General features: G+C 38.8%; 6 protein-coding genes across 9 annotated transcripts; 3 read left to right on the top strand and 3 right to left on the bottom strand.

Moving 5' to 3' along the window:
* Window positions 1-55,428: 55,428 nt before the first annotated feature.
* On the bottom strand, window positions 55,429-130,437 carry EIPR1 (EARP complex and GARP complex interacting protein 1). The gene is made up of 9 exons (XM_066547251.1): window positions 130,330-130,437; window positions 121,618-121,701; window positions 116,258-116,390; window positions 93,694-93,850; window positions 83,574-83,673; window positions 74,038-74,174; window positions 70,116-70,283; window positions 68,718-68,885; window positions 55,429-58,595 (listed from the first exon to the last, which is right to left on the bottom strand). The coding sequence occupies exons 1-9, from the start codon at window positions 130,369-130,371 to the stop codon at window positions 58,421-58,423; spliced, it is 1,164 nt and encodes a 387-aa protein (XP_066403348.1). The 5' UTR covers window positions 130,372-130,437; the 3' UTR covers window positions 55,429-58,420.
* A 79-nt stretch (window positions 130,438-130,516) lies between these two features.
* Window positions 130,517-180,112, top strand: TRAPPC12 (trafficking protein particle complex subunit 12). Of its 2 annotated transcripts, none has more exons than XM_066547249.1 (12): window positions 130,517-130,548; window positions 131,374-132,584; window positions 135,749-135,865; window positions 143,114-143,227; window positions 144,071-144,209; window positions 155,500-155,612; window positions 162,171-162,243; window positions 165,930-166,003; window positions 172,147-172,245; window positions 177,413-177,513; window positions 178,295-178,382; window positions 179,772-180,112. In XM_066547249.1, exons 2-12 carry the CDS (start codon window positions 131,379-131,381, stop codon window positions 180,012-180,014), a joined length of 2,367 nt encoding a protein of 788 aa, XP_066403346.1. In that variant the 5' UTR covers window positions 130,517-130,548; window positions 131,374-131,378; the 3' UTR covers window positions 180,015-180,112. The 2 variants fall into 2 exon arrangements, with proteins under 2 accessions (XP_066403346.1, XP_066403347.1); XM_066547250.1 differs by lacking the exon at window positions 130,517-130,548 and adding an exon at window positions 130,666-130,866.
* Window positions 180,113-188,850: 8,738 nt separating this feature from the next.
* ADI1 (acireductone dioxygenase 1) lies at window positions 188,851-194,370 on the bottom strand. The gene is made up of 4 exons (XM_066545862.1): window positions 194,194-194,370; window positions 193,745-193,864; window positions 192,027-192,206; window positions 188,851-190,308 (listed from the first exon to the last, which is right to left on the bottom strand). Exons 1-4 carry the CDS (start codon window positions 194,311-194,313, stop codon window positions 190,177-190,179), a joined length of 552 nt encoding a protein of 183 aa, XP_066401959.1. The 5' UTR covers window positions 194,314-194,370; the 3' UTR covers window positions 188,851-190,176.
* A 2,220-nt stretch (window positions 194,371-196,590) lies between these two features.
* On the bottom strand, window positions 196,591-203,906 carry RNASEH1 (ribonuclease H1). The gene is made up of 8 exons (XM_066547248.1): window positions 203,769-203,906; window positions 203,548-203,687; window positions 202,883-203,086; window positions 202,234-202,333; window positions 201,903-201,957; window positions 200,748-200,832; window positions 199,122-199,246; window positions 196,591-197,051 (listed from the first exon to the last, which is right to left on the bottom strand). The coding sequence occupies exons 1-8, from the start codon at window positions 203,876-203,878 to the stop codon at window positions 196,965-196,967; spliced, it is 906 nt and encodes a 301-aa protein (XP_066403345.1). The 5' UTR covers window positions 203,879-203,906; the 3' UTR covers window positions 196,591-196,964.
* Window positions 203,907-207,274: 3,368 nt separating this feature from the next.
* Window positions 207,275-214,275, top strand: RPS7 (ribosomal protein S7). Its single transcript, XM_066547247.1, has 7 exons — window positions 207,275-207,322; window positions 207,860-207,941; window positions 208,255-208,326; window positions 209,928-210,071; window positions 211,660-211,724; window positions 213,391-213,541; window positions 214,160-214,275. Exons 2-7 carry the CDS (start codon window positions 207,867-207,869, stop codon window positions 214,235-214,237), a joined length of 585 nt encoding a protein of 194 aa, XP_066403344.1. The 5' UTR covers window positions 207,275-207,322; window positions 207,860-207,866; the 3' UTR covers window positions 214,238-214,275.
* Window positions 214,276-222,500: 8,225 nt separating this feature from the next.
* On the top strand, window positions 222,501-260,001 carry COLEC11 (collectin subfamily member 11). Of its 3 annotated transcripts, XM_066547245.1 has the most exons (7): window positions 222,501-222,662; window positions 238,914-239,069; window positions 244,656-244,727; window positions 254,764-254,835; window positions 255,545-255,598; window positions 257,277-257,372; window positions 257,529-260,001. In XM_066547245.1, the coding sequence occupies exons 2-7, from the start codon at window positions 238,940-238,942 to the stop codon at window positions 257,936-257,938; spliced, it is 834 nt and encodes a 277-aa protein (XP_066403342.1). In that variant the 5' UTR covers window positions 222,501-222,662; window positions 238,914-238,939; the 3' UTR covers window positions 257,939-260,001. The 3 variants fall into 3 exon arrangements, with proteins under 3 accessions (XP_066403342.1, XP_066403343.1, XP_066403341.1); XM_066547246.1 differs by lacking the exon at window positions 222,501-222,662 and having other exon boundaries at window positions 238,798-239,069; window positions 257,547-260,001; XM_066547244.1 differs by lacking the exon at window positions 222,501-222,662 and having other exon boundaries at window positions 238,798-239,069.
* Window positions 260,002-288,358: the final 28,357 nt, after the last annotated feature.

Genomic DNA, 288,358 nt, shown 5'->3' with positions numbered 1-288,358 from the left:
CATTTTTCACAGATCCCTCCTGCTTCTTTTGTCTCCCAGTGTCAGACACGGTGATTTACCCTTGGTCACTGTGGCATTAAGGGTTTACTACCAGTTAGAACAAGTGTGAAGGAAAAGGAACCTGCTGCAAAATAAATAAATAACATAAGGGCAGACGCTTTGTAATAAGGAATAACAATTAGGTAATAAAGGCAGGGAAAAATGGGAAAGCACAGCTTCTGTTCACTTGGCATACAGTATAAACCAACATTTTTTTTACTTTAGATCAACTAAAATCTCTGCTTAAAGTAAGCAGAGAATAAAATTAGATTCAGGCAACTAGGCTCTTTGTCTTTTTAGAAAGAAATCACCTTCCCAGCCAGAATGAACAATGAAATAGAAATAGGGCAAAAAATATTTCTTTATGAATGCATTAATAATCAAACAGGTGTAATTGTACAAGACACTAATGGAAACCATTGCTCACAGAAGAAGACAAATATCAACATGATAAAATGCTGGTTTTATATGGTATATGAAACTTCAGCTCTCTTCTCCAAGCTATCCCCTCAAAAAATAAATCAAGATCATGTATTGAATATTATAACTGTGATTATATTTAGAAAATTGAAATCACTGTTTTTTAGAGAATTCAAGAAACCTAGGAGTGGTACCTGCAGTCTTAAATTTTATGTCTTTCTTCAGGGTCTGTAAATACTTTTTGTGTTTATAATAAAAGACATTGCAGAAAAAATTAGGAATATGTGGGAGAAATATGCATATTTTGAAGTTATGTATTTTACCTGAAAAGTTTTGTCTTCTTCATTTATATATAATAGTCCAGAGATGCAATATATGTTATTAAATTTTAATGCTAATAGTATGCCAATAAAAGCATGTACCTTTCTATATACACTATAGTACAGAAGAGAATGAAATCACATAAATATCCCCCTATTTTTCCCCAGTATTTTATACTTATGTTTAAACTCTTAGATGTGTCTCTGAGGTCTTTTAAACTCTCAAAAAAGCCTTCAGCCAAACCCAGACTACACAAGGGCCTGAGCATTGAGTAAAATAAATTTATGCACAATTAAACAAGAAATTTTTACTCAAAAGTAAAAAAAAAAAATAAGAACACAAACATAGCAAATTATTTCTGAGACTTTTTAAAAGTCTGTTGGATAAGGAAATTAAAACTACAGATAATACCAGGATCTGTTCCAACAAACATCATATTAACGGACTTTGTGGCAGTGTTTAAAACATTTTCTGATTTTTCAAAGAAGCATAGAAGTACCAAGAGCCAGTGCTCATTTGTCATTAGTAAGATGGCTGCTATTTTCAGGGCAACTCATTGTGCCTGGGATGGTTTTGGAGAATACTCCACAAAAGATATTCCCCAAACTGTCATTCCAAGTAAAGAAATGTTGGATGTATGAAAGCAGCATTGTTTCCTTGAGCTTTTATCACTCAGAGTCTGGACCCAAGGATTTAGCTTATTCTCTCCCTAAATTAGGTGATGTTCTGGGCTGGCACTGGCCCTCTGCCAGCACCCATGAAAGCCACCCACTCCCCTCTGCAGCTGGACAGAGGAAAGAAAATTTAATGAAGAGTTCATGGGTTGAGATAAGGCCCAGGAGAGAGATGGCCAAACACCCAATACCATCACAGGCAAAACAGGATCAACTCAGAGATATAAAACAAATTTATTACTAACAAAATCAAAGGAGGATAATGACAAGTTAAATAAGTCCTTAAAAACACCTTTCCCCCATCCTCCCAGCTTTACTTCCCCCCTCAGCAGTGCAGGGAGATGGGAATGGGGACTGTGGTCAGTTCATCACTGGTGGCTTCTCCCACTGCTCAGGGAAAGGAGTCCTTCCCCTGCTGCACTGTGGGGTCCCTCCCACAGGAGACAGATCTCCATGATCTTCTCTGCCCTCTCTCCATGGGTGTCCCACAGGGTCACAGCCTCATCGAGGCATCCACCTGCTCCAGTGTGGGTCTCCTCCATGGGCTGCAGGGGAATATCTGGTGCCTGGAGCACCTCCTGCCCCTCCTTCTGCACCGACTGCGGTGTCTGCAGGGCTGTTCCTCCCACATGTTCTCGCTCAGCTCTTCTCTGGCTGGAATTACACCTGCACAACAACCTTTGTCTTGATTTCCCCTCAACTATGTTATCACAGAGGCATTTCCCCTTAACTATGTTATCACAGAGGCATTCTCATTGGCCCAGCCTTGTCCAGCAGCACAGCTGTCTTTGGAGCGATCAGGGATTGGCTCTGCCAGATGCTTTGGAAGCTTCCAGCAACTTCTCATAGAAGCCACCTCTGTGGCTCCCATGCTACCAAAAGCAAGCCACACAAACCCAATACGAGGGAAAGAAATGCCTTTCATTATATAATTCCAAGGGATTTCTGAGAAGAAGTGTTGCCAGTAACTTTCCTTGCTTTTAGACCAATCCTTGGCATAGTCAGGGCACAGGCATGACTCAAGGCACCATCAGCCAGACGGACATTTTTGAGGCAGCCTCTCTGTTTCAGAGGATGAGAGACTTCTTCCTTTCTTTTTTTTTTTTTTTTAATCATCATGGACACAAGCTGCTATATGCAGATGCTCTTATGACTAAAGAACACTCCTGGGACTGTAGTACAACCAGGCCAGAGGTCCCCATACACCACAGCCAAGCCTTTCCTTTGAGACATCCCTTCTGGGAAGAGTTTGTGCTGTTCCTCCCAGTAACTGCTCACTTGTTTTTTCCTGTGGACTACAGGAACTATTGCTGAAGGGCCTATTTCTTGTCCCCAGAAAGCCTCTCCTGTCAAAAAAGCAAGCTGAGTTAACATTCAGGCAATGCAGTCAAACCTCCACTTAACACTCACCACAACTGGCTTAGCAGCAGAGGCAAGAAAGGCTCTTTTTCAAGGTTTTATTCCAGCAGAGTAACACAGTAGGTGAAGGAAAACCCAGCTAGAAAGAGGGGGAACCACTTGCAGCAGACAGCTGATAAAGGGGAAGGGGTGGGGGGCAGAGCTGAGGGTTGGACAGAGGGGCCTGGCCTCCAGGGGAAGGGGGTGGCCACCAGGGATGCCAATCCACTGAGGAGACAGGGGAAGGAGAAACCTGAGGAAGTTGCGACACAAAAGGTCCATTTGGGAGTCAGTTTTTTCCCCCAGGAGAGTTAACTCTATGGTAAGTGGTTACTGATGTTTCCAGGCATGAGGACTTGGGGACTGACCAAGAGGAGAGAGTTCATGGGATACTACAGGCTACCACTCCAGGTTCTGCTGTGGAGACGGATCTGAGCCTCTTGTTCAGCCATGGAATATATTGCTCTTATTTTAGATAATTTTCAAATTATTTCCTAACAGCAGGAAAAGCAGAGGATGGAGACTGCAACACATGGCACATGTAAATCCACTTTCGATCCCCAGGACCCCCTTTGCAAATGAGATCTTGTACTTTATAGAGCTTTGTTTTCCCAGTAGTAAACTATTTAAATGGATAACCACATTTAAGCTACTCCTGGGGAAGAGCCAATTTAAGAAAAATCATCCAGGAATTCACTGCAAATGAGATGCTGCCTCTCCAAAGACTCTTCCTTGCCATCATGGTGACAGGCTTGGGATCGGCTTCTAACAGAGAATACCAGAAAGTTGGGAACTTGCCCATTAGAACTTAAATTAAGATGGTTGGAACCATATAGACAAAAAAGGGTCTTCCCCCCAGTTTTCCCCCAGAAAACTCCCTCAAAACAACCTATGTATCTTTCATGGCAAATAAAAAACAGTAACTATGTTATAAATACCGAGCACGAAAGGTGATTAAAGTGCAATTTTTTGGGGCAGTTAGCTACTGTAAGGGATTCTTACGGATTCTGGATTGCACTTCAGCCACAGAAAGGTGGCTGATGTCCCCAAGCCTGTCAGTATTTCAGAGGCATTTGGACAATGCCCTATGTTTAACTGTCAGTCAGCCCTGATGCCACCAGGCAGTTGGACTAAATGATTTTTGTAGATCCCTTCCAACTGAAATTTCCTACACTACATCTAGTTTTCTTTTTATAATTTTTATTAGACAGGCTATTGCAACGCTGCTATTATCATTATATATGTGTTTATACCCCAGTTGAAGATGACAGTAAAATGGCTATTGATTCATTATCAGGAATTCTGGGATATCAGCTTTAAGATGTGTTTTGCATCCACAGTTGGATCTATTCACAGGTATTCACAGGCACTGAAACTTATAAATCTAGTGCACAAAAAAATTAAGTCCAATGTTCGCACAGAATTTTTAAAGGGCACTACTTAATCTGGTCAGGATCAGTATATTTAGCTGCTTGAATTGTTACAGTGCAGAGAAAACTGCTGGTCAACAGAATCCAAAAAAATACTTCCAAGGAGTAAATTGGCATTTTGTCTTGGGAGAACAGATGTAATGCTCATGGAGCAGTACCTAGAAACAATCAGGCTGTACTGATGGACAGAAGAGTTTCTCTCAGTTGTCAAGCACACCCACAATTGCAAAATATGTCTAGCCTGGAACTGATATATAAATATCTCTTAGAAACACACAGAAACCTCTGTGCTACATGATGGGTTCTGTGACCTCAGCTGGGTTGCCCATCCACTCCAGCTTCCTCTTACTCAGTGCACACAGGCATGGATTACCCAAGAAATGAGAGTGCTATGTACTGCAATGGTGAGGTGCCTTAAATTAGCCCAATGGCTTAACTTTCTCTTCTGGTTGTTTTAAATTCAAAAGGCACCCACAATGAACATGTTTATTTTTGATTTATTCAGTACCCATTACTATTGCATTCATCAATTGGAGGCATTTCAAGGGTGCTGAAGTGTATTAATTGAAACAAGTTAAATCAGCAGCCATCTCTGGAATTATTCCTTTTCCTTTTCTTTCTTCAACTAGTTGGCCTTGGTGTCTTTGATTAAATCACCTGAATAGCATTTCATTGGTATTTCTAATTTATGCCACTATTCTGCTAACAGCCATCCATAAATGATCAGGGCTAATTTCCATCTGTGGACATTTGAGAAACACTCCTTTATTCTTTTATTGTTTGCTCTTCAAAGAGTGAAGGTGCTTCTACAATGGTTTGCTAACTCTGGAAGCTTGCCAGCCTCACTACAATTTTCAGCACTGTTCATGTGAAGAGTTGGGTATAGTGCATAAATGTATGCCAAACTGGCTACAGGTCTGTGCAGGAGGTCCACAGAGGTTAAAGAAACTTGTAGGTCAATTGTAAGTAGTTCAAAGAATCCTTCATTTCTGCACTTCTGAGATTTTGCTTACAGCTCCCTTATCTACATTTAGGGAAATCCCATTTAGTACAAGCAGAACTTCAAAAAGTAGAGCTCCTATTTGGCTCCTAGAAATAACATCTTTCCTTCTTTGGCATCTACTGACCTGCTGGCCCTAGTGTCAGGAAAATGTATTAATTATATTGCCATTTTAATCGCATCAAGAGAGAGGTCAAATCTTAAATAGCACCATAAACAGCTTTACACAAATCAAAACCTCCTTTTTTAGAACCTGTTAAAAACTTTGAGTAACAAATTCACAAAATCTATTTTGTTTTATTGTGGTGGGAAATTGGGAATGTTGCTTTTTCCCTGCAAGTTATTTTAAAATCAAAAGAACACAATTTACATTGAGAGTAGAGTGCTTGTCTACTGGCATTCTCTGATAGTTAGCTAAGGATTCACCAGGCTGGCCAAAGTCAAGAGCCATCCTCGGAATTTTCAACCTTTTTGAAGTTACCATTTGACTAACCTTTCTTGTCTCCTTAATGTCACACAAGCCAGTGAACTGAAGAGTAAAGTTCAGCTAAATCCAAAACTGTGCTAAGAGCACTATACGCGCACTTCCTTCAATTTGCTTTTCTTCCCGTCGAGCGTGACGAATTAATAAAGTCCTCTGAAGTTTACTAATGCAAAGCACTCAATTGGATTCTCTTCCAAATTCAAATGGCAGTATTCTTCTCTATATCTTGATAACACTTTTAAGAAATTATGAAATTACCGCCCTCCTGGTTTCTCTGAAACAAAGGTGAAACCAATTCAGAAATACTCTTCTCAGTTCTCTATGCCAAAGCCATTCAGGCTCTCCTGCCAATCACTGAGAAGAGAGCTTATTTCAAGAGCTCCCACATCACATGTATTATAATCACAGCTTATTCCTTGTCTGATATGGTAATTGCAGGCACAGAACTGCAGATACTGACTGGTGGAAACAACCATTCTATATGTACCAGTCTGGTAGGACTCAAGCCAGCCTGAGTACAGAAACTGCCAGCCTAGTTGTCAGCATCACATTATGCCCAGTAAACCTTGTATTGCTTTTTAGCAATGGTTATATCTTCAGAAGCATCCTTTAGAGGATAAAGCCAATATGATTAAGGCTAGAGAAATTAGATACTCAGCTACTGGTTCATTGGGATGTAACAGCCAGATATTGGACTAAACTACACAAAGCCCTAAAAATTAACTCTCAATCTACAGTACTTTTTGCTGATATTCTTCTGATTCAGACATTGTAGGAGTTCTGCAGTATGAAAACAGGTTTGTTTGTTACTTTTTCCCTTTACAGGCAGACTCACAGAGGTGATACATGGAAAATGTGATCAAACTTACTGACTGTCCCATGGAAATCTGCTCTTTTGACTATTTAGTCCAGGCTGAAGTAGTCACCAAAGCTGCAGAAGGCTTTACTCAAAGCTCATGTTTTTAGAAATGGTCAACACTTAGTACTTCCTTTTATGTTTCCTTCCCTGCAGAAGGCTAAGTCCTAAATGCTACCAGATGCACAAGTGTGCTAACCTTTTAATCTTGCAACTCTGCTTGTATTCAAGCTTGTTCAGCTCATGGTCCACCAAGACCCTTAGGTTTCTTGACCAGAGCTGTTCCCCGCCCTGTGCTGGAGTTGTTCTTCCTTTCCAGGTACATACATGCCTTGCTTTTGTCCTGATTGAGCTCCAAAAGGCTCCCATCTATAAGATCAACGAAAGTTCAAAAAAAAACCCAAGTCAGGAACACCAGTTTCCTATATTCCTTGCTTCTGGTTAAGCTCTTGCTAATGTTGCATGCTCTTTCATTTTTCATAATTAATTTAATTTATAAATTATTAATTTGGCTAAATTAAAAAAAAAAAAAACTTTGAAATGAGACTCAAGGACCTATTAGTCAAAAATTGTATTTCAAAACAAAACCATTTCCTTATTTATAAACTTGTTCGCAGCTACGGTGACCTTATGCTAAAATTCCTGCTTAAAGGAGGAAAAGTAAGTATGAGCCAACTACTTGTACACAAAGAAAAGTAATACCAAAAATATTATGGTTCTTATGGGAGATATTTAAATAATTTCATTATAAAGAAAACAAACATTCAGAAACCTTCCCCCTCTATTTCTCAATTTTGTTGCACCGATTTAAACAAGTTAAAACAGTAGACAACCAAATGATCACCAAAAGGTCACATCATAAAATCATGTTTTCACATGTCTGGGGCTTTCATAAAATCATCTGAAGTTTCACTGTTTTATTTCTGCTTCATGCTGCTTTTATCTGTCCATACTTGGGTATTTGGACTTGAAACTGAATTCTTCTATGGTGTTGGAGAAGACAGGGCATGGGGGGATTCAGTCAAGAGCGTTGGTCAGATATTTTGTTCCTGTTAAAGAACTTCCATTATACAGGAGTCACAATACAGTATAAATGTCACTACATGAATGTTCTGATTTTTAAGTGAAAGAACCACATGCCACCCTCTCCTGCTCTCAAATTAGTTTAACTCCAACCCATATAAAAATACTCCAAACCAAAAAACCGCACTTATCCATAAAAAGGTAACCATTTTAATGGGAGTTAGTAAGATGTTCCATCTCCAACATTATTTGCTGATATAGCCCCAATACTTCACATATGTTTGCAAATCCTCAAAACGAACAAAAATAGAAACTCACATCTCAGCCTAGGTGGGAATTGTAACCTTTAGTATACTGGATAGAAGAGAAGTAATTATTCTTCCCATTGGAAAGGTGGTATCTGTCACCTTCAGAAGATGTACACGCTATGTTTTCATAGAGAGAATTCCAGGTTCAGAATAACAGAAGTCCATATTGTGTTTATGTTTCCCCAGTAACCGAAGTTCTGGGATGGGATCAGACATCTCAAGCACAGGTCATGGAGCAGAGACTTTGTTTCTCTGTCTCCTGCTTGCTGACTCCAGCTAACAAGGAGAAACTGTCCAAAGGAAGAACTGTGCAGAAGTTGGTGGATTTAGTAGCATTGTAGTTGACCCAAAAACCACACTGTAGACAATTCAAACTGGATGCTCAGAATCAGTGAACTTCAATGACAACAATTTATCTCTTTATAGAAAGTTAAGAGTACTAACCTCTCTCATGTGAAAAGACATAAATTCTTATTTGAAAGACACATGAAACAACAGTGATAAACACCACTGGAGAGACCCAATGGAATTAATAATTGTCTCTCCATAACAAGACTTGGCTAGCCAGCAATAAGTGAGACCTAAGAGCATGAAACAGGAAAAGCTTTCAATAGCTACTTCACACACGTACAGGACTGGAGATGCTCATAGACTGGGTAAAAATGGCCATGCCTGTGTAAATAAAAACCCTTATCAGGATGGACAAACACAAAGGAGCCAAGTTAAAACTGTACAGGCAACCTTAATTATGACCTTTCCTGACTTTGAAATTTAAAATGTAGAACTAGATTAAAAGAACATGATGAAGATTGCAATGTCATTTGGCAGTGGTGCCATGAAAAACAGGCACTATGATACAAAGTGAACTTGACATTAGCAGAAAAGAGAATCATAAGACAACACATTTGGGTCATGTGGGAACTCAGCACATCCCTCTGGATGTCCAGAGTTGCCGAGAGACCCTGGCATGCTGCCCAGAACACCTGCTGGCTTGATTTTGATCCTTCCAGTGAATTGCCAGCTTGGCATGGGGATGTGAAAGCCACACAGGTTTGAATGGTGTAATAACAAGGTGTTCACAGGGTGAAAATGTAGATTTTAGGAATTTTGGTATAAGGGTTATGGGGACAAGATGGAGGAATCAGGGCGTGTCTAGTCCTTCTTCTTGTTCTCCATTTTCTGCCGTGATGTTGCCACTTTGGGATTGGTTTAGAGTAGAAATGCACTGTCTAACATAGGTGATAGGAATTGGGAGTTAAAAGTAAATATGATATACGTAGTTTGTAGTATAAAAAGACGACACCGCCTCGGGGGCGGAGGAGAGTGGTTGTGGCTGCTGTGCTGAGCAGACCTCTGCTGGGCAGAAAGAAAATTTTGTAGATAAGAAATAATAAACAACCTGAAGACCGAAAAAAGTGAAGAGTCCAGGCTCATTCTTCAGAGCGCGGGCTGCCGCAGAACCATCCCACGCATCTCGGGGCAGAGAACAGACAGCCGACCCGAGAGGGTCACTGTATTTTTTGTAATCATAAATCTAGATGAAGCAACAGCAAATACCAAAATTTAATAAAAATTGTTAATGATAATAAAGAAACCACCTTGCAAAAACCAGCAACATCTATATATCTGATTTTTTGTCAATTATTGATTTCAAACTATGTTTTCATTGCTTATCTATTCCACTTAAATGTTGTCTTCTGGTCTCCTAGTTAATCCAGGCTTGTGTCCTGCATTATGTACCTATGTTTCTGGTGAAAAGCAGAGTCAACACACAGATTTTTTTAAAATCTGAACAAAATAAAAATGTACTGTTTGATGCACCAGATTAATTTCCCAAACCTGACTTAAATTATTCACTAAGTTCTACTGCTTATTCACTACAAAATAGTCTTAGTATATGAAAATCCTATACATGTTAGAGAAAACATAAATCTCCCCATGCCATTCTGGCCCTGGAAGAATGGACGGACTTTTTTTAAACATCCCTAGCCACCCCCAACTCAGCCATCAAGATCACCTGTGAAGGGTCGTAACTACACTCTCTCATATTTATGGCTATCTGAAACAATGGAAAGAAAAAATCTTCCAGTCTAGTTTTGGAAGAATCTGAAGGAGGACATGACCCTGAGCTGATGGCTTCAGGATCATACAGCCATGGCAAGAAGGTCTGAGCAGAAGCTGTCACCATGAAAAGTCTGCAAATAGAAAGCCAGAGGCATTCCTCACATTGCAGCAATTGGAGCATAGAAGAAAACATGGAGATTAACAAGGGAGTATCTGAAAAGAGAAGAAAGCACATGAGCAAAGGAGGGTCAGAAAATCAGACTCAGATAGGAAACAGTCTGTATTTTTGCAGAGGATTGCACAGATAACTGTACATGAGATAAGCCTTAATGAGAACAGGCCAAAGCAATAGTATCATGGCATAATTTCAAATTTATGTAAGAAAATGTTTGAATTTTCAATTCATAACTATTTCCTTGTTCCAGTGTGAATGATATATGTACATGAACATTATGAAGGATTGGGAAAACTTATGGACTTCTAGATGGACAAGAGCTTATCTAGGAATATGTATAAAAATTAAGGGCATTTTTCTTATCTGGTGCAGTTGTCTGCTACTGCTAGGCCTATAAATAGCTCTAGAGATTCATTTAAATTAGGTCAAAAGCTTGATTTTTAATATTATATTACTATATAGTGTAATATCATCATAGCAAGAATCCATTCTGAGGAATTATCTGAAGCATACTGACATCATAAGAAATGTTTCCAAAGGATTCACTGATCAAACAGGTATTTTCCTTAGTTTCTGCTGCTAGCATGTCCAGAGAAAAAGTGCAGGACACGTTCAGTATAGCTGTCAGGTAAGAATCCAGTCAAGCTAGAATTTGTCTCAAGATGATACGATTATGGGCAAAACATGCTCTCTGGCTGTTCCTGTATCCTCTGAGGAACGGGTTGAAAATATATCTCAAGTTGAATGGCTGACTTTGTAGGGGAATAAATTTTTCAAATTAATTAAACTTTGTATTTTGCTGTTTCCTCTCCTCTGCAAATTAACCAGGAGTAGCTTAAAATTTTTATGTTTTCATTTAAATCACAAATCAGACATATAGTCTGATTCTGAGCAAGTTCAAAAATTCCTTTACTGGGGTTTTTTTTCTGTTGTCTGAATGGTTAAACCTAGTAGGATAGTTTTACATTTGAAAGAACCCCCCCCTCCCCCAAACTATTTCCACAAATACTTACTTACATGTATTTGACATTTACTGTTTCTATGAAAAATTCTGCCAGGAAAGCTGTGACAAAAGAATGTCCAAAGTAGATGGAGGGACACAAACATGTGTCCCCAAGTAAATATCTGAAAGCATTTTCATGCTGTTCACCCACATTCCCTTATTTGCAAGGGCAGGAGCCATTGTGTCAGCCACTTACGGCAATCAAGAATAATTTGTCACAGATGTCCTGGTAAGTTTTGATACAATATGAAATCAGTCAAGCTTCAAACAGGTCTTGGTCACTGGTTTGTTCTTGGGGACACTACTCTAAGGCAGCCTTTAGAGACCTGCAGTTTTTATTGGCTTCATATCTCACAAACTAAGTATTTCACCCAGTCTTTTACATCACCTAGCTGTCCTTGCTCATTATCTACCTAGGTGTGTTAACCAGCATTTCTTATGTGAAATAAAAACATGTTATTCTGACACTGCGGTTACTGTCTCCTAGCAACAGAACTTCTTCTTAATAAGGCACTTGTTATTTTCAGGGGTCTATCATGAATACTTTAAATAGCCTTAGTTTTTTGTATAGATTCCCTACCCTGATCAATTATTTTCTTTGTAAGTTTGCTGACCTATGAAAATGCTTTATAATTACTATAATAGCACAATAATGTGATCTTTAAAACACAAATCTCTTTGTAGTAATATTTCATTTCAACACTGCAGTTAAATTGAGTGAAAGAAAGTTATTTCTCACATTACCAGGGATTTCTGTTTAGCTAGTTTTATTCTCATGAGTACAGGTCCTCACAAGCATTTTTGTAAATTATTACAGTAGATCACAAATAAGCATACCCTAAAAAGAGAGGAGAGATCCGTGTTGTACTAGTTCTTTTCAAATAAAAACAGTGATCTTTCTGCCTTTGATCAAGACACAAAAAGTGGATGTTTAAAGGTAAGTGACAGTAGAAAAGAAAGGAAAGCAAAATCTGAGAAAATGATGGGAAAAGCCCAACTGAAATTACTTAGACTTGCAATCTGGATATCTGGAGAATTTAAAACAAAATGCTAAGGTAACAGAACACAATATAATTTGTATCTGATGGACTATTTCATTCTTGTAAACTTTTTTTGTTCTTGTCAATCTTATAAAATTATACCTTCCCAGGGTAATTGTTGAATTCATGCAGAAATAAGTGCAATGCAATTTTACTTCTAAAGACAAATCATTCATTTCTGAGAAATGAGTTTGAAAAAACATAATGAAGGTATTCATTACTTCAATAATTTTTAAAATTGGTCAAGGTGATCTAATGTTCATATTTTGGTGACAATGTAGTCATCATTGCAATTGCCACCTGCCAAAGACTGGATACACATTTAAAGTTGTGTATTTCACTAATGTACCAAGTTGCAATGTCAGTTTGGTTTATGTTCTCAGGTGGACCTAAGGTACATCAATATGCAGAATGAGTCATCTAGAGAGGAAAAAAGCAGCCAGAAGACACAACTGAGCCCCTGTCCCGCTCCAAATACACTGACCTACCACAAGGTCACGAAAGTTTGCTTGGAAGAGAAGGCTCCAGAGCAGCTGAACAGGCAGGAAATTTCACATTTTTCTTCCTTCCACTACTGAAAAAGATGATAAAGAGGAGTTCTCTGGCAGCAGCTTCCTTTGGTAGCCTCTGACACCTTACTAACCCATGTTCCTCTGATCCTGGAAGACCTCAGGATGTTGGGGGGATATCTGGAAAGCTATGTCATAAATGTCCCTTTTTCCTTAAGAACAAGGAATTTGCTAAATGTATAAGGCTAGCTGTGGGTGAGCTAAAATGTCACCAGGGACTTAGAGGGAGGGTTTGAATGAGAAGTACTGAAAAGTCTGTTGTGATAGAATTTCTTGCTTCAGTTGGCCCCATCTTTTTCAAATCTCACCCTCCCAAGTCATCAACTTGACTGGGTAGCCCAAAAGGTTTTCCATTCAATAGAATAACTGGCACAAACACTGTGCTATGTAAGCTAGTCTCATAACAACATAAATCCACTCCACTGAACTTTTTGAAGAACATAAAAAATTGTTCAACAATGTTAGTTGCCTAAGTAACAGGAGACACAAATTGAATATATTCTTATGTAGAGGAAAAAAATCCCAAAGTATTTGAAATATAACTGAAACCAAATGGAATGGATTGTAATATTAAGACACTGGAATTCAAGTTTACCATGGACATGGTACATCACTGGGTCTACATCCACCTTTCAGTGATAATGTGGAATTATCACATTTCAGCAATAATGTAGAATTTAAGAACTACAGCACACAAACCCAAACATGGGATACTGAAGGTCATCCACTCCTTTCAAGCAGCAACTATCACCAGAAAAACAGATAAAATCTTTCTAATGGCTGCCCATGTTGTGGAGGATTGGACAAAAATATTTTGTATTGAATAGCATTCTGGTGAACAGTTTACATTTAGATTTTTTAAAAAGCACACAATTTGTTTAGTGAGCATATGCAGCAGCAACAAAGATAGTGCAATACTGAGTTCCACTGACAAAGGAGATAAAAACTGACTTTAAAAGTTAGTGGCTGGCTTGAAAAATTGTTATTATGTTGTGTTTATTTTCTTCAAGCAGCATGTGGTACAGAAAATATAAAGAATACACAAGAACTTGTAAAAGGTAATGTTACAGTCATGACTATGATCATGATATTTAAATAAAATTATTATTGTTATTATTAATATTAAAATTGCTTTGAAAGGACTGATGAAAGCCAAAAATATATAAATAATGAGATAGTAAAGATAATGACAGTAAAATCTACTATTTTAAAGGGTACAGGGCTTTCCAAAATGTTGTTATTTATTGATAAATCTCTTAGAAAAATAAGGTGATTTGTACATTATTACAAAAACATAAAAATTGATTTCATTGTTAGAAGTCTATAAAAAAGTTTTTAAAAAATGGGATGGTGGTGCTGATATGGCTCCTAAGATATCTAAATAGATAATTAAAAAATAGACTATCAAAAAAAATATGATAAAAGATAAAACTATTTCAGTCAACAAGTTCCATGGTAACTAGGTCTTCCCGATTGAATCACTAACCTTTTCTAACAGATATGAGTTTAGTAATAACATTTCTGTTGATAAAACACTTAAATTAAAAAAAAAAATTGCTTAGTACTACATGACATCTTGATTTTAAAATCTTACTTTTTAAAATGACAATATACACAAGTACCAACATCTAACATGTACAGAGGGTCTCAAAAACTACTTTACCAGCACATCTGAAATGAAGTGACTGGCAAAACACCAAAGAACTGGACAACTAAACAGTGAGGTTCTTCAAAGATCTTTTTAAGTCTATGTCTCATTAATATTTTTAATCAATTATTTGAGGATATTTTTGATGAATGAGAATAGAAATCTTTGACAGTTAAGCACATTAGTTGACAGAGATTCATGGAGTAGTAAGCAATGAGGGAGCTGCTTACTGCTACAAACAGGCTGAATCTCTTCCTTAAGTGGACACAATTCATGGAAATGCTTTAAACAGATCCCAACACACACAAGCACAAATCCTCTCTACAGAAACAACACAGGTTACAGCTCACGGGCAGGATTTTCTCAGTTCACTCCTTTTACGGAGTGAAGAAGACAGAAAAAATCTGGTTTTACAGGGTGAGGTTTTTTACTTTTAAAAATCAAGCTGCTTGCAAGGAGATTACATTTAGACAAACAAGGATGAAACTACTGTCAATGACTTAAATCTGAAGGGAGAAGAAGAATAACTTAATAGTCCCTATTCAACAGCGCAGTCTTCTGAGATTCCCATTTTCCCTGAGTCTTGTGATATTCTGGATACCTTTTTTGGAGGGTGAGGGGGGAAAGGAGGTAAATGGGCATTTTTGTCCTAAAACTTTGGTTACCTATGCCTGTGTTTTTGTCAGCCACAGAAGAGCCAGGAGATGCTCAGCTGAGAAGACAACTCCGCATAGACTTTCTGTTCAACAACGCATGCTCCAACCCACCTGTGCTGAGCCTGAGACAAGTCCAAAATATTTCAAGGTGACTGCACAGGAGCCCACCACCCCCAAAAGGACAGCATCACAACAAGGACAGGATGAGCAATGTGTGCAGGCCCAACAAAAGGCTCAGTTACAGAATCATACAACTGTTTTGGTTTGGAAGGGACATTAAAAACCATACAGGTCTAACCTCCTTGCCATGGGAAGGAATGCTCAATGTCAAAGGTAAAAAAACCAAAAACCAAAACCCTGCAGTGCACTAGGCCCAGACACCTGAAGTACCAGTGACTGGGAAACAATATACTTGGAATTTCACTTTACTGTATTGTCTAGTTAATTGCAAAGGCATAAAATAATCATCTTGTGCATGCTGGCATCAGTACTGCTCTTACGAAAATATTTGCAAAACAGAGAAGTTTATGCTGTGAGACTTGAAAACGTGGCTTTCTATGTATTTTAAGGAGAAATTCACATTGTAAGTCAGTTTAGAAGGTCCCTAAACTGGGCAACATAAAAGTAGTAGTATTAACTGCAATAGTATTTGGCAACTTCTGTAAGCTATCAACAGTTTGAAATCTTCAAATGAGTAAGAAATAGACAGAAAGCATACAACATAACTAAGTTCACAAATACAATTATTGGAAGGCATGGCTACAGTATGAGTGGATAGGGCTTAAACATCTAAGCAAGTGCCTGACCAGGCTCATTTATTTACTTTGCACAGCAACACCCGGGTGAACTAACCCTGGTCCAAAAGTGTCAGTGCAGCACTTCCACTAACAAACCTTTTGTGGCAGAGCTCTGTAGCTCAGGTGCAGAGCCCAGTTCCACCCCTCTTTCACTGCCATCCCTGGTACTATCTCTGACCTTCCCTGGGGTGTCTCTGCACTGCAGGAGATTATTGACTTTATCAAGAGGTGCTGTGACTTACACTGTTAAGCACTGGCTGTGAAGGAGATGTCATTCTATTCCCTAACCTAAAGCGTAGACCTGCTTTCCTGTCTTTTTGTGAGTGTTGCAAGAAAAAGCAGAGCTGTGCCACACCCATGTAACTAACATAAGAACAACAGGCAGCAACTGACAGAACCAGAGGACACAGTCTCAAGCGGCATCAAGGGAGATATAGGTTGGATATTAGGAAAAAGTTTTTTACAGAAAGGGTGATGAAGTACTGGAATGGCCTGCCCAGGGAGGTGGCAGAGTCACCATCCCTGGATGTGTTTAAAAACAGACTGGATGTGGCACTCGCTGCCATGGTTTAGTTGAGGTGTTAGGGCATGGGTTGGACTCCACGATCTTGAAGGTCTCTACCAACCTAGTCATTCTATGAATTCTGAATAAGCCACTGGGAAACAAAATATACACACCGATGGAAGCAGCCATCATTAGCTGCATCTGAAACATTCTTCCTTTTGAATTAAAGACATGATCCAGTTCCATTCCTATGTTTAAGTATTTCTTTATTTGCCTCAAAAAAGCAAACAAAAAATACCCCAATGCTGCAGATGTGAAAAGGTGAAAGCAATGTTGAAAAATCCAGTATTTAGCTCATTAACAAGAACAAAATTTGTCAAATAAGTGTGTTATACTACAAATTTCTCTACTCTGGAGAGTAGAGAATCAGCACAGAAATCAGCACAGAAATCAGCACAGAAATACATCCTTGAGTCATCAGAAGCTTTCTCCACCAAGAACAGTGGGACCAAGGTTTAACTCAGAATGTCTGTTAATCACATGGACAGAGTAAGATTTATCGCATCTTACATTTCTCACTTTTTAAGACTTTGGGATTAGTTTTTGGGGAAGGCACTCAATTTAGGGGACTGTTACTTAGCAACCATAATCGGTTTTAAAACAAAGCTGTAGCCTGTGCTTTTTTTTCAGCAAGGAAATAATAGATCTCTGTCCTTATGTGCATCTTACCAAATAAATAGCTAAGGAAACACCTAGACTGAACATCAATGGAAGGCTGCAAGCAAGCTGCTGGTCAAAGAGGAATCCTTACATTGTTTGACCCTTTCCTCATTTTTGCAATCATGGCAAAGAAAGTCTCAGTTCTTAAAAAGAACACGAACAAATTTATTTGAAAAAATGTCCTCCAGACACTGGCTGCTGGCTGATACAGAGCAGCTGTGCCCATGGATGTGGGAAATATTATGCTTTTGAAAAAAAATGGGAACAATAGATACCTGGTGGGCTTTGTTCTCTGCAATAAAGATGCAGAAGATAGCAAGAAAAGCCAGAGAATATGTAGTACCTAACTCTCAAAATCAAATATCAGACCAGAACATCTTTCTTTCTCTACCCATCTAAGACTCAAGCAGATATCCCACAAAACTGCCAAGCATACTGGAGCGAAGCTGGCCCCAGTTGTATACTCTGAAAGATTTTGATGCTCCTAATCATCATACACAACATCCTGAGCTACCCAAAGGCTTCAAGAAAAGGACAAGGCAACAACATATGGCCTAAACAGACTGTTCATGTCTTCTCCTAAACAAGGCACAGCTTCACCTTACACTGACCCTGCAATTACAGACTATGGGGAACAGTTAGGCACTTGAAAACAGCACAAGTGGCAGATACAGGGAAAGACTCAGAAATACTGAATGCAGAGAGCCCTCAATAGGTAAGCCATGAATTCTGGTCGCAGTGTCTGAGACAATCCTGCTCCACTGAGACCACTTGGTATCAGAATCTTAAAATACAGCCTGGAAGCAGAAGAATCCATTACACTACCCCTTCCTTTGCAGATAAAACAATGATAACAGTTCCTCCAGAGATGAGCTTTTAGCAATTTGAGGACATGATTCTGAAAAAAAAAAAAAAAGCCCTCCCCAAAGTGATAAATTTAAGCAACTGCAAAGTAAGCAAAGTGGGTTAACATCCCAGCTTCCTCCAGCAGCAAGAACAGAATTTGAACAGTTTTTCCAGAGCAATTATTGAGTAGCGAAGGAAAAATTGCAATGCCACCTCAAATAACTCATGTCTATATGACTCAGTTCAGGAATATTAATAAAATCCACACATCCAGAGCCTGGACTGATTAGAGTTTAGGAGATACTGAATTCTGAGCAATAACCTCCCAAATATACCATAACTATTCTGTACCTAGTGTCATTCATATAGGGCAAAAATAACTTGTCAACTCTTGACAAACCCCTAAATCTTAAAAATATGCTATTTTAAACTGTGAATTTGTTTTGGCTTTCTTAACTAGTCTTGAGCACAAAAACTTAGGGATTAGAATGTCCTTGTATCACTCCTAGACTAGAAAATGGAGTTGATGTATGATTTCTTTTAAAAGTACAAACATTAACATACATGTATCTGATGTGCAAGAAAAATAAACATAATGATTATTTGCAAATATGCCAAAATCCAAATTGATCTTGTAATTTAGTGGGAAAAAAATTATATACACTGACCAATCTACCAATCTACAGGACTACAATTAGCAACAAGTATGACAAGTAATTTGCATTTCTTGCCAGAAAACCAATACCCTTCTTTTACCCTCTCTAAATCAGAACTCGCTTTACATCAAGTGCTAGAGCTTAGGAAAGCTAAAATATGTTTTCTTCTGTCTTATCCTTGTGTTTCACTCTGAAGGGGTTATTTCTCCCAGGAACACAGTAACAGCTGCTGGCTCTTTCCTCCATGATTTCACATGACACATTTCTCACTGGAGCTCTCAGCAATTTATTCTTATTGCCTTACTGCTTTAAGGGTTTTTTTCAACAAGTTCAATGTTATATATATAAAAATTAGATATGAGGAGTGAGGGAAAAATCCCTTTAATTCAACAGATTGCATGAAATGCCTCTGTGACTGAAGGTGCTACAGCCATAGCTAAGTTTTGGGTGCAGGGAGAGCATTTATTTTATTTCATTTTTTTAAAGGTGCAATATATGCTAGACAGTGTTTATGTGGAGACTAGTGATTTTAAAACTGCCATTCAGATTCCCACCTCCATCAGACCAGGTCAAGAATCTTGGAGAACTGACCTCAGTGAGGCGGCAGGAAAGAGGTCACCCCACGGGGGAAGGAAAGCCCGTGAGAGAGATTGCTCCACAGCCGCACTGCCATGGCAGAGCACGCTGCTGCTAACAGGGCATCAGCCAGGGTTTGCTCACATTAGTGTGACTAAAAAACAAGGGGATAAAATCCAATCACTGACACAGCACCCTGATTTAACTTTCACAAGTTTCTGACTGTAAAAAACATCGTGTTCACATTTTTACATTCTAAAATTAACATTACATCAATTAGTTACTGCTTCAACTTTGAGGACTCTGAGCTGTCACAGCCAAAGACAAGAAAGGAACCCCCAGGAGGCCACTCAACCCTTACTTGTTTATTCAGAACATGAACACTAAATCTCATTGATCTTCTGATCACTACAAATTATTGGTAAGCTCTGCATTAAACCAGGCTGGTGTAAATTGGAGTTGACAGTATTTTCACTGAAAGAAATGCATGAACTATGTGTTTGCCAAAGTGTGACCTCCTGCACAAGGGGTGTAGCACTGCAAGGAGTAAGATTTTTAATCCAGCTACCACTCTCGTGCAAATTATTTCAATCACATAATTAACTTTGCTAAATAACATTTTTTTACATTAAACCTGCACTGTGACTTAAAAATTAAATAACCCAAAAGGATATCAGTGCAACATTCCCATCTTCAGATGCAGGTTCACAAGACTCACCTGCATCAGACATTAATGCCCTTCCAGCCGGCCTCCTTGAGTGAGACCATCCTTTACAGACATTCTCACAGTAGCTTGCATACCAGCAGGATAAAAATTTGAAAGAACAAACCCAGAAATTAAATGTGACTGTTAAGACCCGAGAAGAAACCCTATTAACAAAGTGAGTGACAAGAATTTTTATATTACAGGAAGCAAAGAGATTACAGAACATAACTGGCAACTGATTTGGGAAGCTGGCATGATTGCTAGGTTTGCTAACCAACTGTATATGAACATCTTTCTCTGGTTTTGTCATTTTGTTGGGGTTTTTTGTGTACTTGAAGATTACACATATTGTTCCTTAGTCAGGGTGCTGTGTCACCTCCTCAATGGTAAAGAATTACTTAAGAAATTCAAGTCAAGAAAGAAAAAAGAGAGAAAGACAGAGTTACTTAATCCTTTGAAAGTTTTTTGTTGATATGGACCAAGGGTGACATTCAACATGAGGCAAATTACATGGTTAAAATTATAAATAAGGAAAATTACCTTGATAAGTAAAGCTTTTATGGAAATGTGGGAACTGGCATACCATGTCTGAAAGGCAGGCATGTGTTGCAGTGTGATGCAATACCCTGTTTCAGCTATCCCAGTTCCTCCCTCAGGTGTGCCAACAACAACCACTCCCTTCCCCTCCCCTTGCCCCCTTGCTAAGTGCTGTCTGCCAATCTTAACATTCCAGCAAGGGCATCGTCTGATTGGCAAAAGTTCAAAAGATGCTTTTCAGGCCTGGGGACATTGGGCTATCCAGGTGCCACTTGTCTCCTGAGACTTCCCCCCTCCTACCTGGTTGGTGGCACACCTACCCCTTCCCTGCCCCTCTCCCCAGGCTTAAAATACACAGAAACCACGCGGTTCTTCGTTCTGTTGGAGTTGTTGCAACATTCAGATGTCTGTGACCTAGGAATAAAGCTCTGGATGAAAGCCCTCTAGCAAGACCTGTCTCCTTTTTTCTTCACCATCGCCTAAGGCCTTTCCACCTGAGGTGAACCTGAGTTCCTGCTTGCCTAGACCTGTTCCAAGTGCCAGCTGCCACATCCAGCCAGCCAAAGGTGTCTCTGGTCACCAAAACCACCTCAGCTGCGCCTCTGGTCAAGCAGCAAGGGTCAGACGAGCCTAGGCACGTTCCACCCAGTTATATTGGGACATAACCCCAATAGGAATGTACCTGGGAAGAAACTGAGGACACCTAGAGGAGTTCCAATTGTAGAAATTGGCCATTTTTGTACATTACTTTCCTCTTACAACAGCTAATAGGAATGATGTGGTGTATCTACATACAAACACATTCACTTGATTAGTGACATGTTTGTTACATTATCTTACAATCAAAAGACTTCATTTGAGTTTGAAAAGCCAGAAGAAATCCCCTTGACAAGCAACCTCAAGATATATCTACAGATGAAGTGAAGAACTTTGGTTTGTAATTAAGGGATAGAGCCAGTAAGTGCCTTTGGAGCTTGAAAGATTGACACCACAGTCCCAAGTTATTTTAGGCACCCGTGTTACAAAGTAGAATTGGGAACCTCGCTCTGGGCACACCTCCCTCCGTCCTTGAAGGATACCCTGAGCAGAGCCTACCAGTCATCCCAAATGACATCCAGTGGTACTTGTGCAAAAAGTTATTCATCTCTTTGGGCCACAAACAGAGCAGTCAGAAAACAGGGCATGACTCTGCAGGCACAGAGTAGGAGGCAAGGTCTTATCTTCTGGCTCCTGCTGCTTTGGGTTAGAATAAAAATCCACCTGGTTTAATAATCTATTTCCTGCTATGTTCAGTAGGCCATAATTAGAGGAGAATATAAGAAATGGGATGAGAATAAAGTCATCCTTTCTGGTCATATAGTGTTGATTGCCCTAAATTAGAAGGAAAAAGGCTTTCTAAGCCAAAGTTTACAACTGTGACAACTTTTAATAGCCAAAGTACTCTTCATAAATTCTTCATTAATTCCATTATTTTGTCTCTCAGATCATAATATATGACCAAGTTTCACAATTTCATCAGTGCACAGTAACATTTTTCTAAATTTGGTTGCCTCTCAATTCTTCAAGCGTGAGTAGTGGTGAGTAACCATTTCCTCTCTTTCACAGTTTTGTTGGTAGGACCCTGTTGAGCACAGTAGCAGCTCCTTAACTCTTGATCATCTCTACTACCCTTTTCTAGTTTATGTAGCATCTCTTTTCAAGCACAGAGACCAAAGCTGAGTCCAGTATTCCAGATATGATACACTGAAGATTTATACAGTGAAATAAAAAGGTTTTCTGTTTTGCTCTTCATTCATAGATGAGTATTTCCTAACATTTGTCTTTTTAAGCTTCTGTCTTTTTTAACTTTTTCTGAGCAGTAAGTTCAGTTCTTGGGGTGAAGGGGAAGACCAAAATTCCCTTTTCTGTACTCTGTCCCACATCTTCCCCCACCTTTATGTTCAGAAAACAGTGCTAGAACAAAAAGAAAACCCCAAAAGGTCAAATACTGTCTTCATCCTCAAATTCAAAAACTCACAACTGAAATAACAGCCCCCACAGGCAGGAAAACAAGTAATTCTGATAATTTCTCTGTGTTGAACTAAGGAGTGATTTATAGTGATAGTCAGATATTACCTGATAGAGCACTTTTCTGTAGTAAAATGAAAACTCAACATTTAATTTTTCTGAGGAAAAAAAAAAAAACAGGGTGACCCAGCAGCTACTCCATGGCTCATTCAGCAAAAGATCCAAAGACAAGATACAGATTCCATCACATTTCCAGTGACACCAGATCTAAAAACTTCAGAAAAATACCCAGTTTAGATACTTCCCAAACTGATTTTAGAAATAATAGTTTTTAAAAAACCCTCCTCCACACTGAAATTTTGCACATCAGTCTTAGTGTTTTGGTTACAAAGACAAGTAGAAACACCAAGATTACATCAGGCAGCTTGACTGATTCCTTTATGATGCCACAGGGGAAAGTCAAGCCCCAACTAGGCTCACACATCTACAGTCAGGAAGCCATTTGGAGCACAACATCAACAACTTTATTGACTCATTCTGGACAATGCTGCATATAAATATATTCTCCCTTACAGGTCAGTAGATGGCACTCTCTATATTTACTATCTTTGTGTTTTGCACACTTGTCAAAGAAATGCTGCTTCTCCTTAACTGCAGCAGTAGATCACAGGTCCTCAGACAGCTTCCCTTGGAAGGGAGCTCTGTGCTTTACCTACTCCTTAGTGCAGATTTCAGTTTTCCCATGGCAAACAATCTTGTCAAGTTTGTTGATTAGGACCTGTAAACCCATGGAAACATGAATTGCACATATGGCCTGTACTTTATGGAGTTAATGGACAATCCACTCTCCCATATACAGTGTAATGGGCTTCAAAATTGAGCCTTTCTACAAAGGCCAAAAAACAGTTCAGCGTTAACAAAGCATCTGCATATGACACCAAAATGAGGGCTATGTTAAAACAGAGCCCTCTTCATTTACCTGGTTGGCTCACTACCCATTTAGTCATACTGACTTCATTTAATTGTTTGTCTTTCATATTTGTAAAGCCAGCAGAGCCAAGGGAAGGCAGACCTAATGCCTTTTCTGTGCACTTCATGTACCTAAAGATCCTACCAACTGAAACCACTAGATAAAGTTTTATTTACAAAAAGAATAATAAACCAGTTGGAAGTAAAAGCTAACAGTTCCACAAAACACACTACAATCCAAAAATAGTCCAGAAGAGAAAGTGAATCTAGGGCTGGCTGCTCCCGAGGGCACCTGGAGAAGGCAGACAGGTCTGAATTCCCTGTGCATCATCTCCCTGCTGTGCAGAGCACTGCTCTCATCTGGTCAGGACTGCAAAGCATCACACCACTGAAGGAGTCTCACATGGGGGCTCTTGGTTTCTATAAAAGCCCACTTCACACAGCAAGCTAAGAGTCATGAATACTGAGCAAGTCTAAACCCTTGTTTATCCTCACAGATCAGATAGGATCAGAAACAAAGATGAGAAGAAAATACACTTTTTTTTGTTGTGCACTGTTATAGCAAGCGCCACCCCATCAACCCAATGGTATGAACACATAACACCAACACAGTCCTTTAATACTTCCTTTTTTGAAAATGCTTCTAAAATATAATATATTAAATTTGATAAATACAATTACTACCAGCATTTAATTGATTCTTGATTACAATCAATTATATTTCTGAAACAATCAAGCAACCTACAATTAAAAGTAATTTGTTCATTAGCATGCCCCTACTAGACAATTACACAAATGCATTATTTATGTAATTAGATACAAATACAGTTCATTATTCCACCTTTTATTCTATTGTTGCAAAGCTACACATGTAGAATCTTGCTTTATAGCTCTCCTTGCTTTCTATTGACATGGAGATTGTGCATATTTTATTTACCCAATTTCAACTTAGAAATTGAAACTCAAAAAAGACTCAATCCCTACAAAAACTGTGATTAAAACATTCGTTTGCCATATGGGTGAAAAGTAAAGGTAACAAAATATTTTCGAGGGGAAAACTTCCTATTGAGTTGAAAAAGGCAGCAGTAAATTTTTAGAGGTTTCAGAAATGGAAATTATAATTTCTATGTGCTAAGGCTCTTATATGAGAATTTGAGGGTGAGCATGAAAGAGGACTTAGTAAAAAATTACTGTGATTAGAGCTGTGTTCAAGACCAATACCAACTAACGGCACGTACTTACTCTATTATGGCATAAAAACCAGTTCAGAATTTGACAGTCATAATCAGGAATTAAGGATCTTATTTTCAGATGGCCTAGTTCTCTATATATTTTACAATTACAGTTAAGGCAGGCTATGATTGTCCAAGCTTGCTAAGAAAATGTAATAAAATCTAAATAATAATAATAAAATAATAATAAAACTAATAATAAAACACCACAGCCACATTTGGTCAGACCAAAGCAGAAAGGGCAGATTTGTGAGAACTGGAAGGGGAACCTCTGGCCTGAGAAACAGAGGAAAAGAGAAAGGTACACTGGAAGCTCACCAAGCAAGGCACAATGGCCTGTCTGCTAAATGATAACAGTACTGCAATATTTCCAGAAAGAAAAGAAATGCAAAGACCTTTCCCCTGTAGAAAACTTAAAAAAAAATTCTGCCAGACCCCTTGCAATGGGGGTCTGAAGCAATGGCTATTAAGACCAAGACCTTCCTTCTGATTCCTCATGTAGGGTGACTGCCACAGAATTTAAATGCCATGATTCCTGAAACAGTGGCCAAATGAAAAACCCAAACAACAAAATTTCTATGCTTAAGCTGCAGCAGCCCTCATTTTTCAACAGCATTACACTTTACATTCACTTACTTCATACAAATGTTTTTAATATTTATCATTACAATATCATTAATAATTACTTGTCATACACACATTGGCATTAAAGAAAAAAAAGAAATATTAGAAGAGTGAGTTAGTATCTAATTGTTGCTGGTTTCACTTTTCTTTATGAAAGCTAAAGCTCCCAGGGTTAATGGAGAAAAAGTTGGTTTTTTTTGGAAAGCTCCCAGGCAAACTCCTTCCCTGATCTTCCATAGCCCTGGTGCATTCTTCAGGAGAGGAACTCACTAAGCTTCCGCTCTGATTTGCTGACAAATGACAGAGCATAGAGATAAGATTTTCAATAATTGCTCATGCTTGCACTCTTTAAAAGTTAGAAACTGAGAATGGCAGGGAATGGCAGAAATAAGTGATTGTTGCTCCATCCATAGAGGCAGTTGAAGATGTAGCACCCTTGTGGTTGCCTCAGATGCCATCACAAATGATTCTTCCTAATTTTAAAGACACTCTGATGATGCTAAATCTTCACTCATTCCGTCAAGCCTGGATGAATTACCTAGAACTTTGCTTTTCTGTGTGTTTCTTGTTTTGTTAACAGGCCAGTAAACCACAGTCAGAAGCAGACACTTGAAGAAAAAAAGTAGCAGAACACAAGATAAAGAGAATAAATCAATGAGATAAATTAGCATCATGGTTCTTCAGCAGCCTTGGTGCTGAAAGCTATGCCCCTACTTAGTCTGACAGTCAACCATGAAAAGTATCATGGCAAGAGAATCCCACCAGCTGTATTTTTTAATAACAATAACAGATGTCCTCTCAGATCCTATGAAGTGGATAAGCTACTTGAAAACAAATCTTGAAATGAAAAAGAACGGGCCAGCTACAAGCAGCAGGATCTGTCCATATATCACACCTCTATCAGGGACTGCAACTCCAAAGAAACTGAGGTCAGAAAGGCAATCAAGAAAACCCTCAGGCACAACAGAAACTTTCATGGAGAATCAGCTGACTATGTTATAAAGCAATCACTGACCAACTACAAAAACCCCAAACAAATATATTTAAATGATCATACATTCATCCTTGAGCCTTCTGCACTGTATTTGCCTGAAATAGGTGTTGTATCATATGTTCATATGTGTCCAGCTTTTTTGATTGATTCCTCTCCATGCTCTTCCTAAGTTAAAAGCTTGCCTCATGCTTATTTCTCTATGGTTTCTCCATGGTTAGTAAAGCAAAGGAAGAAAACTGTCTACCTCACTGCAACCTTGATTTAATTCTGATGTTTAGACCGAGCAGGAATTTCTAAGCCTCACTGTGGTTCAGTAACACAGCTCCAATGAAATCAAAATACACTAGCCTAGCCTGCAGTCCAATGCTATTCCTCATTGCATCTGGCCTCACTTACAAAACACTTCAAACTTCATCTGCAAAGAAGCACGGCTGCCTTCAAAGTCATTAAGTCTTAAAAATCAGAGGAAAGTTCTTCCAAGCGTGTTTATTTGATCCAAAACATTAACATGCTGACAGCTGTTGAGCTGCTTCATTTAGCTGTCACAACAGACCATGGAGCACCACAGTGAAATGGACACTTCTGTGTCTGACATCTGCCACTCTTCCATTAACTGCTGCTTCACCACAAACATTTCACCCAATAATTGATTTGGCGAGGTGCATGCAACAAAGTGGGGTTTTTTTATGCATTAAAACATCTGGGGTTTTGCACTGAAAGGTTTTGCTGAAAGCAATAAAGTCCAAATAGAAGATTTTTAAACTGCCAGGTTTTGGCTATGACATGAGAAGGATTCCCACAGAGAGGTAACATGCCTCATCTAGTTAAGAAAGCATACCTTCTGTAACAGAAGTTTAAAAGCTTTGCTAAAAATATTAACACTGTAAGCTTTAATAGAAATGAAAAGTCTTAGGAAAGCTTCATCTTTACAGGGCTGTTCTTAAATCCAAAGTATCTGCAACTCAGTGGGAAATGTAAGTCATATGAAAGCAATTTATAATGTTCCACAGCAGAGGCAGAATAGAGTAGCCTTAATATCCAGGGTAAAAAAAATCATCACAGTAGACAACTTTCCAAAATTTAATCCTGGGAAACACAAAGTTCTCAGGGCTCTTAGAAAGGTCTGTAGTGCTTGGGAATCCACAGTTCTCAAAAACAGAATGAAAGTCAGGAATTCTCCTACTATCAAAAAAACCAAATGTCTGGGTTTTGAACTGACTGAGGTTAATACAAAAAGCCTCCTTGAACCAAATTTGCCAAAATTGCAAGGTAAGCCATGGAATGGCACTGACATACCCACAAGTAATACCTGTAAACCATAAGACTGCATAGCAAGAAACAGTCTTTGACTTTCACCTGGAGATGACAAAAGAATGATTTTGTGTAGTTTCTCAGCTTTGTAGAAAGCATATTTGCATCCCCAGATGCAACATAGGCTGAAGGAACACATTCAATATATAAGTTCTCTGTTATTCACCATCTGTCTTATGCAATGGACACATATGAAGTATCACTTTTGGCTTTATCCAAATGCCTGCCATTGATCTCCAAAATAACAACCTTCTTTGGAAGAAAACTAAATTGAGGAAACTTGCACTCTGCACATTTATACTTTTTACAGAACTGTCTAAATCCAAAATTAAATTAAAACAATGAAAAGCATTCTTTCACAAGAAAGTAAAACATACTTAGCTGGCAGTGCCTTTGGAGGGCATCCCTCAAACACTGCTCTATGATTCCCCAAGGGTATAGCACCTGATTAAGCTACGGATTCATATCCTTAGGGAGTTTGCAATCAGCTCAGAGGGTAATTCCAAAATGGGAACTCTGAAGAAGCTGATTTACTGTGGATGGGAAGATAAAAAGATGAGAAAACATTGAAGTTTGGGATTGCTGACTTGTACATCCCACACATTACAACTTTTCTGTCTCATTTTAGAGATGTTCTACATGCCTCTAGACCTAAACAATCTCATCTACCTTTAAAGTCAGATCTGCTCTGGGCAGGTTAAGCTAGATAGTCTCTAGAGCTTCCTTATGGGGAGTATACAATAACAGGTACCAAAGACTAAGACCTCCAAACAGGAAAGTAGTTTTAGTTACAATACTTAAGTCTTATGTAAGTGCTGCTTTGATCTAGAGTCAGGTGCCATTTAAAATAATTTATGAGAAATAGGCATAGCAATACTGGGAGCAATGCATAGAGGCAGGTGGGACTATTCCTTGCTTACTAACAGCTTCCCATTACAGTAAGAATATTTTCATCCCTTTTTAATGGGCTGAGATCATTGCCTAAATTTCCTCTATGAATAAGTACTTTCACAGGGTGTTGTGTTGTATTCTCATAAGTTGGACTGTTCTGTTCCCCCCTGTTTTCTAATGGTTCTGCCTCTCCCTCCCCTCCCTGCAACTTGTCTATTATCCCAACTCCTCCCCATTTCCCATGGTGACAGATGTATCTTTTTGTATCCCTCCCCGGTGTCCCTGCCTGTCACTCTCTGCTCCCACCTTTTTCTCTAGAATCTTCCAGCTGGAGCAGTGGGTGATTGGCTCGGGAGCTGGGGCCCCTCCTTTAAGTTGTCCCCATTGGTGTTTCCCTTTTGTCAGTTCTTTGTACCCCGCTCCCCCCTGAATCCCCATTCACCCGAGGACAGGCCCCTCCCCTGTATCCCTCACCCTTTATAAGTTGTAACAACTACCCCCTCGCTCTCTTCAGCTGCTGGTTTCGTCTGGGGCTTCAGAAAATCTGGATTTTATCTCAGCTGGAGAGGGCCCTCGTTATTTCCTGCTGGCTGAAGCTTTGATGCGGCCTCGTCCTGCACAAGGAGGTGCCGCTGCTATAACGCAGGGCATCATCCTTAGGCGCTGCCCCAAAGCGCTGCTATTGGGGTAGTGCCCCCTGAGCTGCAAGCGGTGCTGGCCAGCGTGCTGGGATGTTTGAGAAGGTCGACCCTTCTCCCTCCTAGCCAGACCGCTTCAACAGGGCAATTCATCAACATCCTGAGATAAGTGGGATGACTTGCTCTGACCAGCTGGCCCTTCCTCTCTAATGCCCACAGAAGGAAGGGAAAACTACTTCAGTCCAGAAGTCTGGCTTCTAAACAGACCAAACTCCATGACAGAAATCCCACAAGTCCCTCACTTGCCAGGGAGGAACCAGTAACTACTCAGTGGAATAAGGGTCTCCATCCCTCTCCTTTATCCAGCTCTGAAGGTGGCAGAGAAACATAAGCCCCACCCAAGAGCTATAATTAGTCATTATTTAGAGGTAGAAAGAAGAATTATGGCTGCTGTGGGTTTAACTTGCAAAGTGTTAACTGTGAGTACATTACAAAGCCAAACTGTTCAGAGCTACAACATGCATGTCTTTCTTATCTGCCCTGAAAATAATTTTCAGGGTTAAATTCACGAAAGGGACTAATAGAGGCAACTCCAAGTGCACCTTTAATATCTCCTTGGACTATTAGTTCTTGTTTTACCTAATTTCAGTTTTCCTCAAAGAGGAGATATGATAGGTGCATTATGTTTATCAATTCTATTAGTACTGAACTGTTTTATCTTAACAATTTAATAGAAAACTGAATTCAGAGGCTTAGAATGGACTTCGAAAGTGTTCCTAAGCAAATTACAGGTAGAAGCTTCAGGAGAAAAAAAAAATAGTTTTGTTTCTTAATTTAGTTTTGTTCTTTTAAAAAAACAACACAGGCAGTGTAGGTGTTGCAGAAATCTCTGCATCTACCAACATAAATGAAGACCCTCTTATTTTGGTGGTGTTATATAATCTGCTTTACTACAGTCATGCTACATGGGTTACTGTCACACAGGGACAGATCTAGCCCCAAGATAAAAGCAGTATGCCAGGCTGCCTGATGCTAAAAGGACATTTTTCCTTTCTTAGCCCCTCCCTGCCTAAAAGTCCCCAAAGACCCATTTAAGTGAAAAAAACCCACTATTTCAAGTGCATTCGTGAAAACTATTCAACAGTCATCACTGAAATAATTTGAGGTTTATACTGGTACACATCAGAGTAGAAACTCCTCCAGTGTTTTTCAATGATCAGCAGAGCTGGAGTTCTGCATTCACACATTTTAAAGGATCTTCTTAGAGTGGAGATTTCATCAGCTGCACAGCTCTGCAAGTTGGCATAAGCTCTTGTTACACTGCCATGGGCTTAATTCAAAATTCTAGCTTAGCACTGATGGCAAACTACAATTAGTACTGTTACTACACTGAAAAAAAAATAATGAAATCCATCATTTTCATGGCTACATAAAATTTTACCAGGAAAATGTTCAACTTTTCTGACTTCTGTTCACCTCTGCTAATTTCCTTTCAATTTCATATGAACTGCTATATTTTATAAAAGAAAAAGAACAGCCAGAAAAACAAACTTGTGTAAAATTTTACATTGGGACAAAACTTAAAATTTCTGATTCCTCTACACATTCATGGAAATATCAAACAAAATATACAGACTGTCATTCCAGACAAAAAATAATGTTCATCTAATTAAATATTTTGTTCTGGACATGACCTAGCATCAGTCATTCAGAGAACAATAGATGAAATCTATACCTTATAAATATATGTTTTAGTTGTTTGTGTGTAGATATAAGAAAAAGAATTTATCCAGTGCAAATGTTCCCAGTATCCCTACAAAAAAGTAGCATACTTCAGACCCATTTCAATATCCTCCTGCAACGAGTTACATTGCTAAAATAAATATATTACAATAAATTAAATCACAGCAGTAGAATATTCTTATTTTTCTAAATTTGCTTTAGATTACCTTAAGTACTCTCTAAATTCCTGGTAATTTACCAAATAATATTTATCACAACAGTGAAGCCAAAGCATTTTCAAAAAGAAATGAAATTTATTCACCAAGATCATAGATGAACATGTAGAAGATAATAGTCTAATTATACATAATTTTAAGTAAAAGTCTTCTACGTCCTTCCTCATTGATACAGTCAGATCTTCTTTTCCAAATTCTTCTTGAAAATGCCCACAGGTAGAATTTGGTATACCTCACTACATGTTTGGTGGAGAAAAAATGGGAAATTCATCAGTTTGCAACTAACACTAACTTATTAATAGCTTCCATAGTGTGATGTGTTTGAGCAACAAATGGAAGCATGCCTAAAGGGGATATAAGGAGAAGTCATTAAATGCTATAATACAGAGGAGCAGACCACTCTAGCCCTCTGTCTGTTCTATGTTTACCTGCAGCTGTGAGCCATGCTCAGGTAGGAATATCAATATCCTGCCCATAGTTCTAAGCTGTACTTGAAAGAAGAGACATCTACATTTGTGCTCCAGTCAAGGCTGGGAAGGAGATGTTTGATTCGATGATACCTGTTGGTATAAAGCAAGAAGGAGAGCTGAAAAATAAGTCAGAGTTGTATCTGTGATGAGGAGGATGCCAAAGGACACAAAAGTCACTACAAGAAGTCACTCGAACAGCCATACAGAACAGCATCCAGCCATAAAGACTGACCCAACAACTCACAGAGAAGAAACTGGTTGCTACTACTATGTGAAAGGCAGGCAATGTTACAACCAGAAGCCATGTAAGAGCAAGTACTCTGTCCTACAGAAAGGTGGGACTGAACCATATGGACATATGTTACCTCTCATTCTTGAAATCAGGCATTAATGCCATTCTCAATGCACAAAAAAAAAAAAAAAAGTAAAAAAAAAGTAAAATAGAGTTGACAGCACGAGAGAGAACTAATAACTGAGGACAAAAAAATTCTGCCCATTTCCATGTAAAAGGACAGAAGTGTTGTAAGAGATTAGCCTTGCTAAATCATGACTTCCTCATTGACCTCAAACACAGGAAAGGAGCTCACCAACTAGGTCAGATCACTAAAGAAGAGCATAAAAGAATGGCACAAACAGCTGGAGCACAGGCAAAGAGGTCAAGACACAGAACATGACTGTAAGAAACAAAGGAGCCCTATGATCACAGCTGAGCAGAGATCAGGTCAGGCAAACTTCTGAAGCCAGTCGGCCAATAGCCTGACCTTAAAGTGAGTGCTCCAAAACACCAAAGAACTTGCATTATCTAAACATGAAGTAGAACAGTATATTTCTTTTTTTCAAGAGGAAAGTCTCAGACTGGTCAAATGAGATAGATACAAAAAAGCATTGAAAATTAAGTTCCTTTCTCCCTGCCACATCTTTACATTTTTCCTTTTCAGTCTTGTTTGAATCCAGCAGCCACTTTGCCCTTTAGGTGTATGAATACTCCAGGCTCCTTCTGACCCCTGTGCCTATTGTCTGCCTGTCTCCTAAGCTTCTCTCTCCTCATTTGACCTGTTTCAAAACCAAGATGCCACAGTCTACCTTCCAGAAACATGTTTCTCCTAAGCATGCTCTTAGGAAAGGACCAAATATCCTTCTCCAGAAATTTCATATAATTCCAAGTTCAAGCAACCACAATAATTATGCAAGCTATTAAACACAAAGTATCTAGGCAGTAAACTGTGAACAAATAAATTAGGTTCTACAACCAGAAAGACTGCATTAGCCAATGGTTCAGAGAGAAGATGCAGAGAGCGCCAGAGAGCTTTTCTTGCATTAGTCAATATGAACAAGATCTATTGGTGTCAAGCTGAATTAACAGCAACAACAGTCAGAGCTCAAATAAGAACACAGATTATTAATTACATTTTTCAGATTTAATTGGCCAGACAAGTATCAGTGAAGAGATATTAAAAATAGTTGAACTGACATGAGGACTGATAGCAGCTCTGTGATGTCTCATATCTGTGCTTAGAACAGAAGGAAAGAGGAGCTGAGAAACCACAGACAAGTCAAACTGAACCTCAAACTCAAGAACATTTCTGGATAAAGCAATTGTGTGCAGCTATATGATAACACAGATACAAGTGGCAATCAATATGAATTTGTTAAGAATGAACTGACAAAACAATCCAATTTCTTCCTGTGTTGTGGCTAAAAGGCCTTTTTAGAAGAAGAGGAGTGATTGTCATTCATCTTGACTTCCGCAAGTCACAATGAAATCTGAAAACAGAAATTAGATAACTGTACCACAGAGGACCAATGTTTCACTGTCAAATAGAAAGATGCATTGTATGGTGCTTCAGAGGGTCTGTTCAGGGTCTAATCTTTTTTCAGCATTTCTTTTAACAATCTAGATGATAGATAGATAGAAGAAAACATTGCTGACAACAATAGGGATTGCAAGTATGTTGGAGGACTGGTGAAAGATTCAAACAGGTTTTAACAAGCTGAAGAAACAGAGCTTACTCAAGATAAGATAAAATCAAGCTAGTTAGTAATCTGTTACTAACTAAAAGAAGTGGAGGGTGACACCTGGGGGCTATTTCTGATCTCTGAATCACAATAATAACACTGCACAATGATTTTAGATATTTAAGGAAATGAACACACAGGAGATGTTCAACAGAAGATCAACAAGAACTATCAGAGGTAGAAAACCTAAGGCACAAAAGAGGAACAAGAAGAAGGAAAGAATCTGTTCTCCATACCAGTGATGGACAGAACAAGTAATAATGGGCTCAAATACCAACCAGAAAGATCCAGCATAGATTTTAGGAAAATCACTCAATTGAAACTAATAATGAAATATTGGAATAGATTGTCAAGGGTTTTCCATCACTGATGATCTACGAAATAGAACTGACAATCTGATTCTGGCTAGGGCACAAGGATGGCTTCTCCAAGTCTCTTTCAAGGCAGATTTCCAAAACAATAAATGGCTATCTCCTTTCTTAAGGACATCCTATCAAATACCTAAATTTCCTTTGTATAAACACAATTTGTCGTACAACAGACACTGATGCAACATTTCTTGCTCTAAATGAGTTTATGGATGTGGTAGTCCCAAATATGAGAAAACATTGGTGGCATCTTTGACAGCAAAAGTAGGGGGAAAAAAACCCACCTTAAAAAATAAACAAACCAGGAGACACATTTTAGTTTTGATCTTTTAGCAGAACTTATCCCCCACCCATTTTTCCCTTACCAATAATATGTTTTCTAGTAAGGGTTTGGTTCTAACTGCTAATTATGAATCTCCAACATGATTCAAAGTTTCCAGCCATAAAATGGGATCATTATTAGACTTTACCTGAGAATTTTCCCCGATGACCTGTTGCTATAGAAGTCAACCTCCAGAGCAAAACTGGAAGGAAGAAGTATTATATCATTAATCACATCACTAATACAGCTCTAATAAGCTAAGGTTCATAACCTCTGGGTGCTGATAGAATCAGATAAAACTGCTGTGACCAATGTTTTAATCAACTGCAATGTTTGCTGAGGGCCATGGTAGTATAGCTTATAAATATATAGGTGCTTTATTCACTTTAAAAGAGAAAACACAAAATAAGAACTGAACAGACTCTATAGAAAAACCGCTAGCTTCAATCCTTGGAATGTTTCAAAGCCAAAGGAATTTGGAGGCAATGATGAGATGCTCCAGCAAAGCTTCCTTACTTCATTAAAATTGTTGTGAAATAATTCCCAAGTATCAGGATGATACAATACCATTCCTTGTTAAGTTCCAAGACTTCTGTCACATAAATTTGTGGTATATATCCAATTAAATTTGTGGTGTATATCCTACATATATATATATACGTATGTGGAAGTTCAGTACACCATTATGCATTTTGGCACCCATGCTGAGTACATCACAAGCAACCAATACCATGGCAGCTCAAAACAGTGGAAGATAATAATAGAAAGGAAGATGGAAAATTAATTACAGAGAAGACATGACAGGTGAAGTCTCCAGACAGAGATTCCAAAAACAATTACACTCAATTATTCACCCACTACCAAAAGCATCTGCTGAAGAGCAGAAGAATCCTAAGGTAAAAGAATTGCTATTGCTTCTAATTGCTCATGTTACTTATAATGTATCAGACTAGAACATGCCCTTTCACAAATACACACTTATTCTTATACTGGTTTTCCCTCCCACAAACGTTCTGAGTAGCAAGCCTCCTTTTGAAAACCATATCATTAGACACCAAAAGTTTTGCCTTACGTTTTGCTGATGACAACTGAATTTTCTCTGGTAATTCTCTATTTTGATTTTAAAAAGAGGACAACTGGATTTTTTTCCCATAGCCTAAGTCATATATAAAATTATTATTATTATTATAAAATTTCTTGTCAAAGGCAAGGCACTCTCTTATCAAAGTCACAATTAGGAAATCGCATATTCAACTTATTTAAATAGAGAAGTGGTTATAACACGCTTTTGGTCACAAAAGGCTTTTCATTCACAGTAATTGTTGGCTTTAGTAAATGTTATGTATTATTGACAATCCTGAAACATATTGAAATACAGTTTCACTGTAGGGAGAGTGTCAAGGGGATGGAGCCAGGTGTGGTGTTGAGCCTAGGGCAAGAGGCAGAAACTGATGCCCAGGAAGTTTCATCAGAATACAATGAAGAAATTCTTTACTCTGGGTACCTGAGCACTGGAACAGATTGCCCAGAGAGGTTGTGGAGCTCCTCCCGCATTGGAAAAATTCAAGAACTATCTGGTTCCAATCCTATGCCATGAGCTCTAGGATGACCCAGCTTGAGCAGGGAGGTTGGACAGATGAACCACTGTGGTCCCTTCCAATGTCACCCATTCTGTGATTAACTTCACCAAATAACCAATCTAAAAACCAAACCAAACCAAACCCCAACCAAACAAACCAAAATCCTTCATACTGCAAATTATCCTTAGACAGTAATCTGGAAATCAGTTGTGGTGGTTTGACAGGAAATGTGTTTTTTGGGATGCTGTGTTTTGGACCAATGGATATTCAGACTTTAATATTGGCATTTAACCTGGCCATTGGGACATGGACACGCCTCTGAGAACATGGGGTTAAAAGCAGAGCTCTCCCCTGGGAGGGTCCTCTTGGGTTTCCGGCGGGAAAGAGTTCGGGTCTCTCCCCCGGCCCAGCTGCTGGCTGGGCAGGGGGAGGGGAAAGCCATGAGGCTGAGAGAGGTAGGCCTGAGCCAGGGGGTGGAAGGGTGGAAGAGAGAGGAAGAGAGAGAGACCGGGAGCCATCGGGCAGCCCCCCCTGAGAGACACAGAGAGAGAGAGAGAGAGAGCCGCTGCCTGGGACTGTAACCTTGAAGCTTGATAAACTTGGGCCTGCGCCGGCAGCTGAGACGGAGAAGGGGGGGGAGTGCAGCCGGCCGCTTGTAGGAGCTTTTAACCCCTTTTTAGAGAATGAGAACTTTACAGAACATTGACCTTTCCTAGAAGATAGAGTGGAAGATGAAGAAGAAATGGGCCAGTGTGAGAGAGGTCTGGGCGAGTGAGAGATAGTAGAAAAATAGAGAAGAATCCTAGTATTTGGGAAGAGATGATGGAGTAGCTTTTGCTGGACTCTTTTTGTATAGCCATGGACAGTACCATGTTCCTTGTGACACAGAGACTGCATTCTAGGGGGAGGCAATGGCCTCAGAACCAAGAGAGTTCAGTGTTGATGCCCCTCGGCCCCAGGGGGTGAAAATATGGGGGGGGACACCTGTCCCAAAAGAGAGATTGTGGGGACAGGTGTCCCAAAGGAGAGATGGACAGACCCATGTTCCTTGTGATACAGAGACTGCTCAGTGTTGATGCCCCTCGGCCCCAGGGGGTGAAAAATATGGGGGGGACAGGTGTCCCAAAGGAGAGATTGTGGGGACAGGTGTCCCAAAGGAGAGACTGTGCCGTTTTTGGAACGGGACAGAGCATCCTTAAAAAAGACAACCCTAGAAGCAGTTCTGGTCCGTGTTCAGTGGTGAGAGCACTGGACATAGAAAAGAAGAAGTCACAACGGCAGATGCACTCCGGGCGGTGCCACGAGTGACACAGAAACACACGAGGCTTCAGCTGTGTTTCCAGGGGAAGCCCATGGTACAAGAAGGACTCCTCTCCTCTTGATGAACTGAAGATTGATTGTCTAAAAAGTGATGCTGGACCGAGAGTTAGTGATTTGAAGAATAAATGTATTGTGTTAGAAATTTGGTGGGGGGAGGAGGAAATGCATTTGTGAAGTTTTCATTTTCCCTGTATGTGTGTGTTCCTTTTTATCTGTAGTTGTAGAGTAGTTAATAAAGTTCTGGTTCTTTTTTTTTTCCCTAAGTAAGAGCCTGCTTTGCTTATTCCTGGTCACATCTCACAGCAGAAACCAGGGAGAAAGTATCTTCATGGGGGCACTGGCATTGTGCCAGTGTCAAACCATGACATCAGTCTTTGATACAGATGTGTTAGGAATAACATAGACATGTGATTATAGAGTGGCTTATAAACAGTTAATAAATTACCTGCAAACTATTTCTCCTAGTCATTTTTCAGACTAAAATTGACAAATAACTGCTACCAGAAGGGTAATGAAATAATAATATACATTAGAAAAAGTCTAGCTCTTTCCCATAATTATGTAAATCTGGCACGATTGAAAATGGGGGAAAAAAAACCCTGTTGAACTAAAGTGTAAACCAAAAACCACAACAAACAAGAGGAACAAGTCTACAAATGGTGCTGTATGATGCCCTTTTGATCAAGAGGTGTAGTCCACAGTGTTGAGTAATTCCAAAAATGTAGCTATACAGCTTTTACGCATTAACTTTTTTATTAAGCATGCTTGTTTACAGAACTCAAGATTTTATTTTAAATCCCTATCTCCTACTTGAATCTATTTTTTTACTTTAATGCTGCTAATTGAAATTGCTAACACTGCACTTAGTTGAGGTCTTCTCTGAGCTTCCCTCTCTGGCCAAGGAACAGGTTTCTTTAAGTTGAGTTAGTTTTCTGGATTCTAATCACAGGACAGAAGTAGCCTTAGCTCCTCACTCTTTCTATGTCTAGTGAAAAACAGGGCCATGAGGGAAAGCTATTCTTTATCCACACTGTGGTAACAGGAAAGAAGCTAGCTCCCAAATTTCCCCATATTTACTCCTGGTTGCATTTAGGGTCAGAAGGAAGAAGCAAACTAAAGATGTCAAGTGATGTAGCTTTAACTCCCAAGCACTCAAGGAGAATTTTATTGGGCTGAATATGCTCTCTCCAGGTCTCACAGCAATATTAAACTAATCTAACAGCAGAAGGAGTCTAACTAGTCAACTTACTTTGTATTCAGTCTATGGTCTCTTAATTGTTTCCAATTACTGCACTTCTTTTCCTGGAAACAGATCGTGCTTGCCTGTGCTTGGCACCTATTAACAGTGGCCTCAGCCACTGGAAACACAGTGGCTACATTTCTGTGCATCCATCTGTGGATGCAAGACTTGACTGCATTGAAACCATGCTCAACTTGCCCAAAACTTGCAGTTTCACTCTATCCAATGAAGGAACCTGGCTCATTTTTCCAAAAAATAAAGAATTACCTTCTCTCATTTTCCAAGAGCCTGCTAGAGCTTCTCTCAAAAAGAGGTGGACCTTTTGAGTTTGCTAATCTGGTCTTTAATGTCTAGCCAGGAATTCTTATTTCCACATGACAGTGACATCTAAGTGCATTTTTCAGATGTTAGTTATTTACACATTCATCATTCTCCGAAAACAGTCGTTCCTAATCGGCATATTAAAATTTACCTGTGGAGTAAGCCAAGTAACTTAAACCAACAAAACATCCAAAGAATGTTGGTTCAGTGTTCAAACTACTGTCTGTAACTATACTCAACATCAGAGATGTGATTAGGAGATGTGATATTATACTTATATTGTTTATATCATATTTATGTTGAGTTATAATTTCTTTCCCTTTCTTACCTAGATGCATTTGAATGAGCTTTTGAGTGTATTGTGCTTCTCTGGTTAGTAGAGCAAGTTTATCAGTTTAGAAGATAACATGAGTGATGCCTGAAAGTGGGTATTAGAGAGACCTGGGATATAAAAAAGTCTCCCTCTCATTTTGTTCATTTTCTCTTGGATAAAATCAGTCTTATTCCAGGCAATGTCTGCTTGGGACTTCTAGAGAAACCTTTACTTTCATGTACGTATATGATTCACTTAGGCTTGTTCTCTTAAATAACACAAATTTTTTTCCAAGCAAAAGATGCCTACATGATTTTAACAACAGATAATGGGTTTATAGAATCACAGAATTATTAAGGCTGGAAGAAGACCTTTAGGATGGCCAAGTTCAGTCTCACAGACCTGTAATTCCCCAGATCCTCCTTCTGTCTTTTTGTAGCTGGGGATCACATTCACTAGCTGGGACCTGCCCAGCTAGCCAGAGCTGATGATAAATGATGGTAAGTGGCTCAGTGAGCACTTCTGCACCTCCCTCAGTACCCTGGGCTGGATCCCATCCAGCCCCATAGTCTCATGAGTATCAAACTGATGTAGCAGGTCACTGACCACATTTCCCCCTACATCATGGGGGCTTCATTCTTCTCCCCAGCGTCTTCTGATGAGCGCTTCAGATACATATCTTCCTATGAAAAGCTGTAGTCTCTAGCAAAATGTACTGCTTGCTAAGAGATCTGACTCCAGTAACCAAGAATTGTGACTAGCAACCAGTGCCTTGCTTTCCTGTTTAACTGATGCTTCAATTTAACAACTCATCTTGGCAACAAGGATTGATTGATGGTGATTTAGAACAGAAGTTAATTTTTTTCATTAATCCCAAGACATTTATAATAATAATAATAGTAGTAATAAGAATAATAATGCTGCCTCGCCAGTATTCCTGGTTTAACATATCTCAATTGAGTAAGTACTTACTATACAGAAGCCATACAAAATGTCACCTGTAAACCACAAGACCTTTGGCTTCTCCCGCACTGTCAGACATGCCAGGTAGCTTTCACATACACACAGTGCAGCAAGGCTGAAAAATAGATTACAGTGACAGAGTAGCACAAATCCCCATAGAGAAGCAGAGTGGTCAGAGTAGTTATAAACATGCAATTGCTTTCACTGTAACTGATGGCCAAGACAGGAGAGGTTGGGAAGGAAAAAAGGATAAGTCTCTGTTACCTATCTGAAGACAGTCCTAGCTTCAGTCTTTGCAAAACAAGGAAATGTTATTTTGGTTTGCTTTGCCCAGAACAGCACTTCAGTATATCATTACACCTTCACTAAAGAAACCAAATGAAGCCTGCTTTGACTACTAGCAGCCAGGGAGATCATTCCCAGCTCCTACAGTTTCTAATGTAAATTCAGCCTCCACTCATCTACTACTGAGAATTACCTATTGGCAAACAAGCAAGCAGTGCTCTGAAGCCTGAGTGCTCTCTAAGAGCTGGGGGCTCTGTGCCTCTCAGGAAAGCAGCATGTGCCAACATGCCACATGATGTGATGTACTAATGTTATTCTTTCACCGTTTCTGGCAAATAAAACAGTTGCACTTTTAACATTAGCAGGAGCCACTTGACACAAACTCAAAACCCAATTGCTCAGTTGATTCCAAACAAACAGCAGCTCCCATTCCACATTCCTACCCAGCAGGAGTTGTCACCTCATAGAGGGGTGAGCTGGAATATTGCATGAGAACGTCTTCCTCCACCTGACACCACATCTCCTCCACAGTGGTTCCATCTTTACCGTGTAACAAGACCACACATATTAACTTTGAGAGGAGTGAAACTTGCAGACAATGAACAGAATATGAAGGACTTATTCCAGTGAGTTTCTGTTTATAATCTTCTATTAAAATGTATGGCTTCCTGCTCATCTGGCCCTAGTTTACAATTAAAACCTCTAGAGTCATCCTTGGACTGCCACACCTTCTAGGTGGGTCCGGATTCTCCTCAGAATTTTTTCTATACTCTTTACACTCCACCTTCAACATGTGATTATTCATATCCCCAGCAAAATCTCAGAAAGGCAGTTCACTTACATATTTTAGTTTCATACTTCATCTTAGGTATTAAATATTTCTTTGAACGCAGTGGTTTTAATTGACCTGGGCTGGCAATTTAAGTGGGGTAGAGCTTTATTTCCAATGTATGACCAAGGGCTTCTGTATTCCAAAAGATGGTAACATATTCTGTCTTTCCTCTAATAATTATTTTTCTTCTTTTAATTGTTTAGTATATACAAGAATTGTTTAGTACTTAATACTACACTTATTGCTTGAGAACTTACCCAGCTGCACAATAATACTGTTACCATAGAATAACTGCTCAGACAATTTCCTATTCCTGAAGTAATGTCATCTGGGGAAAAATACTGAAGAATATGAAAAAACAATGGTAACATTATTTATCTAATCAAAGAAAGAAAGCTTTTATGGCCAACCCATGCAAAAGGGTTTCAACTGATACATGCACGTTTTATCACACAGCCTGGATTCCACATCAAACCAACAGTTAAAAATGCATCTTTTCTTTAAATATAAAACCACTATCTACAACAAAAGTACTCCCTGCTAATTCTCATGGTCCACCATAACAGACTATTTTGTGCATTTCAAAGAAACAGTAAAACCAATTATAGCCCTGAGACCTGGGAATTATGCAAGGAGAAATCCTAACAAATCAACCCCTTGACATCAGGAATGCATAAAAAAGACATTATAAGTCCTTATATAAAGGTTGTATTTTTAAAATGGAAAAAAATGCAGAAAAATATAAGCCAGATTGTTTTTACATACTGGTATGATACAAATTGACCTGTGTTGTTTTAATAGATCTAGTTTTGAGATTTGATTTCAACTCTTTCATTCAATTTTGAACATCCTAAATTTTATGTTTTACAGAAAACCTGTGGGGAAAAAATCAAAATTCTTCTTTTCATTTACTTGAATTTTTTAGTTCAGCACAGTATTATGGAAAAACTATGAGAATGATGATATGGAACAGAACTTTGCCACATGCTCTTTTTGCAAAGTAGAGACAATATTGACACAATGTCCAAAAGAAAAAAAATTAAGCAGTCCTTTTTAAGTCGAAAACTTCCCTATGCATTGTCTCATAAGCAAATTCACAACTGATGCACAAACCTTTCCTAACAGACCACCAGCTGTTGGCTTGGTATATCCCAGTTTGGCCTGGATGATTTGGGTTTCAATTTCCTTGCTAAGCATTGCAACAAACAAAAATTCATGCCATTAGAATTTCAGGCATGCCAGACTCTTCCTCAGCTGTCATTGAACAACTCATGAAAGAAGCTAACGTGTCCCACGCTAAATGTATTTCCATCCCTAGTGGGATGGAACAGATTGGGAAATGGTGTTCCCTGCTATAGACTTGGCTCTGCCTCCACAGGAACTTTCAGATCTGGAGCAGAATCAGCTAGAAAGGGAACAAACTGATACTGCAAATGAAGGGCAGAGAATAACCAGCAAGGAATGAGGTAAACCAGGGATCTGCAGAGCTCAGCAGTGAGCTGAGTTTTGCCTCCCAATCCTAAGGTGCTGGTTACTGACAGCTCCTGCTGTGAGGCAAGGACAGGAGAACAAAGAGCTAACTGAAAAGAGGACAAAGAACCCTAACATGTCAGGATAAAACCAGAAGCTCTTTCTGCTCTGCTCCCTGCTGGAAGGCCAGTGGCTGTCCTTTGGGTAACATTGGTCTCCCCCCTCTTAGCACTAATGGCCACTCCTCAACTCTTTTCTGTTAACAGAGGATATGCAGCAAGTCTGGCAAACATCTGCCCCGGGCTCAGTGTTGTTGCCTCAACACTAGTGCCTAGAGCCAAGCCCTGGCTCAAGGCCAGAGGAAGCACTGGAGCTCAGATTTCAGCATGAAAGCATGACACCAAAAGGATTATATCCCTGATAAGTCACCTACAGCTTCTGCAAATTTTTAAAGTTGGAACTGGCAGAGGGGGCCTAATGTGAGCTAGTGTGAATCCTTCATTCCAGCTAGGGTATAATTACATGGTTCTGCTTAACAATGTGACATAGCAGGGGCAATGAAACATCCATTTCACAGTGAGGCCAGAATGACATGGCTACTATGGATGGTTAGGCTACTTAATTTATGTCTCAGAACTCATTTGAATTCATTAAGCATTGTCTACTATATTCAACCTTGCTATAGATAGCTGCTTATAAATTTTATAAGAAATAAACACTTTAGGCATGGGCAATTTGTTTCTTCCTGCAACCAGACTATCTTTTGTGAAATTGTACACTACGGACAAATACTTAAAATATCTAATTTATAGAAATCATGAACACCAAAGACTTCAAACTGTTTCAGAATGGTAGACAGAAGCAAATACATTAGAGGAAGAATAAAAACAAACAAACAGAAAACACTTAAGGTATGGAAGAAGGTGCCTTAAACAGTGAAGATTAATGTTTTACAAGAAAGCCACTTATCACTTTCTGTGCTTTCTGTATTTGAAAAATAATTAGTCATGGGGTGAAATTTTTAAAGAAGAAAACAAGGCAAACATTTCCTGAATTCTTACAAAGTAAGAAGGTAAATATGTGAAGACTTGACTGGAATGAAATAGAATCCCTCAACTTTGAGTGCATTGTTTCCTGTCCTTTAAAAACAGACTAACCCAGTGTGCACTTCATTAGTATTCTAATTGTCAAGTAGTGCTCAGTGGTTGTCTCAGGCTGTCTGATTAAAAATTAAACAAAATTAATTTTTTTCTATTACCAGATGCATTGAAGGTATGGGGGGGGGGGTTAATTTTTTTTTTTTAATTAAACTCCCTTCCCAACACATAGGATCATGTGCTGTCATAGTGGAGCAGTAACTCACTATACTTTGCAAGAGTAGCCCATGAAAACTATTTAATTCTGAATTTCAGTGTAGAGGTGTTATTCTTACAATGCACTGCTGCTGTTCTGTTCAGTTCAGCTGATCTTTGTGTTCTCCAAGGGTGAAAGAAAAACGGATGGGCCTGTAACTATAGAACATGGCAAACAGCTTGATGAGCTGCAACCAGCTGTGGTGCACATAACACAGCTTATTTTCATCCCTAAATGGACACTGTGCTTTGGTAAGGACATTCTTGAGGATGCGATCTTGGCTCCTGAGCAGACTCAGACATTTATAAGTAAGATCTGGACACTAAATGACAAAGTACTCTCTTCCAATTATACACTTATTTAACAGAAAACTATACCAACAGGTGTTCCCCTTAATCATGAGGGCATTAATAAATATCAACAGAAAGTAATTTTTCAATAATCCTAAAAAGGATGACCTAAAACGTGAATTTCTGTACAGAACCTCAAGACCCTGGAAAAGATTTTCAGGCACATCCAAAGACATCTCTTCAATTTACTCAAATAACTTAAACCATCTTGTGCCTTTGTTTCTTATAATTACAATAGGGATCCTTCTTTCTCTCTTTTAAAGTTAGATACTATGTAAACAAAATTAATTGAGTTGTGTGTACAAACACTGTAGTTGTACAGGATAAAACTGATTCTTTGTTCAGAATACCGAGATTAACAGGACCCAGAGTGTTCCCAAGACACAAGAAAAATATAAAGTTATTATTTTAAGCAACAGCCAACTAGAATAACATGCCAATCAGTTTGATCAAGGACAAGAGAGGAGTCATGTTAGACTTGAAGGTTTTTGAAACTTAGACTGACTCATTCTTTCATTCATGTTAAGCATGCTGTCACTGGCATGAACTATAGCATTTATAAAACCATTTTAAAAGACCAGGAAAAGTAGTGAACTTGTAAAAAGCTGTACTGAACACACTAAGGTTGCATTACAAACACCAAAACCTTCAGAAAAACTACTGAATGAACCTAGCAAGGCAGATTTTCCTTAGTGATTAGGCTCTCTTATGCTGGGAACAACATACAAAGGCAAATACAGATAACGTGATCAAGTCAGTTCTTTTTTTATTTTGGAATATTGGTCGTTAAAAATTTTTATTGGCCAGAAAACAGAGCTTAAGAATTGCAGAATTCTTCTTGATACAACCCAATTTATCCTCTCTTTCAGAAATTTTTGAAGGCTGTCAGGTATTGCTATGATATTCAACGTTCCTGTGGTATTTACATGTGGCTTCTTCAGTGTCTTAAGGACATGTAGGTATGCAGCCACAGACACTAGGGCTGGACACACAATTTTTCAGTAAGGCTCAGCTGAATTCCTCTTTCCCTGTGGAAATGGTGGTCTCACTTGCATGATTATGCGTAAATATTAAGGACAAAGACTAGGAAATGAAATGAAATCCCAAATTTGGTCCCTTGCAACAGGGCCATATCCATATGAGAAGTAAACACTATTTGCAGTGGTGGACTGGAGCAGGTTAAGAGGAAAACAAGAGAGAGAATTGAAAGAAACAGGGCAACTCATTCAAAATGACTGAATCTATACAAGTAGACATCAGCTAGGGCCATGAAGCTGTATTTTCCTAAAATCAATTTATTATCCTTTTAGAATTGATCTGAACGCTGTCAGACTTTTCGTATTTTATACTTGATTTTCCAAGTCCTTACTCTTTGAACACAGAAAGTGTTCAATGCCCAAATGCTTCAACTATAACCCTGTTCATATAGTGTCAAAAGGGATTTTATTATGGAACTAATAACAGCAATTCACATGGGATATTTAGTGGCACTTAATACAAGTAATCTTACAAAATGTGCTAAGTATGAAAAGCTGTTCTAATGAAATGTCTTCATGTTTGGAGTTAAACAGGTCTGTGAGTTTTGATGTCCAAATGTAAAATATCTACTATGCCCAAAATTTTGCAGGTTTTTAACTAAAAGGATTCTTTCCTGCAATTAAATAGTCTTGGCACCTTAAAATAAAATTCAGCAGCTTTAAACATCCCCATCACCTACTATGATTTCACATTGTATAATCGACAGCTGAGTTGACTCTTAAACAGAGTCCAAGAATGCCAAAACTTCACCCACCTGTGACTTCATTCCTCAGGCTGTGACTTTGCAAATTCTTTTTTGGGAGGTGAATTAAAGTGAATAGTGCTGGATTTGTAGTAAAGGGCACCTCTCTAACATTACCATTTTTCACCAGAAACACCTACAGCTTCCCATTCCACCTATAAAGGAAACTGCCTACACTGTGGAGGAAGAACCAAGAAATATTGGTCTGCCCTGATGTTAAATCATTATGGCTATGACAGGCATTCCTACACATGATGCATGTGCAGCTGCAAATAAGGTCACTGTGTTTTCTCCTTGGCAGTTAACACTACATGCTGAAAATCTCTGCTTCCATTTTAAATTTACACTAGCTCCACTCCCTTCAAAATTAGGCAAAAAATTTGCAAAGTAATTAGATTTCTATGTCTAATTAGAGAAGACTTAATTCACTACTGGTATATTTCACCTTTCTGTCAGCTAGTTTAGCAGTGACTTTCAAATATTCAGAGTTTTCCATACTGCTGAGCTCCAAAGTAATTTACAACCTTTGGATATTGTTATGTGCTTTGACAATAAATAACAGAATCCCCAGATTTTGCACTATATTGTAAGGGGAGCTTTACGACAGCCACATTTTCAGATAATAATCAGGGCTGCTGGGCTCAATGCAGTCATGATGTAGGCAAAACCAGCTCCACATCATGTCTGCAGACAGTCCTGTATTTCTAACAGCACACAGGCTTCAACAACCAGGCACAGGTAACATCCTAACCTAAACATTATAATTACTGTAAGAGCACAGAACTGTGGCAGTGTATACACACACACATTTCTGTCACCAGTTAGAGCAGATCAGTGTGGCACTGATAAAAATCAATGGCAATGAGCTTATTTAGAACAGACAGGGGCCTTGTCTTGAAGAACCTACCTTTTTGTCAATTACACAAATTCATTTTAGCAAAGCAGTGCTGCTGTACTTTCTAAAAGAATCTCATTAGTACTGGCTTAGCATTAGCTTGGCTACATTTGGAAAATCAGGATTCAATTCATTTGCTTATTGCAGTAGTATACCCTGGCAAAGACAGGATTCACTAAGAACTGCTGTGGAAAACGGCTTAGTGAGAGTGTGCTGATGAAAAATATTATTTAAATAATCTCACTACACGACAGCATATCTCATCATGGATGCTGGCCAAGTGCTTCCAATATTTTGTGAGTTAGTGCAGCCAGAGGCAAAAACAAACCCAACAGTCACCAGGAGGATTTGTGGGGCTTCCCCTGGTAGCTTCCCATCCAAGTACGATGCATGCTTTCTGAGATCTGATACCAAATGTGGCAGGGCTGCTGCTAAGAGGGTCACCATGGGATTATTTTAATGTTCACTGAAATGGAAGCAATTTATTACATATTGCAGTAGCATCGCTTCCGTTCAAATTATAAGAGGTTGCAAGCAGCCTTTTAAATCTGCTCTGCCTTTCCCTCCGGTCCCAGCTTACCTTCCAGCTTCTTGGAAGGATGATGCTCTGAGAAGCAGGCTTTGGAGGTTATACTAAGAACAGAGCATTCAGTAAGTACCCTGTTGACCTCCCAGAGCATGCAGGGCAAGAAACATACATCTGTATGCCTAAATTCAGCTTCCCCAATGGCCTAAGAAAGGGATGCATCTGTGGAACAAGTTTTGCACTTACTTGAATATTATCATAAAACATTTACATGATTTAATTAGATTATGTAAATGCTTTACTCCAATTTGAAGCTATGAAAATCATAATGTCATGCTCTAAATTATGCAAATATTGAAAATGCTTTTCACAGCAGCAGAAGCAAAGACACAAGTGAGACAGTCCTGCCACATGCCGTTCTGCTGTTCTCTACTCATGGAAGACCACACAGAATGCATTACTGTAATCTTGACTTTTTCTATTAGAATTTTCTGCACAGGATGTAGTTATTTCGTGCCCTCATTTTATGCTAAGCCCCAAATCCAAATTTGATTTGGAAAATGTTCTGTGGTTTATATCCACATCCTGACTAAGCAGCAGATTTTTCCCAATATCCTTCCCCCTCCACTGACACAACATGCACTTCATGGCAAGGAGATCTCAGCAAGGAGATGCAGTAAGAGTTATTCATTGAAGCATCTTCCTAAAGTGCTGAGCAGTGGAAAAGGGAAGTAGGTAAAACCTTGGCAAATGTTTTTCTCTTAAGTTAACTTACTTCTGCTGTCCTTTTGGATAGAATAGTGCTGCCACAGTAGAGCAGCAGTGACTAAGAGATCCAGCACCTCACAGGACATTCTTTAGACAGAACAGGCCCTTATATGATATGCAGAAATAATTTGCAACAGGCAGAGATGGTACCAAATTATTTGGAGACAAAGGAACAATCATGTCAGTCAAAAGAACCATCATGAATGAATTGCAGGAATTAAACCGTACACCAGAGTTGGGTAGCTGAATTTTAGCAGGATTTTGTTATTCAAAAAATTGCTTTGTTACTATTTTCCAATACAAACTGAGTGCACCAGCTTCTTCTTCTTCAATACAGCAGTTCACTGTATCTGAAACACTGAAGTCTGATGCTGACTTCGACTGCCAAAATGGACCCTTAAAGCATGGGGTCTCTAGAGTCAATCAGAATACCTCACCTCCAACTCCTACTAGTTCCCCAATATTTGGACACTCCCCTCGCCAAACTGATGATCATGTCCACAATTTTAAAAAAATTAAGTTTAAGTTTTTGAAGAATCCTAAAATGTTTAAATTCTAAGGCAAGGGAACTTTGAGAATAACATGTCAGAGAGAGAGAGAGAGAGATACTCCTTCCTGTGGAATTATGGCTTCTTCTCAGCATCCTGTTAAAGGACCTACCCTACTGCTCTTCAGCCATGGGTGAGCAGAGTAGTTGATGTGTAGGCCAGGTTATTTTGCATGCCCATGTGTGGTTGGTTGGTATATCCATGCCAACACAAACCATCTGGGGTAACACCTATGTCTAGCAGCAGCCTACACTACTGGCTAACCATAGAATAAAGCTGTCCATTTTTATCTTACACAGATTATCACTTAGGAAAGCTGCTCCCTCAGGCGTCTCTGTCACCTCTGATGTGCTGCCTGGCAATGGTTATGACTTCTGAGAAAGCTGATGGGCTGTTAGAAAGGCAGTGTGAAAGTCTGTGGGGAAAAGCCATGCAAAATAAACATAAAACTGCAGACAAAGGTAGCCCTGTTTTTGGTGGGAAACATTAGCAGCTGAAGAGTTCAATAGGGAAAAGACATCAAAATGCAAAGGTCTAAAATCCTAATGGGACAAACGGAGCTGGAAGGTGGCCACTCTACAACTCTGTTCCAAGCAGCAGAGAGGACAATATCTTCTGAGCCAGGAAAATTCACTTCAGGTGTACTCCAGACATGAGACCCAGCCTAGAGCTAGACCCAGCAGCCTGTTAGATTTTTGCCTGAGACAGGCACAAGCCACTGCCTTTTCCCACATACCTTGCCTGCTTTCAGCTCTCAGATTATCATCAATATCTTGTCCATGACAACAACACTTGTCTGCAACACACTTCACCCATTCCTTTGCTCTGCTTGCTAGGCTTGCCCATTCTCTGCTGACCTCAGCCAGTCATCACAACACTGCTCACCTTCTGGTTTTACAGCACCCTTTATATTCAATACTCTTCCTAGCACAATCCGCCTAAATTGCCATTTTTTTCACCTATGCGGGAAACTTACAACAGACAAATACTAAACTAAGGGACAAATTTATTTTTAAAAGTTTCATAGAGCACTTTTCAGGGATGCATGAGTGTTCTCTTTGCTGTAAGGATAAAATTGATGCTCATCACTACTCCAGAAAAAGTGAAAACATTCCATAAAAAGGCAAGTAATTTTTTAAAAACAAGTGGTAAGAACAACACCCCCTCAACTGAATAGTAAAATGGTTTTCAGACTCTAAGTAGTAAAACTCTCATTACCCTTTCCAGCAGAAATTATCCCACAATAAATAAATAAACCAGACCTCACTCAGCATCTGTCATTGGCAATACCAGAAGAGCCCTAGGTACTCACTCTTTAGTTCTGACAGGTCTTAAGTCAGGTCATAAGTCTGTCATACAGGCCTGGTAGCAGAATTAAGTTGCTCTTATTCTAGGTCTTTCCTGTGATAAGAATCCTTGAAATGAAACTCCCTATCCAAAACTGCACCCTCCTGTGGTTCTCAGACAAAATAAATTGAGCACAGCTGACTGAAATTATTCTGATTCAATTATTTCAACTAACCATATTTATCAGCCTCCTAAACTCATAAATCATAGCAATCTCTGTTGGGAAATTCAAAATTGGTATGGCCCTGCCTGACTCAGAGAAGGCGGTAGGCATCTGACAGCCTTGAGGAGCAGCCTTGTGTGAGTTGATTGAAATTTCCAGCAGTATTAATCTTAATAACCTCAGGTAGCTTCCTCCCCACAGCCTATGTCTTTCTGTGCAAGCAGCAAGGGAGGGAGCACTGCAGCAATTACTCCCTAGTTCTCTCCAGCTGACTCTGTTTTCTGATGAATATGAACATGTCAGTCATGCTCAGCCTTCATCCCTTCTCAGCCCTCAACAATGACCAGTCCAAAACCTGCAGAATTTGTAGAACACAGAAACAGAAACCAGAATACCTCTCAATAAATAGGCATGAAGACTGAAAACCAAAACCTTTTTCCTTTGCTTTACAAGAAGTGCCTGTAAACTGCAATAGAAAAAATGCAAAGCATTTTTCTTAGTCATTCTCAAAATAGATTGAAAATATTCAAATTGTATTAATGCTGAAAATAGATGATTAAAACACAGATCAGAAATATGCATCCATCTAGGAAACAGCTCAAGTAACCATCCCTCACAAGTGACAGGATGGTCAGAAGTTGTTGAAGTTCACTGGTGTTTGCTTTGTGATGGATTAAACAGCTTCCATTGTGATGAAGCTTTCATTTGTCCCTTCCCCAGCAGACTTTCCAATATTAATATGCACCAGACTTCTTCCACTTCACCCAAACTGACTTCTAGAAGGGAAAAAAAAAAGAAAAAAAAAAGAAAAAAAAAAAGAAAAAAAAAAGGCAGCGTAACATTGAAGCATCTATGGCTCCATCCACCTATCAGCTGCTATTGGCAGACGAGTATCCACCCAAGCCTAACTCCTTCATACTTGAAAATAAATGTGTTATGCAGTTACTCTCATGATGATAAGGACAGATTCTTAAGAAGATGCTTTCCTATTTGTGCATATCATTATCCTGAGTTGCATAATCCTTTGTTTGGAAGCAGCTTTAGATAGGCAACCTCTCAAAATATTGTGTGTATTAAGACATGGCTGGAAGTCCTTGAGTGCTTTACCCCACAAACTGCATGCTGGAAACCAGTTCATTCCTATTCACAACCTTTGCAAAGTCAAGTTCCAGGCATTCTCCCCACCCACTATTTTCCAGGCAGAATCAAAATTTGTTCATTACTTGCCTTAGCAGAAACACTTTCAAATGATGAAAAACCAACACTTTCAGGTTTTTTTCCCTTCAAGTGTGTTTGAAGACAAGTTCAATTTACCATTACGTACTATGTTCCACCCATCCTCCTTGGAAAACAAAGTGGTGTAAGGAAAGTCATATAAGCCGTTGGGTTAGAATTCTGGCTCTTCTCTGTAACAAAATGCATAATCCCCACTTTGTTGCATGAATGTGATCTCTTAAGTTTTGATATTTGCCAGTATTTTGACTGGTATTTATAAGAAAAACCTCTCCATTAAAAACAAACAAATAAAACATTCGTAATTTGGCTAAAATTTCCTCATTTTGAAACACATTTCCTTATCCAACTCTGTGCACTGGTGTTCCACGAAGCTCAAATATCAATACCATTGCTGCTATTTCCCAGTCTTTCTTGTCTTCTCAGGCCTCTGCAAATGTTTAGAAGCTGGCAGTGGCTCAAGTGAGTTTGTCTGCCAAGTCTATTGCCACCCCAGGATTCAGCTTATCTAGACTTGCCATCAGTAAGTGTATGTGGTATCTTTGGGTTTTCCAAGGTCTTCCACATTCTCCTCAATTCATTCTGTTTAGGAGCTTTTCCACAGTCCTTCCTGCCAAAATCCTGAACTTGGCACACCATCAGAATAAATGGACAATTTGTTGAGAAGGTACATTAGAGGGTCTTCCCTGCTCAGCCCAGCTGCCTGGCAGCTGTGCTTTTGCACCAGGGCAATGGCAACCATTTGCCAGGCATCTTCACACTGGGTGCTTGACTCCTGGATTTAGTAAAAAAAACTCTTTCATCTCCTTCCCCCCAAAGCTATCTTCTGTGCTGGAGCACCAAGACTCCCTTATGAAGTTGGAGCAGCCATAGCACCAAAAGCATCAAACAAGTTTTCTCAAGAGTAGCTCAGAATTCTTTTGCTGTAAAGTAAGTTAGTCTGGAAAGAAGAGTGGGCCTCAGATACTTAATTAATCGCATCTAATATCTTGAGATGTTCTGACTACAACAATCTCTTGAAGTCATAAACAGGGGGATAAAGTGTCTGTCATAAAGAAGTATTTCTGCAGATTTAACTAGTGTGACTCAAGATTAACAGCCACTTGAAATTTTCTTCCTGCCTCTCATGTTACTGGTGGTTTTGGTTAATTACCCCATCTGAAAACTTCACACCAGAAGGGAAAGAATAATGAAGAATAAAAATCCTAATGCCCTAGAATGTACAGGCTTGAACTAATAACTTATGGATTAATAACCTACATGAACCATCTTCAATACCAGAACTAAGATGCTGCAACATAAATGGCAATTCTCTAATGCTTAAATCAGTTAACATAGGAAGATTACCATGGTAGAACTTTAAGGAATTTAAATATCATGGCAAAAACAAGCAGATAATATCACTGGATTTTTTTTATCCTTACCCCTGTATCCTTTTCTTCACTTACTGCCAATTTCTTTCATCTTTCCTATTTCTCTTTTCCAAGTGACCCAAATTTCCCTGATCTTGTCCTTTTCAATTCACTTTTCATTCTGTATTTGTCAGTCCTGCTTTTTACTTTCTCTTCTCCTGTGTCTTTTACTCCAGATCTGTTCATGTCATTTTCTTCTCGCTTTGCAAGATTCTCACTGACCAAAGTGGCAGGTGGAATGAGCAGAAGCAATGTGCAAATTGTTCAGGGATCTATCCATGGCTTCACACTTTGCAGCTCCCTTTATGGGAAGGCCAGGCTTCGTGGAAATCTGATTTGCAGTTTTCTCTCACTCACTTCACATGCTATTCCAGAAATCATAGGCTTTCTGCAGCTTCAGAACAGCATTCATATCTAAGGCATCACAAGCCAATTTTTACACTTTCTTCATATCCTCTAGAAAAAAATATCCTGGACATTCTCTGTGAAGCCAAATGGAAGCTCTATAGCACTACAAACTTATTATCCAAATGCTGATCTTAATGATGGTTACCTATTTTCACTGCTCCAGTTAAATCAAAGGCATATAAGACAACACCATGTGGTGTCTTGCTGTGTCAGACTAGTCAGACACTGCTGAAGTCCATCTTGCATCAGCTGCAGAATTTCAGTTTCAATTACTGCCTGAGGTATCAGGCTGAAAGATTAAGAAATTCTGAATGCAAAGGCCAATCCAGAATTAATGCTTTCTGTTCCCTATTGGAAAATTCTGTCTTCTGGAAGCTTAATTCTTTACAAAGCACTGTTTTAAACTAATTTAAGTGTTGTACATAATCCAGATCATACGGCTTTTTCTTTCCACTCAACTTCAAGGTACAAGGTAAGCACTATGGGCCTAGAGCAAATACCCAGAGTACCTAAACTATCCAATATATGTTCTTCATTCATTCTGATGTTGACAAGCTGCTCATTAACTTCGTCAGCTTCAGGATAGATCAAGCTAACGTAGCACTAACACCACAGGAAAAGTCCAGGTCAGTACTGAGTAGTGTGATTTGGTGGTGGGTTGGGTTTTTTCTTAATATTAAATTAGCACCATTTTAGTTCAAGTTAAACAGATTGTTATTTCAAGCTTCTCATTAAATGGCCAAGATTCGTATTGACTTTGATCAGTTTCACTTAGATCATGCTCAAAACCTTTGTAAAATATTATAAATTAATTTCTTCTTCAATAATGCACTTTCTGTGGAGTAAAAATACCACATATCAAGCAGCTGTGTAACTCCATACCAGAGACATATTAATATAGAATTGTGAAAAGAAAAAGATTTTCAGCACCAAACCTAGAAAGAAACAAATTTTTAGACAGCAAGACTGACACTTTTAAGGAATACCCTAACTCAATTTTTCAAAATCAAGACCTACTGAAGTTTCTTACCTGGACACAATCTGCAAAGAAAGAAAAATAATTTAAGAGGTGTTTGAAAACAGAGTAATTTTGTGCTTACCAATGGTGCTGTATGACTGCATAAACAGAATTCTCTGAGACACTGAAAGCAACCCAGAGCTGTGAGCTCAGTCAGACCATGATCTGAACTTCCAAAGCAGTGATGCGCTCCTTGCTGTACAGAAATCTTCTTGTCATTGCTGTTATTGCCAAGGAGTATTTTGCAACAATATTGTTTCCAAAACACAATACTAGGATTCTGTAAGAAATTCACCTGAGACATGAGAGTTTTCTGAAATCCCCTATAACACAACTCACAATAAAAGTAAATATACCGAAACAAACATGCAAAGAAACACACAGGAGCAATGTGCTGTCTTAGCTCTAGACACAAAACTTTAAAGACTAAGTTATTATTTTTAATTTCCATTTTCGACCTTTTCTGGTAAATAGCAGATGTCCAGGAAGTGAATTTAAGACTGGACAACCACATAGGGATTCTCTGCCAGTACTCTCTGTAGTGTTCACCAACTGATGGTTCAAAAGGATTTTTCTAAGCCAGGGATGCTGACATTACACTTAGCAACCTTTATTGGCTTCATCTTTCAAGTACTGTTTCAGTTACTTCCAAGTCATGTAAACTTGAACATTAATGAGATTTTTTTCTTTGTGCAAGTATTTTATTTATTTTTTTTCTGGGGGAAAGAGTTGTTAAAGGCAAGTGCCATAGCTCACCTTCATGCCTGTGAAGACCACTTTATTTTGTATGCTTTGAGCCACCATACATTCAATAACCTCTAGTTCTGGTATCAGGAGAGACAGTGAACAATCACTCCCTATTCATCCTCTCCCTCTGCCACTTTTGATTTTATGGACTTTTATCATTCTGTCTCAACCATCTGCCTTTCAGTCTATTTAGTTATTCTCATACAGGTGTTGCATGCTATTCCTCATTCCTATCACTCCATCTAAAATCCTTCCATTTTACTACATTGGGCTGAAGATGGAAAAAACCACAGCTACACACAGTATGCACATACACCAAAGATTTATGAATATAAATTATTTGGGAGGATTAACAATGTGTTATTTTCTTTACTTGCTTGCTAGTAATTCCCAACATTTTATTTAAATTAAAATTTTGACCTCTATTAAGCTGATGTTTTAAAGACCTAAAAAACCCCCAAGATTGGTAGTCCACAGTACATAAAATAACTTTTTTCTCCCATATTAGTTACTTAACATTTCCTGCACTGAATTTCATCTACCATTTTATCATCCATGAGTTAAGGCCATTTCATAATTCTTTGGCCATCTTTACTTCTCTGAACAGTCAAACTTCGCCATATTTTTCTACAGCCCTTTTTCCAAAAGGTCATGAGCACACTGTGAAGCACATGCCTAGGCACAGATCCTTGTGGACTTCCTGGTAATTAATTTTTTGCCACAAAATGTGATGATTTATTTCTGCTTCCTATTTCCTTTTAATCAGTTGTTTCACCATCCTAGAACCCTTCCTTTCATCCTACAACATCTTGCTTGCTCCAACAGCCTGGGATGAAACCTTGTCAAAAGCCTTCCTTTTCAGAAGGTCACTTCCATATTGCTGCCAGTGCTGTACACATAGTCCAGATCCTGCTTTACAGACAGCCAAAAACAATTAAAAATTGACCCTTCCCACTCTCCTGATTCTACTGTAATGCATTTTCATTCCAATTGGACCTGCTAGTCCCTTCCTTCCAGTGTTCATCCACTCTCTTCTTCCCTACTGAGTGATACACACATTTAACAAGACTAAAACAAAAGATTTCTTCGTATTATTTGTTTACAGAGCTTTCCACTTCATATAAGCTTACAGTATTAAAGGGAATACAGCCACATAGAAATTAGCCTGAAATCTATCCTGCATTTATTACATGTTAAAAATCAAGTCAAATCCCACACAATGTTAGGCAATTTCCCCATCACCTTTCACACTGCCACCCATACACACTGCCAGACAAAGTTTCATTAGACCTTTATTGCTAATGTGAAGAAAGCTTTAAGGAGTTCTGCTGTATACCAAAGATATACTGCAGAGGTTTTTTCATTTTTTTTTCCAGAGGGGTGGGTGGGGAGGGTGGCACACAGGCGGGACAGACACGATACCCAACAAGATTTTGTGTCTGATGAAAAGCTCCACATAAAAAGCAGCAGCCCAGCCAAGGATTTTGACGTTCAGACAACTGAAGTACTATTGATTTGGAAATGTAGCTCTTCTTACAGTATACAGGTGAATAGCTCATGCCTAATTACAGATGGAAATGATTTGAAATAGCACAAGTTTAAAATATAAATGCAGAAAATCAGATAATCAGAATTTCCAATGAAGCATTCATTCTGGAGCAGATAGGTAACATCATTAACACAAATGCAAACAATAGTACAGATGATTTAATTGGATTACTTCACTCCTATGAATTTTTCCAAATAAGCTCCTTAAGAAAGCCAGAAATGGAATTCAACTGTCCTCTTTTCTGGATGTTTTGGCCTATAGCAGTCAGTCATGCTCTCCAAACGTGATCTCACTGAAGCAGCTGTGTGGACACAACAAATCACATTTGGACACTTCGATCCAAGAGTGGGTAAGGACAAGCAGAGGTGAGCAGCACGCTGTCCCTCACCACTAACACCAAGAGTTGCCATAGCGACAGGAGGGATCACTGGAAGAGTTTGGTATTGATCTTTCCATCACATGTTCATTGCCATTTCTTCATAGTCTTACACAATGCTACTACAACCAACACTGTCACACATACCCAAGTTCTGATGCTAAAGGGAAATAATAGTGTTGAAAAGGCAGCAGGGAATAATTAATATTACAGTTAGCTTGGGTACACAAAGAGCAAGCAGCAAATCTTCATCTTAGTGCAAGCTCTGCCAGGGGAAGACAGGATGTCAATATGTACAGGAATGTTTCACCATGCCTTCCACCTACGCTTGAAATTTCCTGCGTATTCTCCTACAGTGCAGCATCTGCCTGTTCTCAGCATTTGTAACAACATAGCAGCCAATGTCTAGGTCACCTATAGCAAAAAGTAGGATATAGTAAAGGATATTTTGTGCTTAGCTGCAAGCCTTTTACATTATGCCAGCATACTGGAGATTGGCACAGATCCAGTAGGGTAAGAAAGTCTAAGTAGACAAATATTAAAAGAGATTTTTCAGGTCAACAGTAGCATAGCTCCAGAGTCCCTCACTGCACTTTACCTATAAATATGGGATAACACATTATGTGAGTATATCAGAGATTTTGGTAAAGACTAGTATTGTTTCCAGTAACAATACATATCTGAGAATTGCAGAACAATACATATCTGAGAACTGAGAATTAGTTCACAATTTGCAGGATTTGACTTTGTTGCTACTACCAAAAGGCTCAAATGAAAATTATATTTCGAAGGTTTCACTTTCACAAAAAACATTCCTTCTGAAGACATGCAAAAATGGGAGAAAAAGTGTTTAAAATATTAGATGGTATTAAGAAAGCCTTTTAAGACCACTTCCAACTGTATTTATAGCCAGAACAATTAGTGGAACATGGCCCTAGCTAAAAGCAGAAGGCTGCATGTACAAGAAATGTAGAATATTATTCTTGAAAACAAGTAGATCCATGCTTCTGCTATGTGAACCCTACAGTGTCCCAGTTTTGTATCAGCATAATAACATTTCTGTAATTCCTTATATTTGCATAAAGCTGATGTAATAAAGCCATAGTATGGAATGTACCCATTATCAGCAGAAACTTCAGAGTTCACAAAGTGATTAACCCCTCAATCATCTAGGTAGCACAGCCTTCAGAAAATGCATCATAGTTTCTCAAGGCAAATATAAAAGACAAAATTACAAGTCTACATCAGTAGAGATATTCCTAACAAAACTGTAACTTTTATACTTAAAAAAAACCAGATCCTGAAAAAACCCTTTAACAATACCTACCAGTTGTGTACATCAAGTTAACAGCTCCAGAATAACTCAAACAAATTATAACAGTATATGATATTTAAGGGCTCTTGGAACCCTGTTAATAACCAGTCTCCCATCATAACTTAAAGATGCAAATAGCCACGGGTCTGCTGAGGACCATTCAACTGCATATACGCTATCTTCATGTTCTTCATAGGTAGCTATTACACTGTCCTGAAGGGGCTCTTTAATCCTAAAATGGAAAACAAACACCAAAAAAATTAGTAAGGATTTGTGGACACACTTGATTTCAAAGGCCATATAAAGTGTCACTAACATCAAGATACATAAAACCCCATTTAAAGTATAAGAATGCAGTAGTAGGTTCTAAGGGAACATTTTATACCTTACGTTTGCATGTACTTACGTTTTACATGACAGCAAAGTCAAGTCAGTGCAAAAGACCCCATTTACAGGGACAAAGTAACTCTTACTCTAAATTTCAGTGCATTTCCTGTTTCTCAGAACCTACACTAAGCATCTCTCACGCTCTAAAGCAAGGTAAGCTACATGGCATGATCTAAATGCACAACTTTGCAAAAAGATCTTTTCTCTCATCATGTTACATCCCATCTTCTCCCCCTTCATTGTTAAATGAATTCTTAAAATAATACACAATCTTAGAGATACGTAGATGGGTAAGAAGTTGCAGTCCCTAAACATCCCATGCTCTTCAGAATTATGGAAGGGGATGGAACCACCACTCTGATTTTTATCTCCCATTGCTAGAGTTACATCAGCACCAAATTCTCATCCACTATTGTATACCCCACCTCTCACTGCAGCAGTAAAACTCCTGGTCACCTACATCATAGGAGAGACACAGATTGCCTTCTACATTGTAAATATTCAAGAGATTTAGAAAACTCTCTGAAGTCCAAATCAAGTACTCAAGAGTCATTGATTGTACTCTGTTAACTGAGCACAGCCCCTCCTGCCTCCATTCCCAAGGCCAGTCTCTCCTCTCAAAGCACCACTACAGCACATTATTCTGTAGCTACAGGGTAGGGGAGTTTTCAGAGGATGACCTTAGAGCTCCTTTCAGACACAGAGAATTGTCTCTATCTGAAAAGAATCAGTCAGCCCTTCAGGGGCATCTCTCTGCCTCCTAGAAACAGCCTTGCAGTACAGCTGCAACCCTCCTCATGGAAAGCAAAGCCAAAGAGCCTTGTGAATATCACTCAATCATTTAAACAGATGCTGCTACTACAGAAATGAAGTGTTGCTATTGGCTGCCTGTGCCCTTTCCTGCTGCTCTCTGAAAGCTTGCAGTTCTGCAATCATAAAGCCTGGATGGAGCACAGTAGGATCTTCTGCAGGGTATTGCTGCCCCACCTAGCCAGCTGAGAATCTAACACTGCAATTAAAAATCAATTGAGTTTAATGAAGAAACCAAAAGCAGACTCATACTGTAGAATAGCTTCAGATATGTATTTTCAAGTATTTTTACAATTTACTTGTGCTACATTAAAGGTCAACTAACCAAAAAAGGTCGCAGCACAACTAACGCCCAGTTCCTGGTTAACTGCAGTTAATTGTTTTGCAGTTCTCCTGAATATGAACTTTGATACAAACCTACTAACAGCAGAGAGCTAACGAACACATACAGACACTTCATCTCCTGCAACGTGTTTTTCTAACTTCCTGCTAACTGACATGCCTGGTTAAGTGAAAGTTGGTCATGTCCCCAGACAGCAATGTGCTTCGTGCAGTGCTCACCCACTTACCCACAACTCCATTATTCTGAAGGTTTCAGATGTCTCTCTGGATGAGCAGGGGAGTAATGCACACTGCACATGGCTGTCAGGGGACACGACCGACTTTCAGCTAACCAGGAAACTCAGTTAACCCAAGGCTGGATAAACAAGGACAAATAAGCTTCTAGATTACACTATTTTCTGTATGCACACAGTGGTTTCAGTGTTTCATTTAAATAATACAGCTCATCTAAATTAATTTACAGGAGTCATAAGGGTAATGAGTGTTCAGGAAACAAGCCTGTAGATGAATTTGTGTTTGGCATTTCCATTTATAAGTACAGTTTTTAACTGGGTTTTATTATTGTCTATACACTGAATTTCCTCTTTGGTATAAAAGTAAATTTTGTGCCTTCCCAGAAAAAGAAAGCATACTATTCCAATGTGGTTCTTCAGGCCAATGGCACAGCCTTGAAACAGTTATTGAGAATCAGACAATCCTTATGGAAGTGATCACTTGGTGTAAAAGAGCTAGATACTGTACAAGACAATCAGGATGGAAAAAAATCATCTCAAACCAACATGTGTCTCAGGAACAATACAGAAGATCCAAAAAAAATTGTCCATGAGCATCCTTTACAATCACGATGAATGAAAATAGATTAGCTTTTCAATTATGCAATGGGTAATGAGCCCAGAAGGATTCTGCTAGTGGAATAAAAAGCAGAATTCATTTCATGTATGTGAAAGACTGTTCTAAAACATTAAAAAAAAAAAACAAACCAAAAACAATATAAGGAGCTGACTTGTTTGTGATGAGTTTTTTTTCCTCACAACAGGAATCTCTTAGAGGCAGACTTCCTTACCTGATGCTAAGAGATTTCTGAGAAAATACCTCAGATTTCTCTCATTTTGGCTATGTTTGCTTTTCTTTGCAATCCAAGAATAGGCTGAGGACACTATTTTTGTATCTATATTAATCTAGATACTTAGAATTGTTCTGTTCCTGAGTCACACAACAACAATTTATGCACCCCAACTAAAATTTTCCACATCTTTTACACATATTTATTTAATAAAGAATCATCTCAGATTAACAAGAAGAATAGCTGTGCAAAACCAGATATGAAATAAACTTTCTTTTATGCTACTTTAATATAGGTATAATTCACATGGTTGCCAGAACACAGAGGTATCTGTTTTTACTTAAAAGCTGCAGGCTATAAAAACAGCTGTATGTAGCTGTATATATAGCATGCATGTGTGTACAGAACAGCTATGTATAGCATGGACAGCTACACTATATAGCTAGTCCAGTGTGCCACAGATGTAGGTGCTTGGCCTACTGATCCCATGATTGAGAGATGGTGCTGTGCAAGGCCAGCAGTTGGACTCAATGAGCCTTGTGGGTCCCTTCCAACTCAGCTCATTCTGTGATTCTGTGACTGTATTTGATAGCATACTTGGTAATCCCTTGTTACACCTGGCAAGCTTAGTAAGCTATTTTCTTCCTTGCCCCAGATCTTCCTGACTCTTAAAATGTTTCTTTAGTTTCTTACTTTCCTATCTGTTTTGAAGATTTTATTCTGACCAGACTAAAATAGCTTTTCTTCTATATGTTCTTGCACTGCATCAACTGACAAAAAAATGCACCGCATTCCCTTTGCCACCAAGAAATCGTAGTATGAGATGTGCAGTCTCTACCTACATCATGCATAAATTTCAGACATGTGCCACAGAGCTGAAAATGGACTGTGTTTTCTCTGTAGTCTTATTCAAACAGCATGACCCCAACCAGCTTCTATCAAAGGAGAGAAGCTTTTATTTTACTAGATAACTTTGAGGTTAATTGTGTTACAGATTCAAGAAAGAAGCTTGTTCAGCCTTGGATAATTGTTTTCATGTAGAAAGCTGTTATTTCCAATTACTTCTCATGGTAACAACCACTTAAGTTTGCAGTGCTTGCAATTCTGTTTTGTCACCACAGTGTTCAATAAAATATGGTTTTCAGTCAGCAAAAATCATTAATTCCTTATCACAGTCAAAATTAAATCCTCTTTAATCTAAAAACCACTATGAAATGGAAAGGAATCAATAGAGCAGCAGCATATGCTGCAGCATCCAAAAATGAATCCTGAAAAGCATAGCACTGGATTCTAGTTTAAGCCCATGGATGCACTTTCCTTTTGACTTCAAGAGAAAATTGTTTCTAGTAAGATTAGACAACTCACTACCTGCCTTTTAAAAAGCCTGAGTTCAAGTATACTTATTCTTGAACACATTTTTAATAGATAATAATTGGTCATTCATACTATTCCAAACATAGTATTTTTTTTTAATTCAAAAAAAGAGCTTTCTGAATTGCTTCCCCAGGAAAACAGGAAAAGCATATTTTTATGTAACAGGTTTCATAGATGTCCTAATATGAAAAATAAGTTAAGGAAGGTATACTTGCTGATGAGGGTTAAAGAAAGAAATACTACAGGAAAACCAGAAGCTTTTAAAGAAAAGAGTCCTGGAACTGAAAAGTGCTGCTGCACTACATTTTGCTCAGCTTCTTACACACCCAACAAAGTACTCCTGAATCCTGGCATTCCCCAAAAGAGAAACTATTTAACCTGTTTTAATTAATTAGGTCTCTTCGTTGATTCCATAGCATAATCCTATGACTTCAGGTTTCTCCAAGACATTAATATCAAAAGCAAAATAGCATCAAATTTAACACTGCTGACAGCTGTGTGAAAATATCCTGAAAGCCTGCCTCAGCACGTTTGGCAAATACTTTTCAAAAGATCAACGCTGACAAATCTCTCTCCTGGAGTCACAGATGCACATACAAAGGTGCTACGTTAGATTGCACAGCTCATATGTAATATTGTGAAGCCACATTATTTATTCAAAAATCTCTAAACTCCATTTCTATCATGAAAAGTGGATATCACCAACTTCTTTAGATAGAATTTTGAAGAAAGTCTCTTTCTACAGAGAGGGTGACCACCACCATTTTCTCTCTGGTCCATTCCAATAGCTGAAGATGTTCCCACACATAACATCCCATTAAAAACTTCATGATCTCAAGTGAGATACTCTGTACAGGAAGAACTAATCTTTTACATCTCTCAGCATTAAATATAAAATATTGAGAAGTGCTTTGTTAGATCTGTTTGTATTTAAGGACATTATGGCTAACATCTATGACAAAAAAGATGGAAACAGAAGCCTTCAGGAAAAACACTAAAACTGTATTTTCTGGTACAATCTTCAAAGGATAACAAAGATTATCATTATTTTAGAACATATCATCAAAAAATGTAACATAAGTGAGAAGGTAGTATCCTGACCTTAGTAATCAGTTCTGCCAGTGAAAACAGCAAACATCTTAAAGCCTGTAAATCCCATAGAAAACTAAAGGAACTGGTAGCTTAAACTGCAAAATTAAAGTTTTAGGATGGCTTCCTTTACAGGACTGATATAAAAACTCAAAATGTTATTGACTATATAAATATTTTCATTGTTATGGATACAGAATAAGTTTTTTCTCTTAAAGAGTAAGTCCTCCATTACCAGTTGAGCCTTGTCACAAAGTTCTGGCTACAGAAGTCATGAAGAACAAAAACACTGCTGTAGATACAGCATGTACCTTGCTGCTGGTGCTCCTATGACTCCAAATATTCTTCTCATGCTATCATGTGTATCACCAGCATACCAAACAGAGACCTACACAGTGCATAATTTAAACCTATAAGGCAAACAAACATATTGGAGTAACTGAAGAAAAGGAATCCTGATTGGCAAGTAAAGATGGTCACACTAAACTACAAGAACCTAGTAGCTTCTTTTATTGTTAGAAAGAGCAATGTAGAGTTTAAATGACTATCAGAATATTTTAATACAGTAACATACAGACTCACTCACTAACATCAGGATTTTGGATGACCAAAGACTAAAGGAAGGATATAAGACAATCATTACCTCCATTAGGAGGAAGACAGTTCTCAATGCACTCCTAGTATCTAACAGGGAGCTGACAGTAACCTTCAGGAGATTTAGGACTCAAGCTAGCTCAGTGTGGCAGGGAGAAAGTTCTTGCAACAACAGAGTGCAAAGCCACTAAAGGAGGTCAACGAGAAGCATGACAAGCAATTGCATCCACAGATGTGGAATGATTCCATGTTTTGAAACTTTTGTTCAAACTTAGGCATTGAAAATTACTCCTCATGTTCTTATCCAGGCATTTGGGGATGAAACCTAAATGAACCCAAGTTGTACTCACCCTCATCTGTTCTATTTTCATTTATTTTGTACACTTTTTTCTACCTTTGGATCAAGGTGCTAGAAAATGAACTAGTACAGCACTTCATTCTCAGTTGTGGGGTTTTTTCCCCCCATATTTGAACTGTGCTTTAAATAATCCAGACTGGGGACTTCACCAGAATAGAGCATAGCTGTCCTTTGGCCACATGCCTATAGCTCTTCTCTGTGGACAACTCCAGCCTCTTCTTAGACTACCTATTTTCAACAGTGGTTTTGTGCTTCCCATACAGAGAGCACTGAAGCCTTTCTTAATTCACTGAAAGAAAACAAATACAGTTGACAAATTTCACAAAAACCACGCAAGCACAGCTGGCACATTTTAGAATAAACAAAAACACAGTTAGTGAGAGCAGATAAGAACATGGCTGATAGCAAAGGAAAAGCATACATGGAAGAATCAGAAGTCCCCAAAGATTATTCAGAAGGCAGTAAATGTCCCTGAACTGCAAATAGTCAGGGGCTAGCAACATATCCAGGGGAAGTACATCTCCTTTTCCTATTTCTATTATTTTTCCTCCTGACTACTATGAGACACATGATACATGCTAGGAAGACCTTTGACATGACACAGGGAAGCTGCCTGCTCTTACCTTTTTTGACTGATGAGAGAAACAACAGCAGCAGTTAAACAGTAGGGAAAAGACAGACTTGACTTAGAGTCTGATCTAAACCAGCAGTTAAGAGGAACCAGTAGTCACTTGATTTCAGCAAGAGATAGATCTTCATGCAACAGTCCTAGTTATATTGCTCATTCAAGCATGTTCTGGTCTTTAAGATGGGAGCAGACAGGCCCAAGATGTCAACAGACAAACACTGAAGGAAGAACACACTAAGAAGAAATTCTTATGAAGAATCTTCATAAGACAATTCAAGCTATCTTTTAGTTTGTCTACTCATTATGCAATGAACTTGAATTCTTTTCTTTTGAAAAAATTTCTCTCCAAATAATTATTTTCAGTTGGGAACCTTAAAACCAGGCAACTACAGCAGTAAATCTGGCAAGAATTATTGAGTGGGTAGACTCATGCATAGCTCTACGTGGTTGAACAAGGAAGGGTTAAAGTGACATACTATTCGTTTTTGTCTCCAACCAAGAAATAAAGTAAAAATAAGGAAATTTACTCTAAAAGATATCAAGAATTAACATGGCTTAAAGATCTCAAGAAGCAGTTCTAACTGTGCAATGTTTTCAAAATATGGGGACTTTACTAAGTAGAAAAAACAATAAACCTCTGAAAATAAAACTGACACATACTTATCATTTTTATATGTATTCCAAGGAGGATTTTCACAAGTGATTCTGTTCAGGAAAATAAAATGCAGAAAGAGTCTTTTTCTTTCTTTCCACTTGATATTTTAACTTTCCGAGAGAGATACAGTACTCAGTCTGAGGGGGACTGGCTAGAGACATAAGTTGTACAAATACAGGCTCTTCCTGGTGCATTTCAAGATACACCTGAAAAAGACATTCTAATTATCAGTATTTGTGTGCTGTTTAACAACATATCAGATGTCCTCCAAAACAGGATAAATGAACCTTGTGAGACTATAACACTTTCCAGAAAGTCTAGAACATACCTAAGCAAAAAAAAAAAAAAAAAAAGAAAAAAAAGAAAAAAACCACAAAAAAAGCCAAAACAAAAACAAAAACAGAAAACACCAAAAAAACCACTAAAACAAAACAAAAAGCAACCAAAAAAAAAACCCCACAACAAATACACCCCTCCCTCATTAAACCATAGAGTGAAAACCTGTATTTTACAAAAGACAGTACCCATGGAATGGTCTAACAGACTCTTCACAGAGGTCTCCAGGAGGGTATCAGAGCTGAAATATTTGGCACTAGTGGTTGACTAACAAGAAGTATTCCCAACAGCTGTTATGCCCTACTTCATTTGTGCACTCAGAACTAAGCAGACATATATTTGGCAACAGTTCAAGGCTGCAGCAGCTTGCAAACATCCTTCTGACTCAACTCATAACAAGGGGGCAGAAGAGGGAGCCTAAAACAAGACTTTCACAGTACCAAGCAAAGGTTACAAAAGCTAATGTGCTTTCCCAGGTTTTATAAAAAACGGTGAGCAGTTGAAAAGCACATATTTAAAAAGCAAATGCAGAATTGATACTCTTGTAGCCTCCAGGAACAGGCAAGGACTCTACATCATTACTATACAAGTCCTTCATGATGTGGTTTACATCCATCCCACAGCCATGGGAAAAGATGCATTATATTTGTTGTATTGCACTGGATGATCTTGGATTAAAAAATTCATATTCTAGAACACTGACTCATGTTTTAATGAGGCAACCTATACAGTCTAAAATCCACAGTTCAGCATTCCATACTGCACAATGTCTGTCAGAATGCTATTTACTTGTGATATTTTTAATGCATTCCCACCACATTAAAAAAATGTGGTCTCTTTCTCATTTCCACTAATGCTATTTGTTTTCCATCCAGAACAGAATAAATTGCAATCTCCAGCCAAAGGTAAGGAACCAACAGATGTCCCTGCCCATGGCAGGGAAGTTGAAACTAGGTGATCTTTAACATCCCTTCCAACACAAACCATTCTTTGATTTTATGTTTAAAACACTGTAACTCGATTACATTCTAGAAAGAAAGTATATACTGCTGATGTGAGCAAATTTTTAGGTATTTAATTTGATACTCCTTGATTTTTCAGGCACTTACAATACACGGAGAAAATCTTCTAATGAAATGTGGTACATTTAAAATAAACCTTTTCTATATACGGAGTAACTTTCTTACTTAGTATTAAAATATAATCGTTCCCAGGTCCATAGTTTAAATGAAGCCAAAACACCAAAACTATTTGGAGTAAAACTGCATATGTATTAATAAAATTAAGGTTCAAGACCAACCGTAAAAAATGCAACTAGAGAAGTAACCTAAACTTTAAGAAATTTAGCTGAAACATCTACCAAACACAGCTGAATAACTAGGGGACCTTTTTTGTAATTTCCTTATCACATCTGACTATTCCTAATTTTAAAAGATCATTCAGGAGTTAATCTGCCTGTGTCATTACAGACAGCTTAGTAGAGCTGTCCAGAAGAGGGCAATGGAGCTGGTGAAGGGTCTAATGAGTAAATCATATGAGGAGGGGTTGAGGGAGCTGGGGTTGCTTAGTCTGCAGGAGGCTCAGGGGTGACCTTACTGCCCTCTACAACTGCCTAACAGGATACTGTAGCCAGCTGGGGGTCAGTCTCTTCTTCCATGCAACAAGTGACAGGAGAGGACACAGCCTCGAGCTATACCAGGTGAGGTTTAGGTTGGACATTTAGAGAAATTTCTTCACAGAAAGGGTGATTAGAAATTGGAATGGGCTGTCCAGAGAGGCAGTGGAATCACCATCCCTGGGGGTGTTCTGAGTAAAGACTGAGGGTGGCAGTCATTGCCAGGGTCAACTTGACACATTAATGTTCAGTCAGAGGCTGGACTCTGATCTCAGAGGTCTTTTCCAATCTAATTCATTCTATAATTCTGTGATTCACTTTGTAGGAAGGAGGAGTTTGCTGAAGATCACCATGAAAGTTAGTCACAAAATTAAAAAGCCTCGACCCAACCTCAATCTACAGAACTTCCTATATGCACATAGATACAGTTTATTTACTAAAATCCCTACAAAAAACCCTAAATCCCTAAATTACTAAATTCCTACAAAATTCACAAGGAAAATATTTGATTCCATACAAACCAAATGGATGGGTTTACCACATTTGCCAATACCATGCACTACTCTCTACCAAGAGTGTTGAAACCAAGCTTCTGGTTTGCTTGATCTAGTTACTGGGTTCCAGAGCAGTCAGAGATATTAAGAGCAAAATTAAAAAAAAAAAAATAATGTGTTTATACTTCATTTCTTCTGCCTATGCAGAAGCTCATCATTAGACTGGTAACATTTCCCAAAGGTCCTAACACATACACAGAAAATACAAAAGCATATTTTCAAATTGCAACTTAACCCAGATTATTCTACATGCTTGACTTGAAACAGAGGTCCCTTAAAGTGAATCTTTTCACCAACCCAGTGGACTTTAGGACTGATCCCCAGCATCACCATTCCCTTCCTACCAGTGAATGTGGAGTGACCATGCCAATCAGATTTAAAGAGTGTATTCCACTCAAGACTGAATAAAGAACAAAGTGGGAATTCTAACTACTTACCTGAAAGGCCTGTACACAAAAATCCTAGTCAGCAAAAAAAAAATAGCATGTAAACTATTACAATGAAACAACAAATTATAAGCATCTACATAAAAGTCAGGAAACTTCATACTTCTCTTCTTGATGCTGGTCTTCCTGGTCACTGAGTTCATCATCATCTACCATATGGCCAAATGGTTCAGAAGAAATTGATACCATATTAGACAGGATAACTCTGCTATCACTGCTTCCTGTAAGGATCAGCTGATCATGAGAATGATTGTATCTGACATTCCAGACCCTAAAAAAGTTAAAATCAGACAGAATGAGAGACTATTCATAGTAGGTAGTGCATCACTGTTAAGCAATTTTTTTAAGAGCAGCACTAAAAATTCATCTTTTCAATGTTTTAAATATGCATAGAAGTAACATGCCTCATTCCAAAGACCATTTTTCTTGCCATCTTCATTAGACTTTTAAGCTTCCATGTCACCTCTTTTCTATGAGGCATCTTTAAAATTCAACAATTAAAAAAAAAAGAAAACAAAACAAAACCAAATCACACCATTCAATGGTATCATTCCTTGAGGGTACATGCCAATTCATTGTTGAGTAAGCCAGATAAGTACTTAAGTCCTGAATACAAAAATTTCCCTAAAGCAAAATATGTATTAAAAATAGCCTTTTAAACAAAAAACTCACAACATTCTTACAGTGAAGTTTAAAATAGATCCTAAAACAAATGCAGGACTATATTTCTCTTCAATTTTTACATTTTACATATCAAGTTAATACCAAATGTCTTATGATTCTTGTTTTATTCTTTTTCTTTGAATATACTGAAGAAAAAAAGTATAAATAATGTTTCTGTTAATTCCCATCTTCATTTCCCTTGAAGTAGCTTTAGGGACTGGATCTATTTTGCAAGAATTACTCTAACCCAAATTTTATAAAATATGAATAATTCATCTTTTCTTAAGCACTGAAATTATCAGGCAAGATTCTCTCCTTACTCCAGCCACAGGCCAGTGCAGTAGATACTGGCTCTAAATGTTATTTCAGAGAATAAATTATTCACTTGCATATTCTGACTTAAGGACTGTGAAGAACATAAAAAAAGTTGAGCTGCATTACTGAACATTTCAACCATGTGACAACAGAAGGATGGATGGCAGCTGCTTTATTACTGCACATCAGGTGCAGCCCATCAGGCTCCATTTGGGAAGGCACACCTGTGTCCCAGCTGAGCCCCACGGGCCAAGTTCTGTGCTGTGCTTCTCAAAGGTGTACCCATCTCCCAACAATACTAACAACAGTTCCTTGCCAATTAGACTAATGTTGTCTAAACTCCTAATTTACAATTGCACAAGGAAGACTGACATGCTGAAACTTTTCCTCTGTGCAAAAAAATGATTATGCACAATTGCACAAACATAGTTAGTTTGCATTGCTCCTAAACGATAAAATAATTAGCTGAATAAATGATATAAGCCATCCACCCACAAAACAGCATGCAGATAATTTGTTCTACCAGTGGGAATGCTCCTCTAGTGTCTTCACTGGTTCTGTGACATTTCTCGTGTCCCAGAATTTCACCTTGCAGTCATCTCCACAGCTAGCCAGGTAGTACTGTTTATTGGGATTGAAGTCCAGGTCTCGTACCAGCTGCCCGTGTGCATTTTCTATACAATATATCTGCCTGTAAAACATTAAAAAAATTAAATGGTCTATAAAAGCTGACTGCACTCCACCTACAGAAATCTGTTTCCCTGGAAACTTGCATAATCCCCTTAGCACCCACAGACCTAGAGTTCCCATTGCTATTGCAGAGTTTAGGGAATTCCCAGTTGTTAACAACAGTGACTTGCATAGATTTCTCAGCTTGCTTTGACGCTTAGTTCCTTCCATGTTTGTTTCTATTAGGATCATCTGAAGTTAAAAGGAAATAGTAATTCCAGATGATTCTAGCACAGCTCTGTAACAAATTTATAAATGTCTGCTACTAAACCACAACAGTTTCAGGTAAGAACTTCTTCACCCCTAAGTAGTTATACTAATTCCCTATTTATGACATCTACTTCAGTAGGAAAAGCTGAGATGCAAAGGCTGCAACAGATATAATGACAGCTTTTTATTACTGCTCTGTACTGAATTTACCTTCTTGAACTCTTGCATTTATCACTAATTTACCTGTGGCCCTTAAACTACCCAGCCAGACACAACCTCATCCATCTGGACCACTTTAGAAAACATCTGTAGTACTGCTAACAACCTAGCATATCTATTCAAAACATCATGTGCTATCAGTTTGTATCCCTGCCTTGCCTCTTAAACTTGTGGGTTGTCTGATTTTTCCTGTTTCCACAATGGTATGACCAGTTTTCTCCAGGCCACCAATATATAATCTAAAGTTCTGCTTAGACTTGACCATCTCCTACAATCTTCACTGGAACTTTTCAACACTTGATGAGCTTTTTGTTTTTCTTTAAATGAAAAATGTTTCTCTTCAGTAAACATATCGACCAAAACTTCCTATTTCTTGTGAAAACTACATATACTTATGGTCTTCTGTCATGATCAGATAGTCTCTTGCTGTTAATACCTAACTACGAATACAAAGCAAAATTGCCCCAGAAGGAGAGATTCAAAGTTATCAGGCCTGTACTAAGCCCTGTCTTGACAGTTCTGGCTGTCACCAGTGAAATTACAAAGATATCTAGCATCAACACTCTCCTTAGAGTTTGAGAGGCTAAGGATATCATTCAGGTATACTTTCTACCAAGTATTCTAGGAGTGGAATTCAAGCTTCCACTTATTTTTTTAGAATATGTATATGGCAAAAATACTAAGTCTCAAGCATGCTTGCTGTGGTGAAACACATCTTTCCTTCTTCACTGCACTGTGACGGTGTTCACAGGGGTTTTTGGATAAGGAAAGAGATGAGGATTTGACTCCATGTTTCAGAAGGCTTGATTTATTATTTTATGATATATATATTATATTAAAACTATACTAAAAGAATAGAAGAAAGGATTTCATCAGAAGGCTAGCTAAGAATAGAATAGGAAAGAATGATAACAAAGGCTTGTGGCTCAGACTCTCTGTCCGAGCCAGCTCACTGTGACTGGCCATTCATTAGAAACAACCAAGATGGGCCAAATCACAGATCCACCTGTTGCATTCCACAGCAGCAGACAGCCATTGTTTACATTTTGTTCCTGAGGCCTCTCAGCTTCTCAGGAGGAAAAATCCTAAGGAAAGGATTTTTCATAAAAGATGTCTGTGACATCACTGCACCTTTCACTTTTTTCTTGCATTGCTTAGACCTGTGTGTAAGGGCTTAAAAATACTGTCCATTGTATATTCAGGACTATTCACCATGAAAGACTTTATCTGAACTTAACTATTATTCTGACCATTTGATCCATTTCCTCCCCAAATATGAGTATTCTTTTCATCATTTTTCACCCTACCTACAGCAATAATACATACACTAAATTTCCCACTTTCATTATAAGATTAATGCCAGACCACATAAACATTTTCTCCAGCTATTGGCTCATCTTATTCTTCTTACATATTATTTAGAATTTAGCCTTGGAGTCTGAATTTTCCTGATAAAGTTCTCTCTCTAAATCCAATCAGCCTAGTGTCTGTCTTCTCTGCTTCACAAGCTCTTCTCTGATTAAGACTGCTTCTTAGTCTAGTCTAGGAGTCTTCCTGCCAATCATTTTTTTTCTCTCCCCTTCTTTGTTTGCTATGTCCAAAAGAATGTACTTCCTCTATCTTGCAGCTATCATAACCACACTCTACAGGAGCAGCTACTGTAGCAGCCTCTAGTATTTCTCTTCACTTTACTGGTAGGACAGTTTTCTGCCCTTGATTCCTCCCTCCTCCTTCTTTTTATGCTTCTTGTACTGCTACAGTTTATACTGCCCTGGCTTTAAACTCCTACTTCTAGCTAAACTAATCATTATGAACTATTCACATAATAGACATATTACAGCCTAATTGAAGATGAGACTTACTGTTGTACATACTTTTTGAGTATACTGCAAACAGCTCTTTGGTTTAACCTAGTTATCAAACTGGTTTAAAGACTAATCAGTTTTTAGGACTTAATTATTCTGAGCTTTACTTAAAGTAAATACAATAGTGGTATTTCCTTCTGTTAACCAAGCTACACCTTTCACTGAGGATCCAGACTACCATATCCAGATAATCTAGCTTTCATGGAAGTTACTCAGAGAATTCCTTTAATGCAAGATAGATATGCTTCTTCTAATGAGACAGAGCATGAAGCAGACTTTACAATATTTAATATTCTTTCTTCAAAACACAGGCTTTGGTTAAAGATCTGCATGCTAAATGCTAGAAATAGGACTACAAAAAAAAAAGCAAATTAATAAAACCCCTTCTCCTTTGTCCTCTCTTTCCACTCTTGTCTTTATAAGGTGTCTTAATAAATCTAAGTACACATATTACATATAATTTTTATGTAATTTTAGATTTTAGATGAAATTTTAGATTTTTATATATAATTCTACAAGGCAAAGAACATGATTTTCAAACACTTCACAGGAAGTGACTTTTAATTATTGTATTTTTAACTTTCCTTCATTAAATAAATCTTTTCAGCAAAACCACAAAGACTAGCAAATAAGGGATTTATTGCTGCAACTCTGAGCTGGCAGGAACCACTGAACTAAATTTAAAGTCATCGCCCTTTAAAGCAACAAAAGTTATTACAAGACATCAGTCTTCTCAGTTTCCTGATAAATTACTATGTGCTAAGGGGATAAAGTGTACTTTTAAAAAAGCTTGAAGAGGCTTTAGTAGTCATGGCAACAGATGTGCACAACATCACTCATTTGCTTATCAAAATCACAACTAGGAAGGGGGGGAAATGCCTTATTAGGTATATTCAAAGCTTTTATTTGGTTATGATTTTGATAGATTCAGTGATTTCTTACAACCAGTATGCTACAATCGTTAGTCTAGTATAGAACACTTTGTTAAAATCAGAAGTGAAGAGTGAACTTGTGAATTGCCTTCAAAGATTAAAGTCACCTGTAAATGCTATGAATATAGTTCATAGCATAGTCAGGACTGTTGTTGAAGCATTTTCAGGTTGAATTACAAAACAGCTTCATTCAGGTAATTCCTATGTATTGAACAAATCCTCGTGAGACTAGTACATGGTTCAATAAAACTCAATATTAGAAGAATAGTTAGTTAGAATTGAAGTTAGAATTGAAGCTGAGGGGGAATACCAGAGAAAAATCTTTGTTAAATTGTAACTATATCAGCTATGCAAGCCTTTCTATTCCTTTTATAAGCTATAGGATTGCCACTTATCATTTCAAACAAAAAACTTATGCTAGTGGCAATGCAAAAATCTCCCTCCAAAGGAGATTGCTTTTCTAGAGAACACGACTGCAAGCTGTCCTTACCTCATGCTCCGTGTGTCCCAGCCTCGGACAGCGGTATCGTTGGCCGTGGCAATCTGGGTACAATTGTGGTGTGGACTCCATCTGCCTGAAGTAAATTTTAATTGTCCTTTCCCTTCCAAGGCTGTGGAACTAGACAGCTAAAATAATGAAACAAAGCTGGCAATGTTTCTAAATGTAACACTAAAATGAAATTAGTTGCAATGAAGACAAAGCTGTTCAACAGCCTATTGCTCCAAGTGCAACAGACTACCAAATCTGAAGATTGAAGGAAAAAAAAGTAAAGAAACAACAAATAAAAGCTAGAGCTAATTTTCTATCACTATTTTTTAAAAGGCTTATGCAGTGTAACGTATGCCAAATTATTACAAGTACTGTACTCTTCTATTAACTTAAAAAGTTTCAGATCATTGTTGAAACAGTAGAGAGACAATATGGGCACACTGCACAGATTTGTAGCTGTCACATAGACACACAGACACACGTGCATTTAGCTTCATTAACAGTCTTACAAGATTTTTTTCCATGTCAAAATGCCAAATTTTATCTGTAGTAACAGAATTATGGTGTCAAAGACTCTTTTTGATAAATGTATAGCAGCTTTTAAAAATAAAGAAGCCAAGGCCCAGGTGCCCATGTCACCACATACATGCCTGTGAAAATAACAGTAGATACTAGATTACAAATCTACAATCTGTGAGATAAAAAGGTTTCAGTTCCAAAACCAGGCCTGCACATCCTAGAGCAGGCAGCTCTGCATCTCCACAGATAATGAAAAGAAGGTCCAAAGTAATCAACTTTCTCTTGGAAGTTGTATAGCAAGTTATCCCCCAATTTCATGTGCACATGGGGGAAATCAAAGCTGCCTACACTGCAAATTACTTTTACTTCCGATCATTTACTGAAACTGTTTAATAGCTAAAGAGAAAGAGGAAAATCAAAATATTTGCATTTAATCAGATATAAAATTTACACATATTTCAAGCAGCTACACAAACAGCAGACTTATTTGGTCATCTTTTACACAACTTTCATATTTCAAAATGTTTCATTATGAGGTATTTCACAAAAGCAGATTACGGCACGGGATCCTGTTGGATCCTAACGCAACATAAATATTCTATTTAACGGTAGATTTCTCAGCACAAATATTATGCTTTGATGGATGAAAAAGACTAAAACATACAAACTGTTTACATAAACTTTAACTGATATCAACAGAAAAATATGCTGCCAATACTAAATGGCCTAAATCTATTTGTATATTGTATAAATGTTCATGTATGCATTTTGCTAAATTTTATTACTACAACTCCACCAAGAATATCATATTTCTTTAGCATTATGATTAAAAATCAAGGAATTACAATACTAGATTTTTTTTAAAGAACATGGAATTCCCAGCATGCAAGATCATATACTGCTCATGTGTTAATGAATAACATTAACACTTTGGCCATACCTACTCCTCTAGAACAAATACTGTCTGAAAACCTTTCTACAACTCACAGATTATTAATAGAAAGAAAAAGCACTGCACAGAACACTGGACACTGGATAATAAAATTAATTTTTATTTTTTGACACATACTAGATTCCAGGCTCAAGAGAATATTCATAGCTTGTGTAGGTCATTTCAAAAACTAAATAAGTTTCTTTAGAAAGCAGACTTGGCCATTCAAAGCTTAGATTGGGGGGAGGGAAGCCAATGTTATCACTGACAGTAAGACAGAACCAACAAAGGGAGTATATTTCCTCAGGTATTTAAAAAATCTGCTCTTGAGATGGAAAGCATTATAATGGTCAAAACATGACTCAGGGCAGAGGGTCTTTGTCAGCAGTAGACTATACTTTCTCCAGCATTCGAGACATATATATAGACACACACACACACATACACAAACACACACATATATATATATATATATATATAAAAATATATAATGTGTCTTCTCATTTTAACTTTTATAATGTAAGCTACTATAAAAAGATTATAAAAAGATTATAAAAAGATCAAATGGGTTGAGGCCAGCACACACATACTGTGATATTTCTTAATAACATATGAAAAAAATCACCTACATGCTAGATGGGCCAATTCATCCTTGCCTTCATAAGCAATTAATAAGTAAATTAAATGACATCTTTCCTTATACAGATGTCCAACTATATATAATATACAGACAAGTTCTTAATTGACTCGGCCTTCTTTTCCATGTCATCTATGAACCTGAAAGCAACTGCAAGGATTTAAAGGACAATTTGGAGATAAAGAAGAGAAATTTTCATACATAAAAAGGAATTCTTATGTAACAGAAGGAAGTACATGGGTTTCCTTCCTAGACATCCAAGAAATAAAGGAAACAAAATTGGTAGCTCAGAATCACAAATGCAGGTTCAAAAACACCTTAGTTGTAATTTTAATTCATACTGAATAGATGGACAGGTAAGTAAGTGCACTTTTTACCTTGAAATCTTTCCTCCACTTCTTTAAATGCAGAAAAGCTAACTACAAAAGGGAAGGAAAACATGACCTTCCTGTATTTTAAACATTATTCTTGCATGAAGGTTAAGATCTGTGCTGCCCAGGGGATAAAGACATGCAGGTGTGAGGGCCTCACAGGATATTTTAGGTAAACAATTCATGGTATTATTTTATAAACACAAAATGGGAGTTACATTAAGGAAAAAGGAAAGGAATAGAGTACGACTCAATGTCTACTTTTAGACAACAAAATTATGAATTACTCTTGCAATGCACAAGGATCACACTGATTTCAGAAAAGAAATCTAGAGAAAATGAAATCTTGAACAGCGTAAAATGGTTACTGGAGTATGGATGGATTTTACATTATTTCTAAATGCTGAGCTGGAACAATGCCTAAATCTGGTGACACAAGAAGAAAAATAGAAGGGCAGCATGATATTATACTGCACTTGCAAGACAGCAACACTTTGAGGTAAGAAAAAAATCTTCTAAAAAATTAAACAATGTAACATGATCAGAATAGAACTGTTTATGTTATTCTCAGTGAACAAAGGGGTTTTACAAAAACAAAGTACCAAAATACAAAAAAAATCTCTCCTAGGATGTCCTAGATCATGGACCGATTTCTGTGCATTCAAATCAAAGTATCAATGACTCCAACTTATTTTTGTCAAAATATGAAGGACTGAGGTTGATTTTCCTGCTTCAAAATTTGATTACAGAAGGTCTGACTTGAAAAGAGGAAAGGACAGGCACTATCCTCCAAAAAAACCCAAAACCCAACATATATTAAATGTTAAAGGGTACACAAATTATCTAGGAAAACCACAAGCAGCATGGAGACCAACTGTTCATGCTCTCTTCCAAGAAAAGAGCTATGTGACCAAGAACAGAACAGGAAAGTACTTAGAAGAAAGATATATTCAGGGCTACACTAAGTAGACAAACCCAAGCAGACTATTTTGAGATTGACATTAAAAGGCATGAATGTTTTTCTGACTTGTTATTGACAGAAACAGAAAAGTTGATGAGGATGGTAAATTGAGTTCAACTCCGCCCACTGCAGGAAACCATGCCATGGAGTCCTTTCAAAACTGTTCTTGACTCCTGAACCATCTTAAAACTATTTACCTTTTCAAATAGCCTCATCATATTGGCAGCTCAGAGCTATTCTCAGAATAGCTAAGTAACAGAATTCACATATTTTTAAGTGCTGAGTTTTTGCATTACAGTAAGAAAATATTTTTATTCCTTAAACATAAGTTTTCTGCTTTATACTACAAAAATTAAACTAAATAACCAGTTCATCCTCTGAACTATATTGTTATTCCTATATGCTGATGATGCATTCCAAGCTCTGCCAGCAATAATTTTCATTATTTCACTCCTACTTCTATCGTTAAGGTGACCATTAAATAAAATTGATTCCAACCCTATGAGCTGGTTCCTATTCTCATTTTGATCAGTAATTTCACTTTTATTTTTCTTCTGACAGTTTTCTGCCCTCCTATAGTTAATCTATGTTTATTTTAGTTGCAGTAATAATGGGATACTAAAAAATTCTCCACTGAATTCCACAAGGTATTTCCTGCCTTGAGAAATAGCAGCTATCTTGCCAAGAAAGCATCTCATGCTTATTCCTAACGTTCTCTCTATTTGGATACATCGCTTTTAACCAGATAACCTGTGAAATCTTCCCCAAAATATATTCTGCCTTGCCTGGAATGCCACTGCTTGATATCATCTGTTGTTCTGAACCAAGACCACATGAATGCTGCTAAATAATCCACAAGAAATCTAAAAGGAATATAATTATAATAGTTTGGATTAGAATGATCAAAGCCACACCTCTATTTGTCCCCTTTGTGAAAACATATGAAAACCAGAAAAATATCTAGATTTTAATATCTCTATTTCATTCTGTTGCACTCATCTGCCATGCCAAACATACTGCATTTACTCAAGGAAGAGTTCTAGCAATTTGTTGACATCTGACCTCAAATCTGTACACAGAAATATTAACTGTCTTCTTCTCAGCAGATTCTATCCACACCTTGTGCATTGTCTGGGCTTCTCTTGGGTCCAGCTAATGATTATAAATGGCAAAGAATAGCTAATTTAATTGCAAAAGGTAATGATGCAGTAAGCATAAGATTAGTTTCACCCCAGAAGGTAATGTCCTCAAAACAATAATAAAGGGAGTGATCAAAAGTACAGGAGAAGCTTGTCTTAATGTAAATACAGGCAAATTGAACACTGTAAGGTGGAAACATGTTAGCAAAAAAAAACACTGAAAGAAAATAAAAAACAAAACCCCAAACCAAAACCAAAATGAACCCAAACAAACCCACTGAACTGTACCGTAAATTACAGTTAGCAAATGTTTCTTATCCCAAGCTGACTAGATAATTCAGAGAATGAACACACCAATAATTTTATTACCAAGAAGCTCTGAATCTATTGGGAACTGCACAATTCTTCAGGCTAATTTTAATGAAACAATGTGACTTGTAAATCACAGGCAGATACAGAAAAGGAACCAAATAAGACTCTGAAGTTTTGATCACTGTAGAGAAGCAGAAATTTTGGCCGATACAAAATTTTAAAGACACACATATTTTCAGGTTTTCATTTATATTATACCTGAATATTAGACAAGCTTTCATAAACATGAAAGTTCCATAAAGAGTAGCATTTGGTTTACCTCTTGCCCTTAAAATGCCCTATAATATATACTTATGCTAAAAAGGGAAGCAATTGAAAGGTGTTGTAAAAACAGGAAGACCAGTGATGCACCAGTGTAATGAATACCCCCTTACCTCTATTGCCTGACACAGATACAGTGGAACTGATCTTACTTTTAGTTAACAATGATGCTATTATTCAACTTGAACACTATCATGTGTTTTTTACAAAAAGAGAAAACAATTCCAAAACACTGACATTTCTATTATTTTAATCCTAGGCTCTTGATTTAAGTTTTAGTCACAGCATTTTTTACTTATAACAACACATGTACACACACAGAAGTACACTGTTCTAAGTCTATAGCAACATATATATTTTCTAATGATGTTCTCCCCTTAGCAATCCCTGCAGAATATTTAAGTTTACTAGTGTTGAGGAAAACATTCAGTAGAGGTAGCTTGGTGTGCAGCTGCAGTGCCAGCTGCAGACTGAGCTCTGGATGGTGGAGGGAAATGAGGCAAGGGGCTGGGAAGAAGCACTGACCATTTGCACAACAAAAGGCACAGGGACCTGTGTCACCAGTCAGTTGACTGGACACTCAGAGCCACAGCAGGAGCAGAGGATGGAGAAGACTTTTGCTGCATAAACTGGAGGGTATAAAACCTCAGGATTTTCTTTATTTAGGGTCCCTCATGAGAGGCACCAGCCCAGACTGTTGTTTTGCTGTAGCACTGTGATTAAATGACTTAAGGGACGGAGAGGACTGAGAGACTGCTTGGGAAACCTGGGATGTGTGAGAGTGGGGCATGCAGGGAGTCCTGCAGGGCCCTGTCAGCCCACTGGAGGTGCCCAAAGTCTCTGCTCATGGGAGTGTGACTGCCAGAGTGACTCCTGGATGGTCAGACAGGGACATTTCCCCAACACCGGCTACACCCCACTTAGTCACTGCCTGCTTGAAACAAAGCATGTTAGGTGATAAGACAGCAGGTGGCTAAGAGATCCCAAAAATGGACAACCTTTCATCTTAATGAACAGTAAAGACAACTTTTCTTGTAATTTACGTAACCTCCGTGTAACTGCATATAAAGGAAATGTGGTTTTTTTGGTTTTTTGTTGCTTTTTTTTTAAATTTGCCTTAACATGCCTCTTTTTTAATATGGCAAGACCTGATTTCTTTGCTTTAGGCTGTTCTATATCTGTTTTCCAGGCAAAAAAAAAAGCTCTCATTATCAGTATCTCAATGAAGTCTCACTTTACATTCTGATCAAAAAAAATTAAAATACAAATCATGTACTTTTTAGAATTACGATATACTATGCATGCAACAATCCCTTATAAACAGGATATTCACAGAAAGAAATCCCTGTTTCACCAGCAGCTCATTAGCCTACAAACACTCCTTGTCCATGGCGAAAATCAAATGGAAAATATATTTACTACTTACCACTACTAATGCTATCTGTTTTATAATCAACCTGTTCACACAGATTTCTCTCACATTCTAAATACTACAGCAGCAAAAATTGGGGTAGAGTGTTGATTTATGGAGGAGGGTTTTACTCTTTTTTTTTAAAGAGAAAGCCAACTGTGTAACAAAATATTGCTTGTTTTTCTTTATTGCTCTTTGTAACTGTCAGCCCTATATATTTTTTGCAAATATAAAATTGCTGCAAAATAAAAGTTATTATTTTTCAGCCATATATACAAGTACACAGGGAGTTGATTTCTTAGTAAGGAGGTAATCTTTGAATATTTGAGAAATGCACCACAGTCACTTCTAGTCCTGAAAAAGCCTATGATACTGGACTTCAGCTTGTCTTAATTTTCATTACTAGAAAGTCTAGCACAAGCCTCTTAAAGAGATGCTTATGCTTTCCTCAGTCTTGTTCAGCTGGACTCCAGCTAGCTCAGGAATCTACAGATATGTGTAAGATAAATTTGTTGCAGATCAAAATTCAACATTCAAAAATTGCAAGAATTCCAGTCATCTCAGAAGTGACTCACTGTGCTCAAGATTTTGATGCATGGAGATATGTTTTCTGATAGTCAAGTTTCAGTGAACTTTCTCTATCAGACTTCACTTTAACAGCAGTGTATGACTTGGTATTGAAATAAGTATCATCTAAGAACAACTCAAAACTGCTGGAGCAGAAGACTGATTATGCTAGACAGTTATTCTCAGGTAAAATTTTAATCATAAATAATTCTTGTTTACACTGCAATCACATGAGATACTAGATTAGATGGAAATACAGAGGATCAGTCAAATTCAATATCAAGCCTCCTGAGGGCCTGACTGTAAAATCTGAACAACATTCTTAACTTCTGCAAACAAAGGTTTTTAACAAAGATTTTTAAATGCTCTAATCTGAAGATGTCAGTCAAAGGTTGATACATCTACTTTATTAGGTGAAGTGGTTTCTTTGATACAGAATTTCACATTTGCTTGTATTAGTTTCCTTTCATAAAAATATAAACATATAATGTCACAACTTAAATCCCCTTAATTCCTTTATCACTTTGCCTTCTAGAGGTCTTTTGTGCCATCAACATTTGATGTACTACAAGAACATTTTAGAAGTAACAATTAAAAAATACTCTAATAAGTAATGCTACTTGAAATACTGAAAGGATCTGTAAGCTGATTGCTGCTTTGAGGATAAAAATACTGATTCCCCAAATCATGCTGAAATTACAAAATTTGATAGCATCTATTCCTCTCCAAGATTACACAGATCATAATTCTAGCAATGGAAGGAAAATGGAAATCATAGTTATCTGCACAAATATTTGTGTGATAGAGTAGGAATTTAGTTTTGATAAAAGAATAGTATAAGGAAGACACAATATACAAAATTCTAGTAAATAATTCCCAAGCGATATCAAATGAGGAATAAAAACCCCATAAAATTTGGCATTTGTGACAATATTTCCACAGAGAAACTGATGATACACCAGAGAGCAGCCTAGAGGAAATCATAGACTCATAGAATGGTTTGGGTTTAAAGGGGCCTTAAAGATCATTTAATGCCACTCCCCTGCCATGGGAGGGAGGTTAGGATTAAGAAAAAATCTGAGCGAGTTATGAGAAAGTGGTCAAACGCTGAAAATATTCATTAACATTCAAAAGAATTTCAGCAAGTGAGGACAGAACTGCACAAGGAGTGAAAGTAGGAGAAAGGGAAATGCTAAGTTGTCTAGCAGTCTCAGTACTTCAAGGAGACATGAGGACCCACAGCATGGAAGCAGTACCAACCCCAAAGTTTTTCAGTAATGCAGAAAGGTTTGTGTCTTATGCAGACATTAGGAAAGAAATACTAACTAATGGAGGTGTAATGCAGGGGATACATTGCCTGACAGACAAGCTCCTGGAGGTAAGCTGTCAGAAACTCTCAACATCAATTTGATAAAAACAAATACTAATTTGAAGCCTTGGAAGGCAGCATAACTATTGAAATTGCAGGTGAGAAAAACCCCTCAAGTTTCTCATGTAGAGAAGGAACCCAAAGGGCTTAATTATAAACACAAAGTATTAAACTATATTATATTACGTTGTCATCTATTTGCATGCAGTCAGGTCATATAAACAGGGAAGAGTTTATGGACACAGTGTATTGAGTAAGTTGAAAAAACTGATTCTGCAGCATCCAGGAAAAGAATTAACCCTGAGCTAAGGAGTTAAATGTGACAACAGATCAATTGAATAGCAATGTCCTTGGCATAACAAGTTTCCATTTATAAGCACAGACGGAATCATTTGAAGTTTTCTATATACATTCTATCATATGGCATAATCAGACAAAAATCTATGCCAATGACACTTATTATATATGATCCTGAATAAGACATTTTTAACAATAAGTGAAATAATATGAATAAACTGTATATTACTAAATTAAACTAACATTGAAAATTCAAAGCAGTACATAGCAAATAGAGAAACTTATGCTTATACAATCAAGAGTTGTAAATTAAATAAAGGGCTGCATGGTATTAACCAACGTGAGTTACTACACCATTATCTGAATTCAGCAACCTTTGGCTTGACTGATCATTAATTTTTCCACTTGTAGACATTCACCAAATCAGCACTGCTTTATTCTAGATTTCTCACTATAAGAGCAGTAAGGGGAACTCTAGAACAAAGAAAACATTTACCCGCTACCGACAGGTACTAAAATACTACTCTTAAACACTCTTGAATAAGACAATGGTAGAATATTCATTTCCCCCACCTACCTTATAGGCAATGAGATACTTCTGAACGAGTAGTTAAAAGATTAGCAAATTCTAGGCTAAGGAATGCTGTTGTTTGGACTATATTAAAGTATAGCATGTTTTGTTAAAAAAAAAAAATTCTTACCACAGCTTTGGCTGAACTTTCCTGCAAATCCCACAATAATATGTTGTTATCAGCCAGTGAAATAATCTTTTTACCATCTCCCATTGGCTCCCACATAACACTGCAAAACAGAAACAGAAAAACAACTCAACGTTAAAATCCATCCGAATTTGAACTAGAAGGCCATTTTAATTCTGTGGATCTAATCTATACCAAAATATGTTAAACCATATTCCTTCTGGTTTCCTTTAGATGAAATCCATCAGATATTTTAAGTCCAAAATCTGCCATTAACTAGCAACTTGTAGCAGTCATTCTGCATACACAGAAATACAACCAGAGACCTTGATGTACACTAATTTTAGAAGGCTTTAGTTTGAAACCTGAGAGTTGTTCATATGGATTGTTATGCATCCTTTTTGAAGGTGCACCAAAAATCATGAGCCTTAGTTTTGATGCAAACTTCTTCCAACTCTTCAGTTGTCATCATGACTTAATCAGCATATACTTTTAACCTGTGATTCACTTCATGCTATACAGGAAGGAATGCAAGAAATCAGTCCTCCTCTCTTATTCTGTCTATGAAAAGCAGCATATTTAAGCCAGTCAGGATGGGCAGCTCCACTAACTAACTAGGCACTCTAACCCTAATAAATTTGCTGGAGGTAACAGTAGGATTTAAAGAATACTTGTCATTTTATGAGAATACGCTTCTATTTTTGTAATTTTCTAACACTTTTGCAGCCTCCTAATAATTTTAGACCAACCATATACCTGAGGGTAGAGATCATAACTTTAGTATCAACAGGTTAATGGAGAAACTTCTTTCCATTTTAAGACTGAACCCTCAGCTATCTAAAAGCATTTGATATGCTATTTTCATCTTTTGAGCCTAGTTGAAGTCTGACTGCTTGAAGTTTCTCAGAAGTCCATGACTAGACCCAAGTTTTTTAGTTTGTTTTGCTTTTTGCGTAAATCAACTCAGTAACTGGATGGTTGGAGACTGAAATGTTATAATTTATGGCTTAAACATCTTCATGAAAGACTTTTGCCTATTACAGCAAAACTGTATAAAAGCTGCAGAGAAAACCACCCAAACCCTGAATGGAGCCTTGGGCTGCATGTTGATGGAGATAAAGTGACTCAGGCCTGGGCTGGGGAAGAAGAACACATTCCCAGAGGGATCAAGCTGGAGACCACAGCCCAGGGCTGTCAGCTGCCAGGCTCGCACAGACCCTCACACCAAAGGGTGGGGGGAGAGAGGCTTTGGGTGTGTGCTAAGAAACCTCTGGTGAGAGGCAGTGACCACCCATCCTCCACTGTGCAGAGCTCAGCTGTAGGGCCCCTTCCCCCCAGGAAAGGTGATGGGGGTCTCATGGTCCCCCAAAAGCCCTCCCAAACACTGCACTAGAGCAGAAACTGAGTGGCAACCTCACAGTTGCTCTTTAAATAATCTATAAACAGAAGACAAGCAATTATATATGTTGTATTTTACCCTGTTTTGTTATCATCTAACTCAGGATGCTTCAATAAAGCTTGCAGCTAGTAGTTTTTAATATAAAAAAATAAAATTAAATCCTAAAGAGAACATTACCTTAGCAAAAAATAAGAGTATTTAAAATATTCCCTCAAATGCACACATGAAAGGAACCCACTATCTTCTCCCATGCTGCAAAGATAGTTAACACTTTTATCAATAAACATACTGAACTTTTACAAATGAACAATTCAAAGTCCTCCATTATAGACTAAGGAAGAAAAAAAGCAACATGCAAACACTTTCATTGACATGAACTGCAGTTATGCCACAATGTTGGACAAAGCAAGCATTAACTACTGCTTAACTGCAATTACAGAAGTGACGACCACTTATTTCCATAAATTGAAAAATTTTGCTGGACTGAAAACTCTCATGCACTGAAAAATGGAAAATATACCCTTGCATTTGGTAACTCAGCAGACCATCCTGCAGCTTCCATGCAGCCCACCAGAAAAATTCACATATTAAGAACTCAAATATTGTGCCTGCTTTGCATTACAATGATTCCAATTTAAAGATTACTCTTGCTTATCAGATAATCAGGACATTAATTCTAGGAGACAGGAGATCAGACCAAGTACAACCTGGAACCCACTATCTCGTTCCCTACCCAAGTGGCTCTACAAAACAGCCACATTTCTGAATGAAATAAGTTCTGGCTATTTTACAGTGTATTGAAGTCTGCTGCAGGGAACACAAGTTACACTTCATCTCAAAATTCTCAGACATTGAGATCTAATTCAGAGTCCAACTGAAGATGTGGTGAAACGAGAACCACAGCTTCCTAAAAAAACCTAGAAGGTAAGGTGAACATTTTAGCTAAAAAGCTGCTGATCAGTGAGAATTAAGAAATGAAGGGTTATTTTGGACAAGAACCCCAAAGACAGCTAGGCTTTATTTTGACTCTTGCATTATTATTATATTTAGAAAAATTAAACTGCTTTACAAATAAAAAAAGCATCCCGACGAGGACGTGCCACAGAAAAATCACTTATTTCTAAAATTTTTTTCATTAAATTATCATATATATGACACACTATCCATAGAGCAGCTGCTGCCATAGACACCATTTCTATTCTGTTGCTTGAACAGGGCTTAAAAAACTTGCAAAGTGAATATTATGGATGTTTGACACATCAGGAAAGAAACATATAACTGGCTTGTCTGTAGATCAAGTAAGGTGGTCAGCCTAGGAAAAACATTTTTGTAGTATCAGCGTCTGTCAGGAAAACAAACAGGTAAAACTCTTGCCCAGCCTTCTGGAGGCCTCAGGATGACTATATTTTTTTCCACATACTTAGGCAAAAATTAAGGGCTGAAACAAACTTATTTGCAAAAACAATCTATGCAGACTTACCTTAAAGAAAAAAACATATCTACTTTTGAGAAGGATAATTTGAGTATTTTCATAAGGGATTTTTCAAAGATGGAAATATGGATACAGCACATCCTTACTAATTTATACTGTTTGTAACAAACTGCATGGTTGGCCAGGGGAATAATATTTAACAAAGCAGGATATTCCTCTGAGTATATTTCTCCAGTGATTTAAAACACATGCCTAAGATGATCTAGGTTGCCTAGATCTGCATTGATAGTTGAAGAAAATTACCACTCCTTCTGATCAGAAGAACAGAATGCTAAAGGTTTACACAGACCAAGCACAGATGTACCCTCTAACGCCTCTAATCCAGCAACTCTTAATTCTGGGGGAATTTGAGGTAAAGAGACTGCAAGAAGCAGCTGGGACTGTAAATGATGTGGTCTCCCTAATTTACCTCTCCATCACCATTGCTAGAGCCTGAACACTGGGATGGATGGACAGTGGGAGGCTGCAGGGCACCCCTTCAGGTCTCACAGACATTTTACCAAATAGACACACTTGATCACAAATGTACAAGGGTCAATTCTTTCATCCAACAGGCATCCAAAAGACATTTCAAAACCCTGAATTTTTAACTACTATGTAAGCAAGTGTCAGTAGCAACATTGCTACTGAATCTATAGTCATCCCAGAATATTGTGCTGGAAAGAATTCTACCCTAAGGGATAAATATTCTAAATAATAAATTCTTAACGGGGCTTTGGAGAGCAAACTGGAGTCTGATACCAAGAAAACAGGGGCACCTGTTCAGTTAGTTCCTCATGAACATTTAAATTTTTCCTGCATAACTGATTTTTTCACAGTTCTGCAACACTGTTTAACATTTCCCACTAACATTTTAAGCAATTCAGTAAGATTGAACATAAAACTATTAGAATAAATAGAATAGTAGTAGAATAAAGAGAAGTATCTATTTCACCTGCAAAATCAGCTGAGGCAGACTTCAACCCTCACTTTTTTAGTGGTATGAATAGCTTAAGTGACATTTCAAAGAGGAAGAAGACCCCTTTTAAAAACAGCTAAATTTCCTTTCAGTGGGGAAAAATCCCAACTAATTTAGCAGTAAAACTGGGCAATATGGTAAGAACAGAAACTAAACTATGTTCAAGTTGGGATGGAGAAGTAAAATAGTACTCTACAACCCCCTTTTTTTTTAACTTGCAGAGTAACACAATTTGTGCACTATTTTCTGCATCACGATTTATGAATCCAAACTAAACAAAACCAGCTGCAAAGACGTCATAAAAACTAATTTTCATTCAAGCATATGGAATCTATTTAACTTATTAGAAGTTATAAGTTAACTGAATGCATATAGTAAGTTCAAAAAAATGAACAAATAACTACTTTTCCCTTTAGTATTTGCTTCAGTGTCAGATTTTAGCTTGACTAAATTTCCTTCTTCTTTACATGATTAGAGTCAAATTCTGATTAAAAGCTTACATAATAAACAGGGCATATAATACAAAGTTCTATTACTTCAGTATCCAATTAATGAATCACATTTATTCCCTAGAAAAAGTGATTACATTGAAGAGCCTAAAGTTTTAAAATTGCACAATACTAAGCACTCAAAATTTCCACAAACATTCAAGGGACTGAAAATGAGAAAATGAGTGTTCTAAATTACTCTGCTGGATTGAGACATATTTTAGAGGATGACAAAAGTAGAAAAGGAAAGAGAAAATGCAAGAAAGACAACTAATGGTCGAACACTGAACATTTGTATTTAAATATAATAAATTATTTTATTTACAATAAAGAAGAATCAAAGATTCAAGAGAGCAAAATCCTGGAAAGAATTCAGGATCACACAGAATTATGAAGAGAGCAGAGACAAATACAGTTTAAACTTTACCAATTTAGAAAGGATCAAAATATAGAGGCCATTATCAGTACTGATAAGCAGCTGTTAAGAAGGATTCCCAGTGAAACTTGTCATGTAGCAAGTTAGGCCAAAAAAATTGTCTCTATACTTACTGTAATATCAGAAGTGGCTGATGGAATATGTGGAATGAACCAAGTGTGGAATAATTATTATTAAATGCTGCCAATTTCAGATATATAATTTTCTGAAATTCTGTTCATCATGTGAAGATACAATTAATATCTACTGGGCAGCTGTTACAACCCCTCCTCCTCACCCAAAAAAATAGAGTTCAGTTTATACACCAGAATATGCAACTGACAGTCCTGACACTCTCAAAGAAACCTCTATACAAATGTCAGAGGGAGCTCTGTCCTCACAATTATATTTCAGGTAGTGGGACATACGAAGTGTTAAAATAAGATTAAAAAACTTATGATTGCATTTATTACGTCTTTGCTATAAAACATATCTAACAGCTACCGTACCACATATTCAAGACCATATGATCCTTCTAAAAGTATTGTTACTTTTGGGTTTATATTAATTAGGTTTGGACTATTAAATTATTTTAGACTTTCTTTATTTTTGAATGAAACCCTAAGGTAGAACTTTTACACATATATCCTGAAGCCTACAGAGGGGTTCTAGAGAAGAAGTAACATCACCAACATCATGACAGGAAAAGAGAAGTGATACCCAAATAACTCATGCAAGTGTTAGAGCTATTAAAAACACCGTTCTCGCTTTTGAGTTTCATATTCTCTCACTTCTTAGATTTTTTACTTGAAAATGTTTTGGGATGGCTTGATTTTGTGGGCTTTTGGGTTTTTTAAAATAAATTTAAAGGCCAAAAAAGTAAGTAAAACACTACTGGATTTCAGTCATCTGTCTTCAGGGCATCAATTATGAATGAGCCTAACTTTGATCAGGTGACTGTGTGCATTAATGGAATGAACATGATGAAGCAATAAAATGTTATGTATGACATTTCTACTCAAGTTGAAAGGACTATAAGAGTAATTTTTGTACCTCTGTAAAAAGCCAACCTTAATGAGGTTGATTTGTACTGTGGATGGCCAAGGAAGAGATGGTACTTCTCTGTACTCTATTTGGAGACCTTCAATGAAATGCCAAATAAAATCTAAGTATTTAAACTCTGTGGGAACAGCTCATTTATAATAGCTTTCTCCTTTGTGAATTCAAAGTTCTAATTTAATATTTTAGTGATAAACATCCTGGAGTTCTTGAAACATCTGTGACTCTAAAGAATTTATAATTTCTCTTCCTCTCTACAGTCTCTTAGATATGGTAATATTTGCATGTTCATATCTAGGATTGATTGAGTGGGATACACCAAAAAAAAACAAACAACCTGAGCTAGTAGAGCAGCCTAATGAAGTAATCTATCATTATTACTAACATATTCATCCCTTTCAAACAAATTTTTAGCAGCTCTTGTTTTCTACATAGAACATGAATTCCTCACCTTTCAGGCTTCTCAGAATTGAGTCTCCACTTATATTGCCTCTGTAACCTCCATTATTTTCCCTTTACAGTTGTATTTCACTGTTCATCTAACACTTTTCCCCTTATTTATTTTCATTTTATTCCACATTTACTCCATAGCTCACAATCCAACTTACTTCACTTGTTCCCCTCTCTTTTGAAGTACAGAGCTTAGTACTGAACAGGATTTGCCCTATTTTATATCTGCCACCTTTAGAAAGCAAAAAGTAAGATGCTAAGCATTGAGAGGCAAGCCTGCCTCCAGCAGAATCAAGAGAAACTCCCTGCTGTGTTATGAATTCAAGATCTCACAGATTATACTTTCTCTTATGGTCTGTAGTATCTTCTTTCTCCAAGGACTATCCTGTCAAGTCTACTACCAAAAGAGTCTGCAGCAAAACTGAGAGAGAAGTAGAACAGGAGGCTACTATTCTAAATACTAAAATACAAGTCTTCAGGGGTTTACCTGACAAGAATTCTGGGGATTCCTCCAAGCTGCACTCAGAGGAATAATCAAAATCTCATTAACTGCTGTCCCATTTCCTTGGCCTCTCCTATGCGGACAGAACTGCTTCTTGTAAGATATCCAGTGGCAAGTTCCTTTAGTTGAATCTTACAACATTGCAGAGACCAACATGCTTACTGTTATATGGGTTTAACTCTGTATGAATACATACACTTATCTACAAAAGGAATTTATTGAAGAGACTTTTTTTTTTTAAACACACGAATTTCTGTGTGTATCTGGGGTTTTCCACACTGAAAGTAATTCATCCAGGATTTTTGCACTTGAAATCCTTCCATTTTGGCTTACATGAGGAACAGCAGGCAGAGGATGAAAAAATCTTAGGCTAGAATCAAACAGAACAATTAACAGGCCTATTTTTTGGCCTAATTTAAGCATCTGTTTAATTTTCTGAACTCTCTTTATGCCATACAAGAGTTTGAATAAAAATGCTGATGAGTCCCAAATTCAAAGCTTGGAGTCAGTAAACAATCTCAGATACTAAAAATGAAAGGTTATGCTTAATTTTTAAACACAGTAACTCATGCAATCCAGATAAAATGGAACTGTAGAAAACAAATTTCTTTTTCACTTGACTGTAACGTTTTGGATATTAGATTTTTGCCAAAGGTTTTGTCAAGACTAGAAAATTATTTCAATAGATCTTGAGTGGGAAGGGCACAGTGTTCAGTAACACAACAGCAAAGTTTAAGATTTTAGTCACAATTGATTGAAAACCCTCTTTTGGTCTTGCTTCACACAAAAGAGAACTGGTATTAAGTATGTCTCCGCTGGTTTTTAGTAAGAAATTTCAGAGAAATTGGAGCATAGAATTCCATAAAGGAGATGAGAAAGGTAAGAAAGTGCAGAATGAGTTCTTAACATCAGTAGAGAGTTGAACAAACCCAATTCCTGACACACCAGACCTAGAAAAAAATCCACCCCTTGTGTTTCTTAGTGCATGATACTAGAAACAAAAATATGTGAGGTAAATTTCAGCTACCAGGCTCACCTTGAAAAAAGCATGATAAGGAAGGAAGCAGAGCAGAGTAAACATGAGAAAAACTACAAGCAAATAAAGCCCTGAGGAGGGTGGTAGATGCTGGAATACATAACCAGTCGCATGTTCAAGGAAGTTTTGCTTTTTTTCCTGATTTACAATCAAAACTCACTTATGACCTGCAACCAGATCCATAAATCTCATGAAGCATCTGTGCAATGGATACCAAGACACACAAAAAATATTGTGCTACAAGCTGCTATCTGGAGCCACTGTCACAAAGGTTGACACCAACATTACATGCTTCATCTCTAAACTGTACTGGCAACTCTGCCCACTCCTCCAGGCCCAGCATAGAAAGATATTATAGAAGCCCAGTTTTTTATTTAATCTTTTTTAGCATGCATTCTGACTAATAATAGTCAAAATTAACTTAAAAAATGAAGCCTGTATCAAATCATTCATGGCTGTATTCACACTGCTCCAGCATACTGTGGCATGGTCACACTAAGCTCGGATCCAGCATTCAGCCTGTGGTTTTCCAGGCAAAACATAAGGGTATGTGTGCTCTAATGACAAGGCAAATGACAGATCCTTCTTACTGCAAGTATATGGTGTAAGACCACCACTGATCTTATAGTGGTTGTGTACACCAGAACACTGGTCTTACATTGTGGTTTGAAAAATTGTCAATACAATACTTTGCATTGACAAAAATGGCTTTTGTGATTCCTATTTGGTTCCAGCAGCAATCAAACCCTTACTGTCTAAAGGTTTCATGTTTTTCTAAACACTTAAGTAGTGTAATACAAAGAATATTTACCTTGCTATTTGCAGCCAACACACCACTCAGTGGGGTGTGGCCTTTATGTGACACATTTAGCACAGAAGGCCTAATTTACTCATTTTTGAGTTGTGTCCAATATGTGCGAGACAGGAATAGAAAAGTCTGCTCTAAAGCAAGATCCTCTAACTCAGCTGTGCTTTCCTGAGATGATGTGAGGAGTACTAATGCCAAGTATTCTCTTTAAACCTTTTATCTCTCTGTAACACTAAACATTTTCAAATCTCCATGCATATATATACACATGCACATAGGTAAAGGGCATTAAATAGCAGTAGATATTTGTAAGCACTAAGTACTGAACAAAATCAGACAGCAGATGACTGAAAACTGCTCATGAGCATGTTATCAGCTGTTATTAGAGCAAAAAACAAATTCTGGACATTGATATAATTCACATCCTGACAAAAAGCAGTGATATGCCTCCTATTCCTCCTTTAGTGATCCGGCTACCATACAAAGTTCTGGCATTCCAGCATCAGATAGAAACTGATTATGGAAAATTAAAAGACAAAAAGCACAAAGCCTAAAAGATTAAAACAAACTACAAAACCTTTCCAATTTAGTAGGGAATATTAATTATCAAAAAGTGTCCACAATAAAAAGTGAAATTAAATAATAAAATAATTACAAGGAGGAGTACTCATATTAAAATATGTAGCAAAGAATTAAAGGATGCTACTGAGAAGAAATTTAACACTCAGAAAACCTGTATCTTAGAAAAAAAATCATCTATAAATTTTGAACGCACTGATATGCCCTATCTTTTCAAGACCTGCCTAATAAATGGCATCTTGAATTTACCCTTTTTCTTTGGTTAAAATTTAATCTGCAAGGTTCAAACTAGACATCTGTGGCTAGAAATGAATGCTTAAAACTTATTATATGTCCTGCATCTGGTCAGGAAGCAATGTCATATACCCACATCTATAAAGCACCAAACTTGCAAATACATAATGGACAAATTTAACTTCCTCTTAAATAACAGAAAGGGGAACAAACTTCTGTAATAACCTCTTGCTGTATTGTAGCTCTCCTTGTCTTGACTTATACAACAGATAAAGAGTAGTTACACAGGCATCATGTAACATAATGAATTCGTATCCTTATGAAACAATAAATTACTCACACTAAATCAGTCCAGTGAAGACTAAAAAAGAAAAACTTACATGCAACATCAAATTTATATTCCAAAAGATTCAAATTCCAAGTATTATACCTTTGTGCAACAAAGGCTTTAGATGGGGGCAGGTGGGGAAAAACACATTCAAGCAGTACACAGGCTGTTACTCCATATGTGTTTGCAGGACTTTAATATATGTTTTAATCTATGAAACATCTGGGACTAAAAATCCAATTTATACCTTTTTTTAAAGATGGAATACTTTTAAGGCGTATAGCATAGTTTCTTCAATATAAATCTGCACAAAACTAACAGCATGAGTCTATCCTTTAGGCTTTTTCTAGAAGTATAAAATATGCAGAATCCTACCAGGCCATATTGCCATGGGCTGTGTTGTCAAGGTGACAGAGTAGCTCCAGGGTTTGAGTGTTGCTTGATGAATCATCAGGGGATTCATGACTGCCTGATTCCAATTCCTTCGGCATCCTCCAAACAGCAGCACATGTCATGACTTTAGTGTCTGAAGCTAAGCAACAGAGAATAATGTCAACAGATCATTGTATGGGAGATGCATTTTGTACACACTGCACCAACATTTACACAAATCTATAAGCAATGCACATCTGCTGTTTGAAATATTTAAAAATCTTATACCATGATGAATTCAAAGAATGCAGAACATGGCTACAGAGGCAGACCTCAAGTTAGCAGACAAGGTGCTGCAGAACTCATAATTAGCCTGTATTTGACATATGTCTTCCTGAACAAAAGCAAAATTAGGTGCTTATGAAAACTCTTTGGGACGCATGTTTTCCAAGTTTCATTTCCCATACTGATGTTAATGAATATGGCAAGTTACATTGCTTGATTCCTTAACAGTAAAGATACAGACATCATTTAAACACTTCTAACAGCTATCTCCAGTTTAATCCAGAGTGTTATCTCATATCCTTTACTACCAGCAACTGTTTATTGCAAAATTAGGTTTCCCAAGTAAGTATATGCCTCTAACCCCAGCAAATAAAAATGGCTTCCAAAAGAAAAACTGAACTTTCATGCATATAGCAAAGTATTACAATGTATGAAGAACAAGGCAACTGTAGATTGAAGAGAAAATACCATATGATCTGTGCACATATGGCAGTGCCCATCACCCAATATAGCAATTTGTAGCAGTGCAGAATGGGAGGAGACCAGAGCAGCAGTGCATATGTTCACACTGCTCCAGCCACTGGTCCAGGGTTCAGTGAGGATGAACGGGTCAGTGCGATCCACTCCAGTGGGAACAAAGGAACCAGCCACAGCCACGGTGAGCAAAAGCAGGGGGAGCAACTGCTGGCTGCAGGATGAGCTACATGAGGAGTCCAGAGGATAAGCAGCAAGAAATGATACATCTTCTCTTCTGAGGTCATTTTCCAGGCCTCTATCTCCAAGTACATTTTAGCTGATTTTAGTCAAGAGCGTGATTACAGAGCCGTGAGCAAACGCGACCAACTTCATCAGTGGAAAGGAAAGTGGCAGCAGCTGCATGTAATGAGAGTGTTTTCAAGAGGAAGCAAGGACACTGAAAAGGCCTTCTCAGGCTAAAATGATACTAACAGAGGAAAAAACCATGTATTATAAAGGTCACCAATCTGGATATTCTATATGGAAAAAGAGGCAGCCAAACAACACAGAATAGGACAAAAAGTAACTGATACATAGTAAGTCCTGAATACAAGAATGAAGAAATGTTTAAAATGCAGTCATATGAAATTAAAAAAAAAAAAGGTCATTATGTGAAACCTGGAGGGAAAAAAAGGCCATTTCTGCAACAGGAAACAGGGATAGGAGGAAGACTTTATATGAATTCAGAACACACAATCACTGGATATTTGATAGATTGTGCTGAGCACGAATTGTATGTATGATGTACATATCTGTTCTACAGTTATTTGGATATACAAGTTGAATACAGTAAAAGGAGACCATACATCTAAAGATGATAGAAAATCCCTTATTTATTAACACTTAATTGAACTTTTTCTAATTGTAGAGCATGCTAACTAAACAGCTATTTCTGAATCATTGCAGGCAAATTGTTTACTCTAGATCCACATGCCACTGAGGAAGAGAAGAAAGCAGCAGTGGATGGCTACCTTTCCTTAGCAAAGGGCAAACCAACACACAGTGTGCTTTGTACACCACGCAAGTAATAAATGACTTAAAGTGCAATATAGCTAAAGAAGGGGAGACTTATCAAACGTTTCACTTCAATGTGACAGACCAGTAATGAACAGTTTCTGGTAGATTATAACTACAAAAAGGTCTGTACCATGCATATAAAGCATTAGCCTTTCCACTATTATCAAGATCATGGCAGAGAATCACAAAAGCAAGTCATGGAAAACAAACTACATGCTCCTCAAGCCATCTTTCCTCTCCAGCACAGCACTGCAAGTCTTAAGACAACTTTAAAATGTCACGAAGAAACTTAATATTTAGGAAACAGATTAAAGAAAAAAAATAGTCTGCACAAAAAACACTTTTCAATACACTGATAGGTTCTACCTTCCCCGAGAATTACCTAATAGATATTATCTTTTTCTTTTTAGTTGAAATTTAACCTACAAGGTTTCAACTAGTAATCAGTGGTGAGCCCAATTCTTAAAATTTATGGTACAATCTAGGACATAATTAAAAATGATGAACCAACTATCACTTCTGAAGTAGTTTGGGGATGGAGGGGTGTAGTTTGGGTTTGCTTGGTTTGGAGGTTTGGTGGGTTTTTTAATGTTTTTGGGGGTGTTTTTTTGTTGCTGCATTTTACAAGCTAGCTAACAAATAGAAATTTTTATACAGCCAGATTTTTAAAAGGATAGAGACTGATTTTAAGTATTGTTCACTTTTGATAAATTTAAAATTACTTCTACTAGAACATATGTGAATATATGAGATGTGAATAATGAGATTATGAAGGCCATCTTACACAGCAGGTGTCTGAATACAGAAACCAAAAGGGCCCTTTCCATGGGCCCCTTCCTTTTCTCATGTGTGACATGTACAGCAATATCCAACATTGATGTTTCATTATCCTGGTTCAGTTTCAATTTGGATTTCTCATTTCATTTACAAAAATCTGCTGTTATTCCACTTTTCTTAAAATTCTCTGATAATTGTGAAGCTGCCCGTAAAACTTGCATGATCACCTCCTACACCATATCTTTTCTGAAAAGTTACAACAGACCACATTCTTATGGTTTCAACTTTTCTTGCTAGTGGATGGCTAGGTGGTCCCAAAATTATTTCAAACTGTGGTTGGTAAAACATGGAGCAAATGCATTAACATTTCAATACCCTGCATCTGTTCAAGAAGCAGTGAGAACATGTCATATACACACACCCATAAAGCACCAAACTTGCAAATATACAATGGACAAATTTAGCTTTCTTCTGAATACCAGAAAAGAAAAGAAAACAAATCCCTGTAATAAACTCTGTAGTACTGAGCTCTCTTTGTCATAAGCAAGAGAAATGAGTAATTACACAGGCACCATATAATATGAATTCTCATCCTTAACAAACAATAAATTACTTCCACATAGGCCAAATCAGTTGAGGGAAGACTGAAAATCAAAGACTGAAGGGCAACATCAAATTTATATTCCATAGAAAGACTGAAATTACAAGTATTGCTGCTTTGTGGAGTAAAGGTTTTAGATGAAGGAAGGTGGGGAAAAACATTCTCAAGACATCTTTCCTCTAACCACAGCACCACAATCTTAAAGACAGCCTTGAAATGGTATTTTAGCTTCTTCAAACTGGAGTATTAGCTCCTTGCACAATCAGATTTCCAGACTGGAAACCCTAAAACAACTAAACAAGCGTCATTTTGAAGACTGAAGGAGGCCAAAGCATGAGTGTATATGTATGTGTGTACATATATATATATATTGAGAGAAAAATCCCTCAGAAACTTGAGGTGATCCAGTCTCCTTTAACACTTTGGTGGTTTGAAAACTGAAGTACAAGTTGGTGCAGAATTTCGTGCACTTCCATGCCTGTTTTGCTTTACTGGGACTAGCGGTGAAGGATAAATTAAATTGCACATCAGAAAGGGATAACACTAAAAGCCAACAAGCACAAAACTTCGACACTCAGCACAGACATTATCCTCTGTTTTCAGATGGGTTTGATGATGATGAGGGAAGTGATACACCACTTTCCAGCTGCTGAATGTCCATCTATTTTGAACAACTGTATGTGCATTGCAAATATTCTCATTTTAAAATTTGGAGAAATTCTGGAATTAGATACATGGCTGAAATCTGTGGAACAAAGACTTTATTCAGAGCACTACTAACTTCTCCTTGGAAAGTTCTGACACTTTGTTAATTCCCAGATGTGTGAAACCAAAATGGAATTTCCAGAGCCATCCAGACAATTTTAGATATGGCTAGCCTTAAGGAAGGCTTAATTTACTTTTATATAAGGAACATTTTAAAATATACCATTTTCTCGTTTGTAAAAGAGAGGGCAAATCTAAGTGCTGAGTGAAAGTGTCACTCTTCTGATAGATGAAGTGGAGTTTTTTCTGGGTCACAATTCCCCTTAATAGAATAAACACTAGCTACAAACCTCCAAACACAAAATCCACGAACACAAACAGGAATTCTCACTATATTGAAATCTAAGTCCCCACAACAAGCTTCCCATGGCCACATGAAAAGCTCACTAACAGTATACAGTAATTGTGGCATTACCCATATAGCCTTATTTCCCAAGTGATCATATGAAAATTTAAAAATCCAGTGTTACTAGGTAATTTCACTACCACCTCTGTAGTGCCATTGCTTATCTAGAATGCCTAAAGGCAAAAAGAAACTCCAGGTTTTCCCATCCTTTACTTTCTTCACATCACATTACTGCACATATACATACAAAATGACAATGTTTTTATCTACCCGCTCTCACATTATCTCTTTAAAATGCTAAAAGACAAGTATGAAACTAATATCTAAATGGCAATACCAGTTATTCTGTAAAAGAAAGAAAAACAAGGTAAAAACACGGTGTCTCTATGTCATGCATCTATGCCTTCCTTTAGTTGAAAACCATTTTTTGCATCCCTGCTTCACATTGAAACAAGAATTTTTATTTATGCCACAGCACCAATGCAGAAGAGAACAGATAAGGTTGTGTTGAAGTTTTATCACTGAGTATATTAAGAAAAATGTTACAAGGTTTACTAAGCACTACTGAACTTTCATAGAGAGTAAGTCAAAGGTTTGAAGAAGGATGTCCCACTGTATTCCTCACGCATTGTTCACATTAAATGATCCAGAAATGAGACAATGAACTATTGAATCTTTGTCATATTTATTCATTCTCATTCTAGAGGGGGAAATATTTGTTCCTTCACATCCCTTATCAAATTTATCACACATCTTCAGTATATCTTTTGCTAGGTACAGCTAAGGATGGAGCTAAATGTACTTGTTCCAGCTGCAACAACCCTCTGTTATACGCCATTTCCCCAAGTCCACCAATATTATCTCCTGGACAGAGGATAATATCTGCTAGAGTGACTGCACATAGTTTCATCTACCTAGTTCTGTTGAAATGATCCAGGCTTACAAACAAGCAAAACAGAATTTAAGGAATAAACAACTAATCCCATACTTTGACAGCACTGAATTAGGAAGCAACTACACATTAAACTGGTAGCAATAGGGGTACAGTAATCAAATGTAAAAAATAAACTTCGCTGAGTTCAAACTTTGTTGAGTTCAGCCAAAGCCGAAGAGATAATCATGGCTATAGAACATGAGGCCATCCTTGGTGCCTACTTTACAAGTTGAGCAAGTGAGAAAACCCGCTACATGAAGAGTGTGCAATTTGCAAAGGGTCACAACGTGGTCAGTTAATACCATTTTTCCCTGCAGCACCAAAAGGACTTCTCAATGAGGACTATTTCCATGACAATTTTTAGCTTTATATTACTAGCTGGTTCCAACACAAAAAAAAGCAAAAGCTGTAGATTGGTGGGACATCCCATTTATCTTCATCCAAACACTGTTCCCCTTGGAGAACTGCTCCAATTTAAATTAAGAGCGAGATATAAGCCTGGGGAAAAAATATCTGCCTGAAATTTAAAAATAACAAGATGTTACTATCCAGAGTTCAAAAAGAAACACTGTAAGGTTAACTACAGGTAGCTGTTACTCCTTGATAAAGTTCCTTCACACACAACAAATCAATTCATGGCACTGCTGCTGCTGAACACGGTGGCCAGCAGACATCCCTTAAAAACTACACAATTGTTTCTGTACAAGATGCAAAAATAAACATCTGTGGATATAAGAACACTGCTGATTCCAGACGCAATACAGTTGTTCAGGACACTGAAAGTCATTCCTGCTGTTGTAGAAAACTACAATTTTTTTATGAACTGGTAGTTTTTAAAGCTAGAAAGGATGGCCTGTGTACTTCACATCGCTCGAGATTTTGCCTCAGAATTCCTACAGTTGAAGACATGCAGAATGAAAGAAGTGAGCTTTGTCACATTTCCAGACTTAGACAGACAAATTTAAAATTTTAAGTAATTCAGAATTCTTATAAAGATTCTTCAGAAAATGCCACAGACCGCAAAACTACAAAGAATGCAACTGAACATTAGATACAATAAAATCTGTTTATACAGTCTTCTTAATTTATTCTCTTTAATAAATAACAGTTTTTAAAAGGACTTAACATGCAACCTCAGTAAACACACTAAGAAACCAACTGATATCTGGACCACTGATGCAGTACATCAGAAAACCCAAACAAGAAATACACAGTCTAATTTGTCCCCAAGGCAAACCAAAAAAATCCTCAACAGAACAAAACACAAAAACCTCACCTGAACCTACTTTAGAGAGACTTTCATCAAATGTTACTAAAATAAATACAAAATACAAAACATTCAAATAATATATGGAATATAAAAACCAAACCCTCAATGGAAGTGTGGATACTAATCAATATTCTGCAGTTTCAGCAAATGAGGACGGAGTACATTCAGAAACACACCAAATCTGTTCTCCTTCCTGTTTCAGGTGTGGACAGATGCATATTTAGGACTTGCTAAAAGTCAGTATTATTGTTCACCATGTTCACTCCCTAGAGCTGCTTCTGCAAAAGGGAAGCTATCTTGGGAAGTAAATACAGATATTAGAAAAAGATAAAGGAGAAACTTATTTTAAGAGGAGTAATTAAAAATAATCTTTATTATTTCATAACAAAGTTTAAAACAGTATTTTAAGAAGTTAGCATCCCTCTTAAGCAAAGTGTTAAGTTGATATTACTATAATTTAAAAGAAGTACAAGAAAAGAGTTCAATGGACATTTACCACCTGCCCCTCCCACCCCTCCACTCTTATCCAACATATTCAAGTGGATCTTAATCCCAATTATACAGGTCCACATTGGACAATGTTACAGTTCACTACTGCTCAATCATCCACCTTTCATGCTTCTGGCATCACTTGCTGAATAAAGCCCACCATGCTGCTCAGTCCTGACCTGTCAGAAGCTTCCAGCAAACCATATATAGGTTCCTCATAGCCATATCATTTCACATACCACTTCAATCTTTATGGTCAAACATTCTTTATGGTCTTTATTAATGAAAAACATGATCTATCACCCTTGATAGTTCTTCCTTCTCCCAAAATTCAAGCCAATTACTGCTAGCCTCCCCGTCTCTTTTTGAATAATTCTAAAAGATATTTTATATGTACATCGGTAATTTAATATTTTAAAGTTAATTCTTGATCACCAATAGCTATACACACCTGACTGAACTATCTACAGGAACAATGTTTTCATATTACTTTTTGCTGTCACTCTACTTCATTCGCCTGTGTTTAACCTTGAAACCTGAATGACAGTGCTTCCTACATCACTGCCTGCAGACATTCACACTAATGCTGGAGGAGCTGAAGTACCAGTGCCTGACTGGGTTTGCTCTTTGATCAGCTCAGGTGGTGCAAAGCCAGCTGTCTGCAGTGATTCTGTTGCCCAGGGAACAACAACTGAAGTGTGTACTTCCTAAATCTGCACAGGAGGCCCTTCTGCAGCATTGCCACAGCAGCTCGTGCTGTGCAAGGCTGAAGTGGTGAAGCTGCTATAGCTACAGCCCAGCTGGTGCCCATTAGTGCTCTCAGTATGACAGGAACAAGCAGCTAGTGCTCAGAACCCTCCTCCCTTCCACTGACAAACAGTTAGCACTCTTCCTTATCAATCAATGTGAACGTGCTTCTTCAAGTTTAATAGAATTAAGAAATAAAAACAAAATTACTCAGGTACACGTATTTTGTTTTAAAAAAATAATATGCCTTTCAGCACTTTTAATCAATTATTAAAAAAAACCCTGTATTCTGTTTATTCAGCATCATGTCCTTCACAAGCAAAAAAGATGGAAAATAGACCATTTGTTTTCTGGGTTAATAACTTCATCATTTGTTCTAAAAGCCGGTGTAGTCCTTGATTTTACATTTTTTTCTGAAATACAGAGGGTGAGATATATGTAGGAATAATGAGCCACAAGGAGTTTAATTTTTCTTTCCATAATTTAAATGCACTTTTTAGCTACCAAAAACCAGACACTGATTTTCAAAAAAACCTACCAAACAAAACAAAATAAAAACAAAACAAATCCACAAAACATGGAAGCACAGCAGCTCACTCTTCATCCTAACAGTAATATATATTTGCATTGTATATACAGATGCTCAAGGAAGTTTTAAAAACCTCACCTGCTGCACACTAACGCAGCTAGAACGATCTAAGAGTGTGCAAAGGCATGGGGTATGAGATGGAGAGACAGGTAAACCCATCATTTTCTATGGAAGAACAGGAGACAGTGTGCAGAAAGCAGGCAGCCAAACTGGAAAAGGCATAAATTGCACTTTTTAATAGTCTGATGCTTCTTATGCTATCCCAAGGTGATTTGAGATAATGTTTCAGCACAGTTCTTTTTTGCTGATATACTCTGCAGACATACACCTGTTTGAGGGAGGTCAAAATTTACTGATTGCACTTTGGGAACTGCCATACAGGGACAGCCCAAGCAAACTGCAATCATTGCTATACCAGTGAGCTGAACTCTGGTCTTCAGGCAGAATTTGGGTGCAATAATGTAAAAGCTGCAAAAACAGTGAGAACCACACAAGCAAAAAGGCATTGGCTAGCCAGAGAAAATCATTTGTGAGATTTAACTCTGTGCTGAGGAAAGCTGCACAGTACACCAATAAAACTTAATGAGGGATATTTACATGTTGGCTTCTATCATCAGAAAGGGGAGCAGAGCTGAACAGCGCTGTCCACGTTGCTACTTTTACACACACAACAGTTGTCTCATGGAGGTACCATGGCAGCTGTCAGTGAGATGAAATGTGCAAGGTGAAATGAAACCAATACACTTAAATTCCACTTGATATTTCATAAAGTATTAAAAACTGCACTCCTTAACAAGTTGATGGGAAGTGCAGATCACTCATCCCCCTGCTGAATTGGGACCTTTATAGACAGTGACATATTCAAGAGTACATCTATATAACCTCAAGCATTACCATTTTACTCCTTAGGAGTTCCAAAGACAAATATAACTTTTGCAGTATGTCTGCCTCAAGCAGGACAAATGCCACTCCATCCAATATCAGCAGTTTACATGGCTGCCTCAAGCGTGATGAACCAAGTTCTAACCACTAGCTCAATTGGAAAAGGTAGGTTCACCACCCCCTTACATCAGCCTTCCATGGTCTCCACTTGGTACTTCCCCTCAACGGAACTCCAGATATGTGGCCACAACCAGCAGACACAAAATTTCTCCCAGCAATAACTTGGGATTCAAAGCTTAGATCTTGGAATCATAATCTGCTTGTATCTTTACATTAACCTGACAGTTTGGGAATCTAGCTCACACATCAAGGAAAAGTACTTAATGGAAGAAAATAATTACAAACAACTACTAGCTAGATACATTATTTTGAGATACACTCAGTTTTCTGTTCATTAGGACAGTTACAAGTGCTACAATAAGAAAGGTATTCTTACTAATACAAGAGTAAGTTGTGGTTGGGATTTTTCTCAGTTCAAGGTATCAACAACTAGCACATCCAAAAAGTCTAAATAAAAAGACTAAATATTTCCCTACTCTAGTCAGTAGTTTTCTCAACTTGGGGCATTCAAACAATACATCATGTTGTTAGTTGGCTGCTAATAACTATGCAGTTCTCATTTGTTTACACCTCAGAAACACTCACAGGAGAGAAACCCCATGGCATTTTTTTATTGAACTCAAGTGGAGAAAGATATACAGCTCCTGCCTAAAAGGTTTATAATCTAAGAAAAGTAATTATGAAAACATAACCAAATAGAAATAAACCCAGAAATACCTTGGTGGTCAAATCTTCAGCTCAGGGATGGGATACAATTTCTTTGACCAAGTACCTCTTGTGTTTATGTCAAATGCAGTCTTACTGGTGTGTACAATCTTGCTGGGATTAGAGGTATGGAACTTCAGGAGGGATGGATCAGGAAGGTGAGAGGGGAGAATCATCTTTTAAAAACTTCAGGAACTAGAGTGCATAGAGCTCCCAGTTCAAATGAGAGATTATTTTTTAGGTTTAGGATTAGAAGGTACCAAAGTGGCAAAACGCAGTTGGCGTCTGGAGAAGGATGAAACAAAGGATAACACCATCCTCTGACAATGAGAAGGAGTTTCCTTTGTCCTTGTGTAGGACTTTAATAAGCTCAGTGTCTAGCAGACAGGTCTTTGCTATCCTCAGGATTGAGGGATCCCAGGCTGCCAAGACCAGTGGAAAAGTCAAGTTCAGGAATATTTAAAGAACTTGGATCCTAGTAATGCACCCACAAGAACTGAGGAATGGCCAATATATTTATGAGGCCAGTTTCAATTAACTCTGAAAGGTCATGGTGCTGGAGAGAGGTTCCTAAGGACTTTGAGAAAGTAAATGGCATTCCTATATTTAAGATGAACAAGAAGGATCTACACTAGTCATTCTCTCCTTAGTCCCCAGGAAGGTGACAGACCAAGAGAATCTGAAAAACATTTCTAAACATGAGGTGACTGGGACTACTCAGTACAGATTTATGAAGGACATGTCAGACCTCATGTCTGACAAATACGACTGCATTCTGCAGCGAAAATTAAATTCAAAACAAGCTTGGTAAAAATAGGGAAAGCAGTTGATGTTATTTACCTTTAACAAGCCTTTGGCCCACAACATCCTCACAGACAAACTGAAGGATGGGAAGGCTGGGTTCAAAACTGGTTGAACTGTAATTCTCAAAGGGTTGTGGTCAGTGGCATAAAAGTCGTCTGGAGCCAGTCACTACTGGTATGTCTCTGGAGCTGGCAGTGTGGCCAGCACTGTTCAGCATCATCATTAATGACCTCAGGGAACATCAGAGGAACAGAAACAGGCTGGAAAAACAAACCAACAGGTACCTCGAAGTTCAACAATGCTCTGCAGAAAGGGCCCTGAAGGTCATGGTGACAGCAATTTGAGCATAAGGAACAGTGGAGAAGTGCTGTTAGTCTACTAGATGGCATGTGCACCCACAGTGGATATCATAAAACTGTGCTGAGCTGCAAAATAGTCTTCACAATATCAAAAAAGACAAAAATATTAACCCCAAATTCTCATACTTCCTGTAGCTGTCACTCAAATTGCTGCAGTAGCAGAAATGTCCTAAGTTTTATGTCTAACAGTCAGAAACATTGATGCTTGCTTGATGATACACACATAAAAAACCTACCCCATACAAACAAAAGAATTAAGGCTGCGAACTATCACCTAGAATCAGGAGAAAAATCTCAAACTAAAATAGTTCTCAAAACATTTTAACATGGCTTCATAAGAGGATATGCAGATAATAGAATATGCTACAGAATTTATGTCATAATGTAACTACAATAACTCAAGATTTGCTACTTTATAAAAAATGTATCATTTTTATAACTATTTAAGATATTGGTAGCACTTGAATTGTGATGTTGGTAAGTCAGCAAGAGGGGGAAAAAAAAAGATGAAATAAGAAAAAATCTTTATCACTCTCTTAAGGGTATGAAGCAAGAGATACTCCCTTGGCCTCTCCAGTTTTCCAAGAAGGATGGGATAATGGAAAATGAAAGCAGGCTATCTTTTCATGGCAGAAAGAGCGTCTCAAAACATGGAATGCAAAAAAAGTGAGGTTACAAAATGTCTTAACATTTACTGGAAGGAACTTGCAGAGTATATTTGGCTTCACTTGCATTATTTGGGAATAACTGTGAAATCTAATACAAAACTAGTCTAATACAGAGAAAAGCAAGCCTTTAACTTTCACTTATGCAACAAAATCGTTGCACAAGGATACCTAAACACAAACTCTAGGAATTTACATGTTTCTACAAAATGTTATTTACTGTAACAATAGCATTTACTGAAGATGGGAAAAGAACACATTCTCTTGCAGTCTTCTATATTAGTTAATATCAATATTTGAAAATAAAGTTTAAAAACTATTTTGAATTAGAGACAGAAAAACACTTCTTTGGTTCTAAGTGAAAAAATAATTTAAAAAGGGGAAGAGAATTAAACCTTCTAAAAGTGAAAGAGAGAGCAGTCTGATCATTCAAGAGATTATCCCTCAATGACAGTACTAATTCAGAAGCATTTTATCCATTTTCTGCATTTAAAGCATTCTTTTCAATATCATGACCACTCTGTTATACTTGAATTTCTGTCATCTTCTCTCCTCCCTCTTCTGACACTCATTTTCTTTTGCTTCATACGAAAAATGTTGCAATTACCCTGATAATTGCTGTCAAATAAAGATGAGATCCTAAATCAAGGGATAACAAGGGGCTGTGCTTCAAGTTAGTTATATTATACATGGCCCATGGTCCCCCAGGTCTTACACTTTTCACTGTGCATCTGCTCTTGCACACCGGCTGAGACACTACTGAGCTACCTACAGCAGTCATACATGCAAGTGAGGTTATAGCACAGACTACGAAACGACAGCTACGTAACCTCTCATCTGGACAAAACTCAGTGTACATCTATGCACAGAGGCCTTCAAATTTGAACAGAATTAACATGGAACAATTTCTCAAGCTGTTCATCACTTGTGTAGCTTTTTTCATCATGTGGATCAGACAGGAAACCATTTCATTTAAAAGCTTACTGCAAACTACTTGTAAAGAAACACTCAAATTACATATAGCAGCTAGAATTCCTAGAAAAAAAACATTAAAAGAACATTAGGAATGCCAAGGACATTTATTTCTTCATTCAAACTATGGGAATAAATCTTCTGTACATCCTACCACTACTGCTGAGAAGAGGAAATATTTAAAGACACATTCCACTTCTGTGCCCATTTTAATGGCTCTAATGTATCCCATGGCTCTATCAATGATTTCCCCACACAGAGTGCTTTCATTACAGCAAGGCAAAAGTGTCACCTGCTGTCTTCAATACTAAGCAGATGAAGCATCACCAGCAGCATTATTTCCTGTATCCTTACTGATAAATTTTCTCTGCAGAATTTTTTTTTTAATACACAAGTTCACTGTGTGCAAGTGTAATGCACCAGACAGCCATAACTCATTGTAGGTTTATTGTTTTGAAATAATGGATTTTAAAGGCAAACTATTTTCAACAAAATTAAACACCAGTTTTGTGTTTGTACACTCTGAATCCAGAAATGCAAGCTATTTGTATGAAGCCTTCATAACCACTGCACCAGGGCACCTATCTTGTTTGAAAAAATCCAAGTGAAAACCAGGATGTGTGCACACAGATGTCTGCCCGCATGAGGAAATTTGCAGGTAACAGCTTTGTGCAGTCACACTTCCTTTTGCCCTCTGGTGGCCTTGTATGTCCCTACATGAAACAGAAGTGCAGATCCTAGTTTTGTAGGAGTTTAAAAATACATTTGAACTGGGACAATAAATGTGTTTCCACATATGTTTCCATAGATTTGAATAAGAATTTGAATTCTTAGGAGAAGCAGAGGCAAGCACAAATACAAAAGATGACAGCAACATAGAAACTTACTAATTATGCTTTTAAATTTAGATTAGATAAAGATTCTGCTTTTAAATTTAGTTTTACCTCTTCCTAGTGAAAAGAATTAATCTAGCTTTATCTCATTTAAAACAAAGATTTATCTGAAAGGCTGAAGTTAAAACCAGAGGAAGCATTCCACTGCGAGCTCCTGAAACAGCATTATTAGTGTAATAGTGTCAACTACCTCCTCTTGCAGACCTGACAGTTTCAGGTAATTTCATGCCATGGAAAGGGTGAGAATAGGAGGACTCAAAAGATGAGCTTCTCTGTTTACAAAAGTTAGTTAATGCATGTAGACAAAAACAGTTCAAGCCATCCCAACAGGATGCTGTACTCTAAAGTGGTAGTTACAGTTCAGGAAAAAGCTCTTTATATCAAGACTGACAGTCTTCTAGGCCTTGTGTGCAGCAGTAGATGAGGAAGTCAGCAAACCATCAGCATCCTTACAAAGGGCACTGAGAATAAAAGAGAAGTGATTGTTTCACAGCCCCATGAAAACCTGATAAGCCTTTCTATGAACTCAGAAATCACCAAGGTGGCAAACAACTCCAGCTCATGATCTGATTTGGTACCTGAAAGCAGACAGAAAACAAGTGCCTTCTTCAGAAGAAAGAACTAGTATGAATTAAGACAATTATCATCGCTAGAAACTTAATTTTTCCTCAATGAATGCGTGCACCTAATACCCAGTAATTAAACATTCTCTTCAAATTGAGCAGCATGAAGGTTTCACTTAAATTCATCAAGATTCTTCAAGAAGAACCTCCACAACAGCTACTAATCCTTATCACAACAAAACCACCCCATAGCACCAGACACTGTAAAAATGCTACACCAAAAAGGATAACTGTTTCAAAATATCCTCTTCTCTAGATGGCTGAAATTATCTCTAAAACAGTTACTCAATTTTGTGGAATAAGCCACACAACAGGATCAGTGTATTATTGAGATCAGCAGAACAGAAATTCTTGATCAGATCTTCATACTGTAATTTATTTCATATACACCTTATCACATCTTTCATCTAATTTCTGAAGTACTTGCATGTTTCTCTTCAATACATTCTCCAAAACAGTCTCTGTATTTTATAGAAGTCTGCAATGGAGAACTATGACAGGTATTTATTTTTTTGGCAACTTGCTTAAAATAATATCAGGTACAGGTCTCCAGCCCTGAGGCCAGAAAGCACAATCAAATGAAATTTTTTGGGGGCTAAGTTAAAAGAAGGAGGCTACACTCCAACTACTCATTAATTTCTTGGACTACATCTGGGTATCATTGTCTGTAACTTGGCCCACACCAAAACTGCTCAGGGAGCACCCTCACAGTTTAACAGTAGGCTCTACTGCAAGTCAGTCCCTAGGTCAATACCATGGCCCTGTTCCAAGTTATTAGAATACATATATAACCTTACAGTAGTCTAATATCCTGAGATTATTTATTTTACTCTACAGGTTACAATTTCCAGCAAAAAATTTCATTATAACAATATTACTGTAAAAAAACAACCAAGCAAACAAAAAAAAACCCAAAAACCAAACCAACAAACATGCAGCTGATTGATACCAAAACCTGATTATTCACCATTAAGACTTGCACAGCCAGCAGGTTCTATCCCTCACAAACTAGCAGGTAAGGCTTGTTTTCTTAAATTGTTTTCAGTGCTGATACAGCTCACACACACACTTTTCACATCAGCTTCCACCCTACCTGACATCATTAGAGTAAATCATTCCAAACATCAGACTTTAATGCTGTTATTTTTATCACCTATACTGTGACATACTAATTTTCAGGTTTTCAATTCATGTTTTCAACATAAAAGTACTCTTGTGGTCGTGAAAATACCCTTGCAACCCAATTTACAATTGCATAAACAATCAGCATAACCATTCTGTTTAGTTTGCTGGCACAGTTTAAAACAGCTGAAAGAGAAGCTGAAGCCTCTAGACCATTGTTCGTCTTACAGCAACAAAATTAAAAGTTAGATCCAACAGTATGGATCTAACATCTTGGCAAATTATTTCACCAATCCTTTCAGTAAATGCCACAGAAAGGAAGAAAAACAGGAAAATAGCAGAAGTTGCCACAGATAAAGAAGAAACAAAATGTAAAACAAGAAATGCTAATCAAAAACCAAAACATGCAGACATTTAACCACAACAATAGTTTTTTGTATGGACAGACAATCTCTGCTAACACCTAAGGGTGTTATCTCTAACATTTCTCAAGCCTCCCACTGACTGACTGCCCAAAAGCTATTTTACCATGTCACACTTCTTTGTGTTTTCACATATCCCTTAGTTGTTTTTGGGATCTCCTTATTTCTCCAACTCTACCATTGCCTTAATTTCCTCACTTTGTCTTTCAGCAAGCATTTCCCCTATTAGACCTGTGAGAGCAACAGTACAATTGTCTACAATTATGTTGTGAGACATGGTCCTTCACTCTTGCCCCTCCAAGCACATCTTTCTCCTGCACCCAGGGTAGCTGCATGCAATCCCAAAAATTCACCTCTGCAATGATGGAGACCACTACCCAGGTCCAACTGGAGATTCAGCAGGCAAACTATTTTCCACCTGCACAGAGCTTTCAGTCTGGATCATTTTTCTATTTCCTCCCCTTTATCTCCCCATCATGTCATGCAAACCCACCAGCAGTTTGCCTTAACCCTTGACTTCCCAAACAATTTTACCATTGCTAAGTTTCTGTAGAACGTGTAACAGAACACAGTAACTACCCAAGTAGCTGGCCATTATGCAGTATCAAAATCCAAACAAACCACTAGTTTCTTTGCTGACATGCTAAATAGATTCATCTGCATCTCAGAGCAATGCACAAATCTAGCTTATACGATATAATGAAAGCTATATTCAGATTTTGCAAATAATGCTGTATAAGCTATAATTATATTTATAAAACATTATTTTAGAATGACAGCTTTCTTGAAATTCATCACCATGATCATTCATTTCAACCTCTTTACTTAGTATTCTGGTTCACAGAGACCAGATCCAAGACTCACTCGAGAAGGAGCCATCCATTGCTGGCAAACTGGCAAATGGCTGTAGAACTCTTTAAACAGCTTACAGAAAAATGCCCCTAAATTCCCCATTCCTTTAATGATGTAGCTGAAGTTTACTTTAAAGGTCCACAGGAAATAGTCTGCCTCCATTTTAACAATATCCCAAAACAGCAGGTGAGGGACAGGGAGGATGTATAAACAAGGCAACAGATTAAAAATAAGTTCTGTATAAAACAAAGCAAATTCAAGGCATGACTCCCCCAGCTCCCACATAAAGCCACATAAAAACTGCACCCACCACTGCACATCCACCTAACTTGGAAATTCTTCAAACACCTCATAACAGTGTATGATAAGCTGGAATGAAATAAAGGGCATCATCAATATATTTCCAAGTATTACCCAACATCATATTAATCATCATATCAATGCAGGGATCCAAATTTTTTCAGCTATTTCTAGAGCTGAGGCTTCCATCACCTACTTTCCATACAAAAATTATTAAATACACCCTAGCCCACTGACTGTTGGTATTTCTTGTTGCCTCAGAACATTATTAAAAGTCCATGAAATGGCTTTCTGAATTCTCCTCCTATAGCCTGAAACTTGAGCAATATTGAGACTGTATACAGATAATTTTCCAATGGAGTCTTGCACTTTGTCAGGTCTCCACTGTTCTAGTTTCCAAGATACTCCCCTTTAGTGTAAATTACAGGGTTTTGTCATTTCACTTTTTCACAATGAAAGAATTATCCTCGAGTAGGCTAGGATGCTCTTCTGAATAATGAAGTAAGCTCCTTTCAAACTTGCAGTAGGAATACACATGTGAAATGATTTTCCCCTTAGCAGTTGAAGACAGTGCTTGGTTAGTTACCAACTTCTTGAAGACTAATTTATCTTCATTTTTAAACTTATTATATTTAGTGTACCATCATTCTCCTTGGTTCATATCATTATTTGAAGGGTACATTCTTGACCCTCAAACCCACCCCATAATTCTTCTTTTCTGATATTTAAGTGTGGATTTCTACTAAGAAATGCTATGATCTCCTTAATTACTTTGTCACCTTTCTTATTCACTTTTTAGAAGCGCCACTTCTGTCCAACTTTAATTTAATGAAAGTAATAAAAAAGAGAATAGTCAACTGACTACAACTAGCCAGAACAGTAAAAAAATAAGAAAGGTGTAAAGTTCCTAGAATTGTTCTGACAGAGATTTTCCACTAAATGCAGCATCCTCCATTTTAATTCTGGGCTATTGTAAAGCAAATTATGTGATTTCTGCTTTGCTGAACATAACTTTAGGATATTAATAAGTATCATAGGCAAATAAGTGCATGTAAATTTTCAGAGATTAGGCATTAAACAAATTACAATGCAACTGTAGCACTCTATCTTATAGTCACTTTTATTATCATCATCCAAAACACATCCCTAAATTGCATTGTTCTCTCAAGAATCCAACCTTTTAGTTTTTTTAAGACCTAATCTGTCTCATACTGAACTTTAACAATCTAATTTAACTTCTAAAGCTAGAAGACTACCAAACTAATTTCTCCCCTTGATTTTTACCTACTTTAAAGCTGTCAGTAACAACCTTATCCTCTTCAAGAGGAAAAAAAAAACCACACCCATTTAAATTCAGTTGATTTGCTGTAGTAGAAGAGAAAAATGATGCATCAACATGTCACAAAACTAATAGTGTTTGAGTTCTTCTGGATACGTCAGATATTAATTTTACAAAGCCTTCTTCCCCTGCCCCTGAGATATTCAGACTATAATCCTTCTTTTCTCCTCTTATACTTAGCTTCTTTCACATATTTATGCACTTTCTCTCTTCACATAGGGAATCTGGGATAAAATATAACATTCCTAATTCTCACAACATCAATTAGCTGCCAAACACATTTGCAAAAAGAGGAGCTACTTCTCAGTGTCTCCTGAAGACACATCCTGTCTCTCAGCAATGTCAGTTTACACCAGGATGGTCTTAATACATTTCTAGCACAAAATATTGGTGAGTGAGTTAAAAATGTGTAGCACAGGCAACTGCTGTGCCATCAGCATAGCAAATTCCTGATCTTTTCTGGGGGTTGGACAAGATTATACATAACTAGCAAGCCTAACACTTGAGAATAAAATCATCTTCCTATAATATCAGTCATAACAGTATTAAATTTCCTAAGTGGCATATTCATGATCAGTGAAGGGGGGAACCACTACAAATGAGGCGGAACTGAGTCTAATAAGTTCTCCCTTTGTAATTATGTGATTAGGTCACTATTTTTGAAGTGTGTGCATGAGGAGGGGCATGAGGAGAGACACAGTTCCACAATTTTTTCTTTACATTAAGACAAAATGTCCTAGAAAATGGAATTTCTGGTTAATATCCAAAGACACAATTGTTCCAATGCTACTGGAACAATTATGTAAATGTCATAATTGAGTTAATGTCATAGTTGTGTTAATGTCATAATTGAGAATGCATCATTAATAAAGCCTTGTATGTTTTCAATGTCAAAATTAGACAAAGTTGTAAATACTGATGCTAACAAAAAAAGGCTGTTTCCTTCATTTTGTCCTTAGAGTTAGGAAGGTATTTTCCTTTTTAAAATTTAGTTATACATTGATACTCTAGTAAAATATCTTGAACAAAGAATACAGAGCACCCTTTCATTTAACTTTACTGACTGTTTAGAGAATATAGTTCCCAAATTACATATTCAGCAAGGATTTAAATTTTCCTGTGATTTCTTGTGAACAAGAAGATGAGCCATCTTAGTTTTACTTTTTAGGGGAACATTCTTTTCCTGAAATCACAGAATTTAAAGATATCCAGATCAATGTCAGTAAATATTCTGATGGACTTCATGTAAAAAGGCAGTAAAGCCAAAAATATGAGTAGAGAGTCTGCATCCAGTCATGGAAATGTGCTATACTTGTCACTTTTGACATATTTTCTGAGAGTTTATAAAAGCAAAAGTTCATGTCAAAACAATGACTGAATTGTGGTTGCTGCAAGTTTAGTCATTTAGGGGCAAAAAATCTGATTTTATTAAAAGTAAGCACTTAAAGAAAATAATCTAGTGGACAACAAGCAAATTATTTTTTATTGACATAGAAGCATAGCTATTATGACTCATAAGTACATGACTTTGTTCTTCATTAGGTGTAATAAATAATAAATACATTTTAAGTTCTACCTCTTTATGCCTCTTTCACTTACAAGTCAAGGACAAGTAAAAGTATCTCACATATCTATGAAGGCAGGAGGAAAAAAAAAAAAATCATGCTCCCAGAAAGCAACAAGGGTAGATTGTTTCTACTACATCTGAATGAGGTTTCCTACCCACATGTTTCGGGAGAAAACAACCCATACACATTTACATATCCACACACATGGGAAAAACCTTCAGATCTAAGCATGATGGTGTGGGATTTCATAGAAGTATTTAAAGTATTGTCTTTGGAATTAAAAAAAACCAACAAAACAGCAACAACAAAACCAAATCAAATGTAGGAACTTCCCCATATAAGAGGATTTTTTGAGTTTTGATTAAGACTTCTGGTATATCAATTCAAGGCATCTCTCAACCAGAGTAGTAAAAACTTCCAAGCACCATCACTCTTCTCAAAGAGACAGAGTTGGCTTAAACTTTCTGTTTGAACCTTGACCCCAGAGACAGCCCATTGTTACCAGCTGAATGCACACACCCATTTCCCGTGCAGAATTCTGAGCTCTCAGAAGAAATTATCAAAAAAGCTTTGCATGTTGCATGATTTTGCTAAGTTTTATTCCCTCATGAAAAAAGAGAAGCAAACCAGCACTTCATGTGTATTTCAAAACATAGAGCAAGATTGCTGGTGTCATCTGTGACTTTCAGGCAGTAGTATTAACTATCAAGTAGTCAAGTAAAAAATAAACAAGATTCTCAATATCTCAATAACGTAACAGGGGAGGATAACAACTGGATACCGTGGAAAGATTTTCACTGCATTTGAGAAAAGAAATTTATATTCCCCAAACTTCCTATATAAAAGGCAAATTCCTCTTAACAAAAATCAAAGATCAGGACAGCCCTTCTATTTGCACCTAACAACATCTTTTTTTAATACATCAGTTATGATAACTCTGCAAATATGCAAGAGTAAAAGAAAACTCAGTATCTTTCCCAATACAGAAGAGGAAATTTCACCCTGTTCCATTAGCTCATCCAGTGAGCTAGAAAATGGAAAATGTATGTAATTCCACTTCTCTTCAATGCCACATTTTATCACTTCTTTAGGCAACTTCAAAAAACAGCTATTAATAATGGACACATCTCACATTTCTTCAATCTCCCAGTTTCAACAATGTTTAAGTCTTGACAGAAGTGCTGGGCCCAAACACAAGAGATGGGCACAATACCTACAGCTGTTCCTGAAAGCATCACCTCTTTTGACTCATAGTTCAATGAGAAAATGAGTTGAGTCTTTTTAAAACAACAAAGAAATGCAATACATTAAGAGTTGTAATGGTTTCGATTGCTTAATTTGGTTGCATTACTACTTGAAATAAGTTGTCTGCTGAACTCAGTATGCCTTATTACAGAACCCCACACTGTGTGCTCTCAGTTCTATACATTGCTATTTAGAGTCAGTAATCACCATTTGAGAATTGTTTTCTGCAGAAAGTTAATGGATGATAATTCTAAAGTAAGATGCATGAAGAATAAACAATAGAGCTTAATATTAAGAAATCAGATAAACTAAATCTAGAACACAAATAATCTGGAATAGAAAACATTCATGTGATTTATTAGGTCCAATAAAGGAAATTGGAAATTTCACAGAAAGGCTCTCAATCAAAATGCCCACAATCATTTCAATGGAAAAATTTACTTATCTACTATCATTGGTTTTAAAAAAATCACCTAAGATTTGTGAAAGAAATTAAAATTTTAGCAGTTTTCTTTCAATCCAAAAGAATTAGGAGAACTAAGCAATTCTGGAATCCTCTCCCTAATATAATCAGAAGGCTGAACAGCAGGAACACACATCTCTACAGCTGTTCACTGATGTACAAAGCCTGAAACTAACTCCGTAATTGTTGTATCTTGGACTGCGTTTCCATGAAAGAACAGATGAATATTGACTAGATGAAATAATATTTATTTCAACTGATACCTCAGATTTCTTGTCAGAAAGAAAAATCAGCCCCTTCCCTGAATGATGCAAGTGGATTTCTTAAGCCTCATGACAGAAAATCTTCATACCTGCCTAACTCAGGAATTGCACAGAGACCCTTAATTTGAACAGTTGTGCAGTTATGGTAAGGTTAGACAAGGAACATTCCTACTGAGGAAATATTTAGATGAGAAGTTGTAGCCCTCTGTAGGCATACCTCCATTACAAATATGAAAAATAACATTATATACAAACTTCATCTGCAGTTTTAAGTAAAGCTTGATGCCAGCACATTTTGAAAGACATTTACTTGCACTTTCAAAAGCAAACATCAATAAAAATTATGTTTAAAGTAACAGGAATATATTTTATTTGCCATGCTTTGCATTCATCAGCCAAACATAAGGCTCATTTTGCTGCTTTTCTTAACATGAATGCAGAAGTTGACTTCTAACCAAGATAATCTAAAGATACGACACAAATGAGGTGTAATTAAGTGTTGCAGATTTTTTTAGAAATGCTTGTGTTGATAATTCCAACTGAAAGTGTCTACATCTAGCTAGAGGTTTGAACTTGACACATTCAAAAATACCAAAGCACTTGTACAATTTGGGCATATTTGAAAAGGACTTACTTTTATTGTAGCAGGTTGCAAGCACACCTTTGTCAGCAGGACTTGTACTAATGTGCCAAATTTCACCCACTTGATGAAGAAGAACATTTTTGTTTATAATGTTATTTTCATCATCAAAATCTATGATGTGAATCTGCAAATACAATAAAATAGAACATTAGGGTTTCAAATGTTTTCCTGTGGGTCTTAATTATACACAATGACTACACGGAACAATTTAATGAGATTTTTATAACCAATATCTACTTTAATTGTTATACTAACAATTTACTATATCATTGATTTCATGCAGGATTAACTTTTCTAGGAAAACATAAGCAATTTCCCTGTTTGAGGAAATACCATGCTCATTCTCAATTTTCAACTTAAAGCTTGAAGGTGATTTTTCGTTTTATAGCTAATAGTAAATAAGCCATGTATTAGAATTCAACACTTCTTATAGGAATAAACAAAAATAACAACATTACAATCCTTAGTCTAAATGTCTGCACCAATTCTGTATCTAAATCATCTAATTCAAATCATCTACAAAGAAAGAAGGAGAGAGAGGGAAAGGACTCTACTTGAAGCGAGTACTTTACACTCAGTAAGAACTTTGACAGTTCACTTTAGCAGTCACATATTACTACCAAGATACAAATCTACTTGTTTCATACTATATGGAAACAAAGTACTGAAAGATGAAGAAAAACAATAATATTTAAATATATTGATAATATTTTTAAAATACAGAAGTAAGTTTGCTTTTTATTATTTTCATTTTTGTTTGTAGCAGGTTTCTTTGCTATGTTTTTTCTTTTTTTTATAGGTCTGTCATTTTTCCATCCCTTTCATTAGTCAGCTGTTTTTCTATAGTTGCTGGAGAAATACAAGGAATTTAGGAAGATTTTAGCCTGGCATAATGTACAGAAGGAACTTTAGTTATGGTACTAATTCCACTAAGCTCAACAGTGGACAAATAAATTTTAGAAGACTCACAAATTTTGAAGAACTGCATCCTCATTAAAAATTAATTTTCAAAGTTGGGTGAACAATGAAGAGGAAAAAAAAGCCAACAGTTATCCTATCATCATGACTGAATCAAGTTAACTAAATTAACTACTGAATCACTGCAAAAAGATATACAGAAATACAGAAGATTTTCTTAAAATACAAAAGCTGCAATATAGGTCTCAACTTCATCTTAATACTATTATTTTTAAGGGGATGAGTTTACACGTTACCTTTTATTTTACTGCCCAAACAGTCATCAGAAACTCCTCCTTCAAATATAATCCTGCACCACACCACCTATATTACTCTTTCATTATGTCATCCCAGCCATAGAACTGCCTCTGCAGTTGAGACTTCATTTGCTGCCTTGAATCTAGAAACCTATTCAAGAATCAGAACACCTTCCATCTACCCTATCAACTGCATATCCATCTTAGAGTGACAAAAAAGATCAGTTTAACCTCAGACCTTGTTTTTATTTGGAGTCTCCTTTGGCAGCTTAGGCCAAGTTTCTCACCCAAGAAAGTCAACTATAAATGTAAACCCTATATGCTACAGCCACACACATCTCTCCCCACACTAACCCAGGTTGAAAGTCACTCAGCACATATGGGAGTGCTCTTCACCCCACCTGAAGCCCTTTGAAGGCACAGATCACCAACCTCTCTCTGCTATTATGTTTCCAATTCAGCTGACAACATGGACAGCTCTGAACTAGTGGAACACACATGTGAGATTCACATTCTCTGAACTTGAGAGAAACAGTGAGAGAAGTAGAGAAGAGAATGACCAAAACAATCCTTATCTTGTTTGCTGCACTTGTGTTTGTGCACAAGTGGAATGCATTATAGAAGATTGTTTACCTGAAGGGAATTGGTAATCGGATTCTGGTGTGAGTATTTTGTTTTCTTGACCAATCTCTGCAAGCTGTGTCCTGATGGCCAGTCAGGAGACAGTCACGAGATTTTGTTGAGTTCTTGCTCAGTTTTAGTTTAGATGTAGTGTCATGTAGTGTAATATAGTACAGAATAATACAGTATAGTAAAGTAATTAATTAGCCTTCTGATATCATGGAGTCCTGCTCATCATTCTTCCTGCCTGTCGGGCAAAATTTTACAATACACACAGGTAGCTCATGAAAGGCCCAGACTGAGATTTCTGGGAAATGGGAAGTTTAATTCTTATGCAGCAGTATTGTTTACATTTTGTGAGTTGAAAAATTACATCTTTCACAGCTATGCCAGCCAATCAACACTACCTACCAGTGTAAGTTTATCAGCAGATCAGAAAGAACTGCAAAAATTCCCCCAATGTTTTTTTGCTAAGAATCTTCCTATTGATTTGAATACATGATATATGGAATAGTCACTTCACAAAATACTAAGGACCACAGAAATTTCATAGAAAGTATTTGAATACCTAATACTGTATACCATTAAACCATGTCCTCAAGTGCCATATTCACACTTTTTTGAGCTCTTCCAGGGATGATGACTCTACCACTTCCCTGGGCATTCTTTTCCAATACTTTATAACCCTTTCCATGAAAACATTTTTCCTAATATCCAGCTTAAACTTCTCCTCGTGTAACTTAAGGCTATTTCCTCTCACCTGTCCCATCTCCTGCCTGGGAGAAGAGACTGACCCCCACCTGGCACAACCTCCTTTCAGGTAGCTGTAGACAGTGATAAGACACCGCCACCCCTCCCCAGCCTCCTTTTCTGCAGATTGAACAACCCTGGCTCCCTCAGCTGCTCCTCATAACAGCTGTAACTCCATGCCCAGCACCATCTCCATCACCCTTCTTTGGACACACTCCAGCACCTCAAAGCCTTCAATGCAGCGAGGAGCCCAGAACTGAACACAAGGTTTGAGGTGCAGACTACAGCAGAAGCAATGCGCAGTATAAATCATAAAAATAATTATTTTAAGTTCTAAGACACAAGACTGAAAATAACTTGAAGAGTTCTGAGAATGAGATGAGGAAAGAATAAATTACATACTTGGATATTTCCAATGCATACAATAAACACAAAGTTCAGCAACAATGAAAGTACTGAGGACAAATGTTCCAAAAGTACACCATACAGAACACAGGGCTACTCCTTAAATCATTTGCAGCGTGTTATGAGGACCAAATGCCAAGTCCTATACACTACTAATGTGTCAAATACTAACCTAATGTAAAATCTTATAAGAACTTTCCTTTCCTTTGAAATACTAGTATTAATAGGAAAATATTTTCACCTAAAATATATTCTATGAAGACCTAAAATTGCTTTATACAGCAATATACCTCAATGAGGCAAAAGTTATCATGCCAGCTGTAAAATTACTGCTCTTTCATTTGCACTATACCTGCCCATGACCAGAAGGGAAGAAATAATCTGCACATGATAAAACCTCTTGCTGTGCAGGACTTAGTAAAGTATTAAGTGTTGCAAGAAAAGCTCGTAAGTTCGGTCAGGTAACTAAAAAAGTTTTTAAGCAAATGTAGAGAACCTAGTGCTGAATTAAGTTATAATGAGCTGAGCCTAGGGCACTTCTTGGGGATTGAGGAACCAGCTGAGAAGAAATGATGGCCTGAGGCACAGCTAAAGGCCAATAACCTCCAAACATTTGTGAATACACTAGAAATTGTCCTCTATTTCGATTGTTAATGTTATTCACTGGAGAAAGAAAAGCATATTCAAAGTTGAAACATATGCAAACATTTCCAAAATACATAGCATATACCAAATAAACTTATCAAAATCAGAAAACTTAAATTATTAAAGACCTGTTGGCTATCAACTGGTGAGAACCACTCTTCTACATCAATTTTGTAGCAGGATTTAATTAGTTGAGCAAGTTACAAAACTATCACAGAAATAACAGTTAAAAAACCCCCACATTATACCAAATATTTGAAGAGCAAGAGACAGGACGATCAAAATTATAATTGTGCGCATTGAACTTTTAATTTTAACTAAGTGTGTCTGCCACTTCTTTTGTTACTCTTTGCCCAAGTATTACTTGAAATGGAAATAAACTTATCCTTATCCCCCTTATCCTTGGAATAACTTTTCTTGAGTCTCATCCAGTGTTATCATTGAGTAATGAACTCAAATGATAAAAACCTCACTGGGAACTGACAGCTGACATGTCCCAAAGCTGTGGTTCCAAGTGATTTTCTGCAGGCCATTACAGGCCATTTTCAAAGAGTTGGTCACTCCATTCAATGCCAGGGACTTCTGTGGTGGGTGTCAGCCTTGGCTAACAGACTCCCACCCAGACACCTGCTCTCCCCAGGAAAGACAGGGGGAGAAACCAGGAAGAATAGGAATGAGATTGTTTATGTGCCAAGCTACAGACAGAGAGGTCAATAACTAACTAATTTTCTGGGCAAAACAGACTTGACTTGGGTGAATGAATTAATTCATTGGCAGTTAAACAAGTACCTTCTCTCCCCCACTTTCCAGGCTGAACTTCAACCAGACTCCTCTGATCCTTTCAAGTGGGGCAGGGGGATGTGGGGCAGTGGTGGTAATGGGTGTTTTCTCTCTGATGCTCTCTGCATCTCACTCTGTTCCTGTGCTTCAGCACAGGGCCTTCATGGGAAAATGACTCACCTGTGTCCTGAAGTGGATTCACTGGAACCAGCCATGTCTGGCACAGGCAACCCCTGGCCTCTTCTCAGAGGCCACCCCTGCAGCTCTCCTGCCACCCAAGCCTTGCCACCTGCACTCAGTACTGCCTTCTAACCCTTTCAGCCTCAAGAACTTGTTTCAGTATGATTTCTACTGAAATTCAGTCACAAAAATTAAATTTACAACTAAAGTTGTATAATTACAACTCGTACGCTTAACCTCAGAAGAAACAGCCCAATAGAAACTGAACCATGAAAGTCACTCAAATTTTAATTCGAATTGTTTGAATGATCAGAAAGGACACAGCTGATTTCCAATAATGAATATTGAAAAATCACGTTTATGAAGCATCATGTACACTGAACTGTGCATGTACAAAGAGTCCCATTAGAAGCAATTAAGGCCTAAAGAATTTTGTTTTACTTTGCATCTCTTCAGGGATTTAAAGATAGTTCCAGAGCATCTATAGATTCAAATTAACAAAAATATGGCAGTTTCTTTAGTAAACTAATCTGATTTGATCATACAATTTAGAAGAGGGATATGATATTCAGAAAATGCACACAGCTTTCATTCACCTCCATTTCCTACCAATATCTTTACATTCTACCTACAAAAGTCTTCAACTTGACTATCAATGCTCATACTCAACAGGGGGGAGAAAGGAAAAGGGATGATATCAGAACAATGTTACAAAAAGTGGTAAAAATTACAACTGATATTTGACAGAAAAATTACCTGATTATCATATCTAAGGGACTGCGTTCCAACCAAAAATCTTATTGCATCTGTTTCTGCTGTCTGAGGTGTTAAAGCTCGTGCCTAGGGAAGAAGAAAGCCATTAGAAAAGTACAATTAATAAAATCAACTAATTTCAGCAAAAAATTTGAAACATATATCAATTGTCATTACATTCTTCCAAATGGCAGACTTTCTTGCCCTTTATGCCCATTTTGCTTAATACATTTTTTGTTCAATTTCTCGTACTTGTGAGGATTGAGGAACACAGGTGCTAAATACATTACCTGATCTTCATTATAACAGGGATAACATTAAATGCAGCGTCTCTCCCAAACTAATTTTCCTTTATCATCTGAAAAAACTCCATAGAACAGTGGACAATTTTTAACTATTGTTAAAAAACAATACGATATCCAAGGAAGAAGCTGTTTTTACAGGAGTTTACACACCACTCAGGTTGAATATGCCAATGTAAAAATTAATTTTTTTCTCACCATTAACCACCATGTTTAGAAGCAAATTAAAAACCAAGCCACCTCTTTTCTGCTGAAGCCCATTAGAGATAAGAATTGTCTGAATGATGGGAGAAGTAATTTGTTATTTATCTTTAAAACTTTTATCATAATGTTATTTCTTTGTTGTGTTATGTTAATGGCATTGCTAGAGTCTCTGCCTTGCTTCAACTTATACCAACGACAGTCTTGAAAGAAGCAAAACAAAGCAGTTAAGGGCCATGGGAGACACTGATAAACAAAGCACAGCTTGAACTAAAACCACAATCACTAGTTTGCACTAGTCAGTAGCAGAGACTCAGACAAATTTGAGTTAATGGCAGGTAAACTAATACTCAAAGGCATTTTTATCAACTATATATTGTGAGGAATATCTGCTATTTCTCCATGCAAAAGATACCCTTAATAATATTGTTCAATATGATTTTTTTTTAATCTAAAAATAAATCTCTGCGATTCACATCCTATTTGGCACAAAATAACTCCGATCTCTCCAGACACTAAGGCAAATATTTCAAGCAAATACTGATGAAGGATTCAGGTAACTGCTGAATGGCCCTTCTTACTGCCATCCTGTCGTGCAGCTTGTTACCTTCAGACTCAGAAACACTTCAATATCATTCTATTTGAAACTTGTTTTCAAATTGATATTAAAAAGATGCCTAAAAGCTTGGAAAGGAATATCTGGAATACATTAGATCCCAATACCCAAATGTAGAGCAATTTAATTCTAGAAAAGCAACTTAAAGATATTTGACTTTTCTTAGATAAAGCAAAGCCATGCAAGGCATTGTCCAGCAGTAGCAATAGGGAAAAAACTAATTTTTAGGAATAATCTCTGGACTTGTATAGAGCAGATATTTCTTTCCTGGTATCTGAAATGTCTAAATTAAACAGTGTAATATTTTGTGTAAGATAGAGCATAAAAAGTTTAAAAATGCAACAAGATTATAAGTAACAAGCTATTAGCCCATACCTACACTTATAATATCTATATAGTGGGGGAAAAAAAAAAGAACTAGAGAATATAATGAGTAGTTTGTGTTCAAAATACTCAAATGCAGATCAAAGATCAGTGTGAATCCATACCAATTTGCTTTACTTTCTTATTTATGTAGCACTCATCTACAAGCCCAGAGTGTTCCTGATTGATAGACACAAGTCCACCAAGATGATTGCAGAAAAGCTTTTGTCTTTAACAGAATTTACATGTGCAGATCTTTGCAAGCATTTCTTTTCATTTAAAAGACCTGCTTTGAATTATTTTGAAAAAAACACTAGAAATGAGCCAACAGCTATGTATCTCCTTAAGTCAAAGAAGTTTCTGTTTCTGTTGTTTCTATACAAGTTTTCTGTTGTTTCTATACATCAAAGAGAAGTAGAGACCTCCAGGACCTTTAATGAAATTAAGAAATAAAAGAAGTTTCCAGCCCTTTCAAAGCTTTTCAAGTAGGTCTGGTGAAGCTGCTTTCAAAAATGCATAAAGTTGGAGAAAAACTTTATGCCCAAAATAAAATTATGTAAATACATAGTAACATTTATGTCATTAGCTTCTCTAGCTTTTCCTTAAAATAATTTTCCATTTTGCAGAAAGAAAACCAAAAGGGGCATGAGAAAAAATATTTAGACACATTTTACAAGAAGAAACACTATTGTTTATTCCCTGACAAAAAAACCCCAGCAACATCCATACATAGGATACAAAATTCAAACTTGCCAAGCCTTCCTAAATTAGGAAGTCTGATTCATAATATCAATATCAGCACAATTGACTTTCACTTGTCTCCTGCACAAAGATATGTGTAATTTTGTCTACTCTGAGAGAAAAAGAAGTTCTTTCAACAGATTAAGACACCAAGTAATCTTTGTAATGAACAATACAGCTGAATCCAGAGTGCTGTCAAGATCAAGCAAAGTGCCTTAACTTTGTCATCTTGTCAGAGCAGGTTGCAAATAGAACCTTTCATAAAGCATCCTACCTTGACTGCAGCTCATAGACAAATAATAATTTCCACTGGTTTGGATTAATCAATATTCATTTTACTACATTTTTTTGCTTATTTTCTAAGTCTTTGTGCACCCACAGAACACAGAATATAAGCCCAAGAAGAGTTTACTACCGAGCTTTTGTGGAAAGGGACTTTTCACAAGGGCACATAGTGATAGGACAAGGGAGAATGGCCTTAAGCTGAAGGAAGGCAGGTTTAGATGGGATATTAAAAAAATTAATTCTTTACTGTGAGAGTGGTAAGGCACTGAAGAGGTTGCCTAGGGAGGTTGTGGACTCCCCATCCCTGGAGTTCAAGACCCAGCTGGATGGAGCTCTGAATAACCAGGTCTAGTGGAATAACCTGGTCTAGTGGAGGGATTGGAACTGGAGGATCTTTAAGGTCTGTTCCAACCCAAACCATTTTAGGATTCTACCCAAGGTATTAGACTATTACTTACTAAAAAAACTAGCACAAAGCTTGGAAAATAACCAGAATACACATCTGAGAGACACAAGCAGCAAGTTAACAAGTAATCCTTACAACATGCTCTCAACATCCCACCTAACTGACAGTGCTAGACAATGCAACAATCTGTGCAATTACATAATTTCCTTTTTAAAGAAGGCCTAACTGTAGGAAAAAAATATTTGCAAGAAAAGTTTAAAACATTGCAAACCACTAAGAACTTTTTGGCTGCATGTCTAGATTTCGTATTTATCAACAGCCCTATGAGGAAGTGTGCATAGTTCAAAACAAGCAGTTTTACAAAACAGGACAACAACTGAACTGCAAATCCACTACAGTAAATGCACATGCAAAATTTAGAACACAAGCATGACAGAAAGTAGTATCAAGATAAAGCAAAAGAAAAAACAATCATTGTAGAAGAATGCAGGTAAAACTAACTGGAGACTGGGCATCATGTCTATGCCTACACTATGCTCAGTGTGATGCTGGGCAAAGATCACCTTCTACCTTGCCCTTGATAATTTAGGCCACCTGCAGAAAAATAAAAACCTTGGATAAAAAGAAATAGAGTCTATTGTACTTGACAACGACAAGAGATGATCCCGAAGAACACAATGGCAAACCTCGAAAGGGTGAAGAAGGTTGGTTTAAACTAAGAGCATTATAGAACTGCAATGCAAGGATTCTCTACACTTTGTTAATAATTTCTTCTGAAAAACTTTCGTTCCTCAACATCTTTTGAAATACCAGCCAAATGCACAAAGTTGTGGTGTGGTTTTTTTGTTTGTTTGTTTTGTTAATTTGACTGTTACTATTTAGGGCATTAATAAACAAACAAAAAAGTATTTGCTCAACACATGTTGTTGTGCTGATGCATTGCACTGGTTTGGTATTAACAAACAAGAAAACAAACAGACCCCAACATTTGAATATTTGTATTATATTTAATACAAACAAAAATATTCTTCAAACCAGGCATCATTTGAAATTCATACAATCAATCTGTACTAACAAACCATGAACTTACAATGCAAAATGTAAGGATACAGTATTGGCTTGAAATCCCTAAATCTGAATTTAAAGTTATTTGACCATCTGGTTATGCTGAAAACCAGGACTAGTGTACTGCTACTTGGGGTGAGGAGCTGGATTTGCTGATGCCTCATTCTGGAGGCAGAATACAAGTTCCCTGCTCCCCTAGACAAGCTCCAGGCTGCTAATGTCATGAATGTTATTTTTGCCTTCTGGCACAATTTCAATTTCCAAGAAGTAGACTTTGATTTTTACTCCGGTAAGACAGCCATGTTTCTCCCACCACAGTAGGAGACTCTCTCAGTGACTCTAATAAGCTGCAGTGACTATCAGTGAAAAGGTTGGCAGCACACATGCCCAGGTGACCTTCAATGCTCTCAGACAGCTGTTTTCCCCAAGTCTTTCACAGCACAAGAATTCCCACCACCAATGTATTTAGTGCATTGACCCTATCACAAAGACTGACAGATTCTGTAAACCCTCACAGCAACGAATGCAATCTGCACACAGACCTGCATAGCACAATCATCCTCAGAAAACTCATTCATTTCTCATGAAGGTAACAATCATCCTGTAAAAATTCCTTCAAGTTCACCTGCCTGTATCTTTATATTGTCATTATTCTGTACCACACCTAACGCTAGGAAGAGCCTACTAATTGCTTAAGGGTCCTAAAAAATACTTTCCAACTGTTTCACTTCATGCATTATGAAGATCTTTGGGGGATTAGTTAAGAGAGCTTTGCCATTTATCTACCTTTGTTCCTCTAGTAGCACTTTAAACCACAAAGGCTTAAAATATACAGGATTGGCACTCATGAGGCAAGTAGTCTTAGAGAAGAAAGAGAACTGACACAAAAGCTAGGAATTTAGTAAGACATTATTAGGCAGTTTCTTAAACTGATTCAATTTTCAAAGTAAATCTTCCAAAGACATTGCTAAAGCTGGACCAAAATTATTAAGTACATTCTGCTTAGGCTGCTCTCTCTGAACCCACAGGAGACCCCAAAGCTTCCCCCAGGGAAGAGAACACCACTGCCAATAGGAGCTATAGGCTCTGCACTCCCACACAGGAACAGAGCCAAGCCTGAAAGCCAGCACAGCTTTCCCAGGGCAGCTCACAAGCAACACACATTTTCCAGGGAAGAACCCTTTTACCACTTCAAGTAAATCTACACCTGGCTTTTACTCCATCACAGGTAAGTCAGCTGAGCTATTCTCAAAACATACTGATGACAATAGGTGTACACACATTGGTCACAGGTCTTCCACAATCTGTTTCAGTTGGTATTTTGCTTTAAGTTTCTTACTCTAAGAAAACACATTTGGCTTTAGGGAAATTAAGTTTCACCTTATTCTTGCAAGCAGGCAAGTCCTAAAAAAATCAAGTGTCTGTTCAGATTCATAAAACCTGTTAAGAACTAACAGACAACACAAAATGGACCAAGTATCACTTATTCAAGAAGCACAACGACCACAAGGAAGAACACTAACACCATCAAAGCATCAGCACACTTTTTTCAATCCTGCTTCAGCCAGACCCTAGCTCAGGGTAGTGTTGGAGCTGCCCATGGGCAGTATGGCCCTGTGCTCAGCCAGGCAGTTTTCTGTGGTCCTTGCCTCCTGCTCATTGTCCCTTTTCCTCACATGTCTATGTACTTTTGACATGCAACATGCAGTAGGAGTATCCAGTATGCTGAAATTCAGCTCAGTGTTGTGGTATCCCCAAACCCATTAAATGTGCCAAAGACACGCTCCAAAATGATCACTCTCTGGCATAACTCATGTTCCTCTTCCCTCATCTCATGATGCTGGCTGGCTTCTGCATGCTTTTAAACAAGCAAGATGTAGGCTTGAGCCAAATGCCTATCCCAGAAAGCACCTCTCCCCACTGCTCATTTCCAGGGCTATAAATGTTATCCAGTCAACCTTAGAGTAAGGCAAGCATGATATTTTGAGATGTTCAGTGGTGCTTTCATATCTGCTCAAAACATCACTGTTTAAAACCTCAAGAAAAACATGGGGGAAAATTGTGACTCCCTGAAAATGAAAGCCAATTCAACATGGGGCAGACATACCATGTATTTCAGGTTAGAGAATATAGCCCAAAAAGAGGCCAGATTAGAGAATATAGCCCAAAAAGAGCCCAGGTCAACTCTACACAGAACAAGAACAACATAATTTCACTGACAAAATACAGCACTCAGCAATATTCCTGGAACCTCACTCATCAATTGAGGATATTGATTCTTTCTACCAATATTCCTTTTAGAAGAACCACGTTGGTATTGAAATGTTCTGCAGCTGCTGCTGTTGCTTTGTATTCACCATCATGAGCCACAGTCCCATCACTCAGTACCTTAATTCAAGCAGTATCTCACATTTTCATTCACCACCCACTATAATCTTCTCATTTTCACTGCAGTCGGACAAGCAGAATAACTATGGTGAGATTGTCTTTTTAAAAGTCACCAAAAGTGCCACTCACACATACTTTTCATGTCTGTACAATGTTCATATCACTTACAGACACACCCAAGAGATTAAAAAAGAGAAAAATGTATTTGTTCATTATTCTAAGTTACCTTATATATGCCAGTACATCAGAACACATTCTGTACGTGGAAATGAACAAAAACCATGGAGAATTAATTTTAAGTTAGTTGGTGGATAGTGCCTAGGAGGAATCAGCTTTATGTTCCTATAAACATGGCTACATTAGATCACATGAAAAGCACATTTACACAACTACACTTTCTCCATCAGTGGCCAAAGAAGGACTTCTACTGACTGCTGGAGCCCAAAAATGAGATGCAAAGCAAAAATTTTTAAAACTTTTGCTGAAGAGATGCTTTCAGACAAAAAGGAGTAATTGTGATGATACAGCTAACCACTATTATCTAGCTACACAGAAGAAAAGATGTTTGAAAAAAAATAATCATCTTTCTTATTAGACCTTGAGATGGAAGTTGGAAAAACCAGATCAGTTTTAGGTTTAAGTTTTTATATTGGTGTCTCCATTTTCAAAAAGCACAAAGATGTGATTTGTTTTAAAGACACACTGGGAGTTAATGGAGATCAGCAACACAGCCTTCATCTCTACACTCCCTGACTTATGCATAAATATCTCTCCTTACCCTCTCCCTAAGTGATCTGTATTAACAGTAATTTCCTTTTATTACAGCCACTTTATTCATCCTTTTGCTTTATCCTCCTGCCAGACAACTCCAACAAGTTACATACTTCACAGGAGAAAAGTGTGTAGCAGATATATAGTATGGCAGGGGGCAGGATATACAGGTCCATGGAGGTCCCAGACAGCATACACTAGCTTGCCTAAATTTCTGGAAGATGGATTATATATGACTTACTAGAAGTGAACTATGAATGTTATTAAGTACAGGATATACATTCTCATCTGCAAAAAAGTTTTCAGTATAAGTTTCCTTTATTTTTAAGTACAAGTTACAGCCATCTCAAGCCAATCACAAAATACGGTCATACAAAAGAGCACACTATCAGACTTCATCAGATTTCAGTAGAATGAACATTTAGTGCAGGTGAACATTACACAGGAGCTCCTATACAAGAGGAAAACCAAACAAATACAAAATTTGCTAATGAAATCTATTGGTATGGTCAGGACTACAGAGCACACTACTCGGCACGCAGGACATTTGTTACAAAGAACCTTTGTACATTACTTTTCACGAACACTTTAGCAAAGGTGCCAAAAGCAAAAAAGGGGCCAAAAGCAAAAAAAACCTCCACATGAAGATATTTCTATCGCTACAACTACTGGAGAATTAATTGCTTTGTTAGGAGGTGCTGGTTTTCTTCTGCAGGCATTACTGCTATAACGGCTAGTGATGATGAGCCAGCCGCAACACATCACAGCTGAGTAAAGCCCTTAGGCAGAGGAGGAATGAATTAGGGTCCCTCTCACTCTGCTTTCCCAGAACTTACAGAAACCTCATTAAACTCAACACCTGTGCTCCTCTAAGAAGAGGATCAATAAGTTTCTGAGTTCGACAGTTCCACTTCTTTACAGCCATAAAATACTGACGTGATGGACAGATTTGTCACATGGGACAAATGCACGTACACGGACCTCACAGGGAGATCCCACAAAGTTCACGCAGATTTATGGTAGGGTGCAACCAACTAAAATTCCTAACTCACTGGAAACAGTTTCATGCTCTCTCCTCAGAAAAGCAATTTTTTTTTTTTTTTTTTCTGACAAGGCAGAATTAAGGATTTCTTTGACAGTACTCTGGTACCACTCCAGCGCCAGACAAAGCCTTATCCAGAGCGGAGCCGGGAGCGGTGCCCGGGGAGGCGGTGCCCGGGGAGGAGTCCCCCGGGCAGGAGTCCCCCGGGCAGGAGCCCCCCGGGCAGGGGCACCGCGGGCAGAAGGAGCCCGGCGGGCCCCGCTCCCTCCCTGCAAACAGCGCCCTTCGGGGCGGGGAACGACTCCCGGCCGCCCTTAAACGCCCGAACGTGGTTGCCAAAAGCCGCCAAAAGCCACCACAACCCAGCAGGTGCCCGCGGTGCCCCGGTCCCGGTTCGGGGGAGGAGGGAGGACGCCGGTCTCCCCTGGGCGGGCTCTCCTCTGCCCCACTACACACACCCAACCCCGCGGCCAGCACCTTTTCGAAGGGAGGACCGGCACCTGCCAACCTTCCCTTGGCCTCCACTCTCGCTCACCTGGAACTCCAGCCCGTAAATCACCGGCGCGTCGTCCTCCATCGCGACCCCCCCAGCCCAGCCAGGCAGCCGCCGTCGCGTCCGGTGCTTTCTGACCCTCGGCGCGGCCCGTCGTCGGCCGCTTCCGGGAACTGCGCGCGCGCAGCCCCGCCCGGCCCGGCCCGAGCGCAGGCGCAGTGCGGGACGAGCGGCGCCGGACGCGGCGTAGGCAGCGCGGAGGTGACGGGACGGGACGGGAGAGAACGGAGCGGGATGGAGCGGAGCGATCGCGCGGCTTGACGGTCATTCGGGTGGGCGGGTGCTCACTGGAGCTGTGCCTGGAGGGGGCCGTGGGGAAGGCCAGGCCCACCCCCACCGCGGGGTGTCCGGGCCGGCGCTGCCCCCGCCGGGCGCTGCCCCCGCCGAGAGCTGCCCCTGCCCAGCGCTGCCCCGGCTGAGCCAGGCCGTGCTCGGCAACTGCACTGCTGACAGCCGGGAGCCCGCGCTGCGCTTTGCTGAAACCGGACCTAGCGGGTCCTTACGACCAGGAAAGCAAATGTTGAGTCGCTAGAATGGCTTGTCCGGGGATGTTGGGGAGGTCCCCCACCTGGAGGAGTTTAAGGGCAGGTTGGATGGGGCTCTGAGCACTCTGGTCCAGTGGAAGGTGTCCCTGCCCATGGTGGGGGGTTTGGAATCAGATGATCTTGTAAGGTCTCCTTCCAAACCAAACCATTATCTGATACCATTCTATGATACTGTTTCATGTGTGTTTAGTGGGAGGCATTTGGTTTTCAATCTCAATAGTTTTACGACTTGTAGAAAAGATAAAGAGAAAATATTTTCAGAATTGATTCTGTGATTAGACATTTAATGAAAAATGTCAAAGGGAAGATGTGAAATAGTGAAATCACTATTTTTTAAAGGAAGAATTTTACTATGGTATATTTACTAAAATACTTTGGTATTTTACTTTTGTATGGTACTTAAGAGTTTTGCTATGGCACCTGAGCAATATACAAACAATAAAACTAATTCTTGTTTTGGTGGGGGCTTCTCCTTTTTCAGTTACTATGGAGAATAATGAAAGCAATGCTAAGGATGCAAAGAGCGCCTCAGGTGAAGATGACAGCAGAGACATAGTTCAGCAGAAAACTCAGGAAGAAATTCTCTTTCATGAGGAAACCATTGACCTTGGTGGAGATGAATTTGAGTCTGAAGGGAATGAAACTGTATCAGAGGACTCAAATAATTTTGTAGATAAACTTAATGAGCAAATGATGGAGAGTGTCATTATTTCAGATTCCCCAAACAATAGTGAAGATGACACAGGTGAACTTGGTTGTCTTCAGGAGATAGTAGACCAAATGGAAGCTAAAGATAATCAAAAAACACAGACAGAAGTGGATAAAGAAGAGTTTTTAAGTAATGAGAGTGAAACTGAGCATGAAGAAACTCCTAAAGACATTTCTGAGATTGGAACAGATGATCAGGCATCTTTAAAGGAAGACTCAATTCAGGAAACAGTGAAGGAGGAACCAAAGCTGGGAAACAATGTTCCTGTTGAAACAAAACCAAATAATGTTGATGAAAGCACATCTGAGGACCAGATGTTGTCACCCAGTACTACCAAACCATCGTCTGAGGCTGAGCCCATTCCTGTGTGCACCATCTTCAGCCAGGCAAACAATGCTAGCTCCCAGCCACAGTTGTTCCTACCTGATGGTTTTGAGCCTCAGATGGTGAAATCTCCCAGTTTTAGTAGTATCATAGAGACTCCCGTGAAGTATAATCCACAGGTGGTTCAGCCAAGTCCCAGTCTAAGCAAGTTCTTTGGTGACACTGTTAACACCAATACTTTAGCTTCCGATTTTTTTGATTCATTCACGACATCCAATTTTATTTCTGTTAGTAATCCTAATGCAAGCTCTTCAGTTCCAGAACAAATGTCCTCTCTTTCTAATGGTGGAGACGGTTCTTCATCTAACCCTACTTTCCCTGTGCAAAATGGGAGACCTGAAACAGGTGGTCCCCCATCATCTCTAGAAATAAGTCAATCCCCCAAGCCATTCTCACAAATCCAAGCTGTGTTTGCTGGGAGTGATGACCCATTTGCCACAGCCTTAAATATGAGTGAACTAGATAGAAGAAATGATGCTTGGATTCCTAGTGAGGAGACAAGAAATGTTCTCATTTCAGTTGCCACACAACAGTACAGCACCGTATTCATAGACAAGGAGAATCTCACCATGCCTGGATTGAAATTTGATAATATCCAGGTAAGAGTCTATTACTGTGTCTTCCTCTGTGATTATATTTTAGAAATACTGTAGATCTGTCCAATAATCTGTATATCATAGTACTTCATATTGTTGCTGATGGTCACCTTGTGTGTATTACTTCAACCCTAATTAGAAAATGCAGTGTCACTGCTGCCTTGTAGGAGGAGGCTAAGACCAGATCTTGTTTATTCACAGTGACATTTGTTTGCTGCATTGAAAACCAGTGTTGACAGCTTCCATAGAAGCCAAAGCTGTTTGTATTTTTAAGTACTTTATTTCTGATCCTCTGAGTTAGTAAGATAATAGTCACATTTGGAATATATGCACACCCTCTAAGCTGTGCTACAGAGTCTAAGCAGACAGCTTTGTTTGTGGAATTCCCTGTTGTGATTGAGTGGGAAATTATTTCACTCATGTTCACAGAGGTCTCAATAATGTTAACATTGGCTGAAATGGCATCATTTCTATCTTCCCCAAGTGATGGAAAGGTATAACCTATAAGAAAGATTGAGTACTGGAGCAAGCTGCTGGCAAGGGATAACCCCAAAATTAAAAGAGTAGAGGAGATCACAAAGCAAACAACATAGTAGTGAAAAGTAATTTTTGTCATCTATCAATTTCTAACAGGTGAGAAGGCATAAAGCATTTTTTTCAGAATTAGGGAAATTTTACTTAAATGTATTCTCATGTAAGTACAGAATTTCTCATGAAGTAGTTTTATCCTGGCTGCTCAGCCAGGCTTACTATCATGATGTTTTGGTTTTTTTCTTGAAACAGGCTAATCCTACTCTTTGATATCTATGCCTCTGGATAATAGAATTGTTGTGTAGATAGATGGTGTTGAGAGTTTGGATGCTTTAATCCTTAATTATGCATAACAAAGACCATCAGTCAATAGTTAAATACAAGCAGAGAGCGGTCTGCACTAACTTCCCAATCTGCAGGAGCTATCAGAAGAGTTTTTGGAGTGAATCAGGTCCAGACTTCTAGATGAATTGTCTGAAAAATCTTGGGTTTCTGTCACAAGCAATAAATACCATGCCACACTGCTGCTGCTTCTTGGGTTTGCTTTATCTTAAAACATTAGTTTGTTATCACAGAGCCAAATAATTAGCGTGAAAGAAAACACTATAACAGGAAGCTATTCCTCCTGCAGTTGTACCCAAAATATCCCTTAGACCTTGATGAGTTATTCCAGTGTGTACTCTTTCTCTCCTGACAGCTAATCAGTTAGACAGATGGAGTGATCCCTTCTGCAGTCTCCAAGGATGATGGTCTCCTTTTTGCAAGCTTCCTTTTTTACAATAGTTCTCTTTTACCTTCCTCAGTGCAGTCAGGGATTAAAGGCTTGTTTCTGCTGATGAGTCCCTAGATCTGGGCATGTGCAAATATGCAGATCTACCATTTAGTACATAATTGAAGGGAAGATGTTTGACAGTGTCCATGTAATGTAAAGACCTGATGTAAAATCATCAATGGCATTAAAGGAAATCCTAATGCTTTCTTCATTGTCTATAATTTATAAGAGTTTCATAGACATGTCCACAGGGAAAAGCTCTGAAGTGCTTATGTTTAGAAAACTTTCCTCACTTTCAGTTATTGCTTTTCAGTGGCCTGAGTTCATGCCTTGACTAATTTGACATCCCCTGGTTTGGTATCATTGTTCCATAGTATTGCAAATTGTGTATTTAACTTTGTAATTGTAGAGTGCTTGAAATGTCAACTGAAACATTGTGGGAGGTATAGTTTCAATGTTAAAGTAGCTTCCAACAAGGGTCATTACAGCTTTGGTATGAATAGTTTGCTAATGCTGAATGTTGATGCAAGATGTTAAACCAAGCTACATGTAGTGGACAGATAAGTTGGTTGAAAAATGCATTTTCAGTGAGTGAATTCTAAGTGTGCTTCAGGGAAGGACTGAAATTTCACATTATATGTATTGACAAGCTTGGAACTTTATTTTTTGCCCTGCTTGCTCAGGAAGTATATTGTAAGACAAGTCTTATGTCAATAAATCACACCAAGAAAAATACTGAATTACTTATTTCAGCTACATGCTACTTTTTGACAACCATTTAAAAAACATTGTGTTTTAAACTTATCTTGGGTTGTGGTAAAGATGGTAAAGGTTATCTGTAGCAGCAATGTCCAAGTGTCAGAACAAATCTGAGTGCTGCTTTTTACGCTCTTTCCATTTTGCCTTTTTTTCATGAGTTGCTCTCTTCTGTCATTGTCCTTTGTTTCATTACATTCATTTTTACTGTTTCCTACACTAAAGGACTGTTGGATCCAAAGTACTGTTGGGGGGATTTAAACAATCTTCTGTATTTATGTAATTTTGCACATGCTGTCTTTTCTTAATTCTTTGGACTCTTCTGTCGGGCAGATCTGTTGTTTATTCATAGGGTAAGTGACATCTTTAGAGGTAAAAAATTTCCATGTAGTGAAACAGTAGTTCTCATTTCTTAAGAAGCTAGACAGAAAACACAAATATATTTCCCAGCACTGTCCATGGAGAAAGTTGAAACTCTTAATGTCAATTGTGTTTTTCATTGCTAAACTCTGCTGTTATTATATGCAGTTCACTCTCTTTTTAGGCAAACAGCTATTGAGCTCAGATAGCCCAGTTTCTCTGACTGATGCCTGCAGCTAGTTCTTCTGAAATTTATAACACTTGTTGAAGGGTTGCTGTTTACTTTGGCTTATGATCTCTCAAAGTTTATTTTCTGTGGATATTTAAGGCTAACTTACTGTGTGCATGTTTATTTTTGATCAATAGATTGTACCTTTCAATGTTAACGTACATTATAAAAACCTGTAAAACTTTCTGGTTTTTAGAAGATCTTTGAGGAATATTTAGTAAGATCTGTGAATGAAAATAGTATAAAAAGGAAATAAATCTGAATGTGTCAATGCTGACTGAAACCTATACATAGAAGAAAATATAGCAAATTATGTGGAGTACATGTAGAAGTTTTCATTCCAATGCTGTATATACACATGCAGTTATATTTATTACACATGTAACATACCGGAAAATTTGTATTTCTCTAGAGGAAAGAACTCTTTTGCTCAGTTTTAATTCTACATTTTATTTTGCTGAAATAATGTTTTAAATAGTCTTGTTATCTGTTTTCTTTTTCTGTTCCATGAACACCAAGGGAGATGCAGTAAAAGACCTAATGCTTCGCTTCTTGGGGGAGCAGGCTGCAGTGAAGAGACAAGTTTTAAATGCCAACTCAGTAGAGCAGTCATTTGTAGGCTTAAAACAGCTAATTGTAAGTAACAATCATCATATAATATATATTTAATATTGTGTTTCTCTCAAGATAATTGGGAGCTACCGACTGAGGAAAAACTGGGGGAAAAAACTGTGTTAGTCTATTCCTGACCCTTCAATAGTACTAACCAAACTACAATAGTCTTTAATGGGAATGACACTGGGGTTTAACTCTTTGGGTTTAAATCACATAGTAAACATTTTTTTTTATGTGCATAAGTTACAAAAAATTATTTTAAGTGACTGTGAGTTTTTATGTAATACAAATGGTTGCAAAACAGATTTTAATCATGTTTTTGTTTACATGTGTATGTACTTACATTTTCACCTGTGTGTTTTACAAAAACACATAGAAGTTGTAAATGGCAAGCCAAACTGGTATGATAATTTCAACTGCCTGATTTTTTACTTCAGTGCAGAAAACTAAAGCAAATTACTTCCAGAGGAAAGCTTAACCTAATCCTTTCATTAACGTAAATATTTCTGTTCTGAAAACAGTTGTGTCTAGCAGCCTTGTAACCCTTGCCTTGTTCCTTTAACCATTGTGTTCCTGTGCAGAATTTGTTACTATTACATACATGACTGAGCCTTCTTTAATCTGATGACATAACAAGATGTTTTGGATTTACTTTATTTTTGAAAAAATGGATGAAAAAATGCTGAGGAAAAGTAGTGAAAAATTATCAGGACAGGCTGTATTTAGTATTTAACATCCTTTAATTTAATTGTGTGACTTTACATGTAAAGCTCCAAAAGAGCTTTAAAGATTATTTTATTTTATTACATGTAAAGATTATTTTTTTTGTCATGTTAGGAATAGTCTAGGAGGTCTCAACAAGCACTGTTAAAGGAATTCAGAGGAAATTTAGGAAACTAAACATGAAAAGACAGATTGTGATCTCCACCCTAGACACATGTTTTTCTGTTTGTCTCAATGTTTTGCTTGATTTAAGAGGGGAAAAAAATCTTATGCAAAAGTCTTGTACCCATCAGTGTCTTAAGTAGGAAAAAGCTTTTTTTCCCACACTTACTTTGCATCTTCCAGAAGAGAATTTTTGATGTGTGGGAAATACCTTTCTATTTAGCCTGGTAGTGGTGTCTGTGCAAGATGTTCTTCTATGGTGCAGACCATCTTGTACCTTAAATTACGATGCTGGTGCTGCTGATACTGTTTTTGCTTTGAGCCTGCTCTTAAGCATCAGAAGAGTTGTGTTAAAGCTTTTAGGCCCAAGGCAGTGAAGCTAGGAGGCAGTCTGCAGCTGTAGGATATTTTGTTACTTATGGTATTTATGGTTCCTTATGTTACTTACAGGTTTTTTTTTAAGAAAAAAAAAACTTGCCTTATTTAGAATGGTGGTTTTTTTTATAAAATAGAAGCCATTTGGGTAGAAGTTAGAATGTTCTTTGGTTTTCAAGGCTTTCAGTCATTAGCTGTTAGTTGGTTTTGAGTATGCAAAATAACTTTCTCAATTTCATTTGTAGAACTTGTTTCTTTTTATGATGAGAATTAGTTGGTCTTTTTTTGTTCCCTTGCAAACATTGCATTTCTTCTTAAAGTCTAAATGTGGGAAATTTATTTCTGATTGACTAGAGTCTTGAAAGTTAAAAGGATTTCAGACTTTAAAACATTAAAATCCTATGCTAGATGATATTAACTAAAAAGATAATGCTTTTTACATACATAATAGGCCAGAATGACTTATAATAACTACTCTGTTACTACTCACTTTGTTTATGAGAGAATTTGTGACCTAATATGTTCAGCAAATAAATCTTTTAATGCAAAGGACAACTTACAGGCAATATTTATCTTAAGATCTAGTTAAAAACTAGTGAATATTTGGAATATTGCTGTGCAGTTTCCATACAGTTAAGATTTTTCCTTAGCTGTTAATTTGGTATCCTTCTGTACCACACATGAACATGAGATTTCTTGTTACTCAGTTCAATCCCTTGCAGCAACTTAGAAGAGTGTATTTTGAATGCATTTGCAGTGCAGAAGAGAAATGCTTAGAATTAGGAGAAATTTCACCTTCAGACTGATACCTGTTATTTAGGTGTTTACATGTGGGTTGTTGTCTGAACTCACAGTCAGTAGAGACCTAATAGTACACTCCCTGATCACAAGCTAAATTTAGATGCGTTTCCATCTAAAAGTCCCAACAATTATCACATGCTCTAGGAAGACACCAGTGACAGCTGAAACCAGAAGTGAATGTTTAGTCCTGTTACGAAGAAATTTGTTAGGATAAAATTCTCAGATGATCTTGGGCAAACTCCATTGTGTTATGGAGACAAAAAAATAAAAAGGAAAAAATAAAAACAGTATTCTAAGCCTGTCTACTTCAGAGGAAACTGCTTCATTAGTGTGTAGTTATTTTTTTAATGCTGTGTGGATGGAAAAATATGCTCACCAGTATACCAAATTTTCAAACCATGGGTTTTCAGCTGCAACTCTGAAGCTTTTCTATTCTACCATATGATTAATTCTGTTAGCTTATTTGGCTGTTTTAATAAATACAAATATACTGCTTCTACTTTCAAAGGCTATATCAGAAGTTCATTCCTTTGGTTGTTAATCAAAGGCATTCCAATCAGTCCTCCTTCAAAATCTTTCTTCTAATCAAAGCTAAAGTTGTTTACAATCATTTAAGTGTTTTGGTCTTATGTTGCTTTTTAAGTAATTTTTTTTCCTTAATATTTGCTTCTTCTTCCCTGCTACTTTGTATGAGCAGACAGCCATGGCACTTCACTTCTCAGATTTTCTTTTTAGAGGAAAATATAACCCTTCTCTAATCATCTCTTCTCTAATCATCTGGTCCTGGATGCCTTCATAATCCTCTTTGGAGCTCTTCTCAGACTCTCTCCCAATTGAAGCTAACATCTTTTTGTTATCATTGCTCAGAACTCAGCACAGTACATTGTAAATGACACCACTTGCCTTGTGTTTTACCTTTTCTATTGTTCTGATACTGTAAATCATCTGGTCCCTGTTTAGTGATGTGGTCCTTACATATTGACAGTACCACCTCCTAGGTTACATCTACAAATGAAGGTACTACCTCTTTTCACCAGGGCTACAGAGGAATACCTTATATTGGACTGTTTCCAGTGTGCATTCTCGACTAGTACCTTCTCACATTCCTGTAAAAATTCCAGTAAAACATTCAAGTAAAAGCACTTCTGTGGGTATGATGCAGTCAGTGCTTGCAGCAAAGAAAGTTGGAGACTGATGTCCTTTGGGGAGGATCATAATGCAGTCTGCAAAAGCTTCCTCAAGTACAACTAATTGTCCGAAAACAAAATTTATCAAGAAGTTGATAAGCTGAACTTCCAAAGGTGCACCTTTTCTGATGAGATCACCAACAGTAGCATCATGTCTAAGAAGAATAGTTTTTCACCAGGAACTGAACTCAAGTTGTTAAACTTGGTTAACAAAATTGTTCAACATCAATTTGGTCAATTAGATTATTTGAATGAGACTTTTGCCAGTAAGCCAAAGATGGTTTATTGAACAACTGTTCTTTCCCATTTTCAGTTTCTTTGGGATGGGCAGCAGTGAATTGGAAATGCTCTACTGATAGCAAAACAATATGGAGGTGGTGTAGGTGAATTAGTTTCACAACTTTAGGGCTTTAAAGAGATAAGGGGCTGCTGAAGCAGTTCTACACTATAATTCTATAATAATTTGTGAATAGAGTTATTTATCTATACTGGATAAGTTTTTATATGTTTTAACTGAAAACAAAATCTGGGTTTTCAATTTCTAAAAAGTTTTAGCAATCTGGCATAGGAATATGCATTTACTCTAGAGCAAATAAATGTAAGCAAGATCTTCTCATCACAGTGTTGCTCTGTTTTACAGCAGCAAAAAACAAGGTGTAAGCTGCAATTACGTTCTTGTTACTCCATATTTTAGACTGGTTTTTTACCCTCATTTGAACACATAGTACAGTCTTGCTTACCAGAGGCCTTTCTGATGTTTTCAGTTGTAAGGTGTCTACAGCCAGAGAAAAATGCAGTCTTTCAGAGTTGTCATACTTAGAAAAGTATCTTGTGTATCTTGCAGTGGCTGTATCTTGCCATTGTAAATAAGTAATGTTTCTTCTAAATATGGAATAATACCCTCAAGCTGCTAGACCAAAAAAGGGTTACTAGCTACATTTTCTTAACTGATGTATAGATGCTCTACCAATGTAATTTACAGGGGAGAAGCATGTCATAGCTAGTGGAGGAGGACATTTTAATCACTTTAATGGTGTTACAATGTCGAGTTAATGACTCCCTTTGAGTCTATTTTATAAAAGTCATATATTGTTACTTTTGCACATGAGTAATGTTGTGCTTTTGCATATATTTTTAAATATAACAAACCTGGATACAGTGGTATAACATACATATTCACTTTAATAAGTCATAAATTATCCTTAAAATAGGGGAGGGGATTGTTCTTTTGTTTCTAAATCAGTGAGCAATTTCCTACATTTTTATAGCTGATTTGAGGGAAGGTGGTAATGGTACAAACTGTAAATGTGTGCTTTTGGGAAGAGGTTGCATTTCTGTACTAAGAAGCAGCTATTTATTGGATAAAATTTCAGTGGTTTTCCTGAGAGACTGAATGATGTTATAAATTGTCTTTGTGTATCAGAGGAGTTCCCTTTTCATCACTGAACACATTTTCTGTAGATTTCCAGTCTGCGTGCCTCTCTTGCTTCACAGAAGAGTTACATTTGAAATCTGTTTTACTATGCAGTTTCCCTGTCTGTATGTAAACCTCCCCCAGGATTTCTGGGTTTTTTTGAAGAACAGAGAAGTTCTGCAAGGACTGATGCAGTGTCTGTTGGGTGGCTGATCTGCTTGGCCTAGCTTTGATGTATGTACAGCAGTTGGTACTGAAATGGTTTGAATTTTTAATTTTTGGTTAGATATACGGATTTTTTTAAAAATCCTTTCACTAGACAAACATCTAGTCTAATAGTGTTTAAAAAGTACAGAAATCATGCTGGCTGGTGGGTTTCATTAGAAGAACAGCAGCTCCATACTTTTGGGGGGAGTGGAAAGATGATACTAAGATTGTGTGGAGAGTGGTTCTCTTCTTTCAGGCTGCTGCTGTGTTAGTGAACTATTCAGCAATAATATTTGGCTGATGGTATTTTTTCTTAGAGAAATTAGTGCTTTCACACAATTACAGCTGGACAACCATATCCTGATCATCACAGAACAATTATTTTTGTCTTTGAGAATGTTCTTCAGTATTTTTTATGCTGTATTTGAAGCTGTAGTGTCTGTATTTGCTTTGGATCTCTACTTACAACTCACAAACAAAATTTAGATATAAGGAACCTGGATCTTAAGAACTGTGCGACTGTAGACCATAGGAAGCACAAAAGTGACCTGCAAAGTTTTGAGGGATGTTTGAAACAGATAAAGATTTCTGGTGGACTGGCAACTCTTAAGCCTGGTACAATTTGCCTAAGACAATAATTTGTCCAGTTAATGTCAAATTAGAGTTGTACTGCCAGCAGTCTTCTATTAAGCTTCCAGAGAGAATTATGCTTCATGACCAGCAGGCAGCTCTCATTTTGAAATAATTTCAAATATTCATCTTCGAGCAAAGACTGTTTTCACAATAATTGTCAGACTTGCTTCTCTTGGCTGTCTTGTTCGATAAAGTATTTTTTTGTCCATGCCTGAAAGAGAATTTAAAAGATTGTAGCAACTAAGTTGGTCATAAGTGATATTTTTTGATCCTAACTCTCATTTGGGAAGACAAGTTGAGCAGTTCTAGTTTAGCAGTTTTTTAGTTTTTGTGTTTGCTCTTGTTCTAAGGATAATAAGAATTGTAGTTTGTCTCTCCAGAAGAGGAATGAATTTCAGGTAATCTATGTCAGTATCTTTCAGCTTTTCTAAGTTGATACAGGTAGATGTTGAAGGATATAATAATGCATTATCAATTCCCCCTCTTCCATAAGAAAGTAGATGGCTCAGAGTGTGCCATGCTGTTTCATGGTCTTGCTGTAAGCCAACTTTTACATTTCCAGTGAAACTCAACTTTATCTGGCATCTGACAATGCAGAGAAGAGATGAGGTGGTTAGTATGTGGTGATCTCTGTAGGGGCCTGTTTGCAGCCTGTGTGGCTGCAAAATGGAGGCCAGAAAATAGGAAAACTCTTCAGTTGTTACTGCTGGTTTTTCAGTGTGACTGTTTGCTGTATGTCTAAAACAGTGGAGAGAAAATAATAAAATACTAGTTCAAGATTAGTATCTGGACTTTGCAAGCACCAATACAAATGTATTTTGTTCCTTCACGTTTCATCAGACAACATGATTATTTTATATTACAGTTATATTTTTTTATGTATTAAGAAACTATTTGAAAAAAATACTACTTTCAGGAATAGCATATATTTACTTTACAATGACCTGCTGGATACATGTCTCTTTAAAAACTCCTCTGTATAATAGAAAAGTATAACAGTTAAAACCTGTGAAGCATTAAACTATGTTTTAAGTTTTTGGTTTGTTGCATCAGACTATACAAGGCAGAAACATTGGGATATTTCTGTTGAAAAACTGATTAACAGTGTGAGACTACAGTTCGATTTGTCTAACTAGGAATGTCTTTGTTCTATGAATAAAAAAAATTAAGAGTATTTTGAAATTAGTAATTCAGTGGAAATTCAAATGTTTGTGTTTTGTAGGTGTAACAGTTGTTATTGTTCTGAAATTACAATTTTTGCATTGTATTCTTCCTTGTTCTTTGTTTTTGATTAATAGGAATTTTGTATCCTGGACAATGCTAAAAGTTTTTCTTCATTAAGTGAACTGTACTAGGGGTTATAATCTGAGATACTGAAGTCAGTGAGATGAGAATGGGCATTGAATACTTTATGACTGTAGAGTACCTTCAATATTATTGATAATGCCTGGCTGGCAATTTTTTCTCCTTTTTTAGGAGAAAACAAAGTTGTGAATATTATAGTATATTCATATAGCTTTAAGTTTAGAATTCCATATGGTATTGTATATTCTTTTGTTTTAGTGACCTGGTGATGTTAATACTTGATTTCCCTTTTTGCCTAATTAGACATGCAGCTTTGACAAATGACATTCTGCTTCTCACCAGCCAGCTCTCCTGACCTTGTCATTATTACTGATGGGTACATGTTGCTGCTGCAGGCAAAATCAGCAGTTGTGCATTTTAGGGACTTGATGATTTTGCTACTTATTCTTTTCTTCTTCCCAGAGCAGTAAAAACTGGAGGGCAGCAGTTGACTTGTGTGGGCGGCTTCTAACTGCACATGGTCAAGGCTATAAAAAAAGTGGACTGCCTGCTAGCCATACAACAGATTCTTTACAGGTATGTTTAAATATTCTCTTGTCACTTTTTTATCAACAACATTCATAGTGGCATTTTTTTTTAACAGGATCAAACTCCTTTTCCTAATTGTAACATAGAAACTGAGGTTATTAAAGTATTTTAGCAAGACATTTTTTCTGTTTGCTTATGTAAAGTAGGCCTTCATTTAAAACAAACTTACTTTTTAAAGGAAAATCCAATCTTGATTCTACGTTTTTAAAGATTTTTACACTAGCAAAATGGAATATGTTTTGCTGTTTTGAAAGACTCATTTCTCTAAAGTTCATGGAACTATCTAGATTGTGAACTTTGTAGTAAGATTCTACATGTTAGAAATGTGTTCATGTGTTCATTTATTAATCCCAATTAATAAAATATTGCAAGTGATTCATATGTTACCAGATGAGAACTCATGTTTTTGACCCTAGTGATTTTAAAGCTCATGGTTTTTCACCAAAAGATTTTAAGGATACCGTAAAGTTGGAAAAGCAGTTAAAATACCAGATTCATAATTGGTATATACTAACTCATTTCAAAGACAGATGTTCCAGTTTTGAGGCAGACTAGTTTTTAAACTTCATCTTCAAAATCTTGAATAAATCTTGTTTATCTCTACAAACGATTAAACATCGGTCCTCTGAGCTTTGTTTCAATGATTTGATGAAAAGTATTGTGTAAAAGAGCAGGTAAGTATAAATCCTGATTCTTTTCAGTAACAGAGAAACTTTTTACTCAGCTTTTATGAGAAAAAATTGAAAAGTTGAAATTGTATTGGATGTGGCTTTTGATAGAAGCTAATAACAGACCTTGTCTTTCCCTTTTTTTATATGTATCAATTTTTAGCTGTGGTTTGTGAGACTAGCACTGCTGGTAAAACTGGATCTGTTCCAAAATGCAGAAATGGAATTTGAACCATTTGGAAATTTGGACCAGCCTGATCTTTATTATGAATATTACCCCAACGTATACCCTGGACGTAAAGGTAAAAGACTTGATTTATGAAATGCTTTTCTTTTATTCCCTTTTTAACAGTCATTATAAAATACTGGTTGGATTCAGGGGGTGTTTAAAGCTAAAGCATTGGAGAGCTATGGATTATGTTGGTTTTGGTTTGGTTTTTTTCCCCAGAAGAACATGATTGATTAGTACATTAAAGTATTGCTCATACTGCTAGCGTTCAGAAACGCATAATTACAAAATTGATTATATGTAGGTGCTTTTATTGGAGAGCTCTGGGTGTCAGGGGCTACCAACCCAAATCTGACTCCGCCATGGGTTCGGGATGATCGTGTTTTTATATATTCTGTTGTTATATAATTTTCATGTTAATTATTAAACTTATATTGTTCTATTTTATACATAGATTTCAGCCAAGCATGGCTCCTCGTGGCCCCCCTTAAATGTCTAACATAGTTTCTCATGATTCTTCTTATGATTATGCAATGATTATATTTAATTACTAAACAATCATCACATCTAACAATTATATCATTTATCACACTGCTTATGCAGGTGCAATGATCTGGCAAAACACAAAGCCTAACATTTTCAGAGTCTATCTTTAACATTTTCCAGGGCCCCACTATCATTATTGTGGAGGTAGTGATAAGAAGTAACAACAGGTAGAGCAATATAGGTAGGCAGTGTATTTCATGATGCTGCTAGAGAGGAATGTTTTAACAAGTAAATATAATGTTTTAGTTCTGTGATACTGAAATTAAATACTACCAAACTCAAATAGTTCATTTTACTCAAAACCAGGCTTGAAAGATGATGAGAGTTTGTGGAAACAGACTCTATAAGCTTTTTTCTCTTCAGTTCATCCAGGTAGCATCACTATGCTATTTTTAATACTTATACACCCATATGCTACTGCAGGTGTTATTTCCTGGTTTATAGGATTAAAGGAAAAAAACCCTATATTTAGAAGTAATTTAATAATTCTCCTTAATTGAAACATGATTAAATGTAGTATTATTTGCTAAATAATTGAAAATAAGTAAAAATCAAAGATTTACTGTGTATCTTATTATTGAAGAAAACAAAACCAACACCAGCTTCAATTCTTTTTAAGCAGTTTGTCTCGTGTTACAAATGCACTACTTCCCACTGCTTCAAAGAGCCCACAGGTTAGCCACATAGTTCCACCACTCAGGATATTCTAGCTCTCCAGAAGTCTGGGTTTGAAAAATTGCTATTTTTAAGAGCAATTTTACTCTTGTTCAGGCTATTTTGAAATTTTATTTTTCTATATATGTGTTATTTAGAAAAGAATAACTCTCTGATGCAAGTACACTCTTGAGTGTTCTTCATGTTCTTTGGCTTTTGTATTTGAACCACAGTGTGTAATAAGACATTTGTAAGAAGCAGTTTTTACAGACAGTGCCACTCTGAAATATTACAATCCATTTTACATGAGGTAGCCTTGATGGGGTAACCTAGAAAGAAAGAAGATTTTGAGGTTTCTGAGGAAGGGAAGTTGGCGTCAGACAGTTCACAATTTTTTGCAGATTATTTTGTACAGTGATGCAAAAGATCGGTTGCAGCCCAGCAAGGCCAGTGGGGACTGCCTAGAACAACTCCCTCTGATGTTATTCATGGTCCTTCAGGTAATCACAGGCAATCCACTGGGAAGGAATTGTGTCAGCTGGAAGAGTGAAAAAGGTCCTGGTCATCAGGTTGGATGGCTTTTTGGATCTGATGTTCTTAGGGCAGCTGCACACACAATAGCAGTAGTTGTCTTCCACAGGCCGTATGTATGTCTCCACATCTTCTTCAATATTAAAAATAAGCTATTTTGTCTAAGAAAAATCCTTGCAGATCATGTCAATATTTGAGGTACTTGAGTGCTCATGCCACAGATGATGCAGGGAGCAGCAGTTCTGGACAGTTTGGCCAGGTGTTGAAATCACCTGTCCTGTGATTGAGCTTTGGATCCTGGAGCAGTCACTCAACCACTGGGGTTGTTTCATTCAAGTTATGAGGATATTGATGGTAAAAAGAGGTGAGCTTAAGGAAGATAGTCTATTTCATAATTATATGCCTCAGTTAATTTTTAACAGTTGAACATATCAACTGGGACCATAATCTGATCATTTGTGAGGAAAGTAGGATCAGGGTTGGATGGAGCTGACCTGCTAGTTGTAGATATCTCATATACATCCAATATGGGAACAGCTATTAAACATTCCTTACATAGTTTTGAGGAGAGAGAAATAGCATTTCCAGAGATGTAGGAGAACACAAGCAGTTGTTTTTTGTCTAGCCTTAAACTATGCTGTGCTGGATTATGGATAAAGAAATTTAGTATACATGCATTGTTAACCAGCTAATTTAAATAATAAAATACAGATAAATCATTCCTATATTTTGGTTAAAATATATTAGTATGAATACGCAATCCACTGCTATTCGGCAATTTTGTGTATCATTTTGTGGTGTAATAAGCCTAAAAGAAAGGGCTTAATTTCAGCATTTTAATTTTGATTCATGGTATATAAATGGAGTAAGCACTTAAAAGTCAATTTAAGAAGTGAGAGTATAGATATAAATAATGTTCTCATTAATTGTAATACAGATAATACTTTCTGTATTCAAAATATTCATAATAAAAAATAGTACATTAGGAAGTTTTCTGGGTTTTGTGCATGAAGTAGGGGAAGTTTGAAATTTAAAGCAGTGAGAGTAGCCCTTCATCCATTAATCTCTGAGAAATCTATCTCAAAGAATTTAAGTTACAAGGAACTGTACAAAAAGTGAAAGATGCTTTTCCATTGATTTAACTTAACATGGCCAACATAGTCCTCTTAATTTCCCTCTGAAACTCACCTAAAGCTGTTTCCCTTTCAGCGGCGTTGCTAATCTCCATTTCTTCCTCATATTTTGTATGACATTGGCAGCCATGATGTGTATTGATCCCAATATTGTTATCTTTGTCGTGGCTGTAAGATCTAGTCCTTCTGGAATCTTCTTTTCCTGGTTTCTATGGGCATTTTGTTCAGTCATCTGCATTGCCTGTGGGAGTGCAACCTCTCAGGACATTGATTCTGCTGGGATCCTTCTGTTGGCCAGTGGGGTTGGTTAAGGCACTCATAAATCGTTGCTGATTGATAAGGAGCAAAGAACAGACTGTTCCCATTTTCTAGTAAAATCTTAAAAATCCTTAGTTATAGATTTAGTTCTTTAAAATTCATCTGCATAAAGAAGCTAAATAGTCACATTTTTACATATGTTTTTCTTTCATAATAGGTAGGTCTTTGGGTCAGGAACCCTGTTTCAGATTGCTTCCTGCACATCTTCATTGTTCTGTGTGGGATATGTAAGGCTGAATTTTTGTCATCATTCTCATGAGAGATGGATTTCAGGAATTTTTTTAATGGTTTTAACTTTATATTAACACAGTCTTCTATTCATTACCATTTTTTGTCTGTGTTCCTTGTGATACATAATAAACTCTCATATGATAGCTTGCCTAACCTGAGACAGCATTTCCATTGGTAATGCCTATGTGTTTCTGAACCTGTGAGAGCCAACAATTAAAATGGAACATTAAAATGCTGCTTCATTTTTTATGAGGTAATTTGCAGTACGTAGAGCAGCAAGTTCCAGAAAAGTTAATGCTAACAAAATCAATCTTCTAAAGCTACAAAACTTGGGAATAATTTATTTTGTATTGCAAAGGGGGAAAAAATAAGCTATGCATAAGTAAAAATTTAACTTCTGACCAGAAGCTTATGTAACATGGGGTGGGATTTCTTTCCCTTTACCCTTTTTATTTTCTTTCTGATGATGCAGCATCATCTGTACTCTTCTAAATGAAATCAGTCTTCTATTCTCTGGTGGGAAGGGCCTAAATTAGGAACATGGCATTAAATATCTAGTTGTATGTGTTCTAGAAACTTACTTCATAGTGTATTCCTTCCCTTGACCTCTTGGTATTTCAATACCAACACAAGTTTCCAAAAGTGTGGCAATGTTGAGACTAGGGATACACTAGTGTGTCCTGTGATAGGATGGCACTATATATATATATATAAAATAATAGTGTGAGTCTAGATACCACAACTGCTTTGGCATTTTTCACTATTGATACTTTTATGACATTACTAATATCCACTGTATTTAGAATTTTTATCAGAAATACATGAAAAAATTGATAGAAAAAATTTGTGTAATTTAATTTTTAATGTGTCCTTAGTTACTCAAGCAGTGATCTTAATTTGTTTCTTTTATTCAGTTTTGAAATTCCAGTCATTCTAAAGGAATCATGTCATACATGGTCTAGAACTGTCACACCAACCCATGTTGTTAACAAATTTTCAGTGCTGATGCCTAAGGTGAACTGTAATAATTGTTACTACATTTTGTAAGCTTATAAAATAGCAAAAATTGTGGTGAGAAACTTGTTTTATGTCTACAGAGATACTGTGTTAGCTATGAAAACACTTATCCACTTAGTATTAAACACAGTATTTCTCTAATGCCCACAAAAGACATTTTACAGGAATCTGGACTGTGTCTAGTTGCAAGGTCTGCCTGAAGCTTGGTCCTGTTTCTGAATGTCAGCCTATGCCATAAGGACAGACTTGGATTGGGAAAATGATCTCCTTTATGTGATGTCCCTACAGTGGCATTTGGCCATTTTGAGTTTACTGTCTTCCTTTTTCTCTTCTACTTGACCATGCCAGTAGGAGGCAGGCTGGCTGAAGCTTCCTTTTTTTTAATTTATGGGGTCTGATGATGCTATAAATCATCCTTTTTTGCACCTTCCTCAGATTTGGTAAGTGGGATAACTGTGGCAGAACGTAAAGTGGTGTGGGGAAAAAAGATTAATAATAATAAAAGGATTAATAATAAAAGATTGTGGTAGGTCAAGAAACAAAAGGAAATAATCAATTTTAAAATAAAGATAAGAGAAGAAATGCACAGGCTAAGAAATTATGTCTTAGAGACTGCTCCTCATTGTTAATAAATTTTGCAGGAAAGCATAAAAAGAATACTCCACCATATTGTTACATGTAGTACTGGTTTTTTCTCATGTGTTACCACAAATACTGCCTTAAGTTAGCACTCCCATGTCAGACTGATTGAGTCTTGGCAGTCGTTCAGGAGAGTTATTCATTCAAGCTCATGTTGGCAGTAAAAATATTAAAATTTCTAGTGGAACTGGTTACCCATTATTTTGTTTTCATGATTGTGTGCCTCTCCACTGCCTCTTTAAATTCACTGTCGTGTTGCTTCAGAGCTACTGTCTACCTGTAAAATCAGCTAATACAGCTTGAATAAATACCACTCAAATGTTGTGGTTCCAGTTAGTTGTTCAGGCTACTCAGACATGGAAATAGAATTTTTTCTGAAATAAAACAGATATTTTATTTAAGAAATGTATGTATAATCTAATGGGGTAGAATACTGCTAAAATACTTAATTATGCATTCTTCTTTCCCAAAGCTACATAGTCTCATTGAAAACAGTGTCAGCTTTACACAGGATTTCTTAATACTATGAGCAAATAACTAATTTCTAAATTCTGCCTTATTACAGTTATCAGTAGGTAAGATTTAGGGTGATCTCTTTGCTGCAGGGGAATTTTTGTAGTTTTCCTGCATTGTTTCTGTTATGTTTTCCTTTCTTCAATGCAAGTAACTCCAAATTACTGAGGAAGTATTTTTGAAACTTTTTAAAACCAGATCATGATTCAAAGTTTCTGTTCTTAGGTCATGTGCAGTTAAATTGTAAAGTATATGCAAGCATGTAATTTCAGATAAAATTTTCAAAATATTTTCTTTAAATGGTTACAAACATTTAGTCTCCTATCTCATCTTCAGTCTCTCTGGATTGATGGTAATAAAAAAACCCTTGGAAATTAGTCTGTTGAACTGGGATTTTTAAGTGTACTTTTAATTTCTAGCCAGTGAAGCTAGGATTTGAAGTTCACTACATTATCCCTCTTAAAAATCCTATAAATTTTGGTAGAAGTATGTTTGTGCATATAAAGGCAAGCATATACATCTCTCTATGTATATGTGAGTGTAAAGCAAAAGATTTTTCAGAGGCTCGATACAGTGAAGGAATGAATGTTTCTTTTGTTTTGGTTTGGGTTTTTTACTGTTATACAGTCCCACTTCATCCTTTCAGTAATTGATAATCTGCTCTTCTGTTGCTTTTGGGCATTTAAGATTTGTTGAACAAGCTGTAGAAGGCAGATCAGAAAGCATTTCTGGTTACTTGTTTGCAGCAAGAAAATTCAAGGATAAAATAGCTGGTCATTGGCATATTCTTCTCTGCTCCAAGAGGGCTGCAGATCAGGGCTGCAGTTCGAATTTGATTGACATGAGGTGATGTTTGTGTTTTGACAGTTATGAAAATGTGCAGCTGTTCATAAAGAAATAGAAATTGAAATCTGTGGTCTTAAAAAATTCTACCTGATCTTGCTCTTTATTCCATCTGTTCCCATGCTTTCAGTGTATCCATTTTCCTTTCAGCAGATCTTTTTTTACTTTTGCCTTTTGTATGATGATAATATATATATATATATACACATATGAATGAGATTAATTCATGTGAAAGGGACAATCAAACATCACATTCTTTGAAAGAAAAATCTCCAGTGTATTTAAAAGTAATTGCTAAGAAAATTGTCTTAAAATTAAACCATTTTCCATTATGTATTTTTTATATATTATTGTGAAGCCCCTAAAGAGGAGCAACAGAGGTCAACTGTAAAATATCAAGCTAGAATAAGACCTGCTTAAATTAAAAATAAAATTTCGATATATAGCAGTAATTGTAGGGTATTGCCTTCTGTGGAAATTATCTAAGCTTAGCTGGCATAGTTTTACTGTGTAAGGACATTACTGTAGAAATTGGAAGTATGAAGTAGAGAGCAAAATCCATTCTCCTATGCTCTTAACTAAACATTTTAATTGCAGGATATGCTAATTGTTTTAAATACTTCCTTGACATGTTGCCCTGCTAAATGCAGTACTGAATGAAATGTAATAGAGTATATGGGTTTGGTTCTGAGTAGTTTTGCAAAAGGCATTCTATGATAAATTCAGTGTTTATATAATTTTTTTTTGTCTCTAGTGAGTTGCCACAGGAATAGATGTATGCCTGCTCATAATAGAAACCTGTTATAAAGAAATATGTCTTTCCCTGAATGTTTTAAGTGGCCTAAAAGTGAGTAGGTGAAACTTTTCTGACAAGATAATGTAACTCTTAGTCTAACCAGCACCTGTGTTATTTCTGTTACAACTGAGTGTTAGTGCAGTCAATTGTACTTTTTTTCCCCCCCAGTATAAGTGTGTTCACTGAGGGAAGTATAGTTTTTTTCTCCCTGCTAATCTCTTTTTTTCATTAAATTTTCTGCTCCAAACTCTACAACCTGCCTTTCAGACCTTCATAATACTGTTATTATTGATCTATTGGAGTCATCAGCAGACATCATTTACTTCTTCCCGATTTTCTTGTTAAACCAGATAATGTAAAATTAAAATCACAGTGTTTTCTGAAAATCTCTTTTGCCTTTTTTAAGTCTCACCTCTTGTCAGCCCTAATATAGCTGTTAATCAGTTACAGAATTACATTGGTGAACAGATCTATTTTCTATTACTGCCATGTTTTTCTTTTGGAGAAGTGTATGTAAATTGTATTAGCACCTTAAACAAGTAGCACTCATTGACAACTTTACCAAATCTAAGTAAATTTATGGCCTTTTTTTAACTAGAAAATCAGTGTTTTACTGTAGGAACTGAATTAGATACATTTTCCATACCTCATATAATTTAACTAAAAAGTTTGCTTGTAGACAGGAACATATCTGGGAAAATGCACTTAACCAAAAATCTCAAGAGTTTATAAGCAGTATGTTTAAGGTCTTTATTTGGATTGAGTGGCTTGAATAAGTGCTGCAGGTTTTTTATGAGCAATTTGCTCATCTGATTTGACCTGGAATTACACAATACTGTTTACATGGGCTGGTAAGAAAGCCTTATCAGTGGTAAAAGGACGTTTCTTTTCTCCTTTCCCCAGCTGTCACATTTGTATGAGAGCACGTGTACAGTTTTGTCCTTTCTGCAAAAAAAAAAAGAAAAATCCTGCTCTTCAGAAGGATTACAAGGGCTCTGAGGAAGAGGGCAGAAAGAGCTAGTGTTTCTGATATTTTAAATAAACTTAGTTGCTTACTTAATAAGCAATAAGTAACAGACATTGATTAGATGGATTTGCTGGATGTTTACAGTAAAATCTCTTCTGTTTATGTCATGAGTTTCAAAAAGAAAGAGAAGAAACAGATGCTAAAGTTTTAGGTGCTCCTGTGAGAAATTGTAATACAAAGTCTGGTTTGAAAATTCTTTACAGTAACTAGCCTTGCAGCCCGAGCCAGCTTTCTCCTGGTTTTGTTTGAGAGATCTGTCGCCACACTTGATGTACTACTGAAGATCTCACTAAAATGTTTTTTGGTCACAAGCTATGAAGGAAATACTAAGCAGTTGAGAAATAATGCATCCATACAGTACATTTTGAAGTAATACAGTTCTGAATGTGTGTTACAACTGAGGATTTAGTTGTAATAGGAAATAAATCAGATTCTTATGGAGTTTAGGTTGACCTGGAGTCGCATTCATCATTCTGACATCCTCTGACACCACTTCTGATGATGTACATTGGTCGTGGGTTGTTCTTTCCTTTCACAGGGATTGTGATAGAGTGGTTTCATTCAGCAATACACAAGATCAATACTTTACTAAATACAGAATTCCAAAAAAACTGTATCATAAAACATTATGTAAATGTTATTACAAATTGCTAATGTGAGATGTTTCATCTGTGCTCCATTAAATACCTGTCTGTTTGTGTGTTGACTAATTCAAAGAAAACTAATTCAAGTTTTCTGTATGAGTGTTTATTGAATTGACCTTTTGTTGCATTTTACAAGAGGATGTAAACATACAAACTTGTTCAGAACTAACAGTGCTGCAACACAGTCCGTAACCAAATGTTGCTAAACCTCCAGTTTTTTTCAATTTTTTACAAAATTTTCTGCCCCTTTTTTTACCTTGGCCTCAGAAATCCCATTGAGTGCAGCAGAAGGTGCATAATTGGTAAATTAATACTACCTTCTCCAAAAGAGCAGTACTAAACTAGCTGGTTTTAGGCACTGCTTTTTCTAACAGGATTACTGTTGGATTGTTGGAGTTATTAGAACTTGGTCTTCAGAGAGGTAGTAGAGATAGAACCAGCTGGAGTTCAGATTTGCTTCCATAAGTTTGCAGTGCAGTTTGCAACATGTCTGCAAAGCAATTTTTCTCTGGTATTTTGGCACAGAATTTACTCTTAAATTATTTTCCACTTTCTTTTTGTTGTTGTTCACTGCCTACCTACACTGACTGTATCTTCTGTCATGCTAAGCGCTATTCAGAATACATGCATAAAATATTTCACATCTTTTGTGACCGGTTGAATCAACTTCTACATGTCTGTTAGTAGAACTTCAAAGGTGGTTTTATTTGCTTAATGTGTTTTCCACATATGATGATGCATGAAACTTGTGTGCGTCCGTTACAGGAACTCAGCAGTCGGGGAAGCCATCGGGAATAGTTAGCATCAGCCAAGAGAATTTATGTAGACGTAAGTGGCTTACTGTGAAGGTCATAATTAGTGAGTCTTGTGATTAAAATTTTGTCAACCTTTAAAAAAGTCTAGAGGCAGTGACTCATTTTGTATAGCATTTACCTCTTTGACATACAAGCCTGTTAAGAACAGGTGCAAAAATCTATTTAGAAAGCTCCTGAGTCCTGTTTTTGAGAAAAGATGAGGCAAGAGGTAACTTGAGAGAGAAATCCCCTTAGAATATATGTATAGCAAATGTACATATTAAAATATTAGAAATGTGGTGATGCCTTGGAGTGGTTACCTGAAACAGAGGCTAGACAAAATTAAGAGAATAAAAGGGGGTGTTTTATTGAAGACCTTCAATAGGTACACCTTGGGCAGTCAGAAGCCTCTGAGGGGCTACACCCCAGATGGACGATGGTCATGAGTTTTTCACACCAAGTTTGGTCCATTTCCATTATCAGGGGTTAATCCTCCAATTACAGTTTCAGGTAATGATGTAATTTACTCCAAGTTTCCCCCCCCCCCAATTCACTATTGTTTATGTCTCCTGGTGCCTGAGACAATAAGGTGTCCTTCTTGAGTTTCAGGCTTAGAGAGGAATTGTTTTGTCTGAATAAAATGGGAGAACAGTAGCTGACAGGCTATGGAGTTTTATACACTAAAGCAGTACAGGATCTGAAAAATATAAAACCTAAATCGTAAGGCAGTGGTGGATGGTATTTTGCAAGGCCTATATCCCCATTATGCCAGCTCTGATTTGGTTTCACTAGTGGTGTTTAGTTTTTGTTTGGTATTGTTGTCTGTGTATGAGGATTATGCAGTTACCTGAAAGCAAGATGTTGCACACATTTGGGTTTGGGTAAACTCCTGAAACTGCCTGTGAAGTCAGCCTGGATGTCCATAAATGTAGACAATGAGGTCTTTGCTACTACTACTACTACTACTACTTGTTATTATTATTAGTAGTAGTAGTATTATTAGTATTATTAGTATTATTATTAGTATTATATTGTATTAATATTAATATTGAATGATAACACCAATAATAACAATAACAACAACAATAGTGGTAGGAATAAACTAGTATGAATTTATTTTTCTCCTCAAATATTTCTTAAAATTCCCTATTCTTTGATGTTTTAAATGAATCAGAAGTTATACAAAAATATGCCTAGAGGTTTTGCATGCCCTGGTTATATCTCTTTCACAGGCATGCTTTGAAGGCCAGTAATTTCATCTTATTTCTTCTACATTGGTTGTAAACTATACATAATTATTAAATGCTAGTGGTAATGTAGTGGTAAAAAACTTCATTTTTTTATTCCTTCATTTTAATTAGTTTGAAGAAATTTTAAATGAAACATTATACTTCCCAATACAACTTGGTTTTGAAAATTTGAGTTTGGTGCACCTTCTTCTTGCCTTTATGATTATGGTTTACTTGTGTTCAAGATATTTTAAACATGTCACATGATATAGCTGAAAAGAAGTTTCCTGTTTTCTCATCTTTCACAGTTTTCATCAGTAGAAGAAAAAGATATGAAGGAATGGACTTTTTGATATAAGCACTAGTGAGACATACCTTTTTTAACATAGGCAAATCAGAAACTGATCATTATAGCAAACACACTTAACAAAATCAGTTGTGTTTCTAGGTTCCATGGTTCCTTTCTCCATGCGGATTTTGCATGCTGAACTTCCTCAGTACCTAGGAAATCCTCAGGAGTCACTTGACAGACTGCACAGTATGAAGATCATCTGCACCAAGGTAAGAGCATCTCTAGGCACTAACATCTCGTAATGTTTAAGAAATAAATTTTACCGTCCTTATAAAGAACATTGTTTCAATTATGACATTTTTTACTCCATCTTGATGAAAATAAGAAGTTTACTATTAAAAGTAATGAAGTGCCTCTTGCATTTTAAGAGAGATCCTTCTCTTCTCTGTGGTAGCTCTGGCTCAGTTGAGTAGAGCAGAGGACAACATTTGTGCTTTTGCCAGACAAGATGTGGAGCACAGTAAGCAGATGTGTTTAAGGGCGAGTAGGAAAGATTTCTGTCCTTCACTCAGCTGTGTCCAGCTTGCTGAAAACAGTTGTTAATGACTTTGATCTTTCAGAAATAGTCCAAATAACTGGTTTTAGAAATAATAGTCATTTAGGAATATAAATACAACCTGCTGAGTTTGGTTGGGGTTTTTGTTTTGTTTTGTCTTGTCAAATGCTATAACAAAAAATTATGGCCTAAATTATAACATGGGATTTGTCAGTGCTGAAATTGGAGTCATGGTGTTGTGAGCACTAACTTTATCCACTAAAACCAGCAACCCTGAAGCATAAATATTTGCCCTTAAATGTTTTTCTTCACAGAACTCTTTCCCAAGTAGTCTAATGCACCAGTGACCATGAATTTTACAATGTCGTAAACTGTAGAAGAAATGCAACATTATTGCTTTATCTATGACACTTGAAAGTTCAAAACTGTACATAAGATAAACACATGTGATTACTTTTCATTTTCAGTATTCCTTGAAAGTTTCCTATATTTGCTTCTTAAAATAACTTGGATAAGGGCAGTGGAAGGATTTGATAATTGCCAATTGTGTAGCTGTAATGGCATTAAGTGTATGAAATCAACTTTCTTCTAACAGAGTAATATGTAGGAGAACCAAATGTTTACTGTAAAAAGCCCAGTTCTTCATATTATGAGGAGAAAAATTGAATGGTTTAGGTAATAAGAAGTGAAAGTGGCATTTTTTGTAAAGTTGGAAAGAATTGATTTGGAAACTTGAGAAATATATCTAATTTGGCCAAGAAGTGGTACTTCTTAGCATTTGAAGACTGCTGTTACCTCTCATCTGATATCAATGTCCAGCTATTCTCTCCAGCCCTCTTCTTTATAAACAGTCCTCAATTTGAAGTAGTTCTGTTCTTCTAGGAAATGCCATACCACCTCTATTGCAGGATTTCATTTCAATAACATTTGCCTGCCCCAGTCTGCAGCAGATCAGCTGTTTCACATCTTGGGTTTATGCAGTCTGGTATCAAGTGCTACACTGTCTGCCCTCAGTCATGAAGGTGCCACTAGGTTCCAAAACTAAACTGGTTTCTAAGTTCCTGAATCTTGTAACAAGGAGTAAAAACTGAATGTGAACGGGGGAGTCACTGCTGAGCAGGGCATCCATCAGCTATCTGGCAGACTAGATCTGGCCATATCTCAGTTACAGTGTGATCAGCCATGATTCTCTGCAGGTTAAAGATTGCTGGTCAGTAGAGGAATGAAATAAAAGGAAATTAACTTTGTCCCCACACACACACTCCTTTACAAGAACTTGAAGTCATCTACAGCCTTGAGGTGGATCTGCCTCTGATGTTTCTGTACAAGTGCATATCCTTAGAGCATATCCAGTGTACCAAGGAAGCTTTCAAATTAGAGTACAGCGTTTTGTTTGAACATGAACTAGGGTGATTATTTGTTTAAATAAGGGAAATGGAATATGGTGGAGAAGATGAAATAGAAATAGAGTTACAAATTAATATATACATATTTCCCTGCCCGCTAAATTCTTGAAGAACGTGTCTCTTTACTCATATTCTCAGTCTATCAATTGCTAGTGATCTGTGTCACTGCAAATTCTGTAATCCCTTGTACTCTTGGAGAAAGCTGCTTCAAAGCTGGCTCTACATCTTCCACAAGCTCTTCTGAGGAGTCTCTCGTTCTCTGCACTTGGTGTTGGTTCAGAGATTGTCACCTCTTTGCCTCTGCCTTCCTGTGTCTGAGCTTGCAAGGTTTCCACTGTGTTAGTGTGTTCACTTGCAGCAAGAAAGACAACAATATCCCTTTGGTCCTGACAGCTTCCTCTGAGGCAGGATATGGTAGCCAGGACAAGTTATGTCTGTGCTGATGGATGCTTCTTTTTAAAGTACAGTAGACAGATAACTTCTAACAAATAAAACATCCTTCTTGGAAATATTTCTGATCAGTTATTCTAGATACCTCATTCCAGATTACTTCATTTGTTTGCATTCATTTAAATACCTTGGTTTTTGGAGCAATTCAAGGACAACTGTAGAAAGAAGAGTGTGAAAAAGGACAGTTTGTAAAGATGACTCTGTTTTTAAAGACAGTTGTCAATTGGTGGCAGTTTAACCATTTGAAGTCAGGGCTGTCTGATAAAGAACATTGTTTATATATATTCTGATTTTTGTACAGAAAAAATCAGAACTGTTTTGTCGTTTGTCTAATAATCTCAGTCTCAACTGGAATGTTCAAGAATATGGTTCTAATACTTAGAAAAACCCATGGCATAACCAAGAAAATAACATAAAGGATGTACACTCATTAGTCTTAATATTTGTATGTGACACTTGGGAACCATTTGGGTTATAACAGAATTAATTGGGGAGCTTTCAACCAAAAGCCTCTAGTGTTTTACCTCCCTATTTTAAAAAGTGGAAAAATAATCTTTGGTCATCCATATTTACAGAAGGGCATACGAATCATCATTATGTAAATGAGATGATCTTGGAGTCATAAAAGCTAGAAGAAAGAAAAGACCTATTAGCTCACCTAGTCTGTCTCTCTGCAATGCCAAGTTGTTTTGTAGTTTTTAATGAGCCAGCCTATGGTACTGAGGCCACATCCCCTGGGAGGTTATTCCAGGCTAATGGTAGTGCATTCTGATCGTAAGAAAAATCTGTTCTTTCTATTTCATTTCTCTTTCTTAATGAAAGGGTGAGGTTTTTTTCCTATCCAATACTTGATTTTAATCTGCTAAATTCTTTATTGCTTTTTGTTGTATATATTCTACAGACACCTGTCAACTTTAGATTAACCATTCAATTTAAAGATGGAATGGGATTTATTTTGGTTACTTGGTCTTTACAGCCTTCATCTACTTACATATCTCTGGTACCTGAAGCAGGATTGGAGGTTGGGTGGAAAAATGTTATTTTAATTTTTCCTGAATATATGTTTCCATATATATTTTTCCTGCAATAATGTTTTAGCTTTTCCAGTATTCCTACAAGTGTCTAATCAAGATCTGCTTAGATATTTTGCATCTTCTTCTATATGAACAACATTTGGGAAAGAAATTATCTGTAGTGCCAAATGGGTGTTATAGGCTGGGAGAGGAGTCCAGTGAAATTGTTGCAGTCTCTGTGTTATTGCTGGTCTTCCCAATATGAACTGCCTCAATGAGTTGTTACACCAATAAGTCTGCCTTGAAATGAATGGTCTTTGAACAACCAGGCAATAAGAGTAACAATAGTAACTTAAATCACAAAACAATTTGTTCTTTTCAAGTGTTCATTTGAAAACATAGGCATCATCAATTTAGTGCTAATAGTGCTGAAGACATGCTAAAAATGTATAGCTGGAGACCAAAATGTGAAAAGGACAACTCTCAGGCTAAATGTAAACTCTTCTTGTCTGTAAGTACCTATGCTTCCCTAGATGCTTGAGGGGGAGCTGGAATTTTACATATTTCATAGCATGTTTCACTTTTAAACCCTAATCCCTCAACTGCTAGAGCAGTTAGGTTCTTCTGCCAGGTGAGTGGAGCAGTGGCAAGTGGGTTAACACTCTTGCTTCCTAAAAGGGCCTCTGCAAGTGTTACCTCAGCAAAACTTGTCAGAAATACTTTGTGCCATTTGCCCATCAGCCACAACTTCTGTAGTTCTACCACTCTCCTTCATGAGTAGTTATGTTCCTCCCTGGCCCTTTCATACACACTCTTCCATATCTCCTGGCCTTTTGTTTTACTCCCAAATTGGTGAGCTTTTCAGTCTCTTTGAACTTCTCAGTCTCTTAGGTTTGATTACTATAAGCTTCTAGGTGCTAAGGTGACATAAGTTTTATAGTTTTCTTATATTACTTCAGTCTAGAGAGTATTTGTCTTGACACCCTGTTTTTAAGTTCATAGAAACAATGATGACTCTGTACCAGTCTGAGTACCCAAAAAGCCTCAGTTCCAGAAGCACCAAAAAGGCTGAATGGTGGTATGCATGTATTAGCAATTCTGGCATACAGGCAATAATAGATGGGGAGTGAAATAGAAGACTTGGTGAAGTAATACTAGCCAGTGAAACTAATTAGTGTGCATAACAATAAGGGTTCAAAACAAGAAAAAGCACAGGTCATATGTAAAACTGATTAATTAAATGGTAGAAGTGTTCAATCATATTTTTCTTCATAGTAGGAACATGGGTGGTTAGAGCTATGTCATGTGATATTGCTAGAATAAACAGTTTGCCACGGAAATATTTCATATTGATTAAATGCAATAATTTACACTGAGAAGCTGTCAGAGTCATTAATGTTACTATTAAACAATTGTTGGAAAATGGGGAAATACACAAATACTGGAAAACTGCAGGTGATGTTTTTGTACTTACGGGCAAAAGAGAGATAAACCTAGGGAATAAAACAATTAGCCTCAAATTATCACCAAGCTCTGTTTTAATGATGTTGAGCTTCAGGTCACAGCTAGATATCCCCAAGTAATGTCACACAATGGTTAATGTAATACTCCAATTGTATGCTAATAACTCATTCTTCCTTTTTTTTTGTTATGTTAGTGAGAATGTTTTCAGAGAAATCCATTGTCTTTTTAAACAAGACAGCATGTTGCCTTGATGAAGGCCCCTCATTGTATTTATACCATTTAAAGAGTAGGAGCGTCGGGTCTTACTGAACCTGAGAAGAAATCACTAGATATTTTGTAGGGGAAAAGATCAGGGTTTTTAGACCACAGAAAGTATATTATAAAGTGGTTTGGATTTGTGGGAGAGACAAATGTGGGGTTTTTTCTGACAAGGTGTCTTATTACACACTAGGCTTTTAACACTGAAAGATGGCACTTTGGTTTCTAAGTGATTTCTAGGTGGCTGCACTGCTTTTGAAAGTGGGGCTGAGAGTCAGTCTTGCAGGCATGCCACTGCCAGCTCATAAATTGCCACCTGTCAGCTAAGCTGCAGTATCTACTGGTGTATGCTCATAGCCTCTCAAAATCTGAGGTAAGGCAGCTCAGTCTAGCCCTCTGAGCAAAGTTTACAGTAAACCATATTACCTTGGATTTGTCATGGCCTAACAATTCTTACCAGGAAAATTAGCCTGCCTCAGCTGGCAGGTGGTAAATGTTCTATATTCATTGTATGTCTCTCCTTGCTCTTAAGTTCTTTGTAGCTGAATTTATGAACTTAACTTCAAAACTTCACTCTAGTCTGTGAAACGGGCTTAGTATCTCATAGGGCAATTTCTTCCAGCTTAGTATTTCTAAAATTGGTGGTATGAGATGACTTTCTGGAGGTACAGATTATCTTGATTGGCTGTAGAAAACACCAACACACTTTCCAAGGCCAGATTAATTCTACCAGTCTTCTTTTTTGAGGACTTCCTCTGTTGATTTGAAGTGTACTTTGTTGGTTTAGGAAAAGACAGTTACTTCTTATACTACCAGAAGCTGAAAGCTCTTTATTTGGAAGTGTGCTCAGTCCCCAGAAGAGGCAGTGCCTTCTATTTCCTTCATTGGATAACCACGGTGGCTGATGAAACAGCAAGTGGTGGTTTTTTGAAGGAAATTTCAGGCATTACTCTGCAACCAAAGTTATACATCTGTAAAAAGAAAAATGGGGTCATCTGTGGGAATTGGAAAATGAATTTGGAGAATCGTAATGGAATTAGAAAAAGGCAAGTTGACTTGTGTTTCAAATGGAGCCTTGCGTGCATACTTTAAAAGTGCTTCAGACACAAGCTTCATTAAGTATACATTTCCATTCTTCCAATAAAACAACAAATGTTTCATTCAACAATTTACATGATTTAAAATCTACAATAAATTTTAAAAAGCAATAATCCCCAAAATTTGAGAAGGAAATTGTAGTAAGACCTAAGAGTAATACTTCATTAAAGACAAGACCATGAAACTAAAGAAACTAAAACCCATACTTAGGGAGAAGTCAGGAGGCTGTGGCCTTCTCTGAAAAAAATCAGTTTTGACTTTCACAGTGGTCATTTCATTTAATGTTCATTCTCTCGTGGAGCATATTTCCTGTTTTACTTATGAAACTGTGTATGACCCCAGAGTGTGCTGACATTTAATGTTCTGTAAGTATTTGAGCTCTAACATTCTTCTACAGTATGATGACTTTTTTACTTTGTGCAATTGATCTAGCTATGGTAATAGCCAGTAATTTTGAACTGTACCTAGGTGAAGCATTCCGGCATGAATTGGTTTACACAAAGACTGTCCATTGTAGATAATTTGCATTAAATATATAGTGCTGTTTAAACTCATGTTGCTACTTTAAAAAAATTACTACAGATACTAGAAAATTTGGAACAAGGCTTAGCTGAAGATGGAAGTATGACTAACATTACACAGGAGAACAGACAAGGTAGGTATTAAACATTTTTTTCCACAGACAGTGTGTTTTTATTGCTTGCCTAAGTGTGCCAGAAGTTTTCACAAGACTGCCCCAGACTGGTTAAAACTGTAGTTTTCTAATCTTATGGCCTACTCAGCCCCTGAAATGATACACTTTGTACTACTTTTTCCTGGAATTAATTTCACAGTTTTGCCCTTTATCAAACTTGTGCAATAAATCAATTCTTTTTCTTACTTAGGAGAAGCAGCATGGCTGTTATCCTTTAGTGATGAATATATAAGTGTGTTGCTGTTGCAGCTAGATAGGTGTTTCATCTTAAGCCTTGGCTGACTGACTCCTCTCAAACCTCATGTCTGCCATCCACTCAGTTTTTTCAGACTGAGCTACCACCATACAGTGGCTACTCTGGCTTAGGGTGCTGCTGCACAGATGGCTGAGTCTCACTGTAGCTGCCTGGTACTTAGACTCCTGAAATATCTAAGGTACTCTTTAGAATAATATTTAGATTATATAGAGCTATGTCATAATTTTCATGGTTGTATATCCAATTATGTTTTCTCCTGTTCTTAGTGATGTTGCTTCAATAGTATAGGGCAAATTACTGCACAAAGAAGGGTGTCCAGGACAAGCTTTTTTTTTTACAGAATTTATACTTACGAGGTCACTTGAGTATACTTGAAAATTAGACAAGAGGAGACATTTTAGGCATTGCTATGGATTGTATGGACCCTTGTGATGCCTAGCAAGTTCAAAATGCACACACCAAGAAAACAAAAAACTTTCACCTTTAGCTAACAGTCTAAGAAATGTTACCAAGTTCGTTCTAAGAGACCATTCACACAGAGCCCATGGAAAGCATAAGTCTAGCTCTGAGATAGAAGAGGCTGGATAGAGTTAATAGCAGAAAAAAATTATAAATAATTCCTTAAACTGTCTGTATGGAAGGGTGCAGACCTGTTTGAACTCTTTTTCTACCTGCTCTTCAATTTGACTGGATGTGAAAGTTACTTTAATATGTCACCATACCTGACTTGATTCACCTTGTGAATGCATCCTAAAAACATGAACACATGTGAGCAGCATATATCATAAAGATATTTGCACATATAGTCAAAAGAATACATTTACAACTCTTCTCAAAAGGTTTAGGAAAAATGGAAATAATCTTACATTGAAGTTAGACACAGCACTTCATGAGTTTCTGTTCTTTTTTCTTGTATTCTTTTTGCCTCTGTTCTCCTACTTACTTCTCCCTGTTAGCATTTTCTGCCAGAATTTTCATCCTTATCTCCACATCTTTTGTTTTTTACAACTTTAAAACCAAGGTGTTGATCCCCCTTTAAGGTACAAGGACTTTTTCCAAGCTGAATCATAATCCTGTGTCCTGCAGTCTGCTTCACTCATGGCTCCTTGCTTTTCCTCTCTGCTTCAGAGCTCAGATGGGCTCAGGAGGGAGACATAGTTAGAAAAGCAGCAGCTAGTAGTTATCAAGGGACATGGCTGCAGAAAATTTGGAGCGATCTTTACTTGTCTACTGTGCAGCTGCCTCTAGGTTTAAGACTGCCAAAAAGCCCAGGGGACATTTGCAGAGGCTGTTGACTGCTGTTGTCTGTGGAGGTCAGCCAGGTCTGCTCCCTCTCTGCTTCATCTCTGCATTTGGAGCTCCAGGAGGCTGATAATGGGTTTGCTTTTTTTCATTTGAGACTTGCTGAAGCAAACCTTATTAACTTTATGTGAAGACAGCCCTAATTCATTATGGGGATTATGCTTAGCATGTAATTTCCATGCTGCTGATGTAAGAAGGTGCAACACCAATCAACTTAAGATGTGAATCTCTAGCCTCAAACAGAGCACCTCATTTGCCAGATTTTCAGCAGGCAGAGAGATTTAGCATTGCACCACTTGCCTGGTAACACATTCTGTAAGATTCCAATTTTGTAACTTCACAGTGCCTATTGAAATGAATGGCAGTGTGGAGTACAGAGCCCTTGATGAAAAACAGGAAAAGCAAATGCTTAGAGTAGAAGCATGGCTGCATGGACCTGCAAAGAGTGTTTCAGGCATCTCAGTAAAACACAGTGATCTGCTGTTGGGTTTTGGTTTTGTTTACTGCTTTGCAGGTTTTTTTTTAACCGCTTTTCTCAGTGCTTAGAAGCCTCATCACACAGAGCTACAGAATTTCCAGATCAGGTTCCTGTTCAGTTTATAGCACAGGCTGAAGACATCTGGTTTCCCTACTTTGCAGTCCTTTTTTGAGAACTGTAGCTGGTGCTATCTGATTGTTAATATGAAATCTGGATGTCTTATGGTGTAGGAATCAACATCTAGTTTGTTGTCACCTAAGTCCTACAAAACTGAATGTGGTGACCAAACTATGAAAACATGCAAAAAAAAGAGATATTTACTTAAGTGAAATAATGATGGGCAGTTATTTAATTATGTTAGGATTTTACAGATTCCCCTAAGGAAAGGAAAAAAGGGAATGTGTCATTAAGTATTTATTCATGGTTTGCAGTATCGTCTCCATTAGTAGCACTCGGGATGCGTGGTCCCAGGGGAATTTCTAAAACAAAAGCTGGGGGAAATAAATGATTGTAAGGTACAGTGGATGAAATACTGGGTTCAGTCTTGGACCCTACATTATAACCCTCTTTTTGACAAAGATAATTTGCAAATATTCATGGGTTGGATTTTTTTTATTGTTGAAGAGGATGGAAGGATTTTTCCTTTTTAGGAAAGGTGATAGGCATTTCACCAAGCTCTTATTATTTGTAATGATTTCTTTGTGTGCTGAAAGAATTATCTGTGTAATCTGCAATGCTTTCATCAGTGACTACATTAATGATACAAATGAGTGGTCTCAGTTATCACAATTTTATTGAAATAGCCTCTTCTCCCTTCCCCCCACTCTCTTTCAAATCATTATAGTGACCTTGACAGCTGATTGACTGAGATACATGTATTTTTCAAATGTACTAAATGAATAGTCCTAATGTTTATTTTTGAGGATTAGAGAAATATTTCTAGCATTAATCTATGGTACTGTAACACAAGAGAAAATAAGGGTCTGTGTGAACTGCTCTCTTACAACATCAGGAATCTGTCTGCAAAGCAAAAGGAAGAAATCTGCTGCAGCTTTTAGTGCCTGCAAGCTCCAGGAGAATAGGGAAAGCAGACAAGCTTGGCAGATTTTTTTCAGCATATCTTTCAGCCAGAGGCAAGCACAAACAGTCCCAGACTCAGACATTTCTCACTCTGCATGTTTTGGCTCTTAAATGATATTCTAGCTATGTTTGATTTTTTAATTTATCACATTTAATGCTGTCGATAACATGTTTTTAAACTGTTGCTCATTATCGCTTGAATCCTTTTATGCACCTTTTGTTCTGATGTTGGAAAATGTGTGGCTTATTTTGGTGTTTAATATTTGGCCTGAGCTGAGAGCTGAGTGACTGTCTATTGCTCTGCATTGTTGCCTTGTGTATGGTACCCAGAGCTGCTTGAGTAATTCCCTTGGAGAGATGCAGAATTCTCTGATGTTGCAGCAGAGCTGAGGATTAAAAATTCTAGGCTAAACCCCAGTGGTGTTAACGAGGGGGACCTTTCAAAATCGTAATTCATAGGACCAATAATTGATGGCAAGAAAGAACCTCTAATTTATTTGTGCAAATTCACAAGCTGCTCTTATTTTGCAGCCTCTGTTCAGCTGTGGAGGTCACGTCTGGGCCGGGTGATATACTCCATGGCAAACTGTCTGCTAATGATGAAGGTACGTGGGCGGCAGAACTGCAGAGGTACCGTATATTCCAGAATAGAATGTCAGAGAAAATGCCAGTGAATTACTGGTGCAGAGATAAGGGAAGACTACCTGACAGTACATTAAGGTTTTGCTTAGTGAAGAATTAATTAGGCTTAATAATGTCTTATTTAATAGATAGCTATTTGCAGTAATGTTCTTTGGGAACATATCTGTACGTATTTCTCCCCAAATCATCCTAGAGAACATGCAATAACAATACAGAATTTGCATTTTTAAATTGAATTTTTCAAACACTTAACTAAATGCTCTAATTAAAAGCAATTATGTGCTCTGCCTTTTTCAAACTGTGCACTAGGAATGTTGCTCTGTTTGTGAGGTTTAATAACACTGTAGCTTTTGTATCTGATAGAGATCCGAAACATCTAAATACATCCTCCCTTGTCAACTGATCTCAGTTGTAATATGTCTTCTTTCAAGTTCAAATCCTCACTAGTGGGTAGGGGTGGAAGAGAAAGCAATAAAAGCAAAAGTGACTAGCTGTCACTGCTGGGGTTTTCTGCCTTGATTCCTCCTTACATTTTTAACCAATTGTATTCCGTTTGGTGCAACACTCTTAGCTTCTCCTTGTATTCTGGAAGCAGAAATAAAACAATTCTGCCGATCCTGTTGTGGTCAGGAAAACAGGGGTGTCACCATTCTTGCAGCAAACTGCTGTTACTCTGAGCCTGGCTGTACTCTACAAATCAATTAGCAGCAGCAGCCTTGGAGCAGGGATGTCAGCAGTGGAATCCTCACAGGCCAAAATTTGCACTCTTGGCTCCCTGCTCTTCGATTACCCAAGGTCATGCCAGACCTGATCATCTGATGTTTACTGAGCTACTTCCCAAACAAGGCTCCATTCTTAATATTACAATACCTCAAAAAAGTATGGTTTGTTTGGTTTTTTTTTTTAATATAAGAGCCATAATATACAGCTTTACTTGAAATGGAATATTCTTGTTGTGGGAATTAGGGGAAACACACATTTATTTTCATGATTATGTTGTAATAAGAACATTTCTGTCTTGCATAGAAATAATTGTTCATTAAAACAATTTGTCTTTTGAAGTAGGTACATGACATAGGCTCATTTTTTAAATCATTCTCCTTTTCAGTAAACAAGTGAAGAAAAGCATGAGCTGCTATCCCAAACAGAGTAGAATATATAAATAAAAAAATACCGGTTTATATATTTTCAAGAACTTCACTTTACTTTTTGCAGTGAATTCTTTTTTAAATCATGTGTTTTTCATGTGTACACACAAATTTACATGCACACACAGTTCTCACCTTCCTCTGGTTTGATCTTGTTAGTGCTATTTTCTTTGAGTAACAAATACATTTGTGAATACCAATTATCATCTTTTTGGAAATTATATGTCACAAATATGGCAGCTCAGATACTTCTTAAGACCAGTTGTATTTAGGGCCTATCTCACAGCTGTTGAATTAGAAATTTATGGTTCACAATAACTTCCAAATTACCCACAATTGCATGTTAATGCAGAATTACTTCCATATGAAATTTGCATTTCAGTGAATTGGCTATAGAGTACCTGTGAATCTTTCAGTTTTCAGGTATTTCCCCAGACCCTTCTAATATGCAGCAGTCCTGTAGTCATCTTCTCCACCTTCCAGAGTATTCAGCATGAATCTATTCAGATCAGTTTTAAAAACACTTTTGTAAGTTCTCCCATTAGCAGTTGTATTCATTTAACACTGTTCCACCCTTTTTTGCTGTTGTATCATATACTTTAAAAACTGCATTTGTTTTTATTCGAGGGTTTCAAGTGTGTGTAATTTAAGAAAAAACTATTTAATTCTCCAAGTCAGCACCATCTATTGCCATCTAGTGACCATTTACAATATTGCAGCACTGTGCTTGATCCCCGGGTACTGTTAGGTGATGGAATACCTTGGGCAAGTAGTTGATGATTATGATTATAATAATAATTTATTAAAGCAAAACTGTGTGACTTAGATATAAAAAAAAAACCCAAACATATTATCTTACTTTTACTGACATCTTTCTTTTGCCAAAAAAACTACAGTAGTATTTAACAGGGAACAATCTTGTCAGGATTGACACTTGAAAATTAAAAAAAAAAATCCACTTTGATTAGATGTTGGCCCTATAACTATTTAAATCTAAATTTGTTATCCTCAATTCCTAATTAGGTTTATTTCATGTCATATCTTTTCTGCATTACTTACGTGAATCAAAGAATTCTGTTTATGTAGTATAATGATTTTTTCCTTTTTAAATATGTCTCATTTGTTTCATAGTTAAACATCTCCTTAAATTTTGAGATGGAGGGTTATCTTATTTTGGGGTAGAGAGTCAAGGCCAAGTGGTTCACCCAGACACAGGAAATGAGCCATGTCTCCTACACCCTGGGAATATCTTTCCTAGGTACTGAGCTCTGCCTGCTGTGTCCCTTTATCCGTGTGACCAGTGACAGTTTGGTCGTAGTTCAAGGCCGTCTTTCTTTCCTGTTCATCTCCCTTTCTTTGTATAACCTTTCCTAACTGGGTTCTGCCTTCTTTCTGTGCACCACTGTTGGACTTAAACAAATGACAAAGAAATGGTGGATCCCAGTTGTATCAACTGATATCAAACAGGATTCCTGTTTCCTGTGAATAAGGGGAAACTTCAGGAAAGATGTGGAAATACAGCAGGAAGAGAAGGGGAGGCCATATAGCCTCTCACTGTTGACTTCCATTTACAAGAACTGTGGGCTTATGTCACTATGAAAGCATGTGCTGAATATAGCAGCATGAGGGGAATATTAATTTAACATAGAGCTGATGATGTGCATAGTTTCATTTCAAAAGTCTATCTGCAAAATGCTTGTCACTTTACTAAATCACCGTGGAAGTGTCTTTAAACTTTTTAAGTTCTTTTCATCTGAGGTAAAATCGCTTTTGACATTATCTTACCAGACTTTGCTCTCTCTAAGGAATAAACACTTAAGTATTTTCCATATATATTATAATTGCACTCTGATTAAAGGCACTTTTTGTGCTTTTTAGTTTTCTTCAGTGTTGTGTTAGCTTTTGTAGAACTTGCCCTTCATAAAACAAAAGCATTAAAATTGATTTTAATCTGAGTATGATACAATTAAAATGGTACCAAGAAGGAGGTAACAGCTTGTGCTAGTGACACAAGGGAATGATGCCTGAGGACATTGGTTCCTGTATGATTTAAAGGAGGATGACTGTCTATTGCCCAAGTGCTGCAGTACAGCTCTCTGGATTCATAGCACTGTGAATCTCTGCTTTCATAACCCTTCCACAACTGCACTAGAGAGAGAGGAAGGATAAGTTATCCCTGTCCTCTCTCCACAAAACAAAGTATTTATGAATCCTTGTAACTAAGATTTTTAGTCTAAGGTTTCTTGAACTTATTCTCAGCTTTCTACACATCAAGGTCATTTATTCTTATTTCTAATTAAGTACTTAAAGGTGGTGATGAGGGAAATATGAGAATGTGTAATGCAGTAGCCATGAATGGAAGTACAGTTATACTGTGGTGCATTAGAAAAAACATACTCCAGCAAGTAGGTCCCATGGTTTACTAGAACTATTTTACACTATTTACTATTATTATATACTATTATATTTTATAATAATGTAATAATATATTATTATATACTATTAACTATTATTATACTATTTACTAGTATATACTAAATATACTATTTACTAGTAATGCTAGCCCCAAATTTCCATAATAAAAGAGGTATTGAGTTATAAAACAATAGGCCAAATTTCATTCATATCCTACATAGTGTAACTTCAAACCTTCTTTTGGGATTTTTTTACAAAGATGTGGAAAACTGGAAGGTTCTTAATCTTTTTAAATTAAAGATCATGACAATATGTCAGCCCCATCTCTAAGTCTTAAGATCACAAGCTGTAGTCATTGGGGTTTTTACTGGCAATACTTAATATGTTTTACTCCTCACAACCACACCTTGTATCAGTCAAGACTTCACTTCTCAGAGGAGGTGTGTGTTTATCATTCCATCAGACAATCTTTGTTGTATTATGTCACATTAGCAAAACTGTGAATGGGAACAGTCTTTAGTAAGTGAGACCAAATATCATCTATTTTACAATGTGCTCTATCAGAAGGAACTGTCAGATAAGAAGCCTCTGTAACTCACCACAGAATAGTATTATTCTGTATCACATAGGATATTCAAGATGCTTTCATCATAGCGTGGGGAGAATAATAAATGCATATTAAACTCACTGAGGGATCCACAGGTGACCACAGAATGAGGTTGTATTTAGAAGTGAGCCTAGATATGATGATGTTTCACAGTTTCATCCTGAAGCCATCCTTGTTTGTGCCTTTGGACATACATATTTTAATCTCTTGTCATCTCCTGGAAGAAATGGGTCCTATTCCTGTGACAGACACTGCAAGGCATGGGGTGGGTGAGCACAGATGTAACGTGCTGTGCTGTGCTGTAGTATGGGAAGAGGGGGCAGTGACCACCAACAGAATGCACAGACTCTTAATGTTCACCTCTGGTCTCACATTTCAGGAGCTGCCAGTGTTTATGTACTTGTAATGCATATGATGTTAGAGATAAGGATGAGGAGTGCAACAAAGGAGGGTTTCTTTGCCTGTCTAGGCCAAATCCATGAAGCCCCTGCAGCATGGGCCTCTAAGACTTGGCTGCTGGTTCCTACCAAGGCTGGCTGCTGTGTACACAAGGGAGCCTGTGCTGCTGTGATGGTGCAAACACTGCCCACTCATGCAGCTTTTTGTGGCTGAGGCTTTTCTGCAGTCAGTTCATGCTAAGCTGTAAACTAACCTGGCAGAAGCACTTTTCTTAAGATTAAGAAAATCTTTTTTTAAGATTATTCTCTGTTGTCCTTTGCTTTCTAATGCCCACCACAATTCTTGTTCTAAGTTGAAGGGCAGGACTCTTGGGAAGCACTGAAGTGTTACAGCACAGAGAGTCCTCAGCCTTTGCTTGGCCTGGCCTGTGTAAGCAAAGGTGGGTGCTCTCTGCCTCTGCTCACGTTTCTCCAAGCTGGTACAGCCCCGGGCCAGTGGACATTCCTACAGCCACAGCTGATGTCAGCACAGAGCATGGGCAGTGCCTCCCACCTCTGCCTGCAAAGCCTTGTGGCCAGGCTCTGAAAATCATGTCCTCTCAAGGTCCTTGAATTACTGCAGCTCAACCATGAAAAGGCTGAACTGCAGGAACCAGTCACATGGGAATTTCTTTCCATTGGGAAATGGGAGCCATTTGTTTAATCCTCTTGTCAGTGGTCCTTAGCTAGAGGCTATACTGGCATTCCATCTTGAGCAGGAATATCTCAATGCTGCCCCCTGCCAGCATGGCCTTTGTGCAGGTGTGATGTACCTTGCAGAGCTTTCTGGAGATCAGAACCAGTCCTCCCCTCACTTAGTTTTAGCCCAAATACATTTTCTATTTAGATTACCCGCTTTTATGCAGTAAGAAACCCAGTACAGGTGAAGGGAGGGAAGATGTCTTGTTTCCCTTATGCAGTAAAAAACCCAGCAATTTGGGTGGAGGAAGGGAAAATGTCCTGTTCCCCTTGGTAGTAGTGCTAGTTTGTCATCTGAAGATGTGCAGGAATTGCAGTTTCTGTCATGTGATGTTTGTCACAAGAGCATGTGCACAGGCACTTCACAAGGCTTTGGAATATAGTTGTTAAACCATGTAAATTATACATGTTAAACCATGTAAATTATATTTGGAACATGAGACACTTCTCAGGTATGTATACGCCCAGTCACACTGAAGGTGCTTGACTTTCATCCTAAATCATAATCTAAGATAAAGAGTAAATGTTCAGAGTTTTAGTTTGTGGCTATTAGCTACAAAAAGAATATGATTCTCTTAAAAGAAAAAAAAAGATCCCCTATGTATGCAGTTCCAGTATGTATAACTGAGAAAAGACCAATGTAGTCAGTCACTAATGCCTACAGTGCTTGATAGGAATTCTGTCCCACTGACAAGTTGCAAATACTTTAATTCTGCTGGAATATGTCTTTACAAAGAAGGTGACTTAAAGGCTGAAGTATTCTGAGGTTAAATACCTGATTGTATGCTTTCCATCCTTAGGACTATGTGCTGGCTGTAGATGCTTACCACTCTGTCATCAAATATTACCCACAGCAAGAGCCTCAGTTGCTGAGTGGAATTGGAAGGATTTTCCTTCAGGTATGCATTTTATTCTAAATTTGCTAGGTAATACTGCTGTTGATAGCTATGAGAATAATCATTGCATTTAAAACTATTGCTGTTTTTGTAGGGCACATGTCAAATTGTAGAGGCGGTGCTCAAAACAAAAACCCTATCATGTCATATTAGATACAATTAGGAAATATAAAGCACCTATAGTATTAAAAGTGCATTAGGAAGCAAAGAACATGTTGTAGAAAATTATGCTAGTATTTTATTCAAAAAGTGACATTCTGTTTTCCCTAAAGCTAAGGGTAAAACTCCCATTGACATCAGTGAGACAGAATTTCACTAAAAATCTCATGTCTCACTGCCTCAGACTGCATGCAACTCTCAGTCCCACTGTATAACTGCCATCTTCATCTAGAAAAAATTCAAGTGTCCTTCTTCTGTACAAATCATATCCCTAAGAAACAGGGGAGGGCACCTTAAAAGAAAAAAACAGTATACAGAAAAGTATAATAAAAGTCCATGTACCTGTAGTGAATGGCAAATAAAAATAGATGTCCTTTTATTTTTCATAAAATGATGCATCTAAATAGCTATCTGATTTTTTTAATTTTTAGCATCTCACGAGTTCTTTGCAGTTCTTTCATATTTCTGATACTGATAATTCAAACTTTTCCTCTTTTATCTACTTACTCTTATTATTAATGAGAACTCTAATTTTGGATTTTCACGTATTTACAAATGATCTTATTTGTGACATTCCTGTAATAAAAATTATATTGAAATTGAGTAATTTACTCTTAATAGATAATTATTAACATTGCTTGCCTGAAATCATAAAATGTCATTCAAATTCAATTATGGATTTTCAGTTCTCAGCAGGAGCATGGCTTCCCAATGTGTTAGACATGTCTGTCTTTAAAAGTCTCTAGTTTAAAGTGGATCTCCATCACTGTGGAGCAATTTTATGATATTGGCTGTGTGCATTAATTACTGCCTAAGTAGGGAACATAATAATTATGTGCATTAAAGAATGGTACTGTAAATATGCAAAATACTAAAGGAAATACAAGTTGTTAAGAGTTCTGGTCTTTCTGTGAAAATGACTGGGTATGTTACTGGCACTTTCTTTCTGACAAGAGTGTCTACCCTGATGTCACACCCAAAGTCTGTTTGTCATTCCATTTGCTCTGGAAAAATTTTCGCTCCCATGAGGAAAGCATCTCCTAACTTACAGAATGATTTGAAATCCCTGACCTCCACAGTGCTGTGACCACAGGCCTCCCGTTCTGAGGGGTTTTACTGTCACATCTGGGCATAGCAAAAGGGGTTATGAGGAGTCCTTGATATTTTCATGTGACCTAGATAGAAGTTAAAAAGAATGATCTCTAAATGCAAATATTTTCATTTCTTCTAGCACCTTAAGGAGATAAGGTTTTATTGCTTGGCTTATTGTCTTTTCCTATCACAAAATGTTCAGCTCTCTTTGGGGGGTACTAGTGCAACAGATGCGAGATTTTGATATATTAAGAGAAATAGGCAGTGTCCAGTTAATCAAAATCAAGCCATTTGAATTAAAGAAAGATAAATGTGTTGCAGTCCTGGGCATCATCATTTTGGTAAGAACACTCTGTGGTAAGTGTGTACTGTTGACAAGGCACTCGCTGGAAAAAAAAAAATGTCTTGCAGGTAAAATAGAAAAGCAGTTTTCTCACATTCAAATGTCACAACTTCTCAAAAACAAGTAGCAATTCCCAAATAACCTCAGACTCTGCTGCTGACTGTGAACATTTACCAAGAGAGGTGTAAGGCAGCCAGATTCCAGTTGCTTATGAGTCACATACACTGTTTGACAGTAGACATCACACACATAAAACAAAGCAATAAAGTGGAATAAAATGTAATTCAGGAGTTTAGCAGAAAAAAGTTGCAACCTTTTTAAACATGTAAAACTTTATTTCTTTTACTTTGATTTATTTTTTCTTAATTAAATTGAGCTAACTAGTCTAAGGCATCATGCCCTCTTTATCTTCACATGTAAGTGGAACATAAGGAGGTTCAGATCTGATGTACAACCTTTGGCTGTTGCCTTAAAAAGTGGGAAATGAGAATTATAGAAATGAAGAATGGAGGAAAAGACAGAGTTTATCACAAAGAAATTTTCAAAGACTGCAATTCTCTCAGCAGTCACCTGACCTGTAAAACAGAAACAATGAATGAATTAGAGAAACAGTGAATATATTTTAGTCTCTAGGATTATGTTGTGTAGCTCTCACTGGCTGACCTATCCAAAATTTCCATTTGAATAAGTACATTAAGAAAAAAAATTTAAAGATGCCTGACCTTACCCTCTGCAATAAATTGCTGCAAAACTGAGTCAAAAGCAATAAAAAAATTTTAGAAGAAAACTAATATTGATTTCCAGACAAACAGCAAAGTTAAGCACATAGTATATAGGAGGCTCTTTGTTAGGGAATATGATTATTTGAGGTTAACAGTAGAATCTCAATTTTTATTTGATGTGCTAATTATTATTAAATACTGCAGTCACACTTTCTGAATTAAATAAGTGATAAAATTATAAATAAGTGAATAAGTGATAAAGACCACTTAAATTGGTTAAATTACTTTAATGACTAATTAAAACTAGTTATTTCTTTTAAATGATCTTTCCTACCAAGATTTTTTAAAAAGTAAACTGTTTCCCCTCTGTGGGAAAAATGAGATTTAAGGGTTCAGCATGTTTGCTGAGAAGATATGAGATGCTGCTAAGAAATCAGAACTATTCATGATCACAAATAATGTGTAATTAGTATCAAAGCATACTAGATTTAGTCATCAAGCCTCCCAAGAGAGCAAACTGGTAACTTGCTTTAGAATTGATTGTTCTCATGGTTAAGGGATTCCCAGGCTAAAAGTACTCAAGGACAGATTCATTTACAATTTGCCAGCATTATCCTCTTGTTAAATGTAATTATTTTCTTGGTGATTTACATTTTAGTGAGATTTATAGAGAGAAGTTGTATCCTTTATCATTACAAGTGAACGTGTGGTATTTTCGGATGAATAATATTTGTTTTGAGTCCAGTTACATAACATCTGGGATAAATGCATCTGTTTCATTAGAAAAGACTATTAATTGGTATTCCAGAAATGCTTGGTAGATGGACAGCAATTGACACTACATCTTTGACTGCGTTGTTCAATTGGATCATCTCCTAAATGTAAAGAAGAATAATTTCCTTATCTTGACATGGAATAAGTCTTGTAGTTAGAGGTGAAGCAGTATCTGTGTTAGTAGTGGGTACTGCCTCTGGGATATTCCCATAAGGAAATTGGGAAGAAATGTACATGAAGCCTTCAGATGGATGGATGTTTGCTGTCTCTGAAAAGTGCAGTTGGAAAGTCATTTGCTGATGACTGGAAGGACTTGCTAGATGATCTTTTCCACAAGGATCTCTTGAGGGCTTGTAGTGTTTGTATTTTTTGGTTAGGTAGTGCTTGTACAATGAAATGTGAAGCGTGCTTGTAAAATGTACAGATGATGCCAAGCTGGGAGTGGTACAAACACTATGAAGGGCAGGATCAGAATGCAAAATAATCTTGACAAGTTGAGAAGCTGAAATGTTAAATTGGCTGTGATTCAAACAGCAAAGGGAAAATGCTACCAAAGACTGGGAGTAATATACAAATACAAAATGAGAAGCAACAACAAGCCTATTTCCTGTAGAAAGGAAATAGGCTGAGAGTAAGAAGACTACACAAGGGTAAACAAATCGGACTTCCAGATACTTGGCATAAAAGCAAAATTTATATTCACATGTGACACAAAGTGATTCCTGCTTCTCACTGTTGGTGAGAGATCAGTTGGATTATGGAGACTTCTTATGTGGGCACTCAGGGAGGATGTGAAGTAACAGGAGAGTTCAGAGAATCCAGAAAGCATTATCTATGAGAAAAGGGTAAACACTGCTTTGCCTGAAAATTGGTTTTCATTCTAGAAGGGAATAAAAAAAAAAATCAAGTATGCAAAAGACTGTAAAAAAAGAGGAGTCATACATTTTCCCTACCACTATGGGCAGGACAAAAAGCTGAGATAAAAAGTGCAATAAGATAGGAGGTATTTTCTAATGCTAGGGCAATTTAAGAATTCTGGATTAAGTTTCCTAGTAAGACTCAGGTTTGTAATATCCACCATCTGAGAGCATTAAGGAGACTTCAGCACATTTGTCACAAACATTTTTCATAGTGTTCTTAAAAAAATGGGTGGTCTCTTGAGGGCCCCCTTGAATCTCCCCACCTGAGGACTGCCTGGTTTCCATGGCTTTATGCTTCTGAACTAGTTTAATTTTACTCCTTTTGATGATTTATTTTACCCAGTAGTAAGTTTTTGTCTTCTTCCATCTCTCCAGTCTGAAAAACATGCTGGTAACTTATTTTCCAAATAAGTGGCCTTCTTCAAGTATTTTTTCATCTCAAAGAGCAATGTATGTGACACACCTTTAGGTGAAATACCCCTTCCTTTTTAGAAATCCCCTCCCCCATTCCACCCCCTGTCAGATCTGTACTTCTTTATACCAGTTTTCAGATCTCTCATTCCTTCATCCTGCTCAACTCACTCTTTGGTGTTTTTTTTAATCTGCAAATGGTCCATCTTGCCAACATCCTCAGTGGTCCATTGTACTGGAGTTGTTTTCTGACACGGTGTGATGCACTGAAGATGTCCTGTGGCCCCTGGCTATGACCCAGAGGCTGTGGGTTAACCAGGTGTGGGTCCTGTGCTAACTACGAGGCCACTGGTGTCTGTCTTCCCTTCCTGTGGACTAACATCCTGTTTCATTGGAAGTAACTCTGACCTTTTCTCATTTTCAGCTACTGTTTTGAGCTGTGGAGTTAGTTACAGCAACAGAGCTAGATGAGGATATGGGGCCTCCCTGCCCTACAGTCCTCAAGTGCTCCACAGCCCCAGCTGAAAAACCACTGTGGGCAAACTGGACGCGCTTTTTGGGTGCTTTTCATGACCTTAACGTGGCTCTTCAAATACATTGCTTGGTAACAGGTGTTAGCAAGTCATCTTGGTGTAAAGAGCTTGATAATGGACTTCGATATGTTGCATATGTTTTTATGTCCTTATAAGATATAATCAGGATGTAGCTCTTTTCTTCTTATTGTGGTAACTCACGATTTTTCTGTCTAGATTGGAGACATAAAAACTGCAGAAAAATATTTTCAAGATGTTGAGAAAGTGACTCACAAATTGGATGGCCTACAGAGCCAAATTATGGTTTTAATGAACAGGTAGGTAATTTAATAGCTAAATAAAATTTCTTAAAATGTAGTTCTAAAAGTATGCAAGGTGATAATTAAATTACCCTTGAGACAATCCTGTTCTCTTTCTCTCTTTTATGGGACTTCATCTGTCATAGGTAAGACTGAATGGTGCACAGACTCAGGAGATCTCTATAACTTGGTACAGTCGTATCATGCTGCATTGAAACTAGGATCTTTCAGTTGATTTTACAAAGCTTTTTTTCATTCTTTCAGGCACTGCATATTTTCACCGTGTTTTTTCAATATACATTTGCATAAATACCTTTTAGGAGAGGAGAAGTTATTTTGGGCAGTTATCCTACAATCAAATCTGCCAGGAAAGTGCCACCCGGTAGCTTCAAAAGATGCTTGAATACACTGTAGTAAATCGAGCTGTGTGATGGGGGACTCACTTTGCAATGGTTAGCACATTGGCTTAATATATTTAGAGGATACTATTCAAAAGTGCCCTGAAAATTATATGGCTGATTTCATGAAGAGAAATAATTCTGGGAAGAGAGTATCTGCATTTAAATTAATAAAACACAATGAAGACTGTTGCTCTCGTAGGCAAAAAATACAGCTGAGCGATCCAAGTTGTCATTCCATTTGTCTGTAAATCAGTGTCTCCTTCACACTGTAAAGAACAAATGTCAGAAACTCTCACATCTTTAACAGGAAAAATAAAAAATGGTGTCCATTCTTTTTAAAATGTATTATTACCTTGGGTTTATGAGTAGAACTCATTTATATGTCACTTACTTTCTAGAGCATTTCTCTGCCTCGGTCAGAATAATTTTGCAGAAGCTCATCGATTTTTCACAGAAATTTTAAGGATCGACTCATCAAATGCTGTGGTAAATCTTCAAATTGCTACATATATAATGAACACCTAAATTATTCTCATAATACTTCATGCATGGATTTAATTAGTGCCCAGAGTATGCTCAGGGCTTTACAGAAAAATGGGATGTGGCATGTGTGCCAAAAGGTTTTCAGTATACATAAGGGTAAGATGGAAAATGGGATGGGAAATTAAGAACCAGTCTGTATGAAGGGCGTGAATACTTAGGCATGCATGAAGAAATTCCAAGACACTCTTCTTTTACGGGATCTTTGCAAAAGCACTTTTTTTGGCACTCACTGTTTTTAGCATAGACTTGCATGTCAGGAAAAGAAACGGCAGCTGCCAACATGTATAAAATTAACTTGATTTCACACAACATTGAAAGGATATTGTAATTTTAAACATGACATTTTTCACATGTTGCATATCGGAGCCTTGGGTTCCTGTCACAAGCTGAGATCAAAGAGCTGCTTATTTACCTTTGGGTTTCCTACACCTGGCAGTTTTCAGTGCATGGTCATGTAAGTGTTCCTGAGAAGTCAGACAGCTTACCCCCAGTAATCTGCTCCAAGGCCATCTACAGACTGAAGGGACTGAGTTTAAGAAACACATGAATTGCATTATTTTGCAGGCTGTAAAATAGCGTGTATTATAAATCACACAAGATCAGTAAGGTTTCCTGAATGGACAGAAAAATTTTTTTTTCTAAAAGGCCATGTTCTTCCTTTATCTTCAGCTTTAGAAGGTATGAAAGTTTCTGCTGCCAAACATGTTATAACATGTTTTCACTTTGTACTGTTGGAATCTTTCAGTAACTCATAAAACCCATTTTGGGTGTTAAGGAAAATGGAACCTGACTTGATCGTTCATATATATTTAGACTGCCCTATCTGCTGGATTTATGTGAAGTCAGCTGTAGATGCCTTTGTGATAAGAAAGTATCTTCCTGTTGCTTATGTGGACATGTAAGCCAGAGAGAGAGAAAAACATTAATGAAGTAATTAGAAAAAAAAAATCTATGAAAATGCATGTACAGGCTCATGTGGCTTCTGAAATTTGTTTCTCTTGGCTTTCAGACTAATGTCCTATACTATTTATATTTAATTTTAAACTATCTTTTAGAGTTTCAGTTCTTAGACATCAGCAGGTCCTACTGGCAGAGGGTAAATTTGAGAATTAAAAGAAAAGGATAGCATTGTATAATTGAAAATGTATTTTAGTTTTGCACACACATGCAGAATAGTAATTCTTAGCATACAGTAAATATCTTGTAACTGCAGATGCTAGACTTCTTCTTTTCCTTCTCTCTCATCACTTGCAAATACGCATATATATATATATATATATATATATATGTATTTATAAACACACAATTTGTTTACAATATGTTTTTCCCTAGGCTAACAACAATGCTGCTGTTTGTCTTCTGTACCTGGGGAAACTGAAGGATTCCCTCCGGCAGTTGGAAGGAATGGTTCAGCAGGACCCTCAACACTACCTGCACGAGAGTGTCCTCTTCAACCTGACTACCATGTATGAACTGGAGTCCTCTCGCAGTATGCAGAAGAAGCAGGCACTTTTAGAGGCTGTGGCTGTCAAAGAGGGTGATAGCTTTAATACTCAGTGTCTCAAGTTGGGATAGATCAGTTCCAACTAAGTTTTTCCAGCAAGGCTGATTTTTTAAATTGTATATACTCTCGCTAATGTGTAAATGTGAAATAAAATCTATTCAATTATGAACATTCAGTGGCATTACTACAGAACTTATCATCTCTAATAGGCCTGTCATTGCAAAGACTTTGTGCTGACTTAGAGCCAGCTTCATCCCTTTCATCCCTACAGGTCTGTTTCTGTCCAGTTACTCCTCATTACAGTGCACTACAATATACATGTGTGTGTATATATATAATTATATATATATATATAATCAACTACTCAGGTTCTTTTATGAGAAAAACTGAATTTAACCTTATTTTGTCTTGATAATTTTTCAGTAGTCAATGAGTAGCCAATGAGTTTATTTCATCAGCTAGGAGTTATTGACAGAATATCAGTATGTGTGTTATGGAAAGGAAATTCTGAACACACCTCTCTTCATTTTGTCCCCATCAGACTCCTGAATATTACACCTTTGTGTGTCCGTGGCTGTCAGAGGAGGCTGTTTGATAATCACCATTCAGAGTCACAGCATGGCTAAGGTTGGGAGGAGCTGCTGGAGGCCATCTGGTCCAAGTCCCAGTAGCACAGGGACACGTCCAGGAGTATGTGAGGGAGTCCAAGAATCCTGCACAGAATCTGTTTCCCACAGAATGAGGGACTAGACTAAATGGTCTCCCTGTACTTCCTTGGTTTGTGTAACTGTTAAATCTTTCAGATTAAAACACATGGATTCTGCAAAGCTGCTCCACTCTGGCATTCTGCTGGGTAGAGAAAGGAGCACTGCCAGGTGGAGTGGAAACACAATGGATTTCAGTTCAGTTCCTCTCCTCTCCCATTATAAAGCAAAAACACTGAGCATGAAGTATTTCCCAGGGAAAATGATGCAGAGCCTGAGGCAGAGGTATCTAAATGTTAGGCCACACAGAGTGGAAGCAAATGGGGTTCAGGACACAAGGCAGTTACTAGTGATGCAACAGTATCAGCATATACTGATTTTGGCATCCCTCAGAACACAGATTTTTTGAATCACAGTACCACTGTGATACCAGTGTATTTCACATCTCTGCCCACATTTCTCCCTTCAGCTGTATCATAAAGATTCAGTGCAGATACTCCCACTCATACATGAACACAATTTATGCATCTGTTCATAGGGGGGTTTTATTGTTCTGAGATTTAATGCTTAGCAATTGGACTAGTTTCTTGTCACAAATCACTGCCATGGGACAATTCCATAAGTGTGTTACGCTTTTTAATACCATATCCATCAATTAATTCTCACTCCCTTTAAATACACCCACCTGTATTTTTAAGTAACCAATAACTCATTTTTATGCTTGTCCATCTGGAGATACTGTACAGGGGCCAAACAGTTGTCCTCAAAAGTCAGGCTGTTTGAAAACTTCTGCAGTCTAGACATGCAGACATAAGAATGCTGCAAATTCGCTGGTCACCTGAAAAAATATAAGCCCACAGCTTATGCAGAAACAGAAATTGCTCCATTTTTACAGTGTATTTCTGTTTGACAGGCCATACTTGTACCTGAAACAACAGCTAGTTGTTACTAATCAACTGAAAAAAAATGAAAGCAGTTGGTATTTCTGTTTCTGACTTGGCCTCTAGGTTGAACAGCTGGATCTGAATTAAACTTGTGCAGCACCTGGGTAGACTTGTCCTAAGGTACCACTACTAAACTCAAAAATTAAATATTCAGCACCACCTGCTTTAGCTGGGCTTAAACACCATTTGCATAACTTTAGTGAGTATTAAAATAGTAAATTAAAAGTAGTTATATTGCATTATTCTTTATGAGGTTTTACAGTTGTTTTAATTTCTGCTAGGATTTTAGACAAGGCTTAACAGTAATTGGACAGATTCTCAGTTTACAATGATAAGTGATTGAAATCACTGTTGTTTTCATTTTGTTACAGCTGTTAATCTGATCAGGTGTGTTGCTCCCTGTACTCATTTTTTTATTCTAGTAGTATATTTTCCCCAGCATAGGTTCCTTTTCTTGGGCATGGGGTTTCTTTGGAGATAAAAAGAACTCCTGGTATGTGACAGCCTTGTTCTCAAAGATGCTGACAGCACTGAACAATTTACCAGGACATGTAGAGGTAGGACAAGGGGCAACAGTTATAAACTAAAAGAGGGTAGGTTTAGCTTGGACATAAGGAAAATATTATTCTTCTTGGTGTGGCACTGGAATAGTTTGCCCAGAGAGGCTCCCCATCCTTGGATGCATTCAAGACAAAGGCTGGATGGGTTTTAAGCAGTCTGTTCTAGTGGAAGGTGTCTGTGCCCTTGGAGAGGGTTGAACTAGATGAGCTTCAAAGGTCCTTTTCAACCCAAGCTATTACATTTTTTACAGTAATATGTAAAATAATATAAAAGAGATTCACATACATTTAGCTGAAGGGTCATATTGCATTGCTGTACTGTTGTCTTGCTTTCAGAAAGTGTCATTTGTCTGTTCCAATGCTAGGTGAAAGTAGCATGATCCATCATCTTCCAGCATGCTGGAGCCACTTGCCTCTTTACAACTGAAGTAAAAAGCTTCCTTTTTGGTTCCATAGTGCCTGACACTGCACATGTCAATGACAGTCTGTATTCTGATTGGCAGAGAATAAAAAGTTACTATCCTAGTCAGAGTCCAATAACCATTATAAAAGAAACACTCTGAAAACAAAATCCCGTTTTCCAAATTTCTCTACATTTTAATTCATGTGTATTACTACATAAGTCTCACTTCAGCATGTTTGCTGTGTTGTTATTAGTCGAAGCTTTTGCTCAGATAAAAATGCCATTAGAGGAGACTTGGACTGGATGACCTCTAAGCTCAGCCAGCCATTAAACAAGTGACATCCTGGTAGACTTGCAGAATAATTAAAATTTAAATGAAGAGGCATATTATCACTGCTGGATGTATGCAAATTATTAACTGTTTATGAAATGCAGGTAAGACTCAATGTCACTTTATGATGTAACATACATACAAGTGTTTGACTTCCCTAAATTCTGCCCGTTACACATCTGAATGCTCTATATGTTGTTAGAACATTAAAGCTAAGGACAAACTTTGTCCTCAAAACATTAATTACACCAGGCAATCCTGTTAAATTCAATGAATTCAGCTGAATTTAATGAGGGTTCCTGGTGTAAATGAGGGCAGAGCTCAGTTCTAAAACACAGCATGCATATGTCATCTGGCTAAGTGAGAAAAGCTGTGAAAAGCAGAGCCTGAATGCCCTGATTGTTGTATTCAAATCTTAAAGCTTAATGTGCCTTAACAGAAGTTTTGCATTTAAATTCCCACTTTTTTTAAAAGAGGAGAAGAGGTGTACTTCAGACATCCAGATAATTGCATTATGCACAGAGACTCTGATCCTCAAAAGAACTTGAGCATCTCTCTGGCATTTCTAATACCTAACTGCAGTTCAGGTGATCATGGCATCCCCTCACCAGCTGGTCACTGACGTTTTCCTGGTGCCTCAGTTTTCAGACTGGACAGATTAGGTGTTCCCCAAAGGCAGACATGTGCAGACATGCCTGAAACTCCACAATGGACTTCAGCCAGTGTACTGGAAAGGATGGTCATTCCTTCTCCTACCCTATCCTTCATGTCAGCAGGAGCGCTCGGCACAATCTAGATGAGCTCACTGACCTGGTGGAAGAACTCACCCAGCCAGCTAACACCCTCTCCAGCTAACACATCTTCATCCTGAGGCTGTCAGCACAAGGATGTGCTGGGAATTACCACACTGCCTGGGTAGGCTGTTGGCTTTTCTGCACTATAGGCCTAATAAGAGGTACACAGACGGCTCCTCTGTGAAGCCTTTGCTGCAGGTGTTTCGCAAATCCAGTCAGAGTGGGGGATAAGCAGGGTATGATCTTTATGCACAGCTAAGTTTGTCTCTCTCATTTGTATGTCAGCTGATGTGCTTAATCAACCACATGTGCTGGAGCTGTCTGAAAGAGGAGTGCGGGATGTGTGGTACTGCCATCAGCAGCTGCAGTGAGAACATTGCCTCACTGCTTCAACTTGAAACCAAACAATACTGGCAAAATGGGACTGAAGCAGCAAATACAGATGTAAATGTCTTTCAGACAGGCAGAACCACAGCAGGCAGGGTCAACCTCTCTGAGGTTGCTGAGGTAGCAACCTATAATGCTTCTGTCATGAGCAGAGGCCATGGAAATAAAGGATGTAAAGTGAGTTTATCCAGTAGCTCCCACCTATCAGAGTTCAAAGGACGATGCCATCCACTTCTTCCATCTTGCTTTCTACTGACTTAATTAAACATTGAGGAAGGAATTATCTTATCAGTGAGGTACCTTACAATGCAGGAACCTGCACAGAGTTTCTGGCATTTGAACAGTAGTTCTGTCGTGATGGATGCAAACAAGCTCCACCAGCACCAGCCTTCAGGATATGGTAGCAGAAAGCTGCTTTCCCACTTAGTTCTCCCAGCCAGTCTGGGGATTACAAATTTAGAGATTCTGATCTGTAAGAGGTATGAGAGATGGTCACAAGCCTGCTCTTAGGAAGAGAAAGGTGTGGATGGGGAGGAGGACCTAGGTGCTGCCTTTCCAAGCTGTTCTGGATCGACACATAGATTTTCTGTCCTAGATTTGGGCAGTCATCTGCAGATGTTTATTATGTATGAGTCATTAAAATGAATCCACCCAAAAGGCAGCAATAATGGCTTATAATTTTCCCACAAAGAGGGGAAAAAATTGGATGTCACTTTTTTGAGGCAAGGATGGAAGGGGGTAGAAGGTTCCTCTTTGGCTTTGAAAAACTGTCAAGACTGTCAGTACTAAATTGAAAAAACTGAAGTTAAGAGATGCAGAACTAGAGCTGTTAATTAGAAGAAAAAAACCCCACAACAATCCCCCCCCCCCAAAAAAAAAAACCAACCCCAAAACACTATTTTCAATACAATGTGTGAGATGTGTGAGCAAGTACATCAAATTCTGGGACACACTCCAGTGGCAGGCAGCAGGACTGAGCCCCACCCAAGGCTGGGGCAGCAGCCTGTGCAAAACCTGGCCACCACTTTGTTTTGTTACAGCATCACCAAGGACAGCTCACCTCCTTCCCATGAACAGCAGGTCAGCTTTAAGTTGCCTGAATCATTTGGGAAAAAAAAATAAGCCTGAGGGCAGACCCAAATCAAATTCTCCCAGCTCAAATGCCTGTGATCACAGGGGAAAACAGAGCCCAGAGCTCAGCTTGGCTGCTCTGGGCTGTGTCTGTGACCAAAGGCAATCACAGAGCATACCCAGCCCAATTTTCTACCAGCTAATATTGACAGGCACAACAGTTTTTAATTGGTACTCTAAGAAGCAGCATAGAGAATTAAACAAAATTAATGCAGGTATCCCAGAGAGAACTGCAGCAGGGGAGGGCAGAATTAAAAGAGATTCACAGTCCTTCAACTGTTGAATCTTTCCCCAAGCATTTTGGTTTTGTGAAATTTTTCTTCTTTGCCTTATCTGGGTACTTATACAGTTAATAAATAATGAGAGCTAGTGACTCAGTTGCACAAAAATAGGTTTTTCAAACTGCAGGCACAGCAGAGTATTACCTTTTTGCAACCATACAAAATGTTTTGGGAATCAAGCTGTAAAATCACAATGAGTGCAGTAAATCAGATGAAATCTGCCTCTTTGAGCCAGGAATATTTAAATTGTAACACCAGTTCATGCCCCCAATGAGTTGATGTTTATTTGCCTTCAGGAAATAGAAGACAACTGTCAGTGACCCTATTCTCAGACTTCCTCCCCTATTTGGGGGGGACGGAAGGAATCTGAGAAATTTCTATCATTTTCCCAGGAAAGACTCCCAAACAAATGATGTCATTTTCAAGCGCAGAACAAGTCAGGTCTAGGCCTTGGCCAAATATCTAAATCCACAATTTGGCTACAAAGAAATATTCTTCAAAGCAGTGCTCAGCTTGCATCTCAGCCTTATGTGTGCTGGTGTTTGCCAGCTTACATTAAATGACTGCCTTTATCAGGAAACTGTCCCTTCTCCTAAGTTCCTAGCTCAAGTGAAGTCCTGGAACCAGAAACCTGGCAGGAGGTGCCTGTTCTGCCAGCAGGACCCGGTGCTCTGAGTACATGAAGATTGATACTTGTCAAGTTCAGCAGCCAGGACAGGCAGCCACCAGCTCCCACAGCTGCAGGCAGCAGCAGCACAGCCCCTGCCCTCAGGCAGCCCAGGGCGAGACACTCACCACCTGCAGCACTTCCCCTCACCTATTTTTAGACTCCCCCAAGTGAATGTTACTATTTAACTACCAACTGGCCGTGAAATGTCTTTTCATTAAAAAAATCCAGCCACAGACACTTGCTCCAGGACATATAACAAGGGAGCATAGACACCAGTTTGCCCACGTAAATTATTAAAAATCCTACTGTCCATCCACAGTTTGCACTGAGTCCCCTTCAGAAAAGCTCTCTCATGAGAATATGGGGTATATGCCACTTTGGGAAAGTTTGGATTTAAGCAGAAAATAATACATAAGTACCAAAAAAGCTATCTTGAAACATCTCAATTCAGTACCATTGATCCTATTTTTTTAAACTCTAATCCTGGAGGAGCTGAACTATTTCCCGTGCCTGAGTTAATGCTGCCAATATGATGTTGCTGAAACTACTTCCATGAATTTTCATACTACATCAATATACCAAGGTCTTCCACTGGCTGTGGTAAAACAGAACCATGTTTTTGGACCAAAAATCAATTTAACTTTGCAGGTTTTTTTTGGGGGGAGGGGGGAAGTGGTGGGTAGGGGTGGGCAGAAGCAAGAAAGAAAAAAACCCAAAAACCACAATGAAAATAAACTGCATTTTTCATCTGAAGGAATGGCATATTGTCCTTCCCATCTCTCTGCTTTCTGGAATGTTTTCTATTAACATTTTTTTCTGCCCAGCTGTTTCCTCCCACTGTAATTTCCCACATAACGTCTTTGCAGGTGTGGAATCTTTATTCCAGCCCCAAATTGCTTTTTTCCTGGCTGACAAAAACCACTTTCAGAGTGCAAAGCTTTCACCCTTTCAAAGACACCTATAGCAGTAAAGGGCATGGACTCCAAAGTGTTGACAGTCAGACCCCCACAGCCCCTGCCACCTCTCAGCAGCAGAATGCATTGTGCTATGAAAATGATGAACGATCTTCAGTGGGGCCATCGTGTGTTATTTTGACAGCCAGGAGATGGGAGCTCTACTGGGTGTATATATTCCTCCAGAGAGGCAACAAAACAAGGTGGTTCAGTCCTGCTCCCCAGGTCACATCCTACATCAGCGAGCTGCTGAAAGCAATTGCTGCGGGCAGCTGCTTTACTGTCCATCCCTCACCACTGCTCCTGACTGTAAATCTCTCATGAGGAGGATGCATGACCTGCTCTCTCTTCCTGGTCACTCCCCCAGCCTGTTGGGGCTGCCTGCTCTGCAAGTGGGGGCTCCTGAGGGCCTGTGCTGCTGCCCCACCTCTCCTTTTGCAGAGAGAGATCAAAACAGAAAGGCCTATGGGAGGAATGAACAGTCTCACCTTGGCTTCTGATTAAAAAAAAAGGAAACAAAAGCTTAGAAGGGGGATGAATTCGATAGGATACCCGGGACTGCTACCAGCGCCAGGAGACAGCAGTCGTTTTACTTTACATTCAGAAACCCAATTTTCTGTGGCATATAAATCAAAGGAATAAAATCTGCTGCAGGCAATAACTGTCATTTATTCCTGTAGCTGTACCTTGAAAAATCCCCAAAGTTTGTTCTGGGAGCAGGAAGCCCCAGTGTGCTGTACAAGAGGACATTCAAGACCTCCCTTCAGACAACTGGCACACAAATCCCTGAGCCAATAAGGCACATGTCACAGCACAGCCTCCCCCATGTGTGTCTGACTATAGCTAAACTTCCTATTTGCTCCTAACACTGATTTTTAGACAGGCTTATGGACCACAGCACAAAAGCCAGTCCCGGCTGCATGGAGAGCTGGATGAGTTTCAATTTTGCAAGCGTGGGTTGTGCCTGCACCCCTCCCATAAACTGAGCCCACACTGGCAGACTGAAGGGTCACCTGTGTCCCCACATCTCATCTAGCTTGCAACCCAAACCCCAGGAAACACGACCTTTTTCTTCATCCTTTCCAACCTTTAAGATTAGTACAATTCCACTTCAAAATTGCAACTTCACTTTCAGAAACATTTGAAGAAATAAACCACCCAGAAACGGTTAACAGTAATGCTGCTACAAAGTGAGAAAAACGCTGTTACCTACTAAGAAGGGCTGTGTACACACAGATAGGAAAGAACAGTGGGAAAGTTCAATTATCCATCATCTGCTACATTAGGAAAACCCAGGTAGGGCCATTTCAACCTCCTTCTAGAGCTGTTTATTAAGGGGACTGCAAGGCAGGAGCATGTATTATATCTGGCTGAAATCAGCACACAGGCTGCAGTCAGCTCATCATCCACTGAGAGCTGGAGCAAGCAGTACATCTACCCAGCTGACATAATTCATCATTGAGAAGAGTAAAATGCTCCAGTGCCCACTGCTGGGGAGCTCCATGTCCTGTGGAAGCACAAGGCATTTACTGAAAACCAGCCTAGTGTGCCTAAGCCTACTCTTCTCCCTCTCACAGCTCAAGAAACTGAGGCACAGTGAGTGATTTGTCCCATGTTACAGAACAAATCAATGCCAGCACAAGGAATAAAAGCTGATTAATAATTACAGTAACACTGTTGTTCAATGGGTCCTAAATGTCAGCACAAAGAATTAAAAAAAACAACAAACCAATAAAAAATCAACATACCTAGATCAAAGTAATTTTATTAATAACTCACAAGAACAAATTTGCTACATTTTACTGAGAAAACCAGTTTTATGTACCAGGACAGAACTTGGAAAGCTGCATACTAAAATGCCGATTATGCAAATTTATCTTCTGAACATTTTTAGACAAGAATGAAGGAGAGTTTCTTTTCTTTAATTAAAACCAGAATCCTACGTAGTTCATTAGCATGGATTCTGAGCAAAATGAATATTAATGTAGCCCACCTCTCACAATTCTACCTGCCAGAAATACCAAGGAAAAAAAAAAAGGTTAGAAAATGGATTCCTGAGCAACTGTAAATGCGACTAATGTCACTGCAAGGCTGCTGGCATCTTTGAAAGGTCACAGAGATCAGGAAAACCTTTTTGAGCAGAAAAAGGCAAATAATACTGCCACCTTCAAAAAGGCACAAAAGAACATTTGGGGAACTGCAGGCTGCTCAGCCCTACTTCAGCTCCCAGGAATGTTACAGAATATGCCATTATGGAAGGTGTTCCAGGCACAAGAAATACCAGGATGAGGAGGTGATGAGGAGCAACCAGTCAATGCCAATTCACCAAGGGCACATTCTGATTGATGCCAACTCCCAGGAGCTCTGCAGCAAAGGGGACACCACAGGTGCCATTCCCCTTGACTCCAGCAAGGCTTTCACTAGTGTGTCCCACAGCAGCCGTGCAGCCTGACTGAGGATACAAACTACTGGGTGGATAAAGAACTTGGGTCCACCGGGCTCAAAACAGTCTGTGGTTCAAACTAAACTATCAGGTGGTCACAAGTGACATCCCTCAGTCACCAGAACTGGGGCAAAACATGTTGAACATCTTACTTAGCAGAAGGGAGCCCAGCCAAGGGCACTGGTCTGTGCAGCCTGGAGAGGAGAAGGCTCAGAGGAGACTGAACTACAGTTTCCTACTAGAGCAGGGACTTTAAAGAAGGCAGAGCCAGACTCTCCCCAGACATGCAGTGAAAGGGCAATAGACAACAACTCCAAACTGCAACCAGGGAGTTGGCCATGAAGAACAAATTCTTGGCCATGGGAGCAGCTAAGCGCTGGAGCCAGCACCCAGACAGCCTGTGTGACCTCCATCACCAGAAGTTTCCAAACATCTTGAGCAACATGGTCTAGATTTAAAACTGGTATAGTAATTCACAGGGTTGGACTAAATGACCTCCAAATGGCCTTTCAATCTAAATTTTTTTACGATTCTGTGATTCCAATTTCCTATGTAAATGCAAGTTTAATCAGTGAAAAGCAGCAAGGCACATTTATTCTGATGGGGCTTCGGGATGTTCCCCCTAACAGGTCTCAGACACCATTTTGTGCTTCTTCAGCCAAAAACTTCATGTACTGTTTCCGGGCAGGAAAATCGTCAGCCGGCCTGTTGTACGCAGTCCAGACGGGCTCTCCAACAAACAGCCTCATTGCCTTCACATAATTCTGCCACAGAACAAGAAGTGACAAGTCATTTAAGAGCTCCTTTTCAAGGAATCTTCATTCCAAAGTTAAGGTTTCACTTGCACTTCTGCAGAAATTTTTGAAATTATTTCATGATGGACTGAAAGCTTCACACATTCCAGAAAATTATAGCATTATACTGCTGTTCCTGCTCCCAGTGCCTGCAGTGGCAGACTGTGGTCCCTATGCAGTGATACATTGTGTCATGATCAGTACTTCCAGCTCAGGCAGAATCAATACTTCTCCCCGCGTCAAAGAAACCAAAACCATCCTGTCTTATGTAAACCTTTTGCACTGAATCCACAATACACAGCAGTGCAGCATTTAAATCCTATTTGCTTAGTTAAACAGCAGAACCCAAGTACCCAAGATGTTTACACAATGCTTTTGGGGAATACCAGAAGCATCACAGTCACAGCCATAAAAACTGAATGGGAAGTGCATAAGCTACCCAAAAAATAAAGCTTACAGGAAGTGAAAAGTCTCCGGATTCCAAAAGGAAAAGCAACAGCCAGCTAACACCAGCTAACACCAGCTAACCAAAAATATGCCTGGTGCAAGGTACAACTGTGGCAGCAGAAAATGGGATTTCACATCCTGCAGAAGTGCTCCAACCATGGGGTGATGGGGAACTCTCCTGCCTACTATGCAGAAGTACTATTTAGACCCTACCTACTCTGTAAAACACAAACAGATGATTATTTTACACCCAGGTTCAGAAATGGTAAGAATAAAGTTAGGTACCAAAAGAACTTAGCTGCAAAATGACAGGGTCTAGAAGCACCTAAAGATTTTACTTTAAAGTCAGCACTTCTGGACTAAAGCTCCTGAAGTGAACAAACACTTAAGACTTCTTGGGGACTCAACCATAATCCCTGACTGTTTATGTAGAGAAAAAGCCTGAGAATAGTAAATGTAGTTTATTCGCTGTGGATCTCAAGAAGCAGATGGGAAAAGTTGGGTTTTTCACTAAAGCAGCATCTCCCTTTTTCACATGTATGAACACTGCTCTCTGGACAGCTGATTCAAAACAAAACCATTCCCTTCACCAGAAATGCAACTTCACCACACAGGAGACAACACATGTTACCCCATTTTGCAGGGGTAATGCTGAGGTTACAAACACCTCTGTAAGAGCCCACAAGAAGAGAAACACAGACCAGGACTGTAAGTGCCAATCTCACACTCCCACTGGCAAAAATTTCTTCCAAATGAGGCCACTACCTGTGAAGCCAGCACCCAGCTTAGCATACAGTAGTTGCAAGTAGTGGCTCTGGACCCTTAAATCCTTCTTTCCCCAAAGGTCAATTTCACACTTGTGAAAAATGTCACTGCTGGACACAGACATGTTCTTCTATCCCCACAAAAAGACACAACAAAGCAATACAGAATGATCCATCAACACCTTCTCCACCTCAACAGACAGCCGGGACAACTGTGGGAAGGACAGCCCAAGGCTTGATATGCCACAGATATCACATGGCAATGAGTTACAGTCACAGCTGAGGAGGAGAGGCTGAATTTGTGACCTGGAGATGAAAGGTTCAGATGCTGTGAATTATTTATTATTTTTCATCCTCCTCCTTCATATTTAATATGTTTTGCTAATGAACTTCAAGTCTCAGGGCATGTAGTTACTAATGTGATATACATTCACATGGATTTGTCATCAAAATTTATGGTAATCTACAACAACATACGTTCTCATCCAGTGTAAATCGGTGATATATGCCAGCAGGGAGGGTTATCATGTCTCCTTTTTCCATGGAAATCCGAATCCATTTGTCATCCTTGTCTCGAACATCAAAATAGCCAGATCCCTCCAGGATGTAGCGAATTTCATCATCGAGGTGTAAATGTTCTTCATAAAATGATTTTATCTAGGAATAGCAAATATTTTGGAAAACTACTGAACATAGGAAAGCTGCAAAGAAAACTGGCAGAAACAGAGAGAAGCTGAGAAAGACTTTCAAAGGATAACTGTGTTTTAACTAACAGAGGAGACCAACATGGGTAAGATGGCCAAGCCAGCCAGCCAGCCTCTGTCTCCAGACACATCTAAGCAGGCTTCTACATTCCCTTTGGAGGGCAGGAACTCACTCCTCTGACAAGAAACAGCAGCTCTAGCTGTACATAACCATCCTCTGAATAACAGTGATGCTTACACTTATTTGAAAAAGAGACGGGTAAAACATCACACTGCAGGATTTGGTCCTTGCGCTTGTTCAGTTCGATCATTTTGTGCTTTTTCCCCCCCCAATGCGCAGCACCAAACAGACACAGATTATCCCCTCTCTTTTACACTTATGTAGAGCTGAATTAGCTGCACAGGGTACTACTACTGTCTGTGAAAATGCAGTCACTGCCAAACACGGCCCCTCTACAGCAATCTGATGAAACAGTGTGTCATGCCTGCCCACACACAGTGAGACCCAGCTCCAGGCTCTCTTGTCCAAGACAGAGGCAGCAACATCCTCTTTTTTATGGAATGCTGAATTCTTTGTACATGCACATGAATACAAAGCACATTTTAAAAGTTCAATTAATGGAGGCCTGGGAGGTTTAGTGCACAGTGAGCAGAGCAATGCCAGGTACCATCACCACCTGCTCAGGTTTGGATGATATTTAGCCATACACTTCTGCAGATGTCCTTGAGCCAGAAGTGATCCAGCACAGCAGGATGAGCAGAAGTCCCTACGTCTTGTAAAGAATGACCCATCCTTCTGTCAGATAGAGCCTACCTAATGAGTTACTACCTAATTCACCTTCTCACCAAAGCAAAACCACTAGAACACAATGGGCTTAAAACAAACTGGTAAATGGAAATTTAACGAAAATATTAAAGTGTCATTGGTTTGCTGTGCTCAAGACAGAGCAGCAAGCCAAGCAAGCCAGCAGCACCTGGAGGCTGGGATGAGAAAGCTCCTTTTAGGAGGCTCACCTGAACAGTGTTGAGCTGCTATGAAATTGTCAAGGTACGAGTTCCCCAAGGTAAAAAATGTTCTTGTACAAGGAACAATTCCATGGGGTTAATACTCACTTTAAAAAGATACATTATGCAAGCAGCCATTAGGATGTAAAAGCCTTCAAAGCCCAGGCCCAGCTGGCAGCCACTTGCCTTCATCCCAGAGAGGCTCTCTGAGGACAGGTCAGCATTGGCAGAACTCTCCTGGTAGGAATCTTAGTTTTGAAATGACAATGATGGAAATGATCCTCAAAACCTTTGAAGGCAATGTACAGAAGCAAAAGACCTCTACTATCTTTAAAACGATATCAAAGGCTCTTTTTTCAATGTTCAGGACTTCGGTACAGGATGTATTTTAGACGTGGAAGCCTCATCCCCGTGTCCCGCTGGGCTGTGCGGGTGTCACACGCTGGCCGGCGCGGAAACCCGCACTGAGAGCCAAGTTTCGCGTACCTTTTCCTCATAATTTGGAAGCTTGTCTTTATGTATGGTCACTATATCCATCCAAGAATAATTTTCTGCTCTCCGAATCTCTTTCAAGCACGGATCAGTCTCATAGTTATCAGCATCCAACTAAAAAAACAGGCACAGGAGAAAAAAAAATAAAAAAAGGCGTTCGGACGCCATTGCTAAAGGCGGAACTCAGGCACTCGTGGGAATCCCGAGGTGCCGGCAGTGCCGGGGCGGCTCGGCCGCTGCAGGGGGAGCAGCCACAAGGGCACAGGGTGCCTGCACCCGGCCCCGCGCGCCCCCGCTGCCTCCTCCCTGCAGGCGGCCCGGCCTGGCCAGGCCAGGCGCTCCCCGCACGGCTCAGCTCGACCCGCGGCTCCCCGCCGTACCCTGCGGTACCAACCCCGCGGTATCACCCCTGCCGTACCCGGCGGTACCAACCCCCGCCGTACCCTGCGGTACACCACGCCGAGGCGGCGCAGCTGCTCCAGGCTGACGGCGCGGTTGGGCCGCTGCCGGTGCGGCGTCCGCTGGTCCTCCTGGGACTCGTCCATGTACCAGGCCTCCACCATCCCGCCGCCACAGTGTGCGCGGGGCCGGGCTGCCAGCGCGTCCCGCCCCGGCGGGGCTCCAGGCCCGGCAGCGAGCGGGACGGGCCCGCCCCGCGGCCTGGGGCAGAGCGGTACAGGGGCGCCACGGGCCGCTCCAAACACACTGAGCACGGGGCGGTGTGGAGCTTTCGTTTGAGGGAACAGCTCCAGGCTGAGAGCCGAGAGTCCCCGAGAGACAGGCCGGGGGCTCGGGACTCCTCACCTGCACCAGCCCCCGGGGTATCCCGGGTGAACGGCCATGGTGTTAGCATCGTGTCGGCCCCCGCTGTAAATGCCCTGACGGAACTTACTGGTACGGCTCAAGCTTAAAGGTCAGCATTGCAACCCCACAATATGGAAAGAAAGAAACTAGGCAAAAAATAAAGAAAGTGTAAGACATGCTAGCACAGATAACTTGTGTTGTCTCCATCCATGAAGATAGATCCTCAGCATCCTCCCTGAGCTGGAGTGAACAAGACACCCTGGGGTGTGTCCCCTCCAGCCTCCACACTTCTGCATCTACCTGATCCTGCAGGGCAAATAAACCAAGAGCCAGCTAAGCACAATATAAGAATGGCCAGACAACTGAAACAATCCCTCCTTAGAATTTTTCTTCATAAAGAGAGTTTCTTACTTACCAAGGTGTCTCAACCACTACTATTCCAATTCTCATAAAAAGGTACCAGATCCCTTTAATGTATAGTATTTATGTTTAAGCACTACTGGTTATCAAACAGATACCCTATAGCAGCTGTGCTAAGGCACATGGAAGACAAGTAGGCATTTTGGGACAGCCAGCACAATATCGTGGCTGCTAAATGCCAATATTCTCCTAAAGTTGCAGTTCTCTGAAAAGATGACTTAGAGATCTGCCATCCTCTGCAGGCCCTCAAGCCCTCGTTAATTCCTTTTGAGAAGTACTATTTTTTTCCATCATTTAATCGGCCTTAATCTTGTAACCTTCCTCTTGCCCTTCTTCTGTCCTGAATTTCCAGAAGAATAACCATTCATACGAAATTGATATAAAACTCTGTCCTATTAGATTTTCTATTATAATCTACCTATTAGATTCAGGTATTACACAGTTATGATTTACCCACCACAATCTTACAGGTTTTCCAAAGCTCCTGCTGAAAAAAAAACAAACAACCCCACAAAAAACAAAACCCAAAACAAAACCGATTTCCATACAATAAACAGGATTTACTTGTTTAACATAATATGTAAGATAGGCAAGTTATTAGATACCTGATCAGGGTGATGGGTCTTTTCTTTGCAGCCAAACTTTGAAAGTAAATAGGTAATTGTGTGCATACATACAAAGAAGCAGAGGGGGCCCAAGCAGTGCCCTCTTTTACCCCTAGAGGAGCTTCAATGTGCAGTTTTGAATGAGAGAAAAAAATAAAAATCCTCACTGACCTATTAACTACTGGATAGCCAGTTTCCTCCTCCTCCTACAACCATGTGACTAAATATGTAAAACCCTCACATTTTGCCTCAGGAAAGATATTATAATGCATGAGAGCTATTAAGTAACAAACTTCTGCAGCTCTAACCATCTGTATAAAAATTAACAAATCCAAAAACATTTCAGTGACTCCTAGCTTAAACCCTACTATTCAGTGGTGCAAAGGTACCATACAGAAAAGTTGACACAGATAGCACAACAAATCTGTTTGCTTTTCCTGTACTCTTGCATAGAAAATAAACCCATTTTGATTACTGGTAATTACTCTCCAATTCAAGTGCACATTAGCCATTCCATTAATCTCATACTGACTTGACAAAATGAAGTCAAACCCTTTAGAGCTGGACAGTATGGAGAAGCTTATCTTCTAGTACCGTTTCAGATGAAATATCCATTTCTACCTTTGGGATAACACTGAAGAGAAACTAACAATGCTAACAAGAACCAGCATAAAAAAACTTAATGAAAACAGAAAGCCAGAGACGAAGAGCTTGGACATGATTCAGGTAGAGAGAACAGTAAAAATTCATTGTTCAAGTTTTCTTGTAACCTGGCTTTTTCTTAGTTCATGCTAGCCCGCAAAACAACATGATAAAAGAAAGCTACTGGTGCTGTAGCTGACACTGTGAGGCACACACAGCTCTCAGTGTTACAGGCCCATCTTAGAGCAGTTATTGCCAGTACCAGAATGCCAGAGCGGACAAATGGACATCTCTGTTAGGTGGTGACCTCCTACCAAATCAACCAACCCCAAAAAATACCTCTGCACAAAAAAAACCCAAAAAAACAAAAAAAAAAAACCAAATTTATTTCATTAAGAGGAAAATACAGAACACTTTGATTTCAAATTACTTCTTCAGAAGCCTGTCTGTAAGGTGAGTTCATAAGTACACAAGACAGCTAAAAGCACTGACCACAGCCTTTCCAATAGATGGAGAAAAAACAAATACTCAGTATCATCAACTAAATATTGTCTCAATTGTAAAACAAATGCAACAGAAGAAAATGGGGGGTTTTCCTTCCCAGAAGTTGGTTTATATTTAGTGCTTCAGGCCAGAAAGAAGTACAGCTCAAAGTTCAATTCCAAAACAATTACAGCAGTTCAAGTTGTTGCTGTCATGTTAGGCCCTTTTCTCCCAGTGCAACAGTCTCTAGTCCCAGGCCATCAGCACTGTGGTTTACAAGCTCCTTCTCTTGCTAGTCTATCAGCTTCTTCATTTCCTTGGAAGCCAGCATGACCAGGAATATGCATCTGTCAGGACAAAATATATCAGTTTAGACATGGAAGAAACCAGGAATAAAGTAGATACATGAAATTTGATAAAGCAATGCTCTGTCACTGATAGTACAGGAGCACCTCCTCAGAGGTCCACACCTAATATTTAGCCCTTAGGTTTTCTTCCCAGAGATTTTCATTGTCTCTCTTCCTCTAGGGAAACTCTTGTCAAACTGTGGATATCATCTTTATGGGAATTAATTAAAAGCATAAGGACCAGATAACCTATCCTTTAAGAAATACAGACAACCGCTCCAATTCAAAATTCCCACCTTTCTGCATTCAGTGGTTAAACTGAGTTGATCTTTCCCCAAAAGCCAAACTCCTCTATTCCACTTAAGGCCTTGGTACTTACAGCACTCACTTAGGATACATATATAGGATATCAAAAGATCCTCTCAATTTTCAGATGTGTTAATTGTCTATCCATTAATCAGGAACTGAAAAAAACTTTATACCCTAAACCCATCCTTGTCAGAAGCAAGGGTGGAGTAGGAAGGTGAGGAAGAAAATCAAGCTTGCCATTTGACAAGATCAGAGAGGGAATAAGCATGAAGTGGGTGTGAAGTGACATTAGATTTACATGGCAAGGTTTTGGTACCACGTGGGGAGCTGTAGGTGTGGATTCTGTGAAAAGACATGAGCAGTGCCCCTACGTGAGAGAGAGCCAGATCCAGACAGCTCCGAAAGGGACTCAAAGTTTAACACAGTTAAGCCCATCAGCAAAGCTGATGGCTCTTCTGTGAAAACATGTTTAAGAAAGGGTAAAAATGCAGCACAACAGCCAGAGAAAAGAGTGAGAATATGTGAAAGGAACAGCTCTGCAGACACCAAGGTGAGTGCTGAAGGAGGAGGTGCTCCAGGCAGCTGAGCAGAGATTCCCCTGCAGCCTGTGGTGCAGACCATGGTCAGTCAGCCTGTCCCCCTTACAGCCCAGGAGGGCCACGGTGGAGCAGAGATGAGCCTGCAGCCCATGGAGGACTCTGCGTGCATACACTCTTCCTGAAACAAAATTTGTCCAACCTTTTCTAAGAGATTCAGTTTTAAGAATTGTTCATAAAGGAGTATCTTTTAATTATGTAAAATATTCCCAAGAACAGCTGAACTTACTTAGTCTTTAAATTTTTATGCTTTCTCCTCAATAGAACATAGGAGTAGCTATAGAAAATCTAACCAGCCTGTAAGTTGCAGCCACCAACTCTGTAACACAGAGCAACATGAATACCTGCAATAAATTCCCATCAAAAAATTGTACATTAAATATCTACATGATCCCGTTTTCTACAGAGTAAAGACAGAAGCTGAGTAAACATGCCATTACAGGTCCAAAGTCAACTGTACACACATTTTCTCAAATCAGTGGTCTTATATCATAATTAGGCTAAAATTTAAGAGGCAAAGGAATATATTTCCCTGAAGTGTTAAGCACTGATATTAGAGGTTACAGAAAAATACATTCTACCAGAAATATCTGTATAGAAGTTGTTTTACTTCTTTACCAGAGAGCAAAACAATTTTAAAGACCTTCTCGTACTAAATTTCCTTAGAAGAAATGCAGTTAAGGCACAGAAAACTAGAGTAGGTTTATTTGGGGTTACACACACTTAGTTTTCCCAGTTTAAAGACACTCATGTAATTCAGTTATCCAACAAAGCAGCATCCTAAATAGTTCTGAAAAGCAAATACAGAAATTCAGCTATGACACAACAACCAGTTATATTCTAAGGTTAGATTTCCAGGAACAGAAATTGCATCTACTAACACCACTAAGAAACTAAAAATAATTATTGCGGGCATTTTCTAAGCAGTAATAAGAGACAGGAAACAAATACAAATATTAATTTAAATAAATGAAATACTGGTTCCAAGAATCTAAGTTATGTTGCTAATTTGCTTTAAATACAACAAGCAGCTTCTCTGTATTTGCAGTTTTACTTAAGGAAGTACAATACTATGCTCTACAAAAGTCTTAGTTATGATCACACTTTTAAGTTTCTACCAGAACATTTTTAAAATGTCATTAAGAATAAGAAACAAGGAACTTACCCACTGAATTTCTATGTCTTTTACTAGACTATCGAGTCTTTGAAAATCTTCTTTGTTTATTACACTTCCTCCTGAACTTGTTCTCCAGCCATTTGTTTTCCAGTTGTCAACCCAGCTCGTAATACCTGTGCAGAGGGGGTATCACCATAAGAGTGCTGTTAAAGAAGTCAGCAAGGCTCAAGATGGAGCCAACAGCCTTTTAACAAGACATTACCTCTGTACAAAGTCTCAGGCAAAAACACTGGAGACAAAAGATAATTTTTGTTTGCTTCTCTGATGCTGTCTTTCAGGATTGTATTTTTTCATTATTACCTGAATTACCCAACCATTAAATTAAATACCTGTTTTTCCAAACAGATCTTTAATTTAAAGACTACAATCTTGTATATGCACTGTACACAAAGTATCAAATAAACTTCAATAAACTGAAGCTAAGGATTTGCTTGATGATACAGTAAGCAAAGCCTACTGCTCACCAGGGAATTTTCTATATTACTCCTTAAGTAAGGATTTTTTATTTTTTTTAATATCTGTGCTGCTGTGGACAATTTAAGACATCCTTACTGCTTTCATGACCTGAACCAAACAAGAAATCTCCAGTCTTGAATGCAAAACCTCCTAAAAACCAAATTACATCCACTTGTACTTAACTACAAGCCTCCTTCTTTGGCATTTTTAAATAATAATTCCTAGACACATCTACAAAATACCTTTGCTTAAACAAGAATGGCATCTGCACCTCAGTGACCCAAAATGCAAAATGAAACTGCCAGCAAAACCAAAGAGACTAAGACAAAGAGAACAACATTTAATTTTCAACCATAAGCTGTGCTAAGTTTTTGTTTAATGTTATTTCAAAAAAACCCCACAAAATCAAATCTCCCAAGTGATCTGGAAACAAACAAACATGTACTGCCTTTGTAAATTGAATAAAAAACAAACAAAGAAAACCCCATAACCAACCAAACAAAAATAAAAAACTTAGGCAGTTCCAGATTTTCACAGGAATAAAATCTGAAGATCTTGAGGAAAGAGGAAGAAGTTTTTTTCTGAAATTAAGTCTTATTGGCTGCTTCATATGGTATTTATAGAGAATAAAATTAGGTTTTCCAGGTCTTTTAATCTGAGCACATATCTCTGGCTACTCTTCCAGGGTAGCCTAAAAGCTTGGAAGCAAGAGAACTTGAATGTACTTCACAGATGTGTGTGTGTGTGTGTGTGTGTGTGTGTGTGTGTGTGTGTGTGTTAAAAGCAGCCTCTCCAATACATGCCAAACAACAAAAACCCTACAGGTTACCACACCAACTTCCAAGTAATTTCCTGAGTACAGCCTTAACAGCCTATCCATGAACAACTTTTTTTCTAGATTTTGTCACACTGAACACCTCAGGACACAAATCCTGGTGTTACTTCTGTCAGCATTTTCTATAACAGACGCTTCAACTCTACTTCCATTTTGTGCAGTTAGCAGGCAATGTCTGATACTCTGAAGTTTTCCCCCAAGCAGCCATAAGTTATGCACTGTCTTCCTTACATTCATCTCTCCAGGAATGTTCTGTGGGTCTTATGTAATGGAAAAGCATGCAGTGTCTTTAAGGATCAGGAAAATTAAAATCATTAACTTACCATTAATAGTAAACTTGCTATCAGTGTAGATTATTAACTTCTTGATGTTTTGACTCTTGGCTTGCTCTATTGCTTTGCAGGCTGCCTTAAGAACATTTCAAAACAACAACAGTTCAGAAAGGATTTTGGCCACATGGAATTAAGATACCAACGAAGTACCTGATGCTAACACAGAATGACATATATTACTGTAACCTCTCCACCAGTGGTTATCAACATGTTTTAGTGTAGAGAATCCCAAAATTGTGTATTACAGATGATTTTGATTTTTTATGATTCAGGCAAAGAGGCAGGCACTTAAGTTTCAAAAGCAAACAAAACCTCGTAATATTCTGATGTTCAACTCTGTGCTGAAGAAGTAGCTCTCTGATCCATTTTCTAACTATCAAGACCTCTGTCAACACCAAGGCATTTTCTCCAAAACTTTGAGGAAGTACTCATATCAGTTCCAACAGTCTGGATGCTGTAACAAGTTGGGTTTTTTTTTTTTTTTAGTGCTCTTAAATATTACAGGCAGAAGTGGCTGGGTGTCGATGTAGAACTGAAAAGTGACAAATCAGTGACAAATCTGACCACTGGCACATCAACACCACCTCTAAAATGAACTTTGAAGTTTTTAAGCAGATCAATTGCCTATTTCAGTTCATCTCCAAACATGGAGTGTGGGATAGCAGAAATACCATAATTAAGAGGAAATGAAAAGAGAAGACTAAATCGGCTGTTGTCAACAGAAGTTAGTCAGGAGCCTAGAATTGGTTTTTACATTTATCTAAGGATTATGATACTCTGATCCTGCCATCATAAGAAGCTGACTCTCAACCAATACTCAGCAGTCCTCACTCTAAGGTCTGAAACACACACATTAAAAATGCAAGAGAATCTATACAGAGTTGAGAGTGAGACTTTTCTAATGTAAGGCTGTTTAAATAGCTGTGCTTGGTGGCACTTGGAAATTCTCAAGGTGAATTACCTAGTTCAAAGCCAATAAAGACCAATAAAACTTGAAGATAACTATTTTTTGAAGTCATAACTCTGAATATTTTGCATACTTCTCTTAGAGCTCCATACTGGTTTCTGGAAACCAGAGCTAAAATAGTCCTGAAAGTGCAGCTGCAGGCTAACATGGAGAAGCATTTCAGAACATTTGCTACTTACATGGATTTCTGCTCTTTGATTAGTCTGCCGTCCAGGAAGTCTTTCACTGGTATTTCTGTGTCCAAAGAACAAATAGTAGATTAGTTATTCCAAGTATTCAGAATGGTGTATAATTAAAGACATTAAAGACAAGAATATTATTTCCAGTTGATTTTTCCCAGAGAGGCTGCTTTCTCTGTTCCCTTCAATATCTCCTGACTCAGTCTCATAACACTGTCATTATGAGCCTCAACAACAGAGCTTCATATTTAAAAGGGGGCTGGTATTGTAAATCATATAAAAACCAAACAGAATACATTAATTAAAAAAAAAAACCCATTGAGCTACTTACAAAGGGTGGCCTGGTCCCCAGTAGACACCTATTCCAGCACGTGCCCTGTTACGTCCATTACTAGAGCAACAACCATCTGTATAAACAACTGCAAAGTCACCTACAAAAAAAATACCAAAATCAGCACCTCCTCAAAAACACTGACTACTTAGGATAGAAGAAATGTTTGCCAGTATACTAAGCCCCAAAACTTCCCTCCCCAGAGAGCCCTTCCAAAAGGTAACTGCAGAAGCCATGTGAATTAGCACTGCAGAGCACCACAGCCACACTGCAGCTTGACACCCTCACTGCAGTCAAACCAATCAGCCTCAAGAAGAACTTCTGCCCCAAGTCCCATACTTTTCACTACAGTTCAAGTCTTCTTTAAAACTTCAAAGCTACATCAAATCTTTAGCCCAGACACACATAAAATCACACCTATAACACTATGATTAAGCTATATATTCATACCAGTTAAAACCAATCAAAATTACACTGAAAGACAATGTGAACAAACAGATAATGGTTCATGTTTTCATTTCAAAAAGAAATAACGGGCCTAATGCTGCCATATACAAACCTCCCTATAAGTTTTCTAATAGTTACAGTTGTTGCTTGTCACAGAGAATAAACAAATGAAAATAATTAAAGGAATGATCAAAGACCTCACCCATATATGAAAACTTATCTTCACTGACTGTTGGCATTGAGCACACTGAGTGTACTTCATCATGTTTCACACGCTTTGCAATCTGCTCTTCATTTGTAGACTGTTCATATGGCCTTTTACATGTACTGCAACACATGGTATTTAATTCTGGTTTCTCTCTCTGACTACCATTTTCTTGTGTTACAGCTGGAGGAACAAATGCTTCTGCCAAACAAAAAAAAAAAAAAGGAAGTTAGGAAGTTCAGCAGAATAAAATTTTACTTTATTTGAAATGACTGCTTCTAAAGACAACAGTTGTTCTTATTAGCAGCGTTAGCCCGTTATCTGACACCCCACCACCCCAAACTATTACCGAGAAGAAACAGAATACTCCAGTCATTCTTCATCCTAAGTCAAACCGAAGAAGAAACAGACATGCAATGGCCCTTACACCTTAACACGTACACAGAGCAAGCAACGCTCTCCAAACACCCACAGAAACACCTTCACTGCACTGGCACATCCATCCCCGTGTCCGGAGGCCATGGCAACGGCGCTGAGCAGGGGCCGGTGCCCGCGTTCCGGCAGCAGCCGCAGCGCCGGCTCAGCCGCCGTGCCTGCCCCGAGCCCCCGGCGGGACCCCCGCCCTCCTCCCCCTCCTCCCTGCCGGCGGCGGGACGCGCTACCTGCCGGCTCGGGCTGCTGCTGCGGCTGCTGCTGCGGCCCCGGCAGGCCGGCGCGCACGAAGGCCCAGGCATCCTTCTCGGTGGCGAACTTCTTGAAGCTGGCGGAGGGGAACTTGTTCACCTGCTCCTGGCACTCCGCCCTGCAACAGAGCGGGCAGCGGTGAGGCCAGGCCGGGCCGGGCGGGCTCCCCGCTCCACCGCGGCCCTTGCTTCTCGCTCACCAGGTGCGGTAGACGCCGGTCCGCCGGCCCTTGCGCACGGCGTAGAACATGGAGCCGGCCCTGGGCACCAAGCAGGAGTGGCTGAGCACGGCCACGAGCCAGCGCAGCATCGCACGGCGCCGCCGCCATCCGCGCCCACCCCGGCACCGCTGCGCCTGCGCGGCCGCCGCGCTCACGGCAGCGCCGGGGCCTCCTACGGGCCGCCAGAGAGGCCAAAGTACAAGAAAATCCCGCAGCGCAGGTTTTTGTACGGATTGGCTTTTTTGTTTGGTTGGTTTTGTTCCCTCTCCCCGCCAATAATGGTGTTTTTAAAACCTAAATCAGCTGTTGTTTGGGGCATGAGGTCGCAGCGGCTTTGCACAAGCCACCTCGTTCTGGAAGCCCCATTTCTAAAAGGCAAAGGAGACCTCTCAGGTGCGCTGACATGTTCAGCACGTCCGAGAGGCTGGAACCGAACGAGGTTGTTAAATTGGTTCTCATCCTGCTGCCCAGGCTCCAGGTGCGTGTGATCCAGCAGAGCCCTGCGGCGAGGTGGCCTCTGGATTGAGGAGAAACACCTTCACAGAATCGCAGGGTCCTTAGTGTTGGGAGGGACCCCTGAACATCATCTGCCATGGCAGGGTCAGCTGGTGCAGGTGGCACAGGAGCACGTCCTGGTTTTGAATGGCTCTGGAGAGGGAAACTCCACGACCTCCCCAGGCAGCGCCCACTCTCAGTGTAAAAAACTTCATTATGTTGAGGTGAAACTTCTCATGTTTTAGTTTATGGCCACTACCCGTCATCCTGTTGCTGAACACCACCAAAAAGAGTCTGGCACCATCCTCTTAACACCTGGACTGTCATGTACTGGGAGACCAAAGCTGGGAGCTGGGTGTGTGCCAAATTCAGTACCTCAGCTTCTGACAAGATCAGAGTAGCAAAGATGGGAGCACTGCTGTGGCCACCTCCAGAAACAGCCCAAGGTATCCAAGCTGCTGTTGTACTTCTCTCATAGCTGTAGTACAGATCCCTGTGACAAAGCTGACCACCTGGTGCCAGAGCTGCAGAGTGCTGTGTCCAGATCTACAAGGGCGGCCCAGTAAAATGCCAAGAATGTGAAACATTGGCATTAATTTTGCCTTGTTGCAAAACCAACAAATGGGCTGAACATTACACATAATTACTATGTGTATTAATTGGATAACATTTCTCTTAAAAAAACCCCAAACCCGAAGAGTTTAGGTATTTGACAGGCCTTGGTGGAACTGAGAAACAACTTGGTCAGGGTTGTATGAAAATATAATTACTTTATTTTCTGTACTTCTTCCAACATATTCATGAGACTTCATATACTCATAGCATCCTATTGCTGTTGGGATACTTTTGTTACATGTCTGACTAATTTGTTCTTTCCACTTCTTCATCATGCCCATTCTGAGACTGAATGGAATAAGAATCTTCTTAATTGCATTACTTTGTAGTGACAACTTCTTTTAAAGACCACAGGTCCACAGTGGTTCTTAAAAACCTGTCAGATATTTTGAGTACCAGGCATTATTGGGTACCAGGCACATTAATCACTCTACATCCTTCTTCTGACATAAATTCAGTGTCCAAGAGGAAACATCTCTCTACACCTTTTTTTCTCATTGCTGTTGTGCATCATCCTGGTCTGTTTAACACTGACAATGTGGAGATCAGAAGCTGCAGATAGTCTCATCTTTATTCATTAATGCTCTGAACAGTCATGTTTTGATCCACCCACACATCACCTGCTCTTTCTCCCTCTCATGAGTGGCTTCTCAGTATAAACTGAGTGCATACTGCTGGACTGAGGAGACGAATCCGTGTTATTTTTCTTTTTGGTACTCTTCAATCAGGTCCTGATCACTGTTGTTTAGCCAAACTAAATCTCTTTAAATACTAATCCTGGCCATCAGTATGAGCTGAACAGTTTTTCCCATTCATTGGATTAATACTAGGAAAGAAGAGTGACTTGGGACAAAAATGAGCACTGAACAATCAGTTTTCTGGCTACCATAAATTTAGTGGAAAGTCCACAAATGTTAGAAAACATGATGGGCTGCATTTTGCAGATGCTAAGGTTGTTTAGTCTGGGATGCTGGTGTCTTTGTCAGTTTTTTGTTTACAAGGGTTTATTACTCCATTATTGCATTTTGTAAAGTAAGAGACTACACACAGCATTACATGGTAATAGCAATTGTGTTTGTACAAGCTTAAGCTGGCTGCTCTTGGAGTAATCCAGGGAATCCAAGCACAGAACCAGTGCTCTGAACCCCATTCCTGGGCCTAACATCCCTGGACAGGTAAGTTGCACACCTGCCTCCAAGTGGGACTTACCCTTGAACAAGAAATCTAAATCAGCCAACAGGGAAATGTCAAGATGGGGATTTTTTGTTGAGGCATGGTTTTAGCTCCACTTCAGATAGATATATAGCCAGGCACTTGTACATGAATCAACGTGCAAGTCACTTCTTTTGAAATTAAAAAGTACAGCTTGTTCTATTTATCAGTGTGCAAGTGTTATTTGTTAGATAATAACACAGTATATAATAGTGCTTCCACTGATGACAGAGTATGTTGACCCCAGAACACTCATCTTGAGTTAGTAGTACCTGAACACAGCTGAAGACTCATGCATTATTTCTAGTCTAATAACAGTCTGGTAACTGTGATCACTGGGACACTGTCTTAGCGGAAGCAACTGAGAGGTCACGTTTACAGAGGCAAACAAAAACCAAAGTCAGGCTGCCCTGTGCTGGCAGGCGATTGCCCACACTCCCGGGACGCCAGCACGCTCCCTGGCATGGTTTGGCCGTGGCTCTCAGCACAGCGCCTCGCTGCAGGCCGGGGGAGACTGTGCCAGCACTGCTCCGTCACGTCTCTTCCGCCCTGAAAGGGTGAACTCCCACAGCACTAAATTAACGTAGAATGGTGTAACGGAGTGGGCAAGGAAAAACACCATCCACTCTCCCACTGTTGTTCGAGCGGTGGCTGCTGCCGTCCTGCGCAGCCCTGGCGGGAGGGAGGGAGAAGAAGAGAGAAGGAGGGAGAGAGGGAGCTCGGCGGCGCGTGCAGAGCCGCGCCCGCGGGCTGCGCAGACCGAGCACACCGCGGTGCCAAGGCCGACATTCTGGCGGCTCTTCACAGGAGCGGCATTTCGACACCACAGGCCGAAAGTTCTGCTGCGAGAGGAATGGCGGGGGCGGCTCACGGCGAAGGCCGGGCGTAACAGCGAGGGACAGAGTCGAGCAGAGACGGCTCTCCCGGCCCCTCCCTCGCTCCCTGCCGCAAGAAGCGCAAAAGGCTGAGGCAGGACGGGAGGGCACCGTGCTCCACGGCACTGCGCATGTGCCAGCCCGCGCCCCCTGCGCCAGGACCCTAAATGTCCGCTCGGGCTTCGCCGCCTCAGATTCGCGGTGTGCTCCCAGCGCCCGCCCGGCCCTTCTTCCGGCTCTGGCTTCACTCGGGTGGGCGGGGCCAGCGCTTTCCCGGGCCGCGATCTGTGCTGCTCTCGCGAGAGCTCTCCCTTTTCCTGGCCGGCGCGGAGCGAGGTAGGTGCCCGGGCCAGGGCCGCCGTTCCCCTGCCGGGGCAGCCGCGATACGCGGCCGGGAGTGGAGCGGAGCTTCCCGCGGCACCGTGGCGTCGGGATGCGCCCGATTACCGCCAGCCCGGGGCCCGATGGCCGCCGGGGCGCCCGGGGCCGGGGGTGGCCAGTCGGCGGGGTTTCCCTCCTCCCTCGGCCGGCGGCGCCCTGCGGGAGGAGGGGCCGGGGCCGGGAGCAGGCCCGGGAGTGCCGCTCGCTCGTGTAGCCGCTCGTGGGGCTCTGTGCGTGGTGGGGCCGCTTCCCCGGGCTGCCGGGGCCTTGCAGCGGGCCCCGAGGTGGGCAGGCCCCGCGCTCCTTGGGACCCTTTTCCTGTGGCCTGGTAGTCACCCCTGGTGCGGCGTGCTGGGGCTGGCCCGGCCCGTGGGGCGGCCTCTGGCTTAGTTCTGGAACGTGTGGCTGCGCAGGCGGATTGGGGAGTCCTGGCTGTGTTTGGAACAGGTGACACGTGCTTGGTGACAGCCAAAGTGTTCTTTTGCGTTGCAGAAAGGCCATGTTCAGCTCTAGCGCCAAGATTGTGAAGCCTAATGGCGAAAAGCCAGATGAATTCGAGTCTGGTATATCCCAGGTACGTGGCTTTTCCTTGTTCTCTTCGGTAACTCACTTCAAGTTATGGACGTAGTTGTCCAGACCCTAAACTTTGAGGTTAATCCTACCAACATGTTTTCTTTCCTAGTTTTACTTGGGAACTGAGTCCTCCTCTGTTTCCATTCGTTAAACTTGTTGGATGTTAGTGTGTCTTACAGGAAGTTAAGTCTTTGATACTGGCTGTGGTTAAAAGTTTATACCTGCTTTTTGGCACTGTGGACACACTTTGGTCTCAGGTGTTCTCATGAACTGAGGTGTATGTAATGGATTATTCCACAACTTCACTTTTGTAGGCTCTGCTGGAGTTGGAAATGAACTCCGACTTAAAGGCTCAGCTGCGAGAGTTGAACATCACAGCAGCTAAGGTAGGCTGGACATTCTCCACTAAGAGCTGGGTGGTGACTTGTTCTGTGTATGTTTAATTTTTGTGGATATTAATGTACTAGGTGAATGGTGACTTAAGCCCTTGTGGCCTGTTTTAGTTTTGTTATGTGCTGTTGTAGCTTATCTTCTGGTATTTGCTGCTAGTGTGTAGGATTCTGTAATAGTGTTTTTCTAGGAACTAGTTTGAAAAGTCACTGTAAAAGCCCAAATAGCAATTTAGTATGTTAAATAAAAGCGTTGACAACGATGATTCTACTTTATGTCTCTGCAGGCTGGGTTTGGGGTGTGAAACTGGCTTTTTGCATGTAGGTACTGGCTGGAAAAGTAGGTGTTACAGAAACTTAGAAACATAAACTGCAATACTCTTCATAAAAAACAAAATTGTCTGAATCTCTTATGTGCAGTTAGTAGGTGGATTGAGGCAATAGACTGACTTGGTAGTGTAGCTTAGCCTCCTTGTACATTTCCAGTTTTAGATCATGCTGGCAGCTGAAACATCAAGAAAGAAAAAGAAGAAAGCAATTAGTGGAAAAGGAGAAAGAAAGTTAGTGTTAGAATTTGTCAGCCTGGGAGACTGGATGGCAGCAATGAAGCAGGTCACTGCAATCAGAAATTTAATTGGGCTGCCTTTGGTTTTGCCCAGGCTTACCTGTACAGACACAGGAGCCTGACTGATTAGAGGTAAGTTAAAAATAATCTGGGAATGCAGAAAGCAGCATGTATCATGTATGAGCTGAATGGCCTTCATAAGAAACCACATCTCTGGAAGTACAGCAATGCCACCTGTCCTTAGTGAAATGCTTTTAGAAAAGTTTACTTTTCTAAACTTAGAATGTTTACTTAGCTGCTTGATTTTATTTGTGAGAAATCTTCCATGGGCATCTGAGTTGGCTCATATCAGAAGGTAGCTGGTGAAGAACAATCCATCCTTCCATTCTGTTGGAGAATGAGGATGTGTCTGCAGGCAGTTTCATGGGAGAAGTACCTTGTAAGCCTATGCAGACTTTGGGTTTCAACTACTGGAGAGACAAACCAGGGGAGAAGTAACCTGTCCTAGTGTGTTGTAATCCTGTTGGTATTTGAAGGGGTGACAAATGTTTTGATTGAATAGGGATGCAGTCCTAGGCAAGTGGCTGACAAAAGTGATTTCCATGAAGCAGTAGATTAAGAGATTTGTTCCCCTAAACTTTGTCTGGAGTCTGCATTAGAGGCAACTAATTTTTGAAACTTTGTATTAGCACAAATGCAGAATGGATAGTAAACATTCAGTATAGTTGCAGTTCTAGCACCTGAGTCTCACCTTTCAGAAGGAATGGGATTTGCCATTCAGAAGATGTGATTCTGAAAGGGGTGGTGGGATTTATTGCCCAGTCACTCCTCCACAGTGAAACAAATACTCTGACAAAAGTTTTTCTGTCAATGCTTTGTCTGTAGAGCATTAAGGCAGGTACTGCTCTCTGATGCACTCCCTGCCCCACGGAGTCAGAAGCAAGACTATCAATACCTGCGCTCAGGATTCATGGTCAAACCAAACATTACTTTTCAACCCCCAGCTAATGCTTACTTTGTACTTTTATTTCAGGAAATTGAAGTAGGTGGTGGCAGAAAAGCCATCATTATCTTTGTACCAGTTCCTCAGCTGAAGTCCTTCCAGAAGATTCAGGTGCGGCTAGTTCGGGAGCTGGAGAAGAAATTTAGTGGAAAACATGTGGTGTTCATTGCTCAGGTAAAAAAACCCCTTAGAATCACAAAAATGTTGACTTAAGGGTGTATCTGGAGGTGATCTAGTCCAGGCTCCCACATGTGTCAGTGTTGAATTACCCATTCAAGGTAACAGTGATAGTAATTCATTGTACCAGCAGGAAATGTAATGAGTGTCTGGTGGATGTTAGCAAAAATGTTTTCATCTGGCAGCAGTGGAAACTTGGTGAGATGTAAAGTTGTTTCATGGAGGATATAACCTTCTGGCCACTCTTACTTCTTCAGAAGTTTGACACACAAAGCTTTAAATAAAAGGGAGCAAATATTAATAGGAACTTTGCTACACTTGGACAATCTAGGCACTTAAAATTTAAGTTACTAGGAAAGGAGGGAAAAAAACTTGTGCAAGTTCTAAATATATGGCAGGACCTAAGGTGAAAAGGTGTTGGAGGGATCTCTGGGCAGTACTTAAGGACTTAAGGGTTGGACGAACTAGGGACCTGTCTGCAGAGTGGAAAATTGGTTAAAATGAAACTAGCTGAAAATTTTTAATGCAATTCTTAGAGCCAGAGCACCTTACCCTGAGTCTTTATATGACCAAGAGGATTTATTTTAATGAAGTGCCTCTGGTTCACTTCATCTAAAGGTTCTTGACCTAGAGGGTGGTTGGGCACTGGAACAGGTTCCCCTAGGAAATGGTCACAGCACAAAGTGCTGTGAGGTGTTTCTGCAATACTTTCTGGCATATGGTGTGACTTGGGATGTTCTGTGCAGGGCCAGCAGCTGGACTCGATGATCCTTGTTGGTCTCTTCCAACTCAGCATATTCAGTGATTTTTTTAGATTCTGTGATTCTGTAATCCTTGAGAATTCCTTATCAATTCAGTAATCTATTTTAGAAGGGAACACGTGATTTTGAGTATGACATGACCCAATTTGGGTAATGGTAGCCCCATCATGAATACAGTTATGGAGAAGCTGTGATGTGATGGTAGAAAATACTGCAGGTGGCTAAAACTGCATCTAGAACATTGTAAAATGTCTACACTTGCAGTAGGAAAATAGAAAATAAGTTTTACTGACCTAACATTTAGATCCTAATTTTGGAACAGGTAATATATTTACGCTGGGATTTGATCTGGACTGTGCAATAGATTTTACTGTTAAAACTAGCATTTCAATCTCAGATGTCACCTAGCTGTCTGTGGAACTCAGCTCACTACTCTGGTTTGCACCAGAGGCTCAGTCTGACAGAAGTTTAAAATTCCATGGGATTTCGGTTCCCAAAGAAGTGTGTTCACAGTGCTCATAAGACACAGTAAAATACTGTGGTTGTATTCCTGGAGAGAGGAGATGAAGTACAAGTCTTCTGTTTCAGTGCCCTGAATACAGGAGTAGTAATTGAGAAATACAGCAGTACAGCACTGCACCTTCTGCAGGCAACTCTAGTTCTCTAGTTTCTAATGACGATGTAACTTTCAGCATACTTAAGTCTACCTTTTTGGCTTTTCATGCATTGGTTTCTAGTGTGAGGGGAAAAGGTGCATGTTTCTGAGTTCATTGTAACCACCAGATACTGAGAAATGCCTTTTTGTTCTTCTCTTGCCTTAACAGAGAAGGATTCTGCCCAAGCCAACAAGAAAAAGCCGCACAAAAAACAAGCAAAAGCGTCCGAGAAGGTTGGTAAATGACACTGATGCAGTATGACAGCCTTCTTTTGTACTCGGTAGTTTAGTCAAGAAATGGTTAGTTGAGTTTTTGAGAAGTCATTCAAGTGATTGGCTGGTCTTGTCCTTTCTCCTACTTCTTGAAATACTGCTTTGTATCTGTCATTTGACTGTTAAAGTGTTCAGTAGAAAGGTCACCTTTGGGCACTGTGTTGCATTTCTTAGCACTCAATTTCTATTTACAGCTGGAAATTTTTAGTTGTCAGTGCTAGCTTAAGGAGCCCAACCTGCTGTCTCTGTTACCACAGTGTGCTGACAAGAACTATTTTCTTTCAAGTTGTAGGAAGAGCCTCTTCCACATCACATGTTAGACTGTGTGCAGAAGTCAAGGCTGGCACACTGAAGGGGATGCAATGAGGGAGAGAGTGGCTGAGGAGGGGTGTAGGTACGAGTACTAGTCCCTCTGGATATGAATTTGATAGCAATAGTATAGTCATTTGTGTTAAATGGCCTCCCTGCTCTCATCTAGTCACTGGATTGCTAGACATGCAACACTGCTACGTCTCTGTGGATGTCAGTGCCTCATCTATATGTTGCTATATCATTATGTAAGTCTGTGTCTTAAAAGTTTGTCCTCCTTACGACATGTGGCATGTCTTGTAGCTTCTCCCTGCCCCCCCAGTATTATACCTGTGTCATGTGTTACTGTATTTTGAAGTCTTCAGGCATGGATTTTAAAAGTACAGTTTCACAATACTCATTTAGCTGCAGTCCTGCCTTTGGAAGACTCTGCCTGTGTTCTTTTAAAACTAGCACTGCACGGTGGTTAGAGAAGTTAGCATTTGTGTCTGAGTAGCACGCCGCCACTTTCTGCATGAGGAAAGGCCAGTGTGCGGGACTGCCCCTGTCTCAGCCTGAAATGAGATCAGGCTGCTGTGTTGTTGTGGATGTCTGTCTCCCTTTGCTATGCCAGTGTGGGCAGGTGTGAAGTGCTGTTGTAGACACAGGTGTTAGTTACTAGTGATACTGCCCTGAAACTCTGGATCAGGATGCTGCAGACTTAGTAATCCATCTAGACTCACGTAAAATAACCTGGGCCACCTTTTCTCGTGTTGGCTCACTTCTGGACAGTTCAGGAACACACATGTAGATTTCAAACAGTCTTCTAAGTATGGACTCAATTGGCCAGCTAGTCTTTTTCTGTATTACATTGGTCTTCTAAGCTTCTTGGATTTAGGCATATGAAGAAATCAAGTGTTTCCAAAACTGAGTCACCCATGAATGTACTCTGCAGCTGAGGATACTTATCCGCTTAAACTTTTCCAGTCAGTGTCTCTGGCAGAGTTGCAGATGGAGCAATTTGGTTTTGATTTAAATATTTATTAAATGTGTAGAAATAGAAGTATGTTTTGGGGCTCTTACCGCAAATCAGTGTGTGATCTAGAAGGTCAGAAACCTGGCTACTTTTTCTTGTGCAGTCATTAAGTTTCTGCACTCTGTAGCATTTATCTTTTCTTTTTGCATGCCCTCTGATAGTGCTGTATTGTCACACTGTGGCATTAAAGAAAGAAAACGCCTCTGAATTTTCAGCCAAAGCATGCTATGGAAGATTTAAATCTTGTCAAACTGGAAATTTTCCAAGAGGATGTGTTTTAACGCTATAAATGTGGTATTTCAGCCGTACACTTACTGCAGTGCACGATGCTATTCTTGAGGACCTGGTCTTCCCCAGTGAAATCGTGGGCAAGAGAATCCGCGTGAAACTGGACGGCAGCAGGCTTATAAAAGTCCATCTGGACAAAGCACAACAGAACAATGTTGAACACAAGGTAAATAAAAAAACTCACTTTCTCATGCAGGTGGGGATGGCATTCTGACATCCCCGAGAGACTGCTTAGGGATACAGGAAAAGACTTGCCTTATGGCGTGTGGAGATGCTTTGGTTTGTATTTGGAGTAAGGTGCTGAAATAGAGGCAAGGCAGTTTTGAACTAAAGCTCTAGTTCAACTTGCCGAAGCCCCTGGATTATAAGGTAGCTATATTGGTTCTCTCATGGGACCAGACAGTGTTTTACTGGGTTTTTTTGTATGAATAGGGGTTGGTTGGTTGGTTTATGTTTTTGTTGTTTTTCAAGTGAAGCATTTAGTTTTGACCTTAAACAGATGTGCTCAGTAAAGCCTGCACTTCACTTGTTTTTTTTCTGAAATGGGAGGCTTATGTTTGGGCCTGCTCAGCTCTTAGGGTGTCACATTGTTGAAAATCAGAGAGAGCCCAAATACTCTAGAGGAAATGTATCTTTTGTGTAAATCTCAGCTACCTTAATCTAGAAGAAAATAATTGACCTCAGAGTGAAGATAGACTGGCAAATAGTATAGTACCTTAAGTATGTTAACTTAGAGTTACTTGTTTACACAGCATGTATAAGCAAGATTTATTTGTCTTCACAGGTGGAAACATTTTCTGGTGTGTACAAGAAGCTCACAGGCAAAGATGTGGTGTTTGAATTTCCAGAATTCCAGCTGTAAAATGCAAAAAATGGCTGAATAAACAACTATTCATATAACAGAGTAATTTAATTTAAATTTTGAATTCCATAAACACAGATGAGGATTAACTGGTTCATGGGACTTCTCCGCTGTCTGGAGAGTGATACCTGTGAATCAAATTATTAACTCCCCAGCTACCATTTTAATGGTAGCCCTCTTAGGTTTTTCTTGGCACTGTTGCAACACAACTGGACAAAAAGAGTCCAGAGCCTGCAAAAAGAATTCATACTGAAGAACCTAAGCATTCCAAATCTCAACTGGGGAAAATACGGAGAATTACTGTAGAGCAGTGGAACTCCTGAGTTTCGCACACAAGATATCAGTTGGAGACCTACATGTTCCTGACCCTGGAAGAAGTCAACTAGCAGGTGGTGTGTGACTTAAGAAATGTGTAGAAATGACATCTGCACAAGGGGTTTGAATTCTTAGGAAATAGGTTGGGGGAGGTACAGGTTGATTTTTGAGGTAACTCAACTTGCTCTAAATGGCAACATTCCTTACCAGTTCTTACCTAAAAGCAGGCTCTGTAGCTTCTCACCTTTCAGACTGGGTGGAAGGAATGGGAAGGAATTTTTACTTCTGAGTGCTTGACTGTATCACTAGACAAAAACTATGGATTTTTTAGGCATTGATCTTGCTTTCAGAAATATGTTTTTAGATTATGTTTTAACATGGTTCTGTACATGCTCAGTGATACAGGGAGAGATGGGGAAGAACTTAGATGCATAAGCATCCGAAGGCTGATAGTGTCTCAGAAACACTACACTTTTGACTTCAGTATCTGTGTTAAAGAACCTTTTACACAAGCTCAGGGTGGTGTTGGTCATTTAAAGTTCTGAGCTAATTACATGAATTTAGTACCTGATTGTACTAAACGTAGTATTAGGAGTAAATGTTTAATTTATCACAGTAGAAGACAACTAATTTTGGAGTCAGTCTGATATGTGGAGAGCTAAGTTGGGAATAAGTTGCATGACAGGAGCACTTAGTAACTTGCATTTTTCTACCTGAGAGTAGATGGAGGACAAGTACCACTCACTGAGGGTCTTTGTACCTTTACTTCCCTTTTCCATTTACAGTAGTTTTGACTGCTTCCCATTTGACACCTCTACTTTAGCTATGGAGAGCTAAAAGGTTAAAACAAGTTCTGCTTTGTTTTTACATTGAGAAAATGAAGACTTTAAAATTTAAGCATGGCTTAGTAGGGCAGGACAGATAGCCCTGTGCTGTTACTGTTGGTGCCAGGAATGCAAAGAGAAGGAAAATGTGCCCTGTTGCAATTAGTAGTTAAATTTCCTGTTACTTGCTGACAAGGCTTGAGTATATGCACAAAAAGCAGGCTGTATCTTTGAGGAAGTTTGTTTACCTTAAGGCCTTTTCCTGTCTCCTTTTCAAACTTCTGTCTCTGGAGTATAACTTAATTCCTTACTTATTCCTTGACTACTTATTGTTCATCTTGAATGATTCATCAGAAGTGAGTGCATCAGCTTCCCTTAGAATTAGATGAGAGGAGTTGGCAGGCATATAATAACCCCAAATCCTGTCTGTTTGTGTGGAGAATAATTGTAAAAGATATTACAGTAGAGGACCCATAACTTCTGAATTCAAGTTTTCATTGCAAAAATGGGTATTACTCAGATTGGAAATGCCACCTTGTCTAGTCCCCCAAAAATACAGTCTTGAGTCAGACACGTTACTAAGCTTTCCTCTAAAACAGTCACAGATGGCAGCCTGTGGAAGTAGACCTTGGCTGGTGTGGGCTGAAGAAGCAGCTTGGGGAGTATTTGGAGACTTAGCAGATGTTAACTACCTTTAGTTAAAGGCTGGTGAGTCTGCTGGGGCTGTGTAACCTCTGCAAGGAGAGGTGATCCTCAGCAGGCTTTGCTAGACAGCATTTCCTGCTTTATAGGGAAATGTAACTCAGGTTTCATCTCTTCATAGTAATAAAAATGTCAGTTGAGTTTCTTTTGAAGCACTGGGAGGGGGTGAGCGGGGGAGGATAAATCCAGTAAACTGAACAGAAAGATTGCAAACGTTCCCAGGCATTGCCAGCTGGCTATAGATTTTTCTTGGCTCTTGTTGCAAGCCCTCTTGAACTATATGATATGCAAAGGCTCATGATGGCCCCATAAGCAAATTCTTTGAGGGAAAGGATAACACTGTCAAAGCTCTATGGCTTTTACATCAATTAAACTACAAGGAGAGGTGAATTTTTGTGGCATAAAAATACAAGGCTGTGTGCTTGCAAAAGACTTTAGTCTTAGTTTGCCTCTATTTACAGACTCCCTTGTGTGTTTGTGTCAGTGATACAGTCAGACAACTCCCTCTGTCCCTTGACAAGCATACTAAGTGCATGCCTGCAATCTGGAAAGTCAGTTTGATGCCATCTGGTCAAGTGCTAATGAGGCTGCTGGAATGCTGGTGTCAAATGTTACCTTAACCTAAGCAAACTCCATGTGAGATGATGCTAGACTTTTCCTATACCTTTCACATGCTGGCACAGTTGAACTCTGAACATGCGATTGATGACGAGTTCTATCAGCTGCTCTGGGTGAAAGAGTGGTGGGGCATTATGTAACAGGACTGCAGCAATAATATGTGGGTGCTACCACTGTGCAAAGACAGCCAAATACTGAAGTTCTTTCCTGTAGTAGCTCCAAATGAGAAGCAAGGGCTTTACATCTGTTAATTGCTCATGAGACATTCACCTGATCTTAAAGCTTCAATTATTTATTTCATATGAATCCTTTCACAATGTCTTCAAATATTTTTGCCTATGAGGAGGTCTGATCCCTGGTGATTTTTCTTCAGAAAGGTATACAGATGTGTCACAATTGTAGTGTAACAGAACTTGCCTGAGGTTTTGGGTGGTAAGTGCTTGACCTATCTTTTATTAATAGGGCAACTTGATGTATGATAACATCATATCTGAGTAGCCCCTCTTGAGTGTAAATGGGAACAGCTGGTGAGTTTCAGTGTATGATCTCATGCCAAGCAGCATTCAAAGGAAATCCCATCACTTCTGCATTGTGGACTGAAATAATTAATTTCCTATTCCTTTGTTTTTCCTGAATTTTCCAAGTGATAGGCCTGAGTTTGATTTGCAATTACATCTGAAGGTCAGAGCAATGCTGAAAAGCTGCACCTTCTCCAGTTTGTGGGATGTGCTGTCTAGGCCACTGGACGTTTATCAGAATGACAGAAAAAAAGATGTCGATTACAGAAAGTTATGAAGGCTCATAAAATGAAGGTTGGTGGAGAGGCTTAGGGAGTGTGAGTTTGCCTGTCTCCAGTAGGGGCTGACTGCAGCACTGATCAGTGTGAATAATTCACTGCTCTTTAACAAAGTGCCTTTACCCTGCCCCTTGCTGCCTGCCTTAAGGGTGCTCCTGTGAAAACCCTGCTGACATGAACATCTATGCAGTAGTGCTCTGTTCCCTACAGAGATGCAAGTAGAGGATCTTATTTGTGTATTACCATCAAGAGGAGAAAGTTTCTTGTTAAGTTTATGAGTTCATGTCTCTTCTACCTTCCAGTTACTCTTTCTTATTTTCAGGAATATCATTCTTAAGCTTAGTGTCATGCAGTTGCTACTTGGTGTTATTAAATGATTAGTAGATAACATTTCTAATTATTGCCTATTGAGTTAACATGTGTGGCTCAGTTGTGATCTGCCCCTGGAGCAGCAAAAATAGAATTAAATCCAAGCACTGAGGAGATTATTCTAGTTTTAGAGATGACTGACAGAAAAAGCACAATTGCTGCAGTAAATGCTGCTTAAAAATTTTTATGCAAAAAAAAAAATAGTTCAACATTGCTAATAAAGTAGAAGGCCAGGTTTTACAGAGTTACAAATAAACTTAATAATGTATTGGTGTGGCCACACTGATCTTTCCCACCTTACATCTCATGTACTGCACAGAAGAGGTGGGAAGGAGCGCTTTGCTCTCTGCCCACAGAGATGCTGGGGCAGTGCTGACAAGATATTCAGATGGCAGATGGATATCTTCACAGGGACAGATCTACAGGCTGTGTTTTACCAGGACTGTATTAACACTTAATAAAGTTGTTTCCTATTTTCTTGGCTAAACAGATACTGTTCTGTGAAGCAAAGGGAATAGGACACATCATTGTACTGCCCTGAGAGCAGAGGAGGGGTTGCACTTGGCATGCTTGTGTGCATGTCTGTACTGTGGAGGAGTCCTGTATCTGCTCTATCTCCTTGCCACTTTTTGGAGTTTCTTGGGGATGTCCTGGGAGGCCTAATAAGGGCTGCTTACTGAGTCAGCTCTTACTTTCAATAACTAGAACAGCATTTGTGATGCCTGCAATAAACTGAGCTCCTGCAACTGATCTCAGATACTGATTTTTTTAAAGAGTTTGGGTATTGGAAATTTTAATCCTTTGGAAAAATCTGATTGGGAAATGCTGATACCATTGGATGCTTTGCTAAACCAAAGGGAAAATCAGAGCCTTGTCATCTTCTCTTAAGATTTTTTAATAACCATTGTGTTTTAAATAGGTGTTGTGTTTAATCCTCTTAGAGATACAAAGATAATGCCAACTGACAATGCAAAGTGTAGAAAAATTTTCCTGGATGCTCCTAAAATGTATTAGCGTATTTTTTTCTGTTTTCTAAGAACTTTTTATTGTCCTTTTAGAACCAGTTGGATTTTATCTGCATGGTTTTGATTTGGTTTGAATCCAAGAATTCCATTTGTAGTTGTGTCAATGTGGTATTTACCCTGAATTTAGAGGTTGAAGAAAAATTGTGTAGTGGATCAAGCTGAAGTAGCTGGCCCAACTGGTGTCTTGCTGTATAGAAACATAAAATGGTTTGGGTTTCGAGGGACCTTAAGGATAATCTACTCTAGCCCTCCCTGCTGGCTAGGACCTTCCTCTAGAATAAGATTGTTTAAAGCCCCATCCAACCTGGCCTTGAGCATCTCCAGGCATGGGGCATCCACAGCTTCTCTGGGAAACCTGGTCCAGTGTGACCAGTCTCACAGTAAAGAATTCATAGTATCTAATATAAACCTGCCCTCTATCAGTTTGAAGCCTTTCTTCCTTGTCCTTGTAAAAAGTTCCTCTTTCAAGGGCTACATGTCCTTGTAAAAAATCCTCTCCAGCTTTCTTTTAGCCCTACACCCCTTTAGATAATGGAAGGTGCTCTAAGGTCTCTTGGGAGCCTTCTCTAGGCTGAAGAAGCCTGACCCTTTCAGCCTGTATTCATTAGAAAGGTTCTCCAGCCCAGCTCTGATCAGGTTAATTAGTGCTCCTCTGGACTCATTCCAACAGGTCCACATTTTTCTTATGTTGGGGGTCTCAGAGCTGGATGCAGCAGAGCAGGTAGGTGCTCATGAGAGAGGAGTAGAGGGACAGAGCCACTTCCCTCTACCTGCTGGCAATGTTACTTTTGATGCAGGCCAGGATGTGGTTGGATTTCTGGCTGCAAGGGCACTTCGCTGGCTCACGTTGAGCTGCTCATAAGCCAACAAGTTCTTCTCAGGGCTGTTCTTGGTCCATTCTCTGCCCAGTCTGTATTTATGGTTGGGATTGCCTGCCCCAACCCAAGTGCCCTTGGTGGTGTTGAAATTCATGAGGTTTGCACAAGCCCATCTCTTGAGCTTGTCAAAAGAGTCTCCTGTTTCCTTGCAGAGAGGACTCACATTTTCCTTAGTATTCCTTTTATCACTGATGTACCTGAAGAAGCTTTTCTTGTTGCCTTTGATGTCCCTGGCCAGATTTAATTCTCTCAGGGCAGGTTAGCTTTCCTAACACTTTCCCTTGTTGCTCAGACATCTCTACCCCTCCCAGGCTCCCCATTCTTGCTTCCACCCCCTTCAGGCTTCCTTTTTGTGTTTCAATTTGTCCAGGAGCTCCTTTGTTCCTCTGTACTGGTATACTGTGGTCTCTGGAGGCTGTCCCTCTCTCTCCAGCAAGGGTGGCTCAAACACTTGGGTATCCCAGACAGACATGTTAACATAATAGAGAATTAATAACCAGCAGCTATTCTGACCTGGTGATGACCTAAGCTGCTCCCACATGGTCCATGCATCAGTACCCCAGTTTGTACATATTAGCCTGATTTAGATGATGCACCAATATGGCTACACAGTTTCCAGTTGGATTTTGGGGTGGGAAAAGGTTACTTATGCCCTTCTGTATGGGGACTATGCCTTTCTCTCTCATGTGAAAGAAAACCACGTGCTTGTTTATTCTCCCTTTTCTAGAGAAAGCTCTTTCACTGCATTTATAGTGTTTGCCCTTTCCTTTTGAACACTGGTCATTTATGTTTGTTTTCTTTTCTGCTTCCCCAGTGTTGAGACCTACCTTTTCTAACAGCTTTCCCTGAATGTCTCTGTTTCTCCATTGAATTGTGTTTCTGGCCTCAAAGTTATTTTCCTGTGTTTACAGGGAGAGTAGATATGTATGTAAATGGAGTTGTCTTTGCCATGGTAATATGATCTTCAAAGGCTTGGACTACAGTCACTTTGCTGCATTCTTTACATAAAATGTTTGTCTTGGCAAGTTTCTGCCAACAGAGTGCTGCAAGGGCCCAGTCCTGCTAATTGCCTTCTGCTCCCACTGAACTGATGGGGCCTGTGTGCATAGAAAATGAACTTTAAAATTAGAGTTGCATGGTCCTTAGACAGTTATGTTCATGTTCTACCATTTTGCCCTTTCTTTACTGAGGTAATCTATTGAGGAAGAGATCATTGGCTCTTAACTTTTCGTGACCATTTGGTGTGTGTGAAAATACCGGAGTTCATACCAGTGGAGGAGGGTAGCTAGATTCCAGTTCAACATGGAAACCTCTATGTAGGTAGTCCACAGGGAGTCCTGAGTTTGAGGCATCGCTACCTCTTTTTGTACCTGTTTTTCTCTTTGCCATTAAAGCTGGTCAGTGTGTCCTCTGGGCTAACAAAACAGGAGCTGTCGTGGGCAAGAAGGCTGCACACTCCTGGCTTAGGGAGAGGTTTGCTGGGAGAGAGGATATGTAATGTCAAGAGCAAAGCAGAAAGAGAGTACATCAGTACTGTGTCATCAGCTTGTACTGCAAGCCCCACCACAGCACAAAATTCTCAGTGGAGTGGATCTACACCTCAAAAGAGATCTGAAAAGTGATAAAGAAGTGAACACACAGATGATTCTATTGCAGCTTTCTCTAGCCCCTCAGTCTAAAACCTTTTCTGTGTTCTGATACTTCCCATGTGGAAAATGGAAAGGAACCTCCTGCTACTGCCCTTAGCTTCTGCCCTAGTTTTCAAGGTCACATATTGGGGTTATCCAAGTTCCCAGCCCACTGGGTGCTGGCTTAGAGCATGACCCCTCAAATATTACTACCTGGAAGAAATAGGAGGAGGGAACAGTGGTATGAGATGGATGGAGACAGATGATTCACAGGATTTTTTTTGTAGCTATCAGAGCTACTGTCTTACAAATACAGCAGCTTTTCATCAGAGGGTATTAATTGATATAGTCACAAGTGGTACTCTCTATTTGCCCTGGAAATGGAGAGTGAAGCCATTTATATCTGTTGAAGTATAAACTGCTGTAACTGAGGGAGGTGTTCTCAAAATCTCACTTTCCAGAATCAGCTGGCCCCAGTTTTTTGCCGCTTGAATGTATATGGAGTACTGTGATTTATCCAGGCCTCAAACTAGTCTAGCTGTTTAAGGTAAAAACCAGATTTGTACAACTATTTAGAAGCTAGAGTGAAATAGTACTAAAGTTGTATCAAAGGTGTTTAAAAAAACCCACAAAATATTGTGAAGATGCCTGCCATGTGGATAATTTAGCATTTACATTGTTGTGGGGTGTTCAGACATGGCTCTGAAACAGTTGCCTGTTTTAATAAAGTCAAGAATGGTGCAGCCAATTGCAAGCATAGAGAGAATTTCAGCAAGGGGAGAGTGTGTTAATTATCCACACAAGATGATCACATTCAGTGCTGCATTTCATGTGTTTTCATATCCACTGAAGCAAAGCAAGCGAAGTGTTGTGCTGGGGCAATGTGCATGCATGGCTTAGAGCTGAATAGATGTAAATGGTTAAAAAGGGGTTCTCTGCTAGAGAGGAGGAGGGGAAAGTAAATGTGCATTCCCAAAAAAGTACATTCCCAAAATAAAAAGCTTACATCATGGACCTCTTCAGTTTTCCCACACTTCTTCCCTAATTATTGTCCTGCAGGACAGCTGATCTTTTTCAAACAGGAAGCTGTTTACAGATAACACTTGCAACTGTTTTGTCTGATTTGTTGAACTGTCGAAAAGAAAAAGACAACCTCTTTTCAAATTAAAAACTGTCAGACTTCTGTAAACAGCAGCAATGAGGTTCATCTGTGCAGTGTCCCTGCAGGCACAGAGCGTTGTGCAGTTCCCATTCTCTCAGCAGCCATAAGGTAAGAGACTTTTATGCTTTTACTCCGTAAAAACATGTAGAAGAAAAAGTCTGGATACTTGTTAGGGAGCTGCTTTGTATATGGCAAAATATGATTGGCAATCCCCAAATAGAAGGGGAAGGTAAAGGAAAAAAGAGCTTGCTTGAGTCTATTGGATAACATTGGATTTTTCTATTGAGAACCACCCATGTGGGTTAGATCACTGAATGCCAGCTTAGTTTAGGGGTGGAGGTTGTATTTAAAATGGACAAATGGCATTGGAAGAGCTTGCTTTCCTTTTAGCAGGAAAGGACAAAACAGTACATGAATTTTAACTTCTCCTACGATTGAAACTTATTTTACTCCATTCTTGAGTTGTAATTCCTGGTAACAGACACAGGCAGTTGTCTTGTTTTCCACTTTGAAAAGTGATCTTTTAATACAACTGCAAAGCAGAGAATGAAGACTGGCATTGCAGAAGTAAAGGTCCAGTAAGGGCTGGAATTACATCACTGATTAATTAAGAGCAATCTTGGTGGAAACCAAATTGTGTACGGAGTAGTACCATGCAGAAATGCTTCGTGAAATACAAGGGTATATAATGATACAAAATCTTGGTCCAAGTGAGCAGGAATGAGTGAGAGTAAGTCATACTTTAGTAAGCAGCCAGGCACATGCCTGCTTTTCAGTCATGAGCTATGAAAACTAGGATTTGGATAGTGGACTTGCAAGTTTCCATTCTGACCTCTGTGCATACATATGTGTAAATTTTGGAGGAGGATTGTTTTCTAGCAAAATCAAATCACTGTGGAGAATACCTAACTTTACTTGTCATACAGTGAAACAGAGCATCTGGACTGGAAATGTTATGCCTTTGTGGATTAGTGTAAAACCAATACACTTTGATTCTTGGGTTTTGAAATGTTTTTAAAATGTTACAAATGTAAAAACTGCTTCCCTATGTTTTCCTCTCTGTAGCTGAGATCTTTAAATTTAATATGTATGTGATTGTTTACATGGTCATGAACATTTAAGGCATTATAGTAATCAGAAAATATAAAGCAAACACTGATTTAAAGTTGACACTTTTAAAATAATACAATCCCTAAAATTTTAGTATGTTACTGATGCAGCATAGATAAGGTGTGCCAGTGTTGTAGACAAGAAGTAAGACTTACAAGGTGAGTATTCGTTTTAAAAATGTTTTTACTCTCATAAAATTCTTAGATGTATCTGTCAAAATTAAATTATTGTTTTAGTTAATACATGAAAGATAATGTGTAAGTTAAATTCATAGTCAGAATAGCAGTTGAAACATGACATCGTTCTACAGTCAACAGAGAAGTGCAGCACAAATCTATGCAATTTCTAATTGTATGCTACATTCAAGACTATTTTTTTCTGATTATTTTGAGTGATTTTACACTGTTTCTACAGCTCTTTTTAGTCATCTCTAGGGCTGTCCAAAAATTCTTGAACGAGAATCCTTTTGAAGTAGGAAGACTTTTGGCAGAGTAGCTTTTTAAAGAGAAGTGTCAGTTTTCTGGGATAGTTCAGTTCTTTTGTCAAATTATTTTGGCTGAAAACCAGGGGAGTTTAGCCAAAAATATTCTCATGGTGTCTCTTGGGAAGTGTAGTTTGTGCTTTGCACTGCATTTCACTACTGGCTGAACCTCACAGCTGAACCACACTTCCTGTAAGGCTGTGTGGTCAGGGTCTCACTATTTTAATTTCCTTGATGAAAGGAGTGTTAGGGTGTATTTTGGAAAGTTAGTCTCGTGAAAGAGGCACAGGCTGGGCTCACAAGGCATCAGCTGGTTGATAACTAGTTGGCAGATTCTTAAAATCTGATTGTTTCCTTCTGGTTTGCACGAGCCACAGGCCATCCTGGTTTTCAGCCATGAGAGTAGGACCCTTCAAGAGAGCGTCAGCAGAAGGTTTAAAGCCTTTTGTTGTTTTTGGCCATGCAAACACCTGTACAAGGGAGAAAATATTTAATAACATTTCTAAGGCTTTGTTAATGCTCCTGCCAACTTTTTTACTGAAAGTGTTCTATTTTATATATTTGGAACTGAAAAATGCAAGGGATTATGCCTGGATGTTCAGATTTTTTAAGAACTCTTAAGAGGAAAACAACCTACTAGAAACCTGAAGCTTTAGAAAGAGGTGGTTTTGAAAATCCAGCAAGGTGTCATCTCACCCATGTAAGTGGCTCTTCAGAAAAATCTAGTCCTGTGTCTTTTGCCTTGTATAAGATGTTTGTAGTCAAGAAAAGAACAGAAGTTGGTCCGCTTAAGCACTTCATCAGTGCACCAGTTTCTTAATTTTTCCATAGGATCCTAGGGTCCTTAGCTTCTGTGACTCTTTGCATGCTGCCCCCTCAAAAATTTATCAGAAGATTGTTTAGGAGGTCCATGGGGTGTCCTAGAGGCTGGGACAGAACAGTATGACAAATGGTGAGGGGTTTTAGGGTTTACATTGGTTTTCTTCTGCACTGAATCATAGAATGGTTTGGGTTGGAAGGGACTTTTAAAGATCTAGTCCAACAGCACGTGAATGGCTGTGCAATATGGAGTGAGTGCAAGAGAGCTAAGGGCTGAAGAAAATGACTCACAACAGTCAGACAAGTGTGTGATGGCCACAGCAGCCATCTGAAAATTGCTTCTGAGAGATGTTCCATGATTCTCTCTGCTGGATGTGGATCCAATTCACCATCTTTAGTGCCAAATGCTGCAGGAACTAGAGTTCTGGAAGGTGCAAGCTTACCTTGAATTTGTGTGCTGAGTTGTCCTTCAAGCATGGAGATTTTGAAAAATGACTCAGAGAAAAATGTTTTGTACAGTTCTCTTTGAGAACTAGACTGCTGCTACCCATATCACATAATAATTATAATTATGTCACGTAATAACCTGTTGTCTGGGACCACTTACCCAGGAAGTAGGAGGTCTAAATGCAGCTCATTGCACTGCTCCAGACCTCCACCTCCCAAGGAAAGGTGCCCTTGTAACTAACCAACATAGTAATTTGGTGTGCTTGGAGGAGACTGAATGATTTTGGATGCGTTTCCTTGATGGAAATGTGCTAGATGGGAGAAGAGTGTCTTGTTATTCTTCTCAGGCAAGATGTTGACCATCTCTGGTCTGTGCAGTAAGAAAAGCTTAGACACCCAAGTTTTCCAGTAAAACCACAGGAACCTCCTACCTCTTAAGGTGGCTGGATTGTTAGTAAATGGTTTTGGATGCTTGCTTTGAACCTGGGATGAGGCCACAGAGAAAGATTCGGAGGTAGTGTTGCCAGTGTTGAACTTAAGCAGCTCTCACTTGGAGGTTTAGGAGTGAAAAACGGGAAAAGGATGAAGAGTGGAAAGAGAAACTGCTTCAGCTTCGGCTGTTTTTTTGAATAAGAACTTTGAAGAATGAAGCTGTATCCATAGATGTGCTTAAGTTCTGGTACCTGTCTTTGGTCTTAGGTATGGCTCTCTCTGTGATTATTTTCTTTTTGGCCTGTTTGCTAGTTGCAGAATAAGCATAAATAACAACAACCTTCAGACAGTACTCTAAGATTTTCTGTTTAATTTGAGTTGTTTTCAGACTTAGTTGTGGACCACCCCAAAATCTCCTGTGATGGTGCTGATGATTTTACCAAATACTGAAACTTGCTGACAGGTATCCATTTATTCATCTTTAGTGGGCTCTTGAGAAATGGTCTATGGGCCTCCAAGAGACCACGGATGAGATGTTGAATGCCAGGGTCAGTCTGGTCTTTGGAAGGACAAAATTATAAAAGTGGTTTTATAATTTTAATTTTAATTATATAGAGAACTTTTTGTTATCATCAGAGAAAGTTTTGTAAGAGATCTAATTTTTGAGAATTAAAACAAAGAGCTTTAAAAAAATTGATATGAAAGAACCAGCATTGTTAGGTGGCACAGTAATAATAGCCAATGAATTAAAAACACCAGACAAGAATCTAATTAAGACCTCGCACAGGAAACAGAAAAAAACCAAATATCCTTATTAAATAGGAAAAGAAAAATGTGTATCAATGAGCTTTGTCAGAATAGTGTTAATAAGAAAACAGGTCTCTAATGGGTCACTGGAGTGGAGCTATATTCAAGAAATGCAGATAGTGAGAACATGTGGAAGAGCAAGAGAAGGACTGATGGTGCATGCTGAGGAGACTCCTGAGTGCTGGATCTGCCAGCAGCACCTACAGGTGCACTTGCAGTGTTTCTCTCTAGCTGTGCAATGAACTTGCGGTCTAACGCTAGTGTAGAGATTAAATGAGATGATGATGTAGTGAGAGCCATGCTGTGCTGAAAAAACTCTTTATTGGAGGTTATCTTCCTTTGTTGTTTAGTATCTTCATGAATTGGGTTTGTTCAGCCAGAAGAGAAGATTTTGGTGTGACCTAATTGCAGCCTTCCAGTACCTGAAGGGAACTTACAAGAAAGATAGTGAGGGACTTTTTACAAAGGCCTGTAGTGACAGGACGGGGAAAGGGCTTCAAAAATTAGATACTAGAAAATTAGATAGTAGAAAAATATTCTTTACTGTGAGCACTGGAACTGGCTGCCCAGAGAAGTTGTGGATGCCCCATCCCTGGAAGTATTCAAGGCCAGGTTGGAGCTCTGAGCAACCTGGTCTATGGGAGGGTGCCTGCCCATGGCAAAGAGGTTGGAACCAGATGACCTTTAAGCTCTCTTCCAACCCAGGCCATGATATGATATAGGATATGTCAGAATTGCCTTTTAGGTAATTGTGGAGTGTCAAAAACTCTCAATTGTCGTTCTCTACTTTTATGACTATTGTAAAAAACCTATAGAGGGGCTTGGTGGGTAAATGGCCTCCAGCCATGGCCAGCCCACTACGTCTGACAGACTATCTCCTAAGCAACTCTGTATTTAAACACGCATTTGCCTAATTACACTTAATGTACAAGTGATTGCATCACACTGTTCCTTGATTCTAGGGAAGATGACATTAAACACTGCAGCTTCAGTGACTGGGTACATGGACTATCTGTTATGTATAGAACTGATGCCTCTGTATCTTTTTGGCAGCACTGAGTAACTGGGGCAAGTCTTGGTTTTGTTTTCATTGTTCCTTTTCTTAAGTCAGCTGGTGGATGTTGGGATTTCAGGTCAGTTTACTCTTTATACCACTGAAGCCTTTTATTTTACTGGTAACTGCACAATCAGAACAGTAGCATTAGTTTTTGCTCCTGTAAGTGCCCTATAAATTCTGAGCAGACAAACGTGGAGGTTTAAGTTCTCATTGCTTAGCTGTTCTGCAGCTTCTTAATTGGTGCACAGCTGCCCTGTGGTCATGTTCTAGCTGTGTGAAAGGTACATCTGGTGCTATTGTTAGAGAATTTGCTGAGTACCAAAGCAGTGGAAATGCCAGTAGTTATCACTTACTTAACACAGCTTGTTATATTATTCCCTAGAAATGTACATTATTAAAATACAGAAATCTCTCAGGGCAGTTGGTTAGATGGAAGGACTTCAATGAAAAAATTTCTAAGAGGGTTGTCATCCTCAAGAATCTTTTGGTAGCAGAAGCATCGCGATATACATTTAAGGGAAATAACACCTTTATATGGATTCAGATAAACACCTTTGCTTGCAAATTCTGTTCTTCACATTCTATCTGTTTACATCTGAATTAAAAGATGTATCTGAATTAATATTTCAGATTTACAAAATGAGATTGTCAAAAGCATCTCAAACTGCATGCAATCCATTGTACTCCTTCTCAAATTTTAAAAATATTTGTCAACCAGTGCATTGTACATGATAAAGTATTTTGAGTGCATGTGTTGTGGCATGTGTAAGACCTGCTCTGGGAGGTTTTGCCACTGAAAGATATTTCCACTAGGTTCCTTTTGGCAATAGCTTTTACTCTGGATCATGGCTATTGCCAATGATACAGACTGATAAATGAAAGTCTGCTGTGGCATACTAGTGTAAGAATACTTTGACTTCTGAGAACTTTTTTAATGTCTAGAATTGAGTGCCTTTTTGTGTGCTTCAACTAAGTCACATCAGACACATAGAAACCTGTTTATTTTCCCATTGCATTTTGCTTATACAACCATTTCTGTGTACCAACCATATATTTTCTATTAATGTGGGCAGCTGTTTTGATAAGTTCCCCTTTCTTTTGCCTCTTTTCCTAATCTGTATTTGGAAAGGTGTGTGAGAGCTCTAAGAATAAAAGGACATTGGGTAGTACTATTGCTATCAAGATCACCTGTCACTTGTCCAATGAAGATATAGAATCATAGAATGGCCTGGATTGGAAGGGACCTTCACAATCATCTGGTTCCAACCCCCCTGCCATGGACAGGGACATCTTCCACTAGACCAGGTTGCTCAAAGCCTCATCCAGTCTGGCCTTGAACACTTCCAGGGACGGGAACTTCCTTGGGCAGCCTTGTGGGGGTCCCTTCCCACTCTCACAGTAAAGAATATCTTCCCAGTATCTAATCTAAAGCTACTTTAAATTTCACTGTAGTCCTGTCACTATATGCTCTTGTAAAAAGTCTTTCCACATCTTTCTTTTAGACTCCCTTTAGGTACTGGAAGGCTGTAATTAGGTGACTCCAGGAATCCCAATATCTCAGCCTTTCCTTGTAGAAGAGGTGCTCCATCCCTCTGGTCATTTTGGTGGCCTCCTCTGGACTCACTCCAACAGGTCCATGTCCTTCCTGTGTTGGGACCCCAGAGCTGATGCAGCCCTGCAGGTGGGGTCTCAGCAGAGCAGAGGGGCAGAATCCCCTCCCCTCGCTGCCTCTGATGCAGCCCAGGGCACGTTTGGCTCTCCAGGCTGTGAGGGCACATGGCTGGGTCATGTCTAGCCTCTCACCCCCTCACACCCCCAAATCCTTCTCAGCAGGGCTGCTCTGGATCTGCTCATCCCAGCCTGTGTTGATATTGGGGATTGCCCCGACCCAGGTGCAGCACCTTGCACTTGGTCTTGTTAAACTGCATGAAATTCCATGGGCCACTTCTCCAGCTTGTCCAGGCCCCTCTGGATGGCATCCTGTCCTTCAGGAGTGTCACTGCACCACAGCTTGGTGTCATCTGCAAATCTGCTGAGGGTGCACTCAATCCCTTCATCCATGTTACTAATGATGATATTAATTACATTGGTTCCAATACAGAGCCCTGAGGGACATGACTTATCACTGATGTCCATCAGGACACTGAGCTGTTGGCCACCATCCTCAAGATGTGATTGTCCAACCACTTTCTTGTCCATCGAACACTCCATCCATCAAATCCATATCTCTCCAATTTAGAGAGAAGATGTTGTGGGACACCGTGTCAAAGGCTTTACAGAAGAGAAAGACAGAAAGAGATGACTTCCAAACAGCTCAAGAAAGAAATGACATCTGTAGCCCTTCCCTTGTCCACTGATGTAGTTAGGTGTAGAATCACAGAGGATCACATGTAGAGTGTTAGTTGGTCTCTCAGCCTGAAAGTAAAAACAACCTTTTGTTGAAATAGCATTGACAGTGCCCCAGTTCGAATGCAAGATTTTGATCATCTTGCCACAGTGTTTTGTCATATTGAGGATATCACTCCAAGAAATACGTCCTTGTCATTTGAGGATAACACTCTTGGATTCTTTCCATAACTCTTGGTGGCTTGCGTGCTATTACAAAATGCCTGATGTTGTTGTATTTCCTATGTTCTGTATCTTTTATTGGTTATTATTTTCCATTGCAGCCTAGTATTTTGCCATATCTTTCCTTCGTTTAAAACGTTCCCACTCTCATTATGTGCTGGGATCTTTTTTGGTTTTGGGTGGGGTTTTTTTGGTGGGTTTTCTTGTAGGTTTTTTGTTTGTTTTGTTGTTGTTGTTTGTGTGATTGTTTTTGTTTGTTGTTTTGGTTTGGTTTTGTGGTTTTGTAGTTTGTTTATTTGTTTGTTTTTCCTGGTAATTTAGTCCCTTGAATTCTTTCACTTATGTATCTTCCTGTTTTCTGTATGCTGCTGGCATGCAATGGCACAGTTTTGTAACACACTGAAGGCCATCTCAGCTGCTGCCAAGGGCATTCCTTTCCTTGGCTGGCATAAGTTTTCACAGGAATTATGGCCATTTTATCCTTGCCAGGAATGAAGGAATTAAATCAACTGAAAAACAACTTTACAAGCAGAGGAATATCTTACTGCTGGAATAGCAGCCTGTGCTAGCTGGGGTCAGCTGGATGGTGACAGTACAGAGAAGGGGAGGCTAATGTGTGACTGCAGCAGGAAGCCAGGCTGCTGTTAACCCTCCTGTAAACTGACTTAGCTAATTAGCAGTGATGGGACACCTCTCACGTAACTTTACATACCTGCAGGGCTGAACTAGTGATAGTCAAAAATGAACAGGTACCTCCAGAGTCAATTATTGATTCTGTTCTGTATTGGGATGAAATGAATCCCTGTGCCAAGGTGCCTTTCTCTGACTTGGCTACACAGTGTTCAGGATAATTTTCTCAGACTGACCACCTAAGCCAGAACAGTTAAATCCCCTCCAAGGGTCTGTTTAAAACTAACCTCTGCTGACTTGAGGTCTGGACCTAAGCAGAGTTATCCTGATAAACGGGCATCTGCTAATGGCAGCTGTGCTCTGTCTTGTGGTTCACTTTTTGAGGTGTCATATTGAAGCATTGGGAAGAACTGGGAAGCAGTTCAAGTGGCTTCCCTTTATTCTTAGAACCTCCTTTAATTGTAGTTGTCACTTATCTAATGTGTGAGAAAAGGGGGTCAAAAGCTGTTTCAGCTCTTGGTTTTTTTCCTCATGAGGAGTAGGTTATTGTGACAACCAAAATCAAACCTTTTTCCTGTCCCCTCACCCTCTGGGATGGTGCCATTGCTCCTCCATCCTTTCTCTGGTCAGATCTCTAATTTTTCCCTTTTTCTCTATGTCCACTAGTAGTCTATATCCTATGATTTGTCTCTTGTTTTTGTTCTTCCTTTAATCTCATAACCTGCTTTTCTTAGATTTTGTCTTTTCTCTGGATATTTCTGACCTGTCCCTGTGTTTATACATTATTCAATTGTGGGACATAGAAACAGAAATCAGAAAACTCATTTTACCCAGTTTAGTCTAGTGTCCTACCGCTAGGCTTGAGCTGGCTTTGTCATCAGGCTTTTTCTCTGCTTCCTCTCATTCTTTAATGTAGCATGCTTGAGTGTAGTCTAATTTCACTTGTTGTGTCCATCCAATGTTAGCAATTACTCTCTTGGGGAACTGGAGCTGTGTGTTTCAGTCCTTTTAAGTTAAGGATCTTCCATAGTTGTTACTTCACACCCTTTGGATCAATACTTGAATATCAATACTGTTGATATTCACACACCCTTTGGATCAATACTGTTGTGCAAAAGGCAGGTGCCACTGCTGCCATGGCTGGGATGATTGGATGGGGCCTTGATAGACTTTTCTGTCTCTTCTCTACACCTCCCAGAATGGAACTGCAGGACTGGGACAACCCCCTCCCAGGGTGAGTTTGCCTTTTGAGTCTGTCCAGTGCCCTCAAGAAGACAATGGTCAGGCCCACCTAGGGAAACTTCCAAACACCTCAAGAGTGAGAATGTGTTGCAAAGTGTAGGTGGGAATAATATTGCACAGATATCCCAACTTCTGCAGCTAGTCCTAAGCCTCTGTGGATGGGAAGGGCTGAAAAGCAATGCCTTTAAACGTCATAAATAAAATTACAAATGCATATGTTCATATGATGTATTTATTCATGTACAGAAATGTTCCATACAGCATTCTCCACATCATTCACTGATTCTTGGTGAATCCTTGGGTTTTTATTTCCTACAGATAACTATGTGGGGATAGTATGAAGTTCTCATGTAACTGCTTTATAGAAGAACTGATAGTTGAATTAGAACCCTGTACACTAATTTGTTTGCTTGTTTGTGGTTGAGAATACAAAAAAATTTGATCTGACATATAGCAGTGATGGCACCCAAAATCACAAACTATTTTTGTAAAATATAGCTGAAGGCAGAAGAGATCTTGTAATGTAGTCGAGACTTTGACTGAAACATTGCATGAGAAATTCTGTTTAGTATTTCTAGTTGTCTCTGACCACCAATTTACATAAAAACAAAAATGTACTTGAGTGTTATTTTCTACAAAAAAATCCATAGATTGTCTAAAAATCCATAGAGAACTACTGTGAAAAATTTGGCACTCGGGTCCCATCTCCCTCGAGTTAAAAATTTTGAAAACTTGCTCCTTTCTGGCACTACTTTATCTCACTCTTGCTGAAGCCTCGTTTTTACACTTTCAGTACAGATGACAGTAAGTTAATTCTAATGTCAACTTATTGACTTCAGCAGAACAACATCAGGATGAAATTTGTCCCAGTTTTTAAAAACATTCTTCTTGATGAAAAATGAGACCACTCTATCTACATATGATAAGGGCATCTATGTTGACAAACTAATGATACCTTACACCTCACAAACATTGTGTGAAGAAATGGCTCTATTGTGCCAGTATTAAGTGTACTTTGGGGAGCAACCAAGGACTTAGTATCAGTTTGCTTTTTAGGTAATGCTTGCTTCCCATCAGCTTAGACTCACTCTTTTGTCCTCTACAGCAAACCTCGCTGTTCTTTAGCGTCATCAGGAGCTGAAATGTGTTATGTCTCTGCTTTATGCTACTCCATGCTCCATAGATTTCACAGAGGCTTGGTAACCATGGTAGTTATGGTCCTCATTTTTGCAATTCTACAGTATTAATATTTAGGGAATTTTTTCACTCTTTCAAGTCCATTGCTTTAACCTTTAAATCAACACGTAGGATTTAACTTGAGAGCATTGCAATGTTAGTATAATGATCACCCAATGTTTAAGCAGCTTTGTAATTGATTCTGATTTTTATAGTCCAGCTAAATGGCAAACGTTTGATTACCCAAGGTAATGTGCAAGGGAACTGAGAGGACAAATGAGAAAATGCTTAGATAAAGTAAAAGCCTAGCTACACAAAACATCTGTAGGTTAGGAAGATTAATAAGGCTGTAATGAAGAAAGATGAGGTCAGTGACACAGGTTTCGTCTCCAATGTAAAAGGCTTCTTCCCCAGGGAATGATCCACATCCCTTGGGCCAAGGGGTGAAACATAGCTTGTGTCAACAGTGCTGGAGGCTTGTCTCTTCTGCTCCTCCCCGCTTCCCCCAGAAACCTGTCCTTGGCCTGAGGTGGGCACTGGAGGTAGCCCTGGGACTTAATTTATTTTTTGGTCTTTTATCTGTTCAAGATGTTTGAAATAGCATGGGGACTGTGTTACAGTCTGCTATTTTCTGGGCATGATTTTGTGGGCATGTGTTGCTTTTCCTAGAATTCAGCTTAGGGCCTGCAGGTGGCTTGAAGGTACATGAGCTGCCAGAGAGTTCTGCCAGGGAGGTGTTGAGATGTGGATGACAAGGACTTGAAAAGTCAGGGAGTGAAAACTGTTGAAAGTTATTGCTGCGTCTGTAGTGCTGACTCAAACCAGCTTGGGAAAGTCACTCACCAAATGTGGCTGTGGTTCTGCAGATTTCTGTGTCTGTAGCAGAAGTATACTCAATTCAGAATATAGATAATTCAGCTCAGATACTTGAGAATGAAGTACAGTTTTTAAAATAAAACCAAAAATAATCGTAATGGGAAAACTATGCAGTGAAATAAAATCAGCTCAAAGATGAGTCCTATAGGATTATACAGAAGATTAGAGTTACTCTGTAGCTATTGGCTGGCTGAGCATTAATGCCAGCAAGCATCACTTGTCTTCTGCATTTTTCATCCATTAAGTTTCACCTTGGCGGATCATCTGTGTTGTTTCTTCTAAGTCCAAAATAATGGCATAGAATTAGCCACTGGCACTTTTGGAGCCACTGCTAGAGATACAGGGACTTCATGCATGAGGCATGAGCTGGCTCAAGTTATCTCCAAGCTTTCCATCCCCCCAGAGTTGGAGGGAAGTGTGGGAACTCAGTGAGTGCCAGCTGGCCTGGCTGGTCCTGCAGGGTTTTGAGCGAGCCTGTGGGGCCTTTGGGATTCTCCAATGACCTCTCAAGGACTTGTCATTTGAAGCTTGGCTTGAGAAACCTCTTTGCTTTTGGTGACTGAGGCAGATTTCCTGAAACTGAGAGATCTCAAAAGTTGTTTTGAAATTATTGTGCTGGTTGCATTGATATGTTTTCATTTCTGATAGAAAATGAGGCACTTTATTATTTTTTTAAGTAAATACTGCCTTGTTCTTCTCCTATTTTTTTCCAATACTTTCAGCTTTCACTGATTTAATGGCCACTGTAAATGGCCATAAATTTGACTTTTGACCCCTGCATAGGCAGTGAGAAAATATTCATACTTTTACAAGTGCTGAACCATGTCTAGGTTTCTCTCTGGCATTGATTTTACCAATGCTGAAGATACTTCAAATACCAGGGCCAAAACAGTGTTTGAAAAAACAGGCTGGTCCTCCTTTATCTGAGGACCAGTTTCAGTGGGATTTAGTTTTCTTAAATGACTTTATGCATCTAGGTCTGAAAGGGCTTGAAAGTAGGTCAGAAAGACAAAAAATTTTCTAGGATTTTAAAGTGAAAATGTCTGCTGTAGCACATACCTGGAGATCAAACTGATTTTTCAATCAGAGAAAGAAATTTTAGCTGCAGAAGGTTTCTTTTGAAAGAAGGGAGAGATGGAGAAAGTGATATACAAAGTGCTTTTGTCTTGATTTCTACTATTAATGTGTCTCTTTACTGCAACCACAGATTCTAGAGAGTTTTTAATATGCAACCTCCTTAGACATTCCTCCTGTTAGTGGCTCTTCTCAGACCAAGGTAATTTCCCCAAATATTCTTATGGATCTGGGTGTTGTTACCTGAATGACACTAAAGAAGCTTCTTTTTCTAGAACAAGTCCATTTCCTCTGTGAGCTCACTTAATATGTGGTAGGGGTTGTATCCCCTCTGTCTCTGTAGCAGTAGCAGACAGCAGGGAATGTGCTGAAGCTTTGTTGGAGATTTTGTTTTCCTCAGAAAATCCATCATGTGTGGCTGTTGAGCAGAGCCAAGAAGCAGCCTTGACAGTTCTCTGCTGCTCCATGTCTATTTCATCTCTGAGCTGTGCAGGAGTTTGCAAAGGCAGATTAATATTTAACATACCTGGAGCCTTTGATCTTTCAGTTGGAGTCTGGATACATCTGAATCCTCATAAAATGCAGACAGAGGAGATGATGTTGCCTTTTATTCAGTAATGCAGAGACAGGAGCACCACAGTAATTTCAATTTCTTCCATCTCAGGCCATTTCATTCCACTCTCCAATTTGTCCATCAAGAATCCTTATCACCAGTCTGCCAGGTGCTCATGCTGAAATGGCCTAATTTCCAGGCTTTCAGCTGGGTATCTGAACCACTTGGCTTGAAAGCCTCTTTGTCTGATCTTCTGAATCCTGAAGTGCTTCTACAACATAAAAAAGTGGGATATTCTGCCTAGGATGTCCTGCAGGCTGGTGACCAGGTGTTCTCCTGGAAAAGAATTGTTTTGTCTAACTACCTCGTGAAGTGAACTTGCTAACACTTAATAGGAAGTTCAGAGTTGCACAGTAAGGCAGCACAAAATCTGAAAAATATGAAAGCTAAAACTTAAGGCATCATCCAGGCTGAACAGCTCCAACTCTCTCAGTCTTTGTAGGAGAGGTGGTCCAACCCTCTGATCATCTTTGTGTCCCTCCTGTGGACACATTCTAACAGATCCATGCACAGCTTTGTGGTGTACCTTCTCCTCTAGCTCCTGTTCCTCATCCTTGAGTGGCAAAAGTCAATTTTGCCCTGTACTCCTGAGAAGCCTCGAGTGATAATTGCTGCAATTGTGACAAAACTTACCCTGGCCTAAATATTTGAGCAGCAGTTCCACACTCTCCTAGGTATTCCTTCTGGTTGGCAAAGCTTGTCTATGAAGTAGCTTATGCCTGACCCATTATAGGACTGTATGGCAGGTTGTGGAAAACCTCAGATAGTCCCTGTTCCTCCCTTGCCCCATGGGAAAATTACCCAACATTGTCCAGGATTACCTTTTCCCTAGGGTTTCCTGGCCTACTGTAGCCCATCAGACTATGACTGTATTGAGATCTCTTGACCCAACAGCTCTTCCCAGCTCAAAGCATAGATAACCATCTTTTAAGGTGTGGTCCTCCAGCTGCAGGTCTCTCTCCTTTGAAAAGAAACCTGGGGAAAAGATTTGGGTCAAAATGGACTCAAAGCATATACAAGTCTTTGCACCAGATCTGGATGATCAGTAAGAACTGATTGTGTATTGTGGCAACCCCCTGTCCCTCAATTGCCTGTAGCAACAGATGGTGTAGCAAGGGGGTTGTGAGACACAGAAAACTGGCCTGTAACTCATGCAATGCCCTTCACACATGAAGAAGGAGACAAAGTCTGCTCCCATCAGATTCCCTTGCTATGGTCTCCTAGGGGATAATGGAAGTAATTCAGAGGGACAATTTATTCCCCCAACTCCAAAATCATCTACTTGGCCTTGCTGCTATGACATCCTTTATGCCAGTTAATACCTTCAGGCCATCCCAAAAATAACAGTTCTGCTCTCCTAGATCCCCAACATGTTGAGGCACACAGACCCACATACTGGTCCCACACCTGTGCCTAATCCTATTTGGCTTATTTTCGAAGGGATTCAGGGAGTGGAAATTAATATAGCCCAATCTTCTTGCTCCAGATGTAAAATGCATATGCCCTTATGGTGGCTATAAAAGATGATAAAAAACCTGTTATGACTTTCAGCTTATTTGTGTGTTACTGAGCTCTGGTTAAGGACCGACATGAAAAATATATCAGAAATACATAAATAACATTTTTGTCAAAGTGTTTTTACAGGCCTCCTAAATACTGTTTTTTACAGTCCTTTCACACAAGCTCCATTTCTGTTTGGTTGTTTTCTGGGACATCTCTTCACAGTCTAATTTCAGGCAAGCCATTTCACTTGTCAGCTTTGACTAGGATATGTTTCAAAGGTGATTCTCTTCAGGAGTTATTGAAGACTCTGTTTCAACTTTATTGAGTGATACAGTGAAATATTACTGCCTTCCACCCTCAATGACTTATATGAGGGCTATTGTATCAGACAATTTGCCTGGGCACAATTCCAGTGCTCAGGTAGATGGGAAGTGAATTTTTAGGCCTTTCAGTTGGTTCATCTGTTACCGAATTACTTCTTTAGAGCAGTATCCACTCTAAGTGGCAACTTAGTACTAACAACTTTCAGGGCAAGGCCAGGTGGCCAAGAAGGCCAATGATGTCCTGCCCTTTATCAGCAATGGTGTGGCCAGCAGGACCAGGGCAGTGATTTCCCCCTGTACTTGGCACTGGTGAGTTTACACCTCAAATCCTGTGCTCAGATCTGGGTCCCTCACTGCAAGAAGGAGATGGAGGTCCTGGAGTATGTCCAGACATGGGCAACAGAGCTGGTGAAGCATCTGGAGCACAAGTTCTGTGAGGAATGGGGTTTAGCCTGGAGAAAAGGAGATGCAGGGGAGACCTTATTGCTCTTTACAATTCCTTGAGAGGAGGTTGTAGCCAGGGTGGAGATGGTCTTTTTTCCTGGGTTATAAGAAGTATGGACAAGGGGAAATGGCCTCAATTTGTGCAAGAGGGAGTTTAGATTGTATATTAGGAAAAAATTACTTCATGGAAAGGGTTGTCAAGCACTGGAATAGGCTGCCCAGGGAAGTGGTTGAGTCACCATCCCTGGACATATTTCAAAGATGTGTAGATGTGGCACTTGGGGACGTAGCTTAGTGACAGACTTGGCAGCCCTGGGTTAATGGTTGGCTGATGATCTTAGAGGTCTTTTCCATCCTAAGCAATTCTGTGATTCTAAGCCTACATGCTGCATTATCTCCTTTCACCTTTCCAGATAGCTGCCTCCAATCATGCACAGAAATCGTCCAATCACCTCCAGAAATCATGCACATAGAATTCCCTATTATTGGCATTGTTTAATCTCCTTCTTGTTTAATTAAATTTCTCCTGGGCTTTATTCCATCCCGTCTAACAGCAAAAAACTTGCTAAATGTGCTGCTGCCTGTTTCATGTATGTCTGAGGAACATATAACCTGCTTGGAGAAGCTGCACATGTGCTTCTCATGCTGTGTGGGTTATGGCACACAAATATATATTGTGTTTGTAGTGGGATGTAGTTGTAGAAACTGCTGAAAGCCTTTGGAATTCTTATAACTGTTTATTCATTCTTGTGTTTAGGAGTCAGTGACCTATAAGTGCTCATTATGAAGAGAGATCTGGTTTTCTTGGTGACTCTAATTAGCCTTGCCTTCCTGTCACTGCTAAGATCTGGATATCCTCAACACATTGCAGAGGAGTCCTGCTCTGTTCAGATTCTTGTTCCAGGCCTCAAAGGTAATGTGAAAGCCTACTCATTATTCCAATATTAATATTTTTGTTCTAACAGTCTCAGTTGCATAACTGACAGTTTTAACAGAGACAAAGAAGGTACCTCTCAGTTGTCCTCTTATTTGGCCCTGTTTGTAGCCTCCTTAAAAATGGAGTTTTAAGGTCCATAAGGTAAAGTTAAATGGTTCAGAGAATGCATGCCAGTTTCCCAGATTTTCTCATGATCACTAGTGCTTGTTACTCTTATTCATTGCCTGGTTGCTCTGTGTTTTTATACTGAGCAGTGGTACCTAAAAATTGTAACATCAAGCCCTACTTTATATCTGGAAAGGTTTTCATTTCCATTTTGCAATGTAATAGGAATTATTTTGTGTTTTCTTGTCTTATGTTTGTCTTCTTTGGATTTTTTAAAGCTCAAATACCTCTTAGAAGAAAGCAAACATTAGTTAGGTCTTTGGCATTTCTATAGTTTTTTTAAAAAGGCAACATTTTTACAGAATATGCCTCCAAACTCCTGCCAAAAGAAGGTGGTGTAATAAATTATTGATCTTTTCATAGGAAAAAAAGTATATCTTGCATAAGAAATCAGCCACTGGGAAGAATTAGCATTTTAAAGCAGCAGCATCCATTATGGTTGTTGAAATCCCAGCTCTGTTTAGTCAATAACAATAATTCCCCTTGAGAAGGCTATGACATTTCTGTTGAAATATAACACTTTTGAACACAGGGAAATACTTTTTAACTAAGGACAAAAACCCCCATGAAAACCATTAGTTTATCATCAACAATAAAATAAAAAAAAAGCATTGTGTAAGAACCACACAGGAAACCTTTCAGTTTTTCTTGTAATTATGCCTTGTAGTGTCACAAAACCCACCCAACCAGTACTGCTGCCATTAATCTTATCTGTACCAATCTGGGCTTTCCTGAGTTGCCTGAGGGCCACAGGATGGACTGCAGGCATTGCCTGTTGTGGTTAACTGATTGGGAAGGGTGAGGCTCAGTTCTGTTCTGCAGCTAAATTGTTCACACAGCTAAATTGTGAGCCCAGCTTGGCCAGGGGTTTGGCTGGGGGGTAAACTGCTCTCTCCAGGCACTGCCCAAATTGTCTGCAGCTGCCCTCTGCTTGGGGCAAGAGACTTGGCCTACAGGGATGTGGGCTGTGCTTGGCCAATTTGCTTTAAGAATATATTTATTTCTTAATATTTATTATCATTTTGTCTATTATTGTTGTTATTGTTATTATTTTTATTAATGCAGCTTTGGATGCCTGAACTCAGCCAAAAGCTGTTCTTTACTATTTACTTCAATAAGTGGCTTTTGATCTTAAAAATATGTATGACCTTCTGCAGATGTTCTTGTTAGAGAGAACAACACTATATCCAGGCCTTCTGAGGTTTAACTAAGGTTTGAGTAAAGTTGTTTAATTTGTTTGATATATTTGCTATGTAAAAGTGACTTACAGAGGAGAACACCACCAAGTTAAATATATGTTGTCCAAATTTGCATGAAAGATCAGTCAAAGGGTCAGATTTCACAGCCCTAAGCTTTGAAAATATTTTTCATATCAGAGAACTTGACAGGATGAGTTTTGTGGCTTCTTTGCATTGATTTTCTTATTTTTGTAATCAGTCAAAATTAGCATCTATGATTACCATTGTAATGCAATAATAATAATAATAATAATAATAATAATAATAATAATAATAATAATAATGTTGTTGTTGTTGTTGTTGTGCAACAAATGTTTATAAAGTGTGTAAACTGTGCAGGACCCTTTGGCAGATGACAATTCTGAGCCTGGAAACCAGAGAGAGGCCTGAAAGCCACTGTGTGTTAATGATTTCACTCAGTTTCATAAGATGTAAGCCTTGCAAAATTGAGAGTGATTGATGTACAAATTCAGTGAAGCACAAAATGACCTGATACAGACCTAGTTAACATGAAATCCCTAAAAAGCTTTCAGTGTTCCAAATATGCTGTCAGGGGGACTGGCTCAGAGAGGTGGTGATGAGATACTGCTGTCCCCCACTGGCATAACTCCAACCCGTTTCACTGGCCAAGGCTTCCTTTAAACTGAGCACACGTGTGGCCACGTGCCCAAATTCAGCTGCCATGGATCAGGATTTGCTCACTGCAGCTTTTAGATCTGCACCATCTCCTCCTCCTTCCCTGGGCTGCCAGCAACATCTCCAGTGGTGGAGAAATAGAGTTCCACACTGCTGCTGGGCATGGCTCTGTCAGAATCTGGGAAAAAACAGAGGCAGGGAAAAATGCAAGAAATTAGGGAGACCATGGGATATGTGAATGGCAGAGGATAGACACTTAAGAGGTAGTGCAAAAAGTGGAGCCCAAATGGGGTGATGAAGGAGAAAGTCATCAGGGAAAAGTACACAGAAGCAGGGGAGCATAAAGGAGGAATTTTAGAAGAACAGAAGGAAATAATAGGGGAAAAACAGAGGAAGAAGAGCTTAAGAATCAGAGTGGAGAGACTGGAAACTAAATAAATGTAAAATGACACAAAATCAATTAAGATCCCACAGAGTAAAAGAGAAAATCAGAAGGGGCATGAGAGGAGAATGGAGGTGGAAATGGATGAAGAAGAAGGCTACTAAAGACGCCAAGAATAGTAAAAGCACAAATGAGATTAAAGTTGGCAGTTTAGGTTTTAGGGGCAGGTTTTGGTGGTTTGTGGTTTGGTGGTTTTTCTGTTTGGTTGATTTTTTGGAGTTTCTTTTTTTGTTTGTTTTGGTTTTGAGGTTTTTGTATGTTTGGGGTGTTTTTGTTTTGGTTTGATTTTTTGGTGGATTTTCTTGCTTTGTTTGTTTTTGTAGTCATTTTGGTGGGGTTTTTTTAGGGGGACAGATTTTGGTAGGTTGGTTATTTTTTTAACTCAAGAGTTTAAAGGAGTAAGATGAAGAGTGTAAGGGGAAAAACCATGGCTTTGAGAATACAGACAGCAGACTGAATCATGTTTTAGAAAGCCAGCAATATTAATAATAAGAAAAGTGTGCTGTGTCTGAAAAAGCAATGGATGATGAAGCCTCTCTACACAGCTCCCTCATATTCTTCCTAAAGTCCAGTTTCTTTTGATAAGCACATGAAATTAAAGTTACTACTATTGTGGAGAAAAAAAATAACACAGAACAGTCCTTCAAAACTTAAATTCTCAGCTTGCCATCTTGTTTTGTCTCCCTTCTAGAGTCCAAATCAGGAGTTGTCTTAATAGTCTCAATGATGTTCAATACATAAAAAAGTTAATGCTATGTTAGAAAACCCAATTTTTTTACACTCACACTTGATGCATCTACTCACATGGGGAATATGATGCTTAATAGCTCACATAGTTTGGCAAGGCTAAGTTTCTTTTAAGAGTATGGGGCATCTGAGCACTGTGGAGCACTACTGACATCTCACCCTGTCTCAGCTGTATAGACAATGCTGCAGCGTGCTGACAAGGAAAGTACTGTTTCCTGCAGTGGGGTTGGAGCAAATATCCATGGAGGGATGCAAGAAGTGCAAGTGCTAAGGGACTGTGGCTAGTGGATGAGGCCACAACAGATCAGTCAGGTAGGGACCATAATGCACAGATCCCAGCCTCCTGCTCTGGAGGGACTTGGTTGTAGATCAAGGGACTGGATACCAGAAAGGAGGCACAGGGGTGTCTTTCTTTATTTCATGAATCAAGAAGTTAAACATTATTGGTTTTTGGTGAAAAATTAAATTGATTGTCTTGACAGAAAACTGTTTTGTTGCCCATGACACCTGCACAGGCTTTACTTCCTCAATTTGCACAATGCTCAGGGTACAACCAGCAAGAATAGGGACTTACACAAGGCAAAGCTGTGCTGTACCACTGATCAGTTCCTCTTGGCCAAGGTCCTGCTCCTTAAAACAGCTGATAAGAAAAAAATGTCAACTGGTCCGTAGCTGGGGCTGTAATGGAGCAGTCTCCTCCTGGAGAAAGTTTTTAAAACACCCACACTAAGGAATGCAGTGTCATCGTATTATAAGAATAAATGCAGGCAAGTGTAATGGCCTGAAGCAAGAGTGATCTATTTTATTGATCCCTAATGCACAGCTTTCACTCTGAAGAACGTGTAAAGCAATAGGCTGTAATAGCCTGCTCTCAGCCTCCAGAGAGCAAGGGAAAGTCATTGTCAGGATTTATCTTTGGGAAGGAAAGAACTCATAGCCAGCCCTGAGGGGTGAAAGGCAATCATACAAAGCCTATTGGTTACTTGATAATAAAAATGTGACGTTCCCAAATGTGCCAAATTATAGCCTGTTTCATACTAACAATATTATTCACTGGGGCTTATGTGAAGTTTGTCCTCATTAAGGTCAGAGAATGGCCTATTTTTGCATGTCTGAAGGCAGGGAAGATGGTCTGGAGCAGCCTGAAGAATGAAAATATAACAGATGGAGGGCTGAGTTCAGCTCACAGCCACCTAGGTCTACAATAAAGAGAGAGATTTGGAAAGAGAGCTGGAGGCTGCATATTTGAAATGTGCCATGGTGTGACATGTTTTTACATGTCATCTCTGTGACTCCTCTCTGAACCACATCTGCCAGCTATGCCAGAGATGCCAGCTTGTGGGCTGCATGATAACCACTGACTTTCCTGCTGTGGTGCTCCCATCAGCTTCCTGGAGAGCAGCTAATGTCCACTCTCTTCCATAGAAAAACAGTGTTGGGATATCATATGTGCTGTGCTAACTCTGGGTTTTACATACCAACACTTTATTTTCTGTGAAAGCCATAGAACTTTCTTCTCCTTTCTCATGCAAATCTTGTTTTGTCAAGGTGGCTGTATAAATAATTCTTTAACCTTCTGTTTGTCAGAGGTTTTAATTTCATGTCAATGGCAGACTACAGTGGTAGTGTAGCTATAGTGGGCAAAACAAGCTAAGCATCCCCAAATTTTTAATGAAAGGCACTAGGGAGGCTAACACTTTTTACAGAAAGTGATGTTTAAATATGCTGAATATAATGATGTACCACAAGCTATGTGCGTGTAAATACACTACATAGTGGTTCATACTTCAGAGATTAAAAAGCACAGTATATAACTGGGTATATGAAGTAGGGACTTAATGTTTTCATGCTTAAAACTGGCCCTCTAATGATGGATGTAGCAGTGCCTTCTTATAGGCCTCAAAAATGGCATTTTTTTTCTTTTAATTTGAGGTCATAGTTAAGCCATTTTCACTTGAGACTTAAGGACGTCCTTAGCAGAGGCTTGGAAAGAGTTTGGTTAACACAGAAGTTTATGTGCTAAGTTGGGGACTGATTCTGAAGCTTCTGCTTCAGTGAATTGTGCTGTTGGCTTTTTGAAGGTCAATGATATAAGTAACATCCACAAAACTAGACCTGTTGTATGAGACTTCAGTAATGTATTGACAGGGTTTTCCAGTGTCTGCATCAATTGAAGAAAAATCTGTTTTCTGTCAGTCAAGTAAAGCTGTTAAATCAGATCACATCTGCTTCTATTTTTTTCACTGGAGAGAATGGCATTCTTGTCACGGCTGCTAACAGAAAATAGTCCTGGTTTAATATGATTCTTCTTTTTATTTACTTTTGTATCAACAGGGGAGGCTGGAGAAAAGGGGGAGAAAGGTGCCCCAGGTCGTCCAGGCAGAGTTGGACCTCCAGGAGAAAAAGGTAACTTTGATAAAGAAGATATTTTGGAAGTAATTCCTGAGAAAATGCTGCTTTTTCTTGTGAGATGATGAGGATGGGGCTCCTTGCTTCCTTAACTGGGTGACCTTGGCCATTTCTGTTTTGTGCTGTTGTGATTTAACCCCAGCCAACAGCTCAGCCCCACATGACCACTCAGTCACATCCCCTGGTTTGGATGGGGGAAAGAATCAGAAGGGTAAAAGTGAGAAAACTTATGGGTTGGGATAAAGACACTTTAATAGGGAAAGCAAAGGCCATATGCACACAAGAAAAGCATAACAAGGAATGAATTCAGTGCTTCCCAAGGGCAGGCAGGTGTTCAGCCATCCCCAGGAGAGCAGGGCCCCATCACACATAATGTGACTTGGGAAAACAAACACCATCACTCCAAATGTCCCCCTGTTCCTTCTTCTTCCCCCAGCTTTACACACTGAGCACAATGCCAAACCTTAGGGAATTTCCCTTGGGTCAACTGTCCTGGCTGTGTCCCCTTCCAGCCTCTTGTGCACTCCCAGCTCCTCACTGGTGGGGTGGGGTGATGAGCAGAAAATGCCTTAACCCTGTGCAAGCACTGTTCAGCAATAATGAATGTTTCTGTGTTATCAACATTGCTTTGGTCATACATCCCAAATATAGCACCCTCAGAGCTACAATGATAAAAATTAACTTAATTTAATTTAGCCAAAACCAGTAAAATTATATGCACTTCTTTGTAGACTAAGTATTATCTTCTGGTTAAAAAGATATATTTTGGAAATTAAAAAAAAAAATCTCAATTTTTTAAAAAGGTCTCTGTGAAGAAAGGCATCATAATGTCTCCTTCAAAATTTGCTTTCTGCTAATGAAAACCTCATATTAGATCAGAGGGGAAAAATTCACAAGGCTCAATTTTTTTGTTTCTTTTTTTCTTGTGAATTTGAGCACTCACAACATCTTAATTAAAACCATTGAGGGAAGGCAGTAAGCCATAATAGGCAAAGATGAACATGAGTGTTCCCACATTTTATTGGATATGGGGAAATGGTGATAAATTTGTTTGCATTGTAGTTCAAAAATATTTTGAGCTCTTGAGAAGAATGGTGCTCAACAGTATTCAGTTATGCAGCTGAGAGAAACATAGCACTCTGTCTCGCAGAAAATTCTGTTTTTTCACATTTGTTTTCCTCCTGAAGCAAGGAGGAAATTTGACCTTCATAAGTTTTCCAGGAGGTTTGTGTTCTGAAAGGTTCAAATTAGCAGGAGTCAAATCCTTTGATTTCAATATTGAAATTAAAGATTGACATTCCTGTCATTAGAAGGTTGGAGTTAGTTTTACTGAAGTGAGTTTACAATCTTTCTTTCAAAGCAACTGTAAAGATAATTTATACTTCCTTGTGATGATGCATGATCCATTATGTTGTTCCTTTAGGCATTTACAGAAGTCTGATACTGATTACCCTGGGACCAAAACCCATAGCTAGAGCTCTTCCTCCTACAATACATTGAAAAAATTATAACTTCCATGAGGGGTGTGTGTGTTCAGTCAATGTATTTCCTTTATGTAGATTTACTTTCAAGGATGACTCTTAGAAAAAAAATGTTGGAAACTAAAATTTTGGCTCTTGTAAGGCAATACCAACTGAAGTGTAGATGACAGAATATTTTAGGTTAAACAGTTGTCAAGAGCTCATCTAGTCCAATCTCCTGCTTTAAACAGGGCAGACTTCAATATCAGAGCAGATTTCTCAGGTCCTTGTCCAGTAGACTTTTGAAAATCTCCAAGGATGGAGATTCCACATAAATTTTAATCAGACTGTTTCACTGGTGTCATTGTGAAAGACCTGTTGTAGTTTGTAATCAAGGGCATCTTTCCCTTTCTCTGTGTGTCTCTGAGAAGAAAGGCTGCATCTTCTCTAGAAACTGCTTGTAAGTAGTGGAAGACTGCAATTAATTCCCCCCCCTTACCTTTCTGTATTCCAAACTAAATAAAACCATCTTTCTCAGCTGGACTTCAGTTTGCTTCTCATGTATGAGGGCCCAAAAGTCTCTGGGCCCTCTAAGGCAAAGAAGTTTTTTATCCAGCCATGGGCCAGACTTCATCAAAGTGTCTCAGGTGAAGAACTTAGGGTCTTGCTGAACCCATGATATTCCTGCCAATGCATTTCTGTAGCTTGTCCAGCACCTCCTGACTGGCAGGGCCGCCCTCCAATGCATCAACCATTCCTGCCAGCATGGAGCATCTTCTACTTCTTCCTCCCTTTCAGCAGTGAAGGACTCCCTAGCAGCTGCTGGTTAGACTTTGGTAGCTATGCAGCAGCACCAGCTAGCCCTCTCAGCACCCCTGAATGCCTTGTGGGCAGGACCATGGGCCCATGTACATCCAGGGGAAGCAGTCCCTCAGTCAATTGTCAGCTGCCACGAGTAGCTTGTCCTCCCCAGATATTTGCTACCAGACGTGCAGAACTGGGAGGCCAGAGAGCAGCCCTTGCCAGCAGAAACAAAGGCAAAAAAGCCCTAAGTGCCTCAGCCTTCTCTGTGTCCTTTGGCATGAGATTGTCTTGAAAACTTCTTCAGAACCCCTCTCATCACGCTGTCCTGCATTTTTCTATATCTTGGCATATTGTCATGTCACTTCAAAATGCTTTGTCCCTCTGAGATGTGGAAGTACTCTTTTTCAGTCAGGGCAATCATAATGTGGCATTTCATTTATTTATTTTCTACTGTAAAATTGCTTTTGTTTCAAAAATAGTTCTCATAAGGTAGCTTGATTAATGCTAATAACAGTGGTAATTTTCTAGTTTTTCTTACCTGCAAAAGTCCAAATTCTGATGAGGCTGAAAGAAGAAACACTGAAGTGGAAACACAGTACGAGAAAACATAAATGAAACAGAAAAGAGATTAAAGAAGATTGAGTACTAATGCATGCTGTATCAGTATTTTTCCAGGTAGTACTTTCATCTAAACAGGCAAAAATTCTTACTGCTTCTGTAGCAACATATTTTTCTGCTTTCCTTTTTGCATACAGAAATTTCTACAAACAAGCTCTTGTTTAAAGTATGTCCTAATTAACTAGTCATTTCATTAATGCTGTACATTTTGTAGATATTTGTCTTAATCAACTCCTTCCCACAAATGCTTTGTCAAAGAAAATAACACAGATACCTTAAAAACAATTTGGATTATATGGCACCACTTTTCATCATGATACTACATCCAGTACACTTTGAATGTCACAGTGTTGACTGGATAAGCAAACAGACTTCACAGATGTAACTTCTGGTCTATGGAAAGGACACAGAAGAATATCCAACTTTGACCTGGAAAAACCTTTCAGTCTCCTGACCTTTTAGTCTCTGGTTAACCTCCACAGATTGTGTGTAATGTGCAGACCTGTAGCTGAGTTCATGCATAAATACTTTTCTAGACTCTCAAGCTGCACGAGACTGAGTACATTCTCTTCCAACAGACCAAGGATTTTCCTATTTCTAATCCAGAAGATGGAACATTCAGACAAAAGTAAAATATAACAATATGTTTGACAAAAATAATCATTCCTTCACTTTGCATTTGCCCCTAAAACCACCCACAGACAGCAGCCCTGCTTCTATGCAGTAGTCTGTTGAATTTGAGTCAGTGTGTAAGCATGTGTTCAACCCCTTGTATTTATCTTGGAGCCTGATAATTTTGTCTTGGTCTAATATTTGGCTCCTTCTGTTGATGCAAGCTGGTAAATTCCATTTTCTTTTTCTCCTCTTTGAGTAAGTGATGGTTTACATGAGGGAGAAACTGTAAGCCTTCTGCCACATTTGTAGAGTTTTCTACTCTTGGTCTTTACATCATGAAATCACGCTAATCTTTTTTCTTTTATTTTTTTCTTTCCTCTTTCTTTGTTTCATTTTTCTAGCAAGTTCATCTAGGAAAATGTACTTAGTTTCTTTGAACTTCATAGATATATAATAACCATAAAATAGCTTACAAAAGAAACTATCTTCTTATGGAATATTTGACCTGAACAGCTCAAGATCAGAAAGTGCTGCAGATGTTTTCATCAGATCTTTCCTCACGATATTTTCAGATTTTGGTAACTCAGAAAAATTAAAAATTAGAACTTTCTGGTGCTTACCTGAAATTAATATTGTTCTGACTGTACTGATGCTTCAGGGTGACATCAGAGATACTGATGTCTTTGGGTGCTGATTAAGGTTAAATTCCACTTACTTTCCTCATTGCTTTTAATTAATTGTATAGGTCAATTATGATGCCTGGCATGTCAGCAGAATATAAAACTGTGTTGGCCTTATGTAAAGCATGGGGCAAGGGGTCGAGTACAATGGCTGTTTCAGGTTAAAGCACTGTAAGTTTTGGGCTGTGAAGTTCACAGAATTAACTTTCCCACTGGCATTGATGGCTGTACTGCGCTCTCCCATGTTAGGAGTAAACTCAGTTTTTTAACTGCGTCCTGGTGCACTCTGTGAGGCCATAACTTCCATGTTTTCAAATTCCACACAGGCAGTTCTGTAACAGTACCATTCTGTGAATATTCCCAGAATGCCTTACAGCAATCAAAGTAAGGAGGGCAAAGTGGATTTACACTTGGAATGGAACATTAAAGGAACAGTACATTAAAATTATGTTCTTGAAGATATTTCAATTGTCTTAGAGCCATAACCATTTAAAATGTATACTATTTTAGTATTTTAATTTCAGCCTTTATACATTGTACTTAATTTATATTCAACTATAATGGTACGTGATACAGTCTCACATACTGTTCTTGGGCTTGGAACTCAATTGTCTCTACCTTTGCAGTGTTAACACAGTGATTTTGACTTTTGCCAGCTAACACTTTCCCAGGTGTATTTTGGGAGCCAACACAATGAGCAGCTTGCAAGATTATCTTGGCTTGAAGAGTAAGACAATTTAGTATCATGAGGTGTCCCATTCTTGACTACCTGGTTCCCACTGCCAGGGAATAATCCCAGGCATTTAGTTTACTAATACAGCCACAGCCTCTTAAGTAGAAGAGAAGACTCATTAATTTAACTGGATTGGAGCCAGAGTGCTCAGTCATTTGTATAATCAAATTCTAAAAAGAGGTAATAATATCTTAATTTATATTTTATTATTATTGATTGCTCATTAATATGTAATCAATCAATCCTTTGCATTTCTGAGTCAATTTCTACATGAATTTATTGCTCGCTGAGGAGTGCTGCAGGCAGTATTCCATATAAAAGTCCTGACATTGACAGCTGTGAATTCACAAAGTGGGTATCTGGTTCAAAACTGTCTTTCAGTTCCACCTGATCTCAATAGGATTTTGAGAAAATACTGCTAAACTGAGTGGGCAAAAAGGTGGCAGATGGGCTTCAATGTAAATAAATATATTGCCTGGGGAAATTAGGGATGCATGATTTAATCCATACTTAAATGATGCCAAAACCCCTAACTGTCACTTAAAACTCAAGGACTGCTCTGAAGTCATTAGCAAGAGTCCCAAGGCCAACAGAACACTGCCCATCATCACAGAAGGATGACAAAAGGACAAAGGACAAAACAGGAAGCTTCTTTTGCAGCTGATCTTGTTCTGTACAAAAGCCTGACATGCACTGTCTCAAGAATGTTCTTCTGGCCTTTGTCTCTCAAAAAGGACTTGAGAGGTAAGAGATGGGCACCAAAAATGTGAAAAAGAGGAGCTGCCTCTTAAGGAGAAACTGGACAGACTGAGACTCTTGTATCTGTACAGAGTAGTCTGAGGAGGTTATAATCAAGATTACAGAATCACCAGATCCCATTGTGCCTGAACTAGGAGGCCCTCTCTGAAGCTGCTGGGGACAGATCCAGCAATTTCACCTGCAGATAGTGGCTGTGGTTGTGGGATCTTCCTGGACTGCACCTTCTGCTGCCATCACAGGAAAAAAGTTTTGGGCTAGAGGGACCACTGGTTTGAAGAAGCTTGGTAATATGTTGTTAACATAATTCTAGTGAGATAATGTTTCATGAGGGCGCTTATTTGTCTTTGCTTGCCTCCAAATAGAAACTCCTCCATTCAGGAATGTACTGTACTATTTTCACTTTGGCTTTGAATGTACTTTTACATACTTTAAAGATTTCTGCTGCCACTCTAGATTGGATTTTTTTCTCACTAGCTTTAGTTTCCTTTGCAAATTTTCTAACTATTCTGATTATGATACCTGTCTAACATGAGTGGGACAGATCCCTACTCAGAGGTGTTTATTTTTCCATTGCCTACGGTGGGAGTTTAGATAAATATCTTAGACTAAAACCCCGAACTTTAGGGTGGCTAATGCTGGATGAAATTGATTTGCCCCAGCTATATAAAATGCCTCCTGTGCTTATGCACTGTTTGTTCATATAAGAATATCTGTTTAACATTGTTGGTGACACAGATGGTGGGATCGAGTGCACCCTCAGCAGGTTTACCAACACCACCAAGCTATGTGGCTCAGTCAATGTGCTGGAGGGAAGGAATGCCACCCAGAGGGACCTGGACAGGCTTGAGGTGGGCCTGTGAAGTTCAACAAGACCAAGTGCAAGTTCCTGCATCTGGGTTGGGGCAATCTCAAGCACAGACTGGGCAGAGAATGGATTGAGAGGAGTCTGGAGGTGAAGAATTCGGGGGTGTTGGTTTAAGAGAAGCTCAACATGAGCTGGCCATGTGCCCTTGCAGCGCAGAAATCCAACCACATCCTGGGCTGCATCAACAGCAGCATGGGCAGCAGGTTGAGGGAAGTAATTCTCCCACTCTACCCTACTCTCCATGAGAGCCCTGGCTCTGGGACCCCCATCATAAAATGGACATGGACCTGCTGGAGCAAGTCCAGAGGATAGCCACAAAGATGATCAGAGGTGGATGGGACACCTCTGCCTTGAAGACAGGCTGAGAGAGTTTGTCTTATTCAACATGCAGAAGAGAAGGCTCCAGGGAGACCTTAGAGCCTCTTCCAGTAAAGGGGATCTACAAGAAAGCTGGAAAGGGCATGTAATAATAGGACAAAGAAGAATGGCTTTAAATTGAAAGTGGGCAAGTTTAGGTTAGATATAAGGAAGAAATTATTTACTGTGAGGATGGTGAGACCTTGGAACAAGTTTCCCAGAGAAGCTATGGATTCTCCATCCTTCAAAGGGTGTTCAAGAGCATGTTGGATGGGGCCCTGAGTAACCTGGTCTTGTGGAGGGTGTCCCTGCCCATGGAAGGGGGTTGGTACTAGATGATCTTAAAGGTTGCTTCCAACTCAGCTCATTTCATGATTCTATGATAAGATGTAACTTCTTGTAGCCACCGACCGAGAGTAAGTTCCTCAGTAATTGGTGGTTCCTTCACCAATCGCTGACCTTCATTAGTGTGGATAACTTATATATTTCAGTGTAAAGCAGTTCTGTAGTCTGTTGAAATATTTGGAATTTTCTGATTTCCAGTTGCCAATAGTTTTTTAAAAATGAAGTGTCCTAAATGCAGATTACTACTATAGCATCATTATATCCTTTAAAAATATAATTCTCATTCAAGTCAGGCAATCTATTTGCATTGGGAATGCTGACTGCTGCAAGACTATTGAGGTGTACTGGGGGAAAGACTTTTTAATCTTCATCTATATATTATGTTCTCTTCCAAAGTATCCTCTGCAGATTGCTGTTAAAGATGGCACTAGATTCAAGAGGCCTTTGGTGTGGTTTGGTACACTTCTACTTTCCTTGTTAGGTAGGTGTCTGTGATGTCCTCTATGTCAAATCATGGATTTGATTTGTCTTAAAATCCTTAAGTTTGGAAAGAAAACTACTGCTCTCTTCTTTTTAACATGATTCAATTAAATTTTTCTGTGACATGGTGAATTTGCATTTCTGCTAGATTTGTCTTTTTGATGCATTTTTATTTTTGAGGTAGTTTTATACCTTCTTGTCTCTTCCAAATAATCCTGATGAGACTGCCCATATTCTGTGACCCCCATTTATAGTATGGCACAGAGTGCAACCCATCATTTTTTCACTTGTTTTGCAGCCCACCATTCATCTCTGGAATTTTATTTCTTCACTTGTTTGTGGGCCTGAAAAAGCCACCAAGAAGATAATTTAGAATTTCTTTCTCTTCAGTTCCTTCCCAAATCCTTTAAATCTTCTATAATTGGTTCCAATGTATGCCACCTTCATCTGAGACATGTCAGATGACTTTCTTCTATTCTTTATTCACTCTTTGTGTTTGATTTCCTATTTCTGGTCTATGGAGACTTAATTTCTTTTATTGTCCCCATTTCTTTCCAGCTATCACTTCCCAATTTCGTTAAGACTCCTCAGATTGCATTTTTGACAACCATAGGGCTACTAAAAAGGGCTTTACAAAAGGTATTAAAACTTCTGAAACCCTCAAGGCAGATGTGTTTCTCTTGAAACTTTGTGATTTATTCTGCAGAAGAAGCAGAATAAGCAAGCCCCTGGAGTGGAAGCAGGGGTTAGTCACTGTAAGAGAAACCCAAATGTGAACAATTCTTTTAATGAGGAAAGGAGATTTAATGTATGTCTTCATTGCTCAAGATAACACACCTTCCTTTTACTTCTGAGCAGAGCACATGGGTTTTACTGGCTGTGACTGAGAAGCAGTTCATTTTCTAGGCAATTTCTACAAGAAAGAAAGTGAAATAATTTTATGTATTTTATTTTATTTACAGATTAGATCAATGAGTTTATTTAATTTCAGGTGTAACAGCCTGAAAAGAGAAAGAATTCAAACATCTGATAATCTTTAATGTGGTAATCCCAATTCAATAATATGCAAAGCAAGAGACATCATTTTCAGAGCAACTTGATAAACTGATTGCAAGCTGGTACTTCCAGTAGGAATAGATAAGAGAAATATATTTTTGTTTTCTGGTGAAAGCCTGTGTCCAGTAGTGCCTGAATTTGATACTTGTTAGAAACAAAGGGAAATGATTGATTGCAGGACTTGCCAATAATGAATCAGACCAACAAACCACACACATTTAGCTTCTCTCAGTTCAGAGGAAATGGTTTCTTTCTGGGACAAGGGTTGCTTGAGACTTCATGGAGTAATAGATATAACATCTCTTTGGCCAGCAGTGACCAGTTTATATTCTGAAAGTTGTTATTGATTTCACCTTAAGTTAATGGTAATGACAAAATGGGTAATAAAATTATCCAGCTTTCAAAAATACATATGTCTGTCCAGATGCAGTAGCAACGGGGCAGCAGATCTTCAGTTGTCATGGATCCACAGCTGAGGCTGAGCTGTGACAGTTTGCACGAGTCCAGTTGCTGGATCCCTCTGGTGGATTTTCCTGCTAGCTTGTCTCATTGTTTCCTTGCACCTGTGTAGTAGACCAGAGCACAGCAGATGTTGCTTTCAGCAAAGAAGCAGTCTTTTCAACAGGCTTTGAAAACCACTTCATAAATATTTCCTAAAGCAGTTTTGGGCTTAGATTTCTGCAGGATGGGAGCTTCAGCAGGCATTCATCCCTGCAGTCCCTCCATACCCGCTCTCCTCTAACAGTGTGGTACAGAGGGAAACCTACCTCATATGACAGTATTTATACTGTATAAATTAGTCATTAAGCCCAACGCCAGCCCTCAGTTACAGCGGAATCACTGTCTGAGATGAAATGTCTGTTGTGCTTGGATCCTTTAGGTCTTCTCAACTCCATGATAGTTTTAATCTGCTGATCCATGTTTGAATGCAACAATCCTCTGTATTTTCAACATAAATCTGTCATGATCCGCTGAAAGAAGTTTGGAAAAGCTTTTCTAGTGGTTTTCAAACAAGAACTGTTGACAATTACACCTTCATGCCTTGTTAATGTCAATTGTTTAGCAAAGATAAAATCACTCTCTAGGTTGCTGTATATAAGTTCTTCACAAGGCTTGAGCTAGACCTCTGGAGTTCAATGAATATTTGGGGTATAGAATTTGTTCATTTTAAAAACTGATATTGCAAACATAGTAGAATCTGAATTAATCAGACTACATTGCTACCTTGTGCCTTTCATCCTTCTGTCATTCTTCTGTATAGGAGAAATGGGGGACAAAGGACAGAAAGGCAGCATAGGACGTCATGGAAAAATTGGTCCTATTGGTTCAAAAGGTAGGTTTAATTATATTTCTCCATTTGTGTTTCAGGTGAAAAATGTGTGATCATTTATGTTTGAGAAAAGTTTAGCCATTGAAAAATGGCTAACAACTCTCACAGTTTACCTTAGTAGGAATTTTCTCACACTGTAGTCAGCCAGGTCGCTGAGATTTCTCAATCAGTTACCTTTGCTGTGAAATCAGCATATTTAGTCCTAAAGTACTGTGAGTATCCTGGTTTGAGGATAAATAAAGAACTTTGCACTGTCACACAAGTGTGGACAGTTAAAGAAGATGGGAAGGTGTGCTGTACTTTGGCAGACTTTTAAGAGTTAGAAGATGTCTTTTCTTATGTTGACTACTCCATAGGCTTCCTATGTGATACTGGTTAAGTCATTTGGACTAGCGTTTACCTAATAATCTAGATCATGATTCAAAATTTAGGGAAATCCAGCCTTTTTCCCTCTACAGCATCTGAATTTACTGGTTCTGTGAAGTTTATGAATGTCAAGAAGTGAATATTGGTGCATATTATTTGGGTTCGAGTTTCATAGCTATGGCTGGCCTTTATTGTGGAATGACTGGGACAGAAAAATCTTTATTTTTGCTTGGGCATATTTCTACTTTCCACGTTTGAATTTTACTAGTGAAAAAATAGATAAATGCTAAATGAACTAGTGACAGAAAAGGCAGCATTAACATTATGTTATTTTTCATGTCTTCAGGTGAAAAAGGAGATAATGGTGACATAGGACCACCAGGTCCTAATGGTGACCCAGGTAATCCATAACACACCTTGTTTATGTGAAAGACATCACAAAAATACATCTGTTTACATACTGGGGGAAATAATGAATTATTTTTTTCATTAGAACTGTAATATTTCACTGTGATATTTTCAAATGGTTTAAAATAATTGAAGTTGCAGCAGTTGCTGGACTTGTAGTGTATATGCTAAAACAGTACCTTATACTTTCTCTGAGGAGTAATCTCTCCAGAAGCCTGATGGAAACTGAAGTCAGACTGTCTGTAGCATTCATTACCAGGGCAATGGGACGTCTCTGCATATCTCTCTTTGTCTTCCAGTCAACACAAAGGAGCAGGTTGGATGCTCTTGCTCATTCATGGATTATAGTTATAGGAGCAGGAGATTGTCAAGAATACAGATCACAGAATGGGTCAGGTTGGAATGGACCTCATTGAGTCAGCTGGTCCAACCTCTGCTCAAGCAGGGTAATCCCGGAGGACATGGCTTGGGATTGTGTCCAGACAGTTCTTGAATATCCGCAGGGATGGAGACTCCACAACCCCTCTGGGCAATCTGTTCCAGTGCTCAGTTACCCCACACAGTAAAGAAGTTCTTCCTCATGTTCAGGAGGAACTTCCTGTGCAATGTACAGTTTCTGCCCATTGCCTCCTGTCCTATTGCTTGGCACCACCAAGCAGAGCCTGGCTCAGTCTTCCTGTCACTCTCTCTTCAGATTCTTATATGGAGGTGCATGGATCTTCCAGAGGTGTAAAATGTTCTAGGAAAACAGCCTAGCATAAGTGCAGGCCTTGCAAGAGTGGCAGGTTTGGATTGGACTGAATTCATCCCTTCCTGGCAGAGTGCATTGGGGATGCACAGATTAGATTTCTCATAAGAACATAATTTGTCACTGTAATTCTTGAGCCAGCGTGCTGTGCACCGGGCCAGCGTGCACAGTTTTGCAGGGCAGGTACCCTGTGCTTAGACTGACTTACAAAACTGAGCAGAGTAACTGGGTAGTCCAATGCAGATTTTTATAATTACATACAGAACTGCAAACTGTAATAAACGCCAACAGTAATTGATCCTCATTTTGAGATTTGTGGCCAGAGATGTAACAATTATTCTTTTAGTATTCACATTCAGATTATCTTTGTCAAACCTATACCCTAATTTGGGTTAATAGACTATTATCTAGTGTCTAATTTTATGGTCAGAAGCATTGTAAATTCTGTACTTTCAAAAACACAGACCTTCATTTTGCAGGTAATTATGTGCAATATGTGCTGGAATTTTGGATCTGCTGGGATATATTCCTTATAAAGAACTTGCAAACAATGTTTTTGCTGTGAAAGAAATCATTGAGAAAACGAAGGAAATAATTTTACTGAAAATGGGAATTTTTGGAAAATGTTTTTAGTTAAAAAATATTGTGGGTGTTTTGCAGAGAATATCTATCTGTGTTTAGGTTAGCGCTAATTATTCAGGATGGAAGATTTGGAGGAAGTGAACTGATCTGTTCTGCACAGGCCCAGACACCCCTGAGAATCATATAATGGTGCAGGGTAGTGAAGGCTCTAATTTTCTGTCTGTTACTTGTAAGACAGCTTTCTCCAGAGCTGCCATGCTGGGTCTTTTCATAAAGATGTTGAGATAATTGTTGAAATTAGGTAGCTTTTGATTTTGCGTGTATCTATATCATTTCACAGGCATCCCTTGTGAGTGCAGTCAGCTAAGGAAGGCTATTGGTGAAATGGATATTCAAGTAGCCCAGCTGACGACAGAACTAAAATTCATAAAAAATGGTAGGTTAATTTTATATAACTACGTTCCTTTCTTTTTGCCCCATTTTATCGGTGTAATCGCTCGTAAAGAGTGCCACCGTTCCACCTCTGATTTGTGAAGCTGTTTTGGGGTGTGCAGTGACTTGGTTTATAGAAATGCGAGTGCTCACTTTTCAGCACTGCCCTCCCCCGCAGCTGTCGCCGGCGTGCGCGAGACCGACAATAAGATCTACCTGCTGGTCAAGGAGGAGAAGAGGTACAAGGAAGCCCAGCTGTACTGCCACGGACGAGGAGGGACGCTGAGCATGCCCAAGGATGAGACTGCCAACAACCTGATTGCCTCGTACATCAACCAAGCTGGGCTCACCAGGGTCTTCATTGGGATTAACGACCTGGAGAAGGAGGGGAATTTCGTCTACTCCGACCGGTCACCCATGCAGACCTTCAACAAATGGCGCAGCGGGGAGCCCAACAACGCCTACGACGAGGAGGACTGTGTGGAGATGGTGGCCTCTGGGGGCTGGAATGATGTTGCCTGTCACATTACCATGTATTTCGTGTGCGAATTTGACAAAGAAAATGTCTAAGCTGCTCTGCTCTTTCTCTGTTTTAAGAAAAATGTTTAAGACGGTGGTACAAGTTCCTCCAAGTTTATAGATTACAAGTGAAGTTTTGCAAGTATTTGGTGTCGGAGTTGTACAGCTGTAAATACAGTTTAGGTATTTCAAATATCAGAATTTACCCTTCAGAAGGGAAGAGCAGTAATAAGGAATAGCTTGGTTGGCTTTTTTATATATAGGAAAATATATGTGTTTAGATAAAAATGTACTTTGGGGCTAAATTTTGCCCTTACAACACTTAACAACTGTGATTGCGTGACTGTAAGGGAAGGCAGAATATGGCCTCTAGTTGTTAGAATGGTAAGAATTAGATTCCTGATATTCTTTTATCTTAGTAAAATTTGTAGTTATAAAACCTAATAACTTGTAGTGCTACAGGGATGTTTTGGCAACAAAACGTATTTTGTATACTCCAGTTAATAAGTACAAATATTACTGTTGTTTTTTTGAATGTTACAACGTTTGTTGTTTTTTTTTTTTTAAACTGGCCAAAGCAAACCAAAAGTCAAGATTCCTACCAATTTTGTAATGTTTCTTCATTAAACTGTTCACAGATGTATGACCAAAAAGCATTTAAGTCATTTAAGGAAACTGAATTTTAGTGCTGTGGGAGGAAAAAGTCTAGTGAAAGGTGTCCCTGCCCATGGCAGGGGGTTGGAACTAAATAACCTTTAAGGTCTCTTCAAACCCAAACTATTCTATTATTTCATAATTCTATGTTATGAAAATTCTTATAATTTAGTACTAAGAGGGTTTCCATCCAGATGGTGTTTTGGGGTTGGCTAAATGTAAAAGTAACAATTTGATTTTCTTCATTCCTCAGTTGAAAATGATTCAGTGCATGAAGTATTTCAGGCCCTAAATAATTTCCTAAAGTAAATGTTTCACATTTCTTTAAGATAATCTTGGTGCATCTTGTTACAAAACAAGCAAAAATACCAGCCCTCCACAATTTAAGGCAGACTTCATATATATGCAATATGCTCATGAAAACACATTAGGGATCAATTCCTTTTAGTAAGAAAACAGCTAACATGTTTACCCAGATTGTTAAAACAATCCCCTGAAAAGCAGAAAAGTTTTCAAAATTTTCCTGTGTATATAGCAGTAATAAATAACTTTGCACAAATAATTTATGTACCAAATTTACAATTGCATGTGATGGAAAATTAAAAAAAAACCAAAACAACCAGCATAATTTCACAAAATAATTGATGAATTACTTTAAATCTTTCCAGGAGCCAGTTGCATGCCACCTCATCTCAGTGTTAGGCATAGGAAAAACAAAATAAATTGCAAAATCTCTAACACTGCTTCTTTAGGAATACCTTGCCCAGTGTTTTAAGATAATTCTTAAGGATAAGTGATCCTTGCTTAACATTCTGGTCAAAATACATATGTGATCATTATGGCAGATTGGTGTATAGGGTATCCACAGTGGATATGGCATGTGGTCCCTGCGATTTCATTACACAAGGAAACCAACTCATAAACTCTGCTGTGCTGCAGCATGTAAACAATCAATGGCCATACAATACTGTTCATATCCATGGACACTGACATTATTTGTTTTGATATATTTACTCTGTAAATCTCACTCTTTTATATATATATATATATATATATGTTTGCTATTAATTATGAAGATCACTAGCAGTACTATAGTATCCTATAGTATTTGATTATCAGCCCAGCTCCAGGGAAATCACTCAAAATGAATGGGTCCTTTGATTGCTTTATTTTCTTTTAATAAAGATAGGTATGATACCTGTGTGTTAGTCATTCTTCCAACTGCATATTGAAATGTATTAAATAATGTGAATCTCTTTCTACAGTAATATTCAAAGACTCTATAGAATTTGCAGGGAGCTAACAATTCCAGTAGAGCAATTTGTTTAGAGTAGTGCTTTGAATATCATGATTGTTTCCCGCCTGCTGTAGAAATCCTCAGGAACTGTTTAAATCTCCAACATACTTTATGTCAAATAATTTTTGCTATATTAAAACAGTTCAAACCTGAGATACAGATATTTGAAGCTCCTTCATTATGTGTGCTGTTTTTCACCTAGGTTTTGAAAGTTTCTGTTGTATTGTTCAGTTTCCTCAGAAAGATGAAAAGAGGCCTTTTATGGAGATAGGAAGCTTTTTGAGATGCCAAATGCTCCTATTTTAGCTGAAGTCACATCAGGTTTTAAAGATTTCCTAGATATGTGTAGCATTTAAAGAGTCTCAATTTCTAATAAAATTTAGGATAAAAAGTAAAAGCAACGGAAAAACATTTATTTTTCCTAGTTTTCATGTTCTTCAGGATATTTTTTTTGCAGTGCTTGATATGTGAATGTCATGGTTAGACACTGGCACAATGTCAGTGCCTCCATGAGAATACTTTGTCCCTGGTTTCTGCTGTGAGATGTGACCAAGAATAAGCAAAGCAGGCTCCCACTTAGGAAAAAAAAAATTATTAACTAAACTACAAGGGAAAGGGGAAAAAAAAGAAACACACAAGGAATATGAAAACTTCACAAATACATCTCCTCCTCCTCCCCACCAAATTCCCAATACAATACATCCCCCAAATCATTGACTCTCAGTCCGGCACCACCCTTCAGAATACTCAATCCTCAATTCATCAAGAGGAGAAGGAGTCCTTCTTGTGCCAATGGTGACCTCTTCCTTTCATGTCCAGTGCTCTCACCACTGAACATGGACCAGAGCTGCTTCTAGGGTCGACTTTTAAGGATGCTTCGTCCCACTCCAAAAAGGCACAGTCTCAACTTTGGGACACCTGTCCCACCCATATTTTTCACCCCCTGGGGCCGAGGGGTACCCACACCGAACCCTCTTGGTCCTGAGGCATTGCCTCCCCCTAGAATGCAGTCCCTGTATCACAAAGAACATGGCTCTGTCCATGGCTACACAAAAAGAGTCCAGCATAAGCTACTCCATCATCTCTTCCACCTGAGTTCTTCTCTATTTCTCTCGTGGCCCATTTCCTCTTATCTCATCTCTACCTCTCTCCTCATTCAGCTCCAGGAGGATTAGCATTTGTAAGGTTTCCATCATCCAAAAAAAGGGTTAAAAATCTGAGGTTCTGTCTGTCCGGAACTCCCATGGCTGCCCAGCCGGGCATCTTCTCACTGCCCCCCCCTTCTCCTTCTCGGCCGGCCACTATTAAATTTCAAGGTGGCACAAGCACAGGCACAGGCTCTCTCTCTGTCTCTCCTGGGTGGGGTGGGGGGGTGGCTGCCCGATGCCTCTCAGGGCTCCTCCACCCTTCCATCCTGCAGGGGCCTCTCGGTGCTCCTCCACCCTTCCATCCTGCAGGGGCCTTCCCCTCCCTTCTGTCCAGGCCCGGCCTACCTCACCCGGCCGCATGGCTGCCCCTGCCCCGCCCAGCCCGCAGCCGGGCAGGGCAGCTCTGAACCTTTCCCTGACCGGAACCCAAGAGAGCCTCCCAGGGCAGAGCCCTGCTTTAACCCCGTGTTCTCAGAGGCGGACCCAATGTCCCAATGGCCACATTAGGTGCCAATATTAAAATCTGAGCATCCATTGGCCTGACCACAGCATCCCAGAAAACATACTTCCTGTCAAACCACCACAGTGAGGTAGAAACTACTTTATTCTCATTGTCAGATACCTGTATGCTGGCTGCAGCAGCTTTTATTTCACCATTTGGGCAAAGGGCTAGTGTGTAAGGTCTGTAGCTGTCCTGCAAGGGGCAACAACAGCACATCTGATACTTACCCCTTTGAGGAACTGGGTGGGAAATGATGGAGGCATTGGAAATGAATGAGCCCTTCATAACTTCTTTCACCCTCTAGTTGCTGATGCCTGTAGGTAGACCGTTGCTGGAGGCAGAAATCAATGTTGCATGTAGTGCTGAGCCTGCATGAATCCTGCTGACATGCTTGGTAAGGTTTCCATTATTCTCCCTGGAATTTGGTACTATTGTTTTTTTAAAAAATAAAATGAGTGATAAGTTAATTTTACTTGGGGTGTTTTCCATGTGCATTAAAACCTGCAACTGTAATATAATTACTCATTTTGTGTAGCTCTGCAGAAGCCTTTGGAACATGTCTGTCTGGCAAGCACAAGTGTTTCTCAGACTCTTCTTATATGCTCTATTTTTGATAGATAATATTTCCTCATAAATATATCCCCATAGCCCTTTTTTATTTTATTCTTGAATAAAGGGCATTCTACGGCATTTTAAAAAGGCAATAATAGCATTTTTTTTTAATATAGTCATCTATTCAGGTTTTTGAATGACTTCTTCCCATAGAATGTGGACTGCATTCAGCTGTACTCTGCACCTTTAGCTGCCAGGGCTGCGTGTTGCAGTATTGATGGCAGGGCAGGCGTGCACCGCCCTTCTGGGAGGGGGCTTGGTGAAGATAAAGCATTTAACTGGCTGAGTCCAAGGGGACATCTTGGGAGAGCACTGGATCATGTCTGATCCTGATCACTATCCAGATCTGCCACTCCACAACCTCACTGCTTGGTGGAAAATGTTGCTCCCACTTGCCTTGTTATTTTGCTCAGCTCCTGGCTCACCATCCCTCATGAACCAGCTGCTCCTCACTGTGCTCTGACAGCTGACATGATTATCCCTGCAAATATGGGTTTGTTACAGGTTTGTTAGCAGCAGAACTTCTCCCTGACTGTGAGTTTTAAGCATTCTTATATCCCAGAGAAGAACTGTAAAAAAATTAATATTCATCTGTGGGGTATAGAGCATCCTTATTCATGTAAGTAAAATTGAGTGCTTCATTTTTCATAAGCTCAGGAAATGCCAGTTCAAATATGCTTTGCAAAATAGCAGTTCATTGGACCTTTTTTGGTTACAATTCTTGATGAAAAGCGAAAGAAGATGATATTAAAATAATTTTAATTGTAAAATATGATGAAGGTTCACAATGGAGGAAGACTTTTGAAGTAGGCATTTTTCAAGATGTTTACTTTTAGAATTTTTCAGAATTGAATTTCCAAGTTCTAAAGCTTTATTTTGACCCATAAAGGGATTTGATTTTTATAATATTGTTAATATATTTTACACCATGTCAGCAACAGTGATCTTTATAATATTTGATATGTTTTACTTTATTCTTTAGGTCTTGATTTCCAATGGGAACAAGTTATTTTTTTAAGACTTATGTTTGACATGCTGAAAGACCGTGACATTGGCATTGTTTTTCCTCCTGGGTCTGCAATGACACTGTAAATGCCTTGAGTACAAAACAATAGATAGTTCAACCTCTATTACATAGAAGACATTCTTACTGATTATAAAAAGTATTCCTTTAAGTATTATGCCATATAGTTAGTAGTTTATGCACTATTCCAGAAGTCCAAACCAATTAGTAAATAAGCCTTTTGAAACCTGCACATCTTACAAATATACTTTAATCCTGAAATAAAACAAAAATTTGTCAAAATAACCAAAGCAATGCAGAAATTCAGGGTTTCCCATATATCCAGATCTAGTTTCTGTGGGAAGCTCAGTGACTTGTGATGATCATGACTGAATCAAATCCTTGAGCACAGAATTAGCCAACAATGTAATGATGTGTGACTTTACCCTTTGCACTTTCTGAGCTGCATCCCCTTAGCCTTTGTTGGTCCAAGGGCCAATGTCTTTTCACTGGAGATTCTGATTTTCAGTTTTTGGCTTGACTGTGGTGCCAGCAGGTTCATCACTCTACATGTGTGCCACAGATTACACACCCAAAATCCCAGAAGAGATGGGATTTTCTCCACTGTGGGGACCTGGAAGTGCTTGTAAAACTGACTGTGATGGGGAAGGTTTTGTGCAAAATTGGAGCTGGCCACTCACCCCTCCTTTGGGATGCATATTCCTGGCCAGGGAGAGTCAGTCCAGCCTACCAAGAGAAAAAAATGACCTTGTTATTGCTGTTAAAAGAAAAAAACCAGAGTTTTAAGATTTACCTAAGGAAAAAAAGAAACCAGAGTTTTAAGATTTACCTAGGGAAAAAATTGTGCAGTGAAGGGTTTTGACTATTTACTTACAGAGTAGCTGTGAGAAAGAGCAGTTTAGTTTTAATTTGACTGTAATAGGAGAGTGCAAACTATGTGAGATGGGAGAGAAAGGGTTTGTGGAGAGGACACAGTTGTGTGCTCAAGGTGTTTTTCCGGATGAGAGTCTCCTCCTAGCCCAGAGCTTTTCTATTGGATGAGGCAGGAATCCTCTCAAGAGGGAGAGCACAAAATGGAAAAGGTGGAAGAAGCAGTGAGAGGATGTGCATAACTGGCAGTGAGTGGGATGCCCGTGAGGCGGAATGTAAATGTTACCTGCAGCCATTCCCCTGCTTCCTGCTAGGGAAATGTAATTATCTTGCCCTTTCCATCAAAATGTCTCACTATAGCTCTGGGTGGGTAACTCACAAAAAGAGTGAGGTGATCAATTTAGCATTATCTCTGTGCCTAAATAAAGCCCAGTTTGGGTCTAAGGACAAATAATAGCATCCACCACACTCTGGGTATATTAATGCATGAAATCACAGGGGATATAATTAAGCACTGCTATTCAAAGGCTAGCTATGTAGTATTGATGAGCTTCTGGATATTCATTACATATAAAAGTGTGAGTGCTGCCAGGAATTCAGCAACAGAAGGTCTGGTGTGCAGCTGAACAATACAGGTGTTACCATACTATCATCTAGTGGCAGTAAGAGTAAAAATGAAGGAGCTGAGTGGTATTTTGCTTCTGCTTGCATCAGTTCCCATGTTGTAATCACTGATGTTGTATTGAACAACTGACTTCTGAGCTCTGAAGTCTTTAAGACTTTAGTCAGCTTTCTTTTTCTTTTTTTTCCCCTTTTTGAAAGATTATTTTGAATTATTGCAAAGAGACATGCACTGATTTTAAATCCAATTCTCAGGTGGGAGTTTTGACTAAGTGAGAAGCATGCCCAAATGAGCTCAATTATCATGCCTTGAAGTGAAGAAAAAGAAAACACGTCAAGCTGTGCTCTGCAGGACAGCATCTAAATTGCAGGTGCAGATCTTCACCTGGCATCAATCAACTCCAGTGAAGCCAAATTGATTTATACCTGCTGAGGATTTGAGACAGTATTGTCATCAATTCTAGATCTATGCTTATTTTGGAAAGAAAGAGATAGAAGTATTTTTATTTTTATAATTTATTCTGAGCTCTTTAAATGTTATTCAGAGTCTGAATAACACTGAAACGGGTGCATCTCCCATGAAGATTTCTGGGCAATAATCAGTTATGAGACAAATATTGAATGTAAAAAAATTGAGGCAGGTCTATGATGCAGAACTTTATCCTTGCAAGTACACAAGGAGTATGATGTAGAACACAGAAGAAGCAGTAAAATCATTCAACACAAAGAATAAGTCCTCTATAATTTTATATTCTTCTGTGAAAAAAACCCTTTGCTTTTTGCCACGTTCAACGTTTATCCATAGGAGAAGACAGGGTGCCATCTAGTGAAGAAAAGATTTGTTGCATATCTAAAGAACCACAAATCCAGCTTTGTTTCTGCTTTATTCTTTAGTATGAAATGAATGATGTGGTCATCCTGCAAGAGAGAAAGTGCAATATGTTAAATCCACTGTGTTTGTAAAACAAAGAAATAAAAGGAGGTATAAAAATGCAAAATACTAATTTCCTTATTACAAAATGCTCTGTACATATACATATTAGCTTGTTTTACTTAGTCCAACCCCCTGCTTCTTCCCCAGCATTATAACCCTTCTGTTCTACATAAATTAATCTAATATGTGACATATTAGGTGAAGTTCACTACCTTTTCCAAATATCCCCAGCTGAATTAGCAGAAAACTTACAGTTGGCCTTGATTCATGGAATTCCTTTTCTGTCCTGATTTTTGTCTACAGATTCTGAAAGTGAAAGATAGAATGCTGTATCCCTTAAACTTGCATTGCAAAAGTATAAATGCATTACAGCTGGTGTGATGACCTCTCTCTTAAGAAAACATTCTTTGAGACTACTGTCCTGGTTTACACAGTACCCCCAGTTTCCTTCTTAAAGCTTACCTTCCATTTGCATCTGGTCAGACCCAAAATGAAGTTAATTGTGTGTGTTGATGGTATGTTCCATACTGTAGTTTCTTGGGAATTGATTTTCCTGTGCAGTTGTTTCGAATCATAAGCAACTTAAATTCAAAGAATTCTTTGAAAGTATGTTTTAAATTGTTAACAAAGGCAAATTTCCTTTCAGTCTTGACATTTTTTTGCTTTAGCATAAATAGAATATCCACAAATCTAACCCATGAGACAAATCTGCTTTATGATTTTAAGTTAAACCCAAGTGGCTGGTTTCTAGCAGATGAGAAGTCAGTTGCCACTGACCTTTAAGCTCAGGTGAAGCAGGGCCTGAGTTTGCTGACCCCAGGCTGTACTGTGGCATGTCCCCTATCAGCTGACACCTGAGACACCTGGTCTGGGGCTTTGTGGGCCAGTTTTGCACAGGCCCAAATCTCTGGGTTTAGTGCCACTTGCAGATCGTTATCAAGAAGTGCCTGCCTCAGGGGCTGGCTGCTCCTTTGATCAGCTGTGTTAACCTGCTGTTTGAAGAACACAGCTAGTGTGATTGTATGGTATATTTCCTTAAAATAACTTTTGAACCTTTTAACCATTGTCAACCAGGTGTAACATAAAGTCTCTGGGATTTGCAGTTTTTATGTAAAAATGTGAATGGGTAGTAAACAAAGATTTTCCTCTTTCAGGAGATGGCTGCAGTGGGAACTCACCTGTTGTTTAACATCAGAGAGCCATCTTGGAAACAGAATATACAAAATCCCAACCACAGGAAAGATTTAGTGAAAAATTGTCCTTTCTAGGCACTGAAAGACTTGAACTAATATTGATGGATACTATAGGAAACCAGCCTTTCTGCTGGATGCCCACCAGACAACTCACCTGCTCTGTGATGTCCAGTTGATGTTATGCTGGCTGCAGGGACAAGGGACCATTAGATCACCTCTCACCCTAGAAGAGAACATTTTCCACCTATGCCATTTTGAGTCAGCTTTGCTGTGATTTGAGTGTAAATTATATTTGATCATGTTTTTATTTACTCCCACACTGATCCTATGCCTTTCCCTCCATTGTTGAGATCACTAACCAGGGATAAAGAAGGAATTTTCAAAACCACTCAGCATTGTCCTGGCTCTCCTGGGAGTAAGAAAGGGAAAGACAGAGCTGGCCAGTAGAGTCCTGTGCATCCCACTTTTTCTGCTGGATGGGTTCTGCATGCTTTATTTTTGCATGTATGCAATGTATAATGCCTTTTCCCAATGGCTGTATTTTGCTTCCCTTACTCTTTACTTGTTCATGTGGAGATGGGATATAGGAAATAAAAAAGGCCTTTTCTGCTCTTTAGATAAGTAATGTATGACTGGAGACTACATATAAGTGTGTTCACAGATATCCATTTTTAGTAGTGAGCAGGCAGGGAAGAACCATTTGTCATAAGATTACAGAGGGGAATATTTAAACCTGTGGTGAAATTTTTAAAGGTCTTAAGAAGTGTGATAATGGTTATGCAGACTAGGTTTATTGCTAGGTATGTAGTTAAAATGAGAAGAAATAAAAAAATCCCACAGTGGAAATCAATATTAACTAAGGTATTGTGTGTGAAATTAGTCTTGAAAATAAGAAAGTAGTATTACATGTTAAAAAGGATTAAAGGGAAACAATCATGGAGCATAATTAACTGGGCTGCTCCTTACTGTTAAGGGTTTTGGTGAGCCTGTTTTACCTCTAATTGCCCTGAAGTGTTGTTTTTTTTTAAAAGTGTCTTCAAACTAGGTACTGTTTTTGGCTTGTTCTTACAGGTTGGTCTGCATGATCTCTATCCCTGCTTCATTACCAATGTTGTGATGGAGGATGCTCACCTGCTGTGACAGTGTGGAGGGTTTATTGTACTGGGAGCAGCGCTGCAGGGGCAGCCTGACCTGGTAGTTTGCTTAACCAAGGTCAAATTTTGCATCCCTTGGGGAGAGGCCAGTGGATAAATTTGCTGAATGTCTTGGATGTCCTAGGATGCCCCGGGCACTAGGCACCTCTGCATGAGGCAGCTGAACTGAGTCCATCATGATGATCAGCTCAGCCTTTTGGGTTTGCCAGAACCCTTGGCTGAGGTCTGGTTGTTGGGAGTTGTCTCCTGCAGTTTTAAACATCAGCACTGTCGATATTCATCTGAGCTAGTCACACTGTCTCTCTAGTCTGTGGGGAGAAATCAGTGCATTCAGGATATGATTCATCTGTCTTATTTTAGATGTCTAAATCTGGATAAGAATGTTCCTTGTTCTGACTCCTCATTTCTTTCATTTGCCCCGAGGTGAGGTCAAGGTGACAAGCTAAAATGCAGACTTTTCTGACTGACCAGATGAATCCCACCTATCAAATCTCATCAGCCTCCATCACAAAATCCCCATTATGTGGAGCTGCCACTCAAATTTTTCTTTTGCTGACCAGTGGTGCTTGTCATGTAAGGTTATGAGGAGAGGTTGTGAAAGGTTTTGAAGGAGGTGTGACATCCACGAGAAGAGCATGACCTGCGACAGGTGACTTTTTGTCACACGGTGGATCCAGATGCCTCTTCTATCATGCAGCCCAGTGTGGTGCCGATTCATGAGTCACACTCAGGAAAAAAATCAATGCTCTTGCCTGCAGAAAATAACTCTCCTTTCTTTCTCTCTCAAACTGGCAGTTATGATCACTGTGTGAGAGGCAAGCTGAATTTGTTCTTCTCTTTCTTGCTTGAAAGAGAGAGACAATAACAATTGTCTGGCATTGTTTCTTTCTTCCCTGCAAACTGTGATGTTTGCCTTTCCTTATCTGTGCTGCAAAGCAATAAATAGCACCTCCAGGAAAGACAATGGACACCAGAAAGAAGAAACCACAGGCACAGACATGGCAGAGACCATTTCAGTGACTTCCATGCACAGATGTTCTCACTTGACTTGTTTCAGTCGCAAAAACACAACAGAGAAGGATGGTGTGTGTGCTCCATAGCCCAGATGGGAACTTACCATATTGAATGTTTTAAAAAGGTTACTGATTTCCTGCTTGTAAATGTACAGTCAAACAATTGTTTCTGATCTGGGGAACAGTATTTGAATCTCCTACACCATACACTGTGTGTGGTATCTCTGCCCACACCCAAGTATGTGTTGGGGTAAAAGGCCTTTGTGGAGGAGTGTGAGACATCCTGTGGTCCTGTCAGTGCTGGTCAGCAGAGAGGGGGCCAGGCCTGCAAACCCAGCAGCAGCACTGGGGTGCACAACTGTACTATAAACACTGAGAGGACAAATGTCTGGCTTTGCATAATGAAAATGCTTTGCTGAGGTGCTGGTATTACATGGACAATATATTTCTTTTTAATTTGACAGAATAAGCTTTTGTATGCTGTGATGACATAGGAAAGGCTGAAAGATTCACTCTCCCAAGGTTAATTGCAATCAGATTTTTGATGCAATTAATTTTAACAGGGGAAGAGAATCACAGGTCAGAAGAGAGAAAGGGCAGGTTAAAAAATATTTGGATGAATTAGAAATGTTCCAGTCAGCAGGGTCAGGTGAAATCTGATTGAAGGTTGCCAAAGCAATTGCTGAACTATTAGTGATTGTCTTCAGATGCTTGTGGAGGACCAAGAGGTCTCTCAGCCCTAGGGAAACTTCCTCCTCCTTTATTTAGAGAAAAAGAAATACAAAGTAACTCATTAGACAAATAAACTGGATTACCAGAGCAATGTCTAAAAAACAAGTGAAAGCACCAAGTGGATCATAAAGTGGTGGAAATAATAATTGTGGATTTTTCAAGAACAAATCATGTTGAATCCTCCTTTCTATATTTGGCTTCTTTGCTGATCTGGTAGATGTAGAAAAACAGTAAGATGTTGTATTCTTGATGCTCGCATGTCAAATGGGGTATGGCTTTGATTCATTGCTACAAAGTGAGTGCACTGCTTAAAAAATCCTGCTAAGAAACCCTATCAGTGCTTTGGGGTAAAAATGAGAAGATGTTTGAAGTTAGAGTTCTCTGAGGTTTATCCCGAACACAATTCTACTCAGTATTCGTGTTGCTGTTTTCAATGACATAATGAAAGAGTAAGGAAGACTTCAAGAACTGTGGGAGACAGTATCATGTTTTAAATTGATTTTTACTGTATGGAAAATTGCCATTGCCATTCAAAATCAATGAATGAAATGCAATAATGGAAATATACATAAGAAAAAGTGACAAGACGCCCCAGAATATGTGAAAGATGAAAGAGACTTGGAGGTTTAGGGTTAAGGTCAGTGCTAAATTGATGTGAAAAAGATTAAAAGATTCTTTTGTTTATCAAGATATTTCAGTCTGGGATATACTCATAAAGGACATGGAAGGAGTTAATTTCTTTTTCATTGTATAATTGGGGTCTCAGCTGGAATAATGGACTCACTTCTGAGCAGTGGATACAGACAAAGTGTAGGGAATCCAAAGGTGAGACAATAAAACTGATGAACAGCTGACAAATACGACCTGTGAAATAAGCTCCATTTGATCTAGAGAGGACTGAGAAGACTTAAGGAAGTGTATGATGCAAGTGTGTCATGATGAAGAGTCTTTATAATGATGATAACTGATTATTTACAATGTCTGCTCACAATGTGACATGAAAAGATGAGTTAATTGTGAAGCTAACAGGATTTGATTAAGATACCAGAAAAAATCTAACAAAAGGACACAAGCTCTAAAACAGATTTTACAGCGAATCAGTGCTATCTATGTATTATTGTTATTATTGCTATCATACTTCTGTGTTCTTCATGAAAATATTGCCCCATTATTTGCAAAAAATTCTTCTTGCCTTATTTTAAAGACAAGATAAGCTGAATCTGATTCCTTCCAGGCCCATGTGTCCAGTGCCATGATGCTATGGCTTCTTTTACTGGCAGAGTTTACTGTGACAGTACTTGATAATGAATGCAAAGCAGAACTGTGCAAAAAAGGATATTGTGCCTTCCCAGCCAGGTGTATCCTGATCTGGCTGCCTTCCTGTGCCTGCCTAGCATCAAGGATGCACAATTGTGTTGATTTCCAGTAGCTGTGAGGAATTTGCTGATTTTCCTATCCCAACCCCTTGCAGTTCTCATTTGTAGCTCAGGCTCCTTTGGGCCATCTTAGCACGAAGGGCAAATCAAGCAATAAGAGGCTGAGCTCCTGTGGCTGATGTTGTGCTCTGCTCCTGGTGTGGTGCAGCACAGGCCAAAGGCAGCCAGGAGAATGTGCCCCTCATGAAATCCTGCTATAATCATGTTTGGCTAACTTCTGCAATGCTGAGATATAAATAGCCATATGTCTTTACACTGCAAAAAGAATTTCACCAACACACATACAATATCACTCCAAAAAAAGGAAATATAAACAGTTAATTTTTGGCATTTTGGAGTCAAATATAAGTCTAGGGATTGTTTGCTTCTCAGAGGTGCAGCTTTGCTTTGGGATCTCCATAATATTTTCTAGACTTTGATCTCCCAACAGACAGTCTCTGGCACATACTAGAGTGGCAACAGGCATAAAGTAATTATTATTTTAAGGTTTCTAAGTAATAGTTTTGAGAGGCTAAATTGCATTTCATAGAAATATAAGGGTAGTTCTATTGGAATTAGTAGTTCAACTTAAAGATTTGTTTTCTAAAGTAATGCCAAAGAACTCTTGTAAATGTTTCAAGTAGAGCTTCACAACATTTGCTTTTGCTGAGGATGATTCCAACTAGCTTTATCTGATAGCTTTTGGTACTTGTTTGGGAAGAGCTCATGAAAAGTGGGTCCTTTCCATACTTTGGGTGCTTCCCACAAATCCTGAGACCTCTACTGTAACTCATCCCTCTTCCTGCTCTATTCAGATGTTGCTTCCCTGTTCCATGACTGTATGACCCTATCACTTTTTCTCCCTCTGCCACTTCCCTGCTCCTTTTCCCACACTGCCCTATGTCCTCCTGCTCAGGAGGCAAGTGATGGATGGCATCAATTGCTGGACTCAGCCAAAGGAAGAGTCAGAGTTAATACAGAGTATGTTTCTCTTAGAAGGCTTCCATAGGCTTCCCAATCTCTGCATGGATTGCCCTGTGCTCATCACTTTAGTTTATGTTCACCAAAATGCTGTTCTGGCAACCGATGATAAAAACATTGAAAGTAAATTACTAAGTCTCTGATTGAAAAAATATCAAAGCATTTCCCTAAATCTATTGTTTGCATGTCTGATGCAGACAATGTCCTGTACCAGCACAACAACCTTTCCTAGAATAAACCTGGGCTATCCTAAAGTCTAAGCTATGCAGGCCATGGATTGAGATCCCCTCTTGCCCTGTGGTTCTGAAACAGTCCTTCCTATCTGGTCAAGTGGGAATCTGGGAATTGCCCTTACTAGCAAAAATTATGATTGTGCTATGTATTTTTATAATATGGCTCTGCAATAAAACCATATTTATTTGTCAGCCTTACATACTTGAAGGAAATATGATTTTTAAAAACTTAAATTCTGCAATTCTTTGTCACCTCATACATGCCTCTCATGTTTTTCAGTAGCGTGCATTGTAAAACATGTAAAGCAATATCTTGAGGAGATGTTTAAGTGCTTTTTAAAATTAACAACTAATTCCACTCATATCAGTTTTCTTGGCTGCTGAAAGGGCAGAGAAAAAGTTGCAGACATGCAAAACAAGTGGCCTTTTATAGTCTGATCTTCACAAAGCAGAAAAACTCAGTATTTATCTGACTTCCTATATGTAAAAGAAGACACAAACAAAAAGTAAACTTTTGTTTCTCAGTGAAGATCAAAAAGTGTTTTATAGCCTGTAAAAGCTTCTCAACATCCCTGTAAATTAGGTAATGGTCTAATTTTCCATGTGGGAGAAACTAAGGCACAAAGAAATAATCAGATTTATTAACCATATCATTGCAATCCTGTGGTAAAAATCAGAATAAAGTCTGAAAATCTTCAGCATCGTCTTTTTCTTTAATTAAAGCTGTTTCCTAAAATAAGAGGTTCTCAGCAATTTTAGTAGATATACGGGTTGAAATTTTGCTAATATAACTCATTGAATTTTATTTTGAATATTTTAAAGCTTGGAAATTAGGTTCTCGTCTTCTGAGGATGGGCACGAATAGCCTTCAGCAGAGCTCATAAAAAGAGTTAATTTTTGTTTGGCAAAACACTCTCTTCCCTGTACTTTACTGTATAGTAGCATAATTCCCTTTTTTTATGTGCCTTTGAAGTAAATGGAATTATGTACTATAAGAGAGAGATTTTTAATGAAAAGATGAAAAAATATCTGGCTGAATTCCTTTGTATATGAAATCCCATGCTTATACCCATGAAAGAAGAGAGACTTTATTCTTTAAAATTATTTGTAATTAAAAGATTGGTTTTATGGTGCATTACTGAATCATTAAAAATCCAGAGGGGGGGAAATCAAACTAGCTGGTAGAGAAGTGGCAGGTGGCTGCTATTATCGGCAGATGTGTATCTCGGAGCTGAAATCTTTGCAAATGTCATGTGAAATAAGTGAAATTATTAGAAGTAGGAATTGCACACACAGAAGCTGATGACCCTGAAAAATATGCAGACAGCTGTGGGACTGCAGGCTAGAAACTACCCTTCCTGTCTGTATTCAAAACCTGTGAAAACGCTGTAATAGATTTAGCTACTGCAATTTCAAAAGCTGCTTCCCCTGCCTGCCCCGTTTTTACAGCAGAGCTTCTTCTTCTGCTCAGAAGAGGAATATGGAACAGGTTGGGCCCACCCCTGGCCACACCTTGCATATGGACACAGTTCCCTCTTCACAGTGGATGGGGTTAAAACACTGAAAGGGGGTGACTGAGGCAAAATACGAATCCAGTTCTTACTGCTGGGATAATGACAGCAGTTTCTGTCAGAAAGTGAGGAGGAGCTTGGCTGGTGATGTCCTTACCAGCAGGGGATGAGCAGACCCCTGCTCCTGCAGTGGCCCCATTTCATCAGGCTGCTTTGGCAGTGATGGTGTGCCTGTGCTGCACTGCCCTGGACTGCAGGGGAGGTCTGACTGACTTCTGGAGGTCACCTGGCCCAAGCTCCTGCTGAAAGCATGGCCAGCTTCGCAGTGGCATGAGTGCTGGCACATATTAGTATTTAACCTGTAAACTAATTTAATGGAGCTTTTCTTTTTCATGTGATCTTCAGGACTAGTTCACTTTTGAAGAGTAGGAGCACAGGACACAAAAAGGTGATTTTTTAAAGTGAGAAGTGAGTGATCATAAATGAAAGATGCTGTGTAGGTGCTTTTGTTTGTTTGTTTTATTTACAAGTTTTCACAAACTATTATATTTCCGTTTTCTTTTTTTTTTCCTTGAGAAACATTTTTTACTTCAGGTGAGATTTTTGCTCCATCAAAAGAGCTATTAAAGGCATAGTAGACTGATGCTCAGTTTGTCCAAGAGTAGAGAGTTTGCATATTATTACAAAAAAAAGTAGGATGGGTGAGACAAGAGTAATCATGATGTGCATAAAGATGTAGTTGACATGTCTAGCGTCATGTTGGTATTACACAGAAATTGTCCACTCTACAATTAATGTTAGGATTTTTTACTCATGTTCTTTTACCTCTCATATTTGTTATTCTCAGCTTTCCAGGTGAGGTGGGTTGAACTTTGCATATTCTCTATAAGCAGAGGTCAGATATGATGCCAACCCCTCCTGAAGATTATGGGTGGTCCTGGAGCTCCACTGCAAGCTTGAAACCTCTGGTTGTCATTCAGTAAGGGAAGAAACAAAAGCTCCCCAAAGAAAATCCAGCTATTAAGGATGAATGATTCCAGAGGGTGAATCAATAAGTATAGCAGAGGAAATGTATTGTACCTGAATATCTGTACTTGAATATCTGTATATAGGCTTTACCCCGGGAGGTCCTGGTTGTCCTTGATGGGCTGCAGCTGCGATGTCCTTAATTGGGCCGCAGCTGTAACCAATGAAGATAACTCGGACAACAACAGTATGGGACTTTAGAGATCCAATAACAACAATATGGGACTCCAGAAATAGAACAACAATGATTGGTGACCCCGACGTGATAGTTAGCAGAAGATGAGACAGCCAAGAGCTGTGGCAGCCAAGAGCTGCAGTGATATTTGGTAGAAGATGTGGCAGCCAAGAGCTGTGACAGCCAAGAGCTGCGAAAGAACATAGCCTTTGGGTCATGGAGCTGTGAAAGAGTATGGCCTTTGAGCAAGGAGCTATGTGTGTTGTACATGGCCTTTGAGTCATGAAGAAATGTATTTATTGTACTTAAAGTATTGTATGTAGAACCTAGTTCTGTAAGTAAAAGAAAAGGGGGAAATATAGTAGAGGAAATGTATTGTACTTGAATATCTGTACTTGAATATCTGTATATAGGCTTTACCCCGGGAGGTCCTGGTTGTCCTTGATGGGCTGCAGCTGTGATGTCCTTAATTGGGCTGCAGCTGTGACCAATGAAGATAACTGGGATAAAAGGGGGCGGGTTAGCCAGTCAGGGAGAGCCTTGGAGGAGCCCTGAACTGAGAAAGAATGAGATGCAGAAGGAGTCTGTGCTGTGAAGATGTGCAGCTGTAAGAATACACCGAGGAGGAATGGACTTTAGAAATCTGATAACAACAATATGGGATTCTAGAAATAGAACAGCAATTGGTGACCCCAACATGATAGTTGGCAGAAGATGAGACAGCTGAGAGCTGCGGTGTTTTTTGGTAGAAGATGAGACAGCCAAGAGCTGTGGCAGCCGAGAGCTGCGGTGTTTTTTGGTAGAAGATGAGACAGCCAAGAGCTGTGAAAGAACATAGCCTTTGGGTCAAGGAGCTATATATCTTGTACATGGCCTTTGAGTCATGGGGAAATATGTGTGCATTGTACTTGAAGTACTGTATGTAAAATCTGGTTCTGTAAGTAAAAGAAAAGGGGGAATATAGTAGAGGAAATGTATTGTACTTCAATATCTGTATATAGGCTTTGCCCCAGGAGGTCCCAGTTGTCCTTAATTGGGCTGCAGCTGTGACCAATGAAGATAACTGGGATAAAAGGGGGCGGGTTAGCCAGTCAGGGAGAGCCTTGGAGGAGCCCTGAACTGAGAAAGAGCAACATGCAGAAGATGGAGTCTGTGCTGTGAAGATGTGCAGCCATAAGAACACACCGAGGCGGTATGGACTTTAGAAATCTGACAACAACAGTATGGGACTCTAGAAATAGAACCACAACAAATAAGATACAAAAATGATGACCAATGTGACAATAAAGATTTTGAAATTGTAGATGGAGTGAAAATTTATGAGCTTTAAACTTGCATTCCTCAACTGCTCACTTTGACTATGAAATGAAGCAGAATGTGGTGAGCAAACTTCAGTAGAGGATGTGCTAATTATTTGAACAGTATTTGTGTTCTTGCTCCAACATCCCCTTTTATTTTTGATAATGACAATGTTTCAGTGGCATTCTTATTCTTTGGACAAGCAAAACAGGTAAGTATATTTTGGAATGTTGCCAAACCTTTGAGAATTGCAAGGTGATAAAATGAGAGAAACAATGAAATTTCACAATTACCAAGATCAAAACTAACCTCCAGTTGGCCAGAGGACTGGCAGGCCCTTGCAAAACCCATTTTTTTTTTCCAGTTTAAAGCCAAATCCAACACAAGGACAAAATTTCAGGAGTACAACAATTATTATGAGAAATAATTTATAGAAGACAAAAAAGGTAAAATTAAAGTGAATTTTTGTCCATCTTGTGAAAGAGCCTCTGTGAAGCAGTATCGCCAGTAAGGTGAAGGGCTGAGAAAGGAACCTACTGGGAATGTCTGCACAGCTGAGCTATGGAGGAACTCGCTACCCATGTAGCTCAGAGAGCTTGGGAAGCTGCTGAGGTAGGATGTTTGGTGTTGTCTGTGGCATGTGGAGCCAGTTGGCTGCAGAGTAGGGCAGTAGCTCCAGAGAGTTCTTTTTGTTGTATTATCTTGATTTCCAGCTGTCCAGGGAATTGCTAAACCTTATGAGCTCCTTTGTGAGCCTGGATGGTGGCTGAGAACTCTGCCAACCAGACTGCTTATAAAAACCCCACAGAGCTCAAGAGATTTAGCAGCCAGGAGCTGGCTGGAGAAAGGACTTTAGCAGCCAAGCATCCAGGAGATGGGCAGTGGGCAGAGAGACCACAAATGAATAGATTTTCCTGAAGGGTGTCAACTGAATTGGCATATCCCTTCAGAATGCTTTGATCCTGTCAAATCCATTATTTTCTGGTGTCTGGGGGGAAATTTCTGAAAAGTTCCAAATCTAAAAGAAATACCAAGTAAAAATTTTCACATATATGTTATTTTTCACATAACGCAATGATAAAGAAATATAGGCAGAAATTTTTTTTTTGGTCCACTGAAAATGCAGACCTTCAACTTTTATACACTCTCCTGTTCAACCAGTGGGTAAAATTAATCTGCGTTGGGCTGTGAAGAGTTTTATGTATATCTGATACTTGTTGTGGTGGCACAAGTCTATTCTAAAATCGTCCTTAGAGCCAGGAAATACTAATTTTTTTCCTACTTTGCACTGAAATATATTAACTTTGAATTTTTTCCTGAGGTTGACAGTAGCCATAGTGGTTATCTGAAAATGCAGGTGCATTCAGACTGAAGGTCTGCAACTGAACAATTTAATTACTCAAATTTACATTTTGGTGTGAATGTTTAAAACAATCATTTTAATAAAATAAGCTAGTCCAAAAGTCCAGATAAAAGCAACCAAATCTTCAACTTCTTTCCTATACACAGATCAGGATTGCCATGAAGACATTTCCCCTCTTTTTTTTTTTTAATGCTTACTATGAATACTTACTTACTATGAATACTGTTTTAAACCACACATATCTACATTTTAAGACAGTCACATACTTTTGTCTCAATTTTTCAATTAAACTTTTCCTTTCACATCTCAAGGTGAAGAAAGTTCACACATTCCCCTTTTCCCTAGTCTAGAGGTTTTCTGGAACGCTATCCCTAACAATAAATAAATCTAATATAAATATTTTCAGAAAATTTTAATTACATACAAATTCTTTAAAAGAAAATTGGGATATATTATGGGGTTTTTGAATACTTTGCAGACATAATTTGATTTTTGTTTCACAACCTGCATTTCTCAATGTTGCCCAACTTTCATGTGCTAAAAATATTACTTCCCTTTAAGTTTAGAGACTGTGCATATCTCTTTATCTTGGTTACAAACAAAAGAAAACACATATTCTCTATCTTTTTCCATTAACAGGTATGATTAATCCATTACCCAGCTGGGAGCACCTGGCATTATCTGTCCTTGTGAGTTAAACCTTTCTCTGCTGGAACCTGTGTTTCTCTTTTACCAATTCAACAGCATGTTTGAAGCAACAAAAAAAATTAGTTTTGAAACAAGGTAAAAGAGCAATTTCTGAAAAGTTGCTAGACTTCATAGAGAAAGAGCTATTGGATCATTACATTGTGTAGTTAAGGCCACAGATATGTTATTTTGGAGGAATTGGATTTTAGAGTTCATAGTTGGTGTAAGTAATTCCTTAAAATCTGATGTTTGGATAAAAGTAGTGTTGCAATAGCTATGTCTTATCAAGGACAAAATGGCAGTGGGAATTAAGAGGGAAGAATGAGCAGCTGATTTCATTGCTTTTTAACACATATGTTTTATGCAGCATTTGCCATTAATAAGTGTTTTGAAGATCACATCTCTTGGCTATAGGAAGCAAAATCCTTCATATAGGATACAAGGCCAGCAATCAGCAGCCACACAGAGAACCATTTTCCTTACAGGATTCCTGAGCTACATCCATAAGAACAAATGTACCACCCTCAGAATAAAACTGTGGAGTTACTGCAGGGCAAATCTGCCTCTGTGCCTCTTTGTCTTCTGATGGCTGAGATGTAACAGTTTGAACACAGCCTGGCCCATGCAGGTGTTGGGTACCACTGTGGTTTTCCTTCAACACTTTTTTCCACAGCTCCCTCTGAGATCTTCATCTTGCCTGGCAGATCTACTCCAGCTTCACTGCCAGAGGATGTTTTGTGCCTGGGTATCAGTGATAGAGGGAGGGGATGACTGAGTTGGCACAGAAGCCATTTTATTGAGAATACAAAGAGTTTATATAGGGTTTACTTGTATGACACTGATATATAGGATTCTATTTTTGGTAAAGTTTCCCATTGGCTATACATTATGACATCAGTTACTTGGTAATCATTAAAAGGTTTCACAACACATCTCTTGGTCACTTGCACACCAGGGATCAGTTATGTGTCTGTCTCTCCCGTGGTATCTGCTCAGTCAGGCCCAAGATATCAGGCTGCCTTATCAGTTCCATTGTACTCCCTGTCTTATCTCCCATACCTGGCAAAAGGACCTTAATTGTTAAGAAAATATAAAACCAAAGAACTCAGGTGCTTTGAAAGAATTAGCTAAGATTTTTTTTTCCATTGGAACAAATACCTCAGACAGACCTTCATACACCATGTTACTGTGTACTTTTCTGTTTGACCATTCAGGTGAAATGCAGTATCCCTCGTTAGTTGTGTGATAACTATGGAATGCAAGTTCCTTATTGTGTTTACACTATTTTGAATCAGCATCCCCTTAAAAAATGATGCTCACTTATTTTGATGTAAAATGCAATGCAACATATGACATTTGTGTTTTCCAAACTTGCATTTTAAATAGCACCAGGCTATTTAAAGACCACTAAGGTATATTGTGAATTGTTTATTATATGGAGATTAAAAAAAAATCACTGAAGAGTTAGCCATTTTATACATTATAAAAATTAATCCTGAATAATGCTGGTTTGTTATCTAGTTTAATTTGTTCTATGCATGTATATACCAGTGTGAATTCTGACATGAAGTATGATTCCTGTAGTTTGCTTTTTTACACACATAATAATATTTATACAAAAATCCTAAGTTCAGATTATGTAAATATGTAACAAAACCAATATAATATTAAAGTAGTAAATTGGCCCTTTTGTATAACATATTTCTGCTCAAAATACTTTGTGTGACAGGTATGTGCCAGAATATTTATTTTGTCCAGAGGAATAAGACAGAAACAAGGTGGTATAGGGACAGTAAACAAGAAGTCTGTAGAAAATACAATATTTGATTCCACATCTTCAGAACCAGGTTAGCATTAGAACTTTTATTTCTTCCCAATAATGGCAGATATTTAGTATCTCATGCCAGAAATGACCTGATTTTCATAGCTGTTCTTCTGTTCCTTTCTGCTGCATGCTACTGTTTGTGTCTGTGATGCAGTGAATAATACTATCATTAAAGGTATTTCTTTTGGTTTATTGAATTTCTGTTTTCTGTGTTTGTATTTAATTATATTCTTCTTCACTGATTATAAAATAAGAATAACATTTTTGTTTGTGTAAGGACAAACTTTGTAAGTCACTGTTTGCTTTACTAATCCAAATGACACTTTTTTAGATATTGTCTTTCATGTAAAGACTTTTGGTCCTTAGAACCCTTTTCTGTTCTGGCTGTTGTATTGGAAAGGAGTAAAATTGTTGAGGAAATCTAGATAAAATAAGAAGCTCATCACGAGTGACATTCTAAACTTGTGATGAAAGGGAAGGGAAAGGCATCTCCACACAATGCCCAGCTGAACTCCTTGGATCTTCACTGTCTGCTGCTCCAGGAAGCTGGCTGCCCTCCTCAGCACTCCATAGGCACTTCAGCATCTGCTAGGGAAAAAGCTGTGAAACAGAAACACAGAATAGCAGAAAGGAATGACTCATGCAGAGAAACAAAAACCTCATGTTTCAGGGAGGTCTTATCAACTTTAAAAGCTTATTTTCTGATCACTGCAAAGTGCTCTGTAACATCCACCCCAGAACCTGGTGCTATTCAGGAAATTTGACATGTTCAATAATTAACCCCAGCAGGTTTTAGGATTCCCACCACCTTTGTGGAGACCCACAAAGGTAGATCTGTGTGCAGAGCACACATGCAAGCCACCCAACATGTCCAGCTCCCTGGGGCAGAGCAGGAGGGATGGGCAGCAGGAGGCAGGAGGGCACTGCCTGGCTCCTGACTGCCTCAGCTGAACCTCGAGGGTTCTGGGGCTGTCTGGTCCCCAGCCTGGGCTTGCTGGGGTCATAAGGGTCCATCAGGGTTTGGGATGAGGGGTGGGGGAAAACCTTCATGAAGCCTGCCAGGTACTGCTCTTCTGCGGCCTTTGTCCTGGACCAGTTAAGCTGTCTCTGTGGATGGACAGCCCTGGTCTGGGAGTTTATGAACTGCCTTGGTATTGCCAGGCAATATTGTTCATTTGTCATTATGAATTAGTGTGGACCAAATGAAATCTGCTTGAAAGTGCAAAAAGGAAAGGCAAGAGGGGGAGGAGGAGGAATGGAAATACTCTTCCCTACCATGTGTTACACTGGAAAGGCAAATTGCCTGCTTGAGAAGACACCTAGGTTTCATTCAGCCAAGTTTCTCCTCTGGAAAATAGTGACAATCAAAGGGGTTTTTTCTTTTTTTAATACAGTAATTAATTTGTCACCCTGCAAAGCTTTTCAGAGCTGATCTTAGAACTGTCTGCTCTCATGTGGGGTGCTGTAACAGAGTTCAGCTGTTCCTGCTCTGAGGAGGCAACAACAGGGCTGTCAGTAGCAGCAAGAAAAAACTGTGGTTTTTTTCACCAGTGAGAGTAATGGTGCTCACAGCAGGCACTGAATTCTAGCAAGAGCTTTTAGGATTTTTATCCTGAAATTCTGTGCAAATAATGAATAATCTTCCCAAATGTACAGATGACTCTCTTAGGTCTCTGTTTTGTCAAGCAAGTCAAAACAGTAAGATTTATTCAGTTTTACTGTTGCTCTGAAGAACTTCAGAGTACAGCAGAAATAGTCAAGAGACTCATAATCTTCAGGCATGCTTTGCTGCTACTGTGTTAGGGAAACTGGAGCAGGAGCAAAAAAACATCCAGTGGCCTTTTCTCCTTTTTTTTTTTTTGAGCAGTGATAGACCTAATGGACTGCTGCAAAACAGAATTCAGTAATTTGAATTCACATTCCGAATAACCAATAAGCCACATTTGTACGCAATCAATCACTTCCCTGTGAAATTAAGGAATTCTTTTTGTTCATGAACAAGATTAGCTAGCTGGCAGATCTCAACTTGAATAAAATTAGTTTAACTAGTTTAGATATCCAGCATGAGCTGTTGCTTAGCTCAGAAATTGCACAGAAATTTTGGTCAGATTTCATTGAAAAAGAAGTCTGGCATATATATATAATGGTGCTTGTCTTCTGTTATACACATAATATCTCCTTGGATCACCCTCTTCAGACAGCAAAACCTTTTCCAAAAACCATATTTTAATTGACCATTTACAGAAATCTCTTCTGGAACCGAATAAATCTGGCCACGAAACTCCCACTCTGTATACTTACATATACCCATAAATACAATGTATCAGAGTAGACATCAAGAAAATGACTGTAGACTAGAACTTAAACCACCCTGATTGAGTATAAGTGTGTTAGTCATTGTGCTGCTGTGTTGGAGTTGGTGGTGCTGTCAGTAGCTGCAGCCATGAGGAGATGCACAGCAGTCTGCAGGGAGAGTTCAGGGTCAGGGCTGGCAGCTGGCAGAGGGCATTCTCTCTCCTGTCTTAGTAAATTAGTGTGTGCAGCTGTGTTTTGTAATGTTACACGTGGCTTGTATCTCTTGTTGGCTATCTGCAGGCAATTCATGGCAGAGTGGGATTTCTGAGCAGCCCTCTGGAAGTGGCTTAAAGCCTCAAATCTGTGGAGGCCTGTGCCTGATGGTATTTAGACTCTGTGGTGGTCACAATGTGTTACCTTTAGTTTCTAGTTCTGGTAAATTGAAGTGATGCTACCCATGTCCTTTTTTTCTTTTTTCCCCCCTCAATCCTTAGATAAGGATTTCAAAGTGAGGCCAAAGTATTTTTAGATTGTCTATTTAATTTGAATACAAATGAACATACTTTATCTACTATGTCTTCTTTTTCCTCTACAGTTACATTGAAATAGGAATTAAAAAGCCTGAGGGGAAAAAGAAAGAAATTATAGTAAGTGTTTAATTATGAATACTGCCTTTTTAAATTACTATGAAAAAATACCCATTCATTACTTTATGCTTGTATAATTTATGTTTAACTGTTAATGTATGCTATTTCAGGGAAGACTATGATATGATAATAATATTAATTTACCTGAGATTTGTTATGTAAAATTTTGGATGCAAAGATAATGTTACTCTGTCCTAACTTTCCTTTGTCCTTACTGTGCAACTATTTAAACATCAGTTGACTGGCAATAAATATTTTCAGGAATTAAGAGTAATTATTACTCTCTTACATTCTTTGCTGTAGAGTGTAAAAATAGAAGTTCAGGGAGTGTAAACTATAGATAACATTTAGTGATTAATCACAGCATCATGACATTGTTGAGATTGGAGGCGACCTCTGGGGGTCATCCAGACCAAACCCCTACTGACTGAGGGGACAACTGAAGCAGGTTGCTCAGTGCCCTGTCCATTTAGGTTCTAAATGTATCCAATGGATGGAGACTGTGATCTGTCTGGGCAACCAGCCAATCTTTGACCACCCACACTGAAAAAAAAGAGTTGTTCTTTCTTATCTGATCTTGTAGGGTTTTCATCCCAGCTAAAACTGATGCAAGATAAGTAAGATTTGCTCATTTTTTGGCCTATGTGGAGTCAGAGCCGGACCAAATCACATAGGTGTTAAGTTAGCTTATTTGAACTGCTACAGAGGATAAGAAACATTCAAAATTAGAACGTAAGTACTATAAGTCATAAGCCTAAATCTCTATGACTTCATCACACAGAATAATAGCCCATTTTTCTAACTGTTTTTCAAACAGTTAAGTGCTAGTTATGTGTAATTCATCTAGTATGGATTACAGGGAGATATGGCAGTATTGATACGGATAATACAATGTTAAACTATATATCCTTTTGTGGTCATGTTTGGCAGTTTGACCTAGCACGTGTACACTTGCATTGTGACACCTCTGCTGTATTGCTCATTATAATAGCTTGTTACAGACAGGGACATAACAGACAATATGGAACACTGGTGCTACTGAAGTCCCATTTATATCCTACAAATATAACCAAAGTGGTTCAAGTGGAAATTTAAGCAAACCAAATGATGGATTATTTTAAGACTGTGGGGAGCCCTGAGTCCTGTGTGCACATGCAGAGTAAATCTGTTTCATACATCATGGAATTAACTAGGTTGGAAAAGACCTTTGAGGTCATCAAGGCCAACCTATGTACAATGACTCTAATCTTTGTTTCTTCTGTTTTCTCCCTCTAAAGAGAAGGCAGAGTCCAAATGACTGGATATGGATATTCCCATCTCACTGAATATATGATTTTGAGTCCAGTGTTGCCTCACTCAATGTGATTTAGATTGCACCACATACAGAGCTCCTTTGGGCAGGCTTAGCCAGTCAGAGGTTGCCATTGTCATTTTGAACAGGATCTTCTCATTCCCCCATATGGCACTGAAGGCAAACAGGATTGAATTCATAACTGTTAAAAGGGAAAGGCCTTTGATAAATTTCTACATTTTGAATTTTTACTGGATTTTGACTCAAAATAGAGACTTAAAGTAGTTATTTTCTTCCTCTGGCATTGCTTTGATAAAAAAGATATAGTGAAAATGAACTGGAATAAACTGCTGACTTTACTGAAACTGTGCCATTCTTATTGAGAATAAACAAACAAACAATCAAATAAATAAAGTTAACCTTAAAGTTAATAAATGAAGTCAATCCCACCCAATTTCTTTTATAAATAAGAAATATAAATCTTGGAATTTATGTTATTGCTTTGATACCTACTTGGTAGAAAGTACTAAACTACACATTTGTAAAATGCCATAATATCTCCTATTTAAATTAACATTTTTAATTACTGTGAATAAAAAAAAAACAGCAGTAAGATTATATTCTCACACCTGAATTATAAAAGCTATTTTAATGAAACAAACATTTGGGTCTAATTTGAACAGTAGCATTTCCCTTTGTACAGCTGCTTGTGATGTACCTTATAAGACTGCTTTGTGAATAGGGAGGATTTACAAAATATCAGTTTGGAAGTATATCACAATATATTTTATTATTTTCTCTCTATTGAGTTGTATTTAGAGCCAAATTCTGTTTGTTCATGGAAACAGACTGAAAGACAGGAAGACCAGATCTAAGTGTTTATGGAGTGGATGACTGAAGTACCTGAGAACACCTCAGTTCTCAGGCTGAGGTGGTCACTCTTGCAACCTTGGAGTTCATTATCTCCCCTCCTTGTACTTTCTCTTCTATTGAAATGGTACATGGACATGGTCAGAAAGAGACCTCTAGGCAATAGCAATAATCCACAGTGCCACAGTCTGTTTGTCTCTGGCTGCATTTTTATCAGTACATTAATCTGTCTCCTAGAATGTGTTGGGATACCAGAACTCAATTATCTGTAGTGGGACATGCTTTTGGCTTGTACCAGCTCATACCCCAATTCCCATCCTAGACATTAGGATGGACCAAACACCATTCTCAATAGGCATGAACTTCACTTTGAAGACACACTAAGCTAAATATGATGGGTTAGAAGTTGATGCTATGTGATTTTAGGACTGGGGAATAGGTATTGTCACTGTTTCATTCAGTAGTGTAAATGTAGCAAGTTGTGTGTTGCTATTTTGAGGGACCAGGATTTTGTCATAAATTGTCTTGTAGTATTTTTCCACTTTAAGAACTTTGTTGTATTCCAAAAATATCCTTTAAAACTAGAAAAACAGTAGCTATAATGGAAATTAAATGACTAAAATATAAACCTAAATTACACCATTGCCAACCACTTAACATATACTCCACCTAGAATTGTAACAGCATCAGTGTGCACCTTCATATTGCATGGAACAGGGCCAAGGCATGGTCCTAAGGACTGGCAAGGGGTAGGATGAAGTCTCCAATCTGTTAGTGCAGTCCCTGGCACACTTTAGGTGAATGCCCTTTGGCACCCTTTCAAACAAAGTCCTTGTTTTGAGATTCACAGTTCCAGTAAGGACAATTGAGTATCCCCTGATGAGTGTTTAGGCATGGATATGAACACAGAGTACTGTGCTTTGTGGCATCCTGTCCCTGGTTGTTTGTATAGATACTCTAGTGAGGTTGAATCCAGGCTGAAGACAATGTGGGTGTTGAAAGAGAGAACATAGATTTTTATGGCTTACAAATTCCTTGCCTTATACATTTGCAGATAGAATCCCACCAGTATAGAACTGTGTCTCATTATTCATTATTCACATTTTTCCCATGGAACAATCGCAGCTTTTGCATCTAAGCACAGACTTTTGCTGGAGAGGATTTATGTTTTCCTACCCTTGCCATTACACTAGCAGCTTATCTTTGTTTCTACTGGGCCCTCATCAATAAACACAAATTTATTTGAATGAACAGATTGAAGTTGCGTAGAGGTTTACAATCACTGCAGTATCGTTAATGATACCAGGGTTTTATATAGTATAAATTAAGGCAAAATGGTGCCTGCAATGTCTTTTTAGTAGGTGAGGAAAGCAGGTTTTAGAGTTACTTGACTATCACTATAAATATTTAACAGCTTTTTTTTCTCCAGTTTGAACTCCTGTGTGGGAAATCCTTTTTAATTCCAAACCTCAATTTTTCACTTCTTGGCTTAGCAGATAGTGGAAAAGCTGTGGTGGCAGCTTATTTTCTCAGGGGAGAGAGTGAAACAGGCCACTTGACAGTGAGTTCTCTGGTTGATTAAATTGTGTCAGCTACTTCCAAACAGAAAAATCTTTTGGACAAACAGTGAAAGAATATGACACAGGTTTTTGAGGATAGAAGACATGTAACAGTGAAAGCCTTGGAATTCCTCAAGTATGACAGATTTTCCAAAATACTGACAAGTAACATATTGCATTGAACAAAGATAGTATTTGACAATGGGACTAGTGTTTATATTTAAGGAATGCTTCTGAGAAGAAAATATTTTAAACATCTTGCATCAGCTAATGATGTATGATTTATTTTTCTGCAGATTAAATCAATAATTCACAGTACTTTCTGTGGGCCTTCCAGATGGCAATTTATCTGTAATAAGTCACATAATATCAAGTAAATATGTTATAAATCAGACTGTTTTCTTGGTTTTAAGTTTTCTACTCTAATATATACAAATTTCCAAATGTCTAGGTCCAGTACAGACTAAATGTTTGTTGTGAAACTCTGGTTAACCAGGTGGGATTTGGAATGGTCAATTTCTTGATTCAGACACCATGAATTAAAGTTAAATTAGTATGGTATGAGAGTAGGTTTAATTTTTCCAAAGTATTCTTAAGGAAGGAAATAAGTTGAGAGTGATGATATGCATCTGCAATGCATGGTTATATTATGTTAGTGAAATTTAAAGAAAAACCATTATATAATATTTAGGAAACTTCTAAAATACAATGTTTAAGCATCATAGATAACATGAAAGGACCTTTAATCCAAGGGTTATTTAGAAAAAAATCTCATAATCACAAAGCACCACAGAGTTTTCTAAATCAGCAGTGTTACAAATAGACAATTTGAGAAATTAATTCTGTGAACTGCTAATGAAACCTAATTTCCTATAATTTTCTGATATTATGTAATGGTATTATATATTATAACATTATTTTAATAATAAAACAGAAAAATAATTCATATTTATCTTCCACATGTCTTTTGTCACCCTGCCTGGGTGTACAAAGGGGCTTATTATGACTATGGCCCTGAACAGCAGGCCTCTTATTCAAGTAATGCATATAAAATTCAAGCAAAGCCACCTTCTTTGCAGCTGTGATGCTTCCCATGCAGAAAGACAGTAACAGTTCAACTGTGCAAGAAGGAGAGTGTTTGGAAGAAGAAAAGATTGTTTTCCAATCCTTCATGTTAAGACTTATTTAAAGGAGAAAATATTGTATAAAGTGATGAACATTCAAAATGATATAACCAGGGAAAGGACTATTAGTAGAAGTTTATAAAAGTTGCTTATCTAACATCTAATTTGATTTCAACTTAGATCCTAGTAATTCAAGCCATTGTTGTGACAATTGTGTACATTTAAGTAGCTTTAGCAAGTTATAAATACAGAGACATCAAAAATCTCTGCAGATTTTGCAGTGTTATTCTATAACTAATGTTGTTTTCATGACCTCTTCTATTATCTCCACCTAAAAACTTCTCTATTAAGTGAAGGAACACCAAATATGTTTTCATCATTAACTGAAAAACAATGGACTTGGACTCTGAAAACTG

This window comes from Molothrus aeneus, chromosome 3, assembly GCF_037042795.1.
Source record: "Molothrus aeneus isolate 106 chromosome 3, BPBGC_Maene_1.0, whole genome shotgun sequence".
NCBI classification, from domain to species: Eukaryota; Metazoa; Chordata; class Aves; order Passeriformes; family Icteridae; genus Molothrus; species Molothrus aeneus.
The sequence above is the reverse complement of the archived record's forward strand: the minus strand, read 5'-3'. Positions and strand labels throughout refer to the sequence as shown.

Bases quoted from the DNA above. Each gene is read 5' to 3' on its own strand.
- EIPR1 (XM_066547251.1), bottom strand. From the start codon at position 130,371: ATGGAGGACGACGCGCCGGTGATTTACGGGCTGGAGTTCCAG. The intron at 74,175-83,573 runs GTAAGAATTTTT...TCATTATTTTAG, and splicing joins AAAGTTCAGCCAAAGCTGTG to CTGTCTAGTTCCACAGCCTT. The intron at 58,596-68,717 runs GTATGAAGTTTC...TTTCCATTTTAG, and splicing joins GACCAGCATCAAGAAGAGAA to GATTAAAGAGCCCCTTCAGG.
- TRAPPC12 (XM_066547249.1), top strand. From the start codon at position 131,379: ATGGAGAATAATGAAAGCAATGCTAAGGATGCAAAGAGCGCCTCAGGT. The intron at 135,866-143,113 runs GTAAGTAACAAT...TCTTCTTCCCAG, and splicing joins TAGGCTTAAAACAGCTAATT to AGCAGTAAAAACTGGAGGGC. The intron at 172,246-177,412 runs GTATGCATTTTA...TTTTCTGTCTAG, and splicing joins TTGGAAGGATTTTCCTTCAG to ATTGGAGACATAAAAACTGC.
- ADI1 (XM_066545862.1), bottom strand. From the start codon at position 194,313: ATGGTGGAGGCCTGGTACATGGACGAGTCCCAGGAGGACCAGCGGACG. The intron at 193,865-194,193 runs GTACGGCGGGGG...CTGTTTTTTTAG, and splicing joins TCGGCGTGGTGTACCGCAGG to TTGGATGCTGATAACTATGA. The intron at 190,309-192,026 runs GTATGTTGTTGT...GTTCTGTGGCAG, and splicing joins GATTTACACTGGATGAGAAC to AATTATGTGAAGGCAATGAG.
- RNASEH1 (XM_066547248.1), bottom strand. From the start codon at position 203,878: ATGCTGCGCTGGCTCGTGGCCGTGCTCAGCCACTCCTGCTTGGTGCCC. The intron at 202,334-202,882 runs GTGAGGTCTTTG...TTTTTTTTGTAG, and splicing joins AGATAAGTTTTCATATATGG to GTGACTTTGCAGTTGTTTAT. The intron at 200,833-201,902 runs GTAAGTAGCAAA...AATGTTCTTAAG, and splicing joins ATCAAAGAGCAGAAATCCAT to GCAGCCTGCAAAGCAATAGA.
- RPS7 (XM_066547247.1), top strand. From the start codon at position 207,867: ATGTTCAGCTCTAGCGCCAAGATTGTGAAGCCTAATGGCGAAAAGCCA. The intron at 208,327-209,927 runs GTAGGCTGGACA...CTTTTATTTCAG, and splicing joins TGAACATCACAGCAGCTAAG to GAAATTGAAGTAGGTGGTGG. The intron at 210,072-211,659 runs GTAAAAAAACCC...TTGCCTTAACAG, and splicing joins ATGTGGTGTTCATTGCTCAG to AGAAGGATTCTGCCCAAGCC.
- COLEC11 (XM_066547245.1), top strand. From the start codon at position 238,940: ATGAAGAGAGATCTGGTTTTCTTGGTGACTCTAATTAGCCTTGCCTTC. The intron at 244,728-254,763 runs GTAACTTTGATA...TCTTCTGTATAG, and splicing joins TGGACCTCCAGGAGAAAAAG to GAGAAATGGGGGACAAAGGA. The intron at 255,599-257,276 runs GTAATCCATAAC...ATCATTTCACAG, and splicing joins AGGTCCTAATGGTGACCCAG to GCATCCCTTGTGAGTGCAGT.